The sequence below is a fragment of the Panthera tigris genome, chromosome E1, assembly GCF_018350195.1.
Source record: "Panthera tigris isolate Pti1 chromosome E1, P.tigris_Pti1_mat1.1, whole genome shotgun sequence".
In the NCBI taxonomy this organism is placed as follows: Eukaryota; Metazoa; Chordata; class Mammalia; order Carnivora; family Felidae; genus Panthera; species Panthera tigris.
In genome coordinates, this window is record NC_056673.1 from 13,793,031 (window position 1) to 14,079,265 (window position 286,235).

The following is a 286,235-nucleotide window of genomic DNA, read 5'->3' on the forward strand; positions in this document are numbered from 1 at the left end:
TGCTGAGACCAGCCCAGCTGGTCTTCAGGGAGAGAATAAAGCTAAACAAAAAGCCATTACAAATCTGTAAGGAAAAGACCTACAATCCTAGAAAGGAAAAAAAAAAAAAAATACAGAGACGCACAGAGAAAAGCAGAAAGCAAAAGGCGAGAGACAGACAAGAGGTCTGATGACCTTGGCTGTTCTTCCCGTGGCCCTGCTACATCCCTGTCCTTTGATGGTAGGAGACTGCTCTTTCTCTTTCTAATGAACGCCTCCTTTTTTGTCAGCTTACACTTGCTTGGGCTGGCTTCCAGCCCTGCGACAAAGTCCTCCTAGTCAATAAGAAGTCACTGAATTAAAATCTCAGTTACTAATTTTATCATTTCCAAGTCCTTGGAAGAGGTTACAGTTGTTTGTACCTGCTGTAATTTTGTCCCATCGGGTTTGGGGAAGCACTCTTCCTTGGCCAAAAATTTCTGTAATTAAAAAAAGTTGAAATCCTTTCCCATTCTATTCACTGCTGCACTCTGAGTGGTACAGCTGGATTTCATCTGGGCCTCGTTGTCCATTTTCCCTGGACTTTTCCTCAGATTCTTTATACTGTTAAGTTCTTGTAAAACCTGCCAATTGATATTTTAGAGCAAGACTATAAAGACTTCCTTGTTAGTCTTTACTTTTTTTTAGGTGGGGGGGAGGGGCAGGGAGAGAGGGAGAGAGAGAATCCCAAGCAGGCTCCGCGCTGTCAGCACAGAGCCCGATGCAGGGCTCGACCCCACAAACCATGAGATCATGACCTGAGTGGAAAACAAGAGTCGGACGCTTAACCGACTGCGCCACCCAGACACCTCTAATTTTTTTTAAGTCCTGTCATGCAGGGGATAAGTAAGATCCATCTGAAGCAATAATTCGGGCAAGATTTCTACCATCTTTCTCAGAAAGCGTCTGCACAATGCCGTAACACATTCTCACTTTTTCCTGCCTAATCATTTGTATGACGCTTTGATGTGGGGCCATTCACGCTGCAGCTTGTTTTATTGGTTCTTATACATGGGCCGCTTCACGTTAGTCTTCCACTTGACTGAGTCAGCTTGTCAGCCCCATTCTTCCCCCAGTGTAGTTACCAGGTTATTTTGCCTTTAACCTCCTCGGTGGTAGGGAACATTCCACCCATGGGTGTTTTCTTCAGCTCCTTCAACAGCTCTGTTTTGTTCCCAGGTTGCTGGTAGGTGGTTTCCATTCTCTCGTGTCACATCTCTCATCTGATCATTTGTTTGGGTTTGGAGAAAGGTACTCTAGCTGTGTTTTAATGTGTGATTTTAACTGAACTTTCAATTTTCTCAGCATCTGATTTTTCTTTTCACCAAATTCCTTCTGTCTCAGGCACAATGCTCATCTCTTCTCCCGGTGTTTCTCATTACAGGACACTCTTGTCATTCACATGGTCATAATCCATTTCCATTCTTAAAGTACTCCTTACAAGCTTCATGGTTCATTTATGTCCCTCTATTCTGTTCTGGCTGAGGATCCCTTTTCATTGTCTGAGAAAGATCCTGTGTCTTGTTGGGACAGACCTTCCTTCCACATTTGTGAGAATGATAATGATAATCCCCTTAGTTGCAGGACAGGCATCACTCAACCCCCCACACACACACCCTCACTGTTCCCCGCCTCTTTCTCACTGGGCCTGAGACCACTGTAATAGGAGAGAGATGTATACAGAGACTATAGACTGGATCAGTGGTTCCCCAAGTGAAAGATTACATCAGAATTCTCCTGTGCTTGGGGCGCCTGGGTGGCTCAGTCGGTTGGGTGTCCGACTTCAGCTCAGGTCACGATCTCGCGGTCCATGAGTTCGAGCCCCGCGTCGGGCTCTGGGCTGATGGCTCAGAGCCTGGAGCCTGCTTCCGATTCTGTGTCTCCCTCCCTCTCTGCCCCTCCCCCATTCATGCTCTGTCTCTCTCTGTCTCAAAAATAAGTAAAACGTTAAAAAAAATTAAAAAAAAAAAAGAATTCTCCTGTGCTTGTTAAAAATGCAGATTCCTGGGTCCTGCCCAACCCAGTTAGTCTAATCTCTGGAATGGAGCTTACAATCTGCATCTTAACAATCTCTGCAGGTGATTTTTCTGTACCCTTAAAGTTGAACAGATATGAGCAGTATCCTGTTCTGAGAGTGGAAGGGGCTGGTCTGAAGTTAGGGATGACTTTCCACCAAGTTACTCCAGACCCGGATGCTTCCAGCAGGTGTTATCTGTGCCTGCAGAAATAAAGATCAAAAGTCCCCTTCCAAGGACCCCTGCCCTTAGGCATCATAACCATGTTTCAGAGTTCATCTCTGGAACTTAACCCTGGTTCCCATAAATAGTGTCCACTGTTGGGGAACAAGAATTCCTGTCCTCTTCAAAGGTCCTTCTAGCTGGACTAAGAATCAAACCGACGTGAGACACATTAACAGGACAAAATCAAATTTAATACCACACATGACGGGAATCCACACATGCATGGAAACTCCAAAGATGATCAGGCAAAATGAGGTATATGTGTCATCCTGAACTAAGGATAAGGGGTAGGCGTCTGGGACTTCAGAGGGAAGGAATGAACGATCTTCACAGGTGTGATAAGATGAGGAGCTGATGTTTGGTAATTAGATGTTTGCCCTGCTGTAGAGATGGGTCCCTCAGATAAAAGTGCTAATAACCCTTATTCTGGGAAAGACCCCCAATTTAGAAGCTTCTATGTAGTTAAGGGAGGGACAAAAGTTTCTCTTGAGCCCGTAGGGTCTTGATTGCCTTGAGCTCAGAATAATCTTCATGCCAATGCAGCCCATCTTGGGGCAGCCTGCCCTCAGCCCCTCCTCCACCATGGGAATACAGGTACAACGTTGAAAGTTTGAGGGCAGATGTTTGAGTGGGCCATAGCCATGGCCTACCAAGTTCACATTTCAAATTCAAAGACCCACTGGAGTCACTGGAGCCAGCCAAGGGACCCCACCAGCCTTGCAGAAAGGCACCATGTCATCAGAACTAGCAATGAAACCAACATCCCACCTCATTCCCTATGAAATATAAGAGGACTGGCTCCATGAAGGAGGGAGAGCATTTGACTTGTCCATCTGTATCCCTCCAACACTGAGGGGCCTCCAACCACACACCCCAATGGTCATGGTAAGGCGATTGTCAACATTGCCAAGACCACCTGTCACTGTCTGGGTCTGGAGAAAGGAGAAGGTGGACACAGAGTGAAGAGATACAGCGTTATAGTGGATATGACCCCGAGCAGCAGACACTGCTACCTGCTGGCATCACAGGGATAAGGGAACATCTCGAGAGTTGAGCGGACACCAAGTTGGTAGTGGGGCTTGAAGCTCTTATATCATTAATTGAAGGCGCAAGGTAGATGTCTTGGAGCAGGCGCTGAAGAAGGGGAGAAATGGATCCAGCCTCTGCCCCGTTTCCCACGGCAGGGCACTTGTGACAAAACAGCAGCATTTGCAAGCCTCCTGAGCAAAGGAACCAATGGAAGGTTGGTAGTAGAGAGGCAGAGAAAACCAAGAGAGGGGGTTCACCCTCCCTCTCCACTAATGTGGGCCTACCCACAAATGAGGGGTAAACTGTAGCCAAGCAAAATAGGGACACGTGCATACGGCAGGTCTCCACCTACAGAGGCGTAACTGACCGATGGCTCCAAAAGTGCAACATTCTGAAATCTCTCTCTGTTCCATGGCTCACACTAAGGCCAGGTTTCTGACAGGCCACTGCCACCTGTGACTGGGTACAACAAGGATAGCAATTTGGGGCTCATTCTTATATGTGGGACTCCCCTGGTGGGTGACCTTGGCCAGAGGGCTCTCAGTGGCCTTACTGAACTTCTCTTAGGACTGGACTGACGCCAAAGATGCCTCCACCCCAACTCGCTCCCTCCCATCCCTCCTCCCCTCGGGTCAGACCACACTGAAGTCTGATGGCTCTTCCAGTCTTCTCCAGTGCTCTGTGTTTCCTCTCACAGGGCTTTCCCCTGATACATTGTTTCTTCCTGTCCTGGTGTCTGCTTTGCCGAGTGCCCATGCTAACACCATGAGTTAGCTCTTCCAGGAGCAGTCCCAAAATAAGAGGTCTCTCCCCCACCCCAGCACTGGTGTCAAAGAGCAGAGGCAGGGGCATGCATGTGGGACAGATAAGCCACCTGTCAAAGAAGAACTGCACCAGAGTTCAACAGGCAAGGATGGCTTTATCCAAGACTACTGCAATAGGGGAGAGAGATTGAACTCCACTTCAAATAGAACAGGGACATGTGGGGATTTCTAGCCAATGGGCAGGGGGAAAGAATTGGATGGAAAATTACTAAGAAGAACTTTGTTAGGTAGCAAGGATCAGGCGACAGCAACATGATTGGATATCAAGAGCCGGCGGGTGGCGGGGGGGGGGGGTTCTCAATAAACCAAGTTAACAGGATTCTTTGCTAAAACTGAGCTGGGCAGGCCTAGAACAGGCCAAGGATGGCATCTCATTGAAAAGAGGGCTCAGAGGAGCCACACCCTGAGCCAACACCCCTGGCCCACCCAACCAGTCTATTCTGGAGGGCTGGCATGGGAGGGGGCTTTGGAGTGAATGTGAGTCGAAGTTTCAAACAAACAGGACTGAGTCTGAACCGAAATGAAACAGTTTGCATAACTGATAGCTGCTGCAGAGTTACAGAACTGGACTGTGATGGTTACCGGAGCCAGCTCTTTGCCCCGAAGAAGAAAGAAGGGCTGGTCAGAGCACAGCTGGTGGCACCACTGGACACCGCAGGCACTCAAAAAGGGAGATTGAGGGGCGCCTGGGTGGCCCGGGCGGTTAAGCATCTGACTCTTGATTTCGGCTCAGGTCATGATCTCACAGTTTATGAGTTCAAGTCCTGCATGGGGCTCTGAGCTGACAGCACAGAGCCTGCTTAGGAGTCTGTCTCTCCCTCTCTCTGCTCCTCGCCCTCTCTCTTAAATAAATTAAAAAAGAAAGAGACAGAGAGAGATTGAAGGAAAACCTGAGTGTGGCCTGAGCAGGCGCCTCAGGAAAGCCTTTCCCCGTGCGGCAGGAAGAATAATGGCCCACAAGATGTTCAGGGGCTGCTATGAGCTGCCGGACACTGAGGTGGGGAGAACAGGTTTCTGGAGGCCTAAGAATGAGCCTTCACCTGGAGGTGAGCCCCATCTAGTGGAGGGAACACGTAAACACAGAACCCAGATGAAAGGTGAGCTTGCAGGGCCCTAGGAGGATCCGAAGGTTTGGAGGGACGGTAACTGGCCCACCTGAATGTTGTGCCCCCTACAGCACTTTCCCACACAGGCACAAGATGTTCAACCTCCACAAAGGCTCTGGGGAATCAGGGATCCCCCAACTTCCAAGAAGAAGGCTTGAACCCAGGAAGCAGCCAAATCCTGCGGTGGAGACAGCAATGGGGTGTCTGTGTGAAAGGTGTGTCTTCACCTGCAGCCATAGGGTCTCCACAGAAGCTAAACTCTGAGACCCAGGGCTCGGATGAGGCGCCACACGGCAAGGGCGTGACGACAGCAGCCCGGGAAGCGGCAGATGCGGATTCCAGGACAGCAGATGCGGACTCCAAGCTGGGCAGGGACACCAGAGAGCTGGAACATACTCTCCCGGGTGCATCCCTGTGCGTCTAGAACCCCACAGTCCAAAACTTGCCTTCAGGTTGACGTCAGCACATCCATTAAATCTGCATCAAGTTTAGATTCCAAACTGAAATTTGATTCTGATTCTTTAAGTGAAACGGGGATAATAATAATATGCCTGCCTGAACGGGTTGCCTGGATGTCTAAATGAGATCATACAGTCCATTCTGCTGCTGACACTTGTTTTGCAAATGGAAATTTGGTCCAATGCAATTGATAGATATATCATGGGGAAAATCCGAGTGTAACACAAACTTCACATTTGATTACACAACTCGTCCATGAGAAATACTAGGTGAACCGAGAAAACCACGCCCAGCTGAATCAAGCTGCATGGGAACGCACAAATCACTCAGCACCCACCTCACAGCTGCCAGCTACCCTGGCGAACCATGTGTTGGGAGCCACACCCAGACACATCTGGTGTTCCCACTGTCGGTCCGACTGCAGAAAACTCTCATTCCGCCTCTCCACAATAACCCACACGCGGCGGTCCTTCCAGTGCCTGACTCCACAAACTACTTCAGGTCTGTTTCAAAGTAAAAAGCTGTATTTATTGTAGTATTGATTTCTTAATCATTTAACATATGTAAAACTTTGCTACCATTTTCATCAACCTCCTTTTTATGTATCACTGACAGTGGTTGTTGTGTCCCTAGCCCCATTTTCCATAAGCCTTGTGCTTGCATAGTTTTTGCTTAGCCTTGTGATTTTTATTTTTTTAATGTTTATTTTTTTTAAGGACCTCTCCAATCATCTTTTTTTTTTTTTTAATGTTTATTTTTGAAGAGATGGAGCGCAAGCTGGGAAGGAGCAGAGAGAGGGAGACAGAATCTGAAGCAGGCTCCAGGCCCAACCCAGGGCTCAAACCCGTGAACTGCGAGATCACAACCTGGGCCAAAGTCGGACACTTAACCTGAGCCACCCAGGTGCCCCCGCATTGTGATTTTTAGGAACTAGCAGTCATGTTATAGGACTGAGTGCACACGTAAAACACTCAGCTCACGGTAAGCCTCCAGTGAGTCATCTACTGCTATTATAATAACAATTATTGAACCTCGTGCTTGAATAACACTTGCCATTTTTTTCAAGGTTCTTTCCCCATTATGAATTGACTTCATCCTCATGCTTTGCTTGTGGGTTATTTTTCTGATTATACACAAAAGAAAATGCAAACGCAGAGAAGTCACTTGCCCAAGATCACACAACCAAGTCCTAGCAGATAAAAGGCCTGTTCCCTGCCTTCAAATTTCTTAAGATACAAAAGATACAGATATTACTTCTAAACCTATATCCAAGCACTGAGAGCAAAACGTACATAAGAGCATGGCCCTTTGGGAGTCAAAGGTGGAGAGGAGAGAGGGCATTTAATCATAAAGGAATCCTTGAAGAGGTAAATTGGGACTGTAGAAAAATAGAAGGAAGAAAACTGCAGAATGGAGACAAATCAGTGGATAGCAGGGGTCTCAAACTCAGATGCCTACAGGGGCCAAGCAAACAACAGGGATGAATGGAACGTTCCGGGTGTAAACAATAGAGAATGGTGGGGACTGCAGGGCCTCAGGTCTCACCAAAGGGGTAGCCACTAAGGAGTGCTGACCAATTTTGTGGCACTCCTAGGAAGATCCAACAACTGGTTTTTATGAGAAGCAGAAAATTTACATTTTATATGAAATTTCTAGGTTGGGTTTTTTGTTTTTTCATTTTAATTGCGGTCTAAACATCAACTGTTTTCTAAACATTGGCAACGAATTCAAGTATTTTAAAAACACGTTTCAGGCCAAACTAATACATCTACAGGCCAGATGTGCCCCGCGGGCTGCCAGTATTCAAGCTCTGATGAATGACGATGCTCAGGGCTCGGGGCCCCAAGCAAAGAAGTCTGAACAATGATGGACACAAAATATGTTATTTATTGTCAATTTCTGCAAAGACACATTTAAGCAACAAAATATACATTTGTCAACCTTTTAGAATTTGTTTTATACATTAACAAATACAATGTGCTACCATAGCAATAAATTAAATGTACATTATTTACATTACATAGGCAGTCGGGGTCTACGAATCACCTCCTCAAGAAGAGGAAAGAAAGAAAAGTCATCATCACATGGATCATCATTTCCAAGCTACACTTCTGAGGTTCTATCACACAAAGGAATCTCTTCACACTAGAACACCAGCAATCCCCGGGCTGGAGCGTAGAAGGGGAACGCCCATGACAGGGGAGAGTTGGCATACATGCTAAGGAGTGGGAAGGAGGAACTGACCGTTCCAAGTGGAAATATCACAAAATCAAAGATGACGGCATTTAAATTCCAGTCTTTCAGACAAACACCCTCTCTCCAGGGCTGGTAAGGCACAGGACAGAGCCACTGCCCCAAGAGCCTCTCACTAGGCAGGGCTCCACTGTCCTTGGCCCTAGTGCGGGTGGTCTCCTTCCTCCCAAAGGGGCAGATGGGCCAGCTGAAAGGAAGGAGATGTGGGGTTGGGGTGGGCAAGGGGCTAGTGGTAAAAACAGATATCAGGGCTTATAGAATGTTCCTTCGCAGCCTTGGCAAACTCCACTGACCCACCCTCACTTTTGAGAAAGGGAGCTAGAGATCTGGGGAGAAGCCGTGGGGTCCCAAGCATGGCTGCATGGCTGGGTCCCTGCCAGCCACCTACTTGACCCCTGACTATCCCCCACGACGACCTGTCTCTGTTGACTCAGAATCAAATGAAGAAGGTAGTGTTTGCATTGGCACTTTAAACAGCCAGGGTAAGAAGTGACGGTGGCTCTCATCCCACCTCGTCACATGAGCCTACATTTTTATTAACCACCTTTGTTTAAGGGTCGGGGAGAATAGGAGAGTTTTCTTCTACCATTTTCCTTAACTTAAGGGGGAAACTGAGCGTTAATTAACTCCATCTCTGCCCTGGCCCCCACCCCTACAGGGTAGTTGAAGAATGGACATTACCTGGAAAAGTCCACTAAAATCTCTTGCCCTCCAGGTTTTCTCTGCTCAAGCTGCATCCAAAACCCCAGGGCCCTCACTGAAAAACTGAGAGACTATCCCTCCTGATGAAAAGAACAGAGACTGAGGCCCCACCCTGACTGCTGACAGCTCCCAACCAGTGCCCAGGCATCAGCAAGGCTCCTCCAAAACTCAGGGCCCCGGCAAATGCAGCCACTTGTTGAAGGGACCATGTAGGTGGAGCAGACGAAAGGGCCCTGGGTCGTGGGTTCTAATCCCAGCTTTGCCACTCGCTGGTTGTGTGATCTCCACCGAGTTACTTCCCCACGGGGGCTGAGGTTTCTCGGCTGGATGATGATCTGGATGGATTAGATGTCAAAAGGGACCCAGAAGGCTGGGACACGGAGATGATGCCAACGAGGCTGAACCACAGAATGTTTTTCATTCATTTTTCACTCATTCATCATTTTCCATTCATTAGAAACTCTAGCTAAGATCTTCTCTCTCAAGCTCTTTCTGCCTCTGCTTTTAAGCATCAACTGAGCGGAGGCAAATGGATACCCTACAGAGCCTGACAAATATCATTTCTCCCGTGAGTCAGGCAGTTCCCAGAAGCAGAGAGGTGTCCAGGAAACACCTCTCCTGTGTCCAGATCACAAGCAGAGCACCTCGAATACCAGCACGAGCACTGTCAGAATTAGTCTGGTCACAGGGACCAATGAGACTTGAGCAAATCTTTGAGCCCCAAGACTGGGCGCAGCAATGAAAGGAAGTTTTGGGCCAAGCAGATGCAGGAGAATATGGGGGAAGGAGCCTCCAGGAACCCGCGCTGCCTGCCCCACGGTCTACAGGAGTGAGGTTAAGACTGTCCACTCCCTGCTCTCCTCCTCCCCCTCAGCCCTAGGACCTCAGCGGGGCTGGTCATGTATACTCTAGAAGCCATAGGATGGGCTTTCTAGAGAAGGTAAGACAGGACCCAGAGGAAGGACATTTTGGATCCAGTCCAACGTACCCCTGGTAACATAAGAAGGCAGAGAACCACTTCTCAGGCCTGCTTCGTAGGGAGCACACCTATGCCTCTGTTTCCCTGGACACGCCCCACCTTCCTGGCCACCGGCTCAGAGGCAGGGGCAAAGCCCTCCCAGGCAGTGGGGGCTGTGGGAGCAGCAGCCAGAGCAGTGGAGGAAGGAGGGTATGAGGTTCCCAAGTAGGACAGGGTGGGGACAACCTGGAAACTCCAAAGGACCCCCAGACCACAACACAACACAGCATAACCACCAAGCAGCTGTAAATACCAGCTATCCAGAGAAGCAAACCAGAACCTGGAATCGTTTTTTTTTTTTAAAAATGCAGCTTGACCTTCCAAGATCCTTCAGAAACTCAGCCAACAAAATGCTGCCAGAATCCGCAGACCTCGTGCCAGCAGCGGGTGCCGCTACAGTGACTTTTAATAAAAGCTACACAGACATTTGTTGACCTTCTCACTAGAAGAAATTTCACCGGACTAGTATTTTAAGTAAACATGTTTCCCAGAGTGTGAGGGGAGAGGCCCGCCCAGCTTGCAAACAGGACCCGACAACGTCCACATGAGTGAGAGACGAAGGGTCAAGGTTTTGCTCTGATGGCAAAAGCAACAGGGGAATTGTCGCATCGGTCAAAAACAAGTAGAACATTGACTTGGGGCTGCTTTGACTTGGGAATAGGCCCAGATCCCACCGCAAAGAAAACATCTGGTAGAAATCCTTGTCGTCTGCTCATTGAAGTAGGAAGCCAGCCTGAGTCGCCCTGGCTGTCCTGTGTCCCAACGTGCACTTGAAGCCGTAGCACCTCCGAGGCTCTGCTCCTCAGACTCCATGTTTTACTCGTTTTACTTCACACCCGCCTTAACCCCCAGCAGGGCCAGTCAGCAGAAACGACCTTTCACACCGCACACGGGGAAGGGCAAGAAGCACGAATATGGGGCCGCTCCTGAGAGTGGGCTGGCTCTGCCCGAGCGGGCAGGGGGCAGGCAGCGTCTGAAGTGCACCCCCCGGGGGCCCAGGTGGTACAAATCTCACCAACGGGACCACTGCCTGCAGAGTCGTGACTGAAGAAGATTGGGGGACCAAGCGCCAACATGGCCAGAGGGCACAGCAGCTGGGAAGAGCCCCCAAGGTAGCCCTGGGCCCCCCGCAGATGCCAGGAGGACAAGCTGCAGAAGGACGTCGCCCCTTCCCTCACACCTACATTCTGTGCCCACACCCGGGCCTGGCCAAGCCTAACAGCTCGTGCCCCATGTGGCCTCCCCGGCTCTGCCCCAGGCGGTGGGCTGAAGTAACTCTTCCACGAGCCTCTACAGCCAGCAGAGACCCAGCCCAGCACGCGGCCCCAAGGTCCCCCACAGCCGAGGCCCCAGAGCGCGACTTGCCAGCTCGCTCTCCCCGAATTCCTTCCCTCTCCGGGCTGCCCGCCCCTTCTTGGGGAAAACACCTGCCCCGAGGGGAGACGTAGGCACGGGGCTTCTCCCACAGCAACGGCCACCGGGCTGCCGCTGAGGAAGAGCACGGCGCCACCTCACGCACGCCCAGCTCAGTCTCGGTCAGCTGACGGCAGCAGGGACAGAGGCGGCGCCGGGCCTGATGTCAGCAAGTGGGCAAGGAAGAAGTTTCTAGCACAGAAGCACACGGTTGTGGGGGCAACACAGCTTGGAGATCAGGACACCTTGGAGGGCTGCTACAAATCTCTGTTCCCGGGAAAGTGGTCCCTCCGCCACGACTACGTGTATTCACCGCACCTGTCACATCCAGTGCTGCCCCTCTCCGGGTGCGGCTTCCCACCGGTGGCCTCCGCCCCCCACCTCACCACCCTCTTTGCCTCTCCTGTCTGTGACCAAGTCCCTAGGACCCACATTCCCTCCCTTGCCCGACTCTTTCCTCTACGGACAAAACAAGATGACGAAGGACCCAGACACACATCACATGGGGCAGTCAGGTGCAGGGGGAGCCCGGAGGAACGAGGCCTTGTCCGGAGAAGGGGAAGTGCTTGCAGGGTGCCTCGGCAAGGGGACAGGCAGGGCGGTGGCCGGATCGGGACACTGGGACAGATAACTGGTCTGGTGGGAAGGTGGCCGGTGGAGCAGCAGGACTGTGACGGTCAGAGTAGTGGATGGCACCCCCAAACTGCTGGAACAGGAGCCTTCTCCAAGACAGAATCGGGGCTTCCCTGGAGGACAGAAGGAGGGAGATGGTGACCAAACGGTGGGTAAGGAAGAGGAGAGCGTGCGCCCAAGGCTATAGCCCACTGATGTGCTTGTGACAGGATGGGCCAAACACAAGGGGACCGAAGGTTACGCAGCCTGAAAAGTTGGGCATAAACACGGACTTGATGAACAGAGGCATCGGATGTACATGACAGGGGGTAAACGTGAGCATTAGAATTCCCACGGTCCCTTCTGCCTTTTCATAGATCAGGTTTCTATAAAGTGAGAGGAGCTGTGCCCCCACTCCGCCTTGGTTCCAGCTGTGACTCACACCCCCTGTCCCCGGGAGCCCCATGGCAGGAAAAGGAATGGGCATTCAAATGGGTCTCCAGTAACTTTACCAGCAGGAGGTCAGGCCTCAGTGTTGTCAAACTGGACCCATGCCCCGCTCTGCTGAAAACCACACAGCTGGAACGCAAGTCCTCCCCGGGGTCATCCAGTACAGTGTTTAGGGGGCTAGGGCACCTCTGAACATGACGGGGGGACACATTTCAGCCCAGAACCCTGGCCAAAGACACAAGGAGGGAAAGCTGCCAAGAACAGGGAGGCAAGGGGGGCAAATTGCGGAATCCCCCGTCCAGGGCAGGGAGGCCCGCTCTGGGCTACGGTCCCCCTGCCTGCTGGAACCAGGCTCCTCCCAGGGCAGGGAGACCAACTGGGTGAGCCTGGCCCAATCCTATCAGGAAACTCTCCCCAGCCACACCGGAGACCACCTGCAATCCTCCGCATCCAGACCTGCGCCCCATCACAGAAGCTTCGGGGAAGAAGCGACCGGCCCTCTCCAGCTGTCAGGATCTCTTTGGCCATTCTCAGGTTATCAGGCCACTAGTTCCCTGGTCTTAGAGTGGACACACTTTGCCACGTGGCCAAAGCAGGACAAACACTCAACCCACCTTTGACAAGCGAAGGAATCCTCTTTCACATTAGTGACCCTGTTTCAAGAGAAACCCATGTAAGAGTTTTAAACAACTAGACAACATAATCTCCAGCTTCTGTGCACCCAGCTTTCAACTCCCTGGTGAGCTCTGAAGGGGCATGAGGCTCCAGGAGCCAGCATTTCCCAGCTCACACCTGGTGTGTGTCCAAGGGTGTGCCTCACCTCACAGGAGGTGTGGCAGAGGTGGCTGGCAGCCCCCAGGCTGATGCCTGCACCATGCAGGGACCGCAGCATCACCCCTAGACCTGACCAGAGTTTTCCTCCTCCACCCCCTGTGATGTGTGAGGCACCCCCTTCCCCAGGCCCCCAGAAAGGACAGCTGAGTTTTGGAGGAGGTTGGAATACGGGATGCAGGAGGCTCCGCCCACTACCCTCACCCCCCCTGGATTCTTACCGCACTAGAGCTGGCATGGCTGAGCTTATCAAAGCGGAATTTCAGGTTTGACCTCGGGGAGTTTCTGCTTTTGGTATCTAGGAAAAACAGAAGCCTCCGTGAAAAGACGGCGAGGCTGTAGAGGTCACCGGGGCTGTGTGTCTGGGGCAGGGGTGCTGCCCGGGGGGTGGGGGTGGGGGCAGGAGCAGGGCCTTCTCCCTCCCCCGAGCACTCCGGCTGACTTGCAGCAATTTGTCAAAGCCAACTCTTTAAGTTTTCAGAAATGCGAGCTAGTTGGTAAACCCAGTCATTTTTTAAAAAATCAAACTATATAAGCTTACAATTCCATAAATTATATTCGTCAAAGGTACTAAATAGGGGCGCCTGGGTGACTCAGTCGATTAAGCATCAGACTCTCGGTCTCGGCTCAGGTCATGATCTCACTGTTCGTGAGCTCGAGCCTCATGTGGGGCTCTGTGCTGACAGCACGGGGCCTGCTTGGGATTCTGTCTCCCTCTCTCTCTGCCCCTCCCCCCCCAAAATAAATAAACATTTTTTTACAAAAGGTAATAAACACTCAGAAGTCATCACTTCCCAATTATTTCTCTGCATTTTATTACGATCTACTCTCCTCGGGCTATTTATGTCCACGGTGCCTGTCTGGTGCTCCTTCCCAACTCCGCAGCTCACCGCTAGCCTGAGATCAGCCACGGCAGGAGCATTTACACCAAAGAAATCAGCAAATGCTACAAAACCAGGGCTTGACTTATTGTTTTGTTGTCTAGGCTTCCCCTGAGAAAACGCGAAAAATGTCAATTAAATGTGAAAATGCATTGTGTCTGTAGCCATTACATTATAAGCAGCGCCAAAAACTGAGTCCGTACCCTTCCAGTATCTGAAAACTGGTATCTGATTCAGCAAAGAGGTTGCACGTGTCACTGACAAAATATCAATCATCATTCATGTCAGAACTACACCTGTTGGTCATCAGCAACTTTTAGTTGCCTACAGATACCAAGGTTAGAGAAATATCAGTAAGAATATGGGATTTATAATAAAGATTATTATTTATAAATTGTGTGCTTCAGATCCTCTGTATCAGTAAAGTTTATAGTAAACGTGTGTGTGTGTGTGTGTGTGTGTGTGTTTGTGTGTGTGTGTGTACAGCAGGAGAGCCAGTTGTTAAACATTTCCCAGCACGCTGCTGGCAGGAGGGCCACTTGGCTTTGTGGTTTTCCTCTGGCCCAGGGAATCGGCAAGTCAGTACCCTCCACTCAGAGGCTGCTGACTTATTTCTGGTGCTTCGAATCAAGGGGTCCCACCCAGCACCGTGAGTACCTGTCACTATGACCTGCCAGTCCCCTCTCAGGGTCCCAGGGAGCCCAGGTGTGATATGACCAACGGTCGGGGCATCTGAGACTACAGAAGCCTGGAAGTCAGGTCCTCCGAGGGCACCTCCCTCCCCCTGGCCCCATCTCTCCCCAGGCGCAGCCAAACAGTTCAAAACACTTTCCAGATCTCTGCAAACTGACCCTGGTCCTGCAGGTACCCAGCACAACTTCTTCGAGGCTGGGAGTAGGAAGTAGCCCTGGGGTTACATAATGCGCCAGGGAAGGGGGTTGAGGGCAACATACCGTGTGGTACGATAAGAGGAGATGGAGTTACCAGGCCCATTCAAGGTGCCCTTCTGCCCTGGGTGACCTTCAGCAAGTGGCAGACACTCTCTAACCCTCCCATTACTCAAAACTTTATTTTGATATGTACCTAATACCAAGTAGGAGCCAGGCTTGGTTACAGATTGTTTCATTCATTCCTTCAATATTTCATTAAGCATCATTTTTAAAAAATCAGAGTATCTGTATTACTACCCACTTTACAGATGAGGAAACTGAGGCTCAGAGAGATGGACCTATCAATGCCACAACCAGGATAAGAACCGGGCTCTGCAGTGGCCCGGCACAGGGGGCAGGACTAGAGCAAGCGCATGAACCAGATCTTTCTGTGTTTCTATCACTTGACTAGCATTTCTCAGCCTCAGCTCATTGACATTTGGGGCCAGATAATTCTTTGCGGGGGGGAGGGGGGTGCTGCCCCTGTACTTTGTAGGATATTTAGTAGTATCCCTGACCTCTACCCACTGGATGCTAGCCGCACAGTCTCCTCCCACAATCCTGAAAATCAGAAATGTCTCCATATCGTTAAATATGCTCTGGGAAGGCAAGAGTGCCCCCCGGTTGAGAACCTCTTACTATTGTTTTATTCCCGTTATTTAACAAACATTGAGGTTAACAGTTCTTTTCTTTTTAATTGTTTTTTGTTTTTTAAGTTTATTTATTTATTTCGAGACAGCAAGAGAGCAAACACAAGGGGGGCAGGGGCAGAGAGGGAGAGAGAGAATCCCAAGCAGACTCTGCCACCAGCATCTTGAACCCACATCCTTCTCCCATTTCTCCAGACACCCCTGATCCACAGCCCAGCCACCCCTCACTGCCCACTGTGACCCCTTGCTGGTCTCTCTCTCTGCGCCCACTCCCTATCAATCCTGTCTACTCGGCCAGCTGCGGCCACCAAAACAGTCTTTCGCTAGTCCAGAAGGCACTGCTCCACTTAAGACCCTCCAAGGCTCCCCTCGCCAGCAGGATGACACCCAGCTCCTTGCCAGGGTCTCCATGGGAGCCGTAGCCTGGCACCCTATGTGCTGTCTCCTCTCACACCTGTCCCCTAGATGAACCGCAGCCCAAGGAACCATGTGCGGTCCCCTCCACCTGTCACACTCCTCCCGCTCCGTACCCTTGCACTGTCAAGGTCACAGCGTGGCAGAGGCACCCGGCATCAGTAACGGGGGTGGGGCAAGAGAGCCTCGGCTTTCAAATCCCAACTTCTCTACCAAAAAAAATCACTGCACTTTCAGAGCCTCAGTTTCCCCACAAGTAAGGAGACAATAAGAACACAGGTGACTTAAGGCTGATGAACAGATGAAGCGGGCTAGCAGAGCTCAAGGGCCTCACCCTTTGGGGCCGAAGCGGAAACCGCCTGACTGAGCGTGGCTGGGGCTCACGCCCACGAACAGTGGTCAGGACACAGCCCCTGCCCCCTCCCCCCGCCAGCCTCATGGTGCACATGCCCAGACGTCACTGACCTGTAGGACTCCGGCTCATGATGATGGGGGTGGCGGCCGCCCCCAGGCTGGGGCTTTCGCTGCTCGGGGACGGGCTGTACACAAACACCTCCTGCTTGAAGGGTGAGGTTGTGGACGGCTGGCTGCTCTGGGGAGAGAGGCTGGGTGAGCAGGGCCAGCTCCGTCCTCAGCGGCACCACAGGGTGACCCGCGCCATGGCAGGCCTGCCACAGGTCCCCAGCAAGCTCAGGGCGGTCACTGCCTCCCACTGGCACACTTGGACCTGCTCTTTCTGCCGCCCCTAACCCTGCCCCCAAAGTGCCCATGGCCTGGCCACACAGAGCACCGGCCCTCTCCTCTCCAGCCAGGAGCCCCATGGCACGGACACACACCATTCAGCGCAGCCTCCGGCCCCCTGCTGCCGCTCCGGTGCCACTCTGCGGAGACCTCCCGAGCCACTGCTCCCAGAGAACAGAGACGGCTGACTGGCCCACCTCTTGCTTCCCTACCTTCCCTTTTACCCACAGGGCCTGGGTGGGGCTCTTCCCACAGCAGTTAGTTTAATGCATACTGCGGGGGTCTGGCTGGGCCCAGGGCGCCCTGCCCTGCTCCCCAGGGCGGGATGGAGGTACACCTACCCCGCTGTCACACTCCTCCATAGCCTCGCCCTCCCCCGCCGTGCTGCTGAAGCTGCTGGTGCTGGAGGAGGAGCGGGAGATGTTGGCTCGGCCGTTCTCCTTCAACTTTATGAAGGGCCTGTGGGAACAGGAGTGGGGCAGGCCCCGGTCACTCAGCGAGACCCCCTTCACCGGCAGGGCAGACCTGGCAGAGACTGAGCTGGCCCGCCAGTGCCTCCCCATGCCCCTGCCTGTTGCCTTTCACGTTTCCAGAGAATTCTCCAGGCAAAAATGCTGGCTGTCAGCAGAGAGCATATTCCAGGGCTCCGAGTGGCTAAAGTCAGCCCTTCCCCCACCCTCACTCTCTTACTTCTCCTTGTTGGGGCAGATTTCCGGAGAGCTGGGATTGGATGAGGCCTCAGACTTTATCTCTTGAGAAGAGTGTGCACCATCCGGGGTCTTGGGGTTGCTGGATGCACTGTCACTAAGGAAACAGGAATGAAGAGGGGTGAGGCCATGGGACTGGCCCCTAAGCCTCCATCCCACCCCCAGGCCTAGGACAGCCAACAGGCTCTCGGCCCCATAGGGCCTGAGGGGTCACAGCACGCCTACCAGCGCACAGCCGCCACTTCCCTGAGCCCCACTCAGACAGCAACAGAGAGTGGGGTTTTCTGCTGCATCAGGCTATTCTAGGCTCTTGGATGAGCCAAGCGCTATCAAGCAAGAGAACTCGCTGATCCTCCTGAGCCCAAGTCCACTCCCCACTTTTGCTGGCCATCTCACCTTGGCAGAGCTCTAAGTCAAGAACAGGCCACAGGCGGGGTGGAGTGAGGTCTACAACATCCACTCCCACAGCAGGCAAATAACCCAGTGCATGTGGACTCCTTGGCAGTGTGGGCAGGGTCACCGTGCATAAGTCCAGGGGACACCCTTCACACAGACCACAATATGAGCTCCCTGGATCCGTGTGACAAGGTGGCCTTTTATGCTGGGAATGGCACCTTGGTAAACGGGCTACTCTCGGCCAAGGGCCCGAGGGCTTCCTTCTCCTGTAGTTTAACAAAGACCATGTACTGACACCCACGATTTCTACTGCGCCCCCTGTTGGGGACAAGCTGGCCTCGTCCTCAATGCACTTTTATTTTTACAGCAACCTTACTGAGATACCATCCACGTGCAATTCACCCACTTAAAGTGTGTAATTCAGTGGTTTTTAGCATATTCACAGAGTTGTACAACCATCACCACGATCTAAGTTTAGAACATTTGAGACCCCCATAATGCAACTCCAGACCCACTCCTAATCACTCCCCATTCCCCCCTCCCCCCAGCCCCTGGCGACCAACTAATCTACTTTCTGTTTCTATGGATTTGCCTCTTCCAGACGTGTCATAGAGACGGAATCACACAACGTGTTGTGATTTGTGACTGGCTTCTTTCCCTTAGCATAGTCTTTTCGAGGTTAACTAAGTTGTAGCACGTATCAGTGGTTCAACTCCTTTTCATTGCAAAAAAAAGTATCCCATTGATGGATATGCCACATTTTATTTATCCACCTTGAGCTATTACGAATAGCCAGGAACATCTGTGTGCTGGTTTTTATGTCGATATGTGTATTCTTCCTCTGGAGTCTCTACCTAGGAGTGGAACGGCCGAGTCAGACGATAACCCCGAGTTTAACTCTCTGAAGAACTGCCAAGCTTTTTTACAAAGCAGGTGCATTAGTTTACATCCCTACCAGAAATGCCTGGGGATTCTAGTTTCTCCATATCCTCTCCAATACTTCTTATTACGTGTCTCTTTGATTATAGCCACCCAAGAAGCATGAATGTCTCAATGCCCCTTTAATGAGGTTGCTAATGACCTCCTAATTGTCCACCCAAGCAGGGGTTCGGGTCACAGTGCAGGGCTTCTCTGCACATTGACACTGTGGACTCTCCCTCCTGGAATCCCTCCCCTCCGGGCTTTCTCTCCCTCATCTTCCCTCCCTTTCTCCCCTTGCCCTTAAATGCTGGTGTCCCCAGGCATTCTATACACCCCCCTGAGTGGCCATATTCATTGATCCATCTTTGACTCCCTTCTGCGGTCAAGGCCTCTCTCCTAAGCTTAAGACTTTCATCCTGACCACTCAGAATTCTGCACTTCTCTGCTGGGCAGGCCACAAGGACTCTCACATGTACTGGTTCCAAACAGAGTTTTTCATCCCCCTCTGTAAACCCACCCCTCATCCTGCATGCCCAAGCTCGGGTCCTGGGGTCACCATTCAGGGTGACAGGCAGACAACCTAAATGCCTCCTTTTCTCTCACAAGACTGTAAGCTTCTGGAAGGCAGGTTTGTGCCTCCCGTAGCTCTTGCTGGAGCACTGACCCCAGCATGTAGCAAGCACTCAAGACATGTTACTTGCTGAATTAAAGGGCAAATGGGCTCACCATTAAAGGATCAGAAAGACAATGAGCAAGAACAGGTTAATACCATGCAGTACAAGAGCTGCTTTTAAAAAGACAGAAAACATTCTAGAAGCCTAAGGAAAGTTAATTAACTGTCTTGGCAGGGAAGCCTTCCATAAGAGGGAACATTTGAGTGAGCTTTGGAAAAGGAGGCAAAGAAAGAAAAGAATCCAAGCAACATTTCTAGTTTGGGTCCAAATGCGACACGGACAATTCTGGAAGGTCCCACACAGAGACTGGCCAAATCTGCCTCAGTGGACACAGCAGAGTGAGACAGGTGCCTGAAGTGGGGACCAAGGTTAGAAGGAAGCTGTCTCCCGAAGCAGCGCAAAGCCCTCCCTGAGGTTGGCCATCTGGCAGCTACAGCAGTGGAAGGACCCACAAACCCCTCACTGGACAGTTACCATCGTGTCCGGCCGTCACCTTGGCCTTCAGCGCCTGTGTGTAGACGGGGGAAGAGTCCCGACCGCCGCTTGATGGGGCTCCGCGACTGGTTTTTCACGGCTGCTGCCGCCGCCACTGGAGGCTGCCAATGAAACCACCAAAATGAGTGTTCATGGCCCACCCCAGACCCCAGTCTCCTTCTCTTCACCCCCCACCCATCTCTGGTCTACAAATAGCTTGTGCAACCCCCAACCAGTCTGGAGGGGATCCCACAAAACAGCAAGACAGCTGGGAAGGCGAGGATCTATGTAACAGGAGCTGAGACCCCAAGACTCAAGCCATTTGCAGCCCATTTTCCTGTGCTCTTAAGCCAGACCTTGTGGCCCCAGGTAATAATCACCAAAGACCACAATTCTTGGAGGAACAAGGGGTCAGGGCCATGATAAGGAGAGCCCAGCACATTGAGGTCAGGATGATTCATGGGGTCACAGACTGAGAACCAGGAAGCTGCGAGAGCCCGGGGAATGACCTGGTCCAACCACTAGCTTTACCAGTGAGGAAACTGAGGAGCCTAGGGGTGAGGGGACTGGGCTAGGGTCGCACAGCAAATCACCATAAGGACAAGGACAAGAACGCACGGCTCTGACTCTCCATCCATTCCTCACAGTAACTGGGTCCAAGCTGAGTGTCTCAGTAACAAGACAGAATGAGAGCGGCAGAACCAGATCCACAGGCACCCACAGGCCAAGGGAACCGCCAAGAATGTGACTCTGCTTCAGCTACATGCAGGGGGGAGGAGCAAGGGGTGGGAGACTGAGGAGCAGGGACTGCAGTCATCCTTTAGAGCCCTCCAGACCTCTAATCCAGGTCCCGACTTCTGCCATTTGTGTCCTATGCAACGTTGGGTGAGTAGCCAAACTCTCTGGGCCCCAGTCTCCTCACCCACAGAATGGGGATAATTGTCCTGCCCTGCTCATTTCACAGACCTTCTGGGTGGGGCAAGACAATAGTATGAGATATTTGGTAAGTTAAATGAATTATGTAAGACCACTTATAATACTAGTCCTTAGTATCATGGTGGGTATCTATCTGGAAAAAAAAAAAAATAAAGAAAAAGAAAAGGAAAGAAAAGAAAACCCTACTCTATCCGAATGCAAAGTCCCTTTGCTTTTTAAAAGGACCAACTATGTGGTTCTTTCACCTGGCCAGTCCCTGGTGCAAACAGACCAGACCCAAACCCACAGACACACCAGGCTCTTTCCCTGGGAACTGCATACACAGTGATTAACAGCCAAGACTTTGGATCAGGGAGACACGCATTCAAACCCCAGCTTTTCAGCTTAACTAGGTGACCTGTTAGGCCTCTGGGCCTCCCTTCCTCAAATTCAAAATGGAGAACACATCAATTTCTACCTCTAAGAGCTGTTAGAGGGATCAGATGAGATAAGGTCTATGAATCACTTAGTTCAGTCCCTGGTGCACAGCAAGCCAAGGGTGACTACCGTCATCATTAATAACAAAGCAAGGACACCCCTCCTGGGTCCCCAGCCTCTGGGCAGAGAAAAGTGCCCCAAAACTGAAACTGAAATGGAGGCTCCATTTCACAGGCAGGGCCTAGGGTCACCCCCAAACAGCCTCAATCTGCCCCGTCCCTGCTCAGGCCACCTGGCCCAAGCCTGGGTGAATACATCATCCTTCACAGGCCTGGGGTGGGGGGCCCTCCCCAGGAACCGCATGCTGCCCCAGGGGCCTGTGGCACTCACCGAGAAGGTGGTCTTGGTGACATCCATGCTGTTGTGGGAGATGCCCCCACTGAGGCTGCCAGGGATGCCTCCACTGTGCTGCTTCTTCTGGCTGCTCACCATGGTCTCCATGGAGTGGCTACGCACACGGATGGCTCTCTATGGGGAGAAGAGACAGGGACCTGAGGGTTGGAGCCCAGCCCACCGGATGCCCCTGCCCTCCTGGTGGGGTCTGTGGACAGAGCCCTCAGCTTGTGCACACTTGTGCACACTCAGGCCACTCAGGGCCACCAAAGAGCAAAGGGCACATTGGCAAACAGTGAAGGGTCCAGGAGGGGACACCCAGGATGATCAGGGGCTTGTCACAGCGTGGCACAGACAGGAACAGGTAAAATCAAGGCCGTTAAGCCTTTGACAGGGACAGGCCTGGGAGGTGACAATGCTCCCTCAGACCACTCGGCAGGTCTATGCTGTTATGGAACCAGAACCAAGAGAAGTGGCCATAGTGAGGACAGCTAGTTAACACAGAGGGAGCACTCCCACAGGCCCTGGGACTTTTAGTGTTGCTCTAATTTTAGGAACACGTCTTGTTTCCCTAGCCGACTTGGACACTTCTTAGAAGCAGAGGTCAGGTCTGACACTTCTCTGACTCCTCTCCTGTAATTCTCCTGGTTCTGGCACAGGGACGGGCACACAGGAAGCACACAAACAGAAGAGTTGCCACGTTTATTGGGGACTTATGACGCGCCAGGCTCTCTAAGAGCTTTAGATGTGTCCTCCCGACAAGCCCACCGTGTGGATGCCCTCCATTCCATTTCACAGGTAAGGCTCAGAGAGGCTCAGTGACCTGACCAGGAGCACCCAGCTAATAGGTAGTAGGACAGAGGGCCTCGATATAAACCCCAACATACGCCAAGATACACAAATGGAGATATGATGAGTTATGCACATAAAAATGTCATCCCTAGCATATTCCTCAGTGCAGAGCCACTGTCTGGTCCAACTTCCCCTCTTCCTCCACGGGACAAGGGCATATCATGATCAGTCTAAGGGGGTCATATAACCTATCCCCTTGCCAGTGGGACATGAGGGGTGTCTGATGGGAGCTGTGGGGAAAGGTCTCCTCAAGGACTCCCAGCGGCGCCTGGGCAGCTCCATCGGTTAAGCATCTGACTTCGGCTCAGGTCATGATCTCACAGTTCGTGAGTCCAAGCCCCGCGTCTGTGCTGACAGCCCAGAGACTGGAGCCTGCTTTGAATCCTGTGTCTCCCTCACTCTCTGCCCCTCCCCTGCTCGTGCTCTGCGTTTCTCTGTCTCTCAAAAATAAATAAACATTGAAAAAAAAATTTTTTTAAAGGATTTCCAAAAGAGATGTGATATTCTGCACCTGAAACTGCCATAGCCACCTTGGGGCCATGAGAGACCAAGCCTGCGGGACGAAGCCAACAAGCCAGGCTAACGGATGCCAAGGACCACACTGAGCCATGAGTCCCCACAAGAGCCCTTGCTAAGTGGGCTCGTGGGTTTTCCTTACTGTGAGAGCAGGCTGAGGTCCTCAGAAACTTAGCTTCAGAAAACTGACTTAGAAAGACAAAGGCATGGATGCGGGAAGCCGATTCAGGAAAGACAGCCATTGGCAAACACGAATGCTCTGGAGACAAACCATTTCTGCAAATGAGGCACAGAGCCCACCAGACTCTTACCCCTGATGTCATCTAGCCTCTCCTGTGTGAGTCAAAGACACTGCCTGAGGGACATCATCTCTCTCTCCCTTTCTAGACCACAGAACAGAATCGCCTAGCAACTGTTTCCAGCCAGTACATTCTATTCATTCCATCGCCCAAAGACAACATTAAGTCACACGCCCTCTGGAAAACCGAGGGCAGGAATGGTGTGGCACCACACTGAGGTGTCTCTGGATAAACAGCAAACCTCCCTAAGTGAGTCAAGTGCTCCATAAATCTCAGCATCATGACATCCCGCTGGGGCCCCTGTGGGTCTGCCGCCACCACCACCGTCATCAACGACGATGTGTCAGCTAATCGTGTATGTTCTGATGCCCTCCTCACGGGTCTCTTTCCAAGAAAGATTTGATGTGGTTTGATGAGATCTGGTCTACTGGGCTTCGTATACATGAACTCGCTGGATCCCTACAACTCTGAGATGCAGACAGGACAGGCACTGATAGGAAAGGTCCCAAAAGGCAAACGATCACCCAAGGTCGCTGCAGGTGGGAGATGGAGTGGGGACCCAAATCCAGGACCCTGGGCTCCAGATGAAAGGGTCCCGATCTCCCAAAGAGCTGTCCAGATTGAACATATAACGGAACTGGTTGATGGACTAACGGTGATCAGAAACCAAGGGCTTTCGACTCTCTTCAAAAAAAGTCTCCAAGGTCAATGTCAGGAAAGACGTTTTCTCCTCAAATGCCCTTGGTGCCGCTGTCTGAGTCCGCAAGATAAATCTGAGGAGACAATGGGCTGACAGGGAACCCCAGGGATGTGCAGGGTGGCCATCTGCTGCTTGAAGCTAAGAGAAAGAGGTCTGAATCCTGGTCTTCCCAACACAGTGTATGAACCTCTCTGACACACGGCCTCCTCGTCCGCACAACGTGGTGACGGTCCTGCGTGGGGAGGACATGAGACCGTGGGTGCCCAATACCCGGTGTGCAACCTGCTCGCTCAGGCCCAGCTCTCCTTCCCCGCTTTTGGGGACGGAAGGTCAGAGACATGACGGTTGCCCCAAAGCCTTAAAACAAAGCTGGATTTGGACAAAATCATCCAGTGACGTGGTCTGAAGTGTTTTACGTTTCAATCTGATGTGGAGCTGGAAGCACAGCCTTCTCAAACCGGGGAGGAAGGAGAGCGAGGAAAGGGTAGAGAAGAGAAAAGACGGTCTCCCCTCTGCCTGCATCCTCCCAGGGACAGGCTGCTCACTGCTTTCAGCACTGCCTACTCCAGTGGCGGACAGCCCGACCCTTGGAAAGGCCTTCTGTGCACCGAGCTGGCATCTTACTCGTTCTTCAATCTCAGACCAGTCTGTTCCATATTTCACACAACCGTCCCTCAACTGTCTGAGGACACGAGTGCCCTCAGAGAGTGCTCTCCTCCCGGCTAACCACCGCCGGTTCCGGGGTCCCTCCTCACGGTCTCCCAGCCCTCAGCTCACCTCACGGCTTACTTTTGAACAAGCTCTCCCTTAGTGGGGAAGGGGAGATGGTGGCACTTTCTATCTGCTTATGTCGCTTCATTTAGGCAGGGGACTGAGCTACCAGTTAGTGTTATACATGGAGCAAGTCTCTTCTGGGCCAACCACAAGCCTTGCTTCCTTAGGGGTTTGTGCTTCCTCATGATTCTAAATGGGTTTTGCGAGTTGTTTCGGTTCAACAAACTTAGGGGACACGAAGCAGAGACATGAGCACTAAGGCGGACGTGCCTAGCTGCACAAGGCAAGCAACAAAGGGAGGGGTGCTTGGAGAGAAAGATGCTAACCGCTTGCCTCCTGAGACACTCCTCATCGGGAGGTACCCTGAGGACTGGAATGGGGTGTTCTGTCCTTCTAGCAGGGCAAATAAAGGATGCAGGTTGACAAGAGAAGGAAATACCCCTCCCCCCTCCATAGACCAGAGCTCCAATCCAGGAACACCCGGGCTGCCCCTGCTTGCGGGTACTCTGCCTGGGAAATTGCAGCCTCCTGCCCTTCTCCTGCCACTAGGGGTCATACGTATCACACCAGTGCATTAACTATCACCACCTCTCAAAGGCTGGAGAAAGCAGCTGTCCCTGCTTGGGTGGTCCCCATTCTGCCACTGGACCCTCTTCTCTCTGGTCCTCCATTCTCCCTTCTGCACAAGGTTAATGGATGGTTGGGCCAGCTCAGTGTCTCTCAAAATGTGGCTTACGTGTATTTTGTGTACATAACACGTAGCTACATCAAGGAGTGCTACTTTTTCTTTTCTTTTTTTAAGTTTTATTTATTTTGAGAGGGGCACAGAGAGCCCCAGGCGGGGCTCGCTCTCACGAACCGCGACACCGTGACCCGAGCCAAAATCAAGAGTTGGATGCTTAACCAACTGAGCCACCCAGGTGCCTCCGAGGAGCGTTACTTTTTCTTTTCATTTCATTACAGACCAATAATAGCTTCATCAACAGCTGGCAGTGGCTGAGAATGGCATTTGGAAACAATGGTCCAGAGATCAATATTTTTGGAAGCTGAGTAATGTACAGCTCTTTCATTTTTATTCATTTTTAATGCTACTCTTTTTTTTTAAGTTTATTTACTTTGAGAGAGAGAGCGCACGCATGAGCTGGGGAGGAGCAGAGAGAGAGGGAGAGAGAGAATCTGAAGCAGGCTCTGCATGGTCAGCACAGAGCCTAACATGGGGCTTGATCTAAGGAACCATGAGATCATGACCTGAGCCGAAATCAAGAATTGGACATTTAACCCCCAGGCGTCCCACAGCTCTTTTATAAAGAAAAATATTCTTGCAAGACCCAGAATACATCCACAGACCCCCACAGCAGTGGTTCCACGGACCGCATATACAATATACTTTCTTATTCCACAGAAATGTCTTTTAATTGAGAGTTTCGCTGCAGAAGTTTGGTCTCTATAATTGGAAATATGTATATTTTTAGGTTATCATCTAAGTGAAAATGCAAAATTTTTAAGTGTTTGTAGAACTGGCAGATTCCTGAGACTATCTCTCAGCACTCAGTTTGAGAAGCAGGTCTGGACATCCATAAACCAACTGTTCTGTTTCTCATGGAAGAAAAGCCTGAAGTACAGCCAGTGGGACCGAGGTAAGAAGAGAGAACTATTCTACATGGTGTGAGGTGCCAGGCAGCATGACCTAGGGCAGCGATGGGTCTGCTTCTCTGCAGAGGGACAGAGGGCCACTGCTCTGTAGGGGGGTGGAAGGGAGAATGGTCCCGAGAGGCAAGGGGATGGATGGTTGAGATTGCTTTTAGCCCTGAGAATTCTCAACTGTCTCCACACGAGATGAGACCTTTGACCAGAAGGAGATAAAACACACAACTTTTCTTTCTGGGATCATTTTGTGCACCACTTCTTTCCAGAGGTGCAGGTGAGGAACACCATGAGGAATGCCAATAATTCTGATGCCACAGCACCACCCCAAGAGTGCATGAAGAAACAGCACAACGACGAGAGGCGGTTTCCCGAGCTGGGTCAGACGGTGGGCCTGGCCCAGACATCACAAACCTCCAGGCCGCTGGGCTCCGTGCTGCTCCTGGCTGGCCCCCAGCTCCAGCCTCCACAGCCTGGGAGATAAGAGGATAATGGTGGCAGGAACAGAGTAAAAGAGCTCCTGTTCCCAACTCAGGGTTTAAAAAAAGTTCATCATAATGGTCAGAGCTCTGAAGGCTCACTCAGTGTGACCGATCGTTACAACCCCTCCCATACCCCATAAGCACTGCCTCCGGGACAGGCACGGAAGCAGAATGCACAAGCAGATGTCTCCAGCCCACAGGTGGAAGGATTAAGGGTTGAAAAGAAAAAGATCCTGGACTACTGGATCAAAGATGAGTAGTTGTTAAAATCTTGAAGCCTCCTCTCTGTGGGAAACCTCTTCAGTCAGCCCCACTAGAGTCGAACACAGATCAACTGCTACTCCTCCAGAGGCAGGTGACTGGGCAAGTGGCCTGGAGCCACCCTCCTTTAGACCCACAACCTGCATGTAGCTGCTGGACCATTTTATCCAAAGGTGCCATGGGCAGTGTGCACAGTCTACGAGCTTTTCCAGGTTATAAAAACAGTTGAAACTTGAAAAACCCGACTGTGAGCTTCAAAATACAGAAAGAAACTTGCAAAACAAACGCTTCATTAAAATCTACAAAATATCACATTATGTTAGCTAGTCACCTGCAGCTTAAGCCATACACAAATTACATTTTACTGCGGGATGTGGGAGCATTGTGATGTGCTTGATATGATGAAGGGGCAGTGCTACAAAAGTTTTCCTATTTCCTGGGTTTCACATTCCCCCTTCTCTTGCCGGGCTAGCCGACCTAGCTCCCTCTTTCCTCCCCTGCCCCCCTTCTCCCTCATGCCCCTTTGCTCTTGATCTCCAATTTCTCCTATTTCACCCTGGCTGCTGCTGTCCATCAGGCCTGAAACAGATGCCCCAGGAATCTCCCACCAGCCTGGACAAGCAGCTCAGCTCCCACACCCCCCCCACACCCCCGCCCCTGCGAGGAATCTCGGCAGCTGCCTCGACTAGGGCCAGCGGAGCCATGCCCTGCTCTCTGCGGTCCCGCCGGGCCGCCAGGGACAGACCCCAGGCTTGCCCAGGCCAGGTTGGCGTGGGTGGAATCCTAACCGAGTCTGGAACCAGAGGCAGCATCATGTAGAACACGGGCTCTGTGATCCAGCAGACTCAACTCAACACTCGGATTCGAATTACTTTGTCTCTTTGAGCCTTAATTTCCTCACACGAAAAATTACACCCACAATTAATAAAACTGGAAATGAGGTATTATCCCCATCATAACAGCCTTCCTCACAGGGCACAGAGGGCACTTGTGAGGCTTTAGATGGGTTGGCGCACAGTAGGTTTTCACCTTACGCAGCAATAATAGCTAACGCTTTCACCAAGCATTTACCGTGTTCCAGGCAACGCGCACTCTCCACGTATTATTTCAGTGAATTCCTCCAGCAACTCCAGAGGTCCGATTGATCATCCGTGTGTCGTTGAGAACACTGCAGCTCAGAGACTTTAAAGACCGTGCCCACGATCACACCGAGCTGGGATTCTAACGCAGGCAGGGCTCACCCTGACCCCACACATACTGCCCCCAAAACGGGAGCTCGACAAGTCATTCTGCAACGGGCAATCCGGCAGAATGTTAACCTAAGAACCAGAAAGGCTGAGTTTGTTTCTCTACCTCTAAGTAGGTGTAAGGTTTTGAGCAGTCCTGCGGCCCCTCTCGCCTGTGCCCTCACGTGTGAATAGGAATAACAAGACTCATTCTGTTGACTACACAGGAATACAGCCAAGGTCAAGCTAGATGCTGGACGTAAGAGCTGTGTGGACCAAAAACGCTCAGTAAACATGTGATGATAAGCCTCCTGTATCTCACACTAGCTCAGTGGCTGCCCGAGCTCTACTTGAATACTTCCAGGGACAGCGAGCTCACTACTTCTTTTAGCAGCTCGTCCTCGTTAGAAAGTTCTTCCTTTTGCAAAGTCCACAGAGATTTACTTGCCTGTAACTCCGTCCCACCAGCCCTGGCCGGGTCCTCCAACGCCCTGCCAGGTGGACCATCGCAGTACCACACACTGGCTGTTACAGACCCCTAAGGCTTGTCCTGGCTCTCATCATCCTGTCCTGGACTCCTCATCCCGCCACAGAAGGAGGAAGTTGAAGGCAGTAATGTTCCTGGTTTGTGCTGGCTCCTCTCCTGCTGCCTGCTGACAACTCTTTCCCTGTCCCTGTTTCTCAGACTCCTGGGCCAGGAGGAGACAAAATCCGAATCAAGGAAGGATGCAGAAGACGCCAGAGACACTGCTGGCTGCTCTGACCGCTCACACTTCCCGATGCCCCTGCCCTCTACCAACACTGCAATCCTGGCACTTGGGCTCTGGGGTCAGGACCCCAAAGACCTTGGACCCCTTCCTTTGTTTGCCCCACCCTCACCTCCACCATACACCATCCCCAGCCGCTCCTGTGCCTGTACCTTAAAAGACTCCAAGAATCCCCCATGGCCCCCATTCTCAAACTTGTCCTCTTCTGGGCCCAGTCCCAGCATGGCCTGTGTGTGGGTGTGAAGCTCATCATGAAGGTTGTCCAGAAGGGCGGCCCTCGTCCGGTCCTAGAAGAAAAGAGGGTGGGGACGGTGGAGCTGGCACCGAGGACAGAGATGCGCCCTCTCCCCAGGGCTCCAGACACCTGACCGCCAGCATCCCAGTTAACAGTGTGGACCTCAGGCCTGGCTAGGCTCCGTGCTCACAAGTACTGCAGGTAATACCAAAGCTCTGTGGCTGGCCTCTGCTCTCTCCCCCGCCCCTTCTCCTCGAGCCATCCCACAGCTCTACCCTGCCGAGTCCCAGCTCAGATCTCTGCCTCCAGCTCCACAGCCACATACCCAACTGCCCTTCTCCATCCGGACGGCGCACCAGGGCCATGGATACAACCTCCAGGGGGCGCCGTGCACACGTACCAGGACGAGCCCTTGCAGCAACCCTTGCAGGCACTTCCAGGTCAGCAGGTCCTAAAAGACCTCATTCCCAATGATCCCCAGGTAGGTGAAGAGCCCGGGCCAAAGGCCCAAGAGCCGCCCTGGAATTCCACTTCGTCCCACTCAAATACAGGACTCCATCAAGTCCTCCCAACCCTGCCCCCAAACCATTTCCTCCTGTGGCCAGTGCAAGCAAGCTGTCACCATGTGTCCTGGACTCCTGTAATAGCTGGAGTCACCAGCTGGGTAGCTGGAAGCTGCCACCCTTCCTGCCCTCCTCCCTGGCAGCCTGCCCTTCTTGTCACATCAGGGTCATCTTCTAATATGCAAAGCAAACCATCACTCTCCTAAGTATTGTGTTAGTACCTCATCACCTCTAAAGTTCAAAGCCCTTCCTGACCTGACCCAACCAACCTCTCCAGCTGAGTATCCACCCCCACACGAGTCCTTCTCTCAGGCCATGTCAAACCCTCTGGGACTCCCTCAAAAGTCATGCTCTGATCTGCCCGGCCTTTGGTCATGCTATTTCCCATGCCTAGAATAACCCTCCTCAAACTTTCCTCCTGGCAGAAGCCTTGTCAGATACCCAGATTCAGCAGGTCAAGGGGCACCTCCTCCAAGAAGCCTTCCCTGAACACATCCCAGTTCTGCATGGGCAGAAGCAGTCACAGCCCCTGTGCTGGCCTCCATCACGGCCCAGTGTGGACACTATATCATACCTGTCTCTTAAGTAATGGCCCCTTCCCACCAGCCCAAAAGCTCCATAAGGCAGAAACCATGTCTCACCCCGGTATCACGGGGAATAAAACAGAGCCTGCCACACAGTAGGTGCTCAATAAATGGCTGGTGCATGGTTGGTTAGACCTGAAGTTTGCATGAAGTTTCCACAAGAGAAAAGAGTTCCTAAATCAACGCAGAACTGAAGGCTTAGAGGGGCAAACACAGTGCCCCGCACCTTGAGCAGCCCCCAGGAGAAGACCCCCGGGACAGGCCGGCTGAAAGCAGCCAGGAAGGCAGGAGGAAGACTTCCAGAAACAGTGCTCTCACCTCCAGTTTTGCAAACTTGTCCGACTTGCAGCAAGCGTTCTCTGCGTTGGTGAGCTTGGTGAGCAGAAACTCCCTGAACTCCGGGCCCTGGAACAGACATGAAGCTCTGGGATTCTCTCAGCCTCAGCTGTTGCTGAAAGGGCTTTCAGCCACAGCAACAGGTAAGCAGAACAGAGGGTCTGAGGAGAGTCCCTAAAAGGCCTCCTTCTGACATTCGGTCATTTTCTAGCCCAGGCCAGGCCCACCTAAGATGCCAATGTGGAAACCAGCTCTCCTGGTCCCAGGAAATCAACCCCTTGCCCCGGCGTTTCCATGACTGAAAGCAATTCTTGTCCAAGGCTTCTGGGACTGTGGCATAGGTACAAAAATGTTTCTTCTAGCAGAAAGGCAAAGCCAGCGTCAAACACTGTGAGAAGAGGCACTGTACTAGGCCAGGCTGGCGGCACCAGGAGAGGAGGGGAGAGACCCCAAGTAAGGAGTTTCTCCCAAGCCTGCCTAAGGCGCTTCTAACATCCCCAGCCCAGATCCGGCCCCACTCCAGCCACGGCCACTCAGATGCTGAAACCTAGAGCCTGAGATAAGAGAAGAGGAGAAAGGGGTTTCTTACCTTCTGGAAAACAGGAGGGCTGGGCAGAGGTGGGCCAAAGGCGGGCACATCTTCCCGTGCGGTGACTGACACCTGAAACAGAGTCTCGGTGTGGGCCAGGAGGGAAGAGATCCAAGCTGAGGAGGATAATGCATTCCAAGCCCTGGCCCTAGGAAAGCCCACCACCCAGAGCATCCTCTGCCCTCCCCTCCCCGGAACTCAAATCCAACACTCCCATGAGCCATCACCAGCATGGCCCAAGTCGTTGTTCCTAGAAGTGGGGCCGGCTGCACAGAGCCATCCACATGCTCTCATCTACATTTCTGGAGGCCAGAAACAAGTTTGGCAAGATGACCAGACAGGACTGAGGAGTAGCCTGGGACTCCACTTCTAACGCAGTACAAGTGCCCAGGAGGACTTATCTCGTTGCCTCATTTGAATGGATATTAATCCCACGGAGAAGACAAAGTGAGAACCGTTAACCCTGTCTTACTGATGGGGACACAGATGCCCAGAGATTGGGAGCCATCTCCCCTCAGGCACACAGGTGATTAGCCACAGAGATGACCAGGGAATCCACACCTCCTGGTCCTGCTCTGTGGTCCTTTTCCCACAACACTGACTCCCAAACCTGAATCACTTCAAGTGTTTAAAAAATAAATACCGATTGCATGGGCTCCACCCCAAACTTACTGAATCACAAGCTCTGGGGCGGAGCCAGGAATCCGCAACTGTCAAACACTCCACAAAGCTTTCGTGCGGTTGGTGGACTAGTGTTTGGGAGCCCTGGCCCCACACGCAGGGTTAGACAGTCTGTCTGGGTGAGCCCTGAACCAACAGAGCGCCAGGGCCCAGGCTGGGAATTGTGGGTAGGGGGACATCACGGTGCTCTTGCACAGGGTGTCCCAGGCTCTGGGTGTGGTGTCCACTTCCGGCCAGCCTGGGGAGGCAGGAACTAGGAGTGAGAGCACCCAGGCGCTCTGCCTAGGGGTGTCCCAGCCTCAGGACAGGCCCAGCACATCCAGATGCTCTCCCTGCGTGGACGTGCCCTGGTTTCACCTGCTCTCAGCCCAAAGGCTGCAGGCCTCTCTAGAGACTCTGCCCTCTCCCTTTCCCAGACTGCCGCTGGCGTGAGCCTGGCCCTGGCGTGCTGCCAGCCTCCCTGGCCTATGAAGCAGGGCAGATGCAGAGAGTCTGCCAGACCGGGTGAGCAGGCAGCTCAGAGCCAGGCCAAGGGAAGGCCCTGCCAGGGTCTGGAAGGAAACAGCGGGAGAGAGCTGGTCAGTACTGCTTTCTCTCCCCAAGCTCAAGGCTGTCTGCGTGCCCAGAATTAGGAAATGGTGTGTGTTCAGCTGACATGATCTCTGGCTGGTTCCAGCTGCCAAACACAGTACCCCACCACCACCCACTGTGCACAGGAACTGAGGTGGGGGGGTAGGCCAGAGGTCAGGCCCTCCGCCCTCTTCCCACCCCTATGGCCCTCCTTCTCAGGCTTGCTCTAGAGTGGTCTGTGCTGACTGGGTAAGGCGCTTCAGACATGCTCTTCAACCTGCCGAGTCTCTTGGTCAGATAAGCCCACCATAGCAGCCATGTCAGAAAAGCAGGAGACAGGATCCTTCCGGGTGACGGCCATGTATCTTCTATCCCCCCTGTATTCCCTCTCCTGACCCCTTTTCCAACAAAGTGCCCAGGGCTTTGCTGTCCCCTCCTCTTGAGGACAGGTGGGTTGCTGGGCCGAAAGCAGAAGCTGCCAGAACACGGCCCCACCTTCTCAGTTTCTAAATTCAGTGCGGGCCTCCCAGCAGGGGGCAGGGCAGGGCTGAGAGAGAGGTGCAGGTACTGTGGGGAAGAGAATTTTCGAGGTTGGAAAGAGAAGGAGGCTTGGAGCGTGTGAGTTCAAGGATACACCAGGGAGGCGGGGAGCCTCCAAGGGCTCCCACCTTGACATGCACGGCCAAGTGTGGCCTGGAAGCCTTGGAGAACCGTGGAAGGCTGTCCAGGCACCAGATCGGCAGTGAGGGGAAGTGGGTACACAGGCAGCACCCCTCCCCAGTGGGGTGCTTCCCATAGGATTCCTGAGACCTCTGCCAGGCTTCAGGAATCAGGGGCAGGGTGACCTGAGACAGGAAGAGGAGGGAGTTTTAGTAACGGTTCAGCCGGAGTTCCCTTCCATCCGGGCAGGACAGGGACAAAATTCCCATCTGAAAAATCATCTGACATCACCTTTCATGCACCCCTGAGTTTTGGAGCCAAGTTCCCACCTGCTCTGACGGCTCAGTGGTGAAGACCACTGGCAGACCTGGACACACTCCAGCTCCCCACCTCCGGGCTCTGTGGCCTCCAGCCTTAAGTGGCTTAGGCTCTCAGCCTCAATTTCCTTCCTGTAAAATAGGGCTAACAAGAGACCCTGCCTGACCAGGGGCTCGTGAAGGTTCAAGGAGGCTGTGCTTCTAAGGGCCTAGCACAGTGCCTGGTGCAGAGCAAGCACCCAGTATGGGGTAACCTGTTACCTGGGGCTTTGTTTTTTTTACTTCCCCTGCTGACCTGCACCTAAGAAAGGACACTTGAAATACTAGAGAGTTCCCCTCAACCATTTCCTTCTCCCTCTCTCTCTCTCTCTCTCTCTCTCTCTCTTCACACACACACACACACACACACACACACACACACACACATACCCCTCTTCCTCAACTCCCCCAACCCCTGACTCCGCTTCCCCTCCCGCAGTATGTCAGGGCTGAAAGGAACTCAGAGCTGGTCTAGTCCAACTTCCTCATTTCACACAGATGGAAGCTGAGGTCCAGAGAGGGAAGGAACTGGCTCAAGGTCATGCAGCAGTCAGAGGCAGGGCCGGGACCAGAACCGTCAGCTCCTGAGCCTCTCGGTCTGGGGGGCTTTCCTGCACCTTCCCACCCCTGTCCTTCCCTCTATTTCCTTTTCTTTCCTGTTCATCCTCCCCAGTGGAGGCCTCCTGGGACACTGTTCAACCCCTGGGGATATCTCACCCTCCTTTGCCATAGCCCCTAAGTCTGCAGAGGTCAGTGAAAGTCCCATTTCACCCTGGACCCTCTGAGGAATCTGACCAGGTCCTCCCCGGTCTTCTCATCACCTGGGGTGCTGCTGGAAATATGAAGGGACAGAGCTCTGGGGAGCATGTTGGAAGGCTGGCCTCCCTCCCCCCGCCCTGCATCCCCAGCCCCATTCACAGGTCTGCCTTCCAGCCTGGATGTTTGCCCGGCAGGTGGACCACACAGTCCCAAAGCCTGGGGACAGAGCACGGCTCTCCCTGTGGGTCCCGCTTCTCTGCTTATTGCCACCCTCTCTGAGGACAGTGCTTCTCCCTGGACCATGGGCTTTGGCTGAGAAGCCTTGGTAAAGACTTCAGGCATCAAAGCTGGAGGTGGGGGGAAGGGGAGTGGTGTTTTTTTGGATCTCTGCATTTTCCCACCCCACTAAGCTCTTGAGAAAGTGGAGAAGCCAGTTAGCTGAGTTCCATTTCCTATCAGGAGCTAAAAACAAATACTAAACCTCCACGAGAGGCCTCTTCTGCCAGCAGAGGCCCAGCAGACAAGCCACACGTTCGCACATGACTGCCTGGCAGCGTCTGGGAGCCCTCCTACCACACAGCTTTACCTCGAGGATCCTACCCAGCGGCTCTCTGCCTCCACTGGCTGTGAAGAGAGTCAGTTGGCTGTCTGAGTGGCCCGGTGGCTGAACTGCACTCACTGGCCCTCTCCCCCTTCCCTGTAGGTCACTTCCACGTGTCCCACCCCCAGCACACAGGGGGCACTGAATGAATAAACTTGCTTCCATCAACAAATCAAACAGCTGTTTGAAGGGAATGCCCATTTTGGTGTAAGAAGGTGATCCTCCGAGGAAATGCCCAAAACATGGCTTCTGCAACTTTTCAGCCGAAAAGCTGAAAGTGCTCAATGACGGAGGAGCAAGGACATCAACATGAACACGGGGACAGAAGAGTCAGCTTTCCTCGTAGGAGAGAGTGTGGGGTTTTGTTTGTAGTCTCATATCTGCTTTTAAAGTTGATGTGCATTTTGCACTCAAATATGTGGGTTTCTACTGACGTAATAATTATACGACATCATTTTCCTTTCCAAAATCTTCAAGCAAAGTTGATACTTCATGAAGATGGCCATGAAACACTTGGGCTTTGTAAGCCCTAGGAACCAGCGCTGGCCTTAGCTATGACACAGTTACTCCATTTTCAGATCATTCCAAGTTCCCATTGGCAACGACAGGCTCATTTCCCTCTCCCTTAGAACCGTGGTTCCTAACACTTCTGGGGAACAGGGAGCCCTCTGAGAATCTGACCTTTGGTCTCTCTCCCCCTAATATGCAAAGCAGCACACGAACGCAACATCTTGCACATAAGCATTCTGCGTATATCCACAAGAGGTTCAAAGACTCACATCCACCTTAAAGACCCTGCCTCAGTCTATCTCCCTTGGAGCCCACAGCCCCCAGCACCGGTGAGATAGAAACTGTTGCCCAAGAGGTTAGAATTGTTTCTCACGGAGAAGGGGAGGGGAGTGGAGGGCTGGCGGCACAGCCATCGGGAACGGGCAGGGTGAGGGCTGCCAGGGCCTCCCTGCATCAGGGAGGACACTGAGCCAACCTGGAAGACCACTTATCGATCTGGAGGCTTAGATTCAGACTTAGACTCAGGTGCTTGCAACCCCCCCCCCCCCCCGGGAGTCTTCAAATTAAGACCAATGGTTTATTCTAGAACAGCTAAACAAGAAGAGCCCACCCCATGGCCAGGGTCTGCCGGACCCCCTGCTCTCCACCGCTGTCACCATAAACATTTCTCCTTTCCTTTCTTCCCCTTGTTACCACACCTCTTCCCTTCCCTTTCTTGATAGTCCTCCCCACCCTCCTCTCTTTTGTTCCTCTCCTCTGGCTCTGCCTTAGTCCAGCCAATGGCATTACCAGATTCCAAACAGAGGCACTGGGGGCTTCTCAACCCTTGAGTTGGATGCTATTGAACCTGGAAGCAGCCAGATGGAGGATATGACCTCATAAGGCAGGCCTCTTGGCTCCCAAATCCCAGAAACCTGGGATTTCTAGAAAACTGATCATGCGAACACTAGGAGTACCATTTTGGAGAATGACCCGAGGAGCCACGGAGAACTAGTGGTCCTTGATTTAACTAAATCCATAAGATGTGGTGAAGAGCCTGGGCCCACCACTCCCTCCAACGTTCTCCTCACCTTGTAGGATGGGGTCTCTGTGCCCGGATTCTCGACCTGCACAACAATGTAGGCATGTAAGAAGTTGGAGGCAATCATATCTGGGACAAACGGTGTGTTTTCTTCTTGGAAGATGATGGCCACAATGTCATTCCCAATGTGTCTCTTTCTCTGGAGCTAAACAGAAAAGTGTTCCATTGTTATAAGCCAGCAAGGAATATCCTGAAAACAGGATAGATCTATACAGGAAATTCCTCATTATTCTATCTTTATATATAAATCCTGAAACTCTGAGACCTACCTCTCCAGGGGCTTTTTTTTTTTCAATCTTTAGAAGCCACCAAAAAGAAAAACTGGGGGAGACACCTAAGATATGAGGTAGAGGCTAGCAAGCATCTTACTGAGCTCCAAAGCATGCAGAGCCCTGACTTGGGGCTCATGGAGGATGGTTAAAAGGTGAGGGACAACTCCCCCTAAGGTCAGGAACAAGGCAGGGATGTCTACTCTCGCCACTGTTATTCAGCATGGTATTGGAAGTCTTAGCCTCTGCAATCAGACAACACAAAGAAATAAAAGGCATCCAAATTGGCCAGGAGGAGGTCAAACTTTCAGTCTTCACAGATGACATGATACTCTACATGGAAAACCCAAAAGATTCCACCAAAAACTGCTGGAACTGATTCATAAATTCAGGAAAGTTGCAGGATATAAAATCAGTGCACAGAAATCGGCTGCATTTCTATACACCAACAATGAAGCGACAGAAAGAGAAATCAAGGAATCGATCCCATTTACAGTTGCACCAAAAACCATAAAATACCTAGGAATCAATCTAACCAAAGAGGTAAAAAATCTATACACTGAAAACTATAGAAAGCTGATGAAAGAAATTGAAGAAGATACAAAGAAATGGAAGAAGATTCCATGCTCCTGGATAGGAAGAACAAATATTACTAAAATGTCGATACTACCCAAAGCAATCTACATATTCAATGCGATCCTAGCAAAGTAACACCAGCATTCTTCACAGAGCTAGAACAAATAATCCTAAAATTTGTATGGAACCAGAAAAGCCCCCAAATAGCCAAAGCAATCTTGAAAAAGAAAACCAAAGCAGGAGGCATCACAATCCCAGACTTCAAGCTATACTACAAAGCTGTAATCATCAAGACAGTATGGTACTGGCACAAGAACAAACACTCAGACCAATAGAACAGAATAGAGAACCCAGAAATGGACCCACAAACATATGGCCAACTAATCTTTGACAGAGCAGGAAAGAATATCCAATGGAATAAAGACAGTTTCTTCAGCAAGTGGTGCTGGGAAAACTGGACAGCGACATGCAGAAGAATGAACCTGGACCACTTTCTTACACCATACACAAAAATAAACTCAAAGTGGATGAAAGACCTCAATGTAAGACAGGAAGCCATCAAAATCCTCGAGGAGAAAGCAGGCAAAAACCTCTTTGATCTTGTCTGCAGCAATTTCTTACTCAACACGTCTCTAGAGACAAGGGAAACAAAAGCAAAAATGAACTACTGGGACCTCATCAAAATAAAAAGCTTCTGCACAATGAAGGAAACAATCAGCAAAACTAAAAGGCAACCGATAGAATGAGAGAAGATATTTGCAAATGACATATCAGATAAAGGGTTATATCCAAAATCTACAAAGAACTTATCAAACTCAACAGCCAAAAAAACAAATAATCCAGTGAAGAAATGGGCAAAAGACATGAATTAGACACTTCTCCAAAGAAGACATCCAGATGGCCAACCAACACATGAAAAAATGCTCAACATCACTCATCATCAGGGAAATACAAATCAACACAATAAGATACCACCTTACACCTGTCAGAATGGCTAACATTAACAACTTAGGCAACAACAGATGTTGGCGAGGATGTGGAGAAAGGGCAATACTTTTGCATTGTTGGTGGGAATGCGAACTGGTGCAGCCACTCTGGAAAACAGTTTGGAGGTTCCTCAAAAAATTAAAAATAGAACTACCCTAGACCCAGCAATTGCACTACTAGGTATTTATCAAAGGGATACAGGTGTGCTGTTTCGAAGGGACACATGCACTCCCATGTTTATAGCAGCACCATCAACAATAGCCAAAGTGTGGAAAGAGCCCAAATGTCCATCAATGCATGAATGGATAAAGAAAATGTGGTATATATATATATATATATATATATATATATATATATATATACACACACACACACACACACACACACACACACACACACATACACACACACAATGGAGTATTACTCAGCAATCAAAAAGAATGAAATCTTGCCATTTGCAACTACGTGGATGGAACCGGAGGGTATTATGCTCAGTGAAATTAGTCAGAGAAAGACAAAAATCATGACTTCACTCATATGAGGACTTTAAGAGACAAAACAAATGAACATAAGGGAAGGGAAACAAAAATAATATAAAAACAGGGAGAGGGACAAAACAAAAGAGACCCATAAATATGGGTCAGAACAAACTGAGGGTTGCTGGAGGGGTTGTGGGAGGGGGGATGGACTAAATGGGTAAGAGGCATTAAGGAATCCACTGAAATCATTGCTTCACTATATACTAATTTGTATGTAAATTTTAAAAAATAAAAAATAAAGTTAAATCAAAAAAAAAAAAAAAAAAAAGGTGAGGGACGAGTTTTGCTGGTAAAGCCTGTAACTGATCCAGAAGACACACCAACTCAGATGAAGCTACCTGAGGACAGTAACAAAGGCACCAGCCAGCATGTGCTAAATCAGCTGCCACACACAAAGTGTCCAACATTATGGAGGCAGAGAGGAGAATAAAATCAGAGGCCTCATGCTAATCTGAGAAGGCTTCCTGGAAGAGGAGGTGGGGGGGGGAAGACAGTGCTTGACAGAAATGTGGATGAGCAGGGATGAGTGGACGGATCATTCTATAGCAGAGGGAAGGAGAGCCATGCTCAGAGAAAGAGGGCAACCTGGCTCGGCAGAGGTCATGGGCAAACAACCCTGATTCAGAGTCCCAAACTGTGCCAGGTGCTTTCATAGGTGATCTCAATCACTGAGCACCTGTGTGTGAGGACCCATGCTGGGCTGTTCACACACGATTTCAAATGTTAGGGCCCTCCTGTACGCTAAGTTCTGGCTAGGCGCTTACCTACACATTTGTTCCTTTATTAAGCACTTACTGAATGCAGGCCCTATGTTCCACATTGAATTTCTCATTTACTATAAACTGAACCCGTGCTGGGTACTTTTACACAAATTTCCTCACGTATTCCACCCACTGCCTCCCATTTCTTGGGAAGAGAAAATTAATACTTATTTAGTCCTTGCAGAAGGCTCTGTGTACTTCCCACTGAATACAGGTGAGACTGAAAGACAGCCCCAGGCTGGGGCAGGGTGTGAGGAGGCCATGAGGGAACAGAGACTAAGGTAAAAATGTGGAGAGAAAACCTACTTTGGATTCAAAAGGAATCCTGCTCCCATTTGTTTCTGGAACATTCAGTGGTTATTTTAGAGCCAAATCACAGTCTCGTTTGCCAATTTCCCTTTTTCCTAAGAAGCCAGGCACTATGTTTACAGTATTACATCTGTGCTCCCTCCTCAGCTCCCTGCTCATAAAGGAATGGGTCAGAGTCTGGTGAAGAGCCTACCTCCCTTTCTGATTTTCCTGGAGACTAAAAAGGCATAAAGAGTGGAAAGGGGCAGATGGTGCAACGGCCAGGCCTCGGCTGCTGGTCTCAGGGCCCATCAGAAGCCACAAATGAGAGAGAAGACGGGAAGACACTGGATGCAGAAGTCTCACCCCGGTTCAGGTAAAGGCCAAATTCCTGCCCACAGGCAGGTGTGGTGAGAGACGAGGCCGTGAGACTAGAAAGGCTGGAAGGCGGGGGGGGGGGGGGGGGGGGGGGGTCTCAGGCAATGAGCACCTTGCCATCCATCACTGGGGCAGGAAGAAGGACAAACAGCCCAGCGGCCTGCAGACTGGACAGCTTTCAGGAAGGTAGCCTGCCACAAGCCAGGCAGCATACTAAGCGCTACGCTCCGAACCTTCTGTGATGCCCCCAACAAGCCCCTGATTTAGGTGGTATCATCCCCGTTTTACAGCTGAGGACCACGAGGTCACCAGGTTACCCAGCTTGCCTGGAATCACACACCCCTAAGTGGCAGGGCTGGCGTCAAGCTGCTATCTGCAAACTCCATCGGGTACTGTTGGCGAGCACCCTACACGAGCAGGGCACTTGGGCTCTGCTCCCAGCTCCGCCCCTCATCAAGCAGGACATGGTCTTTTAACCACGCGGAGCTGCAGGTGCCCCACCAGTCAAAGTGGAACAACCAGGGGCCCTGTCCTCCCACAAGGCCTGCGGGAGATAACACGACGGAACAGACTTCCATGAGAACAGCTAAACAAGCCTCTGGATTAAGAAAATGGGGAGGGGACCGCAGTCCCTCAAGTATCTAAGACCAGAAGCAGGCTTTTACCTCACATGCCCCATGCTCCCGAAGCCCTCTGGAACCAGGTTACCTGCTGGGCGTCTCCCTCAGTAAACGGCAGCTTTGTGGAGACGTGAAACATGATCTCCCTGTCCCGGAATATCGTGTATACCGATTCCAGCCCCGTCTGTCCGTGGGTCACATCCAGGCCGCCTCGGAAACTGTCAGGAAAACAGGGCAAGAGCACAGGGTGAGGACAAGTGGGCTTCTTGGTACAAACTCCCCTGAGGATATGGGGGGTAGGAGAATGAATGAGAAGACATGTGAGAGTGAGGGCACAGAGAGAATGATATGGGCATCGCAGGGAGCTCTGTGCTTCTGGGCAGACGAGTCCTAAAGTTTTAACCGTAGGTCAGTCTATTATTGAAAACAAAGGCAGAACATCCATATGGTCACATAGGAAGGGAGGCTGCCCATCCACAATCCCAAGACAAACGCCATCCAGGTGCCAGTGGCCCCCAAGGCTGTGCATAAGCCTTTCTTCCCTGCAAGGCATGTCCAAGTCTTCAGCCCAGAGCCAGGGCAACCAGCCATCCTATTGGAAGCATCCAGAGTGAGCCTGAAGAGATGACAGATGCTGGATTCCTACCCAGCCAGCCCCTGATGTGGGGACCCAGAAAAGCAGCACCCAACCTAGAGGTGTCCGAGGAGCCCCTCTCTGCTTATCTCCTCAAAGGCAGGAATGAAAAGTACTAAGGAACTTATATCACCATATATTGTATGATTCCATTTATATAACAGCTTCCAGGAACTACCCCTTCTTCCTTTACAGACATGTGGCTTCTAGCCATGGATCATATTCTTCAGCAAGGAGAAGAAGATGTAGGTTCCTTTAAGAAAATGAAATAAAACAGACCCTGGATGTCAGTCCCCACAAGCTCTGTAATACAAACCAGAAAATGTGCTCAGCCTGGCATGGAGGAAAGCTCACCAGGCCAAGAGTCCGGCTCTCCAGGTTCTAAACCTTCTTCGGCCACCAAGTCAGCACATGATCTTGGGCACACCACTTAATCTGTCTAGGTCTCAGTTTCCTTTCTCTATACAATAAGGGGACAGAAGTACATGATCTCTAGGGTCCTTCCTGGCTTTAATACACTTTATTTCATCTATTCTAAAATATTTTTGTAATGCTTGTTTATTTTTGAGACAGAGTGAGACAGAGCATGAGCGGGGGAGGGGCAGAGACAGAGAGGGAGACATGGAACACGAAGCAGGCTCCGGGCTCTGAGCTGTCAGCGCAGAGCCCGACACGGGGCTTGAACCCACAAAGCACAGGATCATGACCTAAGCCGAAGTCGGACGCTCAATCGACTGAACCACCCAGGTACCCCTATTTCAACTATTCTAAAGCACACATTTTTTCATATTTTAACATCTCTGAAAATCAGGATGCATCTTGCAATGATAGCATCTCAGAGTCAATGGAAGGTGGCATAAAAAGTGCTTCACACGCTGTTATCTATGTTAATCCCTTAACAACCTGGTGAGGTCAGTACTATCTTTATCTCCCTTTTACAGATGAGGAAACTGAGGCTTCTGGAGGTCATTAGCTTATTCAAAGTCACAGAGCCAATAAGCGGTGGAGGTGGGATTTTAACTCGTGCGATTGACTCCAGATGGCAGTGATGACCATGCAGGGGGAGTAAGACAGAGGAAGAGGGGTGAAAAGAAGATGGAAGAGGAGGAGAGAAGGGGGCGGAGGAAAAAAGTGATTACTGAACACCTACTACACACCGGGCCCAGAGCTGGGTGCTTTCACACATGTTAGAGGAGATCCTGTTAATTTGGCTGCTGACGTGGGGAATTCTTGGGGCTCAGCCACGTGCCAGCCACGAAGCACAGAACAGGAGGGCCAGGCCTGAAGGCCCTTCTCAAACGTTGCCTTTGTCAAGGAAAATCAAGGGCCAGAGTTTCCAAGCAATAGCCCCAATATTCTTTCTGTCCACTTGCAGAACCAGAGACGGTTGCATGGAGTCTTGCCAGGGAGATTACCGTATTTCTACCAACTCTTAATTATTCAACCTTTTTAAACATTATCTGAAATGGGCCACTTCTCCCCAAATTACATAGGGCCCTCTTTCCTGAGGCTCATCAGGCCTCCAGAAGACCTGGCAGGTGAGTGACAGGGTAGGTGGATTCATTTCCCTCTTGGTCAGAGCCAAATGTAATTAGGAGGGCAAATCTGAGGCTGGAGCTGTTTCATCATTTATCAGAAGGCCAATGTCAGTGCCTCTCAGACAATATGCCTTTCTGGATTATCCCCCACATCACCCGTTTCCTCAGGAATGCAGATGAGCATTGATCACTCGCTGAAAAATAATCCCACGTTTCTTGTGTATGTTTTTACCTCTCACATACCCTCTGAGAGTCAGCGGTCTCCCCTCTCCCTTCCTCTAAGGTGCCATCAGTGGAGGCAGAGCCATCACTTGGCCGAAACCCACCCTTTGAAGTCCTGCAGTGTGATCGTGTCCCCCAGCAGGTCCAAGAACTCCTTGAAAGCTGGGCTCTCCTCATTGTTCCCAAATAGCTCCTCCTCCAGGGTCTGAAAGAGAAACAGAATCAGCTGTACGAGTTTAGAAAGGCCTTCTTGATACCTCTGATGCTTCTTGATGCCAAAGGACAGAATGTGGCTGTCCAGCTACCTGGTCCTTTTCTTCCTTCCTCCCCATCCCCCAACATTCGCCAACAAGTGGGTCTGCTTGACTGGAGGGAGGACAAATAAAGGCTCAATCAACAGAACTGGATTCTCGGGGCTGATGGTTGAAGTCTCTCTATTTCAACAAATGCTGCTGGTCAGTATAAAAGGCAACGCTGAAGCAAAGAATTCTTAGAGTTGATACCAAAAGCCAATCCGTAAGTTAAAAATTAATGGTTGGACTTCTGACAAAGGACTAGTATCTAGAATATACAAAGAACTCTCAAAACTCAGCAGTAATCAAAGTTACAGTGGGATACCACTTCACACCCACTGGATGGCTCTCATCAAAAAGAAAGACAAGAAATGTTGGCGAGGATATAGAAAAATCAGAAGCCTCATACACTGCTGGCGGGAATGTAACATGGTGCTGTCTCTCTGGAAAACAGTCGGGCAGTTCTTCAAAAAGCTAAGCATAGGGTTACCATATGGCCCAGCAATTCTACTCCTAAGAATATATCCAAGAAAAATGAAAACATAAGTCCACACAAAAACTTGTACATGGATGTTAATAGCAGCATTCTTCGTAAGAGCCCAAAAGTGGGAACAACCAAAATGTCCATCGGCGGACAAACGGATATACGAAATGTGGTATGTCCATACAATAACACATAATTCTGTCAAAGGAGTGCAGTACTGGATGCAAAACATGGATGAACTCTGAAAACATGTTAAGCAAAAGAAACAAGACATAAAAGGCCTCATGTTATGATTCCATTTACATGAAGTGTCCAGAACAGGCAAATCCCTAGAAGCAGAAAGGAGCTTAGTGGTGAGAGGAGCTGGAGAGAATGGGGAAAGAGTGACTGCTAATGGGCATGGAGTTTCTCTGGGGATTAACGAAAATTTTCTGGAGTTAGATCGTGGTGATGGTTTCACAAGCATGTGAATATGCTCGAAACCACTTTGTTGAGAATTAATTCTCAAACCACTGTGAACAGTATTGTGAGTTATACCTCAGTAAAGCTGTTATAAAAAGTTTTCGAACAGTAAAATAATTAATAATAATAATAATAATAATAATCCAATTAGGAAATGGTCAAAAGAGGGATGCCTAGCTGGCTCAGTCGGTAGAGCATGAGACTCTTGATCTCAGGGTTGTGAGTTTGAGTCCCATGTTAGGTGTAAAGATTACTCAAAAATAAAACCTTTATGGGGCGCCTGGGTGGCTCAGTCAGTTAAGCCTCCAACTTCAGCTCAGGACACAATCTTGTGGTTCGTGGGTTCAAGCCCCACGTCAGGCTCTGTACTGACAGCTCAGAGCCTGGAACCTGCTTCGGATTCTGTGTCTCTCTCTCTGCTCTTCCCTCACGTGTGCTCTGTCTCTCTCTCTCAAAAATAAACATTAAAAAAAAATTTTTTTAATAAAACCTTTATAAAAAAAAAAAAGAAAAAGAAAATGGTGAAAAGACGTAAACAGTCATTTCGCCCAAAGAGATATACACAGATGGCAAACAAGCACATGAAAAGATGTTCAACACCATTAGCCGCCATTAGGGAAATGCAAATTAAAACCATTGTGAGATATCACTACACATCTATCAGAATGGCTAAAATTAAAAAATAGTAACAACACCAAATGCTGGTAAGGAGGTAGAGGAAAGGGATGACTCATACATTGCTGGTAAGAATGCAGACTGGAACCACCACTCTAGAAAACAGTTTGGCAGCTTCTTACAAAACTGAATGTGTAATCACCATATAACCCAGCATATGCTCCTAAGCATTACCCCAGAGAAATGAAAAATTTATGTTCACACAAAAACCTGTATACAAATGTTCATAGCAGCTTTATCCATAATAGCCTCAAACTGGAAAGCACCCAGCTACCCCTCAAAGGGTGAACAGTTAAACAGACTGTGGTATATTTATACCATGGAATACTATTCGGCCATGAAAAGAAATAAACACTATTGATACACTTAAGGATTTGGATGAATCTCGCTGAGGGAAAAAAAGCCAATCCCCAAAGGTTACATATTATATGATTCCATTTATATAACATTTGTGAAATGACAAAGTTTTAGAAATTGGAGAATACATTAGTGGTTGCCAGGGGTTGAGGACTGGAGGTCGGAAGGGATCATGGAGGCGAAAGGGGGGCTGGCAGGGTTATGAAGGGGTCACACAGGAATCCTGTGTTGGTGGACTTCTCCTGTACCTTGACCGTGAAGCCTACACACATGATAAAATTATATACAACAGGGGCGCCTGGGTGGCTCAGGTGGTTAAGCATCCAACTTGGGCTCAGGTCATGATCTCACCTTCTGTGAGTTTGAATCCTGTGCCGGGCTCTATGCTGACAGCTCAGAGCCTGGAGCCTGCTTCAGATTCTGTGTCTCCCTCTCTCTGCCCCTTCCCCACTCACATGGTCTCTCTCTCTCTCTCTCTCTCTCTCTCAAAAATAAATAAACATTAAAAAAATTATATACAACAAAATACACACACACACACACACACACACACACACACCCCACAGATGGTCACACGTAAAACTGTGGAAATCTAGACAAGGTCTGAGGACTGTATCAATGTCAGTATCCTGGCTGTAATATTACACTACAGTTTTATGAGACATTACCTTTGGGGAAAACTGAGCAGAGATACACAAGAGCTCTCTGTATTATTTCTTAGAACTGCACGTCAATTTACATATAGCTAGAAATTAAAAGTTTAATGATTTTTAAAAAATAGAAAGCAAAGCTACAAACAGTAGTAAAGCCCTGTACTTATGACAGGCATAAGACACCACATGGCCCTGCCTGACCGACAGGCTCTGCCCACCGTGGCGGGATCGGCAAACAGCTGACGTTCTGCAAACGTCCACAGACAGCAATGAACAGCTGCAGAGGATACGAGGAAACTCCAGTACACACAACCACTTCAAGGAGAAAGTCTCTAATAGGTGATCCTTCCACACCTCCTCAACACCTGCTTTGTAACAAAAAAAAGCAGACCTCAGGTTCTATGCCCTCAATAAGCAACAGAATCTAGCTAGATTTTAATAACTCTGTTTTAACAATTCTGTATTTCCTTTTATTTATTTATTTTTAAGTGATAATGAATTTTATTTTTTTTTTTAACTTTCTTTCTTTCATGTTTATTTTTTATTTTATTTTCTGTATTTCTTTTTAGAACTACCTTCATTTCATGCAAGGGATACCGATTTTCTAATTAGAGTAGTGGCACATTTCCTTTAAACAAGAAAGACAGTTAAGGTGAAAAAAAAAAACTTTTTAAAGAAAATGTTAAGTAGGGGCGCCTGGGTGGCTCAGTCGGTTAAGCGGCCGACTTCAGCTCAGGTCGCGATCTCGCGGTCCGTGAGTTCGAGCCCCGCGTCGGGCTCTGTGCTGACAGCTCAGAGCCTGGAACCTGTTTCGGGTTCTGTGTCTCCCTCTCTCTGACCCTCCCCTGTTCATGCTCTGTCTCTCTCTGTCTCAAAAATAAATAAACGTTAAAAAAAATTTAAAAAAAAAATAAAGAAAATGTTAAGTAGTTAATAGTATAGGCGTGAAAAAAGGATAATCGAGGCATACGGTAGACAATACATATCTTGAATGTCATTTATGAATGTCTGAAGCTGGGGAAATACCGCTCTCTAGCAGGGGTCAGCAAACTATGGCCTCTGGGCCATGTCCAGCTTGCTCCCTGTTTTTATAAATAAAGGTTTACTGGAACACAGCCAGGACAATTCATTTAGTTTTGTCGATGGTTGCTTTTGCACTACAAAGGCAGGACTGGGTAGTTGCAACAGAGACAGTATGGCTCATGAAGTCTAAAACATTAACTATCCGGCCCTTTACAGAAAGTGTGCTGACCCCTGATCTATATAGCATGCCGCCAAGGCATCAAACTCTGACTCAGCATGCTGTTTACTCCGCATCCTGAGGCCAGAATGTGGGAGAAGAGCCGCTTCCAGGCAATAGACATCTCGTACTGGAAAACAATCCAGCTTATGTACTTGGGGGATGCACCTCTCTGTAGGATTCACAGGTAGCCTGGTATTAGCATTGTCTTCATTTTTACCCTGGCTGTGAGTTTGACCATGCACTCAGGAAGGGGGTCTTAGTCATCACCATATCCCCCAATGCACTTAGCACAGTGCCAGACAGACGGGAGAATCAGATGGGACTTACTTATATCCTAAGAACAGCACAGAGCTATCGTGCAACAAATGTTTGTACTAACTGCCCTGCAAATATAGGTTTGCAAAACAACTTTTTAAAAAGTCTTAAAAAAAAAAAAAGACTTTTATCTCCCCACATGCCTCCACCTTGGCTCAGCAGCATCAGGTAAATAAACAATATACAGACTCCTTCTCAGAGGTGGATGGTTAATGTTCAGTAATTATAATTTTGCTGGAACACTGGATTGTAATCACCCGATGAGATCTGCTATGGTAAATTTCACAAGTGAAGAACTTTAATTAGGGGGGGGGTGTATTAGCAGAGCTGTACAAAATAAATGTGCAATATGGAAAAATAATTAGAGCAGCTACCTGAATAATCTCCTTCCAATTATAAGATTCATCCGTGTTGGCCTTTCGGCTCCTAAACTCTTTACTTAATTAGAATGTTTTTAAGCAAACACATGTCTCTCGTGGTCTAATATCCTCACACAAGGAAGTCAGCTATCATCTAGGCAAGAAAGACATCATCACACACACACACACACACACAAAACAAAAAAACCCCACAGATAATACTGAAAGATACTATCAATGTACCATAAGAGCATCAAAACTTTTGTCCATTATTTCACACAGCAAAAAAGTTATGAGTATTTCTATAAAATCACCATGCTAGGCCCTTAGATGATACCAAGATGAACCTTGGAACCTGTGGAACCTTCTTTCATACAACCTAGGTGAGGAAACACGGGTGTGTTCAAAGACCACTGCTCAGGATGTTAATAAACGTTCACGGTAGACAAGATGGGAAGTTTGTGGTCTTGTGGTCAGATAAGTATGGGAAACCCTGAGTTCAACAAATTTATAAAAGCTCTTTACCTTGGGGGTTCTTAGAGCCTGTAAAATGTTCCCACACAACCGCCCCACCCCCACGAGTCATTTGTTCACAGAGTACCTCACCAGGCTAGTGTCTCACGGAACATACTTTGAGAATCGCTCTGATCAACTAACCCCAAGGCAGGATATAAGTGCTACAAGAGACCGAGGGGCATGAGCAGTGGTGTACTGATATATTTTTCAATCACCACTTTTCCAGCGAGGGAAAACGGAAGCCCTGCTTTGCCGATTTCCACCGCGTAAATACTTCCACTGCGGTTGATCTCCAGCAACCAGCCTGACATGGCTGAACTCAGAGCGGGAAGACAGGCACGCCATGCCCCAGCAATCTAAGGAAGTTCCGGGAGAAAAAGCTAACTCCCAGCTGGGAGAAGGACAAGCAAGGAGAAAGCAGCTTGTGTTGATCCGTCCCCCCGACCCAGTCTGATTTTTCTTGTGACAACACAGCCCCCACTTGAGGGGAGCCGCCAGGAAGAAGTCAAATTTACTGTATGGAAAACTATATTACCGTTTAAAGGATCTGCAGGCCTCCTTGTGAGAAGGATCGCCTTGGCGATTCTGTCACCTCCAGCCTAATTCCTATGTGAAAGGTGGCTGCTGTATCCGGCACGTGTAAGACCCTGCCACAGGGCTCCTGTGCTTGGGGGAGGCAAAGCGTCCCCAGGGAGAATCGACGCCATATGGCGACCAGTACAGATGTGTGGTGCTTACCTGCCTGGCTTTTTGATAAATGACCCCAAATTTGAATGTGTTGTTGACATCGTGCTCATCATAGGACACAATCATTTGGGAGGCCTGGAAAAATGTGGGGAGAAAAAAATCAGATTGTTTATTAACTCGGAGGCAAACAGACGGGGAAGCACCCATTTTGGTGGATAATACGCCCCCCAGTGTGAGACATCCGTGAATATGGAGGGAGACAAAGGGTGAAACCAGAAGTTACAGCTAGTTCCCAGACCCAGGCTTCCCCCAGCTCGGCCAAACTTCTGGATCACCATTCCATTCCCATCCAGATCTGCAGGCCAAGGTCTGGGCACACAGGGAACCCAGCAGGACTCAAGGAACAGGACTTACTCCAGTGCCTTAGCTGTGGTGTAAAAAGTGAAGCCAGGACCCCAAAAGTGGTCAGTGAGGAAGACGCTGGCTCTAATTACACCTCTGATCAGCAGTATGATTTTGAGCAAGGCACTGCTTATGCCTAGACTTCAATCCCTCTTACCCATCAAATGAAAGGCCTCTAAGGAGGAACATACAGCCCTATTACAATATGTAAAGAGGGGGGGAAATTTTTTAAAAAAGAACCCCGAGCATTGGTTCTATTTAATTTTCTGTTTTGCTTCAGAGTTGGTATCCAGGGCTCAGAAGCATGAAACTCTAGATCTTGAACCCACTGCTTTTACCTGTATAGCCCTGAGCGTGCCACTTTACTTCCCTGGGCCTCAGTTTCCTCATCCATTAAATGGAGATGTGTGGTTGTTAAGATTCAATCAGACCAAGCACATAAAGTGCTGAGCACAGAGCAGCTATCATCATCGCCATCAACGTAACCCTCCAGAAAGATTAGAGCTGAACCAGCTTGTTAGGAAAGGGGAGATCTGGGTGTTACTGGGATAGTTACTGGGATAGTCCCTGCAGTAAAAAGGAGGGAACTGACCGTATGTTATACAACAGGAAGAACAAGGCGTGACTGTCGGCTAGCATACGTGAGCCACTGAGGCTCTCAGCTGCCTGAGGAAATGGACACTTCACGGCTCCCCGTGGAACAGCACTGCTGCCCAAGCCCAGAGGGGGACCCCACTCCCGCATGGAATGAGTCAAAGGTGAAGAGCAGCTGTCCTGCCAGGGAAGAGGCATCCAGCCATGGAGACCTTCCAAGGAACATTCTCAACGCTGTGGATTTTAAAACCTTGCACACATCTCGGCCAGATGAACACTGCAGCTGGACCAAGCAGCGCTTCAAATATAGAAAACACGAAAATACAGCGGCTCTTCCGTGATCACCAGAGCTGGAGGCTTTCCAAGTTACAGAGAGACCCGTGCACATGAGCGTCGCTGGGTTCTCTCAGTGGATAGGATTCGATGACAAAAATTGCCAAACTTGTGGTTAAGCTAGGCCTTTAGGATGGGGCTTTAATGTGTGGTTAAACCTCACTAATTCAGCTTTAATTACAAGAGGGAGGGCACTTGGAGCGACAGAGTTCAGTGGAGGGCACTGGTAAGTGCCTGCAGATGCTCAGGCTAACAAGAGGTGTCTGAGAGAAGGGCTCTGGCACATTCTCTGGGCAGGAGAGGACCCTGTCATTAACTCAGCCACTGCACAGGGATAAATGGTGTCAAGCCCAACCGTGAACATTCAAGGCGTTTGTTCCAGGGCGTTCTGGAGGTCTCAGCCAGGACAGGGCCTCTCTTCCCCGCCAAACATCTCACCTCACGGTCCCTAGCTATCAGAAGTGGGACTCGGGGAATGGACTGAACCAGCCTCAGCAAGCCTCAGCTGCCCCGGTGTGAGCGCTCACTGCACAGCTCTGTTTCCACTCCCGGGCCCTGCAGGCTCGTGAGGAGGCGCTCAGTACACTGGCTCTCTTCCTGTGGCCAATTTAAAGCAATTCACTGTGCGCGAGTGATTTAAGTCCTGTCATGCCATAATTGTTCTTGAGTGGATTTGTTGGTTTGTTAAGTTATTATTACTCCTCTGCCCACTCCCACCCCCACATCATAACTGGGGTCAAGATCGGGCCAATCCTAAGGAAACTGATAACAGAGAACCAGCCAGTCTATTAACTAGGGCCGGGCAGGGGCTTGTAAGGCCTCAGAGCTGCAGTAACACTGGCAATGGGGAGCCATGATCTGGCCTTTTATTTCTCAGTGGGGTTCTGCCATCTGCCACCCTCAACCTCCATGATGGCAGACCAGACCTGTGCTAGCCCTCTAGCTATAGGTAGAATCACTCCCCACCTCAGTACTGGTCCCAAGGAAATAGGACCAGAGTAATGTGGAGAGGTCTACCACTCCACAATAGATGGGGACCAATTCAGGTGGGTCTTTACCGGGGCATGCCTGAGGACTGGTTCCCAGTGGACCAGTTTGCAAAGGAGTGAGCAGGGAGAGAGGGAGACATGGAGGTTTACTGGAAAACCCCCAACAAAACCCCACCAACATGCAGAGAACATCCCACAGAGCCACAGGTGTGAAAGTCTGTCCCAAGCTCTAGAGCCCTGGGTAGGGGGAGGAGGTGAAGATCCTCACCTTGGGGTACAGGACAGCGTTGAATTTCAGCCCCACTGCGTCATCACAGAAAGCCTAAGCAGGAAGAGAGAGACACACAGTTCAGGGGCCGCTTCCACTGAAAACGTGTGGACTCCTCCGCCCACCAAGAGGAAGGGCACAAGAGGGCAGGACCTGCAGGGTCAGAAGGCCTGGAGTTGAGTCCTGGTTCTGCTCCCTAACGTGTGGCCAGGAAACTTGACTAGCCTTCCTGAGGTTTCCCGGTGAAGTGAGGCCACAGAAGGCATTCGGCACAATTCTGCCTGGCATTCCCACTCTCATCGGGTGGGTCCAACCCAACCCAACCCAACCCAACTGACCATTCTTCTCACTCCACTTCGCTGACTCAGTTCTCAAGCTCCCAGTATTCCAGAATAGTGACATGGGCCCCGCCACCAGCTGATTAACAGCTCCTTCCTTGAGGGGGTCCTCTATCTGGACCAATAGCCTGGCTATCCTCCAGCCCATCTCTCCTCTTCTGGGAAGGCTACCTGGCCACCCCACCCCTTCCTCCTCTCAAGTCCTACAGCACTCTCCATAGCCAGTCCTGTCTTCCCATTTCTCTGGTCCCCTGAACTGGCTGTGAACTTGGGGGCAGAGACCATGAGCAGCATCAGCTGTGAGGATGAGATGGGGAGGTTGCAGGGAAGATGAGGGCATCTGCCAACAGCCTTCCCCATGCCATCCATGCAGTCAAGGGCCAAAGAGTGTAATGGCCTTCCCCTCTCTAAGGGCAGTGCCCTCTCAAGACAAGCCTGCACCCCCACCCCAGCCCTGGGCTAAAAGAGGAAGCCACCTTCTCACAGGGGTTGGTTTTTACCTTTGCAATCTGAGGGACGCTGGGCAACTTGCTCAGGCCAGCCAAGGGGATCCGCTCATGCACAGTCTTCACTTTGGACCTGCACATGTGAATGAGGGTGAGAAAAATGTGTCCACAAAAAAGGGAGTCCATTAGGAAAGGGGCTTGAGACGGTGCCTGAGATCACACCAGGCCACAAGGTACACTCGCTCGGTGTCTCCCTACAGTCAGACCTGCTGCATTTCACCCAACCCACGAGTTGGGTGCTACACTCAAATGGTGGGAAAATGGAATCATTATCCTGGAGGAGGAGGACACTTAAAGAACCTGCCTGAGATACGGGAAATGCAAACAGTCGCCTTCAAATTCACCATGATTTTTGGGGTTGTTGTGGGGCTTGTGTTCTCCCAAAGAACTGGGCACAGCTTCTGGATACACGTGTGCTCTCACATGTGATAAAGCCTCTTATGAAAAGAAAATCTAAGATTTGAAAATCTGGATTTACTCAAAATATAAATGGGATGAAAGTTGCTTTATAAAGGGATTTACCGTAAGACTCTAAATTTAGCCTGTTCCCTGATTCATTTAGCACATTAAGAAAGTGTTGAATTTTACTGAATGCTTTTCTGCATCTGCTGAGACAGTCATATGGTTTTTAATCTGTTAACCCAGTAGATTATATTTCTGTTGAGCCATCTTTTCCTTCCATGGGTAAAACTCACTTGCTTATGATGCATTGTTTTTTTCATATCCTGCTGACTTTAATTTGCTAATATTTTATTGAGAGTTTCACATCAATAGCAGCACTGGTTTTTGGTTTTTTTGTTTTTTTTACTTCCCTTCTCAGGTTTTGATATCAAGGGGTTATCCCAGCCTCATAAATTGCTGAGGAGTTTCTGATCCTTTGAAATAGTTTGTATACCATAGGGATTTTCTGTTCCTTAAAGTTTTGCTAAAACTCATCTGTGAAATCTCTGGGCTTGCTGGGTTTTGGTAGGAGGATATTTTGGCTACCAATTCAGTTATTTAACAGTGAATATTTAGGTTTTCCACTCCTGATTGAGTCGATTTTGACAATTTGTGTTTTTCTATATAATTACCCATCCAATGTGGGGTACTGGGTGACTCAGTTGGTTAACCATCCAACTTCGGCTCAGGTCATGATCTTGTGGTTCGTGAGTTCAAGCCCCACATTAGGCTCTCTGCTGTCAGTGCAGAACCTGCTTCGGATCCTCAGCCCCTCTCCCTCGCTCTCCCTCTCTCTCTCTCTGTGCCCCTCCCCTTGCCCATGCTCTCTCCAAAATAAACACTTAAAAAATAAATTATCCATCCAATGCATTGATATACAGGGGGTTTTGGCATTCTCTTAGAACTTTATCTGTACTTAAAACTGCATCCCTTCCTTCACTGCCGTAACATTGTTTGTATCTTTTCACCCTTAATCAGTCCTTGATGGGGTATGCCGATTTTATTAATCTTTTCAAAGAGACAACTTTGGGTTTTGTCTCTATTCCTTTTTATTGTTGCTTTCTACTTCGCTGAACTTGTTCTTGTCTTTTTTATTTTCTGCCTCCTATTTTCTTGGGTTTTTTTTCCCTACTATTCTTTTTCTAACTTCCTGATTTGCATGCCTACAGTTAATCTTTCTTCTGTCTTCACAAATGCAGTTAAAACTATACATCTTTCTCTAAGTACCACTTGAACTGCATCCCGCACATTGATAGGTAGTATTTTCATTGTCATTCAGTTCTAAATATTTTGTCAGTTCTGTTGTGATTTCCTCTTTAGCCCATGAGTTATTTAAAGGATTTTCTTCTTTTTTTTTAACTTTCTAAATGTATGATATTTTCCTTCAGTATTTTAATTGTTGATTTCCAACTTAATTTTCTTATATTCATGGAACATAATCTGTATGTTATTTTAAATTCGTTAACTTGATACACAGACATTTTTCAGGTTCTACGTTGGGCTTAAAAACAGTGTTGTTTTTGCTGTTGTGGTTGAATTAGGGAATGTATGTTACAAAATCAGATTTGTTAATTGCATTGTTCAAATCTTCTATATCCTTACAATTGTTGTCTGCTTGGTCCATGGAAGTGTGGAAGATGTTACTGAAATTTCCCACTAGAGCTGAGCATTTGTTGATTCTTTATATTCCCATCAGTTTTTGCCTTTCTAAATTCAAGACTATATTGCTAAGTACAACTTCATGACTGTTAGATCTTCTGGGTGGACTGTTCTCTTTATCATCATGGGAGCTGAGCCCTCCGTGGGTCCAGGAAAGGGCATATTTCTCTGCCCAGGTAATGAACAGATTCAGAAACAAAAAAATTAAGGGTAAGGCAGCTGGAAGTCAAAATAACTCCTTTGTTACTGATAAAGTCCACCCAGCTTGGTGTAAAGATAAAATGATCTCCTAAATGACCCCCAGGATTATCCACCAGGTCACCGGCAGTGCTGGGCAAGAGGCAAGCCTCCTCTGTAGGGGACTGCCCAGGTGGGCCTTTCAGCACAGAGGGGCAGAGGGAGCACGCTGAGGGCAACTTGCTCTGAGCAGGAGAAAAAGGAAAAACCAGGGCTACATATTTCAAGTTCTTGTTCCCAAACTCATCTATCAGAGAAGGCAGAGAGCCAGGGACGTTACACAGAAATGTTCCCTCCACACAGCAGGAAACATCAGGACAAGTTACAAAGGAGTACACTCTCTTTATCCCTACCAATGCTTTTTTTCTAAAACCCTATTTTGTCTGATTTTAATGTTGCTACATCACTTTTCTTGGTTAGTATTTTTCCAGCATATCTTTTTCCATTTCTTTATTTTAAATCTTTCAATATTGCTTTTCTTTAGGTATGTCTCTTATAAGAAAAATATAGCTTGGGGCACCTGGGTGGCTCAGTTGGTTAAGCGCCCAACTCTTGGTATTGGCTCAGGTCATGAACTCACAGTTTGTGAGGGCGACCCCATGTCCAGCTCTGTGATGACAGCACAGAGCCTGCTTCGGACTCTCTCTCTCTCTCCCTCTCACTTTACCCCTTCCCCAATTGCACATACTCTCTCCCTCTCCCTCAAAAATAGATAAATAAACTTTTTAAAAAAAGGGGGGGTGCACTTGGATGACTCAGCTGGTTGGCAACGAACTCTTGATTTTGGCTTAGGTCATGATCTCACCATCGTGAGACTGAGCCCCATGTCAGGCTCCATACTTGGCACGGAGCCTGCTTAAGATTCTCTCTCTCTCCCTCCCTCTGCCTTCCCCCACTCTCTCTCCCTCTAAAAATAATAATAATAAAATATTTTTAGAGGAAAATATACCCACTACCCTACAATCCAGTAATCAATTGCATTACTGGGTATTTACCCAAAAAATACAAAAACGCTAATTCAAAGGGATGCACCCTTATTTTACTGCAGCATTATTTACAACAGCCAAATTATGGAAGCAGCCCAAGTGTCCATCCATAGGTGAATGGATAAGGAAGATGTGCTGCGCGCGCGCGCACACACACACACACACACACACACACACACACAGAGGAATATTATTCAACTATAAAAAAAAATGGATTCTTGCCATTTGCAGTTAACATGGATGGAGCTGGAGAGTATAATGCTAAGTGAAATAAGTCAGAGGAAGACAAATACCATAGGATTTCACTCACATGTGGAATTTAAGAAATAAAACAATTGAGCAAAGAGGAAAAGAGAGCGAGAGAGAAACCAAGAAAGAGACTCTTAACTATAGACAACAAACTGATGATTACCAGAGGGAAGGTGGGTACAGGGATGAGTGAAATAGGTGATGGGGATTAAAAGTACATTTATCATGATGAGTACCGAGTAATGTATAGCATTGTTGAATCACTGCATCATACACCTGAAACTAATAGAACACTGTATGTTAACAGTATTGGAATTGAAATTAAAAACTGAATTTCAAAAAAGATGGCACAGAGGAAAAAAAGAAATATAGCTGTATTTTTCATCCAATCTGATAGTCTAGTACATTCATATGCTAATTTAGTCTATTTATATTTATTGTGATCACTAGTGTACTTGGAATGATTTCTATTATTTTGTGTTTTCTATTACTCTGTGCTTTCTTTCCTTTTTAAAATTCCTCCTTTCCTGCCTTGAGTTTAATTTAAAAATTTTTAATTCTCTTTTTATCCCTCTGCTAATTTGAGCTATAGATTGTATTTCTATAACTTCCAATACAGACATGTATACATTTTCCCAACAAACTCTGCACTTCCTCACTATCTCTCTCCTGAGGAGGGAAAAGGAAACGGCAACTATTGAACTCTTCCCTCCCCATTGTCTTTCCTACTTTTGTTTATTAATTTAGTTCAAGCCTCTTTTTTCCCCATCGGTAATTAAATGTATCAACACAGTTTACCTATTTCTTGCCACTTTTTAGTTGCATCTTTTCTTTCAGTTTCTCTTTTCTTCTGGCTGAAGGACATCCTTTAGTCATTCTTCCGGGGGAATCTGAAAACAGTTTTATTTTGTCTTTGCAGATAGCTTTTCTCGATATAGAACTTTAGATTAAAGGACTCTTTCTTTCTTTCTTTCCTTTCTTTCTTTCCTCCAACGTTTTAAAGATACTGTCCTAGAGTCCCATAGCTGATAGGAAGTCTGTTCACAACCTGGTTGTCACTACTTCATAGATGAGTGTCTTTATCCTTAGGCAGCTTAAAATTTTTCTCTTTCTCTCTGATGTTCCAATGTTCCACTTCAATGTGTCCAGTAGTACTGTTTTGTTTTAAAATCATACTCAGCACCACAGTGTGTGCTTTCTTCAATTCTGAAATATTCTCAGCCATTAGTTCTTTGGATATCTCTTCTCCACTGGCTTCTCTATTCCTTCCTCTGAAACTCTAAGACAAATGCTGGGACCTATCAGTCTATTATCCACATAGCTTCCTTCTTTTTTATATATTCTATCCTAGAGCTGTGCTGCGCTCTGGACGAATTCTTCAAGACTATCTTCCAATTCATGGATTCACTCTTTGATTCTGAATACATTATATTAGACCAGATTTTATCCCATGTGTTGAGTTTTTTGTTTTGGGGGTTTACTTTTTGTTTGCTTCTCAGGGTTCATTTTGAGAGGAGGGGGGAGGGAACATGAGAGCGAGCAGGGGAGGGGCAGAGAGAGGGAGAGAGAGAATCCCAAGCTGTTAGCACAGAACCTGACACAGGGCTCAATCTCACAAACTGCGAGATCATGACCTGAGCCAAAACCAAGAATCAGGTGCTGGGGCGCCTGGGTGGCTCAGTCGGTTGAGCGTCCGACTTCAGCTCAGGTCATGATCTCACGGTCTGTGAGTTCAAGCCCCGCATCAGACTCTGTGCTGACAGCTCAGAGCCTGGAACCTGCTTCGGATTCTGTGTCCCCCTCTCTCTCTGCCCCTCCCCCACTCATGCTCTGTCTCTGTCTCCGAAATAAACATTAAAAAAAAAAAAAAAAAGGAGTCAGATGCTTAACCAACTTAGCCACCCAGGCTCTCCTGTATTGAGTTTTTTTATTTCAACTATTTTTTTTCCCAATAATTCCAATTGTTTTCTTTTTGTACCCATGTGTATCCACTCATGGACTATATCATAATTTATTATCCTGTTTATAGATGCTATTCATTCTTTACCTTTTTCAGATATAAGTCATTTTGAAAGTGTACCATTACTTGCATTTCATCAGCAGTAAATCCAGCTTTCATTTGTTGATGTTTTCAGCTGTCTTTCTTAATGTCAATTTCTCTGGGTGTTTTGGAACTTTCCACCCGTTTTCCTCTATCCTCAGTGCAAGTCACCCTGGTTCAGCTCCATCAGGTTGTTGGTTTGCACAGTACTGGAGGCAGCATTCACATTCTGCAACCAGGTGGCCTGTATAGTCACATGATAATCACCTGACTCATCACAGCACCCTCTTGATTCATCTTCCTGCTTCTAGCCTTGCCTTCCCTCCAAGACATTCCCCTTAATCTAGCCAGTGACCACTCTACAATGCACATCATATCATGATACTCTCCTTTCAGGAGCTCTCCTTTGGCTCACAGAATAAAATCTAAGTTCCTAGACATAGTCCATACGTGATTTAGCTTTTTCTTACCTCTCTAGCATGAGCCCTCAACCTTACACACCCTCACACACATATACACATTCAGACACACACTCCACGTTCAAGCTCTTATAAACTTTTTTCAGTTCTGCCATACCATCTATCTTTGGATCTAAAACAATCCAGGTCCATAAGAAGATGAGTGAGAATAAAAACAAGAATAAGAATACCTAGCATGTAGTGAATGTTTTCTGTAGCCAGGTAATAAGAGATGAGCTTATTCCTTACATTAGCCCTACCCCTGGAGAATGTCCGGCACATATTAAGCCTTGATTAAACAAGGCTTTATTTTTTATGAATAGGCAATAGCCCTTTTTGTCATACTGACTGCTTTTTTGCCTCAAATTCTACTTTTTCATATTAATATTGCAACTCTACCCTTTTGTATTTGTTATAAATTTTTCTCAACACTTTTCTTTTTAAATATACTGAATTACTTTCTTTAATAAAATAAAGATACATAGATTGATCCATTAGTGGGGGGGGGGCGGTGGAGGCATGACTCACACTGAGAATCTTTGCTGTTTAATAGTGAAATTTAACTCATTTATATTTATTATATATTACATGTATTCAGACTTCTATTATATTTATTCATGTTCCTTTATGTTCTATCTTTTGCTAGATGTTAATGTTTTATCTTCCTTTATTTTGGAATGTTTTCATTCTAATAGTGATTTTATATCCATGGAATATTGCATATTCATCAAAATATGTCCAGCTATTAGTTTCCTTTCATTGACTTCATCTGATATTGGGTGAGCCATTTCAATCTGCAGATTTAAATCTTCAATTAGCTTAAGAACATCAATTATCCACAAACTTAATTCCTGCTCACTATTCCCCACATTTATTATAATTTGCTCATCATTTTAGAGTTTCTGTGTTTTCCTCTGAATTATGTGAAAGCTTGCTCTCATTGTTAGTAACTGGGTTTTCCACAAAGTAGATTCTTCTCTTTACTGCTTCTAATATCATTTAAAATTCTTTTTAATTTTTGTTAAGTTTATTTATTTTGAGAGAGAGAAAGAGAGACAGAGCAAGTAGGGTAGGGAGGAGAGAGAGAGAGAAAGAGAGACAGAATCCCAAGCAGGCTCTGCACTGTCAGCGCAGAGCCCAATGCGGGGCTTGAACTTATGAACCATGAGATCATGACCTGAGCTGAAGTCAGACGCTCAACCAGCTGAGCCACCCAGGTGCCCCTCATTTAAAATTCTTTTTGGCAGGGGTGCCTAGGTGGCTCAGTCGGTTAAGCGTCCCACTTCGGCTCAGGTCATGATTTCACGGTTTGTGAGTTCAAGCCCCACGTCAGGCTCTGTGCTGACAGCTCAGAGCCTGGAGCCTGCTTTGGATTCTGTGTCTCCTTCTCTCTCTGCCCCTCCCCCACTTATGCTCTATCTCTCTCTATCAAAAATAAACAAATGTAGAAAATAAATTTAAAAAATTTTTGGCCATTTTTAGTTTTCTTATGTTCTTTCTTTAATTTACCAGCAACTTTTTCATCTCATTCTGTCACCTTACTTTATCTTTTGTATTTTTTTCATATGGTTTATTTTTTCTGGAAGTTTGCTGAAAATACAAAGTTAATAGATATCTACATCCGGTTGGCTTTCTGTAGTAAATAATCGTTTCTAAAATTTAGTTAGTCCCTACCTTCTAAATGCTAGGGTATGCCTTTTTAGATGCAGAATCTTTCCTTTCACCAACCTGTGAGGCATTTTTTTCCTCCCCTACTTCTTCTTTACATCCAAACTTAAAAAAGAAGAAATCGACTCAGACTTGTTATTCATTTCCAATTGTGGATAGATTCTTCTTGGCTACCTTCATAGCACATACAGAAGCTGTCAGAATACACTTCTCAGATTTTAGGCTGGAGAGCTAGTTGTTTTAAGACATCAATTAAATAATCCAGAATCCTACAAAGAATGAGGAAGAAGCTGGGACAGGAGTCACTGCCAGCAGGGGAATGTCACCTCTGCATAATTTCTTCTTTGTGTCTGGTAAAGCTTCTAAAGCTGTAGGGCCAATTTTCTTATGTCTGGTTTTCAATTTGGCCTGGCCATCACTCCAAGTGAGACTAATGATTGTCCAACTTCCTAGCTGGTGTATGGCTTCTCCCTGCCACCCCAGGGTTTTCTATTTGGGAAAGCCACATTTGAGATTGCTCATGGGCTCCCCAGGGGATTGATTTCAAATGCTGCTGACCTACAACAACAGAAGTGGTTCCATGTGGAAAGACCCCTGACTGTTCCAAGGCTCCTGCTCACTTCTAAAGAGTATAGGACTCGGGATGCCTGGGTAGCTCAGGTGGTTAAGCGCCCGATTCTTGATTTCACCTCAGGTCATGATCACAGTTTGTGGGATTGAGCCCTGAGTCAGGCCCTGCACTGACAGCACAGAGCCTACTTGGGATTCTCTCTCTCTCTCCCTCTGCCCTCCCTCTGTTCATACTCTCTCTCTTGCTCTCAAAATCAATAAGTAAACACTTAAAGAGTACAGGACTCCCCCAGAATTCCTAATTTCATATATCCCCATGCTACATTGCTCTGTAAGGAAGGTGAGCTGGGGCTCAACTCTCAATACCATCCACATTATAGTCCTAACTGCCCCATAGATTATTTTAAAAATAGTCAATGTAAAAAAAAATACTCAATGTGTGTGGTGTGTTCCTGACATCTTTCCCATGTTTTCAGTTCTGAAGCAACATTTCAAATAAGACACAGTATTGGAGTATTGGAAAAAGGGTGTTAGATCCTTGTGTTCAATTGTCATCTTACTCAGAAATCCTACCCAGTTTAGGTCTGATTTCTATTTTTTTTTATTAATTTTTTTAACATGTATTTATTATTGACAGACAGAGCATGAGCGGGGGGGGGGGGGGGGGGCGCAGAGAGAGGAGGAGACACAGAATCCGAAGCAGGCTCCAGGCTCCAGGCTCCAAGCTGTCAGCACAGAGCCCGATGCGGGGCTCAAACTCACAAACCACGAGATCACGACCTGAGCCGAAGTCGGACACTTAAGCAACTGAGCCAGGCAGCCACCCCAAGGTCTGATTTTTATTAAGAAAGAAAATAATTTTCTTTATAGAGAGTCACCTAGTTCAAAATCCTATTTGGAGTTGGGGATCCACATATTACTCCCTCAAAAAATTTGCTCTAGCAATTTAGTTAACTTCTCCCTGCCTTGCAAATATGATGTCTAGCCAAGTGAACCTCCGTAAAGAAAACTGCTTCCTTCCTTAATCAAAAACCAAGACTGGATGGGTGCTGACAACTCCCTTGTACCACCCCCCCACACACCCCTCTCCCACAGCACGACTGTGTGCCCCTGCTCCCTCCCATATTTATCTCAAAATTTGGGCAGAAAAAAAAATGTCACTGCTTCTTTCAAATACAGTCAAGGACCTCCAATTAGATTCAACGAATATGGACTGGGAGCTTGACAGGTTCACAGCACTCTGCTAAGCACTAACAGTTGGCCTTCCAGGCTTCTCCACCAGCCCACCAGGGGCAGAGATAAATAAGATACAGACTCTCTGTGCTCCCACAGCATCCTGTGCATAATACCTGTGACACATAGTAAAATCCTCTGCTTTTTTCTACTAGACCATAAGCCCTCAGAAAACAGACCACAACTCAGCCATCATTGCATCCCGGCACCTATCACACTCCCCGGTACAGAGGGGGGTTTACAAAACATGTTAGTTGAACAAAACAGAAACCAGTCCCAGATCCTGCCCCTGAGGAGAGAGGTACCATGGCTTAGCAGTAAATCAGTGCTCCCACTGTGACCACTTTCCATCTCAGGGAACCCTGCACACACACACAGATGCTTTGGGATCTATCTTCCTGACTGGATGCACGCCACAAGCAGTGCTCTGGCAAACCCTCTCCCAGGGCGATTTGGAGCTGTATCTCAGCAGAAAGAGCTATCTCTATTTTCCCTCCCAAAATTCTTCAGAGCCACGGTCCCAGCCAGACAGAAAGGCAGGCGGGGGTATGGTCTAGGTGACCTTGAGACTAGGATACCACTCTGACTCCCACAGTTGGCCGGCTGGCATAAACACCTGGTCTCCTTGCTTAGCAACTCAACAGAGCCCCAGAATTCCAGCCAGTCTGTTCCCCACCCCCCCAACACACACACACCCAGACCAGACTGGTCAGACTGGTATTTCTGGGTCCCTGCCACTAGAGGCGTGGCTTCCAACGGTGCAGCAGCCCCACCTGAGAATGATCCGAAGGTACTCAATGCCCTCTGCCTCCTCATACTTGACGGACAGGAGCAAGTTCCCCAAGCTGCTGCCAGTACAGTAAAAGTTGAGGTGATCCTAGAAAGAGAAATCAGGTATTAACAGAGTAGGAGACCTTCCAGACGGCTCCCCCAAATCACCTTTTTTGCCCACAGCAATGAGGAAGAAAGGCAAGGATGTTGTGGCTGCTGTTGATGAGGAGGAGGAGGGGGAGGAGGAGGAGGGGGAGGGGGAGGAGGAGGAGGAGGAGGAGGAGAAAGAGAAAGATCACAGGAGGGGATTCCAACTGTGCAGTCATCGGGATGTGCCAGGCACTAGACTAAGTACTTAACACCCACTGACTCCTTAAATCCTGACCACAACCTTATGGGAAGATGACATCATCATGCCCATTTCATAGATATGTAAACCGGTGTCCAGAGAGGCTAAGTAACTGCCCAGGGTCACACAACTAGTAAGGGACAGATCCAGTGTTCAAGCCCACCTTGAACGCTGGAGCTCAAGTTCCCCTCCACAGGACCCCACACCCACTTTCTTGATCCCAGGAGGCAGCTCTTGCTGATTCCGACTATTTGTGGGAATAAAACTAGGAGGAACTCTGGCTCCTCCGTCCATGGGAAGCTGGGAGCTGCTCTGGACAGTGGGCCTCTCTCAGGCTCGGGGAGCCCACCCTAGATCTGCCATATCAGGGTGGGGCCCTGGAATCTGCATTTGAACAAGTTGCATGGGGGTTCGGATGCAGCTCCCTCCTCCCTGTGAAACTCTGCAAAACTGCCTTAGACTGGAAACTTCCGGAATCTGCCCTTGGGACTTCCGAACCAAGCAAGTCTGAAGAGCAGAATATATTTAAAGAAATGTAACTTTGTCACTTTTAAACAATCAGAGGCTCACAGCACATCACCCTGGGGACCTGCTGGAGTGAGGACAGGAGAGATTTGTACTATGTACACAGAAACAAAGACTTCCAAGGTGTGAGAACATATTTTCTCCTTCACCCCCAAACGCTCCCCATCCAGTCACCTCCATGAACATTTGGTGGGGGTGGTGCCCCCAAGGACCCATCACACTGAGCCTTCCTGACTTCTGCACACCCCCTGTACCCTCGCCCAGGAGGAGAGCCAGTCGGACCTCCCCAGCCAGGACAGCAGGACAGTGGCAGGCCCTAGGAAGGGGGCAGGCCCAGGAAGGAGAAGAGACAGGGAGAAAGGGGCGCTGGACGAGGCTGGTCAGGGTGCATTTCCCTGCCTGCACCAGCAGCTATTTCCACCCAGGGGCCCTCAGCCTCACCTTCCCTAGGAAGTGCCTGCGGTAGGCCCTGGCTTCGCCCTTGCACTCGAGCTTATAGCCAAATGTGCTGGGGCTGAGACTGTCCTCTTCCTCCTCCTCACAGATGCTGCTGCCAAGGGAGGTCGGTGTCCCCACGTTCTCCGGGTCTTCGATCCAATAGCCCCCAAACTGGGGCAGGACAATCAGGGGGTACGGGCCTCCCTTCTCCACAACCTGGAAGCAGAGAGAAAGTCTTGCACTGTGGCCCGCCCTGGCTCTAGAGGGGGAGTGAAGGAGTGGGGTGCCAGTGGTGGCACCCCCCCACCTCTGAACTGTTCCACGGCGGAGACCCCCGTATTTGAGGCCTGTGTTTACAGTAACACAAACCCCAAATTTAAGCCCAACAACCTGTCAGCTTCGCCGACCCTGGAGCACCAAAGTTGCAAGGCTGTGATCAGCACCCCAGTCTCAACGTGGCAAAACGGAGGTCACAAAGGTGAAGTTCCAGGCCTGAGGTTCTCTCCCACGTGGGACGGAGCAGGGGCCATCAGCCCGCCCCCCCCCCCACCAGTCCCATCCCAGAGCTGAGACCCAGCGCAGGCTGCAGTGTGGCCAGGGGGCTCCTACCTCATCAATGCTGGGATACGGGATATAGTCATCCTGCAAGACAAACCAGACAAGGCGACCGTTAGCCCCAGCAGTGCCCGTGAAGCATGATGGCTGTTTCCATTCCCCTCTCCCGGGTCAGGGGTGGGGGTTGCCTGGCAGGCTACACGAGAGCTTTAAGAGCATCAAAGGGAACACCAGATGCAGAACGGCAGAGAGGGAGCTCTGGGAATCCGGCTTCCCTTGAGTGCTTCCCCAAAGTGACAGAACCTGAACACAAACCTGGCTAGCTGAAGGTGCACTGCACAAAGGCTCTGAACTTCGCGCCTTTCACCCCTTAGGAATGAGGGCAAAAAACAGGAGGATGGCTCCTGATTTCACCCAGCCCCGCCTTCGGGCAAGGGAGCTGACTTCCAAGTGACGAGCTTCCCTGGGCCTTGGGAAAGGAAACTGCAGCGGAGGAGCAGAGCCTGGAGCCCAGAGCCTGATACCCCTAAACGCCGTGTGCGGTTCTTTTGCAGGAGCAGGTACAGAAGATCAAGGCTGAGCCACAAGCCGCAGGTCTCGCTGAAGGCCTCCACCCCCACCCCCTAAAGCTGCCCTATAGGCATCAGGCTAAGGCCCCCTTACTATCCACCGCGCCCAGTCAACACAGGCGCAGCCACTTAAGTAGCTCTTGGTGGAAGTCAGGTGGAAGACGGCAGACCCCAGCACGCCGGCTGTCCCCTCGTCGGGCCCACAGGGCTGCCGCCTCATCCACACAGCCCACCTTGTTCTTCTGGGGTCCCGGCTTCTGCTCTTCAAGCTTGATCCCCTATGGCAACACGGAAAAGAGGACTCATGAAAAAGCAAAGGTCACATAAAAGGGGCCAAACGGAGGGTTCGCTTGAGATTCGCAAGCCCCTGCCTTGATGGGGTTGGTAATAATAGCTACAGCTGATTGTGCCCGGTCCTTACACATCACACACCTTGTCACACTCAGTCCCCACAGCAGCTCCAAGTAAGGCAGTAGGGCAGGCAACTAAGAGCACAGGCTCAAGCTAGATCACCAGGGTTCAAATCCCAACACTGCCACTTAGGACCTTGGGCAAGTCACAAAACCTCTGTGGCACAGCGCTCCCTTCTGTAGACCCCAAACGGTAATAGCAGCTACCAGTGTGGTAAAGGTTAAACGTTGATGACGTTGGTTAAGCCCTTGAAAGAGTGACTGGTTTGGCTACAGATAATTATTACCATCATTCCCAGGGAGCAATATCATGCCGGCACTGACATCTCTCTGCCAGGCTCTCAGAACCAGTAGGTACGGGGCAAGGATGGGAACCCACGTCCGAATGGTGTCAAAGCCAGCACTCTGGACCTGGTGCCCCCACAGCTGCCCTCCCTCCTTGGGGGGCAGACCCACAGGTGACAGGCAGGGGGCCTGACGCTCATTCATTTCTGGGAAGCAGTGCCTTGTCCTGTGGTCCTATGGTCAAGATCTGACTTCACTGGGTTTTTTCAAGACAGGAGCACATAGTTAAATTAGACTGTTTGAATAAATTGAGTAAGGGAATGAGAAGGTGGGATAACTAGGACAAACAGGTCCCCTCTGGAGAGAAGACCATCCTAATCATAACATAATGCATGGGGATTTTAAGCTTCCTCAGCGCCCTCCCACGGTTGTCTCCTTTGAAGCCCTCAGCATCTTTATGCCAAAGGGAAACTGAGGCACAGTGGGGCGGCTGCTTCTGCTGTTGCACAGCTACTGAGTGGCAGGGCCTGGATTTGAAGCCAGGCTGTCTGTCTAAGCGCACAATCATATCCCATAGGCCTTGGAGCCCAGGGCTCCCGCTCACTGGCTGGATTTAGACTTCGGCTTCTCCGGACTTCTCTGGGCTGAGTCACCCTGCAGCATTGCTCAGGAGGGTGTGGGAGGACCCCTCCCACCGGACAGGTGCTCCTCTCCCCACACAGGGAGAAAACCACCTGGGTGGCCCTGCAGACCCTGTCCAGGGAGGTAAACTGGGCAGATGGGGAGGGGGGTGATGTCAGAAGTTTGTTTTGTTTGTCCTGCATTAGTCACCCCTACCTGGGAACAGCCCCTGGGCAGGAAAGCAAACCTCCTCCCCACTCCTCTCCTCCCCGATGACACAGAGCCATAACCCAGCTCTGGGCCCTCTCCTCCACTTTCCATGGATCTGCCTTTGCAATCAGTATTATCATTAACCCCCCTTTTTCCTCACCATGAAGAAATCAAGGATCAGACAGGTAGAGTGACTTGACCAAGGACACTCAGCTACACAGTGCCAGGGTTAAAACTTGAACCCAGGACAAAATGGACCTCAGTCTCGGTTGCTTCATAGGGATTGTGCCCTTCTTCCAATTCCTCCACTGTCGGGGGATGGCGGGGGGTGGAGGGGAGGTCAGGAGTCCCAGATCTGAGTTCCAGCTCTCCATGACTCGCAGAGTGCCCTGGGCACTGACTTCTCTGAAAGTCAGTCTCCACAACCACAGCGTGAGAAGAGGTGGCCCACGCCCAAGGACAGGATCTGGCCACACCATGCCACCTGCTTCGCTCCCACCATTTCCCCATATATGAGTTTTGTACATACAGAAGAGCTGGAAAGTGTGGGCCCCTTGGAGGCCGGGGCCCAGTGGGCAGGGACCTAAACCCCAGGCAGTTGGATTTCAGCTCCTGGCCGTCTCAACGGAGATGGAACAGGCAAGCCCTCGGGTGTCTGCTGCCACAAACGTACAGAGCATAAAAACCAAACCCCTGCCCTCAGGAGGGTCCCAATCTAGTTGAGAAGTCAAGCCCAGCAGCCTGGACACAGAGAAGGCAGACCAGCAGGAGGCCAGTTAAGTAGGGCTGAATTATGTACTGGGAGAGCCCTTTGCAGGGGAGGCGGGGGTCTCCAGCTGGGGGTGAGGGATGGATGGGTGGATTGTGGGACCAAACAAAGAGAAGGCAGGGGGAGCTGCAAATCCCCTGCCAGCTTCCCAGAGTGTCAGGATCTCATGGGCTCCGGTGAAAATCCCAGCTTTACTCCAGGCAGCAGAGCACGTAGCTGCGCACGGTCTCCCACCCCTCGCTGCCAAGGCACACGCCACCCCTGTTTCCACAACCCGACTGTAAGTCCCTAAATGTATGTAAAATCGGTCTGCAGTCCACACACTGCTGGAGGATCTTAGTAACTTCTGGGTGATAATGACACAACCACTACAATACTTCTCCCTCAAACGGTCCCTCCCCTTCCCCATCATTAGGGAGACCTGGCTTTCCTGTGAGCACCTCAGTGTCTCCACCTGCATCGCAGGACCGCAGTGGCACCCTAACTGCCTCTCCTCCAGAGCTTCCACGCCATTACCATGGAATCTTCTTTCCCTGGACCTGTAGCATCTACTCAGGGTAGAAAGCATCATAACATAATGGCTAAGCCTTCTGACTCTGAAGCTACTTACTACCCACAACCCTTGAGTGCTTTAAGTAAGATCTCTGTGCCTCAGTTTTCCCACCTGTGAAAAGAGGATAATGATAATAATACAGCTGCTTCCTGCAGACTTTTCAGGAAGAAATGAGCTAAGACTTGTTACTGTCTGAGCCGAGAAAAGTGCTTAAAACACATGTGCTACTGGGGTGCTTGGGTGGCTCAGTTGGTTAAGCATCTGACTGCGGCTCAGGTCATGATCTCATGGCTCGTTTGTGAGTTCTAAGCCCCACATCGGACGCTTTGCTGTCAGCACAGAGCCCTCTTTGGATTCTCTGTCGCCCTCCCTGCCCCTCCCCCACTAGTGCTGGCTCTCAAAAATAAACTTTTTTTTAATTTTAGGGGCCCCGGAGTGACTCAGTCGGTTAAGCGACCGACTTAGGCTCAGGTCATGATCTTGTGGTTCGTGGGTTCGAGCCTCACATTGGGCTCTGTGCTGACAGCTCAGAGCCTGGATCCTGTTTCTGATTCTGTGTCTCCCTCTCTCTCTGCCCCTTCCCTGTTCATGCTCTGTTCATGCTCTCTCTGTCTCTCAAAAATAAACATTAAAAAAATTTTTTTTTAATTTTTAAATACATGTGCTATTGTCAGCGTCTCCTTCCCACCCATATCAGTTAAGCCTTCTGGACGTCCCCCCAAATTCCCCAGGGCACCAGTTCTTACCTGTGAGCCCTCGTCCCTTGGTGAGGAGTAATTATAAAGTGCCCCCCCAAATCCATTTTGAACACTGATTTTTATGCAATGCTTATCAAGTATTTACATACATTAGTTCATTTCATCCCAACAATCGTGTGAGTGGGTATTTCTGTTATTATTTATAAGGGCTGTGGCATGATTTATAACAACAAATACTTTGGTCTTCACCCATTCCTGGCACAGAACTCCTACAGCCTGTTGAATCTCGTAAGTGACGAGAGCAATGGGAGCATTCAGAAGCATCTTTTGTTACAATATTTGGTCTTTTGTCCTTGGTTCCTGAAACAGCTCCAGAGCCATAAAGGTGAAAGCAAGAAGGTTATTTATAAGTTTGTTAATGAGGTGACTTTTGGGACACCCCTAAGGATGGAGCTGGTTGCCAGGGGAACCAACCACCATTAGAGGCTCCAAACCTTCAGTCCCACCTCCCCAACCTCGTGGGAGGGGAGAGGGGCTGGAGGCTGAATCAATCTCCAGTGGCCAATGGTTTAATCGATCATGCCTAAGTAATAAAGTCTCTATAAAAAACCCAAATGATGGGTTCAGGGAGCTTCCGGGTTGGTGAGTACATGGCCGCGCTGGGAGAGAGATACATCCAGAGGACACAGAAGCTCTTCCCGGCCTTCCCGCATACCTTGCCCTCCACAACTCTTCCATCGGGCTGTTCCTGAGTTATATCCCTTTATAATCAATTGATAATCTAGTAAGTAAACTGTTCTGAGTTCTCTGAGCCACTCTAGCAAATGAATAGAACCCGAGCAGGGAATCATGGGACCCTCAAATTCATAGCCTGTTGGTCAGAAGCAGAGGTGACCACAGACTCGTGGCCGGCATCTGAAGCGGGCAGGGGGCAGGCTTGCGGGGCAGAGCCCATACCCTGTGGGATCTGACGCTCTCTCTGGTAGACAGTGTCAGAATGGAGCTGAACTGCAGGACACCAAGCTGGTGTCACAGAATTGTTCGGTGGGGGGAAAACAACCACACATTTGGTGTCAGAGGGAGGTGAAAACAGTGCTGTGAACAGATAGAAAACAGGAGCCAGAAGGCTCAGAAAAAGGAAGGAACTTGTGCTAGCAAGTGTTGGGTGCAGGGTTCAACCTCGGGTGGGTCTCTCACCCGAAGCTCTGCCTCCCAGACTCAAGATGCGCCCCTAGGAAAGGGCTTTCTTTTTCCGACTTTCTTCCCAACCCATCCCAGGAACAACGGACCCTTTCAAGCCCTCTCCACATCTGTGAGGTTGTGTATTGCATCTGTTCTACCGGAGGAGATTTTCTGGTTTTTTCCTTCAGGCAGGAGCTTCCCAGAATCCTCCTGCTGCTCAGCATGAAAATGGCCTTAGGTAGTTCAGGCTACGAGTTCTCTCTTCTCTTCCCTTCCCTCCAAGGCTCCCAGGTTCTGCCTGGTGTCGTATCCCCCAAGGTCACTACAGCACGCCCGCCACCCATGGCTCAGCTACCCCACTTTGGCGAGGCTCACCTGCATTTTCTCCAGCATCTCAAAGAACTCCGCAGACTGAAAGACACAAAGAAGATACATCAGTCAGGAGGTCTGCTGAGAAAGCCTCCTTACCAACTGTCTGCAAACTTAGCCCAGGGCTTCCCGGGGGATGAGAGTCATTTGGATCAAGAGAGAAGGTAATTTGATTTTGCCTTTGCAGGGCTGGAGGGCCAGAATGCCCCATACAACAAAAGAAAAAACGAAACATGCACAGGCTGGCGAATGGCCCTGGGGAGAGCAGCCGCTCAGTCTCTGTCAAGAGAGAGGAGTCTATACGGCCCCTGGGAAAAGCCAAGTTCCCTAAAGCACCTGTCAGCCCCAGGATGAAGCCTCCAGAAGGAGTCATGTTTGGAATATTTTCAACCCAACAGTGAGGCCAAGGAGTCCAACACAAGTAGCTTTCCAACTTTAGTAGCAACACAGCCCTCCAGGGACCCTGGCCAGGACAGCCATGGGGGCTTGAGTTCCAAATGTGCCTGCCCCTGTCCCCTGCCTCCAGAGCACCTCTTTGGGACCCTGGAGCTTGTGAGCAAAGCCTGAAAACGACCCAACTGCAGCCTCCAGGGACCTGGAGAGATTTTTTTTTAAATCTCGAACTATGTAAATCCAAATCTTTAACCCACTTTGGTGCCAGCCTTTGTAAATTCCAGGTAAAGGCAAAAAGGAGAAACAGGAAGTGGAAAAGGGGGGCGGAGGGGGGGGGGTTGAGTGGCTAAAAGCTCTGCCCTAACAAAATGCACACAGAGAGCTCTCAGCAGCTTCCCCTCCATAGAAACAGCTACACTGTCTGGTCACAACATCACTGCCCACATCGGGGCACTGGCAAGCCGTGAGTTAACGAGCACCCAGAACATAGTCCTCAGATGAACGGGAAAGAAAAGAAAAGACAACAAAAGAAAACAAAACAAAAGAAAACAAAACAAAAGAAAACAAAAGCAGTGATAATGAAAAACGAGGATATCTTGTCACTCCTTTACGCAGAGGTAGGGCATCCCTCCCTTCCTCCACAGGCACCAATGGGCCAGAATCACCAGGAGCCCCCCCGCCCTCAGAATTCCCAGAGAGAACCACCGCGGGAAGAACGCTTGAGGAGTCACCTGGCTTCAAATGACCTGTCCCAGATCAAAGCTGGCCTATCAGAGGCAAGAGTCTCTGACCCACCAGCAGTTTGGGCTTAAGGGTCTGGAAACCCCACCTGTGAATATACAGAGTGGATGACAAGTTTCACCACATCAGCACCCCTGACCAGAAGGAGCTGTCAAACACACAACTCCCAAACCTATCCTCCCCACTGATTCTGTGCATCCTTCTTAGCTCCAACCTCCAGGAGACCAAGATTCCTGGACAGAAAGAATTTATACAAATCAGTAAGGGGAGAAAGATGAGTAGGAAGAGGACGAAAGGGGAGAAACCATCAACATTTGCACGCACAGACTTCTGACCCAGCAATTCCTCTTCTAAGAATCTGGGCTGTGAACACACTTCCATGGGAACAAGAGGATGAATGTTCACCGCACCACTGTTTGGGTTACGATGAGCTACGTTCAAATACCACAAATAGGTGTCAATATGTTAAATAACTTGGATGAAATGGACAATTCCAAGCAATACACAAACTACTGAAACTGACTCAAAGAAACGGCAAATCTAAATATATATATATATATATATATATATATATATATATATTTCATAAAAAAAGAAATTGAATTAGTAATCAAAAAGCTACACAAAGAAAGCCCAGGTCCAGATGGCTTCAGCTGTAAATCCTGCCATTAGAGAAGAAGTAATACTAATTCCTCAGAAACTCTTAAAATAGGAGAGGGAACACTTCCCAACTTATTCTAGAAGACTAGTATTACCCCGACACCAAAACCAAAGTCATCACAAGAAAACTACAGACCAATATAGTTCATGGATATAGACACAAAAATTCTCAAAAATACTAGCAAACTGAATCCGGCACCTTCTAAAAAGAATTATACATCATGACTGGGTGGGACTTATTACAGTCATGCAAAGTTGGTTTAACATCCAAAAATCAATGAATATAAAAACCAGAGGAATAAAAACAAAAACCGTATTATCAACTCAAAGACTAAAGAAAGCATTTGACAAAATTCAAAACCCTTTCTTGAGTAAAATTAAACACACACATACATACACACACACACACACACACACACACACACCAAACTAGATAGAAGGGAAATTCCTCAACATGATAAAGGGCGTTTACAAAAAAAAAAAAAAAAAATCACAGGTAATAATATTCTTAATAATGGGAAACTAGATACTTTGTCCATAAAAGAAGGTATAAGACCAGAATATCCACTGTCATCATTTCTGTTTATCATTGTGTTAGATGTTCTAGCCCGAACAGTTGAGCAAAAGAAAAAAAAAAAAACACAAAAAAACTATATAAAAGGCATCCGAACTGGAAGGGAAGAACTGAAACTCTCTATTCACATAATCTTATATAGAGAAATAAGGAATTCACTAAGCAAAACTTACTAAAAATAATATAATAAATGAGTTCAGGACGCAAGACACAAGATCAACCTACCAAAAAAAAATTGCTTTGCTATATACTATCAATGGACAATGAAAATAAAATTAAGAATTCCATTTTAATAGCATCAAAGAGAATAAAATACTTACATGTAGATTTAACAAAATAAATGAAAAACATATACTCTGAAAAGCACAAGACATTGATGACAGAAATTAAAGAAGTTAAAAACAAATGGAGATAAATCCCATGATCACAACTAGAAGGGTTGGTATGATTAGGAGATCTACACCCTCCAAACTGATCTGCAGATTCAACGCAATCTCTATCAAAATCCTAGCTGAATCCTTTGTAGAAATTAAAAAGTAATCCTAAAATTGACACTGACATTCAAGGGGCCCAGAACAGCCAAAAGAACAAAGTTGGAGGACTCATACTTCCCAATTTCAAACTTACTGCAAAGCAAAACAATCAAGACAGTGTGGTACTGACACAGGATAGGCCTGTAGGTCCATGGAATGAAAGTGACAGTTCAGAAACACATCCATAGATCTATGGCAATCGGTCTTCAACAAGGGTGCCAAGACTATTCAACGGGGTCTTTTCAACAAATCATGTTGGGAAAACTAGATAGCCATGTGCAAAAGAATGAGGTTGGACCCTTAGATCACACCATCTACTGAAATGAACTGAAAATGAATCAACAACCTAGATATAAGAGCTAAAATTATAAAACTCTTAGAAGAAGGAACATATGGGTTGGCTCAGTCAGTTGAGTGTCTAACTTTGGCTCATGTCATGATCTCACGGTGCATGAGTTCAAGCCCCGCGTCTGGCTCTGTGCTAACAGCTCAGAGCCTGGAGCCTGCTTCAGATTCTGTGTCTCCCTCTCTCTCTCTCTGCCCCTCCCCCACTCATGCTCTCTGTCTCTCTCTGTCTCAAAAGTAAACATTTAAAAAAATGTTTAAATAAAATAAATAAAACTCTTAGAAGAAGAAAACATAGGAGTAAGTCTTTGTGACACTGCATATGGAATGGATTCTTAGATATGACACCCAAAGCATAAGCAGCAAAAACAAAAAACAATAATTTAGATTTAATTTCACCGAAATTAAAAACTTTTGTACTTCAACAGACACTCTCAAGTGAAAAGACAACCTCACAAAATAGGAGAAATATTTGCAAATCATATATCTGCCCCTCTCCCCCACTCGCAGTCTCCAAAATAAAAAAAAAAAATTTTTAATAAAAGATTCGAGATGCACTGCTAAGTGAGACAAATGGAATTTAGGTGATCCCATTTTTTTTCAATTAGATATAAAAAACCTATTTGTGTGTGTGTATCCCCTATATGATATACACATAAAGATATCAATATACAGGTATAAAATACATAGATATGCATAGGTATGTAGGTATCGATACAGATAGATAGGTCTGATGTGCATACACACATCACTCATCCAGACAAAAAATACTAACTTGAAGGATAAATGTCAAAATAAGTTATGGGTTAAGGATATTTTTTTTTCCTTTTTTCTTTTCAGTATTTTTTAAATTATCTGCAACAACTATAAATTATTTTTGGAGTAACTTGTTACCCAGCAATAGTTCTTAAGGCTTCGACACACAGCAAAAGCTCTGGCATTCCTTTCTTTGTTTCCCTCAGCCCCTGCCCCAGGCCCTTCTCTCGTCTTCATTACCGGGTATCCAGGGACACAAGTACACTGCCTTTGGTGTCCACAGAAAGCCCCTGGATTCGGGCCAATTCATTCCCGGCTCTGACCGTGGCTCTGTGGATTACAGACTGAGGCTCTCCCAAATGACCCTCCTATCCAGTTTACTCTCTGTTATCCATGAAAAGCGGCAATCAAAAGATCTTTTGTGGGGAACAAAATACGTATTTGTGTGTTCTTAGACAATGCCCTTGTATTGTCTGATCTGTTAACCCCAAATGATTAAGCACCTGCAAGGCACGGACTAGATACTGCAAGTGCCAGGCGAGGACTCCAGGGTATTTCATCTCAATTATTAGACAAAGCTGCTCAGCATTGTTACAGATGACCAGTGTCACAGTGGTTCAGAGGAGGCATGAAGCACTTCTGGCTGGAAGGTCAAGTGTATGAGTTCTCTACTCCTGTGTGACAAATGACTCCAAAACTTAGTGACTCTAAATTTCTTTGGCTCAGGAATGCAGAAGTGGTTTCATTGTACGGTTCCAGCTCGGAGTTCCTCAGGTGGCTACAGTCAGGACATGAACGGGGGCTGCATCACCTGAAGACCTGGTTGGGGCTGAGGGATCTGCTCACAAAGCTGCTGCCAGGAGGCCCCATCCTCCATCACACACACCTCTCCAGAGGCTGCTTGCATGTCCTCAAAATACTGCAGCTGACTCCCCCCGGAGTGAGTGATCTGAGAGGCAAAGCTACAGCACCTCTTACGACCTCGTCTGTGAAACTGCACACCATCCCTTCCCCCTTGTCCTATTCATTGGATGCGAGTGCCCACAACCACACAACCAGCTCACACTCAAGGGGGGGGGGGGTGGAATTAGCTTCCACCTCTTGAGGAGGGAAGTATCAAAAAATGTGTGGACACATTTTAACACCACCCCATCAAGGAAGGCTTCTGGCGAGAAGCGGGATCCCACTAGACCTTAAAAGATAAACAGAAATCACTTTGAAATCACTTTGCTAGGGAGGGGGAAGAGGCCATTACAGGCAGTGGTTACTGTGTGGACAGAGGTGGATAGATGAAGAAGCATGATGTGTGCTCAATGAACAGTGAGTGGATCAACAAGGCAGACAGGCCTTTCAAGGCTCACGTGAGGGCGAAGTGAGAACGTGAACAGGAAGTACCAGACGGGGCCTGGTCCAAGGCGAGCACGCAGTTCCTGCTGGTAGTTGCTATTTACCACTTAGAAAGCTTGCTCTGGGGGGCGCCTGGTAGCTCAGTCGGTTAAGCCTTGTTTAAGCATCCAACTTTGGCCCATGTCATGATCTCACGGTTTGTAGGTTCAAGCCCCACATCGGGCTCTGTGCTGACACCTCAGAGCCTGGAGCCTGCTTCGGATTCTGTGTCTCCCTCTCTCTCTCTACCCTCCCCCGCTCACAGTCTCTCTGTGTCTCTCAAAAATAAACAAACATAGAAAAAAAAAACTAAAAAGAAAGCTTGCTCTGGAAGTGAGCTGTGTCCTTTTGAGAGATGGTCTGGAAGCTTTAGGACAGTTCCGGATTTAGAACACAGCTTTATCAGTCTTCCCAGAGGCAGTGTGTTTAGATTACTGTTAAAAATGGGTTTGCGTTTCCCAAGTGAGGATGCTGGGGCTGGCACAGATGGGAGGCTGAGGGCTGAGATCCGGCCTCGGGCCTGAGGAATGCACTGGGCAGCGACTCCTGCGTGGACAGAGCCCAAGAGCAGAGAACAGTGGCAACTTGGCCTCAGCTGTGCCGGCCCCACTTCTCGGTGAGTCACTGAACTTTCCTATGGGACAGTCCAGCCATGGCAAAGAGCAAGTCTCTTTTTCCACCCGGAAGCAGGGTGACTCAGGCCAGCCGGGAACAGCAGCTGCGGCCACTCACACCTACCGCCGTCCACACCCCCGAGATTGCGTCACACAGCCAAGAGCACACAGAACGCACTCAATAAATGCTTACTGACTCACTAGCACTGTCCCGTAGGCCCTTCAAGACAGAATGAAGTCCCGCCCGAGGCATCCTCAGGAAGGGAATTCCCCCTCCATCAGGAAGCCAGCATTGGATTGTCACAGAGAAATGTAATTCAGTCTCCTCATCAATAGCATCCGCTCAGCTGTCCCATTTATTATTAGCAACAACGGTTGCCACCCAAATCCCAGCCACAGCCAGCGTGTCCCCTTGGGCTCCCCTTTAACAGCCAATCAAGTAAGCCATGAGATAATCACAGAGAGCCAGCGCTCAACCAAGGAAGTCACAGATTGGGCCCCAGGCTTTTGTTTGGATTCCACCCCTGTCCTCTCCACCTCCCAATATAGAAAACATCAGGCCTTCCTCTAGAAGGGCAAAGCGAGTCCTTGGGGGTGAATGCAGGAGGAGGTCTAAGGCAGCAGGAGCAGAAGAGAACAGCACCTGCAAGGTCAGCCTCAAGAAATCCTCCAGACGCCCCCCCTTGTTCACTTGGGTGTCAGCCCCTGCCCAGGCAACGGAGAAGCAGCCATGAAGGAGCACAGTGTAGGAGGCCACAGACCTCCATCTCGCTGCCCTGCGCCCTACCTCCATCTGGTCCACAGCAGCCCTACATCTGGATGCGGCCTTTCCCTGCAGACAAGCAGCCACCTGTTCTTTCCTTCTTGCTATATCTCAGCTGGGGAGGTCTCCACCAGCACTGCCCCCTCTCTCTCCCTCATCCTCCCCCCGACCCTACTTGGAGAAGGGACACTCACTGCCAGCCACCTGCTGCCCATAGGGTCCCTGCTAGGCAACCTGCCCTAGCTCTGAGCTCCTTTCTTCCCCTCCTGGAGACAGGATGTGTTTACACGTGAACGGCCTTTCTACAACCCCTGCCCAGGACGTACCACACGCCCGCTGCTCACAGCACAGGACGGTGTCGTCTGAGCACCTGCGCCTGGGAGTGGGCTGCGGTGGGGTAACGTGAGCCAGTCTGCAGAGCCTGGCAGAGCACCCAACACAACACGCTCGTGCACGGTAGCAACTGTCTCCTTGTCCCTGCCTATCTGAATCTAGGACACACCAAAGAGGCAAAGGTGTGTCGACGGCAACAAGAGACATGGAAACAAGACAAGGATGGAGGAGAAGGTGCTTCCAGGAAAATGGGATGGAGACATGGGCTGGGTGGTGCTGGGGGAAGAGGGAAACAGAGCAAGCTTCCTGTCCCCATAGGCAAGGAAGACACTGCAAAAGAAAAGGATTTCTGGAGAGTTTTGTAAAGAGATTTTTGGAAGGTTGGGAGAGCTAAGGAACACAGAGCACACCCCCCACAGGGAGCCAGACAGGATATGTCCCATGGCTGCCTAGCCAGAGCGCAAGTCTCACTGCTCTAACTCTGCTGCTGGCCTAGAGGTCCCCCTCCACAGCGCGGGCAGGGAGAAGGGGCCAGCTGGCCACCAGCCTAGCTGCCAAAGCCTGCGGAAAACGCTGGGGATGTTCCCCACAAGAAGACAAAGGGTAGGTTCGCTAGAATAGGAGATCCTCATAGGCAGGCCCTTGATTTCGTTCACTGCTATGTCCTTGGGCCTAGAATTGCCTGGCACATAGGAGATGCTCCAGGAACACGTGCTGAATGAGAGACTGATTACTCTGCCAAGCAAGCCAAGAACGAAGCAGGCGGTGGAGGCTGAGTCTTCGGCTTAGGAGTCTGGGCTAAAGAGGCCAGTGCTGATGCCAGTAAGTACTGTCTGCTCTTTGGCCACAGACTGTACCCCTCATCCTGGACAGCCAACCCTACCCCCAACTGGCACCTCCAGTAAGTTGCATCCAGGCACAGGGAGTGCTCCATGCAAGCCTCCCTCCCCTTCTCTCTTATCCTACCTTCTTGCTCCTCTTTCCCTTCTTTGGGCTCCAATCCCACCAATTCACATTGAGCACAGCTCCTCGGCTGCTGGCGCCTGGAGACACTACTTCAGCTGTGTCATCTTGGGCCAGGAGCCTCCAGGGGTCTTTATTTACTATGACAACCGTGATGCAACAGAATTGCCTGAAGGGCTCGTTGAAAAACGGGTTTCGAGCCACCTCCCCCCGCAAGCTTCTAATTCCTGGCCAGAGAAGCTCCATTTATAACAAGTTGCCAGGTGATACTGATACTCCTGGTCTAGAGATCACACTGAGAACCACTAACTTGTGGAATTCATTGTACTTAATGAAGGTGATGTGTGACAGGGACCAACCTGGCCAGAGCAGAGGTGGAACAGCATCAGGAAGGATGGGAAGATGGCTGGGTTCTTATGGAACATCTTAAAAATTAGGCAGAATTCTATTTAAATCTCCAAGGATTCGAAAATGCAAATGACTACAGGTACCAAGCAAGTAGCATAAGAGTGAAGGGCTAAGTGAAAAGATTGATTCAATAATCAAAAAACTTCCCAAAAAGAAAAGTCCAGGATCAGATGGCAACATGGTAAATTCTAACAAACATTTCAAGAAGAATTACCACCTGGGCACCATGCTGGGCTTAGAGCCTACTTAGAAAAAAAAAAAAGGGGGGGGGGGAGGGGGAGGATGGGGAAAAGAAATGGGGAGGAAGGGGAGGAGGAGGAAGTAGAAGAATTACCACCAATCCTTCATAAACTCTTCCAGAATATATAAGAGGAGGGAACACTTCCTAACTCATTATCAAAACCATACAAAGAAACTACAAGGGTAGGAAACTACAGACCAGTATCCCTGCTGGATACAGACGCAAAAATCCTCAACAAAACAGTAGCAAACCAAATTGAACAGCGTGCCATATGCCATGACCACATGGGATTTATCCCAGGAATGCAAGGTTGGTCCAACATAGGAAAATCAAGGTAATACATCATATTAATAGAATGGGGGGAGGGGGGAGGGACACATGATCATCTCAACTAATACAGAAAGAGCACTTGACAAAATCCAATAATAAAAATACTCAGAAAACTAAAAATAGAAAGAAACTTCCTCAATATGATAAAGGACTTTTTTTTTTTTTTTTTTTATAAACCCAAGTCATGCTCAATGACACTGAAAGCATACTGAAAACTTATCCATAAGACCAGGAACCAAATAAGGATACCCACTCTCACCACTACTATTCAGTGTACTAAAAATTCTAGCCAAAGCAATTAGGTAAGAGAAAGAAATAAAAGGCATCCAAATTGGAAAGGAAGAAATAAAACAATCTCAATTTATAGATGACATGAACCAATATGGAAAAATCCAAAGAATACACACACACACACACACACACACACACACACACACGCACGCACACGTTACTAAAGCTAATAAAGGACATTTAAAACCGTTTGTTACAAGCTCAACAAACAAAATTCAGTTGTTTTTATATATGAGCAATGAGAAATCTGAGAAGAAAATTAAGAAAACCATTCCATTTACAATAGCATTTTTAAAAATCTACTATAATTTTACCAAGGGGGTGAAATATTTGTACCCTGAAAACTACAAAACAGTGATGAAAGAAATTTAAAAAGACATAAATAAATGATACGACATCCCTTGCTCATGGGTTGGAAGACAATATTCTTAAAATAGCAATACTACCCAAAACAATCTAGAATGCAACCTCTATTAGAATCCCACTTGGATTCTTTGTAGAAATTGAAAAGCTGATCCTACAGCTGATCTGGAAACTCAAGGGAAAACATTCTGCCAAAACATTTTTTTTGTAGTACAATTGAGTTACATTAGTTTCAGGCGTAGGTTTGACTAGTTTACACATTTTGCTATGTTCACCAACAAGAGTAGCTACCACCTGTCCTGATACCTCACTATTACTACAATGTCACTGACTGTATTCTTTATGCTGCTGTCCTTTATCCCCATGAGTTACTCATTCCATAACTAGAAGCCTGTATCTCCCACTCCCCTTCACCCATTTTGCCCAATCCTCCAAACCCCTCCCAAAACTGATGGCAACCGTTAGTCTGCTCTATGTATTCATTAGTCCGATTCTGCCCTTTGTTTACTCATTTGGGATTTTTCAGATTCCGCTTATGAGTAAAATCATCTGCATTTGTCTTTCTCAGTCTGACATTTCACTTAGCACAATACCCTCTAGGTCCATCCATGTTGTCTCAAATGGCACAATCTCATCCTTATGGCTACGTGATATTCCACTGAATACATATATACCACATCTTCCTTATCCATTGGTTAACAGACATGCCGTTTTCACATCTTGGCTATATTGTAACTAATGTGGCAATAAACACAGGGGTGCATGTATCTTTTCAAATTAGTGTTTTCGTATTCTTCTTCATAGTGGATTTACTGGATCATATGGTAATTCTATTTTTAATTTTTTGAGGAACTTCCACTGTTTTCCACAGTGGCCTCACCAATTTACATTCACACTACCAGTATATGAGGATTCATCTTTCCCCACATCCTTGCCAACACTTATTATTTCTAGCCATTCTGGCATGTGTAAAGTGACATCTCATTGTGGTTTTAATTTGCATCTTCCTGATGATGAGTGAAGTTGAGCATCTTCTCATGTGTCTGCTGACCATCTGTATATGTTCTTTGGAGAAATATCTGTTCAGGTTCTCTGCCTGTTTTTTAACCAGACTATTGGATATGAGTGGTTTGTTTGTTTGTCTGTTTGTTTTTTTATTTGAGAGGCTGGGGTAGGGGAAGCATGACTAGGGGAGAGGGATAGGGAGAGAGAATCCCGAGCAAGCTCCACGCTCAGCACAGGCCAGACATGGGGTTCGATCCCACAACCCTGGGATCATGACCTGAACTGAAATCGAGAGCCAGACACTCAACTGACTGAACCACTGGGTGGGTTTTTTAAATTTTTGGTGTTGAGTTGTGTAAGTTCTTTTGGATATTAACCCCTTATCAGATATATCATTTGAAAATATCTTCTCTCATTCACTAAACTGTCTTTCTATTTTGTTGATGGTTTCCTTTGCTATGCAAAAGATTTTTTATTTTTATGTCATCCCAATAGTTTATTTTTGTTTTTGTTTCCCTTGCCATAGGAGACATGTCTAGAAAAATGTTGCTATGGTCAATGTCAGAGAAATTACTACCCGTGTAGTCTTCTAGGCTTTTTATGGTTGCAGGTCTCACAGTAGGTCTTTAATCCATTTTGAGTTTATTTTTGTGTATTCTGTAAGAAAGTGGTCCAGTTTCATTCTTTTACATATAGCTGTCCAATTTTCCCAACACTATTAAAGAGACGGTCTTTTCTCCATTGTGTATTCTTGCCTCCTTTATCATAGATTAATTGACCATGTAAGTGTGGGTTTATTTCTGGACTCTCTATTCTGTTCCATTGATCTATGTGTCTATTTTTGTGCCAGTACCATACTGTTTTGATTACTACAGCTCTGTAGTATATCTTGAAATCTGGAATTGTGATACCTCTAGTTATGTTCTTCTTTTTCAAGATTGCTTTGGCTATTTGGAGTCTTTTGTGGTTGCATACAAATTTTAGAATTATTTGTTCTAGCTTTGTGAAGAATGTCGTTGGTATTTTGGTAGGGATTGAATTTAATCTGCAGATTCCTTTGGGTAATAAGGACATCTTAACAATATTAATTCTTCCAATCCATAAGCATGGAATATCTTTCCATTTGTTTGTGTCATCTTTAATTTCTTTCATCAATGTTTTATAGTTTTTGGAGGACTTTCACCTCCTTGGTTAAGTTTATTCCTAGGTATTTCATTCTTTTGGTTCAATTGTAAATGGGATTGTTTACTTAAATTCTCTGCTACTTTGTTATTAGAGTATAGAAACACTATCAATTTCTGGGTATTAATTTTGTATCCTGTGACTTTACTGAATTCATTTATTACTTCTAGTAGTTTTTTGGTGGAGTCTTTAGAATTTTCTTTGTATAATAATGTCATCTGCAAATAGTGACAATTTAACTTCTTTACCACTTTGTATACTTTTTTTTTTTTTTTTGTCTGATTGCTATGGCTAGAACTTCCAGTACTATGTCAAATAAAAGTGTCAAGATAGGACATCCTTGTCTTATTCCTGGTTGTAAAGGAAAACCTCTCAGTTTTCCACTACTGAGCATGATGTCAGCTGTGGGTTTTCATATTTCTCTATTATATTGAGGGATTCTTATCCTTCTTTTTGTTGATGTGGTTTATCACACTGACTGATTTGCGATTATTGAACTATCCTTGCATCTCCAGAATAAATCCCACTTGATTGCGGCGAATGATCTTTTTAATGTATTGCTGTATGCAGTTTGCTAATATTTTGCTGAGGATTTTTGAATCTATGTTTACCGGGGGTACTGGCCTATGGATTTCTTGTGGTGTCTCTGGCTGGTTTTGGCATCAGGATAATGCTGGCCTTGTACAATGTATTTGGAAGCTTTCCTTCCTCTTCTACTTTTTGGAATAGTTTGAGGAATACAGGTATTAACTCTGATTTGGCCAAATCAGCCCACAAGACAAGTTCCAAGCTCTGCCCTGTACAATAGGAAGCCAATAGGAATGTCCCTGGGCTGGAAAATGGGATGATGTAGGCAAAATTTTAGCAAGCCCCAAGGTGTCCTCTGTTGGGCACCCATGATGCATCAGGCACTGAACCAAGCACTTCACAAATGCCACGACAGAAGCCTCACAAGTGCCCAGGGAGTGGGTGAGAGGGTGGGAGGGTCAGAGAGGTTAAGCGACCTGCCCAGAGTAAACACCCAGTAAAGGCAGAACCCAGATTCAAGTCCAGATCTATCTGGGTTTGCCAACTCCACATCTCACGCACATGTCTGATGGGCATCTCAGACTTCACAAGCCCCAACGGAACTCCTGTTAATGTTCTTCCTCGAAAGCCTTCCTCCACCCATCCTGAAGCTCAGGACAAATCTCCAGGGTCATCACTGGGTTCTTTATCCCTCATCCCTCACCCCCAATCTGACTGCAAGTCCACTGTCAAAATACATCCCAAGTCTGAGCACTTCTCCGCATCCACCCTGCCTCCACCAGGTCTCACTGTCCCTCAGCAGGACCATGCAGCGGCCTCCACACCAGAGCCTCCCTAATCAGCTCCCCATGTGATAGCCACATGGTCTTTCTGAAAGATAAAGCAGACGACACTGGTCTCCAGCTTAAAACCCTCCAACAGGGGTGCCTGGGTGGCTCAGTCAATTGTCAACTCTTGGTTTGGGCTCAGGTCATGATCTCACGGTTCATGAGACCAAGCCCCACATTCCGCTCTGTGCTGACAGAGTGAAGCCTGCTTGGGATTCTCATTCTCTCTCTCTCTCTCTCTCTCTCTCTCTCTCTCTCTCTCCCTCTCTCTCTAAATAAATAAATAAATAAATAAACTTAAAAACTCCAACATGCCACTCCACAGCCCTGCCAAGGTGCAGGGGGTTCAGGCCATTTCTGTTTAGTCACAGGGTCACCAGGCTCACCCCCTGTCCTGGAGCTAGCAGTGGCACGGCCTCAGACTTGGAGGACGCCTTAGCCCTACCCCCAAACAAGCGTCCTGTCACTGCCCACACTCATCCCTAAACTGTCACCCTCAGCTCTCCTAGAGAAAGGAGGGTAACACGGCCCACTCCAGCCCACAGCAGACAGATCTGTGAGTGAGGAAGAGCCCAGCAGTCCCACTCTCACCCAGTCAATCCAGGACCCCCATGTTCCCTAGGACGGTACAAAGGTCCTGGCACGGAAGAAACAAGAGATCCACGGAGCCTTCAAGGACAATCTGGCTTTGGCAGGAGAGGACCTTGACTCCTCACGCCAGCCAGGAACATTGCACACACACCACTACCTGGTGCACACTGACTGCACGGCTCAGGGGCTCTGTGACAGGACGCAGAGCCCCTGCCAGGGCCATCCGGGGCGCCACAGCACAAAGGGGAGAGGGGGCTGGACCTACAGGGCAGGCCTGGCCAGCTCCGAGTGTGCACAGCCAGGCAGAAGCCCAGCAAGAGAGTCCCTCCTCCCTCTCTCACCTGGGCACCCCACCTGCAGCCGGCCGTGGGGCCCCTCAGGCTCCAGCACAGTGCCTACAAGCCTTGTCAGACTTGCACAGAGATGAGCCCCGCCCGGTCCCCTGCCGGGACCCCATCTCAGATCTCCAGGCCAGGGAGGAAAGGCTCTTGTCCCCAACTCTGTCCCGCGGCCTCCCACAACCCCCTCCACACACATAGTCCCCACTGTCCCTGATCTTTGTCCCTCCTTCCCCTGAGTGACAGGTGGCTTCCATGCCCCATGGCAGGTCAAGAGCCACCAGGGGCTCCCTGCCAGGCAAAAGGAGAAGGGGGTCTGGCTGCTCGGGCAGCAGGGCCTGGCCAGGCACTCCTCCACAGCCTGGGACACTCACCAAAAGATTCTTCAAGAAATCCATCATCTTCTACCCGTGCCTTCCCCTGCAAGTTGGAGGGGCCTGTCTGTCTGCCTGAGCACCACTGTAGCTGTTGCTGCCACAACCCCAGCAGCTGGGCTGCTGACGTTGGACAACTTCCTTAAGATCAAACAAGGAACTGCAGGATTTGGGTGTCCGCCCGGAGCTGTTATTCCACATTGACTAGCCCTGACCTTTGACCCCTCCTCTGCCAGTGCCGTTTTCCTGGGAACCCAGGGCTGGTGGTCATGTGTCATAAGAGCAAGGGGTGCCTCCCAAGGGATGCATCCTGCCAGCAGGTTGTAAGAGGAGGCCCACTTGGGGGCCTGGGGGATGGAAGGCAGGACCCCCCATGCACGGGGCCTCAATGTTCTCATCTGTGAACTGGGAAGCCCTATATATAAGGAGAGTAAGAACAAAGTAAAAGAAAGACAGCAGGTGTCTGCGACTTTAAAGGCATTCTCATGAACCCCACAGACCCTGAAACGTCGTCCTACTCAAAGGTTTGAAGCCACACCTGAAAAAGTAAGTGGCTCCTTTCCAGATGGGGCTTGTACAAGGAGGGCAGAGGCACAGCAAACTGCTTTCTTTCACAAAGAGCCTGAGGGGTTGGTTTTTTGGTTTTTTTTTTTTTTTAGAATCATTACATGCATTTCTTCGGTTAAAAAACAAAAATTTCAATGTGCTTTCAAAAAGAGAGCAGTCCTCATGACCTACGTTTATCCCATAAGAAAAATTAAAAACAAATAAAGCAAATGGCTTGGACAGATACACTTGGCCTCCACAGCTCAGGGCCCAGAGGCGCCAGAGTGCTGTGCCATTAATAAGAACGTAAGTGTGGGGAGCGAGGAGCCAGGCCCCGGAGCTCAGCCCAGGGCTCACCTGGGTCTCAAAGTCTCTTTCTAATACTAATAAACATATTACATTTAATATCCACCCACAACCCCCAGTCCCATTCCAGCTTTGGGCAGAAAGCAACGTCCCTGGCTCAGAAGGAGAAGAATGAATTTTTTTAATCCCTCCAAAAAAGGCGGTGTGGTGTGGGGTAGCTCTGGACTTGCTGTGGCAGACAAGGTTCTAACTCGTGGCTCTGCTGCTATAAGCTGTCACTCACCTTCTGAGCCTTAGTGTCCATATCTGTAAAATGGACAGATCTGACCCACTTGGCAAGGTGTTTTAGAACAGGATTGGGGTGTATATACTGTGTCCCGTGGAGGACGAAACACAAAGACCTTCAGCCTTTTAGTTGATAGCATGAAAAGTACCCCAGCACCCGCTCAGCCCCACCCAAGAAGCTGATCTGGTCCCCGCCTTCCCTCCCCTGACCCAGCCCACCACCAGGCACAAGACCCATCTCCTTTCCCCAGCCCAGCCCCACCATGTTCCTGCTTGAGCTTCAGGAAATGTCCCCAGGGGCTGGAGGAGGGCACAGCTCAACTGAGGTCAGAGAAGGCCTTGGCATGGGTCCATCCCTGGGGGCTTCAAGTGACACTGGAAGTCATAAGGGGTGGGGGGAGAAGGGCAGAGTTCTAGGATGTGCACACAGTTGTAGGAGGCATGAGCTAGGGAGAGCCCTGGCTGCAGAGAAGGCTGCCAATGTCCCTTCCAACTCTTAAGACTTTGATAGATAACCAGTCTCCCTGCCCCTGGGGAAAGGTACCCAGAGTAAGGCTCCTGCCTCTTCAACATCCTCCCTGCTCCCTCCTACACCTGCTTCCGGCTCATCTGCATTCCTGCTCGGAGCCAATGAGTCATTTAGCTGAGCCCTCACCCCGCCCTGCCACACCCACTCCTGCAGGCCAGCTCCCCAGGATACCCTCCCCAGAATACTTCTGCAACCCCCCTGCCACAGCACCCCAGTGCCCAGGGAGCCTCGTGGTCCAATCCCCTGCCTCTGCACAGGAATGCATTCAGAGGCGGCAGCAGTGAGGAAGGAGACAGGGAACTAACTGATTCCCTCTGAGCCAAGCACTGGCTTCAGGCAGGGCACCCAGTGAAGATCAGCCTCAGTCCCTTCTCTTACCTGCTCCCCTCTATTTGGTTGACTCCTACTTGCCCTTGAAGCCTTAGCTTGCAAATCACCTCTTCTAGGAAGCCTTCCTGGCTTCTACCTCTCCCCCAGATGGTACACCCACAGCATCCTGCATATGCCCTATGGAATCACTTCTTGCTCTGTATTTTAATTGGTTTGTCGCCATCACCCCCCACCCACCGAATTCATCTGTAATCTCAGCACCTGGCACACAGGTGCTCAACAAATACTTGCTGAATGAATAATCAAATAAAAGAACTGAGTTCCATCTAGTGACTAAGAGAATCACCTAAGTAAATAATCACAACCCAATAAAAGAGGGGGAGTAATGGGGATAAGCCAATGCCTGCATGGATGCACAGAGGAGTGGGCAACAGCTATGCTACAAAGGAAGGACTTTCCAGAAAGGAGTTACTCTCCCCATTTCGCAGTAAGACCACAGCGATACAAGAAAATCAAGTCCTGAACCTAAGGATGCACAGTGGTAGAGCAGGAGTCAAGATCCAGGCCTAGGATTCGTTCCCACTACCTCCCATTTGAGTCTTAGGATAATCTAGTTGGGGAGGAGGTGGAAAATGAAGCTCAGAGAGGTTAACTGACCTGCTTAGGGTCACACAGCCTGTGAGGAGCAGAGCCAAGTGTATCAGGTGAAAGAGGGGATAAGGTGGGAGAGAATGGAGAGGAAGAAGGGGAAAGGGTGGGGGGAAAGGTGTCTGCCTTTGCTAAACTCGAGAGGGCAGGAAAGAGGCTGTGGGCAAGGAGGCCCACAGCGCCTGGCAGGATCATGAGCAGCGGTGGCAACAGGACCACACCCTGGTGGCCTCTCCAGAGGGACAGGCAGGGCCGAGACAATGAGTCCTGAGGACAGCAAAGCACAGAAGAAGGAACGAGGGCCAGGGAGACAAACAGCCATGCTGGTGGAACAAAACTACCCACTGACCACGGGGAGGTCGGCGGGGGGGTGGGGGGGGTGGAGATTAAGGTCGGAGCAAAACTCCCCTGTCATATTAGCCTCCGTATCTTTGAAATGGGACCTCTCTTCCTTCTACACCAGAAAATCCACTATTAAGGATGCCCAACGGGGGCACCTAGGTGGCTCAGTCAGTTAAGCTTCCAACTTCAGTTCAGGTCATAATCTCATGGTTTGTGGGTTCAAGCCCACATCGGGCTCTGTGCTGAAAGCTCAGAGCCTGGAGCCTGCTTCAGATTCTTTGTCTCCCCCTCTCTCTCTGCAACTCCCCCACTCATTCTCTCTCTCTGTCTCTCTCTCTCTCTCTCAAAATAAATAAACATTTAAAAAAAATTTTTAAAGGATGTCCAATGGTAATAATTTGATTACAAAATATCCTGCCTATAGCAAGTTCACCTGGACCAGCACAGTTTCCTTCCCTACCTGGCATTTTTCAATAGCAGCTGTGGTCCCAGAGAAAGAGCACCAGAGTGGGAGTCAGACAGACCAGCATCCAAATCCTAGCATAGCCACTGGCCAGCTATGTGACCTTGAGCCCCATTTTCTTCATTTGTAAAACTGGAATGATGATCCCCACCTTCCCGGGTGCTTCTGATGAAATGAGATGACAAACGTACATGCGCCTAACACAAGGACAGCAACTGATCAACAACATCTGCCAACTCTGAATCTGTCGAGTTTATAGACTACCTTCATGATGGGAGCAGGTGACATTTACGGGGCTCTTGTCTTATGTGCCAGGTCCTGGACTCCAATCCTCATGACCACCTCGGAGGCCGTCACTATTATTATCCCCACTCTACATGTGTGGAAACTGAGGCTGAGAGAAGAAATAACTAGGTCAACAGCCAGCATCGGCGAGACAAATACAGTCAGCCTCCAGAGTCCAAGTTCTGAACCAGCACTCTAACAGGACCCGGGGGCATTGTTGGGATCAGCTGGTGGGTATACACGCAGCAGAAGGCTCGGGGTCCAAATCCCACCTGTCCTTCCCTAAAATCTTTCTGAAAGCCCTCGGCCAGAATTCCCATAGCACTTGATTTGATTTGGGTACATATCATATCCTGTTTCCTCCTAATGGCTAGGTGACCGGCTGATCTTTCCTCTCAATTAAAAACTCCTGGCAGGTAGAAGCTATGTCTATATACACCAGATTTCATCAAACCCAAAAATGACCTCCATTGTAAGATACACATTATTTTATGTATCACTAACAAAGCAAAAATACCACCGGCCACAAACTCTGGCATGCATTGGCAGTGAGATGCAGCCTGGTTTCACAGACGTGAAATGGGGGTTTGTGGGGGAGTGTATCTTAGAAGCGATGAAATACAGTAGTAGCTGCACAGTAATTATTTGTACTCAGTAATTATTTCTTGGGGCAGCAGAAAGAATACTAAACTTGAAATCACAAGCCTCAAGTTAGTGTCTTACCAGCTGGCTAAGGGGAGTGCTACATGTACCTCTCTAAAATTCAGTTTTCTCATCTATGAAGTCGGGGAAAGAATTCTTCCCTTCCGAGGTAGTTGTGAGAACCAGAAGCGTTCAAGAAAATGCTTCATAAACTGTAAAGCACTGTCCCAGCTAAAGTATAAGCAGGATGTACAGTGGATGATGAACACCATCAGTGGTTACAACCAAGGCGGGGAGGCCCTGTGGGTGTTTGCAAGGGGCACTGCCTTGGGGCAATCCAGGCCCATTTTCCAGGAAACAACTGAGGCTCCTGCTTCCAAGATGTCCCTACCTTGGAACAAGGGCATGGCACTTGTTCCCAGGCCTGCACTGGTTAAGGAATTGTGAAGTCTACACAGTAGAGGCTCTCCAAGCCAGCCTTTGGGGTGCCGGGCTGTAGTGCTTCTGGACCTGGTCTAGTCTGCGGCCTGAAACTCCGAGGCTTCCGAACAAAGGTGGGCTCAGGTTCAGGTTCAAGGCTCCCAGTGGGGGATTGGACAAACAGCTGTGTAAATCTCATGGGGTTATCAAGTTATAGGCCTGCAAAGGGTGAGCCGGGCTGTCAGGCAGCAGCCTACACGCAGGAAAGTGAGGAGTCAGCCTGGCTGTGGTCTCATCGGTGGCCACACTGTGGCCCTCTGTTTCTGTCTATCCTGAGGAATAGGAAATATAGCAGCCCTGAGGCTGAGAGGGTGGGAGCAAAGGGCAGCGTTGGCCTCCAGGAAAACCTCTGCTTCCCTCCAAGTCTTCTTGTCCCTGAAATGCAAAGTGTCCTGAGCTCCGTGGCATTTCTCTCTCCTAATTGCCACTGGTGGGTGGGTGTCTGGCTGGGTGTCAGAGACGTGGCTCCCCCCCTCCATCACTCTTTGGTGGTCTTTGTTCCCCAGGCAAGGTACCTGCACAAACCAGGGCACCTTCCAGCTCACCGTCTCCCCGTACGCTTCCTTCCCCTCTCCCTCTCTCTGCTCTCCCTCCTGCCCACTTTCCTGCTGGCTCTCTGAGAGCAGAAACTGCAGCCGTGCTGTCCAGCACACCTGGACTCTGGGCTTGTAGAGAGGACGGCGGAAGCCTTCTGTACCCTGCCTCTCCCCCTCGCCCTCCACTGAGTAAGTTTTAAGAACCAGGCACTCCTGACCTGGTGCCAACGGGCAGCCTCCCCCGGTCCTGGCCTTGACCTGTACCTGCGAGAAAGGAGAGGCTGCAGAGGCTGCCACTGGGCTCACCCACTCAGAGAGGAGCCACCCCAGCCCCGACACGGGACCTGCACCCTCCCCAGCAGACCCTGCTCCCCTTCGCTTATCTCAGGAGCTGTCCCCTGCCCTCCCGTGGGAGTGTCTCTGCCCTCCTGGCAGGCTAGCACTACCTCAGGGAACCATGAACACACCCAGCTACCACCAGGGAGAGTGTCCTCATCCTGCCGGTCTCTTGGCTGTGACCAGAGCTCAGCTCACTTATCTCCAAAATAAAGACTCCTCCTGGTCTCACTCCCTAACTCACTCTGAAGCTTGAGGCAAGACCGAGTTGAGGGACACCAACTTCACACCATTTCTAAAGTAGGAGGCACCGTCCACCACGACATATACCACACACCAACCAGCCTTCTCAACAGGCCTCTCCTAGCTCTGTGCCTCAGTTTCCACTCTCACTCAGAGTATACAGGAGCCGCCCTCCCCGCCACTGGGGCCAAGCGGTCACCCCAGAGGCACCTGGCTGCTCCCAGAGCCCTCCTCCCTGGGAGGTGCTTCCAGCTGTACAACCGCTGCTCTGAGACCAAGAAGAAAAAAGAAGCTCTCCACCCCCCAAGCCCAAACCGGCACTGTTACTAAGTGGCAAGAGCGAGGTTTAGAGATTATCTAAGTCAGAATTGCAATTATCCAGGCTCTTCCTGTTAACACTGCCCTCCATCCAGGACAACAGATCCCTGGGATTTGGCTGAAGCCAGTCCCTTGCCTAACACAGAGCAGGTTCTCATCAGATGCACTGGACTGAAAACGGAATAAATCAATACATGTGTTTGTGCCGCTGGGTTTGGCTAAGCGAAGGGCAGTATCAGAAAAGAAGTCATAGGAGATGGGTAACTTTGGGGGCTCGTGCTCCCAGTATGCCTGAGAGATGCCATCTGAGTCATCCCACCTCAGCCCTGGTGGCCCCTAAAAGGCCCAACTGTCTCCTCCCTGGAGGGAGAAGGCAGAAGGAAGTCTGGGGGGCTCCACCCCCCTCCTTGCTGAGGGTTTCGTTTCAGGCTAACCTGCAGGAAGGGGACATCTGCAAATTGCATGTTCTTTCCCTTCCCCATCTTCCAATTAATGATTACCTAAATAAATGCTTCGGTCCCGAGCGACTCCAACAGCCCCAGAGCTCCAACAGCCTAATTATACACACAGCCACGTGGGGACGTTGACACTGAACAGCTCTTTCCCATAAACCATATGTCAAGTTACACGATTGTCCCGCCTGCTTTTGCCAGCTGAGGCTGATGAACGGGTACTGGGGCAAATGCAGGCCCTTGTAAGATCGGGGCGGGGCCGTTGGGCTGCCCACCTCAGGCCCAGCTGTCTGGGCTGGGGGGCAGCAGCGGGCTACAAAGACACCACACCCACGTGGGGTCCTGCAGCATCCACCTCCCACACAGACGCCCCAAACAAAGGAACTACAACAAAGAACAACCCAAATGTTCACATCCGCCATACACCCACCCCCCAACACACACACACACACACACACACACACACACACACGGTACACACTCACTCATGCAAACACACACAGGCTTGGTCCTCTGGGGTTTGTGGGCCCCCAAGGTGAGGACCATTAGCCAGCTGCACACGCCCTCCTGCAATAAACAGTTGTATCTGTTGCTGTTTCTAATTTGCCTGCCCAGTGGTCCCCTCCTCAAAAGCAGACAACAAAGGAGGCACGCAGAGTGAAGGAGGACCAAGTCGAAGACCTCAGCCTTCTTCTCACAATCCAATTCCTTTCCTACCAAAAGATCTGTGTATCCAGTGGATACGCTGGAAGCAGTGTGGGCGCCTGGCTCAGAGGGCTAGTGCCACCTTCCAGACCTCACACTGAGGCCGCACGCAGGGCAGGACTGACACAGCAGATGAGCGGGCCACGCAGGGAACGTGGGACGCGGTAGCAGATGCACCCATTCTGACTGAGGAGGCCGCCGCCATCCCCACTTGGGCACGGTCTCCCTAAGGATGTCTCCAGGAGCACCTGAGTTGGGGAGGTAGGCAGCGGACAGGGTGGTGGGGCCCTAGCGCCTGGCAGCCTGACCTCCTGGGTCTGCCCAGCTGATTTTGCAGCCGGTGGCTTGTCACTGCTCCCCAGCCCCCAGTAGCCCCAGCCCCAGGCCACTCGCTAGTGTTAATGGTACTGGCCACAAGGGGGCCTGGTGAGCCATATGGGGAGTCCAGACCCACAGCTGGGCTCCAAGTCACTCCCTGTGATGAAGGGGATGAAGTGGAAACAGGTGATGCCAGAGGTCTATCTAAAGAGAGGGCTGACCTTTTACAGACTCGGACACACTTCCAGGACCTCTTCAGGTCCCCACGGGCAGGTGATGTGCCCTAGCCCCAAGGCACAGCCCCACTTTCACTAAATTGGGAGTTCCTTTTGGCCACGAGGCTTGGGCTGGAAGGCTTGCACTCACCCATATGACCTCTCCTAGCACCACCAGGAGGCCTGGATTTGTCCCGCCCTGGGAAACAGTGTACCCTGAATGCAAAAGGAGCCCACTGCCTTCTCAGGGCAGGGCAGTCATGGGGTCTTAGCTACTAGGATAGTCTGGCCATGCATAAGAGACCCCACCTCCAGCTCCAGCTACGCTTGGCCACTCTGGTCCGTTCTGGGGAATTCTGTACACCTTAGGTGACACAATCTTCCTGTCTCCATGACTAATCAATCTGGCCCCATAGCTCCCCTGAAACTGCTCTTTTCAAGGTCACCAATGACCCCCATGTTGCCAAATCCAAGAACTTTTGCCCTTGTCATCATCTCTCAGCACCACTCTCGCTTCCAAATTAGCATTTCCAAATACATATTTGTTTTCCCACTTCGTTGCCTCATGAATATCCAAACACAGAACCTCCAGAATTGGGCCCCTGATATTCCCCCCAGAACCTTTCCAAGACTTTCCATCTCAAAAAAATGGGTCCAAAATACCCATCGCTCAAGTCCCATCTAGGACAACTAGACATCTAGCTCCCGCCCCCGTCCAGCCCAACAGCACCCCTGTTTGCTCAACCTCTTCAATATAAGTCAAATCCATCCATTTCTCCTCATCTGCACCACGAACCACCCCCAGTCCCAAGCCCCCTCCAACTTTTTGCCCAGACTAAAGCAGCAGACCCCAATCTGATCTCCCTCCTTCCACTTTTGCTGATCTACAGTCCATGGGGCCCATGCCCACCACAGAGCTCTCTGTGAAGTCGAAGGCACAATCTGGACGCACAGCCCCAGAGCCCTGAACCAGGCCGGGCCACCAGCTCCTGCCCTCGAAGCCCCACCCAGCTGAGGAGTCCAGGCTAGCTCCAGGGTCTCTCAAGAGTCTTGCCCAGGTGACCGGGTGATCGTCCTCCTGGGGCTGAGGCCGTAAGTCCCCCGCCCCCTCCGTGTCCCTGACGACAGCTGATAGCCAATTCCCAGAAGAGACCATCTGGGTCTTGGTGCACAGCACCCCCCACGCTCGTGCATCAAGGAGATTTAGAGATTATCAGTGAGCTGGAAGTCCCTGCCGGGGTGTTTGCACGCCCTGTGATATTGCGTTTTAAACATGTGTGTCTGTTTACTCTCCCTGCCAGGGCTTTGCTGTCCGCCCCGTAGCCAGGCAACACTATCTGACCTGGGGGACCGTGAGGGGGACTTTCTGCGCCAGGCAGGTCACCTGGGGAGGGTTATCTAAGTGCAGCCAGTCTCAGCATAATGAAGCTCCTGTCTCCTCTCCCACACCTTGCCTTCCTCACCCTCAGATGATCCCGGGCCACAGGCCCACAGGTCCACAGCAGACCACTCTGATGAGATGAAGTAAAGTAAATGGGAGGAAGAGGACAGTGTGTGGTAAGAGGCCAGGCAACGGCACACCTCCTTTCAAGAAAAGATTGGACAGCTCCAAATCAGGGCTGAGTGAAGCTCACATAAGTCACTTTTCTGCCCTCAAGGCAGGGTAATATATTTCCACCTGGATGGGGGAATCAGCAAATTGCTGACCTGAGGTAACAGAATTGAGGTCACATCTCAGCTCTCAACAGTATGAGTGCTGTGTGGCCTTTGCTCTGTGGAAAAGCTTAGGGACAAATGACGTGCCAACCCTCAAAACCCAAGAGCAGGGAAGGACATTTGAACTCATATACTTTGGTCATGGGCTCCCAAAGCAATGAAGTCAGGCAGACAGACAATCAGCCACCGAGCATGGAACCCCAAAAGAGGAAGACCTACTGTGTGTTGGCTTCTCAGATTTCCTTAGAAAGTAGGGAAAAGTCCTCCATCTTACAGATGAGAAGCTCAAGTCTAACAAAGCCCAGTGTCTCCCACTGAACCGTGGAGGTGGCCTGACCTTGCCATAGCTGAATAAATAACCCCCTCCAAAAGATGCTCTTGTCCTGACCCTCAGAACCTGTGAATATATGAGGCGAATATAAGGGGAATTGGGTTGTGGATGGAATTAAGGCCGCTAAATCGGCTGACCCTAAGATGTTTAGAGGTCCTAGACCATACAGGTGTGCCCGATGTAATCAAGAGTCCTGATAATCAGGAGGCCAGACGGAGAGAAGCAGGGAGACGGCAAAATGGGAGGACTTAGCCCAATGTCACTGCTCCGAATGGAAGGGAGGAGCCCCGTCAACACCTTGTTTAGCTCAGTGAGACCCACCTCAGACTTCTCACCTCCAAACATGATGAAAAACCTGTGTTATCTTAAGCCGCTAAGTTTGTGGTCGTTAGTTTCAGCAGCCACAAGAAGCCAATACTGACCTCTTGACAGGAACCATCCAAGAAGATTTTATGGAAGGGAGGAGCACCATGCCTCTCACTGGGTAACCTCTCCTCGCCCCTCAAAACTGAAATGCTCTGCGGCCTGGGGTGAACTTTTACTTTGGTATTTTGATACCTGCCTTGAAGCCCTTTGCTGACCTTCAAGAAACCAGGTGTGGACCCCTGACCGCCACTGGGCCTGGGACTCATGCAGCAAGAAGAAAGGCTGCCCAAGCAGGTGGCAGAGAACCCAGACATGCAAAGAAGACTTGGGGCCTTGCCTGTCCAAGGCAACTCAGGCTGGTCTGATGAGCTGGGATGCCTGGGCCTCCTGGCTCCCACCTATGCTGCCAGCACTAACCTCAGGGGCCTTGGGCTCTGGGTCCTGGCATCAGCCCTGCTCTCTAGGCGACCAGGCCCAACCCTGACACTTACTAGACCCTTCCAGCGCTGGAAGATCCACCTTCCTGCTCCCCAGATCTGACCGTGGTTCCTAAGCTACTTTCTGCTTTACTATTCTGGTGTTTGAAGGATTTGCTCTGAGGCTCCCAGACCCCCAGGATCCATCCCCTCATGGGGTAGTTACAGAGAGAGCATCATGCAAGGATTTCCTGCCTTTGTGAGTTTACCCAGGCTGCCCTTGTCTTCACACCCAAGCAGGGACCACTGGACCCCTTAGTGGAGGTCATGTCTCATCTTGGGTCACTCTCAGGGGTAGTTTCTGCGGCTTTTGCCTCCTTGCAGCCATCACACCCTCAAAGACTAGAGATCGTATCTTCCTAGTTCAACAAAAGGTCACCAAGTATGAGGAGACAGAGAAAAATAAGTCACAGCTCCTGCCTCCTGCTTCACATGGCCTAACTCTCCTGACCACAGAATGACCACCCCAAAAGGACACTCAGATGCTGTCCCAAACTCTATCTGGACATCCAAGGGGAGGTTAGGAGGGGGGCAGGGAGTGGCGGGGATCCAACTGGATTCTCAGAATCATCCTGATCCCCAATACATCTCTGGGGTGAGATGCAATTCGGATCTCCTGAGCCCAGGCCACCCACCAGGACTAGCCTCTGAGAGGGAGAACCCTAGAAAAAACAGATGAACATCTGGCAGAGGTCTTAAACCCAGCCACTTTCAGGAGCTGGGGAGGATATGAAGAGCATGTCCCTCCCAATAATACTGAAAGGAATCTTTCAACATCATGTTGGTCAAAGGAAGCCTATGTGAGGACTAACTGGGTGGGGCCAAGCCCACCAGCCCTCCACCTCACCTCTCCCATCCCCTTCCACCCTTTCTCCCACCTGCTCACCCTCCACCCTCTCCTTGCCTCTTCTCCTCTCCCCACCCCCCTTCCCTTCTCTCCAGTCTCCCTTTCCTCTTCTGCTGCACATGACGCCACCCGGTCATCCACCCCTCACTCCTGGCTTTCCATTTAGAGCTAACCAGCCATCATATTACATCTGACATTTCAGAAACTTCTCTATCCTGCTGCCAAATCAAATCAGCTCAGGGGCACCTGGGTAGCTCAGTAGGTTGGGCGTCTGACTTCGGCTCAGGTCATGATCTCACTGCTCGTGGGTTTGAGCCCGCATCGGGCTCTGTGCTGACAGCTCCGAGCCTGGAGCCCGCTTCAGATTCTGTGTCTCCCCCTCTTCTCTGCCCCTCCCATGCCCGTGCTCTGTCTCTCTCTGTCTCTCAATAATGAATAAATGTTAAAAAAAATTTTGAAAAAAAAATCAAATCAGCTCAGCCCACATCATTTGCTAACAAACCCAATTGACTCCCAAAACGGGCTCCATTTCCGCGTGTAACTAAGCCAGGGGGGCTCCAAGGGCTCCCTCCACAGACACCCTGCCAGGCCAGCCTCCTGCTAAGGGCAGGGCTGCTCCCATCCAAAAGAGTGTGTTATGCCCGCTGAGGGGCCAAGTTCACAGACTTGAGTCGCCTCCTCCTCTCCAAAGAGCCAACCTCTATGTTATAAAGTTGAAATAACTTAGCAAAATAATAATAATGTCTCTACCCACAAAGATTTGTCACTGTTTGTTTGCTTGTTTGTTTTAATCTTTTATTTCATCTTTAGAGGACTCTTCCAGAAATTAGTATCTCCTACAGAGAGGAAACATTTACCTAAACTTCAGCAAATCCTTCTGAGCTGCTTCTGTTTTTTTCCTCACTGGTTAAATGCAAATAAAATCAAATTTAACTCTTTTTATTACAAAGGAGCACAAACGGTGAGATCCCATTTATTTATGTCTCTGTCTGGGTGTACAATACCGAGATGTCTGTACCCTTAGCAAATGGTAGGAAGGAACATGTCTGGATGGTAGGATTATTATTAGGACTTTTTTCCTACTTTCTTTGCACTTTACAATTGCTCAATTTTTTAAATAAGAGACATGTATCATTTTATTAAAAATAGTTTGGTTTTTGTTGGGTTTTTCACTTGCAAAAAAGTCTTATGAAAATTCTCCTCCAAGAAAATACTAAGTTTTTGTTCAATGCCACATTCTTAAGGCTGGATCGGTCAATGAAGACTCATAACTATCTGTTATGAATATTTTTTTAATTTTTTTAATGTTTATTTATTCTTGAGAGAGAGACAGAGAGACAGAGCATGAGCCAGGGTGGAGCAGAGAGAGGGAGACACAGAATCCGAAGCACGTTCCAGGCTCCGGGCTATCAGCACAGAGCCCAACACGGGGCTCAAACCCACCAACCGCAAGATCATGACCTGGGCCAGAGTCAGATGCTCTTGCCTGTCATGTAGTCCCAGGCCGAAGGAATGTGTGGAACTACCAGAAACTGGAAAAAGCAAGCAAGGATTCTCCTCCCCTAGTGCCTCTGGAGGGAGCACAATCCTACCGACGCCTTGGTTTCAGACTCCTGGCCTCCAGAACTGCGAAAGAATAAATTTCTGTCATTTTAAGCCACCAAGTTTGTGGCTTTTTGTTACAGCAGCCCCAGGTAAGGAATATATACTCCAAGACCTGAAACTCCATTTCCACACTCATCTACGAGCAGAGAATCTGCCAGGGGCCAGGGTGGGGGAGCCAATGGGAGAGACACACACAGGAGGTACTTACTTGGGCTCATAACTGTGGAGGTGCTATCTCTTCAGGAACAAAAAAAGAACCCACCATCCACTGACTCCCAAAGTACCAGACACACTAGGCAAGTGTCAGGTAAATGACACACATGCATGGGAGTGGGGGAGAAAGGCAAGGCATGGAATCTGGGAGGGCCCCCTCCCGAGCCACTCTCTTCGAGGAAGTGTCTATGGCAGCTGGAAGAGAAGAAGAGTGGGATCATCAATGAAACCACCCCACAAGCATTCAGCTCACTGCCCACAATAATAACCACTGGCATCCATTACATACCAACACGTAACACGAGCATGTGCTTTGCGAAGCCCTCATTCACCCACTGCCTTCTGTAATCCTCGCAGCAACCCTGTGGGGTGGGCTCAGTCTACAGATGAAGGGACTGAGATTCACGGATCACTGAACTGCACAATGTCACATACTTACTAAATTCCAGGCCCAAGGCTCTGTCCCACACATTCATCACAGGAGGCAGGACCCAAAATAAGCAGGGATGTCAGAGTTGGGGTTAGGACAGCTGGTCAAGCCTTCAAAGGCAGGTGGCATGACTAGGGCTGGAGCAGTGAAGGAAGCATCCCTTGGGAGACTCCCAAAATGCCAACTGCTCTATTAGGGCACAAGACCTGTCTAGAAGCATAGACTCGTTTTAGTATTAGCCGCAGGCAATAGGAATTAGGAAGGACACTCCTAACAGGGATAAACAGATCGTGAAATGCATTCCAAGGCCAACCATGGACTCTCCAAGGCCCTGAACTGCCTGGGTCTACACTCAGTCCAATCCCAAAATCCTTTATGCAGATGCTGGCCTTGCAGGTCCTTTCTGTCACCATGGGGATCAGCCTCGCCTGTAACCCCTGACTGGCTCTGGGCAGCCCAACCACAAGGGATGGAAACATGATCCAGAGAATAATCCCTCCCCGAAAACCCCTTCCCTAAGTCTGAGTTTGCTGGGCAGGACCCTTTGTTTGGGTCTTTTTCCAAGACCCTCACTGTCACCCACATTTATCAGGAAGGGTTTGGGATCTAATACACAGGGCTCAGGTGGGGCCAATCACACAAAATGCAATTTCAGTTTTGTTCATTGGATAGGGAGAGGCACCTCAACCATGCTCGCCAGGTAGAGCAAGAAATCAGGAGAAACTGAGAAGAAACTATATTAACAGAAAAATCGGTATACTTCCTTCTAGACTTTCCCTCTAAGCATTGCTGTTCTCTGGAGGAATCATAATGACTAACATTTCTGGAGAACATGATAAGTGCCTCTGTTCTAAGTGATAAGCATACATCATGTCAATTCATCTCCACCACAACCACACGAAGCAGGTTCTCTTATGTCTCTATTCTACCAATGAGGAAACTGAGGCACAGAGAAGTTACACAGCTAGGAAGTGGTAAAACCCTAAGCCCAGGCAGACTGGCTCCAGAAACTGTGTTCTTAACTACTACTCAATATTGCTTCACATCTTTGAGAAAGAACCTCAAAGGGGCCCAAGTCCAGGTCAAAGGAATGAAATTAGCCTTCACAGTGGGGTAGACCATGCGGCCTGTCAGAAGGAAAGGGGGATGGGCTAGGGACTCAAAGGACAGGGGAAGAGGGTTCCCAGAGAAAGGATTCTGGAAGACTAGCCATTCCCCCCACATAAGGGAGAGAAGGAACAAGGCCCAAGTGGCCCACGTGGCTAGTCCAAGTCCTGTGGTCTAGACTCCAATTAGCGATGTCTAAGAGCCAGGGTTCCTCTCTGATGCCTCCAGTTCAAAGGCCAGGATCCCAAGGCTACAGGGGAACAGGCCACGGACTCTCATGTGCTGATGGCTCCCAGTTCCCTAGAGAGAAGCCCTGACTATATGTTTCTCAAGGGCAAGAACCACATCATCACCATCACCATCACCATCATCAGTGCCTGACTGGCTCAGTTCATGGAGCATACGACTCTTCATCTCAGGGTTGTGGGTTCAAGCCCCATGGTGAGTACAGAAATTACTGAAAATCTTTTTTAAAATTACCATTATTATCATCACAACCAATTATTGACCATCTACTATGTGTTAGGCACTCTACTAGCTACCTCATGGATTACCTCATTACTTCTCACACCCCCTCCTCCAGGTCAGATGGCCATTGTCCCTCCACTACAGGAGAAGAAATTACAGGTTAGGGAGATTAAGTAACACACTCAAATGATTCACACAAAGGAGTCTGCAATAGCGTTTAAGACAGCACCGGCTCCAGAGTCACACAGACAGACCTGAGTCCATATCCTGGCTCTGCACTCACCAGCTATGGGACCTTGAGCAAATAACTTAACCTCCTCTGACAATTTCAATCAGAGATGCCAGAAGTAATTCATCTCAAATGTCAACTCCAATGACTGGCGGCAGCTGCCTGCAGTGCTTTGATGGAGAGGATTCTGAGACGGCATCCAAACTCATGGGAAAGAGTACTGTGATCAATTACTAACATCCACCATGGGCCAGGAGGGTGGAGTGACAGCACCAGTGTCAGGGATTTGCCATTCCACATCTAGAGAAGCACCACGGCTTAGAGAAACAACCATACAAATACACTTATATGACCAGCGGACCTTTGACTAAAGCACCAGAGCAACTGAAAAGTCTTTCCATATATATATGGGAATACATGGACCTAGATTCCATATCATGCCATACACAATTAAATTCCAATGGGTCTGAGACCTACAGCTAAAACCATAAAGCTTCTAGAAGGAATCTTTGTGATATGGACTGAGCATGCACTTCTTAGGACACTGAAAGCAACAGATATAAAATGAAAAATCAGACATCACCAAAATTAAAACTTCTGCTCATCAAAGGCACTGTTAAGAAAAGGTATGAACTAGGGTGCGTGCCTGGCTCAGTAAGCAGAGTGTGTGACTCCTGATCTCAGCATTGTGAGTTTGAGACCCATACTGGGTGTAGAGATTACTTAAAAACAAAATCTTAAAAAAAAAAAAAAAAGTAATGAACTTGTATCCCTACTAAGTAAAGAATGCCTACAAGAAGACAACCCGACTTTAAGGGGGAACACAGGGCAAAAGGAACTATGAGACAGTCCACAACCATGTGAAAAAATGCTCAGCATCATTAGTCATCAGGAAAACGCAAACTAAAACCACAATGAGATGCCCCTACATGCCCACTCAAGTGGCTAAAATTAAATAGACTGACAATGGCAAATGTTGACGAGGATGTGGAGCAATCGAAATTCTCATAACATCGCCAGTGGGAATGTAAAACGGTACAACCATTTGGCAATTGGCAGGCACGTATAAGGTTAACCATTCACCTACCTGTTGACCCAGCAATTTCACTCTAGATATTTACCTGAGAGAAATGAAAACACATCTCCAAAAAACAAAAACAACAAAACAAAACAAAGCAAATCAGAATGTGCACAGCATTTGGCTATTCATTACAGCCAAAACTTAGAAATAACCCAAATGTCCCTCAACAGGAGAATGAACAAATTGTGGCACATTTATACAACGGCAATAAAAAGGAACAAACTACCAACACACTGGCAGCTCGAGCAGACCTCACAGACCTCAGGCGGAGCTGGACACAAAGGAATACATAATACAGGATTCCTTTCAAATGAGCTCTAGAACAGGCAAAATAAACTCATAGTGGAAAAAATCAGAGCCCTGGTTGCTTCTGCGGCAGGGGCAAGTCGTGGGGTGGGGAGGAGGATAACTAGAAAGGGACACAGTAGAACATTCTGGGGACACAGAAATTTCCTATCTCTGAATCTGGTATAGGTCACATGAACATATTAATAAAAGTGTAAAGTTAAGATTTACGCATTTCAACGTAAGTAAATTTTTTAAAAAGCAGTTACACCTAAAGAGATGTGCAAGAAGTGTAAGCTAGTTGGCCTTAAAGCATGAACAAAATCAGGACAACATACGTGTGTGCACATATGCACACATGAAGCATAGCTCTCTGCAGGTGGTGCACACAGAGACACCTCCACGTTCTTAAAGCCTCCGAGGTGCATCCCCGCAGACACAGATGCAGGCAAGTCCTTTCTCATGGCCACACTGTCCTTGGGCTCCTGGGAAGTAGCTCCCAAGGGGATGATATCTGAACAGGTGACATAAATGGGGTCTGTGTGGGGACCAGAGACAGTCCTCCCAGGGCCCAGGGCATCACTGAGAACCTCTGCCGCAGTAGTAATGAGAGAACAAATATGCCTCCTAATTCTCACATGCCCCTCCAGGGCTTGAAAGGGAGAAACCAAACCTTCCTGCTATGTCCTTGAGCCCTTGTGCCCCAAGAAGGTCCCCAATATCCTTCCCACAAATGGTTCTGTACCTCATCCATACAAAATTGGTAGATCTCAGCGGGGGGCTGACACCCCCTCACCCAACCCTAATGGAGCGGGGGAGCAGTCTCCCTTCCAAGCGTGGACAGAAGAGAGGAGGCAGGAACCAGGAACAAACTAAAGGGCTGGCGTTGGGCCTGGGGCCTGGGACCAGCTACGAGCCAGCTACAAGTCCAAGAGCAAAGCTCAGCCCTGCCCCCGTGGGGAGTGAATGGCTGATGGGAGCCTTTGTGTCAGTCTGAGGGCAGTTCCTCTCACACCTTCTCCAGCCCCCTTTGTGCGAGTCTGAGGGCAGTCCCTCTCACACCTTCTCCAGCCCCCTTTGTGCCAGTCTGAGGGCAGTCCCTCTCACACCTTCTCCAACCCCCTTTGTGCCAGTCTGAGGGCAGTCCCTCTCACACCTTAAAGCATGAGCCTGGGAGGGTGTGAGGAGGAACCTGCACAGCTCTGCCCAAAGGGAATGAAGAGGGTGCAGAGAAGAAGGCTCCTAGGACTCCGTTTTCTTCCCTGGCATCTGGAAACTAATACCCTCCTGACCTACCCTTGAGGGTTTTGAGAGCATTAATGAGTCATAGAGAGCAGAGTACCACAGGAGCAATGTAGGAACGAGACTTCCTGTTCATCTCCACAGGAGGAACCCCAGGCCCCCATTGTCATCTTCTAGAAGAGAGAAGGTCTGAGAGGGACTGCCCTCAGACTGGCACAAAGGGGGCTGGAGAAAGTGTGAGAGGGGGTTGCCCTCAGACTCAGACAAACGGGACTGGAGAAGGTGTGAGGGAGGCGGGGGGCTGCCCTGATGTTCGCACAAAGGGGGCTCGAGAAGGTGGGGAAGGGGCTGCCCTCAGACTCACTCAAGGGAGGATGGAGGAGACTGAGAAAAGGTCACTTCCCAGCATCCCAGGCCACTCCAGGCCTAGTGGAGACCCAGAGGCAAGTACAACAGTTCAGATCAAGGTCAGAAGAAGTCCCAGCAATGTCACCTTCAACGAAACGCCCAGCACATTTACTGTGAGCTGGGAGAGAATCGGGAGGGTCCACCCCAACCCTTCACTTCACGAAGCCCAGAAAGGTTGTCGTCTCTGGTCAGTCCCAGGGGGTTAGCCCAACCCCACACTTGCCATCAGGGTCCTTCCGCCTCCCCCACCCCGCCTCCCCAAGAAGCCACCCTCACTCCTCTCCACCCCACTGAGGAGCCACATGACACATTTGAGCTTGTCACATGCTGAGCCATATGGTTTCTTCTGCTCAGTTAAGGCCCCCTGTAGACAGCAGGTTCTTTGAGGGGTGAGGACTGTGGCCTCGGTTTGACCCCACAGAGCCCAGCGTAGCGCTGGGCACACACAGTGGGCCGTCTCCAAATGCCTATTGATCCATTGGGCACGGAAATCAGATCATAAAAACTGTGGACCTGGAAGCAATCCACAGCATTCCCAGGGAGACAGCCCCAAACCCCTCTCCCAGCCCACCCTGCACCATCCACAGTGTGAGTTCGGGCTGGAACTGGGCTCTCGTTCAGCCCATCTGCTTAGCATCTCTTTGGTTGCTTTTTCTCAGTTTCATATTAGAAAAAAAAGAAAAAGAAAAAAAAAACCTGAAAAACACAAACAGTAAAGGGGCGGGGGAGGGGGAGTGAAGACCAGTTGCATCAGGCACCCAGCGGGGGCAGAGACCTGGCCTGGGGAGGCTGGAGGCTTCCTCTGTCCCGGAAGTCCCCTCCTGGTGGGAGGACAGACCAGACCAGCCGCTGTCCTGGCTGTGAGGAGCCGGACTCGGGGAGCACTTTCCCAAAACTGGTTTGGGTCCTGGAATTTGGACCACAGGAGAAACACAACTATCTTCAGGGGGAGTCTAATTTCCCACCCAATTTACCTACAAAAGAAATGAATCATCATCCATCCCTGACATTCTGTGACTCCTAAGCTAATCCACCAAAAGGGTGTGCCTGCCACCCCTGCCCCAGGCCTGTGGGGCCAAGGGAACCAGGGGAGACCCGCCCCTGCTGCCCAGATGCCGGGAGTGGGGCAGGGGCAGTGCCACAGAGCCCCCAGGGCCGGAGACCCTGGAGAGAATCCGGCCCCACCCTGAATGTCTCAGACCTCAGTGTGCAATAATAACCTAGGGATGTCGGAAGGTATCAGCAAAGCGGAGGCCCGATCCCGCCCTGGACATGGACATCACAAGCACCAACCCAATCCGTGCAGGTGAGACCCCACCTAAGACTGACGAGGAAGGAGGGAGCCTCGGGCCGCATCTTTAAGAACACATGTGCAAGGGCTTAATTTAGAAAAGCATTACCTAGAGAAAAAGAGTCTGCTGGGATGTAACATTCAAGCGAAACCAGAGAAGCAGCAGATGAAACACAGGCTCTTCCGACCTGGATGTCCCATACAGCCCACAAGGCATAAACATCCACCAGGCACCACCCCAGCCAGGGGACTCAGAGAACAGGGCGGTCGCAGCCCTCAAGGAGTTCCATGCAGGGAGGTGTCAGGATGACCAGCAACATGACTCGGTAAGTGCAGTCACAAAAGGGACGCTCCCTTCACGATGAGCAGGCTGGCGTGAGGCTTGTGGTTGTGACCACATGAGTCAGTCTGCTTTGCCAAAGGACAAAAAATATCCTTGCCACAGCCAGCCTCCTACCCGCGGCCACAGGCTAAGTCCTTGCCACAGAATAAATCCAAGTAACAGTCATAAAGAGACTTTTAAGTCCAGGTACACCACACACACACACACACACACACACACACACACACACACACTGACACCAACCACAGAAGGGCCTTGACACCACTGTGAGTCCTCGGGGTGACCCCCGACATCTTCCTCTGAGTCCTCAGCTCTAACCTTGGCCTTGGGGCTTTGGACAGTACATTCGCCCCGTAGGTTGCTGCTCTGCTCTGAGGCTGTCCGAGGTCCCGATCAGGCCAGCCCTCCTTTACCCCTGCCAGCCTGCTGGGCCCTGTGCTGGCCAGAACAGAGCAGGGTCAGGTACCCAGAGTACAGTCATAAGTAATTTTTTGAATGAATCACTACGTTCACTAATAAACTCTTCCTTGTGCTCCAGATTCGTGATCAGCCCCTTCCCTCCTATATCCACGCGTCCTCCTGGTTCCTCTCTTTCAACATTTCCACTCACTCCTCAACACACCCCTGCCTGCTGTCCAGTCCTCCCTCCCCGGAACTGTTCTGAGTTACAGCAGCAATGCCACCAGGCCACTGCACGCTCCACATCACGCCTGGCCTCTGCAGCAGCTCACACAGCTGCCCATTCCTCCTTTGTTAAATGCTCCTCCCACCCGGTCTCCAGCCTCCTCCACAACAGCCTTTGCCTGGGGGAGCCCCTCAAGGGGCCGCCCCAGGAATCTCTCCTCTTCTCACCGCACCCTCTCCCTGGAGCGCCCACTGCCCCTTGCCTGACCTTCCACTCCAACTTTTAACTCCCACCTCTAGAAGAATGGGTCTAGATTCCTGCCTCCAATCCAGACCCTTCTTCTGAGTCTGGCCTCCAAATACTCAGCGGCTCACTGACACCCCCATTTGTGTCTCAAGCATGTGCGACACAGCACTTAGAACTTAAGCCCTCACCCTCCCTCTTGAGTCCACCATCTCAGAGAATGGCTGTACCATGCATCAGTTGTTCCCAACCTGGAGCCGCCCTTGCCTCCTACCTGTCCGCAAATCCTCCTGTCTCATCAATTTACCTCCTAGGAAATCGAAGATCTGATCACTTCCAAATAACTCCACAGACCCCTCAGAGACAGGCCACCGTCATTCCCTAACCCCCTCTGCACTGGACTCCTTTGGTGGCCTCCCAACCCTACCCCACTTTCCACTCTGCTCCTCCTACAAATTCTCCACCCAAGAGCCAGGGTGATTTTCCAAAAGTTGCATCATCTAGGTAGTGCTCTAGCTAAAATCTTCAATGACATCAGTGCCCTTAGTTAGGATAAAGCGCAAAATCTTTAACGAAACTTCTAAGGGTTGAGGTGGGCAGGATGGGCAGACTGAGTGAAGGGGATAGAAGACACAAGCTCCCAGTTATAGAATAAATAAATACGGGGATAAAAGGCACAGCATAGGAGCGCCTCAGTGGCTCAGTCAGTTAAGCATCTGACTTTGGCTCAGGTTGTGACCTTGAGGTTCATGAGTTCAAGCCCCACAGCAGGCTCTGTGCTCTCAGCCTGAAGCCTGCTTCAGATCCTCTCTCTCTCTCTCTCTCTCTCTCTCTCTCTCTCTCTCTTTCTCTCTTTCTCTACCCCTCCCACACTCTCTCTTTCTCTCAAAAATAAACATCAAAAAAAAGAAAGGCACAGTATAGGGAAGATAGTCAATGGTGCTGTAACAGCGTGTGGTGACAGGCGGCAGCTACACTCGTGGGGGGCACCGCGTGACACGGAGACTTGTCAAATTGCTATGCTGTACACCTGAAACTCGTGTAACATTGTGTGTCGACTATACTTCAACATACAAAAATGTTCTCAGACCAAATTAAAAAAATAATAATAAAATAAACAAAACTTGCAAGGGTCTGCCTCTCCATCCCTAACTGGATGCTCTGACCATTCTGCCCTCCCTCCCGCCTCAGGCCCCATCCCTCCTGTCCCAGGGCCTACAGACCCGGCAGCAGTGCTTGTGCATAGCAGTCTGGAATGCTGATTCTGAGAGTCTGCACTCCTAAGGAGCTCCCAAATGATGCGGGCCTTGCCGGTCCCTTGGCCTCACTTTGAGTAGCAAGCATCTGGAACACTCTCCTCCACTCTGACTGCATCTTTGCCCGACGAAGTCCTACTCAATTCCCAGGGCTCAACTTCAACATCCTTTCCTAAGAAGTCCTCCCTGACCCTCTCCAAGGTTAGGTTGGATTCCCTCACACACGTCCCTTGTATTGTCCCCAAGCTATGCTGGGCTTCTCCTTTGGAACACTGATCACACCTAACAGTCCATCCTGCATCTTAAAGTTAGTTTTTCAACTTTCGTCTCCCTAGCTAGACTACAAGCTCCAGGAGGGCGGGCACTTCGATGCCTTGTTCGCCACCAGGTCCCCAGCACTCAGCAACGGGCTTTGCTGGCACATGGTCAGCACTTGCGGTAGAAAGCTGTTTGGTCTTGCCTTCCCTGCATCCACCTCCCCATCTTCTCCTCATGACACCCTAATTTTTCTTTGAGGAACCACCTTTCCCCCCACTCTCAGTTCTTTGGGCTTAGAGAGTGGGCCTGCGACCTGGGTCTGGCCAATCAGAGCCTCCATCATTCTGGCCGCAATGACTGGTTCAGAGACAGACAGGTGACCTAAGCCAGGCCCTCAAGCTTCCTCCCTGAGACTTCCGCTGGAACTGCTGGGGGAAAGATACTCTTCTTTCTACTGAAGTTACTTAGCAGGTAGGAGCTACTGTCACCATCCTGCCACCACAGAGACAGAGCTTGACAAAGAATGAAACCAACAGAGAAGAGAGATGGAAAGAGACAGATCTCAGATGCAGCCATGCCTGGAGTCTACAGTTGCCATTAGAAAGCAAGAAATTCCCTTTCATGCTTAAGCCAAAGTGAGTTTATGTTTCTGTCACTGGTACCCAAGAGTCCTGACTAATACAACATTTGAGCAAATACTGGGTGCTGAATGAATTAAATAAGCATGTGAGTAAGTAAAGCCTGCCAAGAGAACTCAGGGATTCCTCCTCGGAGACTTTCAGGGTTCTCCCCACAAACTCCTACCACCCATGAGCACAGTGACAAGCATCCCACATCCAAACTTGCAGACCAAGGGGCTGACACTCAGAACGCTTCTTGGCATTACTCCGTGCAAACTGGCTGACAGAGGCTGTCTGGCTGTCATTGCCCCTGGGTACTCCTCCAGGTGGAAAGCAGGGGTGTCCTCACTCAGCCCTGTGCCCCACCTATTCCAACCAGGGCAGGCTCTGGCTGTCATTCCAGGATATTCCCCCTTGTTGCACACCCTACAGCTCTCCACGCGGTGGGCATTCTGTATGGGATGATAATGGAGCGGTGGCTCTCATCCACTTCTTGGTGGGGTGGGGGGGGTGGGTAATCACTGTGCAGCAGATCGGTCAGGGGAGAGGGGGGACAGCAGAAAGCAACAGGGGAGAGATGCTTAATCATTTCCTTGTGAGTCATTTCACAGCAGAGCCCCCTGGACAGAGATAGAGGCTGGCATAGATGTCCCTTCAGATGACTCAGGAAGCAGGTGACCTCTTTAGAGCTAGTCCTCACCTGGCAAACTGTGGGAGGGAGGGAGGGAAGGAGGGAGGGAAGAAAGGGGATGCATTGCTGCCTAGGCAGGAATACTGGCTGAGCCTAAGTCCTCCCTGAGAGCCAGCTCAGCCCTGTAACCATTCTGGGGGGGCGGGAGGGGGGTGCTGAAAGATGAAGGGGGAAGGGCATGGTGGGGGAAGGGTACGGTTGCCTCAGGCCCTCTCCAGGAATGAGTAGTCATAGCCTGGGGTTCTGGGAGACAGTCTCCCAGGAAAGAGACTTGTGAATGAAGTGCGAATAGGAGAAGAATTACTGACCCCAAGAAGCTCCAGGGCAACTCTCCCACATGGGGATGACAGGGCCAGCCCAGGAGGGCCAGTCAGAGGCAGGAAGACCAGCATGCAAGTGCCATTCAAGTCCCAGGAGGGTCCCACACCACAGGACCCCCGCCTCCCCCAGCCCCAGAGCAAGGCAGCCCTCCTGGGCAGTGGTCCCTTAAGGCACCAGGCTGCATTCCAAGTCTCCTCGCTTACTCCTGCCTGAGTCCCTTGTGCTGGACCCCACAGCTCCCCAAGGCCTCTTGCAACCCCATTCAGCCCCAGTCTATTTCCTCACTGCCCCTGACACCCCCAAGCCTCAGTCACACTTTCCTCCCACACTGGTGAGCTCAAGTGGACACTGCCTCCTGAGGTGTCAGGGCACTCTCTGGTTCCCACTGGATGGAAGTAGCCTGGGACTGAAGGGACAGCCACCTCCCCTTCCCACTCACCAACTCTAAGCCTCTTACCTTCATGGTGGGAGGCGCAGTAAGAGGAGGGGACAGCGGCCGGTCTGGGAAGGTCACATCCGAGCTGTTGGCCAGCTCCTGCTTCCTGTGAAGAGGCCACAGAACACAGAAGACATGAGTCAGGGCCTGAGCCATTCCCTCTCTGCCAAGAGCAGCTGGGCATGAGGACCCGGTCTAACACACACTGCGTGAAACCAGAGTGGAATGCATCCTCTGCTGGAATGTCCTAAACCCTCCAGTGGGGTTATTCCACATGTGGTTCCTGCACCAGCCACATGGGCATCACCTGGGAACTTGTTAGAAATGTCAATGCCCAGGTGCATGCCAGAGTCTCCAGCGACGGGGCTAGGAAGCTGGGTCTTACGATCCCTCCAGGCGACTATGATGTCCACTGATGTACCGGGGCCACCACTCTTAAGACATACGGGACCCACAACACCTAAGGGCCTCCAAGGCACCAACAAATGCTTCAAGGCATCAAAATAAACTAACTGTTTTACCACAACAGCAAAGTTTGACACAGTGGAAAATAACTAGGCCCTAAAACTGTAGCAATTACCGTTTATCTTCAAGTTTTTTCATTTGTCAAAATTATAGGGGTTAGCAAAATACTCTACATGTATACGTTTAGTAGATGTATTTCAAAATACATTTTAATTAAGGACCAGCAAAAAGACAGAGACAGAAGAGGAGCATAAACATTTGTGATTCATCCTTCCTGGGTACCCTTTGCCCCTTCCCCCCGCCCCCCACCCCCACCCCACACACACACCAGGGCCAGAGAGCTGACCTCCGGAGGATGGGGCTGCCTGCTGTGTAAGCTGCAGGTAGAACTTATTTTAGTTCACGTGGGCTAGGACCATGGAGAAGCAGCTAAACAGAGTTATGTCACCATGACAACATGACTGTGACAAGTTCACTGCTCTCACACACTCCCCACTTGCCATCTGGCCCTTGCCGGTGACCAGGGAGTGCTAGTTCGCAGTCTCATCACCAGGCATGATGTTTGCAGTGAGATAAGTCTCCGGAGCAACGATTGATTATGCAACAGGGCCAGCTGGGCAGAACCTGGGGGAGCCCCAGACGAGGGACTATGGTGTCCTGGACGTGCCCTGGCTATCTCCCGGGACAGCAGCGAGAGGTGAGGATATGACAAGCCCAAGAAGACCAGGCTGAGCCATCAAAGCTCCCAACTCTGCTGCCGTCTCCTTCTCTAGAGCTCCACCCTGAAGCAGCCAAGAGAGTCAGCCTGACACCTGGGTCACACTTAAATGACCAAAGGACCCCCACTGCCACCTTGACAGAATGCTTCTTGTACTTTGCAGCCCACATCTCGCCAACGGGGATCACAGCCCCAACCCCAAGCCTCCTTCATGAGAGAGGCCCGGCCTCCCCACAGAGCCTGGCCTACCTGCCTTTCCAGAGGCAGCCCTTGCCCTGAGACCCACACACCACCCCAGCCTGGCTCCCCTCAGCCCACAGGGCAGGCCCAACCTAAAAGAAGACAGGCCAGGTGCCACGGGGCCCTGTCTCCCCGGCACGACCCCTGCCTGCCCCCGCAGCTGGCCATGCCTCATCCTCATCTAGGCAACCAGGGAAGGAGACCGCGTGAACGTCTTGGCAGAGGATCCATATGACCCCATTGACCTCAGCCTGTCAATCCCCCTTTCTGATCCTCCGTCTGCCTTGCCCCTCCTGTCTTCCTGAACCCAGTCTCTCTCTGAGGGCAGGAAAGGTGGGGGACCCCCTCCCTCCGAGTCCAGACTATAACCGGCCCAAGAACCAGCAGGGCCACGACTCAGCACATGTACGTGTGTGCATGCACACACGCACACACACACACGTGAGGAATGCATGAGGCTCCTTCCACCTCTCAGAGCCACTGCCTCCCCGTTATGGCCTGGAACCGGCGTGGGGTCCAGCCCAGCTGCTCTGGCCCTCACCTGCCTGTGGACCCCACAGAGCTGCGTCCCAGCACAGACTCACCCCCTCCGGTCACTCTGCCTTTTCCCCTGCAGCCTCTGCTCCGTCCTCAATGGGCCCAGCCTCTGAGAGCCACGGTGGGGGAAAGGGAGTGGCGGGAGGGAGATGATCAAGGATGGGGGCACCACCCTCGGGTCCCCTCAGGTGAGAATGGACAAGGGCTGCTCCCCTTGGGGCCTGGCAGCCAAGGAGGAAGAAGCATGCAAGGAAGGCAGAGGAGGCAAGCCCCCTACCCAAAGTCTACAGGGCTGTGCAGGGGGTTAGCTGAGGACCTCTGGACTAGTCCCCTGGAGGGAGCTGTGGCAAACTTGCCTGACAGCAGTCCTGGCTCTCCAGACACACTAATCCCAGAGGAGGGCAACACTGGCAGGTCAGCTGGTCAAAGGACGCTCAGATACACAGTCACACTGTCCACTTCTCTCCCTAAGGTACTCAACGTCCCCTCCCATGGGACCAGAGCAGATGTGATTATTACTCAAGGTCCCTGAGTCTCAGGCAAAGGACCACTGCCCCCAACGCTCCCTGGGCTGAGCCCGCCTTCCCTGCACCAGCCCGTTTTCCCTGGATGCTGGAATAAGCCCCTGGGACCAGTCTCCAGGGAGTGGTGAGGACAATTTGTGGGGAACACAGGGCGTCTTCCAGCCAGAAGGATTTCCTGAATGATGTCTGGAGCCTGGAAAGTGCTGGAGCAGGAATGGGCACCAGGGGCTAGCAGCTTTGCACCAGTTCTGGGCTCTTCCGAGATACCAGATGTGATGCCTGGGTAGGTAGAAGGCAAGACTGCTGCTCTCAGAAAGATCCGAACTCAGAGTACACCCAGGACCTTGGCTGCAAATCGACCCTTCACTGATCGGTATATATAGACGGCTCAAGTGGCCTATGGGAGGGGAGGGGACGTGTGTCCCCTTCCCCACGCTCAACTCCGAGGAGCCAAAGGTACTTAATCAAGAGCCAACCGCCTCTTATGGGTTGAATCACGTCCCCCCCAAACAATATGCTGAAGTCCTAACCTCCAGGCCCCATGAATGTGTCCTTATTTGGAGATGTAATCAAGAGATCATCAGGGCCGTCCCTTAATTCAATCTGGCTGGTGTCCTTACGAGAGGAGAAGGTGGCCATGTGAAGACACAGACACAGGGAGAACGCCACATGACAATAGTGGCAGAGACTGGAAAGAGGCGGCGGGAACACCGAGGGTTGCCAGCCACCGCCAGAAGCTGTAGGAGGCAAGGAAGGAGTCTACCCCAGAGGCTGCAGAAGGAGCAGGCCCCTCTGACACCTTGATTTTGGACTTCTAGCCTCCAGAATAGAGACAACAAAGGTTTGTTGTCTTAAGGTGCAGGTCCGTGGCACTTGGTTACAGCAGCCCCGGGAGACAAATGTGCTACCCAAGTCCCAGGTGCTAGCCTCGGCCTTGTAATTGGAGGACCAAAAACAAAGACGATGAAATCCCTGCTTCGGCGTCATCACCCCAGCCATAGTCAGCTGGGCTCAACCTCGTCCTGCCCCCGCCCTCACAACCAAGGACATTCGTTTGGGAGCCACCCTCCCAGGGACAGCCAGGCCCAGCCCAGTCACCAGCTGGTACTGTGATAAGACGAGTAAGAACTTCGGTGCTCAGCGCCATTCCAGCCGAGAGAACTGGCAAACAAATCATACATAAGTCGGTGAAAGTGACACGATTACACCAAGAGATAACCTTCAGTCGGCTCTCATTTATTAGAAGCATAAGGCAAATTATTAGCAGAGGTGGTATCCTTACTATTACTTATAACATCTTTCTTGTGACCCACGGTGATCCTGACATTATCACGGCACTGAGTCTGAAACTGCCTCACTGGCCAAGCCAGATGAATGCTCATACACAGCTCTGATGACATGGGACCCATGGGGCGGCGGGGGCACCGGGGAGAACAGAGAGGCGGCAGACAAGGGAGGAAGAAGATCATACAGACAGCTAAAAGAGAAAGGTGGTAAAACAGGCAGGAATGTGAGGGTCAGGGGCCTCCTCCAGCCTCCGGGGGTCCTGGAGGTGCTACCCACTCAGCATCCCTCTGCCCCAAAACCATCTGCCACTGAGGGTCTCTGCTCTGGGATTCCTTCCCCAGAAGCATGGGCGATCCTGGGGCAGCTGGGAGAGGGCCTGGCTGGCTTTAGCCAAATGCAAACCTCTGGAGGAAGTGATCAGAGAGCCTTTGGGAGAAGCTGAGAAAGCCAGGAGATGGGTCACCAGATGGGACTGTTCACAGGGCACTGGACACACCCCAGGTGGGGGCCCTACTTACAGTACCCTGGCCTCCAGCTCCTCCCTATCCAGCTTCGATTTCTCTACCCTAGACCATTTGAGGCCACTGCAGCCGCCATGTCCCCCACACTTCTATGAAAGTGCCCTCCACTAGGGATCAAGGGACTCCCAGGTTCCAGTCTGGCTCCACCCACCACCCCACTGCATGACCTTGGGTAGGTTACCTCACTTCTCCACATCTGCAAAGATGGGGGTGATGATGTTCTGAGGAATTAAATGTAATGGCCGTGAAATAAAACATAAAATCCTATACAAACGTAGACTATTGTTATTTTCATCATATTTATTGTTACTATAACCCAGAAAATGGTGATCTGGTCTCCGAGTAGACAGAGAGAAGTGAGGGTCCAGGACTGTTTAATGTCTCTGAAAACATTTCTGGCATCTCAAATAAGCACCCATGCTAGCCCCAGGGAACTACTCTCAGGAGCATAACCACTGGTTAATAATCAACAGGAAAACCTTTCACCTATCAGCAGATGGCTCTGGGGCCAGGTTTAAGCCTTCCTCCGGAAGAGAGTTCTCCCAAACCCACAAACCCCCTCTGCATCTCTCACCCCACCAGGTCCCCAGCCACCCAGCCATGCTTGGCTGGGTTTTCTCCCGTTTTCCAAATAGCCAAGCTAAAGGAATGCAGACAGTTGGCCACTATAAGAAGCTTCCCGGGAAAACGCAACCAAAAAGGAATGAGGCATACCATTCACAACAGCCAAAAGGTGGAAAGAACCCCATGTCCGCACGCAATGAATGAATAAACAAAATGTGGTCTGTGGATGGAGTATTATTCAGCCATAAAAAGGAACAAAGTACTGACCTATGCCACAGCGTGGATGAGCTTCGGAAACATTACGCTACGTGAAAAGACGCCAGACACAAGAGGCCACGTTATTATGATTCCATTTACGTGAAATGTCCAAAACAGGCACATCCAGAGACAGAAAGTAGACTAGCAGTCACCAGGGGCAGACAGAGAATGGAGAGGAACGGGGAGTTTCTTTCCAAAGTGATAAAAATGTTCTGGAACTACATGCTGGTGACAGTTGTACAACTTTGTCAATACACTAAAAAGCATTGGGTATAAAAGGGTGAATGTTATGGCATGTAGATTAAAACTGAATTTTTAAAAACGAACAAGAGAGAAGGGGCTAACTGGACTCTAGTTCTGTCACTTCTGCTTACTGTCCTCTCCGGCTGCCCTTTGGTGCCCGCAGGGCCCCGGGCTGTGCAAGCTCTGCCTGTGCGGCAATGCTTCAGACACTGACTGGGATCCCAGCCACGCCCTTCGTCCCCACTCCCAGCCCTCAGGAGTACCTGCACTGTCACTGATTTGGAGAGATCTTCTGAGTTCTAGCTGATCACTTTTCCCCATCCTATACAACCAACTAAACCATAAACAATAGGAAATAACATAATATAAAAGATTCATGAGAAATCATCGTAAGAATCAGACACAATAAGAGGAAAGAAGAATTAGAAGCCTGACGAGCTGAACCTCAAAGTCTCAGTCTCTCTGCTTTCTCATCTGCAGAATGGGCGGGCTAACTCCCAACGCCCGTTCCCTGAACAGGACTCAGAAAATTGTGTTCAACTCCTCGAGGGCTAGTGTCTTGACAGTTTTTATGGTGGCAGATACTTATATGGTCCCTGGGTAAGGCGGGCCAGGGGGACGGATGAGCAGGGGACACCAGGCTGGGTGCAGGCTGAGGTCCATACCCAGAGGAGTCTGCCTTGCCGGCTACAGAGACCCCAGACCCAGCACACAATCACATAACCCTCATTCTGGCAGCAAGCAGTGCTGGGGCATCCCCATGGTTGGAAGCACCTTGAGAGGCTCCGTGCAGGCATGGCCAGTCACCCGGGCAGCAGGCTGGATGGAGTAGAGAGAACCAGGCTCTGGCCTCAAGCAAGGCAGGTGGGCAGTGTGTACAGTAAGATCAAAAGCACCGGCTTTATGGCCCAACAAGCCTGGATTTGAATTCCAGCCTTACCGATTAGCTATGTGACCCTGGTCAGGTCACTTCACCTCCATGCCCCTCAGTTTCCACATCTGTAAAATGGTGTAACTATACCCACCTCACCAGTGGCCTGAATAAGCCTGTAAAGAACTTAGCACAGTGCCTGGCACACAGCAAAAACATGATACCTGGCCACTGTCGTTGTTGCCAAGGCGGCCATCAAATGAGGGGGGAGGGAGTGGGTGCAGGGGAGGGGGGTCAAGGCAGAAAGTGAATCCGAGCACAGAGAGGAGGCAGGGACAGCTTCAAACCTGGGGGAACTCGGATGCCCACGTACTTTGGACCCTAAGCTTGGGAGGCAGGGACAGGAGAGCCCAGCCACTGTGTGGGGGCCACCAGGCTCTTGGCACATGCGCATGGCTTGATTCCAAGCCCCAAAGGGACAGACGGAGAGGTGAGGGAGTTAATGTCTGTCCTGTGCTGGGGCCGATGTGGAAGCGGAGAAGAACAGAGCCCCACGGGGCTGGCGGGGAGGCGAGGGGACACAAGGGGGCACAGGATTCGGGAGTGAGAGGTGCCAGCAGGCGAAGGGAGTGAGTCCCAGTGCCCCACCGGTTCCCCTTGAGAAGAGCAGGCACTGCTCACCTGGAAGCATCTGGCATGGTTGACTCTGGTGTCATGTCCCATCCCCGTGCACACTCTAATTGGTTCCTGGAGATTCGGACCCCAACTCTGGACCTTTGATGACTCAAAATTCCCCAAGGATGCAAAATGGCAAACCCCCGCCCCCACCATGCACACCCAATCCTGGGGTTCATGGACACAGACCAGCAGCCCTGGGAGAAACCATTAGAAACCATTCAACAGCCTAATCACACTGACAAGGACATCGAGGCCTGGAGAGGCAAGGGGAGGTGCCCAAATCCCACAGGCAGCCTCTCTCCTGTTCTCCAGAGAGCGCAGTTCCCAAATCACCTCAGCACGAGTGTGCAAAAAGTGAGCAGGTCACATCTCAGGAAGGACCTATCAGGAGGCACAGCTGGTTTAGAGACACATATTTATAAAGCATGAATGTCGGGGTGCCTGGCTGGCTCAGTTGGTAGAGCATACAACTCTTTTTATTTTTTTAAGATATTTAAAACAAATCTCCACAGCCAATGTGGGGCTTGAACTCATGACCCCAAGACCCCAAGACCAACAGTTGCACGGTCTACCAACCGGGTCAGCCAGGTGTCCCAGAGCATGCGACTCTTGATCTCGGAGTCATGAGTTCCAACCCCATGTTGGGCATAGAGCTTATTAAAAAAAAAAAAAAAAAAAAAAAGGCATGAGCATCAGGGGTCCATCCACGGGGTCTGTGGGTCCCCCATAAGGAATGCACTGACAGCAGAACCCAGGGCAGCACAGGAGGTGAATAGGCCACACCCTGGGCAATGAAAGGGGGCTACACATGGGACCAAGGGGAGTTCTGGGTGATACTTCGTGCCTGTAGCTTCAAAGAACACGCTGGCTTCTCTCCAGATGTGTTGAGGATGGCAAGGAGGGCCCTGAATCCCTCGACTGGGCCAGGGGTAAGAGAAAGGACAGGCACCAGGAGGAACAGGACAGGAGGGTGACCCCGCCCTGGAGACCCGGCTATGGCCCCTGGTTAGGGACAAGTGAGCCTCCTGTATTACGTCTCAGAGCTGATGGACCAGCCTACACACACAGGCACATCTCCACACTCCTGGGAAAAGCCTTACCCAACAGACAACTTTTAGGACTGACTGACGCCGTACGGCTCACACATGAGTAAGCGCAGACTCTGAGGGGTGTGGTGTGGGCCCGAGAGTCACGGAGTCAGAAATTTGGGTGTTGGGGGACACCTGGGTGGCTCAGTCAGTGAAGCTTCTGACTTGGGCTCAGGTCATGATTTCACAGTTTGTGAATTCGAGCCCCACACTGGGCTGTCTGATGTCAGCACAGATCCTCAGCCCCCCTCTCTTTTTGCCCCTCCCCCATGCTCGCTAGCTCGCTCTCTCTCTCAAAAATAAATAAACTTTTAAAAAAAAAAAGGTCATTTAGTGATACAGTAGGAAGAAGAGAAGCTAAAAGGCTGGGTGTCAGAAAACCAAGTGATGGGTGCTTCGAACATGACACATCTGAGGAGAAGAACTAGGTTTGTGAAAGGCAGATGATAAAGCGTTCATTCTGGACACACCGCAAGTCAGGGGGTCCTGGGAAACCCAGGAGGGATCAGGAAAGTACAGAAGCCTTAGCAGAGAGTCAGGAGTGAGGAGAAGAGAGGTGCGGGTACGTGTGTCATCCAGACTAAACACGCTGGATCACCTGGAAACAGCTTCCCTCACGTGCTCAGCCTCAGCGCTCAGCCACTCTGCTTGGCACCGTCTGGCCTCAGCTGAAGGAGCCACATCATGGTCAGGGCAAAGATGGCCAGCTCACAGGGTCATGGCCTCAGATAGCTTCAGAACCAATATCACAAACCATGGAGCCACAAAAGCACAGAATATCAGCATTTTCCCAGCCTGTTAGTATTTCATGACCTGGATGCCAAGTACGTGGGGGCTTACTGCATAATTCAGTTTAGATGTATGGCATGCATCACAACAAAAAATATTTTTTTTAATGTTTATTCTTGAAAGACACAGAGAGACAGAGCGTGAGCAGGGGAGGCGCAGAGAGACAGAGGGAGATACATAATCCGAAGCAGGCTCCAGGCTCTGAGCTGTCAGCACAGAGCCTGACACAGGGCTTGAACCCACGAATCATGAGATCATGACCTGAGCCAAAGATGGATGCTTAACTGACTGAGCCACCCAGGCACCCTAACAAAAAATAATTTTTAAGTAGTTCTCTCTCACTTCTTTTAGGAGAGATAGATATAAATATGGATATGGATACGAACATAGAAGTAGAGACAGACTATATCTGTCTCTGTTGAAACTTCCATGATGAACATATCAGACTGATTACCTGCATTTATTTTGCTTCTTCTAAAGCCCCTTAAAATAACAGTTTTTTTTTTTAAGTGTGAAATGACAAGAGCAAATGTAACAGAAGAGGAAAATCCAGCCTATAAAAGATGGCTTGTGCCTGGAAGATGGGCTGGAATGACCCCAGCGGAGTGTTTGATACTTAAGACACAGAGCCTTTGGACAGCCTCCCAACCTGTCACTTCCTCAGCTGCCAGATGACCTTCCCAACCCTCACCACCATAAGAAACTGAGCAACAATCCCTGAGAAAAGACATCTGGACTCCAATGGAAAGGGCAGTTTGCTACCTAATCATCACCCTGCATGGAAGCTCCCAGGTGGCACGCCAGCCCAAGCACACAGTTCCCAATCCACTTCCTAGTGCCTCACTCTTGGGTACAGAGAGACAGCCAAGGATGGCCAGACATTTGAGGAAAGACTCCAGCATCAGAGAGAGATGTCAAAATAATCAAGAGGAACCCGAAGGTAACAGACAATGTAAGGAATCAATGGGGACCCCAAAACACTACTATAAAGTAATATCCCCAGAGAGATAAGACAAGATTTTGTATCCATGACACAAGGAGAGAATGCTATAAAAAAATGGAATGATCAGGAGAGAAAGAGATCTTAGAAAATAAAAACATGATGTGAAGACTAAGTCAAAGTTCCCAAAAAAGAACAAGAAGACAAAGATGTGGAAAATGAAAAAGAAAAGATAAAGATAAAAACATGAGAGGATCCAATACCTGACCAAAAATGGTTCCAGGAAGAAGTAACGGATAAGAAAGAGAGTTGTGGTAGCTAGTCTCCAAAGTTGGCTTCCTGATGAGCATATCTCTTGATGCGGATGCCCGTGTACCTCCCCTTGCCTTGAACCTGTGCTGGCCCTGTAACTCAGTTTGGAACAACAGAATGGGACAGAAATAACACTACTTAACTTCTTCCAAGGCTGAGTCACAGGAACCCTTGAAGCTTCCACCTCGATCTCTAGGAACATTTACTCTAGGGAAAACAGCCAGCATGTAAGAAGTCCAACTATCCTGAGACTACCTTCCTATGGCCAGCCACATGGAGATACAGATACCAGCCAAATTCCAGATGTTCCAGACATCCAGTCCACACCACACACGTGAAGAAACCATTTGGGACATTTCAGCCGCAGCAGATGCGACAAGAGAAATCTAGGAACCAAGCCAGAACTGAGGCCCCAGACGTATGGCCCCAGCTGAGCATCCCAGCCATCTCCAGCCATCTGAGCCATCCAGGATGAGGTCTCAGGCATTGTGAAGCAGAGATGAGCCATCCACCTTTGATGTGCCCTACCTGAAATTCTAACCTACAGATTTTGTGCCTAATAAAATGGCTATCCTTTTACCATAACAGGTGCAGTAGGGGATAGAGGGCTCTGGAAGTGAAGCCTCCTGATGAAAAGAACGGAACTAACAGGATATCTAATAGGTGCAAACTCTTGGTACAAAAAAAAAAAAGACTACTCAAGGAATTATGACAATAAATAAAAATAGTAAAACAGAAAAACAAAAATAAGTACACAGAAAACTATGCTAATGGAAGAAACGCATTAATCACTAACTCCGGGAAAAATAAAAGCTTCTACAAGAAAGGAAACATAATTATAGTGCCCTCCTTGGCTCGACAATAAGCGATTCTTACACAATCATAGTAAGTAAAGCTCGACTATTGAACCAAAAAATGAGGCTAACATAAGGATACACTGCTTACTACGTGGTCCCAAGTCTTGGCAGAATTCCTAGTAGACCCCAGGAGAGAAAAAGCCCCACATCCTCATGCCCAGCATAGGTGTGTGTTAAACCATCCATGTTAAGGAACCACCCAACTATCTGCCGGACTTGGGCTCACCTCGCTAAGCTATCACTCCACCACACTCCCAGACTCTGCCTCTTAACTCTTAACTCTTCTGAATATGTTATTACTCAGGAACATGCCAGTTATAGAGTTTCATCACTGGCACAAACAACTGAGTCTCGGTGGAGACAGACCATAGAATTTCAGGGTAAATATGTAGTCTTTTCAATGAATAATGCTATTCCCAATCTCTGAAAGCTTCGTTCATTAGAAAGACAAATGCTTGGAGCTGTTTTCCAACACTGAGACAGAGCACGTGGCCCCTTTTCATTCTCGCCCTTTCCTGTGTGTGACCATGGTACATCACTGGGAGATGAATGGCCAGGGCAAGGGGTCCACCTGCAGCCAAGCAACCAAGCATAGCTGACTCAGCCCAGGGGGTCAGGGCTGCGATCTCACCTTACCAACATGCTCCAATCCAACCTCCAGAATCTAATGCCGATGAACCAAACCTGTGATATCAGCCCTCTTGCCTCCTCCTAGCATTAGCTTCTTTCCCCGGGACATTAGGAAAGGAAGGACAAGATAACTATGCATGCCTCCAGGAACACACTGGAAAACAGGCATGACCCTTGCAGTGTGGTATGACTGGAAGGTTCAGAAAAAGAACTTGGCAACCCAGAGCACACTGGATAACCAAGATCTCCAAGTAATGAACAGAAACTCACTCCCCTGGCCAGGCTCACCTCCTGACTCAGTGAGAACAGAGGGCCTTGATGGGCTGCCCCTGTCCAGGCCGCTTCCCTGGTCTCTGACATGAACCCTGCCTGCCAGGCCAGCCCCCAGCATAGTGACCGGTACTGAATGAACTAAACAGTGGATAAACAAAATGAGGAGCTCACAGACCCTGAGAGCTGGAGGGCTAAAAGAGCAGCATGGGACAGGCCAGTGTTACCTCCACTGCAATTTGGCTGAGTAGACCAGATTGTTACTTTGACCTCAACTTCCTGCTCAAGAGGCAGAGGCAGAGTAAACCCATTCCCCGCTAGTTTGGTCTAAGCTCATGTCACTCCCTTGATCTTGGATTACTCCTCTGGACGTGGATGGTAAAGATAATAAAAATATCCGTACTTCCTCATCCTCATCATAATCCTAGCTAATATTCATGTAGTACAATGTAAAGCTCTTGACAAGCATTATTTCATTTAATCTTTTCTACAACCCTATGAAGGAGGTACAGAACCATGCTCCCATTTTACACATAAAAAAACTGAGGCTTAGAGAGGTTAAGTGGAAGGTCCTACAGCAAGTAAGTGGCAAAGCTAGGATTCTAAGGGACCCTGGGTGGCAAGTTCTAAATGGCTCCCCACCGCAGTAGCCCTGGTCTCTGAGAGCTGGCGGCTCAGACACTGGAATCATTGGCTAAACTCTGTTGGGAAAAGAGTAGTTCAAGAGCCTTGAGGGTTTCCTCCTAGACCAACGTGATGCCCAAAAGATATCCTGCTTGGGAAGACAGCCTGACATGAGTTATTTTGGTTCTTGGGTTTTTTTCAAGAGAAAGCTGCTTTTCATTTGCTAACTCCCTACAGAAATATCTTTTAAATACAAATAACCTATCCTGGATTATTTCAAAGGACATTACTGAGGGGCACCTGGGCGGCTCAGTCGGTTGAGCATCTAACTTCAGCTCGGGTTAAGATCCTGCAGTTCGTGGGTTCGAGCCCCGCATCAGGCTCACTGCTGTCAGCATGGAGCTGGCTTCAGATCCTCTGTCCCCCTCTCTCTGCCCCTTCCCCACTTGTGCTCTCTCAAAAATAAATATTTTTTTTAAAAAGGACATCACTGAGTGAGAGGCCATCACTCTATTTCTGAATTGTACATTTTTATTATAAATATCATTACATACTCATTGGGGGAAGAAAATTCAAAGAATCCAGAGGCATCTAATGAAGGAGTCTGGGTGTGGGGAAGGGCCTTGCCACATCTGCTTCCTGCAACCCATCAAGTCAGAGCACGCGAGGCCTCAGGGAGCAGGCCCAGCACCTGCCACAGGGAATCGGGGCTGAGGAGAGGCTGCTGCTTTGGCCCCCCTGCTGCATCATTTCCAGCTGCCCTGGTCACTTAAGTGACAAGCTGATGCATCAACGTCAGTAACACTGGAAGGGTCTGTCCACGGAAATGGCATTATTCTCCCCAGGAGGCACGAGGTCGGCCTCCACAGGCAGCTGGGGCCACTGAGAATTAAAGGCCCCTGCCCAGGGACTCTGTCACCCCCTCCCAGATCTACTCTCTGCCCCAGCTGGCCAGACCAAAGAGTGACAGGAAGAGGCCACATCTAGACCAGCCACAAAAATCATCCAGCCAATGAGCGCCGCTGAAGCCCGTGGACTCAGAACCTGAGAGCGTGAGGCAGGATGTAGAGGACACAGAGCCTCCTTCTGCTAGAGGAGGCGGGCACATCTTCAAGACTTGGGGGGCACCCGGGCCCTTTGCTGGCCCCCAGCGTGCGCCTAAACATTGCCTGGCTCCCGTGGCCACTCAGTCACTATTTGTTGAATGAATTGAAGAGCTTGAGGGCCATGCTGGGCCAGTGCCCCATGAGAAAACATGATGAGAACCTTCCAGCCAGATCCCCCATGAAATGTGTCTAGTTGCAGGCCGGCATGGTAGCTATATACGCTCTGAAGGCAGGGGCCACGTCGTCGTCGTTGTCAGCCCACCCACGCCCACGGGGCCCAGGGCCACATTCCTTCACTGCAGGCCCTCAAAAACTAAGACCTTACATTTGCATAATAATTACACTGATGAGGTTTCTTATCACCTTCTCTGCCAAGCACAATTCTGTGAGGATGATCAGGACAAGGAGATGTTTTCATCTACATAAATGAGTCAGCTGAGGCTTGGGAAACACAGCCAGTTCTTGGAGGGAACCCAGAACTCTAAACTCAAGAAGTCTGACTCCACAATCTGCGGTCCGAGCTATCCCGTTCATGCACCAAGTGAATGAACAGGCCACCAAAGCAAAGAATAAAAGCGAAGACAGCTGCAGCCCCTCTACACCACCACCACTCCCTGCCCCCTCCGCCTTTGGGCAGCAAAACATGGACTGGCTGAACTTCACCTTCCCTGTTCCATCAGGGTCCAGCCCTGTGAGCAGGGTTCTCACTTGCAGTGCAAACTCCAAGCTCCTGAGGAGGACACCTAGTGTGCCCCTTGCAACCCCCCACACCTCCCACGGTGCTGAACAATAAATTCCCTCGGCAGAGCAAAGGACATGGCCAAGGACATGGCCGTGTGCTTGTCAGGGTAGCACCTGCTGCTGCTGCAAGGTTCACCTGCGTAGCTGGGAACACAATGAGCCATCATTGGGCGGAGGTGCCCCCCCCCCCCCCCCAGCAAATCTGACCTCCAGTCCCCACGCTCTCCCTGGAGAGAGGAGAACAGGCAGAGGTCCAGTCGGCCAAGAAGCCCACAGGCCAGGGGTGACTGCAGCAGACCGTCTGGCTTTGCCACCGCTCAAAGGTTAGTGATCTCTGGCCCCCTGCCTGTCCTTTCTCGGTCCCTCTCTGGACCGGAAGGTGAGCAGAGGGCCACCCACCCACGTATCTGGGTCAGAGCCTCTGAGGCCTGACAAGGCCCCGGGCCACACGGCAGTGCCCTGGGATTCTCCTCCAGTTGTCCCAAGCCACATAAACAGAGCTAATGCCCAAAGCTCAAAAGCCAGCTCCCAAGGGAGGCAGAGGCTTTATCCTGCTTGGAGCTGCACACGGAACAGATGAATGGGATTTTTTTTAAGGTGTTTATTTTACAGATTTACAGAAGGGGGTTGGGGGCAGGGGAACCCGGCAGAGGGGCAGAGGATGAAAAGGGAGAGAGAAAAGAGAGAAAAGGGAGGAGAGAGGAGAAAGAAAAGGGAAGCTGCTGCAAGCTTTTAGATCGAAAGACACTTCCCTCCCTATCTAGGCCAAAATCCATCATTAAAAGGCTGCAGAGCTGGAGAAACCCCAGTAGGTCAGGTACACCCAGAGGCGGGGCCTATGGCAAGAACATCAACGAGAACCACACAAAGGGCTGGGTCAGGTCTTTCTGGGTCCTCCGGAACCCTGACAGAAGCGTCAAGAATGGAGGAAACCTGTGAGCTCTCCCTGGGTGTCCCTGGAGGAGCAGCAGGGAATTTCACGTGGCGTGACCTATACACAGGAAGTGCTTTTACCCTGAGGCTGGGGACCCCAGAAAAGGCTCCACGTCCTCAGAGCTGCCAGTCCAGTCCTGGACTGGTCCCCACAGGTTCACACCCTCCCCCAAAAAGCCACTCTCTCCAGCTCCCCAGCCCCACCCACGTGGTCTCCTGGAGACCTGGAAATGAAGAAGGATGGAGGTGATCCAGATCAGGGGGCTCCGTAACCCTGCGCCTCCCTCAGAAGAGGGGCTACCTGAGACCTCTCTTCACCCTCCCCTCCAAGCCCGAGGATTATATCAGGCACAGCCATGGGAAGGGCCATCCGTAAGAGCACAAAGAGCTCCAAAGGCCCATTTCTCCTCCTCGGGAATCTAGTGTTCAGGTGAGTATTTATAAAGCACCCATCATGTGCTGGCGCAGAGCTAGCCTGCAGGGATATCATGTAAGTCACGCCTGACCCCCTCTTCCCCACCCAAGGCCTCAGTGCATCTCACTAAGTCCTCACCACCTCCCAAACTGGTCTCTTCTCTCCACCCCACTGTCACCTGGTCACCTATCAATCTCTCACCTGGACAACGGCCACCCCATCCTAACCCATCTCCATCCACCGCACCCCTCAATCTATGCTCCAGACACAAGGATCTTTCTAAAGTGAAAAGCTGATCACACCCACCAGGATAACCATAATTTTAAAAAATAATAATAAATAACAAGTGTTGGCAAGGACGTGAAAAAACTGGAACCCTGTACCATGCCGGTGGGAATGTGTAACCGCGCAGCCTCTTTGGGAAACAACGGGCAGCGTATCCTCCGAGAGTTAAACACGGAGTCAGCACACGAGCCAGCAATTCCACTCCTAGGAACATACCCCGAAGAAGTGAAAACACGGGTTCAAACAAAAACTTGTGCACAAATGCTCCCAGTAACACGACTCACAATAGCCAAAATGTGCAGATGACCCAAACGACCAACCACAGATGAATGGATAAATAAAATACGCTATGTCCTTTAAAAGGACATTAGTATAATAAGCCTTTAAAAGGAATGATGTCCTGGGGCGCCTGGGTGCCTCAGTTGGTTAAGCGTCCAATTCTTGATGTCAGCTCAGGTCGTGATCTCGTGGTCATGAGATCGAGCCCCACTTTGGGGTCTGCACTGACAGTGCACGGCCTGATTGGGATTCTTTCTCTCCCTCTCTCTCTGCCTCTCCCCCGCTCACATGCACACTCTCTCTCTCTCTCAAAATGAATAAACTTAAAAAAAAATGTTTTTAAAGGAACGATGTACTAACATAGGCTAAAAGACAGAGAAAACACGATGCCAGGTGAGAGAAGCCCATCACAGAAGACCACATATTATAGGATTCCATCTAAGTGAAATGTCCAGAATAAGCAAATCTGGAGACAGAGGGCAGATTGGTAGGTGGTTAGGGGTGTAGAGGGGAAAGGGAGAGACTGCTACCGGGGACGGGCTTTCGGTTTGGTGATCAAAAATAATGCCACCGAACTGTACACATCAAAATGGCTACAATGTAAGTTCTATGCGTATCCACCACAATGAACAGAAATGAAAGTGGAAAATTAGTGCAAAGTAAATGGCGGCACCCTCCTTTCAATGGCTCCCCTCCACCATTAGGACCAAACCCAACTCTTTAACATGCCCTCAAGAGCCCCTTGTCTTGGACCCACCCAACCTCATCTCATCCCTCTCACGTCCCCTCCTCACCTGCCCCCCAGCCCACAAAACCTGTCCGTTCCTCTACTGAGCCACCTGTCACTCCCACCACAGCCCTCCGTCCAGACCTTTCTCCTTGCCTACACCCCCTCTCCAGACTTGCCAGAATGTCCCTTCCTGGAGATGGCATGCCCACCCTGGGTCAGGCCCCCTGTGCTGTCTGCTGCCACAGCACAGCCTCCCGTGTCACAGCACCCAGCCCCTCCACCGCAACCACCCGCTGGATCCCTGTCTTCCCCACCCGACCGAGCGCTCCGTAAGGGGAGGGATCAGGCCTGCCTCATCCCCACTGGGTCCTCAGCACCTACCCAGCCTCAAGGACCAAAGAGCAACGGGGGACATGGATGAACAGATGGACAACACCCCCAGGGGGTTTACAGCCAGGCTCAGAATGGAAAAGTGAATGGATGAGAGACCGGCTTGAACGTATGGGCACCAGTGGGGGTGTGATTCAGAGCAAGAGAGATCATGGGGACTGATCTAAATGGCAGGAGAGGGCTCAAGCCAAGGAGAGGGCTGGAGGAGGAAGCAGGACCATGAACGTGAGAAGTGTTTGGAAGTGGGGCCAAGCCAGGCGCGTGCAGGGGAGCGGGGAGGGAGGGAGTGGGCAAGTCCAGTGCCCATCCTGACCGTGCACACCCTCTGGAGAGAACTATTACAACTCTATAGCCTCTGGGTTCGGCATGTTATACACAACATCTCACTGACCCTCACAACCACGGCTATTATTACCCCATCATGCAGGTCCAGAGAGGTGCGGTGCCTTGCTCCAGTTCGCCTGGCTAAGTGGGATCTGAGACTAGGTTCGCCCAAGTCCACGCTGGGGGTCCAAGGCAGCAGAACCCCCAAATGTTCCAGGACAGGCCCATCAGGACAGCTGCACCAAAACTGGAGGATGTCCTGCCTTCTTGAGAACCAGAACTGTCTGGCTTCCTCCATGTGCCCTGGACTGGCCACTGCCTTCAGGGAAAAGGCTCCTGCACATTTTCTTTGTGAGGCTATTAAACCCCCAAGGTCAGGACAGTATTGAATGAGCCTAGTGAAGAAAAACATCTGCCCCACATCCAATCAGGTATCTTAACCCAATGCCCTTGCCTTGGCAATCCATCTTTCATGGCAATAATACAACTTCCAGAGAGTAGGGGTCCCCACAGCCCTGACCACCTTCAATGCACCCTCTCCCTACTCAGTCTCACCCACACTGGGGCTGCGTTTGCTGTCCCTATGAGGACCCCCAATTGTCTGTCTCCTGCTCGGGCCTCTCCTGTCAGCTACAGACCCCACTGCCAACTGAACATCTACACTTGGGGTCTCACAGCACCTCAAAATCAACATGCCCAGAAGTGACCCCATTTCCCCCAACCTGTTCCTCCTCCCAAGTTCTGTCTCCCAAATAAAGGCACTGAGCACCCTGACTCTTCCTCCTGCCTTATGCCTGACATCCAACCCCTACTACTCAAGCTGTGTCGTGGACCAGCAGCAGGACGTCCCCTGGAAGCTGGTCTAAATGCAGTTTCTCAGGCCTACCCCAGACCTGCCAGTGGGAATCTGCAATTTGACAAGATGCCCAGGTGACGTGCACAGACAGTAAAGTTTGAGAAGCGCAGCTCCAACAATCAATGATCCCTTCATTCTACCTGCTACATTTTTCCTGGGTCTGTCGATGTCCTTCCATCCCCCTCCACCAGCATCCCGAAGCCACTGACATCTTCCTAACCAATCTCCACAATCCCACTCTTGTCCCACTCCAATAATTTCTCCCCAGGAGCTCCAGTGACCCTTCAAAATGTAAATCTGATCATATGAGCCACATAAAGCCTTGAAATGTCATCCTATTACCCTCCCTATGAAAACCAAATGTGATTCGTTCATTCCTGTTGAGCATCTTCTATGTGCCAGGCACCGTTCCAGGCCACAGAGAGAGAACAGTGAACAAAACAGAAAAAAACCTCTGCCCTCTTGGAGCTCATATTCTAGTGGAGGAAAGAGATAATCAACACCTAATAACATAAAAAGTTTAAATATGAGGTATATCAAGTGATGGCAAATGCCACGAAGAAAAATAAAGCAGAGAACAGTTTGCAAATTTAAACAGGGTCATCAGAGAAGACCTCGATGAGAAGATGACATCTGAGAGAAGACCTGAAGGGAGTGAGGAAGCAAGTGGTGAGGGTGTCTGGGGAAAAGCATTCCATGTAGACAGAACAGCAAGGGCTATGGTCCTTAAGTAGAAGCATACCTTAATTAGTCAAGAAGTTGCAAACAGGCCAGTGTGGCCAGTGCAGACAGAGCCCAGAATAAAGAACAGGGGCTGAGGGCAGAGAAATCATGGGGGAAAGGAAAGAAAGGAAGAAAGAAAGAAAGAAAGAAAGAAAGAAAGAAAGAAAGAAAGAAAGAAAGAAAGAAAAAGAAAGAAAGAAAGAAAGAAAGAAAGAAAGAAAGAAAGAAAGAAAAAGAAGGAAGGAAGGAAGGAAGGAAGGAAGGAAGGAAGGAAGAAAGGAAGGAAGGAAGGAAGGAAGGAAGGAAGGAAGGAAGGAAGGAAGGTAGGTAAGGAAGGAAGAAAGAAATCACAGGGAACAGATCATGTAGGGCCCATGGCCATGGTAAGAACTTTGGCTTCTACTATGAGGAAACAGGAAGCCATAGAAGGCAGAGCTGTAAGCAGAACAGAGATGTGATCTGACTGACAGATTCAAAGGATCATTCAGACTGCAGTGTTGAAGAACCGTAAGGGGGCAAAGAGTGGCAGGGAGCAGGGAGGCCAGTGAAAAAGTCACCTTGAGGCATCTGGGTGGCTCAGTCAGTTAAGCATCTGACTCTTGATTTCGGCTCAGGTCATGATCTCACGGTTCGTGAGTTTGGGCCCCACATCGGGCTCTGTGCTGGCAGCATGGAGTCTGCCTGGGATTCTCTCTCTCTCTCTCTCTCTCTGCCCCCTCCCCTGCTTGCATTCTCTCTCTCTCTCTCTCTCTCTCTCTCTCTCTCTCTCTCTCTCCCTCTCTCAAAATAAGTAAATAAACTTTAAAAATAAATAAATACAAATCAAAAAATACAAAGTCACCTCAATAACCCAGGGCGAGATTGAATGTGGGCAAGAAGAATACAGAGAAGTCAAGGGTGAGTCCGAGAATTTGGGCTAAGCAAGTGAGATGGTGAAAGCTACCTAAGGGATGAGTAGGGGGCTAGAGAGAGCACAGGAATTTCACTGTAGACCTGCTACATCTGGAATGACTTTCAGACACCCAGGTGAACACCAGGAGGGAGACAGAGAATTCCACAATGCATTGGAAGTCAGGGAAGGAGGAGGCGGTGAACTTGCCGGGAGACAGAGGGGAAGCGGGAGCGGGAGCTTTCACCAGCAAAACGGAGAAAGCATTCTAAGAAGGAGGGACCACTGAGCTGTGTCAAATGACTCTGAGCTGAGGGCAGAAAGGCAGCCGTGTGGCGGCGTGGGGAGCAAAGCCAGAGGTGGTCTTCTGGAAGTTCTGCTGTAAAGGAGAGCGGAGAGCAATAGCTAGAGGCAGATAAGGGGCTGAGGGAGGTCGGGGCTCATTTGTCTGCAATGACTGCCTCATTTTCTCCAGCTTCAAACCTTCCCGCTTGGACCTTTCAGCTAGCTCAGGCTCCGTCCATCTCCGGTCTGAACCTCGGCTGTCCTTTCTCCCTTCTCCTGGCTCACCCCCTTTCCACGGGCAGGTCATTTGTTCTCCAGCTTCCAGCTCAACCACCTGGGGGCCAAAGGGGGAGGCCAAGGTGAAAGTTAAACTCTCCCTGGAAAATGATAAGAACTCATTGTCCCCAGAAAGGAGCTATAAATTTTTCTGAAATTCCGACCATTCCTCCCTTTGAGTCTAGGATGTTTTCAGTTTTCAAGAGTCTTCATTAAAATGCAAAGGTCCCACCTAGCGAGAGGGGAGGTGGTAAGCCTCCTGTGGCCATCCTCCTTTCCTGCAGAGCTAAACTCACAGGGAGGCCCATGTTTTCTGGGCACCACACTTCATCCCAACCTCTCATTCACCCTCAGAATACAGATTCTTTTATTATCCACACTTCACAAATGACTATCCTGAATCTCTGAGAAATTAAACAATTTATGCACAGTCCCAGGGCTACAAAATCGCAAAGGCAGGATTTGAACCCAGGCCACTTGACTTCAGAGCTCACATTCCATGGAGTTTTTCTGGTTGGTTATTTTTCTGGCTTTTCCACTTTTTTTTCGGTCTGCTGACTTTTTTTCACCCCTAAAATGGTGGTAAAACATACACAAAGTTTACTATTTTGACCATTTTAAAGAATACAGTTCAGGGGCGCCTGGGCAGCTCAGTCGGTTAAGCGTCCGACTTAGGCTCAGATCATGATCTCACAGTTCATAGGTTCAAGCCCCACATCAGGTTCTGTGCTGATAGCTCAGAGCCTGGAGCCTGTTTTGGATTCTGTGTCTCCCTCTCTCTCTTCCCCTCCCCCACTTGCACACTCTCTCTCTCTGTCTCTCTCTCTCTCAAAAAAATAAATAAATAAACACTAAAAAAAAAATTTTTTTTAAACACTACAATTCAGCAGCTTTAGGTACATTTGCACTGTGTGCAACAGACACTGACACAGGATTTCTGACTCCCAAACTTGTTGATCACTCCAAAAGGAAATGATCTGTTGATTTTTTAATAATACATTAATGTAGTTCAAAAGCCAAATGTATTAGAAGGCATACGGTGAGGGGCGCCTGGGTGGCTTGGTTGGTTAAGCATCAGATTCTTGATTTCAGCTCAGGCCATGATCTCACAGTTTGTGAGTTCAAGCCCCACCGTCAGGCTCCGCGCTGATAGTGTGGAGCCTGTTTGGGATTCTGTGTGTGTGTGTGTGTGTGTGTGTGTGTGTGTGTGTGTGTGTGTCTGCCCCTCCCCTGCTCACTATCTCTCTCTCTCAAAATAAATAAACAAACAGTTAAAATGTTTATATATATATATATATATATATATATATATACACACATATGTATATATATGGTGAAAGGCATTGTCTTATCCTTGTCCCCATGCAGCTCCCCAGCCACCTCATGGAATGGTTTCTACACATCCTTCTGCAGTTTCTTTATGCAAACAGAAGCCAACACAAAGATGGAGTCCTATTTTCACCCTTTTTTATACAAAAAAAAAAAAAACCCAGCATATATTGTACACTCCATCCTGCACCTTGCTTTTCTTTACTCAGAATATCTTGGGAGAACTTTACATTGGACCCTAGAAAGCTTCCCTATTCCTTTTTAAGTCACATGGCATTCCAGGGCATGAATCCAGGTGCCCAGTTCTCTACTGATAGGCATTTGCTTGTTTCCAGCGTTTTGCTGTTTCAAACAATGTTGCAGTGAATGACCTTGTACTATATCGTTCCACGCATGTGCAAATATAGATGCGGGATAAATTCTCTAAGGGGGTTCCCTGGGTCGAAGGGACTATACATATGCGTAATGGTGATGGGTGTGGCCAAACTGTACTGCTCATGGGATGCTATCAATTGATCTTTCATTAAATGGGTATGTGAATGAGGGCCCACGTGCCCACTCAAAACACTGTGCTACCCCCCCCCCCCCAGGGCTGGAACCAATGCCAAAGCAACTTTTGTCTATGGTTTCTGCCTGGCCCAAGTCACTTTTACCCCTTCATCTGATAATGAAACTCCCCACCTTTACTTTAGGGATCTGCTCCTCTCCCAATGGAAAGGACTCTTATGCTCACAATACCACACCAGCCACAGGGATGAGCCCTGACTCAGGCTGGGCCAAGCATAAATCCCCACCCAACCCCCATGTAGAGATTAATGCACAGATGGGCATGTGATCCAAACCAATTGGAACTCCTTGGGGTTTGTCTAAATGGAGCTGGTGGAAAGGAGATTTTTTTTCCCCTCTCTGGAGGAAAAAGCGTTAAAATGTTAAACCCACAGTGGTCTGTAACCATGGTTTCAACATCAGAGGTAGAGATGGCCCAAGAGAATGAAGCCAACACAAAAAGAGACACAGACACAAGAGACAGAGAGGAACAGAGATTGCTCAAGGTCCTGGATCCAGCTGTCCCTGAGGCCCAGCCCTTTCTACAAATGGGTTATGACAGCCAATACATCCCCCTATTTTGTTTGTTTAATTCAACCTGGGCTTCTGACATTTGCCCCCAAGAGTCCTAATACATTATATCTAAAGTATAATCCCTAGTTTGTTATAATATATAGAAACAGATGTAGATGCAGATGTAAATACACTGTGTGGGAGGGTATGTGTTTAGAGGGAAAAAAAGACCAGAAAAAAATATATTAAATGTTAATAGTGGTTATCTCTGCAATCCCCCATCTGGGATTGCAGATGATTTTTATTTTAGTCTTTGTACTTTTCTGTGTTTTCCAAATTTTCTGCAAGGAACATGGATTTTAAAAATATAATAAACATTTCTTTTAAAAAAAAATCAGATTGGCAAGAAGCAGCCCAGAAAACGCTCAGAAGAAGGTTCTAAGCCTGTGTGATGGTCAGGAACAGCAGAGATGTCCACCCTGAAGCCTGCTCTCCATGGACAGCACCCCCTGGAATGGCTGCTGCCCAGCTCGCGTCTGGCTGGCAGTCACCGAAGGCATCCATGTTGTGGGCACCAAACCCAAGCCTTCTGTCGTGTGGCCACAGGCTCTGATCTGTGCCCAAAGGTCAGCTCAGAGTCAAGACTCGTCTCTCCACACTCCTACCGGAATCCATGCTGAGCCCCCAGAAGTCCCCACCCACCCACCAGTCCCCTTGGCCTCCAAGGAGAACCCCACAAGACACTGACAAATGCCTGTCCAGGAGTCCACAGCTACAGGAAAGGAAAATGCTGGGATAAAAAGAGAGCTCACACAAGGTGGCCCAGTCTCTCCAGAGCCTTCTCCCTGAGCTGACCTTCCCATCAACACATGACCATTGGAGGAGGGGGATGGGCTTGGACAAGAGAGAGGTCTCGGGGACCGTCAACTTCAGAACCTGTAGAGAAGGGTGGGCTGTGGCTTCCCCAAGGCACTCTGGCCCCAAATGTATTTCAGTGCTCATGGAGACAGGACTAGAGCTCCCCCAACCTGGTTACCCCATTTTCAACCAGGGAAACACTCTCTTTTATCTTTTTTTTACATATGAGGGTCTGAATAAGATGTTTGTTCTCTTACCCCTCTAGCCATTTTCAAGTGTGCAATCCAGAGGCTTTCAGTATTATGCAAGCATCACAGCTGTCCATTTCCAGAATCTTTTCCATCATCCCAAACAGAAATTCTGATCCACTGAACAATAACTCTTCCCCACCACCACCCCGAACCCTGTTAACTCTATTCTATTTTCTGGCTCTCTGCTTTTACCTATGCTCAGTACCTCACATAAGTGAGATCAAGCAAATTTCTGTCCTTCTGGCTTAGTGACTTAGCATAATGTGTTCAGGTTCATCCACGTTGTATCGGAATTCCATTCCATTTTGTGACTGAATAATATTTTGTATGGATATACCACATTTTGTTTATCTAGTCACCTGCTGAAGGACACCTGAGTTGCTTCCACTTTTGGCTGTTCTGAATAATGTTGCTATGAACATGGGTGTGCAGATATCCGTTTGAGTCCCTGCGTTCAGTTCTTTTGGGCATATGTACCTAGAAGTGGAATTGCTGAATAAGAGCTTTGCTTACACAAATAATTCCAGTTAAAGAACAAGTGAAAATCAGTCATTCATTAGAACTAGTCCCATTTCACAGGTAGGGAAACTGAGGGCCACTGTTTGAACACCATGTACATTCAGGATCACATATGGTGCTACTTTCCCTGGGTTTTTCTGTGGGGCTTCAGGCTGCCCCTCTGCCCTGCTGCAGTTACTTCCTTGCTGTCTAGGGGTCCCCACCTCTCATACCCCTGAGATCTCCGCCGGGCCTGAGCTTCCAGCAGGGAGATGGATCATACAGAGCTGCCCCACTCTCAGACAGGACCTTGTGACCAAGAGCATCAATGGCTAGATGGTCAGAGGAAGGAGCAATCTAAATGAAAGGAATCCAGACTTTCTGGGTGGAGAGGCAAATAAGCCCCACAGAGCACCAGCAAAAGAGGATGGGGAAGTATCACTGAACCCCAGAGTTGAGGGCCGACCCCAAGCAAGGTCTGACACAGTCACGCACTGGACTGCCCCAATGTCCGGGATAGACTCTGGGAAGGGGGTGCCCAAGGAATGTGCTTAGTAAGGCTGGGGCGTCCAATATGCTGCATCAGGGAAGAAGAGAGAACACCTCACCCAGCAGAGGCAGAAGGGGGCATCCCTGCATCTGGGAGAGTACCAGCCTCTGCAGCCACCAGCAAAGTAGACAAGATTGAACAGAGACCAACACCAACTAAACCACCGGGGCCAGGAGAGCAGACAGCTGCTGTTTTCTCCTGTCCAGCTTCCATTCCCTGGTCTACTGACAGCAACATACCAAATTTCCTTAGGTGACCCACCCTCCTATTTTCTCAGTCCAGGTGACTCCACCCCTAGAACCAGGGGGGGGCACCTAGACTTGGACCATCAGCATAGCTCATCCCTCTGGCCAAAGTTCAGAGGTGGGCACGTGACCCACCATGTCCAGTATGAGTGGTCCCTGGGACTCCCTGGAAAATCATCAGAAAACAGACTTGCTCTTCCTGTTGGTTGGTATTGCTACACTGGCAGAATGTTAAGCCTGGAATAGCCATCATCTTTCTTTGTGGACAACCTGAGGATGCAGCCAACCCAAAAGAAAGCATAGCTTAGACATGGGGAGAGAGAACCAGTGTCCAGAATACTATTCTAGCCCTGGATCCGGCCGTACCTGAATCTGTCCCCCTTGAACCTTCCAATTACCCAAACCAATACATTTCTCTTTCCCTTTAAGTTCATTAGAATTGGGGTCTGTCACCTGCAACCAAAAGATTCCTGACTCATTTAGCTAAACTGCCAATCAAGAGTCATTTGGGAGGTACCACCTACCACTCCTCCAATATGAAGACCCTCTAGCCCCAAACCCCAATAAATAGCATTACAATAAAACAAAGGTTACAGAGCTCCATTTCAACTGTAATACTAATTATGTTTCTGAGCTAACTAGGGCACCAAACTGCCATGTGAGTTTGGGGGAGGCAGGGAACAGAGAAGCCTAACCTGCCCTTCACTCCTTGGCATTTAACACCAACAAAAATGGCCTGAGGTGACCCTGACAGCCTCATTTCCCACTACTGCCCAATGTGAAATCCACACCACAGTCCAACTGAGTTCTGAACGTGTCCACCGCTCTCCTTACCTCCATTCCTTTGTGTACCCTGTCCCATTTAACTAGAATGTACTTCCCTACTCCATCTCTCCCTTCAGAAATTTTGTCCAGTCTCCCTGGCCCACCTCAAATGCCACCAACTCCATGAAGCCTTCCTTGGGGTGGTCCCTCCTTCTTTTGACCTCCAGGATGGAGGTCACCATCTCCTCCAGCACCCACCATCTTCTGTATGGGGTTCACATTACATGTCTGGTCTCTACTTGGAGCACAGGCAGCTTAAGGCAAGGACAGTATCTTATTCTCCTCCAGGATCCTGTTGTCCCACGCCTGGCACACACCTGGCCTTCCACAAACATTGATGGAAGTGACTTGAAACAGCACAAATGAATGCTTGGAACACAATCCATTTATAATCAGGACTGCTGCCTGTGTTTGTGTACTCATGGAGGAGAAAGACAGGGTGAATGCTGCAGAGGTGGGGGAGGTGGGGGCATTTTCCAGAAAAGGGGAAGGAAGGTCAGAGGAACTGCAATGTGGAAGCCAGGTGTCCCTGCTCCCATCACTTCCACCACGGGCTGTGTCCTGCCTCTCCACGGCCATGCCCTTGAGGGACCTTCTCAGCTATCAGTAACTGGCCTTTGTTGATGTCACACTCAAAAGCTCTTCCTGGCACCTTTGAAGATCTAGTTTTCAGACAGCCTGTTTTGGTTACCTCTTGATTTACACACTGTTTCTGTTTCCGTCTTTGCATCTCAAGATTAAATCCTATTAAAATAAATGTTCTATTAAAATACAGATGGAACAGGTAACCCGGGCTCCAGCCCAGACCTTCCCGTTCTCATAGAGAAGCAGAAATCTCTGTTCTAATTAGTGAGGACAGCAGCCAGGAGCCCTTTCAGCTTACGTGAAGGCTGGTAAATCAGTTCCCCCCTTCTAGGCTCCACTGCCCCCTCCCTTGCCCCAGCTCAGGCCCAGTATTCAAAAGGCGCCCAGCTGCCCAAGAGACCAATCCAGTCTCTTCCTTAAAAACCAATGAGAATGTGTGAAGGTGCTACAGTTCTTAACGTTTTGAAGCATCTTCATACACCTGGAATGCATTTCGTGTACCTGAGCGCATCACCGTCCACTTCATACACCGCGAAAGTCAAGGGCGGAGGGGTCAAGTAACTCAGCCACGGTCACCGTGAAACTGGTGACAGGAGAAGAGGCATAGAATTTGGCATCAGGCAGTTCTGGACTGGAATCCCAGCTCTGCTGTACAAGCTGAGTGACACTGGAAATGTCACCCCTTTGGAACCTCAGCTTTCTTCTCTATGAAAAATGGAGATGATGATAGGAAGTGTGTTGCAGAGAATGAAATGCGACAAGTGGGCCCACAGTGCCAGCCTAGTGCCATGCCCAGAGTAGCGGCAACATGAGCTCCCGGTCCAGTCCCTTCTCTTAGGATTCCTGAGTTTTTATACTGTAATACATAGCCTCCCATAATTGCTGTCATTTTATTTGGGGGTAATTAGGGAGGGAAAGGTGGGGAGGAACATCTAAAGACAATGAACAGTGGCCTTTCTGCAGCCCATCTCCTGCAGGGACCCTCATTTCCAATCACACTGGACCTGCCCAAAACCAAAGGAAGCCCAAAGGGCATGCAGGGCTGGGACGTGGCCCCCAGCCGCCCCCCACCCCTGAGCCTCCTGCCTCCCCCACTCTACATCCAATCCCTCAGCTGTGGAGGAGGTAGCACAGGTGTGGCCAGGGATGGGTACAAAGGTGAGCAGAAAGGGACCAGCCCTATACTGAGCAGGCTGCTGCCAGTTTAGCTGTGATGCAGGAAGGCAGGCCCACCAATGTTGCCAAAGCTTCTGATTTCTCCAAAGACTGGGAAAAAAAAAAAAAAAAAAACGTGCAACATGGAACCTTCCAATTTTAAAATATCAGCTTCAAAGGGAAAAACACATGTGGGCCTAACAAAGCCCCTGGAGAATGGGCGAGGCTTTGCACCTTCGCTGTGCCCTGCTGTATCCCCAGCATCGAGAACAGTGTCTGGCACACAGCAGAGGCTTCATGAGGATTCAAGGAATCTGCAGGGGCCATTTCCAACCTCTACCTCAGGCACCTGGCAAACTTCCAGGCGTCAGGGTGGAGTCCCTGACGGGTGCAGTCCCGCTATCTGTAGACAAGACAGTGTGGTTTTAGAGCACGTGACGGTGAGAAATGAGGGGAGGTCCTGACTCCACCCCTCGGAGGGATCTGTCCTGTAAACCAGGTGAGAGTCGTACCTTGTGTGGGGGCCGTTTCAAGTCGTCTCATACCCTGAGAGTAAACACTTACGACAACAGCCAGCCCCCCGACTCCACCACACTCATCCAGTGTGGCTGGTCAAGATCCTCACAGTAAAGAAAGAGAAAAGCAGGGGAGGGGGGCTCTAATCAACAGAGGGGCTCCCTTCTGCCTTTGGAGAAGTGGACTAACCCTGAGGCCTGGCAGGGTCAGCACCGCCCCCACCCCCCCACCGGAGGGCTCCGGGAAGGACTTGGCTAGAGTTCCAGCCTTCATGAAACAGTGTGTTCATAACTGATAAGCTTAAAAGCAAGTGACAATTTTTCAACCCACCCTTGCTCCAAGGGCAGTGAATAAACACAGCATCGGCTCCAGGTTCCCACTGAGTGTGTCTAGAAGGGGAGGAGAAGGTGAAACCAAGCTTACTCATCCCTAGAAATCAGAGTGGATTCTCTGACACCTTCTTCTTCGGGGCTGAACTAGGACGCCCCACTTAGAAATCCCAACTCAGGAAATCCTACATATGCTCTTCCCTTTATTCTGGGTGTCCAGGCTACCCAGGTACCCCACATACAAGGCAATGGACCTGACTCCACATTAATTACAAGTGGACTGTGGGGACGCGAGAAGGAGCCTGCTGGGGTGCAGGAAAGTTCGGCGGCTTCACGTGGGTGGTATCTCTACAGGTGAATACATATGTGGAAATTAACTGAGCCGTGCCCTGAGATCTGTACACTCACTGTATGTATGTTACACTTGCATGCATTCACAGTAACAGCCGTGGCCGTGCGTATTAGGCACCTCTCAGAAGCCAGGCACTGCGGTAGTGCTCATCCCGGGTTCCAAATAACACAGCAGTGAAGACCACCGCCTCTGGACCTCAACAGACCAGGGTTAAAATCCCTGTTCCTCCACCTCTGATTCTGGCCCCAGCATGCTCCTCAAACTCTGAGCCTCTGTCCCTCTACCGGAAAATAAAGAGAATAAACTCGTAGAATTAAGACAGGTATGTAAGCCTAGCCCACAGCAAGCCTCAAAAGATGTTGGTTCGCTACAACCATCCAACCTTCAACCACCCCAGGACCCTGGTGTTTTGGGCCCACTTGAACATTTGAGAAATGTGCCCGCTTCCTTCCAACGGCGCTCCCCAAACGGCAGGCATTTCCACAGCATCTTCTCAATTTTCTCCCAGATCCATGTACCACCTGACTGTTACTTTTCTTAACACTTTTCTTCAAATTGATCGCAATTTTTTACTTAAACAAATTTACTTTTTAAAAATGTTATGTAACCATCATACATGGAAAACCAGTATCACTTGCCAGAACTCACTTTTTTTAAAAATAGCAATTAAAATAAAAAGCATTTGTCCACCTGAGATCATCTTGCCTACCTCATTTACTTTTTATGGATTCAAGAGGGAAGGAAACTCAGTTTGTGGGGCGGACGTGGGGTAGGGAGGGCAAGAGGGCCTCATCTGCTTAAAACGACTGAGACATTTCCTGAGCCCTTCAGCAGCCCCCGTCTGCACAGAAGTGATTTTCGTTGGTGTAACCAAACGGGCTTGGCAGGCCCTGTATTTGGCAACATCCTGGTAACCAGCCATCTGTGTACCACACGGGCTCCAAAGAGATAAAGCTGCATTTAGAAAAAATATATATTCACTAATGGCGGGTGTTCACTAATTCAGACACCCACTGGCCCCTCTCTGGCATGAATGAAGGGAGCCCTCCTCTGCCTACCAGAGAGCAGCTCCAGCACCCGAGATCTAGGAACTCAGTGTCAGGACAGGCCCGGGGCCCGGCCCCAGCTTCAGGACTGAGCCTGGACCCTCGCATCTGTGGGTCCCCAAACCACGCAGGGGCAGGAAATGAGTCAGAAGAGTAATAACAACACTCCTCCTGTGCACATAATGTTACATTTATGTTCAAACGCTCTTCCCAAGGGAAATGAAGGAGAGGGAAGAGGACATTCCCCAATCTCAGCCAAGAGAAGGCATCTTGAAATCTGTGTCAGAGGGCACACTACAGTCCTACGAGGACCCCGGGGAATAGGCAATGGGCATATTTCTTCTGGGGAGTCAGTGAATCTCGTAAGCACCCATTCATTCATTCAGCAAATACTTACTAAGCACCTCCTATTGGGGCAATGGGGGCCCCGGGGTGAAAAAGGCAAAGTCCCTGCTGTTAGAGAGCTCATATTCTAGGAGTGGGAATAGTCAATAAATTGTTTATTACATAATATCAGTTAATGATAAGTGCCATGGAGGAAATAAATCAGGGCAAAGCAATAATGGCTGGAGTAAGCTGCTTAGATCAGATGGTCAGGGGAGTCCTTTTAGAAGAGATGACATTTGGGGCACCTTGGGTGGCTCAGTCAGTTGAGCATCCAACTTTGGCTCAGATCATGATCTCACGGTTCATGAGTTCAAGCCCCACATTGGGCTCGCTGCTGACAGCACAGAGCCCACTTTGGATCCTCTGTCCCCCTCTTTCTGCCCCTCCCCCACTTGTACTCTCCCAAAAATAAATATAAAAAAAGAGAGAGGACATTTGAGCTGACACCCAACAATGAGGAAGCACCACTCAATTAAGTCACCATAAACAGCATGTGTAAAGGGCCTGGGGTAGGAACAAGCATGGCATGTTCCAGAAACAGAAAGGCCTTTGCAGCAGAAATACAGTGACCGCCGTGAGTGAGAGGGAAACTGGTAGTGAGATCAGAGAACCAGGCAGGGGATGCAGGCCCAGCTTCAGAGTTTGGACTTCATTTAAATTACAATGAGAAGCCTATGGAGAGATTTCTACCTTGGAGAGACTTGATTTTACTTTAAGTTTTAAAACTCCACTCTGGCCACCATAAGAATGGATAAGGAGGACAAGAAGCAGGGACACCAAATGGGAGATTAAAACAGTGGCTCCAAAGGAATTAAAAACCTTGGGACGTCTGGATGGCTCAAACAGTTGAGCATCCAAATTCGACTCAGGTCATGATCTCACCGTTCCTGAGTTTGAGCCCCATGTTGGGCTTTGCACTGACAGCCTGTTTCAGATTCTCTGTCTCCCTCTCTCTGCCCCTCCCGTGCTTGCTCTCTCTCTCAAAATTAAACATTAAAAAAAAAAAAACACCTCATTTCTGCCTCAAATTCTCTCCCTTAACTCTACGAGTCTAACTTCTCACACACTCAGTGAGTCTTAAAATGTGAAGCTGGTAAAGGGAGATGTTTGTTCTTTAAAGCAATAACAGCCAACCAAGTGGCATTCAAACATCAGACAAGAGAGGGCAAGTAACAGGCCCTTCCACAAAGGGCAGGACCCAGCCACCTCCTGAGAAGAGAACAAGCAGCCATCTGTTCTGGGGCCAGGGAGCAGATCGGCTCCCGCCTGTGCCCCTTCCAGCCCTGGGACTTCGGGACTCCAAGGCCAGGACTCCTGCACACTCCACAGGCTCAGACCCCAAATCCAGCCAGCTCGTGGGTCTGTCACACGCTCTCCCATGGCAGACACAGTATCCTCCACACCAGCCTTCAAACTCCAAGGACAAAATCAATTAACAGCTGCCAACGTCACTAAAACAGACAATTAGACAAACTCCAAAGCGCGGTCTTGCCCAAAAAACAAACAAACAAATGTGATAGAACCTCTAAAACTCAATATCGACTTACAGTGTCATAGGGAACAGCAGAACATGTTAAATGACACCAGGAGATACCATCCACAAAATCCTGGCTCCCCAAAATAATTAAGTTTCTCGAATAAAGAAATTATAAAGATGTGGTGCCTGGGTGGCTCAGTTGGTTAAGCATCCAACTTCAGCTCAGGTCATGATCTCATCGTTCAAGAGTTAGAGCCCCGCATCAGGCTCTGCACTGACCACTTGGAGCCCACTTCGGATCCTCTGTCTCCCTCTCTCTCTGCTTTCTCTTTCTCTCTCTCTCTCTCTCTCTCTCTCTCTCTCAAAAATAAAAATATATTTTTAAAAAAACCCAAAAAAAGAAATTATAAAGAAAAAAAAGTTGGAAGAGAAAACTTATAAAGTGATATATCACCAATTACACTGGATTTTTTCAATCCTGACTCAAAAAAATTTTGAAAAACTTTTATGAGACAAATAGGGGAATCTGAGCACTAATTCAATATGATACTAAGGAATCACTGTTGGATGCGGCATCTGGGTGGCTCAGTTGGTTAAGCATCCGACTTCAGCTCAGGTCATGATCTGGCCAGTGCATGGGTTCAAGCCCCACATAGGGCTCCATGCTGACAGCTCAGAGCCTGGAGCCTGCTTCGGATTCTGTGTCTCCCTCTCTCTCTGCCCCTCCCCACTTGCATGCACGCCCTCTCTCTCTCAAAAATAAACATTAAAAAAAAATTTGTTTAAGAATAACAGAGACCAACACGGGGCTTGAACTCACAGACCACGAGATCATGACCTGAGCCAAAGTCAGACGCTCAACCGACTGAGCCACCCAGGCACCCCTATTTCCTTACAAGATTTCTTATCTTTAAGATGTATACTGAAATAATTAAGAATGAAATGATACCATGATGGGATTTATTTCAAAATAATCTTGTGGGGAATTGGGGGGGAGGGGGGGCAAATAAATGAAACAAGATTGGCCATGAGTTCATGATGGCTCAAAATGGGTATCATATTACTTTTCTCTCTACTTTTGTGCATGCATGAAAATTCTCACAATAAAAAGTTAAAAAAAAAAAACAAAAACAAAAAAGCTAGGGATGAACTTCTTGTGCGGAGGCCATGCTAATCTTCTCTGTATCGGTCCAGTTTTAGCATATGTGGTACCAAAGCAAGCTCGGGAAGAACTTTTTCTCTAATAACCTAAGCAGGAATAACCCACTAGACATTACACCCCACAACAGAGGGATCAAATTCATTAGATTCCCTGTTATGCCTCCCAGAGCCTGCCATGAGTGGTGTGCTGAATAATGAGGGAATTCCTGTTTTCCTCCTCACAAACCCCATGGTGGGAGTTGTCTCAAAATAACTACCCCCCCGCCATCAGAAGTAGATGCCTTTTCATTTATGCTAACTGACCGCTCTCCAGTTCAGAATATCACTCCCGAGTCCACACAACTTTATCCATACCATTTGGAACATATATATTTTGATTCTATTTTTCTACCTTAATCCTTCCCATCAGAGATACCTGTTTTCCCCCTCAGAGGAAAGCACTCTCCCCGCCCATCCACTTCTATGACCAAGGCAGTGCTCTAGACCTTACCCTGATCTGCCACAACCACAAGAAAGCAGGATCTGAAAATCAAAGCACTTTAAAGGTGCTCTCCACTACAGTGATCTCCAAAAATGCCATCTGCAAGAAAGGCTTCATTCAGGTGCCTCGTTGGAACCATGCTCAAATCAGTCCCCCTCGAAAACACACCATTGCCTTTGCAGGATCCCAGGGGATGGAGTCCCTGGAAGATGGTCAGAAATGCAGAACCTCCAGGTTATCCCACAACCCCCATAGAGAGTTGTCAAGTCAAGGTTGATGAGCACCACAGCCACTTCTCCAGGAGGCAAACTGAGGCTGGGCTTTCAACATAGTTCTCAGGACCTACCAAGAGTAAGCTGGAGTCTCCTGGTTCTGGGCCCATTTGGGATACCTGTATCATTACCATCTTCCCTGGTGCACCTGCTGCCCCCAATATGCAATACATTTCCAGGTAGCCTGCAGAGGGCAGGAAGATGACAAAGACAATGGGGCCATCACTGCAAGGCCACACAGGACCACTCTACCCCTTAAGGCCAACAGCCAGGAGTGTTATCTGCATGAGTCTGTCAATTAAAGGTGCTAGGAAGATTGATGGATGGATGGATCAAGCCTTCTGGGAAGGATGAAGAAGGGGTCTTAGATGAGAGCAGAGAGGAATCAGGGACTCAGCAATTAAACACCCAGCCTGGAGTCTGGGGAGCACATAAGAGGTTGGCAGCTGCAGCCTGTTCCAGCGCACCCCCTATCCACCCCACCCCCACCCCCACCCCCACCCCCATGGCTGGTGCCCACAGAGGAAGGTTGAATAGCGAGCACTGCACTGATTTCAGATGCTTAAAGACAAAGAAACTCCAGATTACAGCAAGGGAAACAAAGGTCATTTAGCACCAACACGAAATCAATCCCTCTCTCTCCTTGGGTAAGTTAAGTCTGTGGCCAAAGCAATCAGGATGACAGAAGCAACAGCAGAATAGGACGAAGGCGAGGGCTGGGAGGGCCTCAACGTCTGCTGCATTGCAGGGAAGGGCACAGTGCATCCAAGAGGAAGGACAAGATACCATGAGCCTAAGGCATCCTCACCCCTGGCCAGTCCTTCCCTGTGCCTCACTGCACCTGGCTGCCCCCCCGCCCCGGGCCCATGCATGGCTGGCCTTGACTACTGGTGGGGCTGTCACCAGTAGACATCTTACCTTGGTTTCCAGGAGCACAAGCCCAGAGAGAAGCGAATGGGAACGGTTCCACTCAAACCCCTTCATCCTCATGGAGCACTTCATACCTTTGAGATGCACCTTCACCCACATTATCTCACTTAAGCCTTTTGCATGGACACAGAAACAGGCTCAGGGAGATTACATCTATACTATCACGTCACAGTCAGTGGATAAGTGGGGACCGTGCAGTCACTTTTCCACCCTACCACATGCTCTATACTCAGAAATAGGAACTGGCCTGATGGTCTGATGCAGCTGCCTGTCTATCAAGCACATCATCCTTCTCATTCCTCCAAACAGACTCCCTTGTCTCAGAACAGCCATTCCGCATCCCTCTGACTTTAGAAGGCTGGCTTATTCATCCCCCCATTACATATAAAATGCTGAAAGACAGGGAATGGAAGAGAACCAAAGTAGGGGGAAATGGGGCCCAGACCTAGAGCACTGGGCTCCAGAGTCCCACTGGTAGCTTTTTCTGCTAGCCAGGTTTATCCCAGACACCAGCCATTCCCTACATCGCCTGCAGGACTTCTGCCACATTCTATACCCTTTGTACTATAGCTGTTTCTATTAAACGGACTCGTTCTTGTGACTTAATACATTTAAAGTGATGCCTTATATCACCACCACAAAGAAGAAAATCAGTACCACTGACCATAACTGGGAGCGAAGCCTAAAAATAAATAGCACAGAAACAACCTAAATTGTAGGCAGGCACTGTTCTCCACTTAGAGGCCCAGAGCCAGAGGTCTGCTTTCCCTTTGTTATGAAACAGAGATTAGCAAGTGTTAAAAAGGTGTTAAAGCCAGACTAGCACCAACCTGAAAGTTTCCCCTTAAAGAAATCACACGGATTAGTAGAGAACTGAAAAGGGAAGATCCTTCTCACTAGGTGACTCAATGTTATCTCATGCCTGCCCACCTAAAGTCATCTCACTGGAGAGTTACCTTATCCTGTGGGAAACATCCAATTAGACTGAATCGTAGGAAGGGGGGCAAGAGGGACAGGAGTCAACCACATCACAGGGGCAACCAATGCCAGCTCCTGGGAGTGCTCCAATCCATTGCCCCCCACCACCACCACCCCAAGGCACACCCGGCTTCTGGGCAAGCCCAAGGGTCACCTGTCACCACCCAGGTGTCTCTGGCTCCACTGCCCTTGTCTCACCCCTTGGCTAACGGCAGAGCACAGCACTAACCCCTCCAAACTCCTCTGCAAATCCAGATCCAGCAGAGCCACTGGAGCCACCCCAAATTCTCACAACACTTCTATGGACAGTCAGTTCTGACGACCCCCAGTTGCTGAGAAGCTTTGGACAGTGGAGGGAGTCTGTGCCAGACTGTGTAAGCACCTCCCTGAGGTCTTGCGGGCATCAAGCCTGCAGCAAGGGACTGGAGCCCAGGAAGCTGCCCCAGAAGCTCCTTTGCCCCAAACGCCACCTCTTAACCCATAGGTCATCCAGAGTATCTCTGAAATAGCTCGAGAGAACTATTTTCAACATCCAGGAGCAAACAATTAGTAAACTCAAGAAAGGTGAAGAGTCAAAGAGAAAAATCCAAAGAAGGGGGGAGGAGGCTGTCAAGCAACCTCCAAACTTGCTCCTGGCCTGCCGGCACTGTGCGCAAAAGGCAAGCAGATCCTGGCCTGGCGGGCACCTCGCGGGCTCAGCCAAGTTGCAAGAGAACCAAATGGCGCGGTGAGATACTTGGGCTCAGCCAGGGACTGTCACCCGGGTCGGATCAATGCTGCTCACTGCAGGCTTCCGAAAGGGCGCCCAATGCCGGGAATGGGGACGAAACACTGGGTGCCCCTCTGTGGATGATGGAGCCCGAAGGGCCCTCCCAGCCGCCCTCCGACCCAGCCAATGTCCTGCTTGGGCTTTCCCCCAAAAGCCAGTGTCCAGGGCGACGCTCCTGAGTCGCTCCCCCGACGGCGCACGGAGCAGAGGTTTTTCCCAACCAACTCAGGGCCAAAGGCCCTTTTGTAAAAGTCCACCCCAAAGAAAACGGGGATTTAGCATGAGAGTGGAGGAAAGGGGAGGCGGCACTGCCAGGCTTTACCTTTTCTCTTTATTCTGTTTTCTGGATTTGTGCAGGAGTCCGATGAGCACCACGGCGGCGCGGATCCCTGCCTTTCGGCAATGCATCCTCCCCGCAGGCTGGGACATGGCGAGGCCGCCGGCGGTGCCCGGCCGCGCCCTCGCCCGCCCGCCGCGCGCCCCCGTCGGCCCGGCTCCGCGCGCTCCGCGCCGCCCGCTCCCAGCCCCTGCGCCCGCGCCCCGGCCCCCGGCCGCCCGCCTCTCATGGGCCCCGCCCCGCCTAGGTGCGCCCCGGGGGTCAGGTGACCGGGCGCTCACTTCCCGGCGACCTTCAGCGTCTCCTCGGAGCCCGCCGGGCAGCCGGCACCCGCTCCCCCAGCGCAGGCATTTCCAAGGCTCGCTCCGGGCGCGGCCCGGACGGGCGGCTCCGGGGCTCCGGCTCCGGCTCCGACGCGCCGCCCGCGCCGGGACCCCGCCCCGGTCCCGCCTCCCGTGCCCCGGCCCGGGCGCCCGGGCTGCGGGTGGTTCAGGCGGCCCGCTCGCGCTCAGCGCCCCCGGAGGCTCGGCGCCGCGATCGCCCTCCGCTCCGCGCCCCGGCTCCCTCCCCTCCCCTCCGGGCGGGCAGGCGGGCCCCCCGCCCTTCTCTCGCCGCTCCCTCCGTCCCCTCCTCTGCGCTCCCCCGTCCCCGCCCCCGCTGGCGGGGCCCCGGGCTCCCTCCCCAGGCAAAGGCGGCTGACGCGCTCTCCCAGCCCGGCCCGCCGGGATACTTCTCCAATGCTGTCACTGTCTTTAAAACACAGGGAGAAAAAACATGCACCGAGACCAAACGCGCGTCCTCAGTCCGTTCGAAACCGCCTCCGTACGCGGGGACCGCCGCGGACCTCCCCCGGCCCAGGACCGGTTAGAAAGGGCATCCGGCACCCCGTGCCCGCCCTCCCGGCCTGAGAGAGGCCCCCGGGCGGTTTGACCCAGCGGGATGCTACCTCCTGCCTTTCCCCAAGTCCGGGAAAGGACTGTCGCGGGAAGCTGGAGGGGGCTATCCAGCATCGGCGCCTACCTGGGCTGGGGTCTGTCCCTCGGTTAACCTTTGTTTCCCCGGCCCTGGAAGTTTGACACAAAACGGGGTCAATGATCAATGTCAAAGCCGCTACACTCTGCCTCGCGTCCCAGGTTGCCAGGGGCGCCCACACCCCACCAGCACCTGCCCCCCCCCCCCGCACACCCCGCGACAGTTCTTCCCTTTCTCCTGCATACCCCATGCAAGCTTCATCTTCGCTTCCGAACCGAAAGACAGAAGGTCACTGACCAGCCGCAGGGAAAGGGCCGTGGCCGAGTCCCTTATATGGGCAGGCCGGAGCGGCTCCAAAGCCCCACTCACTCACTTCCAAGCACTGCCTGGAAGCCTAGCCCCTTCGCACTTCGGGCAGAGGGCTGGAGGGAATTAAAATAAGCCATTAGTCCTTCTTTGGACACAGCCCTGTTGGGGCCAGAAAGGTCCCTGAGGCAAGTTGCCTTGTTGCGGGTTTTGTTGTTTTGTTTTTATTTTTAATATAGTCTGGTGTTCACGCAAGCACAGAGAATCAGGCAGGGAAGGGGACTTGGCTGGAGAGAGACAGGGCTACAAATGAATTCCTGGGCCTGAGGCCTCAACCCTGCCTCTCCAGTGGGCACAGTATCTTGCTGGCATTGGAGTTGGAGTGGACAGGAAGAAGCACCAGGGTGGTGCCAAAATGTGCCTGTTTTATTTATGAAGCATCCATTAGCGATGGCCTCGGCCCTCCTGGGCCTGCCTGGCTGGTGGGGCATCACAGAGATAGCCCTGGACATCTATTTATAGCCAGAGAGTGAGTGACCCAGGCCCCACCCCTGGGACCGAAGCTAGGCCTGCTGCTAGGAGAACACCAGTGGGGACCTGAGAATCAGTCTGGAAGAATGGGGAAATGAGTGTCCTCAGTGGGGAAGAGGGCAGAGCACAAGCACACGCAGCTCAGGGCTTCGGCTCTGGCAGAACACCAAGCTGACACGTTAGCTGATGGACTATTTCAGCTAGAGGGCACTGCGGGCACTGGGGGCACCAGCCACAGGTCCAGCCCAGCATGGGGTGTGTGCTCTATCCACCCACACACAGAAGAAAGCTGCATCTCAGTGCAAGGCCTGACCCCTTCCCAGGCAGGTGAGTATGGGTGGCTCCAGCCCATCCGCCACTGCCTGGGAGCTATTTCAGGTCAAGTGCATCAGTGGGCAACAGGGCCACTGGGATGCGATGAAGGCAAAAAATCTTTGCACCAAGTTGTCCCTCTTGTTCTAGGGTTCCAGGCATTCTCAGGTCCTCTGCAACCACAATGTTTCCAGCCCCGATGTGGCTGAAAACGCAAGGTTGTCCCTAAAAGACCAAACCTTGATCTGATTTCTGAGGCCCTAGAGGCAGAAGTTCCCCGAGGGTGAGGGAGCCCTTCCTTCGGCCCATACCCCACACCAAAACAGCAAAGCATAAGGAAACCCATCCATGGCAGACAATGCAGTGGCCATTTATGCTAGACTTCCCCATTCCACCAACATTCATTAAATACTTTGTGCAGAGAGACTAGGGTAAGTGAGAAATAGAAGACCATCCTTGCCCAAAACAAACAGGGCTAACACACATGACACCACAGATTAGGCCATTCACATACCACCTTCACAATTTTTTTGACTCAATTTCATACATATACCCTGTTATTTAGTTATTATTTTGCTTTAATTAGATCAACTCGCTTTTTTACCTGATTAATTTTAAAAGAAAACATTACCACCCTAAATGAAAATCTATTATCACTTGTCATTCATGCCATGAAAATAAATACAAACTTATTAAATTCTAGCTCAATACCATTGCCTGACAAAGGCTCTGAGCTTGAAGCACCTTCGTTAAAAGAGAAAAATAGGCAAGTGTCAGGTGTTGGCCACACGCTTGCTCCGAACAAAGATGTGGTCCTTAAAGAAATCACAAAGTTTGAAAGAGAATCGAAAGGAAACAATCTTCACATTAGTGACTCAAAAGTCTTCTAAGGCCACATCCTTGGGGCACTCTGGGGTGAACAAAGGAGGATGGACACCCAGATCGCAGCACTGGAAGTCAGGGCAGAGAAGGAGCCTCCCCGATCTCCACCACTCAGCAGTTTATTCCCAGCAGTGTCCCAGCTCACAGGACCTCAAAGGTCTGTTCCAGTCCACCCCCACCTCACCCCCAAGCCTGCAGCCCCTGGGAACAAAGTGCCAGGCAGCTGCCAACCTGGGTCTCTGCCCCAATCTGGGGAAACCCAAAGGCTGAGGAGGCCTGGGTGGGAGTAGGGGGAGGACACGACAGAGAAGTTAATCATGAACAGAGGGCAGACAGCTGCACAGCCCGTTCCTAAGGGGCCAGTGGGGTGAGACAGACAGACACGCATGCTTGGTCCTGAAGAAAAGGGCCTTCTGTGCCTGGGAACCCGCTCCAGGAGACACATCCGTGTGAACCTGGGAATCAGCCCCACTGATCAGCCAGTGCCACACTCCACCTCCGGCTCTGGTGCCTCCAGGGCTCTGCAAAATGACTGCAACCTTTCTTGGCTAGAACCGGGAGCAGATAGGCGGCTTTGGAGCCAGCAGGGTGGGGCCTTTCATGAAAACCAGACTTGTTTCAGATGACTTGCCCCTCCCCTTCTGCAGGGGACAGCGTCCCCTTCCTCCCTACGGATCACACAACCTTAGACCTGCTCAGGACAGGCCAGCACCCCCACTCTCTTATGCCTTTGGGGCGCACCCATATATACAGCAGCTTGGAGACATCACTCCGAAGCCCCTCTCAAGTCTCACTTCTGCAGAGAGAGCACTCACACCTGTGCTCTTTAGGCAAAGGGATGCCACTCATCCTTAGCAGGTACACCAGCGCCCCCTGCTGGGCCTTGTTACAGTTGCGTCTCTGGGATACCACCACAGGACAAAAACAGAAGAGGAAAGGGGATTTGGGGGGGCGTGGGGGGCAAGAGGGAAAGTGACAGAGGGAAAGAGAGAGGAAGGGGAGGAGGGAAAGACTGGGAAGGTCATTTGAGGTGTGGAAGCCATTTCTACTTGGAAAAGAGATGCAATAGGGGTCTTGGCCAACACCTAACACACACTCTCCTCCCAACTACTAACATCCCCTCTCAGAGCCCACTAGCAGCCCCTTAAAAGGGCCCGTGTCACCCCTACAGGGTCCTTCAGTGACAGCAACAGGTAATCCTCTGGCCAGGCTGGGAGGCCTCAAAGACCAGCCGTGGGAGCCCTGGCGCAGCCACACTTTCCTGGAGCCACACATTTCATACAAAACAGAGGATCTGCCTAGAAACTGGCTCAGATTTTGGAAACGGATCTTGGTGACTTGTGTGGCATTTCCGAGCTTCGGGGAAAGGAAACCATGCCTGAGGAAACCCACAGATCCCACTCAGTGGCGGGGATCCAGCCCTCAGGCTGCACATCATTTGGTACCTAGAGCCTGCCATGCGCGATGTCAATCAGACCTTTGCTGATTTTTTTGTTCAGGGGTTACAAAAAGGGGGGTAAAAGGCAGGTAGAAGGATGAGGAAAGTTCTTTATTCTTTGGGTTACCGACGGTATTTAAAATACTTCTTTTGGGTTCATTTATGGAATTTGAACCCATGAACCGAAGTGGCATGACAGTAATTTTTCCCACAGTAGAAACATTCAAAGGATTCTTCTGTGTGTGATACTTCTGATGAACATGAAGAAGCAAATTTTTCATGGAGGCTGCCCAAGGGTCACTCCAGAGAATCAGGAGCGGACGAGGCTGAGGAGTGGGTAGCCTGCGGCACACTCCTCTCACATCCGGGGTCCCCTGGTCCCCACCTCACAGATTACCAAGCCTCCCCAGCTGTGGCCACCACTGAAGCCACTTCCGCTCTAAGGTTTTCTGGGGCTGAGTGGAAAAGAAGGAGGAAAGCTGTCCTTCCATAATATTAGCAACACTGCTTAGCAACATCTTTCCAAGCAAGAACCGGCAGACGCTCCAAAAACCTATTCTGTTTGAATCCACAAAGAACAGAGTGGTTTCTTATACATGTATTATTTATATACTATTTTATATACCCAGTCACGCCTTCTGTCTCTGGCTTCCTTGGGAAATGACGTATTACACCTAACTGAGACTTCCAGACAACTATAGCTTTGAGTAGCAAAACTTGTTGTTTGCTGGTTTGCTTTTATTGTAATAACCTTGACCGGAAATTTCTCTAAAAGTCTTAAGACTTTTGTCCTTTTTAAAAACAGGTTTAATATAACCTTTTCTTGGTGACTCAGAGCCATTATTATCAATAGTAACCACTGTATTATGCTAAAACTCAGTTTTGAACAGTCCACTAAGGTGAGGGCTCATCTGTCCCTATAATTAATGACCCCAAACAGCTGTGGCGCAAAGATACCACAGTGCAGGAATAAAAACTCAAAGTCCTCGTAGTCAGAAAAATCTACACCTTTTATTATCTGTGTGGCCGTGGGCCAGAAATTTAACCTGAGCCTCAGTTCTGTCGTCTGTAAAATGGGAATAACAACAGTGCCACCCTCTTAGGGTTCCTGCAAGAATTAAAGAGCATACGTAGGGGCGCCTGGGTGGCGCAGTCGGTTAAGCGTCCGACTTCAACCAGGTCACGATCTCGCGGTCCGTGAGTTCGAGCCCCGCGTCAGGCTCTGGGCTGATGGCTCGGAGCCTGGAGCCTGTTTCCGATTCTGTGTCTCCCTCTCTCTCTGACCCTCCCCCGTTCATGCTCTGTCTCTCTCTGTCCCAAAATAAATTAAAAAAATAAAAATAAAAAAAAAAAATAAAGAGCATACGTAGTTCACACAAAGACCTGTATGAAAATGTTCATAGTAGCTTTATTCAAAACGGACAGTCCGGGGTGCCTGGCTGGCTCAATCTGAAGAGCATGCGACTCTTGATCTCTGGGTTGTGAGTTCGAGCCCTACCTTGGGTGTAGAGATTACTTAGAAGTAAATACATAAACTTCAGGGTGCCTGGGTGACTCAATCGGTTGAGCATCTGACTTCCACTCAGGTCATGATCTCACAGTTCGTGGGTTCCAGCCCCATGTCAGGCTGGCGGCACAGAGCCTGCTTCAGATTCTCTGTCTCCCTCTCTCTCTACCTGCCTCCCTCCCTTTCTCTCTCTCTCTCTCATTCTCTCCCTCAAAAATAAATAAACACCGGTGTGCCTGGGTGGCTCAGTCAGTTAAGCGTCCGACTCTTGGCTTCAGCTCAGGTCATGATCTCACAGTTTCGTGAGTCTGAGTCCCGAGTTCGGCTCTGGGCTGGCAGCACAAAGCCTGCTTGGGATTCTCTCTCTCTCCCTCTCTCGCTGCCCCTCCCCAACTTGTGTTGTCTCTGTCTCTCTCAAAATAAATGAATAAACTTTTAAAAGTTTTTTTTAGGGGCACCTGGGTGGCTCAGTCGGTTGAGCGTCTGACTTCGGCTCAGGTCATGATCTCACGGTCCGTGGGTCCGAGCCCCGTGTCAGGCTCTGTGCTGACAGCATAGAGCCTGGAGCCTGCTTCAAATTCTGTGTCTCCCTCTCTCTCTGCACCTCCCCCGCTCATGCTCTGTCTCTCTCTCTCCTTCAAAAAATAAATTTTTAAAAAAAGCATTAAAAGTTTTTTTTTAAAAGATAAAGACATAAACTTCAAAATGGACAGTCCATCTACAAACTGTGAAATATTCACACCATGGAATACCACTTAGTAATAAAAAGGAACAGAATAGCAATACATACAACAACATGGATGAATTTCTAAAACATTATGCTGAGTTAAAAAAGCTAGATACCAAAAAAAATGTATGATTCCATTTATATGAAGCTCTAAAACAATCTAAGGTGCCAAAATTAGGACAGTAGTTGCCTCTGGGGGTAAGAGATTTTCTGGAGACAGAAATGTTCTATATCAGGATAGGGTGGTGGAATCCATTTGTCCAAAATGTATAATTGAAATTTGTGCATTTCAACATGTGTAAATTTTACCCCCCAAAAACTGAAATTAATAGTAACAGCCACAGGTGCGCCTGGGTGGCTCAGTCGGTTAAGGGTCTGACTCCATTTCAGCTCAGGTCATGATCTCATGGTTTGTGGGATTGAGCCCCGTGTTGGGCTCTGCACTGGCAGCATGGATGGAGTCTGCTTGGGATTCTCTGTCTCCCTCTGTCTTTGCTTTTCCCCCTGTGTCCACGAGCACGCACATGCTCTCACTCTCTCTCAAAAATAAATATTAAAAAAAATAGTAACAGCAATAATAATAGAGTGGTAAAATACAGAGAGAACAGCAAAAATATAGAGAGGTCTCAATGACCAAGAAGAGGGCAAAATGTTGAGAACTGCTGGGGGTACTATTCTATTTACTTTGTATGTGCTTGACATTGTCCGTAACAAAAAAGTAAAAGAAAATGTTCATAGTGGGGGGGGGGAAATAAAGATTAATTGATTATCTCTGGGAGTATGATGGGGTTTTTTTAATGTTTATTTATTGAGTGCGGGGGGGGGGGCGGGAGAGGGAGGGAGAGAGAGAATCTCAAGCAGGCTCCACATCACTAGCACAGAGCCCGAGGTGGAGTTCCATCTCATGAACCATGAGGTCATGACCTGAGCCAAAATCAAGAGTCGGACACTCAACCAACTGAGCCACTCAAGCGCCCCAGTATGATGGTTTTTATTATTGTATTTGTATTTTTCTATTTACAAATTTATAAGGACTATGCATTAACTTTATTTTTTTATTTTTTCTTTTTTTGAGAGAGAGAGTACATGTGAGTGTGGGAAGGGCAGAGAGAGAGTGGGACAGAGGATCCAAAGCTGGCTCGGTGCTGACAACAGACAGCCACATGTGGGGCTTGAACTCACAAACCTCATGACCTGAGCCCAAGTCAGATGCTTAACCAACAGGGCCACCTAGGTGCCCCAATTTTTTATTTTATTTTCAAGAGAGAAAGAGAGCTTGTAAGTGGGGGAGAGAGGCAGGGGAGAGAGAGACAGAGACAGAAGAGAAAGGGAGAATCAATCTTAAGCAGGTTCCATGCCCAGCACCGAGCCCGACATGGGGCTCAATCCCACACCTCTGGGATCATGACCTGAGCCAAAACCGAAAGTCTGACGCTCAACCAACAGAGCCACCCCGGTGCCCTGCACTGTACTGCTTTGAGTCCTCGCTTGGAGACTGTTCACAGGGAAAGCAAATAACTAAGCTTGACAAAAATTAGGATGAGTGTGAGTGTGAGAAGTAAGGGAGATGATTCGTTCTGAGAAATACCAAATAAAAGCTGTGCTGTCTCATTAACAATAGGTTTACAACCTATTGGAAATAGGTACAAATCACCCCCGACACACACACAATGGAGTCCCAAACCCTTAGACACTTCCTTTCTGGTTCTTCTTCCCCTTTCCGCTTCGAGGACATATTTTTGCAGGCTTATTTTTGCGGCTTTGCAATGAGCATGCACCAAAGAACAAAGGAAGGAGGGACTGAAAGTCTCTGCATCACCTCAGGAAATGTACCTTTGTTCCAATCAGACTACTTTTTGCCTAACGTGGGCATAGTACTCAGTCAATGAAGAACCGGGGGAGGGATTTGCATGCTGGGAGATAAACTGTCTGCTGTAACTGCCCTGAGTGTGCCTGTCCATCAGATATCCGCTTCTGCAAGAACGCTGATTAAAGCCTCACTTCAATGTGCTCCGAGTCTCTGCGCCCCTCCTTTGATTGGTCCACAGGCTTATTTCTAACAGTGAGCACCTGAGGAGTGTACTTTCTGACCCTTACTTTAATTTTTTTTTTAATGTTTACTTATTTTTGAGAGAGAGGGGGAGAGAGACAGAGAACGAACAGGGGAGAGGAGGAGAGAGAGGGAGACACAGAATCCAAAGCAGGCTCTGGGCTCTGAGCTGTCAGCACAGAGCCCAACACAGAGCTCGAACTCACGACTGTGAGATCAAGACCGGAGCTGAAGTCAGACACTTAACCGACTGAGCCACCCAGGCGCCCCATTTTTTTTTAATTTTTTTTTTAATGTTTTGACACTTACTCTAGAACCTCTCTTTGGCTCCCTTTTTGCTTCTGACTTGCACTCATTTGCCAGATGCAAGAGTTTTTAAGGAGACCGAGGCACTGCTATGTACAAGCAGGCAACTGTTTAACTGATACACACACAGACACCCTCGGTTCATGCTAGAATTTAGGTGCCCACGCAGTCTGCATTCCCTGCACGCTCCACCAGGGTGTGTGTGTGTGTGCGCGCATGCGTGTGCACGTGTGCGTGTACAGGGATGACATCCCAAGCACAGTGTGCAAGCTGGTACCAGACCAGGCAGGGGCACCAACTTCACCTCTGGGTCAACAATAGGAGGATCCCTGTGCAGACTGCAGACAGCTCACGCGCCCGGTCAACCAGAAAATTCATAGGTTATGGCCCCGTCTACATGATTCCTGATAAATCTTCATTTTTTGTTTCTGTTGTCTGAACTAATCTCTTGCTTCTCTGGGATGGATACTCCTTTCTAGAGGAAATTGCCCCCATTGGTGGGTGTAATCAAAGCTTTTCTGCTCAGCTGAAAGGCGGCTCCCTCACAATGGACCCAGGACTGGAACTCACTGACGTGTTAACAGCTCTTTCCCACTCTGACATTAAGTCCTCTTAGCCTCAAAGACAAACACGAAGCTGATCTTCCTTGTTGAAACAGATTCCCTGAGCTTCGCCCCCACTCCCCACTGGGGCCCAGCCCTGAGGGTCCCGCTGAGCAGCTGTGTCTGCACTTGGCACACTTTCTACCAGGCCAGCTTTCTGGGGCCCTTCCACTCTTTCCGTTGGGAAAGTCCTTCCAGCTGTCTAGCCTGTGTTACTCCTGTTGTCATCTAAGCTCTTTTGATACTCAACAGCCCTTCACCCTTAGGGAGAACCTCACTTAGTTCCCACCCTCTTCACCCTCACCCCCCCCCCAAGTCCCAGAGCAGCTTTCAAAACAGGGCACCGGCCGTGTTCCTTTTACCCGAAGCTCTAAATTCTTTGCTTCCAACCATTTCCCGCCCCCCCCCCCGCCCCAGCCCCCTTCACTCAGTCAGTCACAAGGCAGAATCAGGGGCTGCATGGGTCACAAATGATGGGTTGCAGCTAATAACTGAAGGACCAAAGTTTCCCAATTATTCCCTTCTTCTTAATAGATTAGAGCAGTTTCAAGGTTATGGGGACCCGAGCTCAAGAGCCAGCTTTGTGTGAACACCATCCATCAAGCCTGTCATGGCAGGGAACATGTAGGGAAGCATGTCCTAGGATAGTCTTCAGGCAAAGCCGTCAGTGACCTTCGTGTGGCCCCATGTCAGCTATGAGAATGACTCCCTTCATGATGCTGGGAGAACAGGGGTCTGGAGCAGAAACAGTTGCAACCCACTCGGCCCCCGCGAGGCAGGGAGATGGACCAGAGTAAGTGCAGGCAGGACAATTAATTGAGAGTGTAATGTAACCGAAGGATCCAATGGGGAAATTAACAGAGCTGCTTTCTCAGCTGCTGATCTGCCCCAAAAGAATGCCCCCTCCCCAGAGAGGCCGTCCTTGAGCACTCACCTAGAGCACATCCCTCGGTTACTGTGCATCTGGCTGGGTTTTGTTTTTTTTAATTTACTTGTCTGTTTACTTGTTTTTTGGTCTTTTTGTCCCAGCGGCATGTAAACCCTGGAGAGGCAGACACTGTGTATGTCTCAGACATCGCCACCACTTCCCCTCACCCCACCCTGCACCCAGAATGGCATCTGACACACTCTAACGCTCAGGAAACATTATTGGAACAGAGGAAGGAGGGGAGGAAGGGGAAAAGGAGGGGTTTAAGAAGGAAGTAAGGAAGGGTACCCCGCCAGGAGGACCCTGCATCCTGGAGTCTGAGCTTCCCTGGCCCCAGAAGACCTTTATTTAGGCTTTTGACTTGACAAAGCTGGTTTGGCTATAGGGGAAGGCAGAGCCCTGAGGTCCCAGGGATGGAAACCCACCCTTCCCCCCCCTCACAAACTCAGATGAGGTGCAAAAACTCAGGAGGGGTGGCTAAAAGGATGTCTCCTTAGGGCCCTGCCCCAACTTAGTGCTGCCCTGTGAGTCTAGCAACTGTAAGGCAGTGGCTCCAACTCCAAGGTCTCTTTCACAGCACCTGAAAGCCACCCCAGCTTTTAGACAACCCTAGGGAGGGGAGGGCTCCAAAAATACTGTATTTCCTGCCAACCCCAGAGGGATTTTTTTAAAGTATTTTTAGAAAAATAAGCGTGTAACTTCTTTCACACCCAAGCGTGGGAAGTCAAATCCCTACCTGTTACCCAAATGTGGGCCCCAAATTCAGACTGAGTTTGTTCAGTGTTGGCCCTGACCAGCTGCCGACCTAGACAGGTCCCTCCCCCAACTGTGAAAACGGGAAGGATACGAATACCACCACCACCCCACCCGGTTGTGGAGTGAATGTTCACAGCAGGGCCTTCCTGACCTCAGGCTGGGGAGAGGTTTGACAGTCACACCTGTTCAGAGCCCAACTGTACAGGGTGCTGCCACAGGCCCCCCGCCCCTCCCCCAAGTCTCTGAGGGCTTTAAGAAATGTGGTGGGGGCAGGAGGGCCAGGAGAGAAGGGAGACGGGAAAGGTCGCGCCCCCAGGAGTCACCGTGCCCATGCCCTGGGGAAGCTGTAGCTCTTCTGGGCTGGAGCTGGGACTTCTCAGAAGTCACATCTGTCACTGCCCATGAATATACACCTGCTTCCTGTTCTGTCTTAAGGAGACTTTGGGAACAGATGAGGAGGCCTGTGTATCTTACCAGACCATACTCTCAATATCTTCCTACCTCCAGAGTTTCTCTAACATCATTCAAGGATGGCTCTTCTGATTTTGGAAACGTTCACATACCTCTCATTACTTTTATCTACTTAATACTTTTCTTGAAACCAACTTACTTTTTAAATTAGTATTTGCAAAAGACTTTATACTAATACCATAATTGGATATAACTGTTTCCCAGAAGCAGAAGTAACTATAAAGGACATATAATACCCTACTCCTTAGGCGTGAGCTGGGCATAGTGACTTCCTTCCAAAAAGTACACTGTGGATGGGGGCGGGGAGGGTAAAGAGTGACTTTACAGAGGAGAACCTTGACAAATACCACTTCTGCCAAGTGATCATGGCCAGCATCAACAGTGATAAGTAATGTTAACTGACGACACAAACAAATAGAAAGGTATTCCATGCTCAAGGATTGGAGAACAAAAATTGTTAAAATGTCCAAACGACTCAAAGCAATCTACAGATTTTAATGCAATCCCTATCAAAAATACCAACAGCAAGGGTGCCTGGGTGGCTCAGTGGGTTAAGCGTCCGACTTCAGATCATGATCTCACCCTTGGTGAGTTCGAGCCCCACATAGGGACCTGTGCTGACAGCTCAGAGCCTGGAGCCTGCTTCAGATTCTCCCTCTCTCTCTCTCTGCCCCTCCCCCGCTCATGCTCACTCGCTCTCTCTCTCTCTCTCTCTCTCTCTCAAAAAGTAAGAACATTAAAAAAACTCGAGATCATGACCTGAGCCGAAGTCAGATGCTTCACCAACTGTGCCACCCAGACAACCCCCAAAATTTTTTTAAATACCAACAGCATTTTTCATAGAACTAGAAAAAGGAATCCTAAAATTTCTATGGAACCACAAACGACCCCAAATAGCCAAAGCAATTTTGAAAAAGAAGAGCAAAACCGGAAGTATCACAATCCCAGATTTCAAGATATACTACAAAGCAGTAGTCATCAAAACAGTATGGTACTGGCACAAAAATAAACACAGATCAATGGAACAGAGAGCCCAAAAATAAGCCCATGATTATATGGTCAATTAATCTTCAACAAAGGAGGCAAGAATATGCAATGGCAAAAGACAGTCTCTTCAACAAATGGTGTTGGGAAACTGGACAGCAACATGCAAAAGAATGAAACTGGACTCTTACACCATACACAAAAATACATTCAAAATGGATTAAAGACCTAAATGTGGGACAAGAAACTATAACAATCCTAGAAGAGAACACAGGCAATAATTTCTCTGACATAGGCCACAGCAACACTTTTCTAGATCTATCTCCTAAGGCAAGTGAAACAAAAGCAAAAACAAACTATTGGGACCATGTCAAAATTAAAAGCTTCTACACAGCAGGGCGCCTGGGTGGCTCAGTCAGTTAAGCATCCGACTTCAGCTCAGGTCATGATCTCATGGCTCGTGGGCTGGAGCCCCATGTCAGGCTCTGTGCTGACAGCTCAGAGCCTGGAGCCTGCTTCGGATTCTGTGTCTCCCTCGTTCTTTGCCCCTCCCCTGCTCACGCTCTGTCTCTCTCTCTCTCTCTCTCAAAAATAAAATAAACATTAAAGAAAAATTTTTTAAAAAGCTTCTACACAGCAAAGGAAGCCATCAACAAAATAAAAAGATAACCTACGGAAAGGGAAAAGGTATTACAAATGACATACTCAATTAGGGATTAGTATCCAAAACATATAAAGAACTTATACAACTCAACACCATAAAGACAAATAACCCAATTAGGAAATAGGCAGAAGACATGAACAGACATTTCTCCAAAGAAGACATCCAGATAGCCAATAGACACACAAAAAGATGCTCAACATCAACCATCATCAGGGAAATGAAAATCAAAACCACAATGAGATACCACCTCACACCTGTCAGAACAGAACAGCTAAAATCAAAAAACACAAGAAACCACAAGTGTTGGTGAGGATGTGGAGAAAAAGGGATCCTCATGCACTATTGGTGGGACTCCAAACTGGTGCAGCCACTGTGGAAAAAGAGTATGGCGGTTCCTCAAAAAATTCAAAATGGAATTATCATACGATCCAGTAATTCTACTACTGGGTATTTACCCAAACAGTATGAAAACACTAATTCAAAGGGATATATGCACCCCTGTGTTTACTGCAGCATTATCTACAACAGTCAAGATATGGAAGCTACCTAAGTGTCCACAGAGAGATGAATGGATAAAAAAGATGTGGTAGATACAATGGAATAATATTCAGCCATAACAAAGAATGAAATCTTGCCATTTGCAACAACATGGGTCGATCCAGAGGGTAAAATGCTAGTGAAATAAATCAGAGAAAGACAAATCCATATGATTTCACTCATAAATGGAATTTAAGAAACAAAACAAATGAGAAAAAGAGACAGAGAGAGAAACCAAGAAACAGACTCCTAATTATACAGAACAAATTGCTTACCAGAGGGAAGGTGGGCAAGGAGATGAGTGAAGTAGATAAAGGGGATTAAGAGTACACTTATCATGATGAGCACTGAGTAACATATAGAACTGTTGAATCACTATATTGTATACCTGAAACCAATGTAACACTGTATGTTGATTATACCGGAATTAAAATTTTTAAAAAAGAAAAACAGTGATAAATCACGTTGACAGCATGTGTCTTTGATATGATGTGATGAAAATGGTAGTCTACCTCCCCAAAACTTGTAACCACAGTTTAATCGTGAGAAAAACATCCAGCAAATCCCAATTTTTTTTTCCTAGGGACACCCTAGAATCTATCCAACCTGTATTCCTGATAACTCTCAAAAATCAAGCAAAGTCTGAGAAACTATTATAACCAAGAGGAACCTAAGGAGACATGACGACTAAATGTAATATAGTATCCGGAAGGAATGCTAGAACAGGAAAAAGGACATTAGGGAAAACTAAGATAAATCTGAATAACCTATGGACTTTAGTTAATAATAATATATAGGGGCGCCTGAGAGGCTCAGTGGGTTGAGGTCCGAATCTTGATTTCAGCTCAGGTCATGATCCCAGGGCCGTGGGAGGGAACCCCACCTCAGACTCCACACTGAGTGTAGAGTCTGCTTAAGATTCTCTCTCTCACTCTCTCTCTCTCTCTCTCTCTCTGCCCCTCCCCCCAACACGCTCTCTCTTTATCTCTCTCAAATTTTAAATTAATAATATATCAATATTGGTTCATTAATTATAACAAATGTACCACACTAACCCAAGATATTAATAATAGGGGAAATGGTGTTACGGGGTAAATGAGAACTCTCAATTTTCTGGTAAATCGGAAACTGCCCCAAAGTCTATTTTTAAAAAAGTAAATACGATGGTTTTTGGCTTTCAGCTCAGAGGCGGCGAAGGTGCAAGTGTCTCTGGTTGTCCTGAATCCAGGTTCATGCGACACCAGCCGCCTCCACTTTGCCGCCTAAGTTCGACCCCAATGGGATCAAAGCCGTATAGCTGTAACGCACCGGTGGGGAAGTCGGTGCCATGTCCATCTGCCGTGGCCCCCAAAATCGGCCTCCTGGATCTGTCTCCAAAAAGGGTTGGTGATGACATCACCAAGGCAACCAATGATTGGAAGGGTCTGAGAAGTGCAGTGAAATGATTCAGAACAGACAGGCCCCGACTGAAGTGATACGTTCTGCCTCTGCCCTGATTATCAAAGCCCTCAAGGATCCGCCAAGAGACAGAAAGAAGCAGAAAAACATTAAGCACAGTGGGAATATCACTTTTGATGAGGCTGTCAACATCGCCCAACAGACGTGGCATCAATCTTCAGCCAGAGAACGCTATGGAACCATTAAGGCGATCCTGGGGACTACCCAATCTGTGGGCTGTAATGTTGATGGCCGCCACCCTCATGACATCATAGATGACATCAACAGCGGTGCAGTGGAATGCCCCGCTAGTTAAGAACCACAAAAGGAGGAGCGCCTGGGCGGTGCAGTCCGTTAAACATCCGATTCTTGATTTCGGCTCAGGTCATAATCTTACGGTTCAGGAGTTCAAGCCCTGTGGCGGGCTCCATGCTGACGGCTCGGAACCTGCTTGAAATTTTCTATCCCTCTTTCTCTGCCCATCTCCCACTTGCTCGCTCTAGCTCGCGCTCTCTCTCAAAATAAACAAACATTAAAAAAAAAAAAAAACTACAAAGTAAAATATTTCAACAAAGGCACCTGGGCGGCTCAGTCAGTTAAGCATCTGACTTCGGCTCAGGTCGTAATCTCGTGGTTCTTGGGTTGAACCCCACATCGGGCTCACTGCTGTCAGCATGGAGCCTGCTTCTGATCCTCTGTCCCCTGTCTCTCTGCCCCTCCCCCACTCATGACCTCGCTCCCTCTCTCCCTTTCAAAAAAAAATTTTTTTTTAATTAAAAAAATTTTAGCACGTAGCTTAGATTATCTCCTTGAGGTTGTAAGGAACACTGAAAGAGAACTGAAAAGAGAACGGCTTTCTCTCTAGTGACCAGTGTCAGGCAATGCTGTATCCTTGTACCACCCAATGTCACCCTTCCCAGTTCCAATTTTGGAACAGCTGCACCATTCCACGTATGCCCACCTTCCTCCTTATTTCATCTGGAACTCGGAGAATGAGCAAAGGGCTCGGATGGTCCCCTTGTGGGACAGCGCCGTGGTCCCCTTGTGGGACAACGCCATGGTCCTCTGTGGAGAAAATCACCCCACCCATCCTGAGGGGCCCATGGCCTGGTGCTGGCCACCATCTCAGCTGTCCAGGAAAGTTTTGAGGGCAGGCGTTGCCCACTCCGAGAAGGAGAACCACCTCAGAGGGTAATGAACACCATTCCCTTGGGTGCAGGCATTTTCACACCTGTTATTCCCCCTGGATACCCGCAGCTCTACAGCTCTACACAGAAAGGATATTAATATCCTCCCCATTTGCTAGATGGGTAAACTAAGACCAGAGAGGTTACTACTTCTGTCCAGGATTACATGGCTACTGAGAAGCAGAGCTGGGACCCAGCCACAAATAGATACTGACCCACCCCTTATAGACACTGACTCCCACAAAATCCAAAATGAAGAGTACTGGAGAGCCCAGGAGATGAGATGACAGGGCAGAGGCTCCCCATGCCTATCACCAGCCTTCTGCCTGCTCAGTACCCAGGCCCTTCTTCTGGTTGACAGACGTTGATTTTCCCTCGGGAAACACCTTGACACCACTGTTGTTTTTGTGATTCAGGTGGGATTATCTCCCTCAACCTACCCATCCCGAACTCTGAGGTGGGTATGTGGGCCAGGCCTGACCAATCCATGGATTCCACTCCCTAGGCCACAGTGATTGCTTCAGGCATGGACACGTAAACCTAGTTGGTCCAGAGTGAACACCTGATTTTTTTTTTGCTGGCTCCATAGGAAGAAGAAGCTTACCAACCCCTGGGGTTTCCAAAGTCGGTAGCTGTCTTACGAGAGGAAAGTTGCCTAGGAATGAAGTGAATGTAGAGGAACCAGAGCCAAGAGATGGGGACAAGCAGATTGTCTATTTTCTGACCCACCTGGATACAGCCATTCCTGAAGCCAAGTTTTCGTAAAGGTATCCATTACAAGATGGTTTTCTTATTTGCTTTTCCTTTTTGTGTCTTTTTTTTTTCTTAAGCCAATCTGAGTTAGATTTTTGAAATTCATAACCTAGTTAATTAATGTAGATCTGTACTCAACAGGTAAGGAAACACATGAGGGGGCAAAGTAAGAAGGCCACATCACTCCCTCAACCCCAGGGGAGTATCCGCAAGGTGGGCCATGGAGAAGCCTTCCCAGGAGGAACCCCTGGAGCTGCTTCTCTAACACAGACACACCCGGATGCACCAACCCACCCAATGAGTGACAGTCTTGGGGACAGTCTGTGCAGAGTCCTCTTGGCCCTACCAAGGGGAAAGCAGATGGGCACAATTCTGACCCTGCAGATAAAACAGAAATATCTCCCTTCCCTCTGCTGTCAGCACGCAGTTCACTCGTTTCACCTTGTTTCAATAAAATCAAGGACTATTCAAGGAAAATGTAAAAAGAAAAAAAAATAGGGGAGTGGGGGACATTCAGACAAATCTAAAATGTGGGACATTCTATAAAACAACTTTGCCAAGTCTGCTGTTCTATATTTAAAGAGACTAAAAAGATGTCACAACAAAGTGCAGTAAGTGACCATTAACAATAAGTCAATGATAGGGGTGCCTGGGTGGCTCAGTCAGTGGAGCGTCCAATTCTGCATTTCAGCTCAGGTCATGATCCCAAGGTCATGGGATCGAGCCCCAAGTTGGGCTCTGCATTGAACATGCAGCTTGCTTGAGATTCTCTCTCTCTCTCTCTCTCTCTCTCTCTCTCTGCCCCTCTCTTCCACCTGTGCTGTCTCTCTCTCTAAAGAATAAGAAAATAAGAAAAAGAAGTGGTCAATAATATAACCTAATATGCAGTCCATATTCAAACTCAGAACAACTGGAAACATTTAGATGTGGACTATATATTAAATTATATTAAGTTAATATTAATTTGTTTACATGTGATGATAGTATTGTGCTTATGTCAGAGAATGGTATTATTTCAGGGAGTTTTTAGGTGAGTATTTAGATGTAAGGTGTCATGACGTCTGCAACTTGTCTCTGCCTCTCACCCTCATTACGCAGAGAAAGAGAGAAAGGCAACAACTGTCAAATGTAAATAACTGGAGAACTGGGGTGAATACAGGTGCTCACTGTACTATTCTTCTGATCTTTGCATAGACTGGTAATCTTCTAAACAAAATGTTGGGAAAAAAAACCCACATCACCCTTACCTATCCCTGCCCTCAAATCTGCACACACAGGGGCGCCTGGGTGGCTCAGTGGGTTGAGCGTCTGATTTTTTTTTAATTCTTTTTTTTAACGCTTATTTATTTTTGAGACAGAGAGAGACAGAGCATGAACGGGGGAGGGTCAGAGAGAGGGAGACACAGAATCTGAAACAGGCTCCAGGCTCTGAGCTGTCAGCACAGAGCCCGACGCGGGGCTCGAATTCACGGACCGCGAGATCATGACCTGAGCCGAAGTCGGCCGCTTAGCCAACTGAGCCACCCAGGCACCCCAGAGTGTCCGATTTTTGATTTGGGCTCAGGTCATGATCTCACATTTGGTGGGATCGAGCCCCACATCAGGCTCTGCACTGGCAGGGTGGAGCCTGCTTGGGATCCTCAATCTCTCTCTCTCTCTCTCAATAAAAAATAAGCTTAAAAAAATCTTCACATACATACGTGTGCATGTGCAGCAACCACGTGTATACACACATGCATGCATGCATTCTACAACACAGCAGACTGGTGTGCAAAGAGCACTGGGCCAGAGTCAGCAGAACCAGCTTCCGGACCAGATCTGTCCTCTCATTATCTGTAGGTCCTTTCCCTAGTCTGTTTTCTCAGGGGTAAGATGAGGACTGAAGCTTCTACATACACCCACAAGATGCTGCAGGAGCATTTGGATGGATGGGACAGTATAGTGAAGGGGTTAAGAACTGAAGACAGGGCCAAGATGAGAAGGTCCTTCTTCTAAGGCAGAGATGACAGGAACTGTCTCCTAGGTCACCCTCTTTCTCCCCAGTTGCACGATTCTAGGCCTCTCAGGGGACCCAGTGCTTAGAACGTGACCTTAAGATAGGCAGACAACACCCCTGGACTAGCCCAATGAGAACTGGCCTCCCAGCTTAATCAGCAAAGGAAATGCATCCGGGCTCCGAGCTATGGCTTCAGCTTCCCCGAAGAACCCACAGGGGAGGACTGGTGCCTTCTAACTGTGAAGGAATGAAAAGCGAAGGCCAGCGCCCCTGAACTTGGCTGGGAGGTCACTGCATTCAGGCTCACATCAACTTGCTAGCCATCTCTCGTCACTAAAGCTTTCTGGATTCCTGGGGCTTCTGAACAGAGAGAGGTGGAGGACGTTCTCAGCAAAACACCTTCCTGCAAAGATCTCAGGCAGGTGCAGGAATTGCAGAAGGCAACAGTCCGCTGACTGAGACAGGACTGTGCTGCTCTGTGCGGCAGGTATGGAGGGCAACCAACATCTGGAGAGACACTGGAGGGTGAGCCAGAGACATGCAGTCATTAACAAAGAGGATGCCTAACCCAACAAACTGGCGACAAGTAAAACCTACCAATGGTGGGTGTAGAAGCTGGCAGCAATCTAGCAGTATGCTTAAAATAAGTCACCTGCCCTACCCCCAGCAGTATCACCGCTAAGATTTGGTCAGGTCTAGAGAAACATTCCCAGGTGTGTCCAGAGACAAGTACAAGAATGTTCACTGGAGCACCTTCTGTAAGAGTAAGAAAAATAGTAGAAACATTTCTCTCATTTAGAGACAAAACAGGTAAGTAGGATGTGATATAGTCACAAACTAGCTACTATACAATGAAATACAAGAAAGAGCTAAGTCTATATGTACAAACATCTATGGTTACTTAAAATGCACGTAGGGGCGCCTGGATGGCTCAGTCGGTTGAGCGTCCGACTTCGGCTCAGGTCATGACCTCACAGTTCATGAGTTGAGCCCCACATTGAGCTCTGTGCTGACAGCTGGGAGCCTGGAGCTTGCTTCAAATTCTGTGTCTCCCTCACTCTCTGCCCCTCCTCCACTCACACTTTCTCTCTCTCTCTAAAAAATAAATAAAAAATTTTTTTAAAAGATGCACATAAAAATATTTAATATGTAAAAAAAACATGTACCAAATTCTGAAAAGCGGCTACTCTGGGGAAGAGAGGAAGAGAGTGGCATTGCCGGCAACAGGAGATTTTACGTTTAATTTATCTGGGGTTGTTTTTGATTTTGTTTTTATTATTTTCAAGAGAGAGAGCATGTGGTTGCATATGAGCAGGAGAGGGGCAGAGAGGTGAGACAGGATCCGGACAGCAGAGTAATGGTCTAGGCTTTTCTTTGATGTGTTCTTATATTACTTGTGTAATATAAAATTAAGCTTCTAAAAAGAATCACCAATTTCTAAAAGTAAATCCACACAGTGAAATACCACACAGTTATAAGAAAAGGAGGAGGAGGGGGGCGCCTGGGTGGCGCAGTCGGTTAAGCGTCCGACTTCAGCCAGGTCACGATCTCGCGGTCCGTGAGTTCGAGCCCCGCGTCAGGCTCTGGGCTGATGGCTCGGAGCCTGGAGCCTGTTTCCGATTCTGTGTCTCCCTCTCTCTCTGCCCCTCCCCCGTTCATGCTCTGTCTCTCTCTGTCCCAAAAATAAATAAAAAACGTTGAAAAAAAATTAAAAAAAAAAAAAAAAAGAAAAGGAGGAGGAGGAGGAAGAGGAGGAGGAGGAGGAGGAGGGATAAGAAGCTTTCAATGGAAGGCTACGGAAAGACCTGCAAGATATACGCTGCAGTGAGAAAAGCAAGATGCAGGAGCACCTGGGTGGCTCAGATGCTTAAGTGTCTGACTCTTGTTTTCAGCTCAGGTCACAATCTTATGGTTCATGAGATGGAGCCCCGCATCGGGCTCCATGCTAACAGCGCACTTGGGATTCATTCTCTCTCTCTCTCTCTCTCTCTCTCTCTCTCTCTGCCCCTCCCCTATTTGTGGGTGCTCTCTCTCTCAAAATAAAGCAATAAACTTTAAAAAAGAAAAAAAAAAGCAAGACTGTAAACCAGTGTTGTGTCAGATACTACTTTTTATGTATAAAATAGGGGTACGAAGAATATACGTTCATATTATATAGAAAATATAAACAGAAGCGCGGGAAAGAACCTCTTAAGTGGATTCAGGAAGGAGGTGACTAGTTGCACCTGGAGTAAGAGCAAAACTTCTCACCATATATATTCTTGTGTCAATTTGGTTTTTAAACCAAATGCATGTAAATACATCTCCCATTCGAAAGATATTTATGACTAACTACGTAGCACCAGCCAGGATAACCACGATACTCTAGACAGCATCGTGGAAACACTCAGCAACAGTCATAAAAACAGAGGTCCAGACTCTTTGGGTCAGTTATTCCATCCTTGGGAATATATATCCTAAGGAAATAAGTTCTGCACATGCAAGAAACTACATGCACCAAAATGGTTGTGCCATGGGCATTTCTGGGGACAGAGAATTTGAAGCAACCTAAATGCTCACTAATAAGCGATCAGTTCATGTATTGATGCCCTGGAGACCAGGCTGCTGGGCGGTCCATGGGCTACCTCCCTCGGGACGCTCCTCCACACCCGTCCCAAACATGGGTCTCAGGACAATGACAATTGAGGGCTGGTGACCAGCCTTCCGGTGACCAGGATGGCTGACAGCACAGGTGAAAGCACTGACACTCAAGGTTCCCAGGGGGAGCCCCACACCCTGTGTGCCTAAGTCACTGGCCTCATGAGAGCTGCAGGTCCCCCCAAATCCCAATTCAACGAGTCTGAGGCAAAGGCGAGGAATCCGATTTTTAACAAGTATCCCAGGTGGTCCGCTTTGATAACCACTGGCCTATGTCAATGCAAACCTGGAAAAAATTTCTGTTAGGGAGAGAAGATTAACTACAGGAGCCTTCTGCTTCACTTTTCTGTGTTTTCTCTCAGTTCTTTTATTTTTTTTATTATTTTTTTAAGTAGGCTCCACGCCCAACGTGGGGCTTGAACTCACGATCCTGAGATTAAGAGTCGCATGCTCTACCGACTGAGCCACCCAGGCGCTCCGTCTCATGTTTTCTTTAACGTTATGTTATGTTACCTTTCCAGTAAATACAGACCTGCACGCATGGATAATGATTTTTGTATATAAGCACAAGATGGGAAGGTGAGGTTTTCTGGAAGCAAATGTCTCAGTCCTATTTTCCAGACAGACCAGAAAGCTCTATATATTATACTAATGACACGTTAGCGATTCATTGCTGTTATTATATTAACCTCAATTATTCACTATTGTACTATAAGTACACACACATTATTATTAATAAATGTTATTATAACAAGCAATTTCACTGCATTTGCTATGCGTACTGTTGGAGGCACTTTACACTTGTTGACCCAAATAACCCTCAGGACCACCTTTATGGTATTACTCCCATTTTACAGATGTAGAAGCTGAGAGACAGAAAGGTTAAGCAATGTGCCCAGGGTCTCGACCTAAGGCACACAGCTGGACTTCCCACTAGGCAGGAGGCTTTAAGAAACCAAGCTCTTCGGCACTGTGCTCACCCAACAGCCTTAATCCTGACAGATGACAGCCAGGAGGGCAACACCAGGTTGGGGACCATTCAGTCTCCACAGAGAAATCACTCAAAGGGCATGTCCTAAATGTGAGGTGGGGTAGATGCTTTATCTCTGTCGACTAAAATGACCTTTTCCTAACAGTCTATATTGAGCTCTTTTTCTGTTTCATGCCAACTGTTCTGCTGTCCAGTTCTCCCTTCTTAGCCCACGTTCCCACTGTCAGGGATGACGTAAGGTTGCTGCTCAAAGGAGGTGATACAGGTGCACTGGGCAAAGTACCGGGAGGTGGGCCCAAGGGGTCCTGGAGTAAAGGGTCCCCAGAAATATTCTCTGTTGATGGGGGTCACTACCCAAGCTCTGGCCTTTCCTTTCATGGAGAACTGAAGCCCCAAGAACAGGGGTAGGCACAGAGATAAAACACAGTGCCTTCCTGACCCTAACTCACCACTCCCTCTATCTGAGCTACATCAGGAAAGCAAGTAATTAATCTCTGAGACAGGAACCAGCTTCACCAGGGAGCAATGGGACAGGGGAGGAGAAGAGACTGGGAGAGAGCAAAACAGAGAAGCCAAGAGAGATGGGAAAGACACAGATACCAAGAAACAGGGACGGAACAATCCCCAACAGAGGAGATGAGCAAAGAAACACTGAAAAGAGCACAGCAGAGGGAGCACAGCAGTCAGGAAATCATCACCTGCTCTTCTGGCCCTGGCCAGGGCTCCCTCTCACATGGACCTCATCTCCCCAGACAGCAAAAGCACACATCCCAGGTTATAAACCTGAGGTCAAGGCACCTGTTCCCCATCTGCCTGGCCTGCCACCCAGAGAGCAGGAAGCCTGTGCCAACAGCACCATCTGCTGGCACAGGGGAGAACTGTGTGTTTCCAATTTGCCACCGCCCAGACAAGCCAGACAAGTCTCATCCCACTCCTGACCCTCCTTCAGCATCTTTGCACCTGCCAAGCCTGTCAGTCCTCAACACACGCGTTCTGTTCCCACTGCCTCGAATGTTCTTCCCCCAGATATCCCCGTGGCTGGCTCCTTCTCTTCCTTTGGGTCTCCACTTAAATGTCACTTCTATGGAGGGGCTATTCCTGACTACTCACCTAAAGTAGCCCCCTGTCATGCCTTCTAATCACCTCACTACCGTGTTTCCTTCCCAGGACTGGGAATTATCTGAAACTACCTGGGTTCTTGTCTTCCTCCCTCATTAGAAAGTACCACGAGGCCTGTCTGGATCTTAACAGTCCACTTTTGCATGACCTGTACTCAGAACAGGCCTTGGCAACAAGTATTTTTGAATGAATGGTTGAATATTCACTCAGCTGAGCTACGCTGAGCTCAAGAACCCAGCTTCAAACTCCACAGGGATGCCCCACGAGCTCCTCCCCATTCAAGCCCAAAGTCATTATCTTCCCCTGCAAACTGGGTTTTCCTCCTGCACGCCCAGCACAGTGACCCTCGTCTGCAAATTCTCTAGGCGTGAAACCCCCATTTCTATGGGGCTCTCCTGTCACACTGCTCACATGGACCACACACCTCATCTGAAGATCCCCTACACATGGCCATGGCCGGGCCCCTCCCCTCCAGCCCCAGCCCCCACCTCCACCTCCAGGTTCCTCAGGAACAAGGTTCCTCACCTCCCAGATCCCTTCCCAGGACTGCCAAAGCTGCCTTCCCAGGGGCTCTCTCTGCCACTCACCCAGGCACCCACCACCTCCTCAGCGCCACACTGGAGACCCTCCCTGAGCATACCCCACTCCTGCCCCAGTACCTGACTCACGGTTTCTCAAATAGCTCCATATACTTGCCCACCCCGGGCTCTTTGCCTTGTTGTGCCCTCAGTCGGAAACACCCCCTATAATCCCCCTCCTGGGGGATTCCTTTTCAACTTTCAAATGTTGCCTCCTTTAGGAAGCCTTCCCTGATTCCACAAGGAAGAATTCACTGCTCCTCCCACATCTTTACTGGCATTGCCTCACACTTTGCAGTTGGCTATTAAATGTCTCTCTCCTCCCATACATGTGAGCTCCTTGGGCACAGGGACCAGGATCACCTAACCACTCTCAGTGTCTTCAGTAATGGCTACGGACATGAGCACTAAAGGCTGTGCTAGCACTTTCCATGTGAATTCATTCAGTCCTCGAATATCCCTGTGAGGTAGGGACTCTCATTATCTTCACTTTCCAGATGGGAAAACAGAAGCTCAGAGAGGATTTGGGGGTTTATCCAAGGAACCTCATTAGGGAGGGACAGAACCAGGATCCCCATCACCCAAATCAATGCCTGGCACAAAGCAGGTCCCCAATGAATATTCATGAGCTGAACAAACACCTCTCTCTCTCCTGCATCAGACCTCAGTGCTGTTTACAGCCCTAAGGCATGAACACCCCGCGTTCCTGCTTTCTCTGTGCCAATTCTGACCCAGTTATATAAGCCAAGTTTCTCCTCTTCTCCCCTCCTTCTTCCCCCTCCTGTGAGCCAAAGGACCCTGCCATGTCAGGTGAGAGAAAGACTACGGACAAGTCTACGTTTAAAGGGCATGTAGGTGAAATTAGACATTGTACATGGGGTGCCTGGGTGGCTCAGCCAGTTAAGCGTCTGACTTCAGCTCAGGTCATGATCTCGGGGTCCATGAGTTCGAACCCCGCATCGGGCTCTGTGTTGACAGCTCAGAGGCTGGAGCCTGCTAGGATTCTGTCTCTCTCTCTGCCCCTCCCCTGCTTGCGTGCATGCACGTTCTCTCCCTCTCTCTCAAAAGTAAACAAACATTAAAAAGTTAAAAAATAATAAAAAAGAAACTAGACACTGTACAGAGGCATGCCTCAAAGCTTCCAGGTGTACCTTTCAGAATCGCCACAGGCATCTACACCTACCTCCTCTTCCTCTTCCGTAGCTGACCCTCCTTACATCTGCACTGTATACAGAATTTGCAGTGCACTATTTCCCATTTCAATTGTGTGGTTTCCCCACTCTGTCTAATCAATAATTGTTCTAGTATTGTTTTGTACTCTTTCCAACTGCCTTATTTATTACACAGCCACTCAGGGACATGGCTGCCTCTTCTGACCTTGACTCAATGGGTATGTGAGCTGTGAGTTCCGGACAGCTAACCCAAGGGGAAGCGTGTGGTGCACAGCCAGCCCACATTATTCTCTATGCTCAAGACCCACCACAGCAGGTACAATAGCACCTGCTCAGGACTTGCAGTTGACTAAGAGCAGACTGTGAAGCATCAAGAAAAAGATAAAGGCAAACACGGGTTTTTGACTGGATTAGCATCCCAACAGCTTTTCTTTCTCAGACACTTACAAATTCCCAAACCCACATCATTCGGGAGGCAGGACCTGCTGTCGTCTCTGACAAAGCCTGGGTCCCAGTTCACTCCAAGGAACTCTCCCAGAGCAGGAGACCAAAACGCGAAAGGCAGAGCTGTCTTAGGTGTCCTCTCTGAACAGAGCCCTCTTATAGCCATGAGCCCAGAAATCAACTTGGTCAGAAGGGAAAGAGGAAGTACATCCAAGCCCCTGGCTGATGCGGCTTCCACAACAGTACCTCGAAGTCCCGGGTTCAAGCGTGAACAGAGAAAGTGCCAGGGGCCAGGTATCAGGAAGCCAGCCCTACCCCCATCCTCCATCCCCACAACATCCAAATACTCTGGAACCAGGCACAACCACCCCTGTCTACTGCACACTCTACAACCTGTGCCTGATACTCCTGGAAGGCAGCAACCATCATTCCCTCCCAGTATGAACTCCCTCCATTACTCCATGTGCCCTCGGTGGGACCAGCAGCATCGATGTGTGTCTGTGTGAGTGCAGAGCACAGTTCCGTCCTTCCATGCCTGAACCCGTGTCTGAGCATGACACTGGGTCTGCCTTCGGGCCTGCGCTCAGAACTAAGCATGATCAAGAGAAGAGGATGACAAAGCCTACGGAGGCAGACAACCCTGGTTGAATCCCGCTCCATCCTGTGCCGCCTATACGACTGGGGCAGGTCACTTTACCACCCTGAGCCTTGGCTTCTTCCATTTTAAAAAGGAAAGAACGGGAAGAACCACTTCATGGGACGGTTGTGAGGACGAAATGAGGAAGGAAGCCAGTGCTCTGGAACCGGTAGCTATTTTTATTGCTGTTATAATGAAATGTGGCATCAAACATGCTTGTGCTTTTCAGGGACTGTGTTTCCGAGAGTGGATGGGACTGTGTGTATGACTCCACGCGAGGTCCTGTCTAAATGCATGTACCTGTGTGTGCGTGTCTGAGTGTGAATGCAGGAGCCCATGACTTACTGCAGTGGACTTAATGAACTGGACATCAACTGCTTCTCTCTGCTCCTGTCCCCGGGCCCAAGGAGACAGGAGCTGTGTGCCAACTCCCTCCTGCCAAGGAAAACTGCTCCTGGCCACCTCCTTGGCACCACCTAGTGGCACTGGATTTGTGAAGCTCAGACACCTGGCCTGGGAGTCCGGGAACGTATCTGCAGCAGGTGACAAGTCACAGACTATACAACCTCTGGGCTTGTTCAACCCTTGGAAAACCTCCAAGGGAAGTCTAGCCTTCTGTCTCAACCAGAGCTGCCTAACAGAACTTTCTGTAACGATGGAAATGTTCCGTACCTGTGCTATCCAGTACAGCAGCCAATAGCCACGTGTGCTTACTGAGCACTGGAAATGTGGCTAGTGCAAATACGGAACTGAATTTTTAATTGTACTTATTTTAATTATTTTTTTTATTTTTTTAACTTTTATTTATTCTTGAGAGACAGAGACAGACCATGGATGGGGGAGAGGCAGAGCAAGAGAGGGAGACACAGAACCCAAAGCAGGCTCCAGGCTCTGAGCTGTCGGCACAGAGCCCCACGTGGGGCCCGAATCACAAACCTTGAGATTATGACCTGAGCCAAGGTCGGACGCTCAACCGACTGAGCCACCCAGGCGCTGCTTAATTAATTTAACTTTAAACTGCCACACACAGGACAACATTAGTCTGAAGGACTGTCTGAGCCCTGGTATCCAGCTATGCCCAAACCAGACAGACCAACTCGCTGGGCCTCCCAGCCACAAGAACCAAGGCAGTCCCTTTTCACAAAGGCTGGTTTGACTCTGGCCATGTCCAAAGAGTCCTAACCAATCAGATGATGACCAACCGACCAATCGGATCTCCTCTCCTAGGACATATGAATGCATGAGGCACTCAAAGAAGGCAGCAGGAAGCAAGGACACCTGCTACTGAAAGACAAGAGGAACCAGGCCCCTGGGCTTGCTAGTGGGTCCCCGGGGATGCCAGTGCGCCACGCTTCTAGGATGCTGCACATCCCAATCCTGGAAGAGTTAGGGCCCCACGTGACTGAAGAGCCTCCAAAGAGCAAAGAGAAGCTTGGACTTAGAGACACATAAACCTGGTTCTGTTCTCAGATTGCCAGTTGTGTGACCTTAGGCAAGTGACAGCCTCTCTGAGGCTAATTTTCCTTGCCTGTGAAATAGGAATCAGAGTACAAATCTCCTAAGGACTGGGTAAAGATCAAGATAATGCATATAAAAGCATCTCCTACAGTGCAGCTGTGCAGAATAAGCACACAATGTTTGCTAGATTATTATTCATTCTATATAGCTTTATATTAAGCCATCATCATGTAAGTTTTTATAAACTGAAAAAAAAAAAACCCAATCCCTGACTAACAGAACAACTATCTGGGTCATCCAGATGCCACGCCAGGACATGCGCCATGGCTCCCCCCTTTCCTTCCAACCAAGTCCAGCCAGCCTCCACATCTTGCAGATCCCACCCTGTAGCACCTTGCAGCTAGCCATCCATTTCGAGAGCACACCTGAAGCCGCCTTCATCTTTCTCTCTTTTTTTTTAATTTTTTTAATGTTTATTTATTTTTGAGAGAGAGGCAGAGTGTGAGTGGGGGAGGAGCAGAGAGGGAGGGAGACACAGAATCCAAAGCAGGCTCCAGGCTCCGAGCTGTCAGCACAGAGCCCGACGCGGGGCTTGAACTCAAGAACCGTGAGATCGTGACCTGAGCTGAAGTCGGACGCTTAACCAACAGAGCCACCCAGGCGCCCCCCTCCTTCATCTTTCTCTTGACCCATTGTGGGTTCACGTCCATCAGCTCCAAAGGAGTCCCTCAGGGTCTCCCCAGGCAGTCACAGTGACCTTCCTATAAAGCTCCAGGCCTCCACTTAAAGCCTCCAACTATCTCCCTGTAGCTAAACTAATTGAATGCACACCCTGAAGCCTGACCACCCAGGCCCTCCGCCCTTTCGACCTGATTCCTCTTCCAATGCTCCAGCCTCACTCGTTCACTTGAGCAAACCTCGCTCTTTTTCACCTCTGAGCTAGCGTAAGATTCAACAGACAGGCCATAGGAATCACACAGAAACCCAGAAAGATAACTTTGGATACATAGGAATTTAGTAATGAAACTGAAAAATTGAAGTCTAGAGCTGGAATGACATATCCGATTATTTGGGAACATAAAATTATAATTTAATCTCTCATCTTATCCCAACTAAATTCCAAATGGATTAAAGAATTAATGTGAAAAGAAAAGAGTTAATGTGAAAAGGAAATAAATAAATACATACATACATACATACATACATACATACATACATAAATAAATGGCACCATCAACTTTCTGGATGGAGAAGGTCTTTCTAAGCATAAAAGTAACAAAGAAGTCACAAATGAAAAGTTTGACAGATTTTACTATCTTAAAATTTTAAACTTTCATACCAAAAAACAAGAGTAAAATTTAAGGGCAAAGGGTAAACTGAGAAAGATTATTTGGAAATAAAAATATGAATGACAAAGCGTTCACAACTTTAATTACCAAAGAGTTCTAATGAGTCAGCAGGAAATATATGAATATCCCAATAGAGAAACAGGCAAGAGTCATTAAGAAATATTTTCCCAAAAAATAAAATTTGAAACAATCTGTGAAAATATGTTACCTTTAGTGGTAGTCCAAAAAGTAATCAAAGACACAAAGATTTATATTCAAGGATGTTTTTGCAGCATTATTTTTTAATAGTTAAAAATGTATAAGACAACCTTAATATCTAAAAAATAAAGCAATGATTAAATAAATTATGAAACATCATAATAGGATTGTTATGCAATATTTTAACCATGTTTTTAAAGAGTATTTAATCGTGTCAAAAATGTAATTACATAATAACTTTTAAAAGGAAGCTAAAAAGCACAAAAAGACTAAAAAGAAACATCAAACTAATAACATTTCAGGTGGCAGGGCATGGGTTTTTATTTTTCCATCCCAATATTTGTATGCATTTATAAATCTTCCACAGTGAGCATGTACTATTTTTATAATCAAGAAAAAGGCTATTTTTAAAAAAGGGACGCCTGGGTGGCTCAGTCGGTTAAGCATCCGACTTCAGCTCAGGTCATAATCTCACAGTCCCTGAGTTCAAGCCCCGCGTCGAGCTCTGTGCTGACAGCTCAGAGCCTGGAGCCTGCTTCAGATTCTGTCTCCCTCTCTCTCCTCCCCTCCCCTGCTCATGCTCTCTGTCTCAAAAATAAATAAAAACATTAAAAAAAAATTTTTTAAAGGAAAAAAAGACTGTACTGATATGGGGAAATGCTTGTTACACTATGCAGAGAAAAGAAGACCCAAGGAGGCCATGGGGGCTTTTGTTCACTTACTCAGAGTTACGGTAGTGCTGATGTAATAGAGAATAAAATAAAATGTACTCTGTCAATCAAATAAATGCAAAAGTTAAATATCAATGAGGACTTGGGGATTGAATCCACATATACCCCTGACAGGAGTGTTAATGGTAAAACCTCCTTGGGAAGGGAAGGGGAGGGGAGGGGAGGGGAGGGGAGGGGAGGGGAGGGGAGGGGAGGGGAGGGGAGGGGAGGGGAGGGAAGGGGAGGGAAGGGAAGGGAAGGGAAGGGGAGGGGAGGGGAGGGGAGGAGAGGGGAGGGAAGGTATTGCAGTATAACTGAATACAATGTTACATTACCTTCAGCTGTACAATAGTGATTGATCGAGTGTATACATTATGCTATATGCTCACAAGTGCAGCTGCCATCTGAAACCACACAACACTACTGACTATATTCCTTATGCTGTACCTTTTATCCCTGATTTACTCATTCCGTAACTGCAAGCCATACCTCCCACTCTCCACCCCTCTGACAGTTTGTTCTCTGTATTTATGGTCTGTTTCTGCTTTTTGTTTATTTGTTTGCCTTGTTTTGTAGATTCCACACATAAGTAAAATCATAAAACCTGTCTTTCTTTTTACTTTAAATTCTAGTATAGTTAACCTACAGTGTTATATCAAAATAAAAGGCTTCTGCACAGTGAAGGAAACAATCAACAAAACTAAAAGGCAACCTACTGAATGGGAGAAGATATTTGCAAATGATATTTCCAATAAAGGGTCAGAATCCAGAATATAGAAAGAACTTATAGATAGGGGTGACTAGCTGGCTCAGTCGGTAGAGTACACGACTCTTAATCTCAGAGTCATGAGTTCAAGCCCCACACTGGGCATGCAGCCTACTTAAAATAAAAAATAAAAATAAAATTAAAAATATACAAAAATAATTTATACAACCCAACACCCAAAAAACAAATAATCCGATTAACGGGCAGAAGAAATGAACATAAAACCTCTCTTGAGGGCAGTATGTCTACCTCTGGAAGAGCTGCAACCCAACAGCCCTGCCTCCTGGTAACCCCCACACACACACACCCAGCCTCACCCAAATGCACAGAGGGTCACACGAGGGGACAGTCATTACAGTACTGTCTGCAATATAAGAAAATGGAAATGACCCAAGAGCCCACCAACAGGACACAAAAGGGGGAAACAAAAGATGTGACATGTTTGTACCCAAAAAATGCCACATGGCAGTGAGGCATAAATGCAGAACTGTAGTGGTAACATCGAACGCCGTTCTAAGCACTTGGCGTACATAAGCTTACGGAATCCGCAAAATAATCTACGAGGTTTTCGGTTTTACTATTATTCCCATTTTACAGACGACTAAACTAGGCACAGAGAAATTAAGGTACCTGCCTGGAGTCTCACAAGCTGGTAAGTGGCAGAGCCAAGACCTGTAACCCAGCAGCCCAAGGCCAGAACATGGCCAGGATACATTCACGTAAGCTTGAAAGGACATCATGCATGTGGATTCTTAATACACAGGAAAAAGTATATAATGTCTCTAGATGCTTATCCATGGATGTGACGGTGCTAAAAACACCGACTGAGAAAAAACACACCACGTTCCTGGTAGTACTCGCCTCTATGGATGGGGGGGACAGGGCAATGGGGCCAAGAAGGGATGATTACAGGAATTTGACTTTATGATGTCATTTCTTTTCTTTAAAAAGAAAAAAAAAGCTCAAAAAGTTTAAAATAGAATTACCATTTGATCCAACAATTCAGCTTCCGGGTATATACCCGAAAGAACTGAAAGCAGGGACTCAAACAGGTATTTGGAGACTCCTGTTCATGGCAGCGTATCGGCCAAAAGGTCCACGTGTTCATCCATAGATGAATGGATAAACAAAATGTGGCTAAACAAAATATACATACAATAGTCTTCAATCTTAAAGAGGAAGGAAATTCTGACACGCTACAACATGGATGAATCTTGAAGACGTTTCACTAGCGAAAGAAGCCATACACAAAAGGGCCAACGCTGTACAGATACACTCACCTGGGGCCACTTAGAGTGACCACATTCATAAAGTCAGAAAGTAGATTGCTGTGGTTGCCATGGGCTGGAGGGAGGGCGGGAGGAGTGGGGAGTTAGTGTTCGATGGGTGCAGAGTTTCAGTTTGGGATAATGAAAAAGTTCTAGAAATGGTGAATGGTGGGGGTTGTACATTATAAATATACTCAATGCCACTTAGTGCTATCCTTAAAAATGGTTACAATAATAAATCTCATATTATGTATATTTTACCACAGTTTTTTAAAGGTTTATTTATTTATTTTGAGAGAGAGAACACAAGTGGGAGGAGGGGAAGAGAGAGAGAGAGAGGAGAGAAGAGAATCCCAAGCAGGCTCCACACTGTCAGTGCAGAGCCCGAGGCGGGGCTCAATCCCACGAACCACCAGATCATGACCTGAGCCGAAATCAAGAGTCAGCCACTCAACAGACTGAGCCTTGCAGGCACCCCTATTTTACCACAACGTCTAATAAGGTTTGGTGAAAATGCAACAAAACGTTAACAGCTGTCAGGTTCGGGTCATCAGTACTCTGAGGTGGCCATGTCATTATTGTAAAAAATCAAACAAGCACGGGGCGCCTGAATTGTCTCAGTCAGTTAAGCATCCGACCCTTGATTTCGGCTCAGGTCATGATCTCACGGTTCATGAGATCAAGCCCTGCATCAGGCTCTGCACTGAAAGCATGGAACCTGCTTGGGACTCTCTCTGTCTCTCTCTCTCTGCCCCTCCCTGGTGCATGCGCACGCGTTCTCTCTCTCTCTCAGAATGAAGAAATAAACTTAAAAAAAATCAAACCAACAAAACCAGAACCTCCGGACGGCAGAGGGTGTGGAAGGCAAGGCCCTTGCAGGCAGGACACCCCTCCCAGCTGGCTCAGGGCCTTCCATCTCTTCCCTCCCCCTCCTACTTTTACTGCATCATGGTTGCTACGGAAACAGGGCCCCTTGGGCTCCCAGAGCTCAGCCCAGGTGCTACTGACTCCAGGAATAATGTCAGAGTATGAATAAAACAAAAGCCCGACCATCCGGGCCTCGTACACACACACACACACACACACACACACACACGTCTGCGCTCCTGGTGGGTTTCCTACTGAAGGTGTGTCCATCCATGTGCCTACAGTGATACCACTTGCCCATACCTGTCAGCAGCAGGCCTGGGTCTGGGTGCATACGGGTCCAGTTTGCCCCTGTGGGTATGCCTGCACGCACACGGGCATATCACACGGGCACCTGTGTCCACACAGCCCAGGACTATTATTACTAATATCGGAAATACTGTGGCAGGTAACATGTACCAACTGCTATGTACCGGGCAGGGTGCTCCAGGGTGCCTGGATCATCTCCTTGGAACCGCACAATAGGACCCACATTTGTGATCCCCAGATAAATGAGGCACAGAGAGGTTGTATGGCTTGCCCAAGGTCACCCAGAGCACATGAACCTAACCACTGAATCTAGATGACGGGGAGAAGAGCTTTCAATGTCACTGGTTCCCAAAGAGCCACAAACACAGCTGCACCAGAAGGAGCACCTCTGGCCCTGATGAGGCCCAGGTCTCCCAGGCCCCACTCAGGCCTAAGGAAGCAGATTCCCCAGGGTGAGTCTGCACAGCAGCCAGGGGTGGGCACCCCTGATCCAGCCTATGCTGAGCTGGCAGGAGGGTCTGGACAGGGCATGGCAGGGTGAGGTCCCTTCAAGTCCTCTTTCTGGGCCCAGAAATGCACCTGGAAAAGCCTGTAGCCCAGAGATCCTCAATTCCAGATGTGTCTACCGGCAGCAAGGCAATCAGGAAAGTGGCAATGGCTGCCGTTGCACGCGCGCGCGTGCACACACACACACACACACACACACACCCCTCAGGGCAGGGCTCCAGAAGTCAGTAATGTGGCTTTGCGGCCTGCCAGGCACGGATTTCCGCCCACTCCACCCTCGAAGAATGAGGAGGGCGTGGGACGGAAGATGACACTGTGGTACCCTGCTGGTTCACGGCCCAGCCCGAGGCAGGGAGGGGTCAACCACCTCACCTAAACAACAAACTGTGACGGAGCTGGGCTGGGCACCCCAGAGGCTCCCACAGCCTCAGATTTCAAGGGGAGAGGGACGCGGGCAGAAACCACTGGACCACCGCAGAGCAGGAAGAAGTAAAGGCATTTCCTGCTAAGGGAACAACATAAGCAAGGAAGTAAAGGCATCAAGGCGAAAAAGTGCCAGAAAACAGCAAGTCACACCATCTGGCTTGGAGCTGAAGATCAAGAGGAGGCACGGTTGTAAGAAAAAGGGGGGAAAAACCCACCAAACCCTAGAAATGTGCTGAGACACAGAGAAGTTAAATAACTTGCCCAAGTTCATCCAGATGGTGGAGTCCGGATTTAAAACATAGGCTGCCTGACTCTGAAGCACAAGGAATAACCACTAAGACGGGGTTCACTGGTTGGCAGCCTTTTCCTCCGTGCACACCTTGCAATGCTGTGAAGTGAGCCCAGCTCGGCCTGGAGCAGTGGTCCTCTTTGGGGCGGGGAAGCTTCTACTCCCTCCCCTCTGAAAACTCAGCAATGCCCGGACACATTTTTGACTGTCACTCCTAGGGGGCAGGTTGCTAGTGTCTCATAAGCAAAGGCCAGAGACGCTGCTCAACATCTACAATGCACAGGACAGCCCCCAAAACAAAGATTTATCCAGCCCCAAATGTCAACAGAAACCTTAACCTAGAGTGACCCACCCACCTGGAGCCCATTTTAACATCCAACCTGACCTGAACCATTGACAATCAGCACACTGCTCATCCCTTGGGACTGGGGTTCCCAGAAACTATTGCACATTAGAATTACCTGGAAATCAGGGCACCTAGGTGGCTCAGTCGGTTGAGCGTCCGACTTTGGCTCAGGTCATGATCTCACAGTTCGTGAGTTCCAGCCCCGCATCGGGCTCGGTGCTGACAGCTCAGAGCCCAGAGCCTGCTTCAGATTCTGTGTCTCTCTCTCTCTGCCCCTCCCCTGCTCACACTGTCTCTCTCTTTCTCTCTCTCAAAAATAAATAAACACTAAAAAAAAGAATGAAAAGAAAAAGAATCACCTGGAAATCTTAAAAAAAAAAAAAAAATACTGATGATGGGACCCACCCCAGACATTCCGATTTCCAACTCTGGAACTGGGTGTGACCTGGGCATGAGAATCTTTTAAAGCCTCCCAGGTGATAGCAAAGTGCAAAACATCTGGGAACCACTGCCTTGAGGGAGAGGAGGATCAAATTATCTGCTATGGACCAGAGACCGTTAGTGGATGCTAATGCCAGAAAGAGAGGACATTGGAAAGTCAACACAACCAAAAACCGCCCAGCCCCCCACCAGCTTGGGGCGGGGATGGTCCCACACCAGGCTCCCAGGAACTAGGCTATGTGCAGTCAGCACTAACAAAGCCTGCCACGGGCACACAGAGGGCAGAGCTAGAGACGACTTTGGCATGATGGATTAGTCAGAGCTGGCAGAGGCCTGAGGAGGAGGTTAATTAGAGAGCCTTTGTCAACTGTCTGGACAGGAGATAATGGGCCTGAACCAGGAGGAGGGCGGGAGAGGGCCTCGTGACTCAGGGACTTCACAACCCGGTGACAGAGAAAGAACTGGATTGGAAGACAGAAAAGGTTAATTGAGAGTGAGTGTGGTCTGGGGACAGAGCAGGAAGTGATCAGTCAGCTGCTGAAGGCAGAGATGAGAGCACCTGGGAGGGGGTGACCTGGGACAGGGACTAGGGAGTCAGCCATAGGGAGACAGGGAGCTGGAACCCGAGAGGGATGACAGCCCCAGATCACAAGTGGCCCACTGGTGACCCTCTGCGCTGAACCTGGCCTACAGGGCAGGCCACACATGGCTTGAGTTAGCTCTCAAGACTTTTCCTAAAATTCCAGATTTCCAGCTTCTCTTGGACAGTGGAAGATCTGGTGAGACAGGCAAGCATCCCCACAGAGGCTGATATGTGCCCCCAGACCCCTTCCTGTGGTTGTCTTCGGCCCTGCCAGATCCCTGCAGCCATCAGGCCTATCTTCAGAAAGAAGAGACAGGACAACGTGCTAAGCCAGAAAGCGGTGATGATGGAGGGGCTGCTAGGGGGAGGAGGAAAGGAGCCAGGTGCTGCACAGAGCCAGACAGCTCTGTCCTGGTCCCGCACCCCCCACCTCAAGCTAGGAACATCCCCACTTGGGACCTCACATACTGATCTGTAAACAAGGAGGCTGATGCCCATGACCTCTAGTTGCCCACCCTCATGTCCACTGGGCTCCTGCAGGCTGCCCAGGTCAACCCTTCTGACCAGGCTTTGAGATGAAGCCTAGAAAACCTGATTCTTTACAACACAGATTACCCCAGGCAGTGAGAAATCCCAACTAGAGCTGAAGGGGCCAGGGATGACCAGCTGGGGTGCGGGGGGGAAAGAACACTGGGAACGGGGAGGGATGAGAAACCAAGCAATGGCAGCTACAGAGATTCCAGATGAAAAGAATGGTCATCTTTGAACAATCAGAACTGTATTGTAATAGAATAGGCATCCTTACAAAGTATGAGCTCCCTGTTGCTGGAGGTAACCAAGCTCAGGTTCAGTGACTAGTTTCAGGGGCACAATGAATTTATGTAGTGGCTCATTTGACTTTTTTATTTCAAGTTCTGAGATTCAAGGGCTCCAGAGATCTGGAGATCTCCCTTAAAGGCTCCCACCCCTCCCAATGCTCCCAGGGCAAGCTGTTGGGGATCAGGCTCTGGACTCTGCCTTCCAGAAAAGAAGGGCCTAGATGGTCTGGAAAAAGCACAGAACGTCCACTTCCTTGCTCCCCTTGCCCTTCAGCAACCCCACAACCACACAGCCAGACCTAGCAACCCCTGCTGCACAGCCCCCATCCCAGCAGAGCCTCACCAGGGCCCCCTCAGAGGGAGAGGGAACAGCTAGCTCCTGGGAGAGGGCCCTCTACATCCTCTCCCCACACTCCCATCCCCACTCCCTGCTCCCAGCCCCACAGGGGACAGCAGAAGGAAGGAAATAGAAGCAAGCACCCCTGACATTCCCAGGCACCCTGTCCAGCAGGAGCCTCTCTGAGGGCAGCGGGGGTCCTGACACACCCCAGGGTCCACAGTGTATGGACAGGAAGCACGTGGGAAGGACAATGTGGGGAGTCAGAGCCTCTCTTCAAAGCCCATAAGAGCAATTCTTCCCCAGCCCTGGCCAAATCCAGCCCCTGGTGAGCCAAGCAAAGCCCTATGGCCTCCTCCCCATGGGATTCTGAGTCTTCTCATCGAGTCAGGCCAGCAGGCCTCTAAGTCTGGGGAGACCTGTGAAGAAGCTCAAGTACATGGCCAGGGACCTGAGGACTGAAGGACCCTTTCAGGGAGCTGAATGGGGTGAGGAGGCTCCCCCAAGAAGAGCTGGGCCCAGGATGGTGGGCCCCAGGCTGCCCATCTGCATTCCACTCTCCCGTTTCCCTGCCCTGGTCCCCCACAGTAACACACTTAGCCCTGTCCCATGGGATCAATAAGGACCACTCAGCTCCCCAGCCACTTGGCAAACACCCCCACAGGGCCCCAGGAATGAGCAGAACCCCTCCTGCCCATAGTCTCATACCCATCTCAGAAGGGCCCGATGCCCAGTGCCCACTGGCCAGAGCTTCCAGCTAGCTCCCTGCTTGCCCATCAGGAGACACCCACCGGACCTGGTCAAGACCCAGGAAGCTGCTTGTCCACCAAGAATCCAGAACAGGGACTCACCAGGGCTTCCTAGGCATGGCGGGGACCAGCCGGGATGAGGGCCAGGAACACACAAATCCCTGGAGTTTGCAGACCTTGCTGCCTGGCAAATGGCACCTCCAGGTGCATCCTCAGTGTCTGGCAATGAAATCAGGCCACAGCCCAATTGCCAGCTGAACACCCGCCCGCCTTGCTTCTCCCTGTAGCCACTCACGCCCTGAGACTCCAGATCCCAAAAGAGACATGTTCGTGGTTACCATAGGAACTCGCTAAAGCCAAAAAAGGCACCACACAGTCACCCACATGGGCCCTCAAAGCTCATGTCCACCTGCACAGGCAAGCACACACACACTCCTACACACACCCACACACGCCTACACTGTGCTCAGGCTCAGGGCCCACAGGGTGTCTGGAAGTGGGTGCCCTGCATGCGTGGTCCAGCCAGCTGCTGATTACAAGGGCAGTGGCGCCAGCCGGTGCTGACCTGGAGCTCGCCTGCCAAAGGCACCCTAGGAGCTGAGCAGGGTTGGGGGTCACGGCCCAGGTCACTGCCAGGCCTGCCTGCAAGGTCAGGGAGAGGGCACTTCCTGGACTGTTTCCCGGCCACAGACCATCTCTTGCAACCCTTCACATGTTGCTCCTCTCCTCTGTCCCCTCTATGGTCAGGGGGGAGGGTAGGTATGAGGGTCAGGATCTAAACCGGCCACGTGGAGAGGGGAGAGGGGGGAGAGGAGAGCAGGGATCATGTATTCAGAGCCTTACTCCCCCATCTCCATAAATGGGACCAACATCCACCCAAGGGCTCACCCAGAAACTTGAAAGTCTTCACCTTGGCCCCTCCCTTGCTCTCACCTCCCACATCAAAACCAATCCAGGCTGGGAAGACCACCTCTTCGATAACTCTCCAATCTGTCCACTCTCCCCAACCCCACTGCCCCCGCCCCAGCCTCCAACCTCTCCAGTGAGTCAGCAGAGGACAGCCAGAGGACCCTCTGACTCAAATCTGGGTCCTACTCCCCTTAAAACCCTGCAGTGGCTCCGGTTACCCAGAGAAGCCAGCTCAGCTCTCCACACAGCTGTCCCATACTGCCAGAGGCTGCCCAGCCTGCCCCCATACTCCCACCCCAGTATTCCATCTGGTGGTAGTAACCGCCCCCAGAGCCCTCCCACCCGCTGCGTTTCTCACCTCACTGTCTGTGCACTGTTGCTGCCTCTCTCTTCTGTGGACTGACCTTACTCACCCTCGGATACGGCTCAGGCATCACCAAGTCTGCAGGAAACCCCTTCCATCTTCTCAGAGGACATCTCTGCCAGCCCTCCTCACACTCCCCTGCAGTTGTCTGACTATACATCTGCCTGCCTCCAGGTCTGTAAGCTTTCATGAGCAGAGACCATGTCTTTTTCATCTCTGTTTTCCCACCAACTCCAGGGCCTGGCACCGGGCTTGGAATGGAGGTGCCCAGTAATTATGAGCTGAATTGATGCAGCATTCTAACCCCCAGAACAGCAAGCTCCCCTGCCCTTAACAACCCAGCATACTCTCAGCACATTCCCTGGGTGTGTAAGATGAAGTGACTAAGGGGGCAGCCCCAGAAGGTTCTAGAACATCTTAGTGGTACCTGAAGGATTCTTGTAATCCACTGTAAGCAAAGTCCTGGTGGAAAATGGGGAAATTAACTGGTGATCATGGCCTTCGGCCAATGCATGAAAAACGCCACGAAATTGGAATCAAGGGTGGACTGTGGAGCCACAGGCTTTCTGGAAGGAAGGCTGGAAAGCTGGAGGCAGAGACTTGATGCACTGACACCTGGGCCCTGACTCTGCTCCTCCCCAACATGAGCATGTGGCCTTGCCAACACCACCACAAGAACCAGGAGAAGCAGATGTCTGTAAAGGTAACCATCTAGATTTTGTGTGTAATTCTCACTGAATGGAGATCGAAGCCCTGAGTTTACAGCCCCCATCCTGCATGAGCCATGGCTCCAGCAGCTGCCATCAAGGATCCTAGGGGACAAGAGAAGATACGCTGCGTCTGCTCCTGCCTGTGTGGTCACCCTGCTTCTAATAAAATGTTGAATTCTTAGCTGGTGAAATCTGAACCTAGAGTAGGGATGGCCGTGTGGTATCTTCTGGCCAAACCACAGGACAGCTTGAAATGCTTCTCTTGGCCGGGCTGCTGGGAAGATGCTCCTCCAGGCCCTCTCCCTCCCTCTCTTGAGGAAGAAACAAGAGGACACAGTCACCTCCAGGCTTCATCACATGCTTTCTCTCTATTCAGAGAAGCCATTTCTAGTGACCAAGAACTGGGACCATCAGTTAGAAAGGAGGATTTGGGGGGCACCTGGGTGGTTCAGTCAGTTAAGCATCAGTCATGATTTCACAGTTTGTGGGGTCAAGCCCCCCGTTGGGCTCTGTGCTGACAGCTCAGAGCCTGGAGCCTGCTTTGGATCCTGTGTCTCCCTCTCTCTCTGCCCCTTCCCTGCTCCCTCTCCCCCCCCCACCCCCCCCCTCAAAAATAAATGAACATAAAAAATTGTATAAAAAAAGAAAGTTGGACTCTGTTTCCTACAAGGCAATGGGTTCTAGATTTCCCCACCATCAGGAGTGTGCTTGCTACTGTGCCCCCAGCAGTGGAGACAGGCTGCACTGAATCATCCCTATGCTCACCCAGTCCCATTATGGCCAGTTGCTGTGTATGACAGTCATCTCAGATGGCTGGAGCATGGCTTACCAGCCTGTGCAGCAGAAACACACACACACACACACACACACGTACCCACACATGTGTGCGTGCCCATCTCTTTCTTTAGCAAAGAAACAGGGGTCTGTGAGGGGGGGCAGGGGCAGCAAAAAGGAATGGAGGAAGGTTATCTGAGGCTCCTAGCTCAGGCCCTCACCTCCCAGATGCTGCTTCAAGGACCTCCATGAGCAAATCCTAGATTTGCTAGCCTGGGCTCGCCTCTGGGGGAATCTAGTCTATGGCTCAACTACTGCAGTTGACGAAGGGTCAGCCCCCAGAAGGTTCTAGAACATCCTGGTGGTACTGAAGGATTCTTATAACCTTATCCTAAGCTGGCCTCGGCCCCATCTGCTGATTCTGCCTCTTTCTCTCCTTCCCTCCACCTGCACATGATAGGCTAACCATAATGACCCATAACTGAATCATTCACCAAATCTAGATTGAGAACCTGCTATGTGCCAAACACGATGTTAGATTCTAGGGTGCCAGAGACAAAGTGTGCAGAGCCCCTGTTTTCAAAGACATCCGTTCATGCATGTATGCATTCACTTTTTCAACAGCGAGTACCTCCCATCATCGAGGTCCTCAGAGAAATACAAAAGGACAAAGGTCATGAAGGTAAACTCCTAGAATGTCAAAGCTACAAGAGAGCAGGTTAGACAGTAGTCCAACCATCCCGTCTTACAGATGTGGGAAGCTGAGTCTTGGAGAAGTTAACCATTTGCCCATCTGTTAGCCTGGGGCTATACCTGGCCCTCCCAACTCCTCCCGTGTGCACGGCCACCACCTCCCTCTCCGATGTTCCCGTGTGGCTCCGTGCCCCCTGCACCTTGCCGGTGAGGGTCCTCATCATTCAGGCACCAGAGATGCCACTCGACCTGGGCCTGCAGCAAGGGCATGTGGTGTGAAGGCAGAGGTGCATATTCTGTGCCACCCAGATTAGGTGCACGGCCCCCGAGCAGAGCGGGGCTAAAAAGAGTGAGAAAGCAGAGTGGCCAAGGGAGGTGCTGAGAACTACTCAGCTCCAGCCTGGACGAAACCAGCCACGAAGTACAGACCGGGATTCAAACCCCAGCCCCATGATTTCTTCACCGATGACCTTAACCAAGTGTCCTGCCTCCATCTTCTCAGCTGTACCACGCCGAGAGCGACGGCAGCTGCTTCAGGAGGCGGTTGTGAAACCTCAGGGAAACTGTGCCATTTCAACTTAGCGCACCGTAAGTGCTCAGCAGTGGCGAGGCCAGAACCCCCACCTTCAGAGCTGGGTGGCTCAGGGACACCTCCAGGAGATACGCGGCTGACTGTCTTTGTGTCGAGAGCACTAGGTCCCCAGAGAAAGAGCTAAAGCAACTGGGAGCACAGGCCACAGCGCAGGGGTGTCTGCTGCTCAGCAAAGTCAACGGGCTACACTGGTAGAGAGAAAGAGGTCTCGCCCAGCGGAGGCAGAAGGAGGGTGGCACCCTGGTGCCTAGGAGAGCTGTAGCCCATGTAGTTAGCTTCCTAAGGGACATACCAACAGGGCGCCCAGGTGGCTCAGTCGGTTAAGCGTCTGACTCTTGATTTCGGGTCAGGTCATGGTCTCACTTTTGAGTTCGAGCCCCACATCAGGCTCTGTGCTGACAGTGCAGATTCTGCCTGGGATTCTCTCTCTCTCCCTCTCTCAATGCCCCTACCCTGCTTGCTCTCGCTCTCAAAATAAATCAATAAACTTTAAAAATGTTAATCTAATGGACATATCAGCGAGCAGAGCCATATCCTGGGCATCTAGGCAGATCTCCACATTAGGGACTATCAATGGAGGGGAGGAAGACAAATGAAAAAACAAGTACTGAACTCCCTTTTAGTCCCCAGGGTAGCGGGGGTGGCTAGCTTAAAGCTCGTATGGTGTCTGTCCAGCCCACAAGCCACCTTTCTTCGTGGGAACTAACCCCTCCCACATAGAGAGGTGACCACAGCAGCCATATTTTATCATAAAACTTCATGTCTCCAGCTAAACTGATTGGACCAGGGGTACACAACTGACCCAAGCTGGGCCAGTAAGATTCTCTCTCTTTTTCAACAGTTTTATTGAGATGTAATTTACACATCATACAATTCATCATTTTAAAGTACACGATTCAATGGCTTTAGTATATTCGCAAGGTTGTGCCACCATCACCACTATCTGGTCCTCGGACATTTACATCACCCCACAAAGACACCTGCATCCTTTAGCACTCACTCCCCCTAACAACCTCCCCAGCCCTAGGCAACCACGAATCTATTTTCTGTCTCTATGGATTTGCCTACTCTAGACTTCTCATATAAATGGAATCACACAATATGTGGTTGTGACTTTCACTTAGCATAATGTTTCCAAAGTTCATCTATGTTGTAACATGTGTCAGTACTTGGTTTCTTTTGATGGCCAAATGGTATGCCATTGTATTGATGTGTCACGTTTTGTTTACCCATCCATCTGATAAACATTTGGGTTGTCTCCACTTTGGGCTATTATTAATCATGCCGCTATGAACATTCGTGTTACAAGTTTCTACACGAACAACATATATTTTCATTTCTCTTGGGTATGTACTTAAAAGAGGAATTGCTGGGGCGCCTGGGTGGCTCAGTCGGTTGAGCGTCCGACTTCGGCTCAGGTCATGATCTCACAGTCCGTGAGTTCGAGCCCCACGTCGGGCTCTGTGCTGACAGCTCAGAGCCTGGAACCTGCTTCAGATTCTGTGTCTCCCTCTCTCTCTGACCCTCCCTCATTCATGCTCTGTCTCTCTCTGTCTCAAAAATAAACATTAAAAAAAAAAAGAAAGAAAAAAAAGAGAGGAATTGCTGGTCATATGGTAACTCTGTGTTTAACCTTTTGAGAAACTGCCAGATTGTTTTCCAAAGCAGCTGCACCATTTTACATTCCCAGCAGCCAGCGGTGAACAAGGGTTCCAGTTTCTCCCCATCCACACCAATACTTGCCATTATCTTCTTTCTGATTATAGTCATTCTAATGGGTGTGAGGTAGTATCTCACTGTGGCTGTCATGTATATTTCCCTGATGGCTAATGATGCTGAACATCTTTTCACGTGCTTATTGTCCATTTATGTATCTTCTTTGGAGAAATGTCTATTCAGATCCTTTGCACATTTTTTAATTGTGTTGTCTTTGTATTGTTGAGAGCTCTTTATGTATTTTAGATAAAAGTCCCTTATCAGATATGATTTGCAAATATTTTCTCCCACTCTGTGGATTGACATTTCACTTTCTTGATGGTGTCCTTTGTAACACAAAAGTTTTTGATTTGGATGAAGTTCAATTTATCAATTTGTTGCTGTTGCTTATGCTTTTGGTGTCATATCTAAGAAACCACTGCCTTATTCGAAGTCACAAAGATTTACTCCTATGTTTTCTTCTAAGAGTTTTATAGGTTTAGCTCTTACATTTAGGTCTTTGATCCATTTGAAGTTAATTTTTACATATGGTGTGAGAGAGGGGTTCCATTTCATTCTTTTGGATGTAGATATAGCTGTACCAGCACCATTTGTTGAAAGACTATTTTTCTCCATTGAATTGTCTTGGCACACTTGTTGAAAAATCAACTAAGGGGCGCCTGGGTGGCTCGATCGGTTAAGCGTCCGACTTCGGCTCAGGTCATGATCTCACGGTCCGTGAGTTCAAGCCCCGCGTCGGGCTCTGTGCTGACAGCTCAGAGCCTGGAGCCTGTTTCAGATTCTGTGTCTCCCTCTCTCTCTGCCCCTCCCCTGTTCATGCTCTGTCTCTCTCTGTCTCAAAAATAAATAAACATTTTAAAAAAATTAAAAAAAAAAAAAGAAAAATCAACTGACCACAAAAGTGAGGGGTTTAAAAAAAAAGTGAGGGATTTATTTCTGGACTCTGAATTCTGTTTCATTGACCTATATGGCTATCCTTACACCAGTACCAAATGGTCTTGATTACTGTAGCCTTGTAGAAAATTTCAAAATCAGGAAGTATAGTCCTCGAAATTTGTTCTTCTTTTTCAAGACTACCCATAAGTTTAGGGGTGCCTGGGTGGCTCAGCCAGTTCAGCGTCTGACTCTTGATCTCAGTTCAGGTCAAGGTCTCACATTTCTTGGGATCAAGCCCCACGTCAGGCTCTGCGCTGACAGCACGGAGCCTGCTTGGGATTCTCTCTCCCTCCCTCTCTCTCTCTCTGCGCCTCCCCCGCTCATACGCTTTCCCCCCGACTTTTTCTCTCTCTCAAAATAAGTAAATAATCTTTAAAAAAAGAAAGAAAAGACAACCCTTAAATTTCTGTATGAATTTTAGGATCAGTTTAGCAGTTACTGCAAGGAAGCCAGCAGGAAGCTTGTTGGGGAGGCTCTCCAGTTCCAGCTCAACCCCTCCTGAACTCTACCTCCACTTTCTCCCCTAGGTTCCCTGAGACACCCTGGGATCTTTTCTGTATTCTCTTTCGCTTAACCATATTACACTGAGGTTTTCTTTCTTGCAATCAGAAGAATATTAACCAAGTACAAGTAAGAACACAGTGCTACACACCATCCCAAACAGCCATCTCAGCACTACCTCCCCAGGACCAAAGTCCTCAAACTGTCCCCCAGATACCCAATCCCAATGCTGGCCAGTGCCCCCCGCCCTTCACTCCACCTTGAAACGAGTTCCCTTCCAGGTGACACACATCATCTTTGCCCGTTAAACAGCCTCTCAATAAATGCCTGTGAAACTGAACTAAACATCCCAAAACAACACCAAAAGAAACATCCCCACCACTCCACCCCCGCTTAGTAACCCTGTTTCGTGCCTAATTCTCATTCAATACGCAGATAAGAAGCTCCTGGAACATTAGACTTCAGACAAAGGATGCAAAAACTGAAGTCTGGAGAAGTTAAATGTCTTGCCCATGAGTGACGATTTGCCCTGAACACTGAGCCACACTGATGCACACCCCACGCCAACCGGCATAGGCCCAGGTGCACCTATTGTCCCGCCCCATCTTTAAGAGCCGCTAGAGAAGCTGCCTCCTCCTGGCAGTCTTCCAAGACTACTCCCACGGCAGAAAGCTCTCAGAAGGCAGGGACTGTCTGCCACTCATCCCGGCCCTGCTAACTGCTTACCCTCACCGTTCTGAGCAAAACAGACCAAAGTGGGAAGCCTCTTATTCTCACCCCTATCTGCCGACTCTCAAGACCGGCTGTGCTTTGCCCCGGGACCTGTACCCAGGGCATACACAGCCAGTGCTAGCAACTAGATGGCATGGCAGAGGGAGGCCGGCCTGGAAAACCTTTCAGCTGAGATGGGGTGTCACAGGCGGGAGGAGCTGCCTCTGAAGGAGGACACTCATTGGAGGAATTTCTCATGCACCAGCGAACTCACATATGGCAGGATAATATTTTGGGCTAGTGACCAATGCTATTTTTTTCCTCCTAGAATTTCCCTCCTTTTCAATTCACTCAATTGGAGCAGGTGGTTGGTCAGTACTCATTGCCCAGGGAGGGATGAAGATGGAATGACTTTTTCAAAGTCTGAAGCGGGGAGGGGAATCAGGATGCAAACACAATGGCTGGGGAGAAATACACATGGAAAAGGAGCAAAGACGGTGAGGGAGGAGCAGGTGGAGGTTCTGGGAGAGAGGTGTGTCTGCGCAGGGCTTCCCAGACAGACGGGCAGACATATGGCAAACCGCGGCAGACAACTCCCAGCCCCCGAATCTGGTGTTGAAGCCTCAGAGAGCCGCAGGGCTGGGCTCATCAGGATGACATTTGTCTGGTAACAGATGACTCAGTGGCCAACTGACCACATGCACACTGGGGTGTTTCATGAGGCTCCAGAACTATGTGGCACAATTTTCCAGGTAGGTAGGAATGTCAGAAAGACTGATGGATCGGGGACTTCACATAATAATCAAGGGGATAGGAAATAAAATTATCTTTCTCACGTCCAAGTTATGGCCTAAAAGACACCACTGTATGCATTACCATCAACCTGGCACCTGCTGCTTCCATCCCAGCATGCTTTTCTCCAGACACCCCAGGAATCAAGAGCCCTGTCCAACCTCTCCAGTCCAAAGCCCGTAAGACTGAGACGGAGAATCTGACAAATGCTACAGCCCCACTCTGGTTCCCCACAACTCAGGGGAAACGAGGGGCCCACAGGAGCTCTGGCCTGCCATCATCTCTGATCGCTACATAACAGGAAGTGGCTACTTACTTGACCTTCAGGCTCGCCAGCATGGTCTTGTCGATCCTGCCAAGAGAAAAGCAAGGGCTTTGGTCAGTGCCGAGGCTGAAGGCTGCCAACTAGCATCCGAAGGGCAGGTCCCTTAGCCAGTCTAGACCACCAGACCGGCAGGGCCCTGGAGGGGACAGCCGCTCCAGCCGGAAGCTCTCCTCCAGCCCAGGAAGAGAGGACTGTGAGCTCTGGGAGGGCTGGAGCCACATATAACCCTACAAGGCAGGTACTATTATTCTTCCCATTTTAGAAATGAGGAAACAGAGGCTCGGGAGGGTAACATCACTGGCCCAGTCTGAATCCAGGTTCCGACTCCAAACCCAGAGATCCCTTTGTATATAGCATCTCCCTTCATTGCCCCCACTCCACAAGAGGCATTTGCAAGCCAGCTGCATCAGTCACCGCAGCTGGACCTTCACCACATCGACATTTCCCAGGCTTCTGCTTTGGGAAGATACCAGCACCCCAGCACCCCAGCAACAAGGACCCTCCCGTTCTGGGAGCTGCCAGTCCATGCAAGGAGGCAGACCCCACTCCTGAGACAGAACCCAAGAGCAGGCTCCAGGGTGCACGGACAAGTGGGAACTGTCAGGCACGGAGCTCAGAGCGGGGAAGATCACACGCACAGCAGGCTGTCCTGGCAGCCAGCTCCTCCACCCCAGGCTGCGCCCACCCTTGCTGGAAGACAAGGCAGTGCTGCTAAGCTTCTATTTTTACCCCGTGCATATGCCAGCCCTCGTGGCTGGTAAAAGAGGCCCCTTCCTCTCTCCAGACAGAAAGGTGGGCGAGATTCCCACTGTCAGCATCTCCTCTTTTTTAGGGGTCACAACCACCGGTGTCACCACCACCACCCCCATGTCATCAACACCACCACTGTCACCATCACCATCGGTGTCGCCACACCCCCATGTCAGCACCACCATCAGTGTCACCATCACTATAAAGGTCACCATTACCCTCAGTGTCACCACCATCCCCTGTGTCACCATCACCATCAGTGCCACCCAAATCACTACCACGTCCAGGATGCTCGAAACCCTGGAAAGATCTTTCAGCCGCCCTATCCTGTATGTTCAGCTTTGCCACAAGCTTCCTTGCACACGACTCCCAAGGCAGCACGGGGATGGGAGCAGTGTCAGGGGCCACACAGGGAGGACACGGAGCTGTCGTAAGTCAGCACCAAGCCCCTGAACTGGGAGGTGGGATCCTTTCACTCTGAGTAAACTCCCAGCACCTCCAGATCTCAGTTTCCAGCAGCAAAACAAGCCACACCCCAAAGCTCCTGGCCCAGGTCCCTCCCAGCTTCTTCCCCACTGCATCCTGGGCCCCTTCCATGGAGCCTCCACAACTGGTCCTGAAGGGTCTCATGGGGCCCCCAAACCCTCTAGCATGCAGACGTGCCTCCTCTCCCATTCAGCCCACCAGAGCGGGGAGGGTGAATCCAGGAGGCAGAGCCTCCCATTCTGCTGTAATATTTGTAACCCAGAGCTACGGAGCTACCTAACTATGACCCCAACCATAAGCCTTTACATTTTATATTTTCTCAAGGAATCCTTTTTAGTTCTTACGACATCCTGTGCATAAGGTGGAAATCCCCCACTTACACACGGGGAAACTGAGACCCAGAGAGGGGAAGTGTCCCGTCTGAGTTCCTCAACGGGCCAAGGTGGAGCCAGCACTAGAACCCAGACTTCTGGTGTGGCGCCCTCTCAACCCAACCAGCACAGCACCCAGTGGGTCACAGCAACCCCTGGCCCAGCACCCACATCCACACCTACCCGGCAATCTATCCACAGGGTTCCCACGCTAGGGTGTGGCCCTGGGAGGGCAGGGCCTGTGGCCTTTGCAGGGCCAAGACAGGAGACAGGGCAGTAGCTGTGAAACCGAGGTTTTCTCTTTCAGAAAGCCAAACTCCCAAGGTTCTCCCTGGCGCCTTCTCTCTCCTCCCCACCCCATTCTCTCTCTTCACCTTGTCTGCCGCTGATGCCACTGGCTATCCACCCTGGCATCCAAAGGAGCTTCCAAAATACCGGCCCCTGAGATTCTGTTCACGGTGTGGAGTGGGCCAGGGCTCCAGGAATCTGCACTTTAGTCTCCAAGCCTCCCAGCTGGCAGCCATCTCCAGATGACGGCTGCTCTAACCCTCCAAGCCCACCAGGAAGCCCTGCACCCCGTCAGACTCAATGAGCCCCTACCCAATGCCTGTCGTGGGCAAGAAACACTTCACTTAGTCGTTCCATAAGCGTGTACTAAGCACGTACAACGTGCCACACACAGTTCCTCGTTCTGCTCCACACCTTCCAGAGGAGGGTGGGTCTCAGAGGTCCCCTCTCATGGCCTGGGCCCTGTCCTGTAGCGATCCCAGCCAGCCTGACAGGGAAGCACACTAGGTGATTTGGACCCAGACCTCACCCTCGGGACAGGAACCCCTTGGCCCCGCCATCAGGGAGGGCCTGTGAGCAGGCACTAGGCCACACTGTGCCACCTCTAGCATCATCTCATCCTCGCTGTCGCCAAGTGCCAAACATGGAGCACCCACAACCCCTCCTGCCAGAGGGTGGATGGCAAAGAGCCTCCAAAGAGGGGGAAAAGGGAAGTCAAAAGCTGCACACACACAGAAGCGTAAACAGCCAGAGGAGCAGAACCCACCTCCTCCCAGACCCTGTGCCCCCTCCCTCTGTCCCTCGCCTCTGTGTCCCCCCAATTAGCCCGCCAGCCTCCACACCAGGGCACCCCTGGCCACCCTCCCTGCAGCAGCAGGAATCTTTGACAAGGCCCCAGGTCCACAAGCTGAAAGGAAACCGATAATGAAAACCACTTGACCCCGTTCCCCAGCTGAGGAGAAGCTGCCAGCAGCTGGTAACCATAGACAAGTTTTTGACCTTGGTCTCCCCGTTTTCTGGCCCCTAGGGAGGAAAGAGCTTCTCTCTTGTCCCAGACAGAAGCTTAGTGGCAAAAGGTGGCCCAGAGGTCCAGGGGAGAAGCGCGAACCCAGCTGCTCCGGCTGGGACAGAGCCGGGATTGGCTGGCCGGGCGGGGGGCGGGACCTGTGCAGATGGGTGTGCCCTGCCTTCTCCACCTTTGCCACGGAGAGGACTGAGCCCAGAGGTCCCCTGTGCAGGAGACACCCCATCACAACATCACGTACAAAGCGGACACGGGAGGAGTGTATGGCACACCTGCCCAGACAAGGGCACTCAAAGCGAGAGAAGCCCAGACGTGCACACACACCTGCTCAGAAGCGCAGAGTGCACACGTGGTCACACACACGGCACACCCACCCAGCCAGGCACACACTTCATACCTGGTTGTACAGACTGGGAGCTGCAGACATGCCACACACACATGGGAACAGGCACAGACACAACATTCAGCCACAGCCACGCAGCCTCGTTCACACTGGCTCCAGCTCCAACCCTCCGGACTCCCTAGATCCTTCTCCAGGGTGAGTGAGGGAAAGCTTAATGTCTGATACCCCGGCCACCTCCATCCGGCCACGGCAGCTGCAATGCACCCTCCTACCCACCCGGATCTCAGGCACAACCTGAGCCCTCTGCTCACACAGGCAGCCCCAGCAGATGCAAGACGTCGCGGCTAGGTTCGCTCCCATCCCTTCAACCGCCGTCCCATCTGTCACCCACCATCCAAAGCCCCCAAAGGAGACACTGCGCTTCCTGCGAAACATGGCTGTGGCCGTGGGGCCCCGGAACCCAGCGATGTCCTCAGGACTGTTGGCAAAAAGGTGACAGTGCAGTGGGGTCAGCAGGGCCACAGGCGTAGGGCGGGACACTGGGTGTGGCACCTCCCCCACTGCCTGCCCCCAACCCCAGCACTTCCTGTGGGCGAGGCCGCGGGGCTGGGAGGTGTGTCCTGCCCTCCAGGAGGCACCAAGGAGGCAGGGGAGGTCGCAGAGGGCAGCTTCCCCATGCCCAGAGGAACCCGCAGCTCCGGAAGGGGCTCGGCTGGCAGATTGCACCACAGCCCGAGTTGGCAGCTCGGTCCCACACAACCCTGGCTTCTCAAAACCCAAAGGAGGCCGGAGGAGTCCCACAGACGTACCTGTGAGGGAAAGAGCTCGCTGGAAGGCTGGGGAGCCCTTCAGATGGCTCCTCACACCCACTCCCTGCAGCTGCCCAGGATGGGACCTCTGCCTTCCTGCTCCACCATGGCTCAGCACACACCAGATAAATCAGCCCCACACAGGTAAGGACACCCGCACACTTGTGGACACGAGTACACGTGCACTGCCATGAGCACAGGGGCACACGCACGTGTGCACATGTAGATGCACAGGACCCACAAGTGCACAGGCATGCTCACATAAGTGTCGTTACACACCCACACACACATGCGCACAGGTACCGCACATCCACATGCCGGTTCATATAGACTCAACAGAGACACCTGCACGTACATCTCATATACACACAACTCCCCGTGACACAGGCTCACACGTGGACACAGACCCACGTGCACACACTCAGACTGCACACATGCCCTCAAGGTACGTTCACATGTACACACGCACAGTCACAGTTCTGTGCTTCTCAGACGCCCTCAAGTGCCCAACCAGAGGTCAGCAGTGGGAAGGTGGCATGTGTGTGCAAGTCTGTTTCTTTCTAGCGGGGAGAAAAAGCTAGCCCTCATCTCTGCATGCACCAATGCTGACCATGCCAGGTATACAGTAGGTGCTCACTAATGACAGCCCATGGAGGGGTGTGGCACATATGCTACCACAGACTAGGTCGGGGAGACACAGGTGGGGACCAGGCCCCTGCCCTGCTCCCCCAAGCAGTGGAGGAAGGGAAACAAAGCTACCGTGGCTGCTGCCACTGGCCTCTCTCACTGGCCCACCCTCCCCACAGTTTCCTGGTTGGGGTCCACTGCCACTCTGGGCACTGGATCTGTGTTGTGGGACCAGGGGCCACCCCCGGGTCATGGACCAAGAGCACAGGCATTTCTATTTTCTTGACTCCGCTGAAGCAGGGAAGGCTACATGGGCGCCAGGCGGTACGCTGGATGGGCTGCAGGCTCAGTTCAGGTCTGGGAGTGGCAAGGGTGGGGTCCTTTCCTCTAAGGCAGCAGGCCTCTCGGCAGAAGCCTGGTGGTCCTCAGTTCAGGCCGAATCCTCCGCCCCCACCTTCACCAGGAAAGGAAGGATGCTGTGGTTCACCCTCTGGGCTTGCGTCAGACCACTGGCTTCCCGCTGGATGTCCACTCCGTGCCCAGACCTCTCCCCACACTGCACCCACCCCACAGATGCTCAACAGGCACCATGGACGCCTTGGGTCCTACTCTCCCTGCATCCACTTGGCCTCCCTCTGAGTAAAACAGTTCTGTGCTCCATCCACCCCCAGAGGGAGTACCTGGCCAGCCTGACCAACCAGGGCAACCACAGTAACTAGCTCAGGAGTGGGGCAGGAGAAGTCAGTGGACCCAACAAGACTCACTCCCAGAGCACACCCCTTCTCCTGCCTAGGTTGCTAAACCACAGGATGGAAACACCACACAGAGGAGGGCAGGGGCAAGAACTGCCACCCAGTGAAGAGGTCAGGTCTTTAGGACATCATCAAATCTCCCGGCGGGGTGCCTGGGTGGCTCTGTCCATTCGGCATCCGACTCTCGGATTCGGCTCAGGTCATGATCTCCCAATTCATGGGTTCAAGCCCTGGGTCAGGCTCTGCACTGACAGCTCAGAGCCTGGAGCCTGTTACAGATTCTGTATCTCCCTCTCTGTCTGCCCCTCCCCCACTCATGCTTGCTAGCTTGCACGCTCTCTCTCTCTCTCTCTCTCTCTCTCTCTCTCTTTCTTAAATAAATATTTTTTAAAAATTTTTAAATAGAATTGAATTTCTCTCACTCTCCACTGAGGAAGTCCCAACTAAGAGGGAGAGCCTGATGTGTGTAAGAGTGAAGGTCAGAAACACCCGTGGCCGCTCAGCCTGCTGCCTCACCAACTCTGACTCCAGGCCAAGCAGACAGGCCTGGCCGTCATGCAGGTAACCAACAACACATTTCCTGTTGCAAATTACTTAGTTTTTCATCAATTAGAGGGAGTTCATAGTGAACCCATCATGGGAGCACGTGATTTAGTGTGTGAGACAATGAAGTGGGGTTATACCAATAAGCTGGGGCACTTCCGAGTACCCATCACCTAGTCTTATCTGTCCACAGGTGTGACCCTGTTTTCCTGTGGTCCATCATCGTATTCTAGGGGAAGAGGCCGCTGAGAGATGCTCTCATGCCGGTCCTCTCAATCTACAGAGATACCCAGGTGAACACCCAGGTAGGAGGCCACAACCCAGCAGGGATGCAGGCCCAGGTGCCAGCATCTGGAGGTCGGCAGGGCGCCCTGGGGAACAGGCAGGGAGGAGCATTTCAAGGTCCCAGCTGCTGCCACGTAGAGGCTGGAATCTCCCACCTGGAGTTCTGGTCTCTTGCATAGTAACACAAAAGACAAGGAGTAATGCAACACTCAGATCCTTGGCCAAGGAGCGGCAATAGCCTGGCTGTGTCAGCAGGAAGGGGCGCAGGACTCACAGCATCCCGGATGTCCTTGAAGCCACTAAGATCTGGGAACCTTGGAGAGTCCAGATGGACCCATGCCTTCCTCACTCCTCAGAGTGAGGGCCTGGAGGAAGAGAGGGAGGTTCCCAGATGGCTTATGTTTTACTCTCTGAGCTCTAGAGGGAGGTGAGAGGCATTCTAGAGCAACCTTCCACTCTCTTTTCCTCAGCGCCAGTCTCCCAAGCTTTGGAGCCATGTGACTGCCAACACATAACCTAACCTCCGAGGCCTCAGTGTACTCCTCTATGATACGGTGGCTGCCACCAAGCTCACAAGATTATAAATAAATGTAAACACTTAGCACAGGGCTCCCACACCATTATGGGAGCTATTATAATTATTATCTATTACAATTCCACCCCCTCCTCCGGTCCCGCTCAGCTTCCTGTCGCCCCTGCTCTGACCCCTCAGTTCCTCTTCCATGTGGGGGTGGGCAGCGAGGGGTCCGAATGCTCTCTGGGAAGGACTGTGAGTCAAGAGAAAAGAGAAGCACCCTGTGAGCCAGGCCCAGCCCTTCTACCCCCACCAAGCACAGCCCAGCTTCCTCCCTGACCTCCGCTGACTCAGATTACGGAGCAGTCAGAGTGGAGACAAGCTATGGGTACAGAGGAGCCAAGGGCAGCACCTGTATCTGTGAGCGTACTACGGGCCAGCTCCGACCTCACCGCTTAGCTCCTTTCGAGCTCACGACCACCTCTGAGATGGTAACACTGCTATCCTCATTTTACAGAGGAGGACGCTGAGGCACAGAAAGGTGAAGGAACTTGACAAAATTTGCCCGGCACAATGGTGGCAGAGCTAGGTCTGATTCCAGAGACCAAGTTATCAGTCACCGTTCTATAAAATGGTCTGCATCGGCAAGTGCCGGTCCCCAGATCAAACTGCCCCTTTGGAACCCGCACAAATGCCCCATTCACACAGGGCCCATGTTACAGACAAGGGAGCCTAAGCACCTGAAAGAAAAGCACAGCTCAACAGCTAAGAGAAGACAGGGATGAAGTCGGAAAGACGAGTGCCTAAGTCTTTCCAACACCAGGCTAGACCGGCTCCTTCTGTCCTGAGGTCGCTCCTTGCCCCGTCCACAGACGGTGACTCTGGGTCACCAAATCACAAGGCCCTGGCTTCTCTGGGGAGGCCTGTGGGTGTTCCTGGTCCAGCTGGGGAACAAGTCCCAGCCAGAGCCCCAAGCTCAGGACAGAGCTCCAGGGAACCCACCCAGCTCTCTGGGCTTTACAGGAATGTGGAGTTGAGAAAGCCGGCCGGGGTGGGAGGAGGAGGAAGCCCAAGCCCCTGCCCCTCCACCGGATCTGCAGGCCCTCCGGGGCTGGAGGGAAGGGAGAGACCCTGTGGTTTCCTCTGCTTGGACAGCTCTGTCCTCACAGCCGCTAGTGGGAGCTGAAAGAGGAGACAAGCTCCTTTCCCAGGCTTGGGGACGAGCAGTTACAGGAAGCTCCGGAAACAGATGCCCCTGGAGAAGCCGGCACTAGATCATTTGGCCTAGATCCGCCCCCGCTCCACACGCAGCAAGAACTACCAGCATGACGGGGTGGGGCTCAGCTCTCCTCCCACCTCCACCACTAAACCACCTTGAGCAGGTCACGTGCTTTTTGGGGGGCTTCGGTGGAACTTTCCTCAAAGGGGAGGCAACATTCACCCCTGCTTCCTTCATAAGCCAGGTGAGGACAAAGAACAGCGGCAGAGAAGGGCATTCTGGTCTCCAGAAAACAGGGTGCAATGGCATTCAGAGCCAGCAAACATGCATCAGTTAGGAATCCACACTTGGTGATCGAGACAAAATGACATCTAACATCTGCCCTTTGATTTACGGTGCACTGATCACTTCCCCGCGTGCGCTATCTCTAGGGCCAGACTGAATTTCCCATTGCATGAGTTCTGAAAAGCAAGATGATGACAAAAAAATTGCAAGAGCAGTGCTAGTGAAAAGCAGACTCCAAGAGCATGACCCTGAGCCATGACCATGTGGTCTATTCTGATCTGCTCAGTGCTGCCAGCCTACCAAGAGAACTGCAAGCAGAACCTGGCTGGACACTAAAAAGCTATCAAATGCATCACAGCGTAAAATTTCTTGGGCTCCTGGGTGGCTCAGTCGGTTGGGCGTCCGACTTCAGCTCAGGTCATGATCTCGCGGTCTGTGGGTTCGAGCCCCGCGTCGGGCTCTGTGCTGACAGCTCGGAGCCTGGAGCCTGCTTCGGATTCCGTGTCTCCTTCTCTCTCTGCCCCTCCCCCACTTGTGCTCTGTCTCTCTCTGTCTCTCAAAACTAAGCAAGTGTAAAAAAACAAAGTTTTTTTTTTAATTTCTTAAATAACGACAAGATATCACTTTTGCCCATCAGATAGTAAAGGTTAAAAGAAACCCAAAAAATGGTATGTGGATATAAGGTAACAGGCACTCCCATCATTACTGTAGAGATTTGGCAGTATCTATTAAAATTTCAAGTGCACACACCCTTCGGGCCAACAATTTTGTCTTTAGAGACTTAGTCCACATATAAACTCACACCAGTTGACAAGATCCTTGCATACAGATGTTAGTTTTATCGCTGTCTGAAACAGCAAATACAAAACATGAATGACCTTCACCATACTGGAGAAAAAGCATACAATGGGATACAATGGAGCCACTGAAAAGAAGGCAGAATTTATGTGTGTTACTATATAAAGATAACCTAAAAAAGAGTTTAAAAAAAAAAAAAAAGAACAGTTCATCTAACAGGATCTCATTAGTTTAAATAAATACGTAAATTCTTATGCATGCCTAGACAATTTCTGGAATGGAACATAAGCAATGGTCCAAGACTGTTTACCTCTGAAGAAGGGACCAGAACTAGAAATTTGGGGGAGGGGACTTTCACTCCCCAACTTTACGTCCTGTGTGCTGCTTGTTTTTTTTTAACCATTAACATGTTATAATTTAAAGAAAAAAATGTTAAATCTATGAATGGTTTGCTCTTAAAAATAAACAAACGGGCAGCTGGGTGGTACAGTCGGTTGAGCGTCTGACTTCGGCTCAGGTCTTGATCTCATAGCTTGTGAGTTCGAACCCTGCATCAGGCTCTGTGTTGACAGCTCAGAGCCTGGAGCCTGCTTCAGATTCTGTGCCTCCCTCTCTCTCTGCCCCAACCCACTCGCATTCTGTCTCTGTCTCTCTCAAAAATAAATAAACGCTAAAAAAAAGTTTTTTAATAAAAATTAAAAAAATAAACAAACAAACAAGAGCAGAAACGGTAGCAGCTACAAAGCCTCATTTCTTTAAAACCTTAAACTATCTGGAGCTCACACTGACACTGATCCGAGTCCTGGGACCATCTCTTCTACCTTGAAGGGAAGTAGGTCTTGCCCCAGAAAGGGCAGGCCAAGATCTCTCTCTCCCTGTCTGACTCCAGATGGTTCTTCCATCCATTCTGCTTTTAGGCAAAGAGTTTGTGCTTTAATCTTGAGAAACTCAGAGGAGACCAACATACAACTTTGCCGGAGGAAATTTAACAACACAAATCAGAATCCTTACATGCACGCCAAGGGGGCTTCTGAAGTACACATCAAGGCCTGTTTTTGGAACTGGGTGTTGGTTTTAGACGGGTGAGTCAAGTTTATGGACATTCACCCCTACACTTAAAACCTGTGCACTTCTCTACATGTACATTTTCCTTCAATACAGAGGTTTGTTTTTTTCATATGCATGCTTTTTGACCTGGCAACCCTGTTCTCGATTCCACACCATCCCAAGAAGAAAAAAAAATCAGAGCCATGCGACAAGTTGTACTTTCCAGAGTCTCCAGCTCGTTGTTGCCATAACTACGGAACAATGGAAATGACCTAAATTACCAACAGGGTAGGTTCAAGAAAGATAGCATCTCCCAACAACAGAGTACGTTCCCGCCAATATAAAGTAGGTATAGAAGTACATGTAATGACAAGGGAAGACACTTACGGCATATTTCTGAATGGAATAAAATAGGCTAAATATTATGTTCAGGGCCATATTATTAAGGGGTGAGATTAAGGATCATGATTTTTTTCTTCTTTTCTTCTTTTCTGTTTTCTGAAATAAGCAAGTCTTACTTCTATAATTAGAAAAGCACAATAAACACTACTTAAAATAATAACAAATAATAGGAAGCAAAAAGAGATAAAAAAGGGGACAGGCCCAGGGTTATATATTAGTGGTTTTCAAATGCACTGGGTGTGAGAGTTACCTGCAGTTTAAAAGAACATGGGTTCAAACCCCAGCCCTGCTGCTTACCAGCAGTGTGACCTTGGGCAAGTCCCTCAACTTCTCTGTGCCTCAGACCACACCCCTCATCTATAAAATGGGGATAATAATAGTATCTACCTCAGAGGACTGTTGGGAGGGGTAAATGAGCTAATATGCACGAAGCCTTCAGAGGAATGCCTGGCATAGACCTATAGGTGTGTTAGCCAATGCAACTGCTCAAATTCTGACTCCATTGTTCTGGGGAGGGGCCAGGGAACCTGCATGTTTAACAAACTCCCCTGATGACTCTGGCCCAGTGAGAAACACTGGTAGCAAATCCACTACAACACTCCCATTACCTTTGGTGTCCCTGGAGCTTCCTGTGGAAGTCTTGGGCACTAGGAGCTGTCTGAAGGAGATCTCGCTAAAGGAGATCACGGAGCCAGCTCTCTTAGCTCTCACTCCATCCAGCTGGGTCACTCCCGACCCTCCCCTACTGCAGAGCCTCTCCTGAATGGGCTGGAATGTGGGCATCAGCACCCTCTGCAGGCAACTTTGGGTACCGCAAAGAAGAAAAGGGAGCGTCTTGGGGCGCCTGGGTGGCTCAGTCGGTTGTGTCCCAACTTTTGATTTCGGCTCTGGTCATGATCTCACGGTTTGTGAGTTCGAGCCCCACATCAGGCTCTGCGCCGACAGTGTGGGGCCTGCTTGGGATTCTCTCTCTTTCTCTCTCTCTGTCGCTCTCCTGCTCACATACACACTCTCTCTAAATAAATAAGTAAAACTTTAAAAGAGAAAAAGAAAAGAGAGCATCTTGCTTGTATCTCTAGGATGGTAGCCATAATTTCCCCTGGCATAAGGGATTGGGGGACACGTGTGGGGGAATTCTATGTCTTGCAGGAGATCAGCAACAACCGTGGGTTCCAGCCCTGGCTCTGACATTGAATAATAGCTATGGAGAAACCACTTTAACGCCCTCTGCATTTTTTTCATCTGTAACAAATAACTGTACCCATTTCTCAAGAATCTCCCACGAACCAGTTATGTCATACTTTTTACTTTATTTAATCCTGGCCCCAACCGTGTCCTCTATCCCGGTGAGGAAATGGAGTCACGGAGAGGTTAAGGAACTTGCCCAAGGTCACAGGGCTGGTAGGTGACAATGGCAGAATTCAAACCAGAGGCCCTGCTTTTAACAAGTCTGCCATTCCTATAGAGAATGAGGGCAGCACTAGATGTGAGCTACCACCAGGCTGGGCCCCCACCAATGCCCAGCCAAGGAGCAGCCCCAAGCTGGGCCAGGATGAGCAAACCTTGGCAAGCTGGGCGAGAGAGCGGTCCTTCTGGCAGATGAACAGTGACTCAGGTGGAGGCAGGCTGGGAGGACAGAGAAGAGGCAAGGAGCTCCCTCAAACACTTTTTTTTTTTAAAGCCCTGCAGCTCAAACACAACATGTTCATGATTCATGTCTCGTGACTCCCCTGAATGAAGATGGGGGCCCTAGCAGGGTTTGCCCTCCCAGGCACAGAGAAATCCTGCTGGGGTCTTAGCCTTGTTACATCTCCATCAAAACTTGTCCCTTGCCCCTTTGAAGGGAGCAAGGCTAACTTACAATGACATAATAATGGAGACACTCCATCAAGGTCCCCTCTTCTCTCCCCATTACTAGCCCCACCTCGAAAGGGCTCTGAACAGTGAGGTGCCTCCCATATTCCATGCAAGTGGTGGGAAATTGGAGCTGGATCCTGTAGCTTGGTGAAAGCCTGCACCAACGCCTCACCTGAGGCCGGGAGATCTGTAGGTGGGACTACAGTCACTGCTAAAGAAACAACCCAGTGAAGTACATACTAACGTTGTCCCATTTGACAGATGGAAAAATCAGGGCACAGAGAGACTAAGTAATTTGCTCAAGGTCACGCTCCTAGGAAGGAACTGTGGCAGATTTATTATACTTTCCAAAGACAGCCACACCATCCCATAATATATCCCGCGTCCCACATGCTCTTGTTACCAGGTGACACGGACACCCCTCTACTGAGAGATGGAATCTCCGTGCCCTCCTGGACCTGTGTGGATCTGTGAGTCAGGCAGAAGCAATGCCGCATCATTTCCAAGGCTGGATAAGAAAAGGTAAAACAGGGGTTCCTGGGTGGCTTAGTGGGTTAAGTGTCCGACTTTGGCTCAGGTCATGATCTCATGGTGAGATCGAGCCCCGCATCAGGCTCTGTGCTGCTGAAGCCTGCTTCAGATTCTGTCTCCATCTCTCTGCCCCTCCCCTGCTCATGCTCGCTCTCTCGCTCACTCTCTAATATAAAAAAAATTTTTTAGAAAAATTTTCTTAATTAAAAAGAAAAGGTAAACTAGCTTCTGCTGGCTCTCTCTTGGGGTCCTTGCCCCTTAACCCAGCCACCATGCTGTAAGGAAGCCCGAACTAGCACACAGGGAGATGGCCTGGGTGACAAGAAGACAGAGCAAAGGGAGAGGCCCCTGTGGTGAGGGACTGAGTCCTCAAGCCAACAGCCAGCTTTAAATGCCAGACATGAGCCACCGAGCCTTCAGACCATTCCATCCCCTAGTCTTTGAAACACCCCAGAGGATGACCGCAAAGCAGACAGAAGTATCCCTGCCAGGCCCCGCCCAAACTGCAAATTCCTGAGCAAAATAAATGTCACCACTGTTTTAAGCCATAAGCTTCTGGGCAGTTTATTACGCAGTAAAAATAACCAGAATAGCTGGTGATAGAGCCAGAACTGGAACCCAGTGAGCTGGCTCCAGAGCCTGTGCCCCTAGCCACTCTGCCATGGTCTCTGCTGTGTGAGAGACAGCAACAGACGAGGGGTTTGGAGCTTGGGCCTTGAGTCACACATATCTTCATATATTCATTCATTCATTCATTCATTCATTCATTCATTCACTCAGGGCTTGTTTATTGCACCCTGGGATATTGTGATTCATAGGAAATACACATTTGGTCTTCGTCTACAGTTCCTGGCTCACAGCTCCCCAAACCCTTGTAGCTTCAGAAGTGCGGAGCCTGATAAAGGTGTCTTGTTATGTGAATGAGGTGACTTTTAGAAGCACCTAGGGGTGGAGGCCAGTTGCCAAGAGAACCAATCACATGATTAGAAGGCCAGACCTCTCTCTCAGACCTCCAAAGAGGGAAGAGGGGCTGGGGTTGATTCAATCGCCAATGGCTAATGATTTAATCAATTGGGGCTATGTAATGAAGCCTCCATAAAAACACACAGGACCGGGTTGGGAGTGCTTCCAGGCTGGTGGAAGAATGGGGACAGTGGCGCCCTCTCCCCACATGCTGCCCCACACACCTCTTCCATCTGCCTGCTCCTGAGTTACATCCTTTCATGATAAACCAGCGATCTAGTAAGTAAAAGGTTTCTCTGAGTGCTGTGAGCCGCTCTAGCAAATTGCCCCAATGGGGGGAGGAGGAGGAGGAGGTCCTGGGAACCTCTGATTTATAGCCAGTCGGTCAGAAGCACTGGTAACAACCTGGGCTTGGGACTAGTACCTTGTCCGACTGAATCCTCACCAGTGGAATATGATATGATCTCCAGGTAAATCGCATCAGAATTGAGTTGAATTCTCAGACACCCTATTGGTGTCCAAAAATTGTTTGGTTACACGTGTGGGAAAAAACACGCCCCCCCCTTAACACACACACAATAGAACTGGTGTCAGAAAAGCAATTTACATCCATACTGTGTTCCAAGCTCTCTGCTAATGCTGAGGATATATCGGTGAACGAGACAGATCCCTGCCCTGGGGGGCCTGGGAGGGAGGAGGTGAAAGATAAAAGAGGGATAACTTTACACAGGTATTTACGACAGGTTGATATGATCCAAAGGCGACCAGGTGGGTGGGGAGCCCTGTCTGGAGAGCGTGATCTGGGACAGCCTCCCTGCAGGGGAAACAGCAAGGATGTGAAAATCCAGCTTTGTGAAGAGTGAACAGAATGGCAGCAACTATCAAGAACAGACCTGGGTTACATCCTGGCTCCACTACTTACTAGCTGTGTGATCTTGTGGAAGTGACCCAGCCTCTCTGAGCCTCCACTTCCTCATAAAATGGGGATGCTTCCAGAACCCACCTCACAGAATTGCTCTGAGGAGCCCATGAGCTAATACATGCACAGTGTGCAGTCCAGGGCCTGGCACAGGAGGAACTCCACATATACAAGTGACCGTGCTGACAGGAATTACTTGAGGCCAAGGTCCCCAAGTGGAATGCCCAGACCCCCAGAGACCACTCTGCTCCCTGTTGGAAACTGCTAGCCACAGCTACCGGGGAAGAGAGCGTGGACAGTGGGGGTTGGGGGCCCCTCCCATGGCTGCACTGATACCCAGGCCTCTGAGGGGGTAGTCAAGTGTAAGGGGTGCACACATACTTCCCTGAAGCACACTGACACGTAGAGCCAAGCTTCTGCCCACCCCCTGTGGCCATTCCTGACTCATATCCTCAAACTAGGGCTTACCCACCTGCCACCCTGAGCTCAGAGTTCAAAGGATGGGGCCCTGGTTATCTCTCCCCAGGCCCTGCCCCAAAGGCAGTGGGCACCCACACAGCCAGTGGGGGAGAGGCAACTTCCTCAAAACAGAGGGAGGGAGGGACAGGGACAGGAAGCTTGGAGAGAAGGCAGAAGTGGGGAGGGCAGAAGACTCAGGGGCCCCAGGTAGGGCCAGGCAATCCCAGTGGGGTCAAGTATCACCTGCCATCAGACAGGCACACCCTTTAGGACTCTGGAAAGCACCTAGTGGGTGGCCAACACACATCCCCAGAGGAAAGAACACCAGCAAACAGCACACAACAATGCACACAGAGACATACTCAGAGGACCCACACCCTCCACAGATGTGCAACCTCCACAGACGTGCACACACGTACAGGCACATCTCACTGTGCCTGGCGGCCTGTCACTCCCCTCCTGCTCTTGCTCACTACCAGTCATCTAGTCAGCAGAGTCCCCCAGGTGCCCATGCCTGCTGCCATCTGCTGGCCCAGACCTTTCAGGGCCCAGCCGGCACACCCAGCATAATCCAGGAACGAGGCTGCCAGCCCTGGATCTGACCTAGGGGAGGGGGTGGGAAACCACCTGGCCCTCAGAGCAAGCTGCAAGTCAAGACCTTATCATGGGCAGGGCCAGGGACTCAGCACAGCCTGGTTTCAGGCCAGGTCCCCCAAAAGCACAAGCCTTGCCTTGGTGTCCCATCTGCCTTGGGAGCCCCCATGGCTGCTTTACATCTTGGGCAGGTTGAAAGGAGCCCTGAAGGGTTGTGGCAAACAGAGGAAAAGAAAAAAAATAAAAATAAAAACTAAGTGCAGCACGGCAGGCTAAGATCAGACATGAAGCAGAACTTCCCACTGGAGAAGCACCAAAGCACTGAAACAGGTGTGGACCAGAAGAGTGTCATCTGACTCCATTTAGAATTCCTCTTTAAAAAGGGAGGAGATGGATAGACATCACTGTTTGTTTTTTTACTAAAATTATTAAAAACAAAAAGAGTCCCAAATTGCAGAGGTCAGAGGAATCTTGAAATGGCTGTAAATGAAGACAGTGGTTGCTGAACATCACCAGCCTAGGCTGGTGTGACCTTGCCTACAGGCAACAGACGGGCACAGTGACCTTTTATTGCCAGCCTGAGCTGGCTGTGCATGAGCAGGAGGCGGCTAGACAACTTCCCCACGGTGTGACCTCTCCTGAGGGGGCAGCACATTGCTTGGAGATGGCAGAGGGTAGAGAGGCCAGGGCCACCATGGTACAGGCCTCGGCAGAGGCACATCCTCGACAGGACCAAGTGTTTGCAGTCAGCATCTCCCCTCCAAAGCAGGTGGTGGCCTGGGAGGGGCTGGCAGCCACTCCGGAGAAAGAGAGAACGAGGATCCCGAGTCTCGATGCTGTACTCTGATATACGAAGCCGGCCGGGCCTACGCCCTTGGACCCCCACCTCATCCTCAAACACGGTCATCCCCTTCTCTCACGCCACCCCATCACTCTCCCAGAGGCCCAGCCTGTCCCTGCCATCCCAGCCACCCAGGCTGCCCACCTTGCCTCACCTTGCCCGTGGTTCCTCCTCATTCTTGGCCAGTCTCCCTTCCCTTCCTGCCCTCCGTTTTTCTCTCGCCCTCCTCCACCTCCTGTGCTGAACTCCCTCCCCACCAACAGGGGCCCAGACCAATGCCCACAACCATCTGCCAACTCCAAATGCCAGCACCCGCCCTCCCGCCACTACTCTTTCAAGCACCGCTCCCCTCGCCACCCACCCACCCCTCCCCCCTCACTGCCAGAGACAAGCAAGAGGCATGTCTGAGCAGCCGGCCCAGGGGCAAGGCACTGCTGGCTCAAATTCACAGAACGTGAAACAGAACGTTTCAGGGGATGTGGAAGACTGGGCCACAGCTCCAGGAGGAACTGACCAGCTCAAATGTCTGGCCCTGGAGCCTCAGATCCTACGGCCAAAGGTGAGGGGGGCTGTCATTAGAAGTCACTGAATCCTGCCTCCTCCTCCACTTGAGTGAATGAATATCCGAGCCACCCACAATGTGCTGTCTTCCCGATTATACAGAAATACAATGTTTAAGGGCCCATCGCCATGTTCAAAATTTTCATAAATGTCTCATTTAACATTTACAACCCCTGATACGGAAACTGAAGCTCTGAGAAGTTAGGTAATTTGCGCAAGGTCAGGCGGTGTGCTGGACGTATGCCACTTCAGCCCTCTCTGCCCCACTTCTTACTCCAGCCACGTCAGCAACGACCAGCTCCCCGCAGACTTTGAGCAGCGGCATTCGGTCCACCCGGCAAAACTTCACCTAGGGCGGCGTGGGGCCTTCTTTGAGGTGCAGTGTGGGGCGCCCACGAGAACCCACTGGGGCCTCACGCGTGGGCAGCCTGCAAGCAGGTGGGAGTTAATGTCCACCAAACCACTCTGTCCAGTGGGGAACAGAGCTGATGGATGAACGCTTCCCTATTTCTCTCCCCAGCAGGGCAGTTCTGAAACGCATTCCCTAAGGCTCCTCAGGAGACTGCCCAGGGCAGAGTGGTGGTAATAAAAATAATGCATCCTTGTCTTTTTTTTTTTTTTTTTTTAAAGTAAGCACCATGCCCAACGTGGGTCTTGAATTCATGACTCCGGGATCAAGAGTTTCATGCTCCACTGAATCAGCCAGCCAGCCATCTTTCGTCTTTTCCCCTTCATGCCCTTTGCCCCACCCTTGTTCCCCAAGACCACTTCTCAAATAAACCACCACACACAAGCCTTTCTCTCAGCCTCTGCTTTGGGGGAACACAGGTGGAGACAGAGAGTGGTGGTGCTGGGACTCAAACCCAGGTCTGAGTAACAACAGAGCCTTTATGCTTAACCAGATGCTGCCACCACCAGGGGGCCCGTCCACACCAGGGGGCCCTTTTCCTCAAGGCTGAAGTCATTCTGAACCACACTGGCTCAGCCACACTTGATCCAGACAAGGTATGGGAAACAGGGAGCAGAGGGTATGAGGGCACCTGCAGCAGGTACGTCCTCTCTGAAACTGAAGCCACCTCTACCAAATTGCCTCAACACCCTGGGTTGAGCAGGAACCCCAGCCAGATGAGCCCTGGTCCTACCCACGTTTAGCATCTGCCTCTACCCAGAAACTTCTGTGGCTCGTCAGCTCCAGTCCCCCATCCCAGCCCCCAAGCAGGTCCCCAAGCTCACCCCCAATGTTCAACATCTTGGAAAGGAGAGGGGACCTGAGGTAGTTTCTTGAAACCTGAGCAGCCAGATCTAGCAGACAGCCACCCTGCCCCACCCCTGGACTCGGAAAACCCCATACACCTCCTTGGAGGTGAGGACAGAGCCTCCCCCAACTTCTACCCAAGTCACAAAGATATGATGGGACTCTCCTGGGGGAAATCACTCTTGGGACCTCACACACCCTGAGTCACTCCCAGCCTCCCTACCCAACCCACCCCTACCCCCCCCCCACACACACACAGCTGTTTGAGCTCTCCTTACCCTGCAGCAAAAACAGTGGGGGGGGGGGAGGGGGTTCTTCCCTCTCCATGGGAAACTGAGGCCTGTCGAGCTTAAGGTACAGCCACAGGATCACAAATCATGAAAAGAACCCAAGAGCCCTGGCGCCCAGCCCAGGACAACCCTATTATTCCCTAAGGAGGCTGCTCTGAAGGGGGCCACTCAACAGAGGCAGATCCCAGGCATTCAGAGCCCAAACCCCACTTGCATGTAAATGCCCTTTGGTTTGTTAAGGGTGTGGAGGGAGCTGCAGGAAACATGAGGGGAAAGAAGGATGTCCCCCCAGCTAGCTCCCAGGTCCAGACACGCAGTATCTGGTGGTGGCAAAGCCAAGTGGACTCTGCACAGTTCTGAGGTCCCCTGAACACACACCTGCCCTGGAACCCCACCCAAGGCTGACTCCCCCCTCACTCACTCACCCAGGGCCTCCAGAAATGAGCAGCAGGCTGGTGGCTGGCCCTGCCCGGGAGGTCCATTAAGGCCTCTCTGCCAGAACCCCGTCATCCTAGCTCCCCTCTCCGCAACAGGCACAGGTTGGAGTGAGGATGGGGTGGGGTTTACGGCCTTTTGGCAAAACAAACAGACAAACAAAACCAGCCTAGTCACAGGTCCTCCTGGGGTTCCGGCTGTTTCCTTCTACCACCACCTGTAAACACCCCACCTCTGACCTCCACCTCGGTCAGCTTCTCTAGCCAGAGACTTTGACAGGGTCTGAGCAACATCTCACGCACACACACACACCCTGATACATGATGTGTGTGCGCAATGCCCACCCGCATGGATTGCTGAGGACAGTCACCCCATCTCCGAAACACAACCCATTACGCTTAATTACCCTGTGGGATCACAGCACAGAGCTCACACACGTACGGGCTGTCTTTCTCCTTGCGAACACACGCATTTACACTCATAACATACGCCCCGATTCCGCGTTCAGTCACACCCGGGACTCGCGCCCTGATCCAGGCTGTTTATGCATAGAATCACCACCCAGCCCCGGACCCACTGACCTTCTCCGACGCACGGCGCAGAGCTCACTCCTCGACGTGGACCGAATGTCAACAGTCAGCGGCGGCTGCTCACCCCGCCCGTGCGCCCGCAACGGCGGCGTCCTCCCATCGCCATCCGGACCCGGGCCCCCTCCCGGCGGCGGGCTTCCCTCGCAGCCCGCCCAGCCGCGTGCGCCGTCACCGCGGCGCGCACACGCGCACGGCCGGCCGGCGGCCGCGAACGCACAAAGCTGCGCCCTCCGCCCCGCCGCCGCCGCCGCCGCCCGCGCACCTGGCGGGCGCGCCCTCCGCCGCCCGGGCCGCGCGCCCCCGCCCCCGCCCCCTCCCACCGCCCTCCCGCCGCCTGCGACGCCGCGGCCCCGCTGCGGGGACGGGGGGCGCGCCGGGGCCCGAGCGCTGAGCCCGCGGCCGGGAAGCTCTCGTCGCCGGCGCTAGGAAACTGCCCCAGGCGGCTCCTCGGGAACAAAGGCGCGAGGCGGGGCACGCGCGCCCGAGGGACCCGGGGGAGAAGAGGGAACAGCCCACCAGCCTGCAGAAGTTTCTGGAGGATGGGGCCGCGGGGCGGTGGCGAAGGGAGGTGTGGAAAGATCCACCATGGGTTCCTGGGCTACGGAGGTGGACACTCTGGGGCTCTCTCCAGCTCTGCGTGGAGTGGATGTAGGGGGGAGGTATGGTGCTACCTGGCCCCCGAAGTAGAAGGCCTCTAGGACTGCCAAACCCCTGAAATGCCCCTGCTTTGTATCCGCAGGCTGGAGCTTTCTTTCATTCACTCCGCAGACATCCTCCCAGCTTCTTGCCAAACCAAGGATGCTCCTGAACTTGAAGGGGTTGGGATGCCTGAGTCTTTTCCTGGGTAACCTCCACACCAGGAAGCGGCTGGAATATGGCTTGTACACCTCACTGATGAGAAGCTCACTCCCTCAGGGGGCAGCCCACGCCGTCCTGAGGCAAATCTAAGGGCTAGAAAGCCATTTCTTCAGTTTTATGGAAATCTGCCTCCCTTCTGTCTGTTGACCATGGATGGCATCACTCTGCTCTAGCCATAATGGATTTCTGCTTCTAGAATATACCTAGGGCCTTGTCCTTGCTGTTCCTCCTGCAATACTTTTCCATCCTGTCTCCTGTGTCCCCTTCCCCCATTCCCCAGCAGCTTCTCCATATGGCTGCCCCCTTGTGTCCTTCAGGACTCAGCTCAAATGTCCCCTTCTCAAAGAGCACTTCCACCTCTTCCAAAGTCCCTACACACCTACTGGTCACCCTATCTCGATGCCCTGTTTTAGCACCTTCAGTATACTGAGCATCTTAAGAAATTCTGTCTGTGTGTCTATGGTCTGCTTTTCCCTCTAGAACATGTACCCTATGGAGGCAGGATCCTTGTCTGCCTTGGGACAAGGCCCTGTAACACCAGCGCCTGACCGAGAGCAAGGTGGAAGGAAGAAAGGAAGGCAGAGGTGGCCAGCCTAGGGGCTGAGTCCCTTCAGCAGTTTTACCCTGAAATGCAACATGCTCGGCCATTCCAGGGTAATCTGGGGCACAGTGTTACCAGAGGAGATGCTCAGTCGCTGTCCACCAAACAAATGAACAAATGAAGGAATCTTCTTCCTAGCGTCTGAGACTCAGAACAGCAGGACATTCCCTCCCCTGCCCTGGACTCTGCCCTGAGCTCTTGCAGCCCCCAGATGCAAGCATTTTCTTAAAACCTAAATCATGGGGCCATATCCAAGCTTCTAGTCAATTGGAACCATGATTCCCATGTCTCCCTCCCAAGTACAGACAGGATTGGAGGCCAAAACGGATTTCTCCTTCATCCCTGTTAAACTGTACCTACTAGCCTTGGACCTAGAATCCAACCTCCAGGGCATTTTGGGTCCCAGTTCTGCCATCTTGCCTGTTGGGATGGTGCCTGGGGTTCGTGCCATCAGCAATGTCACCAGCTTTCCACATCCTTCCTCACCAACCCACTCATAAACACGTGGAGCAGGATTCAGCCAATGGCAACCCACTCATCAAACTACAGTCTTCTACTCCACCACCCAACCTACTTTCTAGTCTAGAAAACTAATCAGAAAAGTGAATAAGCTTCCCCCAGCAGGATGGGTTCCCAGAGAATTCATTTGCTCTTCTTTTTCCAAGCGCCACCAAACCATCTCTCTAATAATTTTTGTAAATGTTTATTTATTTTTGAGAGAGAGACAGACAGACAAACAGAATGCAAGCAGGTGAGGGCAGAGAGAGAGACACAGAATCCAAAGTAGGTCAGCACAGAGCCCGACACGCAGCTCAAACCCATGGACCGTGAGATCATGACCTGAGCCGAAGTCGGATGCTTACCTAACTGAGCCACCCAGCTGCCCCCAAACCATCTCTCTAAAACCAGACTCAGGGAGGGGGGCACCTGGGTGGCTCAGTCAGTTAAGTGTCTGAGTTTTGGTTTTGGTTTCAACTCAGGCCATCTCACCTTTCTTGAGTTCAAGCCCCACATCAGGTCCTGTGCTGACATCTCGGAGCCTGCTTGGGCTCCTCTCTCTCTCTCTCTCTCTCTCTCTCTCTCTCTCTCCCCCCCCCCACCCCTGCTTGTGTGCTCTCATGTGCACATGTGCATGTGTTCTCTTTTTCTCTCTCTCAAAATAAACGTTTAAAATGTTTAAATAAAAATAAATAATAAAAACAAATAAATAATAAAAACAGACTCTGACATGTGACCAGGACAGATGCCGAGTTCCTTATTTATGGTTTCTGGATTTAATTCCTCTTGGCAAAGATAGAAATTACCTTAGCTAGCTCCTGCCTTGGGACACATGCCTTATTCTCTGAGAGGCAGTGTGCATAGTGGTTATAGGCACTGAAAATTACTACCTGTTATTTAACCCCTGTGCCTCAGTTTTGTCATCCGAAATATGGGGAGAACAATGGTACTTAAAGCCTAGCATTGTCAGGAAGACGAAACCAATTTATTCTTATAAAGCATTTACAACATGACACATCATAGGCACTCAAAAAATTAACTATTAATATTCTGTCACAAAAATTAGTATAATCACAGAGTATGGCAGCCTCCTCTTCAACTCCCCTGGGGTGCAGGCTTCCCAAGTATGAAAGCTGAATTTATTTCAAATGGCTTCATCCTGTCTTATGACTGTTTCCCTCCTCCCAGGACTCAGCTCTACTCCTGTGACTCTCAAATGAATTCTTGTTCTTTGGCTCAGCAGATGGAGCAGCTCTGTCAGCTTCAGACCACCTGCATGGGCAGGCGCTCCCACCCTCCACTTCCTCCCTTGCTATTACCTTGCGCAGGTGCAGCTGGCCCACCTGCCACGGGGCTGGCCTCTCCCAGCCTTCCTGCAGGCTCAGAGCCTGCATAGCGCTCATTTGTCATCCCCCCAGTGCCTGTTTAATGAACTCCTTCTCTGAAACAGGACGTCAAGGGGGCGCGTGGGTGGCTCATTCAGTTAAGCGTCAGCCTTCGGCTGAGGTCATGACCTCGTGGTTTGTGGGTTCGAGCCCCGCGTGGGGCTCTGTGCTGACAGCTCAGAGCCTGGAGCCTGCTTCAGATTCTGTGTCTCCCTCTCTCTCTGCCCCTTCCCTGCTCATGCTCCGTCTCTCTTTCTCTCTCAAAAATAAATAAACATTAAGAAAAAGATTGAAACAGGACGTCAGGATAGGGTGGAGAACAAGCCGAAAAAAGGCCCTGCCCCCATAAAGCTTACATTCCGGGGGATGGCGTCATGGACAAGGAACAAATAGACAAAGAAGATCATGTCAGATGGCCGCAAGGGCTTTGAAGGAAAGGTGAGAAGGTGAGGGAGAAGCTACCCCATGTCAGATGGCGAATGGCACGCGATAGGGTTTTGCGTGTTGCCTACAAGTGAATCCGACCATGTGCCCTTCATGTCCACGTGTCACTAGCACGCTCCCAGGGCAGCCACACCAGCCTCTTTCTTTTTCCCTACAAACATTCACAGTTACACACTCGGGATTTCATTTTGGCACCCTTCCCAACAGTCTTGCCTCAAGCTCTAGAGGATGTTCTGTCTTTCCTCTACATTATTTGAAATCCACCCTAAGGTGTCCAGGGCACTTGTCTGACTATCCGTTCCCTGACTACCAAGAGTTCCCCTTTCCCAGGGCTCCTGTCACTCTCACATCATCATCCAATTAATTCTTCCTACAGAGTATCAGACCCAGATCCAGAGCACCCAGCCACCTCACTGTTTCCTGAACCTTCTGAAATCTCGAGGAGACGAGAAGGAGCAGATGCACTTAGCTGAATAGGATTCCTGGCAGATATCTGGGAGGCGAAGTCTCCATGGACTATATCTTATTCCTGGGGTGGCTGGAGAGCAGCTGTACAGCATCACCCCTGTTCTCTTGTTAGCCAGCCCATGATAGGCCCCCCCCCAAAGACATCGCCTCCACTCCTCTTTCACTTAAACCACCCCTGGGAGGTGAGGCCTGCTCACCCTTGACTGTGAGGGTCCTGAGAATTAAGGAGCTAGCGCAAAGAGGTCTTGAGGGGGAAAGTGGAAGAAAGGCTCAGGATCGGGTCTCCCAGAGGCCTTGGGTAGGGGTGAGGCTGCAGCAGGGCTACCCAGGATCTCTGCTGAGACTGCTAATGCTGGTCACACCTGTCCACGGTGCGGTGAAGAGTGGGCAGGGGCCTGGGAGCAGGAATCTGGACCAGGAAAAGCCCTATTGGCCGAGAGTCAGGCTCCCGGCTGGATGCCCTGACAAGGGGAAGGAAGAGACAAGGGAGGCAGGGCTGGCTCCACCCACCCAGGTCAGAGAAGGGGTGGGGAGGCAGCCCAGCAAATTGCCCACCACTCCCCCTCTTAAAGAGGAACCCACTGACCCCAGGCCTTAGGAATCTCTGTAGACATCATTTCACTTGAGACTCATGATCTTCCTGATAGAAGACAGGGAATGCAGGATCATACCCATTTTACAGAGGAGAAAGCAGAGGCAGTGAGCTGCCTGAAATCACTCAGTGCCTTCTAGGCTGAACAAGCACCCAGACTGACAAACTCCTTCCAGAACCCTGGGAGGCTTCTCTACCACTGAGGACAGTGGTTCCCCACTGCAGATTTATGGACCAGTGTAGAGCTGGCTGCATTAAGTATCACCTTTGGGGGCGGGGATGGGGGGTTGGACCCAGCCACAGAGTGAGGAGGGTAAGGGCTGTGGTCCCTTTACCTGGAGGGAGACTCAAGGTCAGCGCGGCTGAGGATGCGATGCTGCTGAGGGCTGTAGAGCCACTGGAAGGCTGTCAGTGTCCTCTCCTCGATTCGGAACCGACCTTCCTGCACATACCTGCAGGCAGGACAGGAGAGAGTGAGGAGATGGGCAGGCAGGGCTCCACAGAGCTTCTTGGGGAAGTTGACTCTGCTTGCTGGAAAAAGACAGATAAAGGGCACCTGTCCCCAAATCTCCCCCCTGTTCATCTGCCAGAAAGCTCTATTTCCAGAAGGCCACTGTTAGAATACCCTGAAGAGGAAGGAGCTATGGGGCTTCAACTTAAGAGATGGAAAAGCTTTATAAAAGTTAGCTGTCTCGGGGTGCCCGAGTGGCTCAGTCAGTTAAGGGTACAACTCTTGATCTTGGCTCAGATCATGATCTCACAGTTCCTGGGATCAAGCCCCCCATCCGGCTCTGTGCTGACAGTAGAAGCCTGCTTGGGATTCTGTCTCTCCCTGTTTCTGCTCCTCTCTCCATCTCTCTCTCTTTCTCAAAATAAATAAATAAACTATATATATATATATATATATATATATATATATATATATATATCTGCCCCTCCTCTGCTCATACTCTGTCTCTCTGTCTCTCAAAAATTAAAAATGTAAAAAAAAAGTGTGCAGTCATTAAAAATGAGGGCGTCCGCTGTGTACTATCATGCAAAGATCTTCAAGGTACATTGTTTTTCTTTTTATATTTTCTCTCATTCCATAGATTGCATCTAAAAAATTGGGTGGGGAGGGCACCTGGGTGACTCAGTTGGTTAAGCATCCGACTTCAGTTCAGGCCATGATCTCACAGTTCATGAGTTTGAGCCCCGCGTCAGGCTCTGCGCTGACAGCTCAGAGCATGGAGCCTGCTTCAGATTCCGTGTCTCTGTCTCTCTCTGCTCCTCCCCTGTTCATGCTCTGCCTCTCACTCTCTCTCTCTCTCTCTCTCTCTCTCAAGCATAAAAAGAGAGAGAGAGAGAGAGCATGAGAGCATGAGTGGGGGAGAGGAAGAAAGAGAGAGGGGGAGACACAGAATCTGAAGCAGGCTTCAGGCTCCAAGCTGTCAGCAGAGAGCCCGACGCAGGGCTCGAACTGATGAATCACAAGACCATGACCTGAGCTGAAATCAGACGCTTAACCGACTGAGCCACCCAGGCGCCCTATAGGTTGCATTTTTTAATTCTTTTGCTGCACAGAGACGCCACATTTTCTTTTTTTTTAACTTTTTTTTGTATTTATTTTGAGAGAGAGAACATAAGGAGGGGAGGGGCAGAGAGAGAGACAGACAGACAGAATACCAAGCAGGCTCCAAGATGTCCAGGCAGAGCCCAATGCAGGGCCCAAACTCACAAACTGTGAGATCATGAGATGAGCCCCAAGATATATGGTGAAGAGAAAAAAATCAAGTGCGGAAATAGCAGTATGGGGGCACCTGGGTGGCTCAGTAAGTTAAGGGTCCAATTCTTGATTTCTGATCAGGTGATGATCTCACCATTGTGGGATCGAGCTCCGGGTCTGGCTCCACACTGGGTGTGGAGCCCACTTGACATTCTCTCTCCCTCTCTCTCTGTCTCTCCCCAACCTCTGGAAAAAAAAAAAAAAAAAAAAAACTCAGTTGTGCAGCTGCTGTGATTTTGTCCAGTGAATGGGACACAGGCTATTCGCTGGGGGAGGGGAGCCCCCAGAAGGCAGGGTGCTGGAGAGCAGAGGGCTCGTATTGCTCCTGGACCTCCCACATCAGAGCATCTGTCTCCTTTCACTCTCTTCAACACGATCCGTTGGGCATTTGGGGAAGATCATCCAGGCTGGTGGGTGGAAAATGGCAGGACTGTCAGGTCCAGATGGGACCGTGGTGGCTTGTACAAAGACACAGTGTTGGAGACGGAGGGAGGACCCTTCAGTGAGCTAAGGAGGCAGTGTTGGCTGGGCCCGGTGACGGGCTGGACAAGGGTGAAGTGGGAGACAGGCAGCACAGTTGTTCCCAGTTCCGGGTTTGTGAAGGCAGCTGGCACTAAACAAGAACAGATTTGGGAGGGAAGATCATGACATCAGTTTGGAACATGACCTTCCTTTGTGATACGCTTCCTGCCCCAAGATGACTCCCCTCTTATAAAACCTGTTCAAAACTTGGTTCCTCCAGGAAGCCCACCCTGATTAATCCCATCCTATTCCGATGACAAGTTTCTGTGCCTTTCCCCACCCTTGGGCTCCTCAGTGACGTCCCCTCACTTCCAGGCTGATAGACCATGACAGGGCTGTCCTTGACCCCACCAAGCACACACAGGTCCCCAGGCGGAGGGAGAAGTAGACCCACTCAGGACCCATCCCCACCCAAGCTCTCTCCTCATCCACCACTCGCTTGAGCCTCTATGTGGAATACAAACCACCTCAGCTACCACGAGTCCCAGATGCCTCGTCTGTAAAATGGGAGTAACAATAACACCCACTTTAAAGGGTTGTTGCAAAGATTAAATGAAAAATGTTCGGGAAGTCCTCGTCACGTGATCGTCTTTATCGCCTTCCCTCCCCACTATCCTCATCGGCCGTCACCAAGTCACAGGTCTTACATGCTTTACGTACGACAGACAAACCCACACCCTCTAAGCCTCACATCAAACCCCTTGGAATGGGGGAAGCTGGGTGGCTCAGTGGGTTAAGCATCCGACTTGATCTGGGCTCAGGTCATGATCTCAGGTTCATGGGATCAAGCCCCGTGTCGGGCTCTGCACTGAAAGCATGGAGCCTGCTTGGGATTCTGTCCTCCCTCTCTCTCAGTCCCTTCCCTCTTCATGTGGGATTTCTCTCTCTCTTTCTCTCTTTCTCTCTCTCTCTCTCTCTCCCTCCCTCAAAAGAAATAAATTAATTTTTTTAATTTTTTTTAACGTTTATTTATTTTTGAGACAGAGAGAGACAGAGCATGAACAGGGGAGGGGCAGAGAGAGAGAGGGAGACACAGAATCTGAAACAGGCTCCAGACTCTGAGCTGTCAGCACAGAGCCCGACACGGGGCTTGAACTCATGGACCGTGAGATCATGACCTGAGCCGAAGTCAGACGCTTAACCGACCAAGCCACCCAGGCGCCCCAAATTAATTTAAAAAAAAAAAAAAAAAAAAAAAAAAAAAAAAAAAAAAAAAAACCTTGGAATGGGTTGATCCCATTTTAGAGATAAGGAAGAAGAGGCCAGGGGAGAGAAGTGAACTTGTCCAAGGTCACACATGCAGGAGGCAGCAGAGGCTGGCCTTCCTTGTCAGCTCATGGCATCCAGTGTCCTCCTAACCAGTCCCTTCCACGTACATAGAGTCTCTCCCTCCCCCATACCAGCCCCCACTTCCCGACACAGACCTTGTTAGCTCCTTCCCTGCCCAACAATGTTAGTGCCTCCCCAGTGCATTCAAGTATCTTCCAAACTGTTCACCCAAGAGCCCAATCTCTCCCCCACTTTGTTCTCTTCCAGTCTTTTCCTACTGTATCATGCCACCGCCCCCACATTTACATGTATGGGCCTCCGCGTTCTTCATCTGTTTGTCCTTCTCCAAACATGTCCTGCCTGTTCTTTTTTTTTTTTTTTAATGTTTATTTGTTTTAGAGAGAGAGAGAGAGAGCAGGGGAGGGGCAGAGAGAGAGGGAGACACAGAATCCAAAGCAGGCTCCAGGCTCTGAGCTGTCAGCACAGAACCTGACGCGGGGCTCAAACCCATGAACTGTGAGATCATGACCTGAGCCAAAGTCGGACGCTTAACCGACAGGTGCCCCCGTCCTGGCTGTTCTTACCTCAGAGCCTTGGCTCAGGCTGTGCTCTGACTTTAACTGCCCTCCCTCCATCTCTAACCCAGACGTGCCCACCTTGCCTCAACTCCTCACACCACACTGCCTCTAAGGATCTGTCCCCGGTCCTCTAACCAGAATGCAAGATCCAGGGCTCCAGGGAGGCTCTGCTTAACCTCGATCACAACACTGCTCTCTGCCCACCTGTACCTGCATTATTTATGTGCCTGTCTGTCTCCTGCTAAGTGTAAAGACTGTGTCTGATCATCTCTGAAATTCCCGTAACATCCTCTCCCCAAAGCCAAGCCTGCCAAAGTCACAACAGCAACAGTGATCTACTCATTACATCCTTGGGGAGCTTCCTTCACAGAATGCTCGGACACGGATTATCTCTATTAACGAATCCAATTTGTTGACTTAGCGTATTTGCTGTATTGGACCACACTGGCTGAATAGAAGCAAAAACAGAACACTCCCATCCCCACATATATCCCCTATTAAGCTGCCATGTACCTGAAATTCTGTTGAACTGAATCCTGGAGGAGATTAAATACTGCAGAGGCTCAACCCTGTAAATCACTTTCAACCGTTGCTCAAACTTGAGCAAGAACCAGCTTCTCAGATTATCCCTGGGAGAGTAAGAGTCAAGAGCCCTGGGCACAGTCAGGGACAAGTGGAAGGGAATGAGAGGAGGAAGGGTAAGAGTGGCTGGGAGAAACAGGCCCCAGGCGGTGGGGGTGGGGTGACACCTTCAAGAGGATGTGACCCATCACCAAAAGAGAAAGAGGTCAGGCACCTTACAGGTTAAGCCTATTTTTTCAGTTCAACACCCGGGTAGGTCAGGCAGCTATTGAAATCTGAGCCTTGCCAACGTGAAGCTAAGCGAAAGAAGCCAGTCACAAAAGACCACAGACTGTATGATTCCATTTATGTGAAATGTCCAGAATAAGCAAATCCATAGAAACAGAAAGTAGATTCGTGTTGCTTAAGGCTGGGAGTGGGTAGAAGGGGTGAGACGGGAGTTGGAAGGGGATGGAGATGATGGAGAAATGCTAATGGCTGGAGGGTTTCTTTCCGGGGAGATGAAAATGTTCTAAAATTGATTATGGTGAGGGTTGCACAATTCTGTGAAATACTAAAAACCATTGAATTTTACACATTCAGTGGGTGAGTTGTAGGATATGTGCATTCTATTTTAATAAAGATCTTATTACAAAAAATCCATGAGTGCACTGACATAAACGATTAATAAAAAAATAAATAAATAAATGGGGGAAAGAGGCAAATCTTCCATGCAGAAGAATTCCAAACAATATACATAAAAACTCAGCCCTCCAGGGAACAGACCACAACTCCACTCTACTTACATGTGAACTTCACATAGTAACTTCCTTCCAGCGTACTCTATGGGAAGGGGGAGGGGAAACAGTAACCTTCCAGCAGCAAAGCCCAGCAAACACTAGCTCAGCCAGGTGACCAAAGTCAATGTCCACAGTGATAAATCATGTTGATTGTATGTACCCTTAATATGATGTGATGAAATGGCAGCCCATCCCTGTGGTCCTTCTCCCAGAAACTCATAACCCCTAATTATGAAGGTTTTTCTCTAATCATGAGAAAACTATCAGTCAAATTCCAATTGACGGACGTTCTACAAAAAGATCAGTACTTCCCAAAATTGCCAAGGTCATCAAAAACAAGGAGTCTGAGAAACTGTCCCAGCCAACAGGAGCTTAAGGAGACATGACAAGTAAAGGTAATGCAGTGTCCAGATGGGGCCCTAGAACAGAAAAAGGACATTAAGGGAAAACTAAGGAATCTGAATAATTTATGGATTTTAGTTCATAATGCTATCAATATTGGCTCATTAGTGTAACAATGTATCATACTCATGTAAGATGCTCAGGGGAAACTGAGTGTAGGGTGTATGGGAACTCTCTGTACATCTTCTCAATTTTTCTGTAAATCTAAAACTGTGCTAAAATATAAAACTTGCAGGGATGCCTGGGTGACTCAGTTAAGCGGCTAACTTCAGCTCAGGTCATGATCTCGCGGTCCGTGAGTTTGAGCCCCGCGTTGGGCTCTGTGCTGACAGCTCAGAGCCTGGAGCCTGCTTCAGATTCTGTGTCTCCCTCTCTCTGACCCTCCCCCGTTCATGCTCTGTCTCTCTCTGTCTCAAAAATAAATAAACGTTAAAAAAAATTTTTTAATAAAAAATTTAAAAAAAATATAAAACTTGCCAAAAAAAAAAAACACTAATTCCCATGATAAACAAAGACCTTTTACAGATCAACATGAAAAAAATTATTTAATGAGCAAACCAGTAGAAAAGGGCCAAGGAAATGAATGAATGGTTTACAAAAGTAGAAACACAAAAGGCCAATAAACATGAAAAAAAAAGGAATTTTAAAGCAATGAAAAGTACAAGAACAAGAGAGAATATTCTTTCACTGGTGAGACCAGCCAAGACTTAAAAGTCTGTTAATTCCCAGTGTGAGCAAAGTTGTGCGGAAAGTGGGATCTCACACATCACTGCAGATAATATATAATGGCAGTTTCTTTGGAGGTCAGCTTGGCAGGATCTTTCACAATGTGCACATGCTTCTACTCTGTAATTTCACTTTTTTTAATTTTTTTTTTTTTTACCGTTTACTTTTGAGAGAGAGAGCGAGACAGAGCACAACTGGGGGAGGGGCAGAGAGAGAGGGAGACAGAATCGGAAGCAGGCTCCAAGCTCTGAGCTGTCGGCACAGAGCCCGATGGGGGACTTGGACTCCCAAACTGTGAGATCATCACCTCAGCTGAAGCTGGATGCTTAACCCACGGAGCCACCCAGGTGCCCCTGAAATTTTACTTTGAAAAGTGTATGCCACCATTACCTCTGCACATGTTTTTACAGAATAGGTTTAAAGTGTCTAATATCAAAATGTTCAAAATACCATAAAAGGTCATCAACAGAAGCTGGGTAGAGAAATTATGGTCCAATTTATAGTGGAATACTCTGCAGCCAGTACAAAGAACATTGCCCATGCGCACTGCACCACCTCTCAATGACTTACACAGCCTTAGCCTCAAAGCTTAGCTCCCTCCCCGACTCTAAGGCCCCACCATCAGAAACTGGGCAGGGCCCAGCACAGGCTCTCAGACATAATGGGAATGCTGAAAAGCATACATATTTAACAACCTGTGCTGATAAACCCAAGCAAATTCTCATTTCATTTTTGGTACTTTATGGAGAGTTTGGAGGAAAGTCCAATGGAAGAGGGCTATTCTGAAAAGGTAAATGAACATACATGAGGATATTTTTTTATATATACCGATCATTATAATATCATGCAGAGTATTTTCACTGCCCTAAAAATCCTCTGTGCTCTGCCTACTCATCCCCCCCCCCACCCACACTGCACACACAAGACCGCAGGCAACCACTCATCTTTTTATTGTCTCTTTAGTTTTGCCTTAGAATGTCACAGAGTTGGAATCATACAGCATGCAGCTGCTTTCCCTTAGTTATATGTATTTATGGTCCCTCCACGTCTTTTCATGGCTTGATGGCTCATATCTCCTTAATGCAGAATGATGTTCTATTGTCTGGCTGTAACAGTTCATTTATCCATTCACCTACTGAAGAACACCCTGGTTGAAGCCAAGTTTTAGCAACTATGAATAAAGATGATATAAAGATCCATGTACAGGTATTTGTGTGGACATAAGTTTTCAGCTCCTCTGGGTAAATACTGAGGAGTGTGATTGTTCGATCATACGGTAAGACTATGCTTTGGGAACGCAAGCTGGTGCAGCCACTGTGGAAAACAGTGTGGAGGTTCCTCAAAAAACTAAAAATCGAACTACCCTAAGACCCAGCAATTGCACTACTAGGCATTGATCCATGGGATACAGGTGTGCTGTTTCGAAGGGACACATGCACCCCCATGTTTATAGCAGCACTATCAACAATAGCCAAAGCATGGAAAGAGCCCAAATGTCCATCGATGGATGAATGGATAAAGAAAATGTGGTATATATATACATACAGTGGAGTATTACTCGGCAATCAAAAAGAATGAAATCTTGCCATTTACAACTACGTGGATGGAACTGGAGGATATTATGCTAAGTGAAATTAGTCAGTTAGAGAAAGACAAAATCATATGACTTCACTCATATGAGGACTTTAAGAGACAAAACAGATGAACATAAGGGAAGGGAAGCAAAAATAATTTTAAAACAGGGAGGGAGACAAAACAGAAGAGACTCATAAATATGGAGAACAAACAGGGGGTTGCTGGAGGGGTTGTGGGAGGAAGGATGGGCTAAATGGGTAAGGGGCACTAAGGAATCTACTCCTGAAATCATTGTTGCACTATATGCTAACTAATTTGGGTGTAAATTTTTAAAAAATTAAAAATAAAGTTAAAAAAAAGAAAAGGAAAAAAATAAAAATAAAAAGTTGATTCTCAGGCAAAAAAAAAAAAAAGTCTATGCTTAATTTTGTAACAAACCACCAAACCATCTTCCAAAGTACCCATCTTGCATTCCCACCAGCAATTTTTGAGGTTCCCTGTTACTCCTCATCCTCACCAGCGGTTGGCATCACAAATATTCCAGCATTTGGTGAGCCTAACAAGTATGCAGTACGGGGTGCCTGGGTGGCTCAGTGGGCTAAGCGTCTGACTTCAGCTCAGGTCGTGATCTCATGGTTTGTGAGTTTGAGCCCCACGTCAGGCTCTGTGCCGACAGCTCAGAGCCTGGGTCCTGCTCCGGATTCTGTGTCTCCCTCTCTCTCTGCCCCTCCTAGCTTGTGCTCTGTGTGTCTCTCTCTCAAAAATAAACATTTTTAAAATTAAAAAAAAAAAAGTGAGCAGTAATATCAGTTTAAGCCACTATTTTTTAAAAGCATACATTTCAACAGATTATTGATATGGTTTTTTAAATATCCTAATTCTCAAAAGATTCTAATTCTCCCACAAACCTGAACTTGGTAATTTACCGCAGTTAGACCTTAAACGGTGATTCCACCTTTTCATTTTTAAAAAGCATTTGAAGCATCTTATTTTTTTAAAGAACCACTAAAGTCTCACCCCATATTCTGTGGTTATTTAGGTGTGTCTATACTCTTATGTACCGTGAACACATGAAAAGATTAACCAATCTGAACAGCAGGAAAAAATTTATTACCAAGTTGTTCAACAGCTCTACAGATGCATTTATTTCCTATGGAACTGGTACAAGACTATACCAATAGCTTAGGATATGAATGTGTTTGTATCTCTTTTTTTTTCTAATTAGTTGTTTGAATCCTCCTTAACCTCTATTATTATAAGGTTTAATATCTTGCTTTTGAATGCTCCAAAAACCCCAGAGCCTTACTTAGTTCTGCTTCTGAAATACCAGATGTGGAGAGAACTGTAGACAGCAGCCCTCTATTGCTCTTCCTCTCTGCACCACAAGGTGGCACTGTTGAATGCCAGTCCTGCACAGCCCCATGGACAAGTAAACTGCAGCGGGAAGGTCTTTGTTCTGTTATCTGCTGTCTCTGCAGTGGTGTCCCACACTTGGGCTCCAAAGTTGGCTCCTTTGGCTCATGTTCAGATGTTATTCCCCCAGTGAGACCTTGAGCAGCATCCACCAGCTTCCAGGTGTTGAGCCTGAATCATTCACTGTTTAGGCTCCCAAGTTTTTCTAGGTAAGCATTATGGACTGAGTGTTTGTGTCCCCATCCCCATCCCCTCACCCCTGCCTCAAATTCATATATTGAGGCCCTTCCCCCCAATAAACTATATGAAGGATAGGAATTTTGTGGCACTAAGGTTGAGTAGGGCCCTGATCCAATAGGATCCGAATCCTTAGAAGAAAAGACACCAGAGAGCTTGTGTGCTCTCTCATCATGTTGAGGACACAGTGAGAAGGCAGCCATCTGTGAGCCAGGAAGAGGGCTCTCACCAGAGCCTGACCATGCTGGCAGCCTGATCTTGGACTTCTGAGAAAATAAATGTCTATTGTTTAAGCCACCCAGTCTGTGGTGTTTTCTCTCTCTCCCTCTCTTCTTTTTTTTTTTTTTTTTTTTTTTTGTTAAATGTATAAATAAATTAAAAAGAGCACTTCTTATATTTAACATATTAACATTTAGCCTGTTTTGTGTAAATATTGTTATCCAGTTTCTAGTTTGCCTTTTCAACATTATTGTGGGTTTGCATGAGTTTTTGTTGCCCAATAATTTACCATTCATCACCCTCTCTACCACTCAAAATTCTGTGGTTGGGGTAGAGCTGACCCCAACCCTCAGTGCCCTAAGTGGGCACATGACCCAGCCCGGCTAATGTGAGCAGTCCATCTCCCTGCCAACGGTGATTGGCTCAGGGATGGTCATGCAAGGAAAGTCAGGCCAATGAGATGACATCCTGAGACTCTGGCTGGAACTACTGAGAAAGGAGAGCTTTTTCCATGAGGGTTGCTAACCTGAGAGCTGCCTACAGCTGCTGATAGCCAACTTGCCTCCACAAGGGAAAAAGAGCAAAACAGAGGAAAGCAGAGGAGCAAAGAGCATAGAGCATTATTTGGTGACATTTGAGCACCTAAGAGCAGTTGTGCCTGAAACGTGAAAAGTCCCTGGACTTCTCAGTTCTGTGAGCCAATAAATCCCCTTTTTCTCTTAAACCTATTTGAGTGGAGCAAACTAACTCAATCCTGGGACCAGGGGCCAAGGCTGGCCATATTGGGAGTGTGCCATGATGATCAGAGTGTGTCTTCCCCTCAAGAGTGCTCCCTGCCAAGATGCCCGACCATTCAAGTCATATCTTCAGGAACTTTTCATGGCAATGAGCTTTTACCTGGGGTGAAAGGCAACCCAAAACCTAACTAGGGCACTAACAATAATCAATAATTAATGCATCATCAGGTTCAGCCCAAGATCGAACCCAACCAGGCAGTACCAAGGCAGAGAAGCAAAGAGATTTAGAGCAGGAATCCAAGCTCTGCCCCTTTTATTTTTTTTTTTATTTTTTTAACATTTATTTATTTTTGAGACAGAGAGAGACAGAGCATGAACGGGGGAGGGTCAGAGAGAGGGAAACACAGAATCTGAAACAGGCTCCAGGCTCTGAGCTGTCAGCACAGAGCCCGACGCGGGTCTTGAACTCACGGACCGTGAGATCATGACCTGAGCCGAAGTCAGCCGCTTAACCGACTGAGCCACCCAGGCACCCCCAAGCTCTGCCCCTTTTAAACTTCCTATTTCCTCCTGGGTGAAGCAGGGAAAGAATTAAACTAAGCAAACTGATCTGGGAGGCCCTGGGATTCTAGAGTGGTGCCTCTTTCCCAGGGAGAGGACACTGGGTAACTGCCAGCTCTCCACCAACTCTTCAAACAGATTAACTCTACTTTGATTTATGTATTGGGGTTTCATTTGAAAATTAAACTTCCAAATAATAATCTTGACTATTTGGACTTTGATTTTTAGAATCCTCCCGGAGCAGAGGTGGCCTGAGCAGGCTGGAAACCCAATGCCCCCCTCCCGTCCGGACCTGCTAGGATTTTCTGACAAGGTGAACTTGGATGTATGGCCAGGCTGGGTGGGATGGGTGATCCAGAAAATAAGCAAAACAGAGGAGCGGTTAACCCCCTGGGCAAGAACTGCATACAAACCCTGACTCGTGGGCTTGTTTGCTGGGTGGTCTTGACGCACCACTTTCCTTCTCCAAGCTTCAGTTTCCTCATCTGTGAAATGAGGGTGCTAATACCTTCCTCTGAGTATCACTGTGAAGAGTCACTGCAACACCTGGGTCCTGGAGCCAGCAGGAAGCGTTTAGGACGCACAGGTTGTTATTGCTGATGACATTATTGCTATCTGTATTCCTGCTACAAAACATACCGGGTGCCATGTGTCAGAAGGTTACTTCAGAGATGGCCCTGGTCCTGATACGGGTGGGATGATGTGGGGTGAGGAGGGTCCCGGCCAGACATGCTCCTTTGTTTCTCGAGTCCTCCCCAGAGCAGGGGTGGGCTGAGCAGGCTGCCTTGCATTCTAACGCCCGCTAAGCAGAGGTCGGGCCTCTGGCTGAAGCAGCAGCCGTCAACATTCGGACACAGGCCCAACCCGGGTGACTCCCGGTGATGCGTCTGAAACCCGCTCAGCCTGCAGTCAGGTAACCTGATACCCAAAGGCCTAGGCAGGACTGCGGTGAGGGTAGGGGCAACCACCCACCTACACAGGGATCGCGTTCCTCACCTCCGACGTCCCCATCTCCAAGCCCCCAACCCCAATGCCGCCCCCTCAGAGATCCCTGTGTAGGTGGACAGGGGCATCTCCTAGAACAGGGGAGCTGAGGGCTGTGCGTTGTGCCCCCTGGGGCCCAATTCCGCGACCCGACCAAAGCAGCGGAAATGGAGGCAGGCAGGGGACCCCCCATTGCACAAATCGGAAAGCAGAGGTGGGGAAAAGGGAAGGAGGAAAACCCTGCCTATGAGCCTGTGGAAGGAGGAGCGGGGTCCCTCCAAAGCCTGACGTCAGGGACAGGGTCCCCGGGCCCAGCGCCCATCTCTCTGGAGAGCCGCAAAGACCCCGCGCGGGGACGCGAGATGCTTACGAGCGGGCAATCCTTGCGCCGCTCCGTAAACCCGGCCCCGCCGCCTCAGCTCGAGAAGAAACTTTGGGCCGGCGCCCCATTCCTTCCCGCGCCCAGCCGGACCTCGGGGCGCAGGGCGCGCGGGTTCCCGCCCGCACCAGGCCCCGCGCCCCTCTCCGCCCCCGGCGCCCACTCACCAGCGCACCAGCTGCCAGCGCTTCTCCCCCGGCGCCCGGCGGCCCGCCATGCCTCGTCCGGCCGCCCGGCCGCCCGCCCGGCCGCCCGTCCGCTCCCTGCCCGCCGCGGGCCGCTGGGCGGAGGCGACTCCCGCTGCCGCAGGCCAGTGCCGAGGGCGCGCTCTCGGGCGCGGGGCGCTGGGCGCGGCGCGGGTCCCGGCGGGCGGGGCGGGCGAGACGCGCCCCAGCCTGGAGCCCGGGCCGTGCGGCCCCGCGGCCCCGCCCCTGGAGCCGACTCGGGCTGGAGCTGCGCACTCCTGCGCCGCAGCGGCCGAGGCCACAGCCCGCCGGTGCCCAAGAGCCGGGTTTCTTTGGAGCACTGCGCGAGGAGTCAGGTTCTCAGAGTTCTGCGAGGGAAACCGGGATCTCCGTGACGAGGCCTTTCTCGTTTATGACACCTGCTCTACCTTCCCAGAAAGTTATGCATAAAAAATTAAATTACTCTGCACACATAAAAGTGGTGTGCCCTACAGATTACTAAAATATTTTAAAGGGACAGTAGTTCGCACACACACACACACACACACACACACACACACACAAAATAAAGTGACAGTAGTTAAAACAGTAGGGCATTGGCCCGCAGGCTGCCCCGCTCCAGGACCAGCTCCACGCAGGCTTCAAGCTACTTCCGCCCCTGGAGATCTTCATTCCTGGAGTTGAGCAGAGACCAGTCTGGCCCACAACATGGTAAAAGCATGCTTCTCAAGCTAGTTTGAAAGAGCTGAGTTTCAGAAATGTTTGTAAATGTAGAGGCTGTCTGCACATGTCACGTCCTAATTCATCTGCCTCCTATACCAGGACAACGCACAGCCTGTGTAGGAGGGAAACACGCACAGAGGAAAACACCCGGCCTCCAGTGTGAAGATCCTGGGAGCTTGCCTACCTCTTAGGGACTGTCAGCCTTGTCTAAAGAAGTGACAGGAAGCAACAGGGGATGAAGAATGTAACCGACACAGAAGCATCACGTAAAAGAAAACAGGGAAAGGAATATAGACAAGGTAAGTGGGCAGCTTGCCTTTGACCTTCAAGCGTACTATGAACCTAGCAATTGCCTTTGAGCATTCCTTCTTTAAGTTTCCCCAGCATAATTAACAGAGAAACCAAGGAAACAAATAGAAGGTCTAGAAACATCCCCAAAGGTGTGTGTGTGATATATGTATTTCAAAGTGGTGGGGGAAATAGTGATGGGACAATTAGTTAACCATTTATGGGGGTAAAGTCTCTATTTCAAATCATAAAATATAGTTCAAATGAATTATAAATGTGTGTATTAATATATATAAAGGACCAGAAAAAATATATAGTATTATCATTGTGTATTAAAGTGGGGATGGATAATTTTTCAGTTTATTTATTTATTTTGAGAGAGAGAGAGAGTAGGGTAAAGGCAGAGAGAGATGGAGAGAGAGAATCCCAAGCAGGCTCTGCACTGGCAGCATGGACTCTGACCTGAGGCTCAGTCTCACCAACCCATGAGGTCATGACCTGAGCCAAGATCTAGAGTCTGACGCTTAACCGACTGAGCCACTCAGACACCCCAGGGATAGATTTTTTAAGCTTGACATCAATGTCAGATGCTATAAAGAAAGATCAATGGTTTTGACTAAAATAAAAATATTTAACCTTAGCAAATCACAAAAACATGATAAACAAAATTTAAAGACAAAATGTCAAATTTAAGTGTTTTTTTATATATTTTCCTTTTTAATATTTTCTTTTTTTTAATGTTTATTTATTTTTAAGACAGAGAGAGACAGAGCATGAAGGGGGGAGGAGCAGAGAGAGAGAGGGAGACACAGAATCCGAAGCAGGCTCCAGGCTCTGAGCTGTCAGCACAGAGCCCCACGCGGGGCTTGAACTCATGGACCGTGAGATCATGACCTGAGCCGAAGTCAGATGCTTAACCGACTGAGCCACCCAGGCGCCCCCAAATTTAAGTGTTTTTAATATATATGCCTATAGGGGTACCAGGATGCCTCAGTCAGTTAAGCGTCCAACTTCAGCTCAGGTCATGATCTCACGGTTTGTGAGTTCAAGCCCCATGTCGGGTTCTGTGCTGACAGCTCAGAGCCTGGAGCCTCCTTCGGATTCTGTGTCTCCCTCTCTCTGCCCCTCCTCCACTCACGGTCCGTCTCTCTCTCTCAAAACTAAATAAGCGTTAATAAAATAGAATAAAATAGAATAAAAAATAAAATAAAATAATAAAATAAATGCCTGTATATGTTCATAATTAGCAGCATTGTTCACAATAGTGGAGGGATGGAAACAACCCAAGTTTCCATGGATGGATGAATAGATAAGCAAAATGTGGTATAGACATATAATGGAATAGTGTTCAGCCTTAAAAAGGAAGGAAATTCTGACATGTGCTACAGCAGGGATGATGCTTGAGGACATTATGCTAAGTGAAAGCAACCAGTCACAAAAATACAATACTGTATGATTCCACTTATATGGGGTACCTAAAGTAGTCACATTTATAGAGACAGAGTAGAGTGGTGGTTGCTAGGGTCTTGGGCTGAAGGGGGGAAGAACGGGAAGTTAGTGTTTAACGGACAGAGATTCAGTTTTGCAAGATGAAAAGAATTATGGAAATTGGTAGTGGTGATGTTTGCACAACAGTGTGACTGAACACGGAACTGACTTAAAAACAGTTAAGATAGCAGATTTTGTATTATGTGTACCTTACTACAATAGAAAACTAAAATATTGACAGTTTTTATTACAAAACAATTAGGAATGATGAACATTCTGGTAGAAAAATAAGTTGACATGAACAGACAACTCAGGGAAGATATATAAATAGCTAGTGGACGCATATAAAAATTGAATCCTGCTAGAAATTACGTACTCAAAAATTTAAATGCGATACCATTTTTACTTGTCAGATTTGGAACAGCTGGTTGTTGTTATTTTTAATTATCCCACTCAGGGTTTGTATGGAGAAGGGCAGTCCAATCATGACTGAAGTAGGAGTACAAGTTGGTCCAACTATGGAACATGACAACTTGACGGCATGATCAAAAGCCATCAAGTGTACATGTCTCTTAACTCAATAATTTCTCTTTTTGGAATCCATCCTAAGGAGATAATTAAAAATGTGGGTGGGAAAGAAAGATCCTCTGTAGAAGACTGTCCATTGCAGCATTGTTTATAGTAGAGAAAAACTAGAAACAACACAAAAGTTCAAAAGGAGGTTAATTAAGAAGCGTGTCCATATGATGGGATATTATATAGCTACTAAGGAAAACTTTTACTGACATAAAAAAATCAATGTCTATTTTAAAAGGAAAAAAATCAGGGCACCTGAGTGGCTCAATTGGTTGAACGTCTGACTCTTGATTTCAGCTCAGGTCATGATCCCAGTGTCATGAGTTCGAGCCCTGAGTCAGGCTCCATGCTAAAATTCTCCATGCTTGAGATTCTCTCTCGTTCTCTCTCTCTCTCTCTCTCTCTCTCTCTCTCTCTCTCTCCCCCTTTGCCTCTCTCTCTCAAAAAAAGATAAAAAGAGGGGAGCCTGGGTGGCTCAGTCGGCTGAGCGTCCGACTTCGGCTCAGGTCATGATCTCGCAGTTTGTGAGTTCAAACCCCACGTCGGGCTCTGTGCTGACAGCTCAGAGCCTGGAGCCTGCTTCGGGTTCTGTGTCTCGCTCTCTCTCTGTCCCTCCCCTGCTCACGCTCTGTCTCTTTCTGTCTCAAAAATGAATAAAATATTTTTAAAAATTTTTTAAAGATAAAAAGATGTTACCATAAAGAACCAGTATATTAATATATTTGTTAGAAACATCTATAAGAACTATAAGAACAAATAAAAAGGTGATTTATGGATATAAAACAGATGAACATAAGGGAAAGGAAGCAAAAATAATACAAAAACAGGGAGGGGGACAAAACATAAGAGACTCTTAAATATAGAGAACAAACAGAGGGTTGCCGGAGAAGTTGTGGGAAGGGGGATGGGCTAAATGGGTAAGGGGCATAAGGAATCTACTCCTGAAATCATCGTTGCACCATGTGCTAACTTGGATGTAAATTATAAAAAATAAATAAATTATAGAAATTAAATAAATAAAAATATAGTAAAATAAAATAATAAATAAATTGTGTCACTACAATGCAAAAAAGGTGATTTATGTATGGGTAGGTGAAGTCATAATGATTTTTATTTTATTCATTTTCTTATCCATCTATTCTCATTTTTCTAAATAAATAGGTACAATAAGAAAAAATGCAATAAAAGTCAATTTAAGTTCATATATTTATTTTAAGAGAGAGAGAAAGAGAGAGACTGCACATGAGCAGGGGTAAGGACAGAGAGGGGGAGAGAGAATCCCAAGCAGGCTCTCTGCTGTCAGTGCAGAGCCCATGAAAGTCACTTTTCAAATGATTAAGCTACCAGGACATTCATCACATTACTGTTTAAGAACATTAAAAAGTAATATTTACCTGGCAGGGGAGATACCATGATCAGGAAGGTGGTTTTCCCAGGGCGAGGCTTATCCCTTGCACTCGGGATGTGCTGACCCCTGAGATTTCCTCAAATGTGGGAAACTCGACTGCATAATTTGTGGTAGTGGGGGACTGCGTTTGTGCTTTCCCCTGAAGAAAAAAAAAGAAAAAAAAAAGAACATTAAAAAGTAAAAACCACCAGGGGCGCCTGGGTGGCTCGGTTGGGCATCCGACTTTGGCTCAGGTCATGATACCTCGGTTTGTGAGTTCGAGCCCCACATCGGGCTCTGTGCTGACAGCTCAGAGCCTGGAGCCTGCTTTGGATTCTGTGTCTTGCTCTCTCTCTGCCCCTCCCCTGCTCACACCCTGTCTCTCTCTGTGTCTCAAAAATAAATAAAACGTTAAAAAATTAAAAAAAAAAAAAAAGTAAAAACCACCTGATTATCAAACAATAAGAAAATGGATGCACTGTACTGTAGATCTCGCAGTTCATGAGTTCGAGCCCCACATCGGGCTCTGTGCTGACAGCTCAGAGCCTGGAGTCTGCCTCAGATTCTGTCTCCCTCTCTCTCTGCCCCTCCCTTTCTCTCTCTCTCTCTCTCTCTCTCTCTCACTCTCTCCCTCTCTGTCTCAAAAATAAATGAACATTAAAAAAAATTTGTAATGCCAAATGTTAAAAGTTGTTATGACTGGGAGATATAAATGGACAAATTTGTTTTCACATATTTGCTTATCTAGAATTCCTAATTATTCTACAGTGAATGATGAGAAAACATAATTTTTTAAATACATAGGCATTGAGTAGCAAATGAAAACATTTCCTGACCTTTAGGATATTTCCAAGTGAAAACAGCAAAATGCAAAGCAGGATATGGTGCTATATGATGATATCAGTGTCTTAAAAATAACAAACTGTGTGTGTGTGTGTGTGTGTGTGTGTGTGTGTGTGTGTGTGTGCGTGTACACATAGAACTTGTTAATGATGGAAAACTTTGGACAGAGAAGTTGAGGAGGAGGTTTTTGGTTTTTTAAGCATCAACATGTCCTATTTTTTTTAAGTTTATGCATTTATTTTGAGAGAGAGAGAGAGAGAGCATGCACAGGGAAAGGGCAGAAAGAGAGAAGAGAGAGAGAGAGAGAGAGAGAATCCCAAGTAGGCTCTGCATGGTCAGCACAGAGCCTGACGCGGGGCTCCATCCCATGAACTGTGAGATCAAGACCCGAGCCCAAGTCAAGAGTTGGAAGCTTAACTGACTGAGCCACCCAGGCGCCCCTCTAAAAAGTCATTTTAAAGTAATAATTTATTTCTAACAAATAAAAGGCAAAAACTAAGTATAAATAGCCAACTATCTTTAAGAGGTTCCAAAACAATAAAGACCCTTTAGAAACATGAAAGAAAAGTTATGATCCAATGTGGTGGAAAATATCAGACAGTTATGGAATGAAAACAAGTAGGTGAGTCATCATGGGTATGAAAACACTAGAAGATAATTCACAAAAGTGACAGTAGCTGCATTAGGACCATATGATTACAGGCACATTTTTTGTTATTGTGTTTATTTCCCAATCTTTCTAAAGTGTAATTCTACTACTTCTCTAATAAAACATATTGAAAAGAACTGGCTGTAGGAAGTGGTACATATAAGGCAAAATGAGGAGCATCATGTGTGATAAAGCTAATATAAATCTAGGGAAAAATAAAGGAAAAAAGGAGCCACAGTTACACCAGATCACCAAAGAGTTTGGGAGCTAGTAGCCCAAGATCATGGAAAGTGATCTAAAATGGATGGATTTGGGGGCACCTGGGTGGCTCAGTCGGTTAAGCGTCCGACTTCGCTCAGGTCATGATCTCGCGGTCCGTGAGTTCAAGCCCCGCGTCAGGCACTGTGCTGACAGCTCAGAGCCTATAGCCTGTTTCAGATTCTGTGTCTCCCTCTCTCTGACCCTCCCCCGTTCATGCTCTGTCTCTCTCTGTCTCAAAAATCAATAAACGTTAAAAAAAATTTTTTTAATAAATAAATAAATAAAATGGATGGATTTGAGATACAGGTAGGAGAACTCCTGGGGTTCCCCTCAATGATACCTATCGGGTGAGCTCCTGAGCTCTCTGCCCTAGATGGAGGAAGATGTAGGCAAGATTGAGGCAGAGGGGATGTGTCTGATGCAAAATTGTGGCCCGGTACACACACACACACACACACACACACACACACACACACACACACATACACACACGGTTCATTCCTGTTGCCATGCTAGTGGTTTAAGAATAATCGAAGACTTAGGGGGCGCCTGGGTGGTTCAGTTGGTTAAATGTCCAACTTCAGCTCACTGTCTGTGAGTTCAAGCCCCGCGTCGGGATCTGTGCTGACAGCTCAGAGCCTGGAGCCCGCTTCGGTTTCTGTGTCTCCCTCTCTCTCTGCCCCTCCCTCCCCCCTCTCTCTCTCTCAAAATAATAAATAAACATTTAAAAAAAAGAATAATCGAAGACTGAAATTCAGGGCTGAGACTTTAGGGACCATTTTATCAAAATCAGGCATTTCAGCACTGAGGAGAATGGAGCCTCGCTCCAGTTTGATCTTTCATTGAGAAGGTGGGCTAAGAGGCTTACCCACATGACCTTTGGCTGGCTTTCCTATGTCAGAACTCCCCACACACCATCCCTGTGGCTACAGAATTCTAAGGGACCCAGGTTGGGTGGTCTTTGGGGCTCCAAGCTCTTAACTCAGGAGGCAAGGACAGTATGACCAGAGTCTTTGAAGAAAAGAGCTGCCCCTGCAGCCTTGTTGCATGGAGAGGCGGTGTTGGTTCCTACCAGTGCTAGGGCACTCAGTGGGCAGTGGCCTGGCAAAGAACAGCAAATAAGACCCAAGCTGATAAGGAAGGCTGTGCCAGATATCTCATCCATCCAGAACCTTTCCCCATTTTTCTCCATCCTGCTTGGGCACCGGGGAGTCAACCTGTACAGGCAATGTCAATGGCCTCCCTTAACTCCTGGCTGCTGATTGGAATTGGCTGAAAAAGTCACCAGCAGGGTATTGGGAGGCAGGAGGAGAGTGAAGTCAGTCTACTTATTCCTCAGCTTCCTCCCCTCCAGGTCACTGGGGGTCAGTGGATTCCATTTAAGGGAAGCTACAGCTCCTGCTAGGCAGTATTCTCCCCATATCCTTCAGTTCTTTTCTTCTTCTTCTCCTTCTCCTTCCCTTCCTCCTCCTCCTTCTTCTTCTTCTTCTTCTTCTTCTTCTTCTTCTTCTTCTTCTTCTTCTTCTTCTTCTTGAGAGAGAATTGAGAGGGTGAGCAGGGGAGGGGCAGGGGAAGAAGGAGAGAAAGAATCCCAGGCTGTCAGCACAGAGCCTGACGCGGGGCTCGATCTCAGACCCTCAGACCATGAGATCATGACCTGAGCTGAAATCAAGAGTCAGATGCTTAAACAACTGAGCCACCCAGATGCCCCCAAATCCATCCTTTCTGAGGTCCCCTTCTCTTGTCCCTCCAGTGCTAGGGATGGTAACGGCTCTATCTCTTGTCTCTTAACCTCTGTCCACAGCTTTGTAAATAGCCCCTTAACTCTTTTCAAATGATCCATTTTAAATGTGCCGTCTGTTCCCTGCCAGGACACTGACCCATATACAGAGCTGTTACCCAAACAGAACTCAGAAAGTCAGAATCCCAAGGTGTCATGAAGAGATGAAGGGAACTTCTAGGCCTTCTCTGCTACCCACACCTCACTCTTTGAACTGGTTAGCAGCTTCCTCTAAAACTCGTGACCACTATGGGTGTCTTCTTCCAGAGCTGACTCCATCCCCTTCACTGAGAGACCTCAGGAAGTCACCTCCGGCTTGACTGGGCTAGAGTTTGAGTCCCGCCTCATTCCACTGCTTACCACATGGGTGGTGTTAAATTTAACCTCTTTTGAGTTTTGTTTTCTCCACCTGCAAATGGGGATAAATCTTTCCAATAAGATTTCTCTACAGTTGAAATGAGTTTATGTGGGTAAAGTGCTCAGCTCAAAACCCTGAGGTGAGATGGTTACTTCTGAGGTGAGATGTACACATTTTTTTAGGCTTTTAAGATTTGGGGTTTTTTTAAAGTAAGCTCTACTCCCAGTGTGGGGCTCAAACTCACGGCTCCAAGATCAAGAGTTACTCACTCTACCAACCATAATAGGCAGGTGCTCCTTTTTTTAATACACTTTAGTTTCCTTAGACTTCATTACAACTTTAATTTTGAGGGGTACTTGGATGGCTCAGTCCATAAAGCAGGCAACTCTTGATGTTGGGGTCATGAGTTTGAGACCCGTCAGGGGTAGAGTTTACTTTGAAAAAAAAAGTTTAATTTTGAAAACAATAAAAACAATTTTTAAGCAGCATTTAGTAGGTTGCTTGGCACATAGAAAGTGCTTAATGAATGTTCATTGTTATCAACATGATCATTCCAATGTCATCATCTCCATATCTCGTAACATGTCTGGGTCTCCCTACAACCTAAGGTAGAGTGCCACGCAGTCAGTTTTGCTCAGTATTACTCTGCATGCTGGCTTTATGATTGTTACCCTCCTCAAAGAGGCACCCCAAGTCCCCTTGTCCCAAGTCCAGGCCCTAGCTCTGTCTTCACATGGTGATCTCTCAGCTCTGCTGACCCATCCCTTTCAGTTGTTTTATGGGTGCTTTGTACACATCTTTTGTTGTTACACATGTGGATAGTTGTCAGCCAAAGATGTTGCAAGTGTCCTGAGGACAGCCCTAGAGGCCAGGTCTTCCATGCCCAGCTGGGAGCTTGTGCAGAGCCCAGTGCAGGACTCTATAAGAAGTGCATCTTGGGGCAAAGCCGGAAGCTCCCATGAAGCAGGGCCACCCCTCAGACAAACATCTGGGGCGGGACTGTTTGCTTCGGCTGATGAAAAGCCAAAGTCCCAGGATCTATCTTGATAAGATCAAGGAGAAAAACATTGGGATGTGATGATAACAATCCCGCGTGCATGCCCTTCACAAAATACATTCACCCTCTCCTCCTGACAACCTCACAATGATCCTGTTGGCAAAGCAAATGTTACTTTTCACATTTCACCGAGGAGAAATTAGAGCTCAGAGAGGTTGAGATTTGCCCAGAATTACTCAAATGGTAAGTAACAGAGCTAGTATGAGAGCCCAAGTTTTCAAGCTCCTTCATACCACACATTTTGGGGGGATACTAAACATATCTTTCATCCTTCTTACCAGTACATCATGAAGTTGAGGGGTTATTTCTTCGGAGTTGACAGTCGGAATCATTGATGAGTTGATGGTTCATCAGAACCCATGGGCCTGCCGGAGACCGACACAGTACACAGTCCAGGAATACTGCCCTTAGAGGGACAGAGAGGCACTAAGAAGCAGGACAGGACAGTGTTGGCCTTTCTGCTCCTCTCTCAGGGGTTTCTTCAGGGAAGACAGGATGAAGTGGGGCCACTCAAAGCACAGCTAGAATCTGGAGTTCCTACAGAGTGGGATTTGAGACACCTTTGAACAAAATAGGAACTCTACTTGCCAAGAGACCTAAAAGAGAGCCATTTCTTCAACTTTTTAAATTTTTTTTAATGTTTATTTATTTTTGAGAGAGAGAGACAGCGTGAGTGGGGGGGGGGGGGGTGGGGAGGCAGAGAGAGAGAGCAAGACACAGAATCCGAAACAGGTTCCAGGCTCTGAGCTGTCAGCACAGAGCCCGATGCGGGGCTCAAACTCACAAACTGCCAAATCATGACCTGAGTTGAAGTTGAATGCTTAACCGACTGAGCCACCCTGGTGTCCCATTTCTTCAACTTTCTGAGGGTTAGAATCTTCTAGGAGCAGCTAAAACTTTTATTTATTGACACCCAAGTCCAGTGAAGGCTTAAAAGTTGATTGGAGAGCAGGGAGGAAAGAGATCCATAGAGAGAAGGCAGGGTGCCTTTGAGGCCAATGAGTTGCCAAAACCGCCTCCAAAGCCCTCATGTCAGAGTCTTCCAGTTCTGGAGACAAAAGTGGAGGACTTCTCTGGATATTTGGCCCCAAAAGGCAGGGCATGGAATATTTGGTTGGCAATGGTGTGGGAAAAGTCATATCAGCCCTTTAACCTGAATCCCCTCAGACCCTTCCTCTGGCCCCTAAAGGCAGGGATGGAAATGACTTACCCAGAGCTGAGTCCCCTGCCACTCATACAACACCACCTGGTCTCTTGCCATCATGAATACGAATGCCTAGTGAGCATGTAGCACTGTTTTAAGCACTTTACAAATGTTAATTTATTTCATCCTCACAACAACTCAGAGACATATGGGTTGCATAGACCATCGATATCCCATTTTACAAATAAGGAGACCAAGGTCCAGGGAAGAGAAAGCTATTGGTAGAGCCAGAATTAGAAGCCAAGTAGTCCAACTACAGAAGTCTCCCTTGTGTAGTGAAAACGTATCAGTACCAATGTTCTGGACTTCAGAGTTTATAAAAGATTTTATCTTGGCTCTTCGGAGGTTCCCAGAGGAAAAGAAGATGTCTTACCAAGTGGGGCCCAGAGAGGTAGGTGATGTGATTCACCCAAGGTCACACAACTAGTGAGAGGTCTCACTTCGCTGCCAATTAGGCACAAAATAGGTTTCTTGACCTTTGGTCAGGTCGCCCCCTCAACCCTTCCCTGGGCCAGTGGGCATAGCCCTGATTCCTACGCCAGTGGGTGGGCAGAGGGGCGGAGCGGATCGCGGCCTACAGGCCTGGGCGCTGTCCGCGGTGCTGATCCGCCCGCCGCGCCCTTGCTCGCCAAGTGGCCGGCGGGTTCCTTGGGTTTCCCTTCCAGCTCCCAGCCAAAGCCAGCTCCCTGAGTTCGGCTGCCCGCCGGGGTCCTCAGGCCTGGCTCCCGGGGCTCCTGGGGCTCCTGGGGTTTCCCCTCCCCCGACTGCGCGCCGCCAGCCTCCCCTCCCCCCGCCCCGCCCACGGCCCCTCCCCGCCAGTCCCAGGTCCCTCCCCTCCCCCCTTATCTCTCCCGCCCCCCCCGCTCCCCCCTACGGCTCGTTCGCCAGTTCCGGTCACGTTGCTGGGTGTTTACGCCTGGAGCCCGCCCCGGACCCCCCTTCGGCGCCCCGGAACCCCCCGGAGACCCGGCCCGACAGCCCCGCAGCCTCGCAGCAGCTGATGGCGCCGCAGCCCGGGCGGGTGCTGCGGAACCCCAGGCGCAGCTAGCGCGGGGAAGAAGAGCGCCTCCCCCCACCCAGCCTGGCCCGGACCCAGGGCCCTGCTGGCCAGTCGCTCCCTCAGGTCCCGAAGGTGAGGAGGCCGGTGGGCGTGGGGGGTGGACAGTGGGGGTGGCCACCGGCGGGGAGCAGCGGGGCCGGAGCTCCAGCTCCCCTGGGAGGGCTGGCGCTGGGCTGGGCACCGCAGCGCGCGGGAGGCGGACAGGACCCGCGGGCTGCTGGCAGAAGTTGTCCTCCGCCACCCGGACTCAGGTCCTTACCGGCCCTGGCGAAGAGTCCAGAGCGGCCTGAGGTCGAGCCACCGCCACCTCCTGCCACCTCCCATCACACACGTCTTTATGCCTTCCTTTCCCTGTCCTTCCTGGTACCCCTCTTCCCCGTCCTCCTTAGTCTCCATATCCCCTTCTGCCTTCTCTGGGAGTCATATTGGAGGCATAATCAGGCAGAACACCCAGACTGAAGGGGATGGGGGCTCCAGTTTCCTCATACATCCCACTCCCGTGTCCCTGGACACTCAGCTTTGCTGAGGCTGGGTGTCCTGAGATCTCTCCCCTTCAGTGGAGGGGGAACCCATAGCCTAGGGGTAACCGAGGAGGAGAGGTTCTGGAGTGGAGAGGATCACAAGACCCCTGGGGAAGATGGCTCCACCCACTGGCCGGGTGAGCCCACCTTGCAGAGTAGCAGACATTTGTCAAAGCCTGACTTCTTGTTCCCAACTCAAGTCCCTAGGAGAGCCAAGGACTTGGGGGGAGGGGGGTTACTTTCTAATACATGTACTTACTTGCCTAGGTGATTCCCAATAACACTGAACTCATTGTCCCTGTTTTACCAACATTCATTGTGCACCTGTTCCATGCAAAGGATTCCCAAAGACAAGGTCTTGCCCTCAGTAACTTTATGGCTTAGAGCAGAAGCCAGGCACCCCTGTGCACTCACACGGAGGTTGCCGGGGGGGCAGGGAAGTGTGATACATGGTAGAATGATTCCTGGGAAACACAGCAATGGAAGGGAGTCATTCCAGCTTGGTGAGGGTCAAAGAAAGGTTAGTAAGAAAGGTAGCCTTTGAGTAGGGCCTTGAAGGATGGGGCAGGTTTCAGGAGGCAGAGAGAGGGGAGAGGGATGTTCATCCATGGATATGGGGTGAGTTTGCTGTGAAAGCAAAAAAGGTAGAATCCCAAAGAAGAGGAGATCAGACTGCAAATGTGGACTGTGTTTAGATTTGAAGGACCTTAATGCAGGGTGAGCACCCAGTGGGGTGCTCCTAGTTGCCAGAAACTATAGTTGTGTCTATTGGGCAAGGTACTTAACCTGTCTGAGCCTCTGTTTCCTCATCTATGGAGTGGATATACTGATAGAACATTCAATGTAGGGTTGTTATAAACATAAATGAGTTAATATGAGTTATTATATGTAAAATGCTAAGAACAGTGCCAGCCATTTATTATTGTTATGTAAGTATTATTACCTGTGCAGTGATGATTATTATAAGTATCATTACCTATGCCTCCATATCTGAGAAACACTTCTTGAGTTTCTGTTCTCCCACTACCCGAGGCCTCAGAGCCAGGTAGTAGAGAGGAATAAAGACTAAGAAAAATAAAGGACGTAATTTATTTATCCATTTATTACCATGCTTGCCATGTCTAATATACCTACCCTGACTATAAAAATGACAAAAATGAGTTTAACATTCTCCCCGAAACAAGAAGGCATTCTTTTTTTTTTAATTTTTTTTTTTAATGTTTATTTATTGAGACAGAGCATGAACGGGGGAGGGTCAGAGAGAGAGGGAGACACAGAATCCGAAGCAGGCTCCAGGCTCCGAGCTGTCAGCACAGAGCCCGACATGGGGCTCGAACTCACGGACAGTGAGATCATGACCTGAGCCGAAGTCGGACGCTTAACCGACTGAGCCACCCAGGTGCCCCAAGAAGGCATTCTTAAAGAATTTTAACAAAACGTGAATATTGAGTGTTCAGAACAGTACAAGGATATTTGTTGACTCAATAAATACTTTCAGTCCCGAAGAGAAAAGAAACACGAAGAAGGAAATTGAAACTGGGACAAGAGAAGCAGTCAGGGGGTGAGGGGTGGCAGAAAATGCAAACTCCACACAAGCAGAAAGCAAGAGTCTTCAGTTCTGGTTCCTCTCCCAGCCGCTTCATCTGCCTGAGGGTGAGATGGGGCAGCAGAGGCCAGGGGACATTGAGCAGATTGAGGGAGGGGGAGTGGTTAGCCACCCAAGGAAAGACTGGACTCTAAGAGTGATGTTCAAACTTTTGATTAGCAGAAGGCTTTTCTCCAATGAATTGTCAATCATATAAAAGAGGGGTAAAAATAACAAAGCCTCTATCCCTGCCTTGTGCCTCCAACCATTTTGACAACTTCTGAGACTCCTCTGCGGAACTCTGGGCTCTATGTAGCAAAATTTGCAAACCAGTAATTAGGATGATCCCAACTGCCCCTGGAGCCCTGAGTGCTATGATTCTGCATTTTCTGTGGTTCTTCTAACCCAAAGAACTATAACAAGGGAAAGGGGAGAGAACTACAGTTTCCTATTTGCCATGTCCGTTGGAATCAGATAGCTGGCAAGAAAAGTGCGTACCCAGAAGCTTCGAAAAGACGAGCAGGAGGTGAGGTCATTTTTAGAGACCAGAAGCCCAGGCCTTAGAGAGTGAGAATTGTGTTGGGTTAGAGGGTTCCTGAGCCTGACATTTTGTCTGTAGTTGGAGACATGAGTACAGAAGCATTCTCCCAGCAACTTCCCAAGGGGAAAAATACTTGTAACTTGCAGACAGATGAGAGGCATGGTAAAAGTACCCGGGATTACCTCTATAAACTTGAACCCTGTGTTACAGGCCCCTTTTTTATTTTTAGATAGACAATTTGTTAAATGAACATTTTTCATCAAGCTAGAAAATTAAAACAAAGAAGAACTAGGAGCACAGGAGAAGGTGGGCAGGGAAACAATACAGACCCTGAGGTGGCCAGGACAGTGGACAAAGGCAAGGGACCCTTCTCACTTTAATCTGTGAGGTAGGACATCTTGGGCCGGATGTGGGGAGAAGATAAAGCTGGTAACTCTAACCCTTCAGCTGCTGTCACTGGCCTGGACCAAGTTCTCAGGCACAAGCTTCTTCTCAAGCCAGAGGTTTCCAGGACTTACTTTCCTTCCTTCCTTCCTTCTTTCTTTCTTTCTTTCTTTTCTTTCTTTCTTTCTTTCTTTCTTTCTTTCTTTCTTTCTTTCTTCTTTCTGTTTATTTATTGATTTTTGAGAGAACGCGAGTGGGGGAGGGGCAGGGAGAAAATCCCAAGCAGGCCTCGTACTGCCTGCGTGGACCCCAACACAGGGCTAGAACCCACGAACTGTGAGACCTGAGCCAAAACCGGGAGTCAAAGCTTGACATACTGAGCCACCCAGGTGCCCCCAGGGCTGCATTTCTCTGGGAAAATCTGACATTTTCCTGGCTTGGGCCTTCTGAAGTGTGACAGCTGCAAATAAGAGATCTGTATTGTGGTTCCCCTTCCCCACTCCATTTCCCGCTCTCCCCCAAACAAACTAAACAATAATGTGTAAGAAAGAATATCTGCCAAGATCATTTGTGACCCAAATTTCTGCCCTGAGAAGAGCAGCCTGCCTAGTTGGAAACAAATCCTCAAGTCCTTCTGGGAAGGCTCAGAAACAGCTGGTTGGCTCAGCCTCTCACAATGGCCAGGGTCCAGTCTCCAGGGCTGTGTGGAAAAGGCTTTTACTCTTCAGAGACACTTACGTTTCAGCGGTTGGGAACAGATATTTTCTCTCTTCATCATAAGCAGAGGCCCACATGCCTTCGTCCTCCAGGTGCGCACAGACCAGACACATAGATGCAAGAGAAGCAAGAACTACCCCCCCCCCCACCCACATGCATGTGCACATACGTGCACTCCTCGAGGCACACACACAGACTCAGGGACATGTGCAGACACACAGGCACACACATGCCAACACAGTTTTACAGCAGCACAGACAGAGCTTCTCTGTTCCTTCTGGGTTATGCACCAGTATATCTGACTGCCTACTGGACATCTATTTCTCCCCGTTTAGGTCTCTTGAACATGTCAAATCTAACATGTCTCAGGCTTCAACTTATCTCCTCTGTAAGTCTGCTCCTCCATCAGTCTGCCCAGCTCCACAAATTCACTCATTTGTACATTCCACGAGTATTTACTGAGTATATTCTATTTGCCAGATACTGTGCTAGGCACTAGGGAACGGGAGGAAACAAAACAGAGACCTTCATCTTACGTTGCCAACAGTCTGGCAGAGGAAATGGGCAAGAAACAAAATGTAATATACTCATGTGGTGATAAATTCATGGGAGAAAAACAATGCAGATTAAGGGAGTGGAGAGTGACAGAGGGTTCTATGTTAAATCAGGTAATCAGAGAAGGGCTCTGAGGAAGTAACGTTTGAGCAGACTCCTCAATGAAGGGGAGGAATGGGCCATGAGGGTATCTGGGTGAAGGGTATTCCTGGGAGATGGGACAGCACACACAAAGTCCCTGAGGCAAGAGTGTGTGGCATATTCAGGAAACAGTAAGGAAGCTAGAGTGCCTTGGGTGGAGCCAGCAATGGAAGAGCAGTAGTAGGAGAGAGCAAACAGGGCCAGGGACAATTGTATAGGATCTGGTAAGAATTCTGGACTAGGAATTAAGTGTGATGGGGAACTGTTGGGGGGTTTTGAGGGGGGAGCAGGGAGACGTGATCAGATGTGCTAAAGGAACTCCAGCTGCTGAATGGGAAACAAGGCAGGAGTGGAAGAGAGAAGCCAGTCACAGGCTACCACAGTGGTACATCAGAGGGATGGTGGGAGCTGGGACTAGGGTGACAGCAATGGAGATAGTGAGAACCGATTGGATTCAGGATGCACATTTTCAAAGGTTGAGACAACTGGATTTGCAGATGGATTGGCTGTGGAATATGAAGAAAGAGAGGAATTAAAGATAACTCCTAAGTTCTTGGCCTGAGAAACTGAGTGAATAGGTAAAAATCAGTGCCATTTATCAAGATGGTGAACAGTGGGCAAGAGCATGTTTTTAAGACAGATCACAAGAGTTCAGTATTGGGGCATGCAAATTTGAGGGACCCATCAGACATCCAAATGGTGGTCTTAAGCAGTCAGTCTAGCATACAGGAGAGAGTTAGTTTAGGAGTCACCATATAAATAGTAGTTACAGCCATGGGATTGGACAAGATCACCTACGGAGAAATTATAGATTAGAGAAGAGGTCCATTGTGAAAGAGGTCTAATGTGAAAGGTGAGGAAATGTAGAAAGATCCAGCAAACATATTTGAGTTGCCCAAACTGGAAAACTAGGAGACATCCCAAACATTCACCCTCCCCATCGTCATGACTTAATATATAATCCATTCCCATGTGCTGCCAATTCTACCCCCAAAATACACCTGGAACCTCTCCTGGTCTTCATCTCCATCATCTGGTCCAGGCCTCTATCATCTCTCACCTTGACCACTGCTCCATTCTCCCAGCTGACCTCCCACATCCATTCTGCCCCCCTCTAATCTGCCCTCCCCATAGCAGCCAGAACGATCTTTTAAAAATGCAAATCAAAACAATATTTTTTTAAAGGGGGGTACCTGGGTGGTCCAGTAGATTAAGCATCCAACTTCGGCTCAGGTCATGATCTTGCAGTTCACCAGTTCAAGCCACGTGTTGGGCTCTGTGCTGACAGCTCAGAGCCTGGACCCTGCTTTGGATTCTGTGTCTCCCTCTCTCTCTGCCCCTCCCCTGCTCATACTCTGTCTCTCTCTCTCTCTCTCTCTCTCTCTCTCAAAAATAAATAAAACATTAAAAAACTTTTTTAATGTAAATCATATAATGTCCCTCCTCTGCTTAAAATCCTTTAATAACTTCCCAATTCAGGGGTGCCTGGATGGCCCGGTTGGTTAAGCATCTGATTCCTGATCTCAGCTCAGGTCATGAGCTCATGGTTTGTGGGACTGAGCCCTGCATTGAGCTCTGCACTGTCAGTGCAGAGTCTGCTTGGGATTCTCTCTCTGTCCCTCCCCAGCTCTCTCACTCTCTCTTTCTCCCTCTCTCAGAATAAATTTAAAAACTTTAAAAATAATAATAATAATAACTTCCCAACTCATTCAGTATTAATCCAAAATTCTTGGCATAGTTTACGAGACTATGGCCCGATCCTTCTCTTGCTAACCTCTCTTCCTGCAGCCCTCCCCTAATACCTTACACTTCAGTCCTCACTGGCATTGACAAAGTCTCTGTTCCCCGAAAAGACCATGTGAAGCACTTAGTATAAGGCTTGGCACATAATAGGCACACAGTAAATGTAAGCTATCATTATTATCCTACCTCAGGGTTTCACAAATGCTATCCACTGTCTCGAATGTTCTTCTGTTTATTCTTCTAACTTCTATCCCTCCTTCAAGTCTGTATTACTTTTCTATTGCTGCATTAAAGATTTTCATAAACTAAGTGGCTTAAAACAGTAGCAGTTTGTTACCTCACAAGTTTCCAAGGATCTGGAGTCTGGCACATTTTAGCTGGGTCCTCTGCTCGAAGCCTCAAAAGGCTGAAATTAAGGCTGGCTGCATTCTCATCTGAAGGCTCAACTAGGGAAAAAACTTGGTAGGGATGCCTGGGTGGCTCAGTTGGTTAAGCGTCCAACTTCAGCTTAGGTCATGATGTCACAGTTTAAAAGTTCGAGCCCTGCATCAGGCTCTGTGCCGACAGCTCAGAGCCTGGAGCCTACTTTGGATTCTGTGTCTCCCTCTCTCTCTGCCCCTCCCCTGCTTGTGCTCTGTCTCTCTCTCAAAAAATGAATAAACACTTTTTTTAAATCTATAAAAAATAAATAAAATAAAAAATTTTAATGTTCATTTATTTTGAGAGAGAGAGAGAGAGAAAGAGCATATGTGTGAGTGGGGCAGGGGCAGAGAGAGGGAGAGGGAGAATCCCAAGCAGGCTCCATGCTCAGCACAGAGCCCAACAGAGGGGCTCGATCTCATGACCTCAGCTGATATCGAGAGTCTGGTGCTTAACCAGCTGAGGCACCCAGGTGCCCCAGATTTTGTTTTTAAATAATCTCCACACCCAGTGCGGAGCTGGAACACACAACTCTGAGATTAAGGGTCACATGCCCTACCCACTGAGTTAGCCGGCGCCCATCCAACTCCTCTTTTAAAAAAGGACTCTGCCACTTGCCTTCAGCCCATAGAGTTCATCTTAGTATAATACACATCAGATCTTCCTCCTCTGTGACCTGGAAGAGCCCAGGGCCCTGGGTTAAGTTTAAGTCAGAAAAATGGATTTGAACTGGGAGAGGGTGTGCTCTAACCATTATGCTGGTCTACCAGCTGGTGGGTGAGCTGGGATGCTGGCGGGATGGGTTTTTCCACTCCACAACTCCCTCATTTTAGCCATGAAGCCAACAAAGAGCCCAGAGAGGGAGAGGGCTTGCCCAGAGTCACACACCTGGTTAAGAAGCAGGCTAGAACCTGCCTCTGTCTCTCTTTATTGACTTTGTTGCTCCATTCGTGTTCCTCCCTGAGAAACAGAAAGGCTAAAGTTACATGCAGGCAGGGGAGTGAAGCCATTTCTGTTCCTGGTTCCCTGAAGACCTCTGGTTCTTCATCTATTAAATGGGAATAATCATGCTCCCCTGATGACACATGCATGAAGCTTTGGTGAGTAAACGGGGGAGAGAGCTACGGCGGTAGAATTGTCTACCTGGTGGCAACAGGAGCCCAGACTGCAGGACATTATGAGGGATCTGAGGGGGGGCAGGGCAGATGGCCCCACAAGATGTGGGCTTACCTTCTCGTCTTTCCCCCAGGTGGGGCCCAGGCCTGGGTTGCCATGGATACCGTGTCCCTGGAGCATCAGATCCAGAGTGTGCAACGCCACATCAGCTTCCTGAAAAAGGAGCAGATGGCCCTGCTTCGAGACCTGCACCTGGAGATCCTGAGGCTGCAGAAACGCTGCTCAGGTGAGGCCGGAGGGATGGTGGGCAGTGGGGGCCATCAGCAGTCATCACCATCAGCAGTCTCTGATGGAGTGCCCCCCATGAGCCTCCCTAAACCTCACAACAGACCTGCCAGGTGAGGGTCACACCCCTTTTTCTCATGAGGAAACTTGTCTTGGGGAGATGAGACACGAGTTTTAGAGCAAAGGGCTCTGGTTCAGTAGCAGAAGAAAACCTGGGAGCCATTCTTAGGGATTCCTGTCCTTTGCCACTAAGTGTTCATCAAGCACTTCCCAAACCTTGCAAGCCCTCAAGCTAGTTGGGGAGATACACACACAGGATAGTTGGGGGCGGGGGGGGGGGGGAGTAACATTTAGACTTACAGAAAATGAAGAGGCCCGGGGCGCCTGGGTGGCTCAGTCAGTTGAGCTCCCAACTCTTGGTTTCGGCTCAGGTCATGATCTCACGGTTCATGGGTTCAAGCTCCGTGCCGGGCTCTGCACTGCCAGCACGGAGCCTGCTTGGGATCCTCTCTCTCTCCCTCTTTCTCTCTCTCTGCCCCTCCCCCGTGCTTGCTCTCACACTCTCTCGCTCTCTCTCTCTCAAAATAAATAAAATTAAAAATTAAAAAAAAGAAAAGAAAATGAAGAGGGCCAATGAGAGGTCATGGGTAGGATCATGTTCAGCCTAAGGTGTGGGTGATAAAGGAGACCAGGCACCCCAGGCTGCCCAGAGGAGGGAGCATTTCCACTCCCTGAGGCTGAGATGTAGACCTGCTGAGACACTACGGGGGAATGAGGGTGGAGAAAGCATTCCAAATGAAGCAAATAGCATGGCAAAGTCCAGAAGGTAGGAAATCAAAAGCTCGGGGAAAGTTCTATTTGACTGGATAAAGCTGTGCTTAAGGCTGGTGAGAAATACAGCTGGAGCCAGATGACAGAAGACCTTGACAAGCATCAGGACAGCTAAGAAGTTTGGCCTGTCCTCCTGGGTAGTGGGGAGCCCCTGAAGGTTTCTGAGTAGCATCATGCTCTTTAAAAAACTCAGCAGTTGTGTGAATTGGAGGGGGAGGGAGGCAGGGATACCAGTGATGAGGCTGATGCAGTGGTCGAGGGGAGAGATGAAAGAGGCAGAAAGGGGAAGACCAGTGGGAGACAGGGTGAAGGGAAGGACTTGACAACCAACTGGATTTGTAAACAAGACAGAAGGAGGTACCAATAATGAAGCCAAATGCCGGCCCTGACCTCTGCTCTTGGACTTCAGGCTTCAGCTGCCCGGCCCTCTCAGAGGCTGGGCTCTGGCCCAAGTGCTCATCCAGGCCGAGTCCCCAAGTACAGGTGTTAGAGGCAATGACTCATAGAATGGGTCACCTGAAACAGCCCAACCTCTTTCTTATACAACTAGATAAACTGAGACCCAAAGAGAGAGAGAGGGAGAGAGAGCACGCACACCACACAATATGTCAGTGACACAGCCAAGATTAGACCCCAGAGCTGCAGACTCCCAGCTGTGCCTGCCTCTTGCAGCTTTCTGCATACTCTCTCCCCAAGATGCTCAGATTTCTACCTCCCTCCCAGCCTCTGCTCATGGGAGGCTCCCCATTCTCCAGAGGGAAACTCGGTGACCTGCCTGGCTTCTCACTCTGGCTTCAGAGACTGGTCGTCCTGACTCTCGGCCCCCACGCTGTCCTTGGCTCCATATACAGATGCAGCTGCTACATTCCTAGGCCAGGCTCCCTGCAATCTCCCCGGAAGCCTGGATGGCATCAGGAGCCAGTCCATGGGTCAGAGATGGCCCATGCAGACTCACTCCTGCCTGATGCCACTTTCTCATTGCAATAACAACATTAAAGGAAAATCAAGATGAGTGGACCCTAAGACCCTATAGCTCTTGCCCTGATTTCTTTTTGCTTTACCCGAATTCTGAAGACCTGGGTCCTTCCACTCAGGACACAGGCCAGGATCCCAAAAAAGTGTAATAGGCAGGAACACCCCCCACCACCCTCCTCAGCCTGCTATGGGACTGCAGCCTCTCGGTTATTGATTCAGGAGATAAAAATAACACTGGGTTGGCCTGAAGCAGCCACTGCTGGGGCTGAAATACCTGAATAAGGCCCTTCTTCCAATGGGTGGAAGAAAGAGGAGAAAGGAACAGAAAAAAGAAAATTTTTTTCAAGGGGATTAAACAGGGACTTAGATGGATGCCTGGTTGGCTCAGTCAGTAGAGCATACGATTCTTAATCTTAGGGTCATGAGTTCAAGCCCCATATTGAGCATGGAACCTAGTTTTAAAAATAAAACAAAATAAGGGGCGCCTGGGTGTCTCAGTTGGTTAAGTGTGCAACTTTGGCTCAGGTCATTATCTCACAGTTTGTGAGTTTAGGCCCTGTATCGGGCTCTGTGCTGACAGCTCACAGCCTGGAGCCTGCTTCAGATTCTGTCTCTCCCTCTCTCTCTGCCCCTCCCCCACTCATGCTTTGTCTCTCTCTCTCTCTCTCAAAAATAAGTAAACATTAAAAAAACTTTTTTAATAAAAAAATAAATTTATACATATACACTTATATACATATATGTATATATATGTATGTGTGTATATATATACACATATATGTATGTATATATGTACATGCATATACATATGTAAACAGGGAGGGTGCCTGGGTAGCTCAGTCAGTTAAGTGTCTGACTCTTGATTTTGGTTCAGATCATGATCTTATGGTTTGTGAGATCAGGCTCTGAGCTGATAGCATGGAGCCTGCTTGGGATTCTCTCTCCCTCTCTCTCTGTGCCCCTCCCCTGCTCATGATCATACTCACTCTCTAAATAAATAATAAATAAACTTTAAAAAATACAAAAATAAACAAGGACGCAGAGGCTGGGAAGCAGATGGGAGAAGGGATGAGCTAGTATAGGAACCAAGTGGGCAGGGCTTCAGAAAGAGCCTGCCAAAAAGGGATGGCACTCAAAATGAAGGGGTTCTAAGAGGTGGGTGGGCATATTCTGGTTGGTGGGGCAGCCTGGATGATAACAAGATCTGTCCCATGTATTCAGCACTGACTCAGCCCTGGGTTGGGCCCTCTGTTTATTTCTCTAATTTAATCCTAGCAATAGCCCTTTGAGAGGCAGGTGCAATTTTGTCCCCATTTCACAGATGAGAAAACTGAAGCCCAGAGAGGTGCTGTCACTGGCCCAAGGTCACACAGGGTATCTGACCTCACTGCATGCCCTTCTTTTTTTTTTTTTTTTTTTTCAACGTTTTTTATTTATTTTTGGGACAGAGAGAGACAGAGCATGAACGGGGGAGGGGCAGAGAGAGAGGGAGACACAGAATCGGAAACAGGCTCCAGGCTCCGAGCCATCAGCCCAGAGCCTGACGCGGGGCTCGAACTCACGGACCGCGAGATCGTGACCTGGCTGAAGTCGGACGCTTAACCGACTGCGCCACCCAGGCGCCCCATGCATGCCCTTCTAAAGGGAAGATGGGCAGGGAGATTTGATGGATGGGGGAGTGGAGCCCAACTAGGATTCTATCTCCCCTCCCCCAACTTCCTGGTTAAGAGTGAAACCAGCCCCACAGGGAGTTAGTGGCAGAGCCAAAATCCCTTGAGCTACTCCAGGGCCTTGCAGGAGGGGCCAAATTGGCTCCAGGAAGCCCTGGAGGGTGGAGGCATCAGGGTCCTCCCTGGGGCTCCAGGAAGGAGGTTCAGACTCAGGTCACAGCAAAAAGCCCTAGCAACAGTTGGCCTCCCAAGGGAAGAGCCAGGTGAGGGCCCCACAAGACTAGACTGTGTAGGTGCTGTGGGCATTGATGCCAGAGATGTGCTACCTTATCCCACTCCGAAGTTCACACTTCTTTTAGGCATCTGACTGCACCCCTGCAGGAACACACACGTGCTCCAGGACAGGTAGTTTCTGTCACCAGTTGCTGCTGGGCTCCATCCTGCCCTTTTCCCAGCTTTTGAGCCTTGGTGGAGTCCAGGGCGCTGGGTTGGGGCTGAAAAAATGATCAAACTCAGCTGACTGAGGAGCAGAACATTCTGGGCTGTGAGGAATGGGGACTGGGCAGACAGGGAGGTTCCCCCCCGCCCCCGTGGTGGCTGGGCTGCCAGTGAGAGCCCAGGAGGAAACCTCTCCTACACCTCCTACACCGTTCCCTTAGCGGACTGACCCCGCCCCCTCAGCATAAGCCAAGTGCCATTCAGGACTTCCGTCACCAGGTGGCGCTGTCCCCCTTGAAGCCCCTCTTCTTACCCTGTGGAATATGGCGGAAAACAGCGCTGAAAAACGAGCTGGACTGATGTTCAGAAAATAACACAGGCACGACAGTACTGGCTGTGAAAATAGTGAAACGCATGTGCCCTATTGGTAAATAGCCACTGTCCTGAGTCCCCCTCCAGTGCCTGCAAGCAGCCCAGACACTTCGCACGTGCACCAACTAAACACTAAAGGGGCTGTGCCCTGCACAGCAGGGGTCTTCCAGAATGGCTCTGATTTGTCCTCATGTTAGATATTTTATGTTACCTCTGGGAAGGAGCTAGTACTCCCCCCCAGGCCCAAAAGCAAGCCAGGCTCCTCAGTCCCACAGGGATGAGCTAACCTCCAAACGCAGGCCACTGCACTTGCACTGGAAAGATCTCTGGGCTTAGAATCAGGCCAATCAGGCTCAGGCTGTGCCTTGCACCTGTCTTCACTTCTTCCCCTCACTGGACTGCAGTAAAATAGGTAAGGGAGATGGTTTAGATGGTTTCTAAGGATGCTAATATTGTCACTTTTACTGAGCTGTGATTCCCTGATCTCTCTCTCTCTCTCTCTCTCTCTCTCTCTCTCTCTCTCTCTCTCACACACACACACACACACACACACACACACACACACACCACTACCTTTTATTTTCTTTCCCCCCAGAACTGACTCATGACCTGGAGATGAGAGAGGCCCAATCTCACCAGCAAGGTAAGAGAAGGATGACTGGTGGGGAAATAGCATGGGGGCCCAACAGGTTACCTTTTCCCCACCACTTGGTAGGACCCAAGCCTTCTCTGTCCCCAGTCCAGACTTGGGGGACTGCCACTCCTCAGCTTCTTCAGCAGAGTGAAGGATGTCAGCCCCACTTACCTACTCATCTGGGTGACATTGTGCAGTGAACAACCTGTACCACCATACCTTGTATCCATGTCTCTGTTCAAAGTAGGAAAATGAAGGCAGGAAGGAGATGGTATCTTGGAAGTCCACCTGATCAACCTCATTCCTTTCTGTGACCCACCTCCCTAATCCTTCCCATCCTTGCATAATTGATCTCTACAGTCAGTGTCCACACCCTCCAAGATGCTGAATGCTGAGATGCAACACAATGGCAATGGAGCCCATGGCTTCAAGGAACATTGTCTAGATGAGGAGAAAAAAGAAACACGTCAGCAAATCCTTCATTTTCCAAAAGCGTGACTTCTTGCCATTGTAGCAATTCCACTAAAATATCTGTTTACAGATTATTACTTCACCCATAAAATGGAGGTGGGGGGGGGAGATGGCGTTCAATGGAGATGAAGTTTCAGTTTTGCAAAACTCACAACAATGTGAGTTTACTTTACACTACTGAGCTGTACATTTAAAAATGGTTAAGAAGGTAAACTTTATGTTGTGTTTTTGCTACAATTGAAACTTTTTTTTTTAAGGGAGGGGTTCCCTCGTTGAGATCTTAATCACCAAAGTTATATGATCTCTGAGAACTGGGACTGGATGTTATCCATCATCTCCAAGTGCAAGACACGGAGAGGGACTGAGTGAATGCTTAATTTAAAATGAATCACTATGTAGTCTTTCTTAGCAGAGAGGAAGTTAGCTGGGAATGGACCCCCTGCCATACTGATGTGCTGCTCATAGATGAAGAGCACCTGGGTGGCTCAGTTGGTTGAATGTTGAGCATCCGCCTCTTGATTTTGGCTCAGGCCATGATCCCAGGGTTGTAGGACCGAGCCCCATGTTGGGCACCGCAGTAAGCATGGAACCTACTTGAGATTCTCTCTCTCCCTGTGCCCCTCTCCCTTTTGGGCACTCTCTGTCTAAAAAAAAAAAAAAAAAAAAAAAAAAAAAAAAGGCTACATACAAGACCAAGACTTAGGTATGGAGAAGGGTGGAAATTTTAAGTAAAATACTGAAAACCCTACAAATCCATCCCGTATTTGTTCATAAAGTTCTAAACATTTATAGACTTGAACGAATTCTACCTACTTCTTTAAGTGGCAACACGGGCAACCTCTTCATGCTTGAGTGCTTGGAGGAAGGAGGCATACATCCCAAACACCAGTTCTGTGACAACAGCAACCTTCACCCCACCTCTGAAAGGGTTTCCTTCCTCTGAAAGGGTTTCTGGGGTCATCTGAGCTCAAGGAACTGCCCAGCATCCTGGTTTTTGTCCTCTCTCAGGGGGGTGGACAGCTCCCTTTCTTTGTCCTCCTACCATTTGGCTGGTTTTCATATCCTTTCCTGAGTCACCTTTTTGGCTACCTTTTGTCACCTTTCAGCCACCTATGTCTCTACAATCGCTCACATGTGTTAATCCCAGGATATGTTGCCGGCTGAAATGGAAAGAATTAGGATCCAGGAGGCAGGGGTCCTCAACTCTGGGGGCACATTAGAATCACCTGGGAACATTGAAGAAGTACCAGTTCCCAGGTCCAATCCCAGAGATCCTGATTCAATTGGTCTTTGTTAGGGCCCAGGAAACTATGTTTTAAAGCTCTCTGGGTTGTTCCAATATATATACAGTGTTGAAACCCAGCGCCTTGGGCAAAGGCAAACAATAAAGAAGTAACACAAAAGAAATTACAAAATGTAACAAATGCCCTATGAAAGAAACAGCAAGGTTGAGGGCACACTAATTGCCCTTTCTCACCCACATTCCCAGGTCCCAAGTCTTTCAGTCCCTCACTTTTGCATGTCTCTCCTACCTCCTACCGCGGATGGGGCTTTTGTACAAGTTGTTCCTCTCTGCACAGCACCCTTCTGTCTCCTCTTCACTGCTTAACTCCAGCTCATTCTTCCAACTCATCCTAGCCTAAGTGGTTCTTCTGCTGAAAAGCATGAAGGTCACAGTATCCAGTTAGTTGTGGCATTGGCACATGTCACTGATGCAACCTCACATGCATTTGTGATTATGCACTATACCTCTCCCACTATGCTTTCTGTAAGCTTCATGAGGAATGTTTTATTATCCACCATATCCCCAGTGCCTAGCACAATGCATATAGTAAGGGCTCAACAAATATTTGTGGGTGTGCATGAATACTGGTCGGGGAGGGTTTTGCATTTCAGCTGAGACCTGAAGAATTAGAGGAGAGACCAGGCGGTAGGATAGGTGCCAGGGCCCCGAGGAAGCGAAAGGCCTGTGTAGCCGACGAGTAGGAGTGAGGGAGAGCGCGGCCGGACGGGTGGTCGGGGAGGTGCCGGGCTCTGTAACGTGGCTCGGCGAGCTGTGCAGGGTCGGCCAGGCGGAGACCGTCACCTCTCCTCTCCATCTCCCTTCTCCAGAGGCGGCGTCCCGGGAGCTGGAGAGCAAGTGCCGCGCACTGGAGTCGCAGCTGGCGGCGCGGGCGGCCGCCAACGCCGAGCTTCGGCGGGAGGTGGCGCAGCGCGAGGCGCTGGTGTCTGCGCTGCGCTGCAGCCTGCGCACGGAGGAGCGCCGCTTCCTGGAGGAGCTGCGGCGCCGCAGCCACCGCGCCACGGTGCTGGGCACCGAGCTGCAGAAGCACACCGAGGCGGCCGCCTACCTCTCCTGCCAGCTGCACGCGGCGCGCCAGAGACTGCAGACTCCGCGCCCGGGCCCCGCCGCCGCCGCCGCCACCGAGCCCCGGCCCCGCCGGCGCGCACAGCGGGCCCGCCGGCCGCCCGCCGCCGAGGCCGCCGCCAAGGGCCCGGGCCGGGACTGGGCCGCCTGGGACCGCGCGGCCCGCACCCTGGACGACATCGACCCCATGCCCGATCCAGCGCTCTTCCTCTACGCCCGGAGGCCCCCGCGGCCTAGCGGCCGTAGCCCGCGCCAGCCGCCTCCCCAGGAGCCCCCGGACCGAGCCGGCCCGCCGGCCGCGCGCAGCCCGCCCAGCGCGCCCGGGGAGCCGGAATAGGCGCGGGGCTGCGGGGTGGGGAGTGGGGAAGGCCGGCCCGGCCTCCGGCTAGGGACGCAGCTCGGGCCGCGCACGCACGTCCCGGGGGCCGCGGGAGCCGGCGCTCCTCCTGGGAGCGGACGGGGGCGGCCCCAGCTCCCCTACCCCGCCCAACCGCCCCCGCCTTTTGTATTGTCCTCCCCCGAGGGAGCTCCTCCGCGGGGCTGCGAGAGTGCACCTTTTTTGTGGAGAGGGCTTGGTGTACGGATGCTGATCAGTTCTCCACCCTGTTGCAGGGAGGGGAGGGGGCGGAGGTCACGCCCTGCCCCGGGAAAGCTGACAATCGTTGGACGGGAGGGGGAAGGCTGGGCTGGCCTACAAAAGGAACGCAGTGGCACTTAGCACCCCTAGGCCTCCCAGCTCCCCCCTCGGGCCTCCCCCAGCCCCGCACGGCTGCCCTGCCCGCCAAGCCTTCCTTCGAGGGGAGGCTCGAGCTAGGGGCTAGCGGCTGGACCTTTTTCCTCTGATGCCGCTTCTCCTACCCCTACCCTGCTGATAGGTCCTTACCGGTGAGCACCCAACACTTTAGAGGCATTTCCTGCCAGAGCCCCTGGTAGGGAAATTGTGACGTGATGGAAGTTTGAACTTCTGGAAGGTAGCACCCATAGACCCTTGGAGAGGAGTACAGAACGGGTTTGGTGACAGAACCTGGTCTAGAGCTGTCTCCAGTTCAGTCCTTTCCCAGGATGCTCATCTAATATTTAGACCCCGGAGCTGCGCTAGGGAAGCGAGGGGGACACTCCTGAGTCCCGTACGGACATACGTACGGCTGTGGAAGGGCACAAAAGGCCGTCCCCTTCCGGATGCAGCTGGGAACCTGAAGGCTGCCTTGGGAGCTTTCCTAGTCCTGTTTATTGGTGCTAATTTTGCCCAGCTGCACCCAGAGCCGAGAAGAAGGGCCGGGTTATTGGAAGTGGACGTAGTTGAGAGAGGTTTGAGTTTGCTGGGGTGGGGCGAAGGTAGGAGCACAGGTTAGTCCCCGGGCTGGTCCCCTCTAGGGATGCCCCCGATCCTACCAGAACTGACAGTGGCCGGGTGCATCTGTCTAGGATAGCCAGTGGTGAAATGGCAAATGAGACACCCCACATCCTAACTACTTGCCCCCAGCTCCCCTCTCCTGACCAAAGGCAGGAAATGCAGTTCTGGTCTGGCCCCCACCCCAAGCCCAACCCCTAGAAAGACAAACCCCTAGAGCCCCTTCCCCCATGCCATGCCTCCTCTGATGGTCCTAAGTGCCTGTGAGGTCTTCCAGGGGCTGCTGAGGGAGGGTGGGGGCAGGGAGAAGCCCTTACCTCTGTCACAAGTAGCGCGTCCTGGCAGATCCTGTCCTGAGGCTGAGCATTCTGTGTGTCACCCAGGATCTGGGAGTTGAGCAGAGCCAGTCTCCAGGGGTGGTGAACCCTTCTTCCATCATCGTCCCTGTGATGAACAGGGGGAACCCCCAATCCTGTCCTCTTTCACTATGTTGGAGGGAGCGGGAAATCCCCAAGAATCAAAACCAGTGAGCACACTCTGGGCCCCCACAAATATGCTGTCCTTTCCCAGCTGATTGCACTCAGGACTGCTGAGACCACTGCACAATAACTGGGCCTCATCTGGGCATCCAGCCCCTGGAATGCAGATGCCCAAGGTGTGGATGCCCTTAGGACAGACAGGACAGACAGTGCTCTCTCTCACTCAGTCTCCGTTGGGCCACAATGTTGGCCTGGAGTCCTTGCTCTGCCCTGGCCTCTTACCCTTCTCTCCTGCCCCGTGGTTGTGCCTCTGCCCTCCGTGTCCCCCCTCAAGTGTGTGTGACTCACTGTACCCCTGGTCCCACTGCCTCCCTTTCAGAGGTGCCTGTGTGAGGAGGCCTCTCTCCTCTCTTGGCTGCACTCTCCTGAAGGGACCCAAAGGACTGTGGGAAGGAGGGAAAGGGTGTCTTTCTAGAGCAACCCACCTAGATCCTGAGCTTCCACAATCACACTTTTGGGGTAAACAGGGTGACTTTGTTATGTTGATTCTTCTACAGAGATGGTGAAGTACTTTATCCACCCCCTCCCCCCAACCCTGCCCACCTACTAAAAGCCATAGCTATGCCTGCCTGGCTTCCCCCAGCTCTATAGCAATAGCCCTTCCCCTTCCCTCCTGGGTACCCAGGGTGTCTAGCCAGGGGGCCTCCACCACACCCCTCCCCCAGGGAGCCTCCGGCAGCTTGTCTGCCTCTCCCCAAGTAACCCCATCAGCACCTCCAAACTCCTGTTCCTCTTCTAGCAACCAGAGATAATGACAATTATTTGTGGGGTGCTTGGAGATCCCCCAGATGAAAGGTTCTGAGTGCTGGCTGACTTGCTGACTCTCACCTGAGGTGTTGAGGGTCTGGGAAAGGAAATAAGCCAACCCTCCTCCTCCACTTAGCAAGCTGGGGGGAGGGGCTGAGGGCTGAGGCAGATGGAGGGTTCCAATTTTAACCAATTCCTCTTCCCCATTCTTCTAGAAATAACGGACTGAGGACTTCCCTCTCTCCACCTGCCCCACATGCAGCAGAATGGGACTGGGAGTCAGTAGCCTGCCCTTGGCCTAGGAGCCCCAAATTCTTTAGCCTCCAGCTCTCTCCCTCTCCTAGCCTGGGGGACCCACACTGCCAAAGGAAAGACCACTTCCCATGAGCCCCTGGAATGTGTGGGTGACTAGAAGGGAAAGGATCATGTCTCCTCCCCGCTCCACTCTTCTCTGCAGCACCATGAGTCCCCATTGGGGAGGGGCATGCTGACAAGAACACTCAGGGCCCCCCCCCCGCCCCCGCCTCGAGGTGGAGTTCCAGCCACACACCAAGTATGGATAGACCCAGGAAGGAGAGCTGCAAGTGGGGACCCCTCCCTGTTCTGGAAGCCAGCCAGGGACAAGTGGCCAATGCAGCATGAGACTCTATACCCCTGCCCCCCATATCCCACCCACAGTGGCCTGCAGATTGGGGGACCACTCCAGGGCTGAAATGGGGTAGCCCTTCCCCAAGCCAGCAGCAGAGTAGAGGTCTCCCCATGGAGAAGAGGGAGGCCAGGAGGGTGTGGAACAGCATCTCCTTAGTGCAAAGAGCTGGGGATCTCTAAGCACCCTCTCCCTGAGGTGCCAGCCTTGAATAGGGACATGCAGGGCTTCCACACCACCTGGCAGGAGCCCCATTGGTGGGGCAGAGGGATCCTGCTCCAAATTCTCTGTTGGCTGCGCTTTTTAATCCAATGCTTTTCAGAGTGTATTCACTCACCTACAGAAATAGAGCCCTGTGCTTTAGGGGTGACTGTCATATGCCTTATTCTTAATAAAATATCTGAAAAACACACACGTCAGACCTCTTCTCTGTGGGCACTCTGCCCTACCCGACCTCTGTGCCTGCAGGAGTGGGAGAGGATGTGGAGGACATGGTGGTTTGGGAGGCCGCCTGTGGGTTAGGTGAAGTCTGGGAGCTGAAACTTGGAGTCTTCTCACTGGATATTCCTCACAGGCATAAGGCACTCATCTGAGGCGTCCCAATGCTCAGGCTAGCCCTGTCCCTCTCCCCATGGCACCCCAAACCGAATGAACAAATGAGACCTTAGATCTGAAGCTTCTGACTAGCGTTGGGAGAGAGAGACCGGAAGGCCTCCAGGCCTGGAATTGCCCAATGTCTTGGCAGGGAAGAGTCCTGCGGTTCTGGCATCTTTGGCCACGCTGGTTCCCCTTTCCTGACACCCACGCCCATCTGATCCGGCTGCAAGAAGCCCAGCATCCAGAGATGAGCCCTATTCTTATCTTCCACTAATGAGGGTTATCCTGAGACTGCATTCCGGGAGCTCAGCACACCCAGCCCCACAAAGATTTAAGCCCGTGCGTTTTCCATATGGGTCTATGTTGTGGGGAAAAAGCAGCAGCTCTACATTCGGGGGATTCGGGGGAAATAATGGTTTGCCTGCAACCTTTCTGATAATAGGACCCATTGCTTCCTTTTGGGGAACTGCTCTCCTGCCATCTCAGATCCCCGTGTTGGGGAGGGGGCGGGCGCTGACTCTACCCACGTGACCCAGGTAAAGTAAGGCACACTGATTGGTTTGGAGATGGGCTCGTGACTCAGTATGAGCCAATGAGACTCAATCTCAGGACTTCCGCTGGAGCCATTCATTCAACACACCAAGTTAGATGCTAGGGATCCATCAGTGAACAAAACAGGACTATAGGGAAATAGACACGCGAGTGGCTAAATGGCGGAATATCAGCCTGGAGGTCTGGCGTGTTGTTTGCTATCGCAAGGGATAAGGGTGCCTGAATATGAAGCTATCATACCAGAAGCAGAAGCAGGAGAGATGGAGACAATTCCCGACAATTAAGCTGCTGGATCCAGCTATGCCTTGATCCCACGTACCCCTGCCCTTGTCAGTTATATGGACCAATAAACCCCTCCTCCTCCCGTACTTTTTTCCCCCTCCCCTACTTTTGTTTTTAAGTGGTCAGCATTAATTTGTACATTTTTTTAACTTTTTGTTTTTTGAGCTAGTTTTTAAAAAAAATATTTATTTGTTCTGGGGGAGAACGCAAGCAGGGGAGGGGCAGAGAGAAGGGAACAATGGATCCTAAGAGGGCTCTGCGCTGACAGGCTGACAGCAGAAAAACCTATATGGGTCTCAAACTCATGAAACCCGAGATCATGACCTGAGCCTAAGTTGGACCTTCAACCAACTGAGCCACCTAGGTGCCTGGAGCTAGTTTTAGACTTAGAGAAAAGTTGTAAAAATAATACAGAGTTCCTGTATATCCTTTATCCAGCTTCCCCTAATATTAACATTTTACTTTATCATAGTACAATTAAAACCAAGAAATTGACATTGGTACATGATTAGTAAGACCACAGATCTTAGGGGTGCCTGGGTGGCTCAGTTGGTTGAGTGTCTGACTTCGGCTGGGGTCATGGTCTCCTGGCTCATGGGTTAGAGCCCCCAGTGGGGCTCTGTGCTGACAGCTCGGAGCCTGGAGCCTGCTTCAGATTCTGTGTCTTCTCTCTCTCTCTCCCTCTGCCCCTCCCCCACTTGCGCTCTGTCTCTCTCCCTCTCTCTCAAAAATAAGTAAAAACATTTAAAAAGAAAAAGACCACAGACCTTATTTGAATTTCACCAATTTTTCCACCAGTGCCCAGTTCCAAGTTTTCTTTTCTTTTTTTTTTTTAAGTTTATTTATTTACTTTGAGAAAGTGAGCAAGCTGGGGAGGGGCAGAGAGAGGGAGAGAATTCCAAGCAGTCTCCACACTGCCAGCATAGGGCCCAATGTGGGGCTTGAACTCACAAACTGAGAGATCATGACCTGAGCCAAAATCTAGAGTCAGATGCTTAACCAACTAAGCCATCCAGGAGCCCCTGTTCCAGGTGTTCTATCCAGGATCCCATTGCATTTAGTTGCCTTTCCTTAGTCTTCTCAATCTGTGACATACTTTTATCCTTGTTTATTTATTTTTAAATGTTTATTTATTTATTTTGGAGAGAAAGAGTGAACACAAGTGGGGGAAAGGCAGAGAGGAGGAGACACAGAATCCAAAGCAGGCTCCAGACTCTGAGCTGTCAGCACAGAGCCCCACACAGGGCTTGAACTCACAAACCACAAGATCATGACTTGAGCCGAAGTCCAACACTCAGTCGACTGAGCCACCCAGGTGCCCCTGTGGCATGCTTTTTAAAGCCATTTTGAGTGTGGTTTTACTGGCTTGTTAGCCCCAAAAGTAAGAACAAATAATAAGTGTGGGGGTGGGGGTGGGGGGATAGGTGGACCACAGTCAATAAATTACACGAATAAAATATTTGTAGAGCTCTAGGGAGGGGGTAACCACTTCCAGCTGAGACCATAAAGGACTTTGACAGAAACAGTGATATCTGAGCTTGACTGTAGACCTGGGATGGCTTCCACATCTAGCCTGTCACACTCTTCCCAGGGAAGGTGGCATAAAGAAAAGATAAATGATTTACTCGAGGTAAGTAAGGAGGTTGCAGTGAAGGAGTCGGGGCTGGAGCTAGACTTGAAGTCACATGTATTGATTCCTACTCAGTGTGTCCATATGGAGCAGGCAGGCATGGGGCCTGGGCTGCCCCATCACAGTTCCTTGCTCTAGTCTCTGGGGGATCAGAGTTGAACTCAGGATGGGCTAGGACCAGACCTGTAGCGATTCCCATTCTGAGAAGTGTGGCCCAGGTGTCTGCTGGTCTATTGCCTTTTATGAGAAGGAAAGCCCAGCCCTAGATAAGCATTTACCCAGGACTCTGGGGTCCCGTGTTCAATTCGAGAAAAAAGGAGAGAAGGAGAAGAGAGAGAAGGAATTGGCCTTAGGGTCCCCTCACAAACCTCTGAGGGAATCTCGGCTGATCCTAGCCCAGAGAGATGGACTGTGCAATGTTTGTGCCAGATAAGTCAGAGATTATGCATGCAAACCCCTCATTTTACACATGGAGGACTGAGGCCCAGGGCATCTCTATGACTGTCATCCCCTCCCTCCTGCCAGTTCGGCCCACACAGATTTGGGGTGGAAGAAGGTGAAGCATTTCCTCCCTATGGGTCACTAGAGTCAAGCCAGTGAGGTAGAGGACTCTCTCCTGCAATCCAGGAGTTTGGGTTCCTGCTCACCTCTCCAACCTGCTGGGAACTCTGAAAAGGAGAAGGGAAATAGGAATGCCCAGCCGAGTGGGTGTATCCATCATCACACTAATTAGGGAAGTGGGAGGCTTTAGGCAAGCTCATTATGCAGTCTAGGTCTCAGTCTTGATAAACCCCCCTTCATACTTAATATCTTTACTCAGGAGTGTCACCCAGGCAGCCCTGAGGATGGGGACTATGTAACAGAAGCCTGCTAGGGAAAGGGGCAGGGGATCCGTGGAAGCTAAGTTGCACGTTCTTTGGCTGCTGAGACTGGTTAGTGATTAGGCCCATGGACACGTTGGTCACTAGCACCCATGCTGACCAGTAGGCACTCAGCTCCTGACCATGGAGAGGACGGTAGAGGAAGGCTAGGGCATGGTACAGGCTGATACATCTCCAAGCCTCGGCCTGGGTCTCAGCCAGGTATTGTGGAAATGATCTGAAGCTCTGGATAAAAAAGTCAAAGCATACAGTTTGCAAAAGGGATGTCAGACATTACAAGGAAAACCCACATATTATTAACAATGATGGGGGGCGTCAAAGGTGAGCCCCTGCGTTGCTAGCGACATTCTGTCCTCAGCGTCCTGTGGAGCCCTCACAAAGCACTGCTTAGTGCTCTCTACACCCAACTCATTCATTCAACCAGCAAATGTGCATTGAGCACCTACGCTGCACCAGGCTTTGGGAAGATGCTGGAGATGCCTAGATAAATAAGGCATGGTCTTGCTTTTAAGAAGTCCCCCAGTCTAGCCGCTGGATGCCTCACCTGAGAGCCAGACATGCCAGCTTGGCCAAGACAGTCTCGGTTTATGCTGCTTATCCCAATGCCATTATCAATAGTGTCCAGTTTCGCTCTCAAAAATGTCCTGGTTTGGAGAATAAATTACATGGTCACCTTAACCACAACATAATGTATAGGCACTGGTGGAAACAGTTGCGGAAAGCGGTGGGAGTAGTTGCTGTAAAGACCATGATGAAGAGGGGCGCCTGGTTGGTTCACTTGGTTAAGGAGCCGACTCTTGATTTCAGCTCAGGTCATGTTCTCACAGTTCTTGAGCTCAAGCCCTGCGTTGAGCCCTGTAGCGCCGTCAGCACGGAGCCCGTTTGCAGTTTGCAATTCTCTCTCTCCCTCTCGCTCTGCTCCTCCCTCCCTCAAAATGAGTAAATATATATATTTTTAAAGACCATGATGAAGAGACATGGGTGGAGGCAACCTGAAAGCAAGAAACTACTTGATATGTTATTGGAGGTTAGACCACCAGACTACAGAGAAAATGGCCAGAAGATGATGCTTTTTTGTGTGTATCTGTTTTCCTCTCATCAGGCTTACTGCTCCCAGCATTAAAATTGAGCTACGTTTCTGATTATGAGTAACGTTACCAACATGGAAGGGGCTTCCACGTTCAGCTACACTGGACTAGGTATGGTTCTCCACATTCCTTGAACTTCATGGATACAAAGTACCCATCAGCTGGGAGACTGGTTAAAAGAATATAATCGAGCCATAAAATGCAATGAGAAGGCTCTTTGTGTACTGATATAGAACAATCTCCAGAATGTATTGCTAAGTAAAAAAAATCAGTGTAAAGAATAGCAGGTACGGGGGCGCCTGGGTGGCTCAGTCTGTTGAGCGTCCGACTTCGGCTCAGGTCACGATCTCACGGTTTGTGAGTTCAGGCCCCACATCGGGCTCTGTGCTGACAGCTCACAGCCTGGAGCCTGCTTCGGATTCTGTGTCTTCCTCTCTCTCTGCCCCTCCCCTGCTCATGCGCGCGTGCGTGCTTTCTCTCTTTCTCTCTCTCTCTGTCAAAAATAAATAAACATTAAAAAAAATGTATCAGGAACAGAGTGTTACCATTTGTGTAATTAAAGTGAAAAAATATGTACACACACTCACACTCCTATATACAAAGAATATAAAAGAACTGGGAACCTTGGTGGTCTGGGGAAGGAACCTAGGTGGTTTGGGGCAGGTGAGATTTTTACTGTATAACCTTTCGTACTTTTTGAAAAAATGTTTTATTTATTTTTGAGAGAGTGCAAACAGGGGAGGGAGAGAGAGGATCTGAAGTGGGCTCTGCACAGACAGCAGTGAGCCCAATGTGGGGATCAAACTCACAAACCATGAGATCATAACCCAAGCCAAAGTCAGACACTCAACTGACTGAGCCACCCTGGTGCCTCTGTGCTTCTTGAAATTTGAACCATGTGAATATGTCACCTATTTACAATTCTAAATAAAATAAAAGTGGTGACAAAATAAATAACTGAGTGAATAAATTCCCAGAGTCCTTCCTTCTGTGTCTGCCCAAATAATTCCTCTGACTTGCTTATTAAAATTCATCTTACCCTTTGAAACTCAGTTCAAAGCAGCCTCTTTCCAGAAGCCCTCCCTGACTGCCTTGCCTGCACAGTCAAAACAACCTTCTTTAAAGGCTTTTATTCTGCAATCTTGGACATGAAGCTGCTGTGTGCATCTCACTTCATCCACCAAATTGAAATTTCTCTTGGCAGTGACTGGCTCTGATTTTTTCTTTCTTTTTAATTTTTTAATATTTATTTATTTTTAATTTTTAAATTTATTTTTGAGAGAGGAGAGAGAGAGAGACAGACTGCAAACAGGGGGAGGGGCAGAGAGTGGGAGGTAGGATCTGAAGCAGGCTCCAGGCTCTGAGCTGTCAGCACAGAGCCCAATGTGGGGCTCACGCTAACTGTAATACCATGACCTGAGCCTAAGTTGGACGCTTAACTGACTGAGCCACACAGGTGCCCTAAAAGTTTATTTATTTTTGAGAGAGAGACAGAGATAGAGAGACAGAGTGTGAGTGGGGGAGGGGCAGAGAGAGAGAGGGAGACACAGAATCCAAAGCAGGCTCTACCTAGGCTCTGAGCTGTCAGCACAGAGCCCAGGAGGGGCTCGAACTCATGAACCATGAAATCATGATCTGATCTGAAGTCGGATGCTCAACCGATTGAGCGATCCAGGCACCCCTGGGTCTGATCATTTCTGATCTTCCTGAAGCACTGAGCTTTTTTGCAAGACTGAGTGAATCACAAGTGTTTTACACTACCTAAAGTGCTTTGATGACCACTATCTCCTCACAACAGTTAGGTGAGAGGCTAGACAGATGGGTGTTTTTATTTGACAAATGAAGCTCCTGAGCCTCATTTACTGGGGTGAAAGTCAAGTGCTATGCTCAAGGTTACAAAAACGGACAAAGTAGAGGTGGCAGGAGGCAGATTTCCAATCTAAGTAGTAGTAGTAGGTTCATACACCTTCCTGACTGCTGGCCTTCCTTGTACACCCAGTAGTCAGGTTTTGCTTTTATTTCCAGGCTTCTTGTGCGATGGTTCAAATGTATCTGCCCCTGGTCTAGTTCAGCACCCCCTCATCCCCCACACATCAGCCAGAGCATTTCTCACCTCCCTTCCTCCTGCTTAAATGCTTAAAGACTTTCACTAGCTCCTCTCCCCCGCACCTGTACTCCAGGACAAAGTCCACTTTTCTTTGCAATTTTTACGAGGCCCTAGGACCCGCCCTAGCCGGCCTCGGCAGCTTCAGCTTCCCAATTCCCATCAGATCCTGGCAAATGTCAGGAATATGCCTTAAACACTTTCCAGGCCTGTGCACGAAAGAAAGAAAGTCCCCACTCTCTCCACCTGGAGAATGTCAGCTCACTGGCAAGAGCTGGTAAAATGTCACCTGGGTAGCATTCTCTGACCTCACTCCTCAGTCTCCACCAAAACCCAACACCTAAACTAATGAAAGACTGTAAACAGTGTCTAGCCTGTAGATTTAGCCTGACCCAGCTCTACTTCTTGCTCTCTGTGTGACCTTGGTCTCAGCTTCCTCCACTGCAAAATGGGTATAATGTACCAGCCTGGAAGTAAGGACTCATCTGGTGGGAGGTGTCGGAGGCCGCTGGTAGGGGGAAGCACGGTGTAGCTCAGGGCAAAGTTTGGCGGCTCCATTTCTGACACTGCTTACCTTTTAGCTGCCCTGCACCCCTTCTTCAGGAAGCTAGACCCACCCCAGCCCCACCCTTTTTCAAGCTTGGTGAGGAGGGCGCTGTGGGTCACCGCAGATTAGAGACCGCGTGGTCATTTGGCTGATTTGCAATAGGAAGCAGAGGGCCATTGGGGGAGGGGACGCTGAGCAATGGCAGTCCTAGAAGAGTCACTACCCAAGGTCAGGGCGCCCGCGGGACAGGCTGAAAACGGCAAGGACGTCTCTCCGCAGCCCCGCCTCTCAAGGGGGCCAGAAGCCTCTCAGTACCCTGAGTCACAGTGCGTTCCCTTTAAGGCGTTCGGGAAAGTCACCGCCTTGGTGGACCGCCAATGAGGCGCGGTGCGTTTTGTCCCTCGCGGGCTTCCGTGGGCCGGGCCGGGCGCGGGGGCGGGGCAGGGGAGCGGCGGTGGGGTCAAAGGGTACAACGCGCACCACGTGGGCCGGTGACTCCGTCCTTCCCGCAGCGGCCGCGGCGCGCAGGGCACTTGGGTTAGTGGCGCGGCGGGCGGCGCGGACAGCCAAGCCGGACGCCCGCTCCCGCCGCCATGGTCATCAAAACGGACGAGTTGCCGGTCGCCGCCCCGGCCGACGGCGCCCGGGAGCCCAGCTCGCAGGCCGGTGGCAAGGGGCGGCCGGGCGCGGCCGGTGAGCGGGGCCGGGGCCAGCGGACAGCTGGGCGGGGAGGCTGGACGGGACAGAGCGGGCGGGTGGGTTCGGGCTTTACGGGGACCGCCGCTTTCCCTCCTCCCCGGGCCGGGTTGCATCTCCCCGGGCCGCCCCCGCCCTGAAGGTCACCTTCACTGTCGCCCCCGGCTGCGGCCTGGGATTCGCACGTGGGGTCCCGGGGAGGACAGCGTTAGGGGGGACACGTGCGCGCACACGCGGTTTCGGGGTGCGCCGCCGCCGCAGACCGGTGGAATCGGTGCCCCACCCCCTCCGCGCGCGGGCATGGGGAACCCTCGGGGCTGGGGTCACTGACACTTGGCTCCGTCCGGCACCCTTCGCGTAAGGATCTCAAGCATAATGTACCAGCCTGGAAGTACACAGCCTTTCTGTACACAGGGCTGCAGCCCTGCGAGTAAGGCTCAACCTGGGACTTCCCAGGTTTGGTCTGTGGGAAGAGCGCGAGCTGGGGGTGGGTGTGTATTGTGAGGGGGCTTCTCTAGTTCATTCCCAGAAACAATGCTTTAATCCCAGGTCTTCAGGCTCTGATGTCTTCCTTCTTAGGTGTTGGCGGGATCTGAAGACCTAAGGGTCTGCTTGCGTGGAGGCAAAGCCAAACTCCTTGGCAGGAGGAGGTGTTTGTGCCAGAACTTGATCATTAACCCGCCTTATTGCGAAAAGTGGATCAGCTCAGGATTGCTGTTTTTAAGGCAAAGGTCATTAGTGTGGAGTGGAGCTCCCAGCTGTCCCCCACGGGGGCTCTGTGGAGGTGGCTTTGGGAATGGCTAAGGCTCTTCTCTGGTGGGTCCTGCTTCATCTATTTCTCCTGGGCTTCCTCTGTTCCTTCCATCATGTCTTAGACTCCAGCCTTGAGGCTGGAAGCCCTTTCCCAGGGCCTCAGTTGTCATCTCCAAATCATCCTCAGGGCCTCGGGGCTGGGCTGTGGTCCTTCTCTCCCCTGGATGGTGGTGGGAATGTAGAACCACCCCTGTCTTCCACTTCCCCCCACTCTTCTCAGCAGGACTTGTCATCTTCAGCTCCCTTCCTAACTTCAGTGAGTCAGGATGGGAACAGTATTAAGTAGGCTCTCTGATCCTGTCACAGCATAGTTACCTTGTATTGGGGGTAGGTACTGTAGCAGCTTTGCTGATTGCTTAGATGAGGCCAGGGTTTGGGCAGAACAGCAGATGCTGATGACTCCAACCTGCCAGGCTTTGCCCTGATGTGGCTGTGAATCAGTGGGGCAGGCCAGATAAGCGGAGGTCCGGTCTGGCAGATTTCCCTCCTAGCAAAGAGACCTGAAGAGATAAAGTGACTAGCCCAAGGTCACACAGTGCTTTAGCTGTGGGGGGCATTTGGATTTCTAGCTTATGGTTGACATGCCAAGGCTTCCCTGATCTATCCCAGAGGAAGCCGGGACATATCGGATTATATGCTGAGAACATGGGGACTGAAGAGGGAGAGTCTGCCGGAGGATTTCTCCGAGGGCTTGTGTAAAAAAGCCCCATCTCCACTATGTGCTGAGAGGCTCTGTCTGGGGCAACCTGGGTCAGGGGAAGGGCACAGCTGTTCATTTTCTGGAAACTGGGAGCATGATAGTGGTGGGACATTGGCTCCTTATGTCTCTGAGAAGCTAGGATAGATAATTAGGATTTGAATTACAGCCGGCCTGAATCTATTCAAAGAAGTAGGGTGGCCTTAAATGGAGACCCCCCACCCCCCCCAACCCCCCAGCAGGCTCCCATCCAGGCTTCTGACGCTTAGGACCCAGCTGTGGAAGGCTCTCCAGTCCCTTTGAGGAGGTAATCAAGGCCTTTTGGGGTGGGGGGCAAGGGTCAGTTACCTTCTTGGGAATAAAGCTGCTTTTAGGGGTTAAGAGAACAGGCAGGTTTTTCAAGTTCACAGTGGTGTGTCAAGTTCCTTCTGCCTAGGGGAGGGTTCCTTGGAGTTGAGGCCCAGACAGAGAAGGGGGCTGGTAGACTGGGGAGGAGCTTGAAGGCTTAAGGGGAGCTCCCTGACAGAATCCTAAAGCTCTTGATTTGGGGAGGTCTGAGTAGACTGGCTTGAGGATCACTTAACTATCTCCAGACCTTGCAGACATGTCTCTGGCCTGGGGGGAGAGAAGGAGACAGATGCCCATATCATCAGGGTCTTCTGCAGGCTGCCTGCCAACCCCTACCCTTTCCTTTGAAGCCCTGTTCCCTGGGAGGGGGTGATGTGTCTTTCCGGGCCTTACTTCCTGCTGGAGCCTCACCTGCTAAGGCCTTGACTGGGGCGGGGCCTGGCTCTGGCACAGTCTACTGAGTGAGGCCATGCCAGGCTGGGGAAGACACAGAGGCCACCTGGGATGGCCTAAGTTTCTTTTCTAACTCCTCCTTTCTGCTGCTCATGGGGTCTCTGTGCTCCCAGGCCAGGACAGGGGTACACTTTATCGCCACATTCTGACCCAGTCAGTGAGAACTAGGGGTGTGTATATGCAGTGTGCAACTTGGGCCACCCCTTCCCATTCTGCAGAGAACCACCTTTTGTCCTTTCCCCAAGGCCCAGATCCTCAGGGCAGCCCCCTGGGATATGAGAGGAGGGGATGTAGAGGGTTGGAAGGGTGCTGTGGCTGGGGATCGATCTGCCTCCTGGACTAAGCCCTGAGGCCTGGAGGAGGAAGGGATACTGTGTACCCAGTGGGTGCTGCAGCCTTAAGGAGTGGCACTCAGAGGCATGGGTTTGGGCATGTGACAGACCTCTTTTTTCTTGACCTGGCTTGGCTGCCTGTTGACTCCGGGTCTTGGGGCAGCTTGCTTCCTAGCCTTCTGGAGCCTCAGTTTCCTCAAGTGAGATGAGCTGGTTGAGCTGATTGAGGGACTTGCTGTGGGATGGGCCTAGAGTGAGCACTGACTTTCTGGGAACCAGAATGGAAATAGTTGTTGTTGCTACTCGGAGGTCATTGCCAGGCTGCTCTGCCCCACCCCCTTTTCCAGAGGGTTAGGGTGTGATTGGGAAGAGGGCAGGATAAGAGGGGCTCTGCCTGGGCCTGGCCCTTCTTACCATCTGGCCAGTGTGTGTAGGCCTTTGTGGGGCCTGTGGAGAGGCTGAGGACCTGCTGTGTGCCTGGCCATCAGGGCTGCCTGGGACAGGACTGGACTGGAGGGGAGGGGGCCTGGAGTGAGCCTGGCTCCCCGCCCCCACTCTGGTTAGTATGGATGCCGGAGCAGTGCTGGCTGGGCCCTGGCAACAAGTCAGAGGCCCTGGGAAGGCGCCCTGGCGAGGCTGGGCATGTTCCTTCTCCACAGCCGAACAGCCTTCGGCCTCTTGCTGCCAGCTCTGTTTTCCCTGAGGGAGAGACTTGGTTTTCTCCTGGCAGCGCAGGGGCTGCTGGGAAGGGAAGACAGAGCCTGCCAGCTCCGTGGTGGAGCTGGAGGCCCGGGGCACGGGTGCAGTTGTCCTCTGGGAGATTGAGGGCCCATCCCCCCTCCCACTAGAACCTGTGACTGTCAGAAAGAGGAGAGCGGCCAGGTCACCTGCAGGGGGCAGCATGAGCCAGAAGCCTCAGCCAGCCACTTGACCCAGGAGGCAAGGTGCTCAGAGTCTGTGACTGGTGGACGGGGTGGCCACCTCATGGCCTGGGCCTGGGTCTGCACCAGCTGTTGCCGGCAGCTGGCTGAAGCGGTCCTGCCCACCTCCACTGGGGTTGGGGCCGAGGAGAGGACCCCTTTGCTGGGCCTTGCCCCTGCCAGCCTGTCCCCAGGGCCCTCAATCCTGAGAGGCCCAGGTACCCCAAGCAGGGCTGGGTTCTCCTGCCCCCCTAATGGCTTCGCTAGCAGTGACCCCCTTTTTGGTGGGTACAAGGAAGTAGGCCTGAGCACTGGTAGCAGCTCCACCTGGGGTCCTGGAGCCACTGGGGCCTCCTGGCCCACAGCCGTCCTTCTGGCCGACCTTGAGCAGGATGCGAGGCAGGGGGAGTGTGCCCTTCCCAGGGCTGCCCCAGCAGGCCTGGCCCCACTGAAACCCGAAGCCGGCCAGAGCTCCAGCCCTGGGCTGACCAGCTGCATGGGGGCGAGGATAGTGGCAGAGGCCAGAACAGGGGACTCAGGCAGTGCCGAGCCTGAGCTGGAGAGCTGGCTGCCTCGCTGCCATGGTGGTCCCGAGACTCCAGAGCCCAGAAGAGAGCAGCCTCCAACTGCACCAGGTGGGCTGTGGGGGGCAGCAAGCCAGGTGGTCAGCCTGTTGTGGGGGTATCACTTGGCCTTAATCCAGTGGTAGGGAGACCTTCAGGGTTTCTCAGAGGAAGGAGGAGGGGAATGGAGGCTCCTGGGAACCAGCCATGGTCCTTTGAAATCTGATAGGGGATTGGGTACCCCTGGGACGTAACCTGGTGCTGAGGTACCTTCTGGGCAGGCAGGCTCCCGGTCCTGGGCGAGAGGGGTGGGAGCTGTGGCCACCTTTGCCTTTCTTCCCTGTCCCCCTTTCCCATCCCTCTTAGCCCAGACTCGGAGTGCAGGCTGCCTGTCTGGGGCCGGGTATCTGACTTCTCGCTTCTGGGGTCTTAGACCTCAAAACTGCTGTACCGTGCTGGGGGGAGCCCTTCTTGCATCTGCTCCTATTCCAGGAGCTTTCCCACAGCAATGTCTTTCTCAAGGACCCAGTTAGGGGAAGTGCCTCATATCTGCCATTCCTCTTGCTGCCTTTTGGAAGCTGACCAAGCACCGCCCTTCTCCCCACCCTCCTGCTTGTTTGTCATAGAGTTAGCCTGATTCTCCCTTTGGGGTGGCCGCTTCCTTTAGGGGCTTGGGGTAGCACTGCCTGGGGCTGCGGGCTCACTGGAGAGAGGTCCTTGTGTGTCCTTGTGGTTTTCCAGAATTTTCCTTCAGGTCTGGAGGGGTGTGCTGGGGACAGGGATGGGGGCGATAACAGGCCTTGAAAATCCACAGTGGCCATGATTGAGGGCAGTGTGTTGGCATGGTGGTGTGGGCTCTTGACGGGAGACCTGGGGTCCACTGTTGACCTTGGACAAGCCTCTGAACTTCCCTGGGCCTCAGACATCCTTATTTGGGGAGGGGAGGAGGGAGCTATATCTCAGCTCCTGGCGGTCCTGTTTATCACTAAGCTGAGGGGACACGGGGAAGAGGGAGCGGCTTCTCTGCACGTCCCCGTGGTGTGCCCTTCTGTGCTGGGCTTATCTCCTTTCCTGAGGCCCCTGGCTCCACGTTTATGGTGGGTCTGGGTAGGGCCCACATAGGTCTGGGGAGAAGGCACCTCCTAACAGTAGGGCAGAAGAGGTGGGAGCAGAGCTGGGTGAGCTGACCTGTCTGGAGCTCTCAGACAAGCAAGGGGCCTGTTTGGTTTCCAGGCAGACCCTCGTGGAAAGGCCCCAGGGCCAAATGGATATCCAGGCAGGCTTGTGTTTTGCCGGAGTGTTTGTGAGGAGGTCCTTGCTCCCCAGGGCAGGGAGGGAGCTCTCCTTTATTCCCTTTAGTGTCTGGGCAGAAAGGGAAGGTTTTGTTCCCTGCTTTCTTCTCTTCCCCACAGCTTGTGAATTGGGTGTTGTTCACAAATATTGGACTTAACTCCACATTTGCGGTAATTAATTCATTAATTCAGTGCCTTTTTGTTGAGTGCAGGAAAGATGGAAGGAAGATAGAGCTGCGAGTATGAAGAGTCCCCCAGAATGTCATAGAACAGTGTTCTGGGAGGTGTCACCATGTCTCTGGAGCAGTGAGGAGGCAGTAATCCTGTTGTCAGGGATCATTTGGGCAGGCTTTAGAGAAGGGGGTTTATTTCACCTGGGCCTTGATAGAGGAGTAGGAGTTTGCCCGATGGAGTGGTATACTGAGGGCAGCGTAAACTACACAAAAGCACAGAGGTGGGAGGGAAGATGTGTAGCCTGCATGTCAGGCTTCCTGGTAGTTTGGTGTATCTCAGACCTTGACAAGGAGAGTGGCAAGAGTTGAGATGTACCTCAGGCTGCCTGAGAGCTTTGGCCTAAGAAGCTTGGATCTGGTTAGCAGTGGGTTCTGAGTAGTGACTTGAAATAGGGGATCGTGGCCTGTATTGGGGCCATGGCTGCAGAGGCTGGGTTCCATGGCCTGCTTGGAGGTTAGGTTGGGTGACTGGGGGTAGAGGGGCTTTCACCAAGCAGAGGCCAGCTTGTGGAGGAAGGTGAATTCCATGTCAACAGGATGAGTCTTTGGTGATGCCTAAGGGATGGCCACATGTTGAAAAGCTTGAGCGAGGCCTGGATTGGCCAGGTTAGCTGCATGATGGGAGGGCATTTGAAGTCCTGGGAGATCAGGTGGGATGAGGAGAGGCTGGGGCCCCGGGATGCCCACAGCCTGGGCTGCCGGAAGGGGATGGAGCTGGAGAGCGAAGAACATGCGAACAGTGGCTACGAGGGAAGGGGAGGAGAGAGTGAGGCATGGTGGGTGTCGCTGAGAAGTCCGACACCTCGAGGCCTGAGAAGACAGTTGGGTTTGGCCCTTGGGGTGGCTTTAGGGAGACTGATTTGGGTGGGTGTGCTCAGATGGAAGCCAGACTGGAGGACTGAGGAGCAGATGGCAAGGGAGGGCCCAGCATGTGGAAGGGAGAAGGCAGCGGCCTGCAGGTGGCCAGGGTTGAGGGAAAGTTGTGTGCCCAGTGTGAATGGGACTGTGGAGTCCGGGGTGGGGCTGACTGAGTCTTGGGAGGAAATGCGGATGCCATTCTCTAGGGGCCGTGTCCACCCAGGTGGATGAGGCAGACGGCCCCACTTGACTCAGCTCCTTTCTTGTTACCCGCAGCGCTGCCATCAGTCATGCTACTGAATGGAGACTGTCCAGAGAGCCTAAAAAGGGAAGAAAGGGCTGCTGAGCCGCCCAGGGAAAATGGTCTGGATGAATCCGAGCCAGGAGAGGAGACGACTGGACAGGAGGTCATTGTCATTCAGGACACAGGCTTTTCTGTGAAGATCCTGGCACCTGGGATTGAGCCCTTCTCTTTACAGGTAAGTGGAGGAGGGTGCTGGGGACCAGAGCATGGGCCTGTTAGGATAAGGCTGGAAAGGCATGCCTGGTCATCACTTGTCCTAGCCTCATACTGTAGGGAAAGCGGTATGTCCTCACCAGGGTGGCTGGGGCCTTTTGCCTGGTAGGTGTCCCCCCAGGAGATGGTACAGGAGATCCACCAGGTACTCATGGACCGTGAAGACACGTGTCACCGCACCTGCTTCTCGCTGCACCTGGATGGCAACATGCTGGACCACTTCTCAGAGCTGCGCAGTGTCGAGGGGCTGCAGGAGGGCTCGGTGCTACGCGTGGTGGAAGGTTTGTCTGAAGTTGGGCAGCCTGCCAAGGGAGGGCGCACAGAGGTGGGGCCAGGTGGCACTCCACCCACCCCCACTGCTATCTCTGTGTCACAGATGAGTGCGTGGAGGCTCAGAACAGGGTGGACCTTGTGGAGGCAGGATTGGAGCCCAGGTCTGTTCCTCAGGCCTTCACACATGTGCCCTCCCACATTATCGGTTAAATATCAGAGTCATGATTTAAAAAAAAAAAAAAAATGGTACCAACCAAGGGCTTGTAATCAGCCTAGTCAAATTCTATAGACAGAAAAATTAAATCTCATAAGGAAACTAAAGTTTCACAACTCCCAAGTAGACAAGTCAGACCCAGTGTGGTGGAGTGAGCAGCTGGTATGGTGAGACTGGTTGGTTATAAAATAAAAGCTCCCATGAACTTGGGTCCCCAGGGGAGAAGTAGCTCAGGGGTTCTGGGCAGTGTGTGAGGTTGTTGCTAACACATATGGAAAGATGGAACCCAGCTGTGCCCAAACTTGATGAGGAACCCTCTCTTCTCCCCCAAAAGAGTCCCCATTAAAATTCACAAAGTATATACTGGGGGGCAGTGTTGTAGTTATGGGTCCTGGTAAGTCCTCGGGCCGCCCCTGTGCAAGGGCTGCCCTGGAAGAATAGGACTGAGGCTGCAGTGCAGGGCCCAGCAGTTCCTTGGGCCTGCGTGCCTGTGACACTTGTGAACGAGAGCAGGGGCCTTTCGGTGAGCTCTCTGAGGCCTGGGTGTGCTTCCAGAGGCATTTCTTGTGCCCTTTGACAGAAGGTTCTTTGCAGACAAGGATCTCTGCCTGTTAGCAAGCAGGTGTGTGTGTGTGTGTGTGTGTTGAATCCAGAACTCCAGCTTATGTGCTTATAATGGAATTTGTAAGTGGAGGCCTAAAATTTGAAAATCAAGACGATTGTGGAAGCACCATGGCAGACTTCTCTGTACTGGGTGGGTTGTTGCAGCGGCGAGCAAGCCCTGCCTCTCATTCTCCCAACAGAACCATACACGGTACGTGAGGCCCGCATCCACGTGCGCCATGTCCGAGACCTGCTCAAGAGCCTGGACCCATCTGATGCCTTCAACGGGGTTGATTGCAACTCCTTGTCCTTCCTGAGCGTCTTTACCGATGGCGACCTGGGAGGTGCGGGAGGCATTGGGACTGGGGGTTGGGCAGAGGATCTTAGAGCAGATTGGCCAGGGGCTGGTGAAGGGGCCATGGGCCGGGCCTTCCTAGCAGGAGGGGGCAGGGCTGGAGGCATCCAGACTGGGGCCATTTTAGGTGGGGAGATAGTTGGCCCCCGCGTGGCCTTATGCTGACCACCAGCCTCGGGTCCCTTAGACAGCGGGAAGCGGAAGAAGGGCTTGGAGATGGACCCCATTGACTGCACACCACCTGAGTACATCCTTCCAGGGAGCCGGGAACGGCCGTTGTGTCCCCTGCAGCCCCAGAACCGTGACTGGAAGGTAGGACTCCAGAGCAGAGCCAGGGAGCAGCAGGTCTCTGGCTGGGCGGGAGCCACCTACCTGGAGGCCTGGCCTACTCATTCTTGGCCATATTTGCAGCCCCTGCAGTGCCTGAAAGTTCTTACCATGAGTGGCTGGAACCCACCCCCTGGGAACCGCAAGATGCATGGGGACCTCATGTACCTGTTTGTGATCACAGCCGAGGACCGGCAAGTCAGCATCACAGCATCCACGCGGGGCTTTTACCTGAACCAGTGAGTCCCTGTTCAAGCCTGCTCGGGTGTTTGGGCAGCCACCCAGGGTGCCCTGCGCAGCAATCACCCTCTTCCCACAGGTCCACGGCTTATCACTTCAATCCCAAGCCTGCCAGCCCCCGCTTCCTCAGCCATTCCCTAGTGGAGCTGCTCAACCAGATCAGCCCAACCTTCAAAAAAAACTTTGCCGTGCTGCAGAAGAAAAGGTGGTGTCTTTGCTCCGTCTCTGCCCCTTGCCTCACATCCCATGATGGGGTGGGGTGAGGCTACCAGCGTGAGCTCCATCGCTTCTGCCCCAAGAAGCCATGCCCTCGGCCCCCAGCACCCCAGACAGAGCCTCCCTTCAGGGAGCTGTTAGCCAGGCCCCAAGACGGCAGCCCTAGGAGAGGTGCCCATTTGCTTCTGTTAGACTTTCCGGTGGGGGGGGGGGGGTCTCAGTGCAAAGACACAAGAGCTGGTGGGGGCTTCAGAGAAGGAGGCTACGACAGGGCTCTGAGCTTGGCAGGCTTCCCCATCTCCCCCTCTCCCTGCCACAGGGTCCAGCGCCACCCATTCGAGAGGATTGCCACCCCGTTCCAGGTGTACAGCTGGACAGCGCCCCAGGCAGAGCATGCTATGGACTGCGTGCGTGCGGAGGACGCCTACACCTCCAGGCTGGGCTATGAGGAGCACATCCCTGGACAGGTGCCTGCAGCCTGGCCCTGCCTGCCCTGGGCTCTTGTCTCCTCTCCCCTGCTGGGGGCCAGGCTGGGTTCTGTGTGCCTCCCTGGAGGCTCCATCTGCTTGTCTGTCTCGTTCACTTGGGAGCCTGTGAGGCTGTCCACGAGGAGGTGGAGGAAGGGGCGCCCACAGCGGGTCTTGGGGCTGGGGCTGAGCCGGCATCTTCGTCCCTTTGCAGACCCGGGACTGGAACGAGGAGCTGCAGACGACAAGGGAGCTTCCCCGCAAGAACCTGCCTGAGCGGCTCCTTCGAGAAAGAGCTATATTCAAGGTGCCTACGGCTCTCGTGCCTAACTGGCAGCCTCAGGCCTGTTTGTTGCCTGCCGAGATGTCCAGACAGGGTGCCTTGCAGGGCGTTGGCTAACTTCTCGCCTCTGGCAGAGCAGGCTACCCCAGTTCTGATTTTTGGCCTCTGTGACACTTGGGAGTCCATGGGCTGGGTGGGGTCAGGGGGACCTCCTTCCCTGTGGGCTGTGTGACAGGGTTCTTCCAGCCTCCCACCCTCCACTGTCTGCCTTCAGGACCTCACCTGGACACACACGTGATGTTATCTAGAGAGATGAGGGAAAAAGAAGCTTTCAGAAAAGCCGTTTTTAATCTCCCATAATCTTGCTGCCTAGAGATGGTAATGGTAAAAATAAGATCTAAGTGGTTTGAGTACTAACTTTGCCAGGGGCTGTGTCGTGTGTGATCGGCATCATCTCTTGTAATCTGTCAGACACCTTGTAAAGGTTGATAACTTTTGTCGTCACTGTTTTATAGACAGAGAAAACAGGTCTGAGAGGTGACCTGGCCAACTTCACCTGGTACATAATTGGTGGATCGAAGACCTGGTCCAGCCCTTCTCTTTGTTAATCACTAAGCTCTGCCGTCTCTGAACATCAGTGTTAAATTTTTTTCAAAAAATGGGTTTCTTGTGCTTGTCCAAGTGTGAGGAAGCTAAGGTTAGAGCCCCCGGGCCCTCGGGGCCGTCCACTTGCCTCTGCTGTCTGGGTGAGCTTGGCCAGGTGGGCCCAAACCTGTGGCTCTCAGGGATGGCGCCTTTCTCACCCTCCCTACCTCGGCCCCTCAGGTGCACAGCGACTTCACGGCTGCAGCCACACGGGGCGCCATGGCGGTCATCGACGGCAACGTGATGGCCATCAACCCCAGTGAGGAGACCAAGATGCAGATGTTCATCTGGAATAACATCTTCTTTAGCCTGGGCTTTGATGTTCGTGACCACTACAAGGACTTCGGTGGGGATGTGGCGGCCTACGTGGCGCCCAGCAATGACCTGAATGGTGTGCGCACGTACAACGCCGTGGACGTGGAGGGGCTGTACACGCTGGGGACGGTGGTGGTGGATTACCGTGGCTACCGCGTCACGGCCCAGTCCATCATCCCTGGCATCCTGGAGCGGGACCAGGAGCAGAGTGTCATCTACGGCTCCATTGACTTTGGCAAGACGGTGATGTCGCACCCTAGATACCTGGAGCTGCTGGAACGTACTAGTCGGCCGCTCAAGATCCTGAGGCACCGGGTGCTCAACGACCGCGGCGAGGAGGTGGAGCTCTGCTCCTCCGTGGAGTGCAAGGGTATCATCGGCAACGACGGGCGCCACTACATCCTCGACTTGCTGCGCACCTTCCCCCCTGACCTCAACTTCCTGCCCGTGCCCGGCGAGGCGCTGCCCGAGGAGTGCACCCGCGCCGGCTTCCCCCGGGCGCACCGGCACAAGCTCTGTTGCCTGCGCCAGGAGCTGGTGGACGCCTTTGTGGAGCACAGGTGAGGGGCCAGGCTTTTGAGGGCACCCAACCAGTAGACAGTTCTGGGGTCTGGTCCTTGATGGGAGACGCTTTGGAAGGTGAAGAAGAGGGGCACCTGGGTGGCTCAGTCAGTTAAGCAACTGACTTCGGCTCAGGTCATGATCTCGCGGTTTGTGAGTTCGAGCCCCATGTGGGGCTCTGTGTGGACAGCTCGGATCCTGGAGCCTGCTTCGGATTCTGTGTCTCCCTCTCTCTCTGCCCCTCCCCCACTCACACTCTGTCTTTCTGTCAAAAATAAATATTTAAAAAAAAAAAGAAAAGGAAGGTGACGAAGAGCCAGCTTTGGCCCCGGTCATTACAGCCCCAGCACCGCGCACTGTGACCTCACGCTCCGCAACATGGACATCAGGAGCTTTATGTGGGTGGAAAATTAGCAGCCAGCTAGCCCAGTGGCTCTCGGCCGAAGCAGCACTCTTCCTCGGAGGAGCATATGGAAATCCACTAACGCGTTTTTAATGTTCCAGCGCCAGGTGGTGTCACCGCTGCCGGCATTTGGTGCTTAGGAGTCTGCCACATCGAATGCCCCTCACCGCGATCAGTCTCCTCACAATGCCAGGGAGGATCTGTCTGTTTTGAGCCTGGCCCCCATGAAGCCCCTGGCCGCTCCTTTGCTAATACTCCAGATGTCCTCTTTCTGTGGGGAAGATCTCAGGTGTGGCTGTGACCTGCTACTACCTGATGGAGTTGCTGGGGTGGGAGGTGTCCGCGTGCCGACACAGACCAGGGGTCTGGGGCCTGCCCCTGGCCCCCGCTGCCAGGCCGGCGAGGCTCCCGGATACCGTCTTCCCATCTGGTGCTCTGCCCCGTCTGCTGCGCTCTAGGTACCTCCTCTTCATGAAGCTGGCTGCCCTGCAGTTGATGCAGCAGAAAGCCAGCAAGATGGAGAACCCCACCACACTGGAAAATGGTGACCCCCCCTCCTCGGAACCTAAGCCTGAAGACCCTCCGGGGCCCGAGGCAGGAAGTGAGGAGGAAGGCGGCAGTGCTAGCGGCCTCGCCAAGGTGAAGGAGCTGGCGGAGACCATCGCCTCAGACGACGGGACAGGTGGGGCTGCTGTGCATGGGGGGAGCGGGGAGCCCGGGTTCTGTCCCGGCAGCTGGCACCTGCCGGCGGTGGCTTGCCCCAGCCCTGAGAGAGGCCGGCAGATGTCTGCGCGGAGCCGGGGGAGGCCTGGGGTAGCACAGCCTCCCCCCTCTGATGGTGGGGCGGGGCTGCCTCCGAGCCGGCCGTGTCTCCACAGCAGACCCTCGGAGCCGAGAGGTGATCCGCAACGCGTGCAAGGCAGTGGGCTCCATCAGCTGCACAGCCTTTGACGTCCGCTTCAACCCTGACATCTTCTCACCAGGCAAGTGTTATATTAGGACGGGCAGGATACCGTGGGGGTCATCTTGGGGCCCTTGGTCTGGCGGGTGCTGGCCTTTATCTTGCCACCCCTGCATCCCTTCTGCCTGGCTCAGGCCTCTGCTGGCCCTCCCACAGGGGTTCGTTTCCCCGAGTCCTGCCAGGAGGAAGTTCGGGACCAGAAGCAGCTGCTGAAAGACGCCGCCGCCTTCCTGCTGTCCTGCCAGATCCCTGGCTTGGTGAGGGAGGGGCCACAAGGGTGGGGGGCTGCACAGGGCATGCTGTTAAAGGCCCTGGTGCTTCATCCATCTGATTCTGGAAGCTTGTGGAACCTTCGCAGGAGTAACTCCCTTAGACCTGCTGATCTGTGAGGCAGGCGGGGCAGAGTGCTTGTCACCCTCGTACATACAGATGGGGCTGCTGACCCAGAGAGGCCAAGGGAGGCCTCGGGCGCAGGCTCTGCTTCGCTGGGCCCGCTTCAGGGGCCAGCAGCTGGGGGTCTGGTCCTCTGAGTCCCTGTGTGATGAGACAGCTGACGGAGGGGGGCACCGGGGCATCTGGAAAAAAAGGTGGGGGGAGGGTCCTGTCCTCACCCTCGTAAGCTTAGTACATAGGCTTCTTGGATGATGGAGCACCTGCTCCCTACTGAGGTAGCCCCACAGTCGGGTGGCACGCTGGTCTCGGATCTATGAGCCCAGTGTTCTGTGCCAGCTGCCCTGGCCCCCAGCCTGTCCTGAGGCTTGACAGAGCTGTGACCCCCAAGTGGCTGCCTCTGCCCTATCCTGCGTGGTCCGGGGAGAACCTGTGCTGCCTGTTGGGCTCTGCCAGTGGGGTTCCCTCACCTCTGCTCCCCTGCTGGGAAGCACCTGCTTCCCTGTGACTGCCATCCCATTTTCCTGTCGCTTGTGCAGAAGGCTAGGGGGGGCATGTTCTCACGTCCTGGCTGCCGCTTTGTTTTCCTCCCTCTTCCCAACTGGGAGCTGAGGTCTTAGTCCCCTCCTATCCTCAGGGCCTCAGGATGGCATGAGCTCCCCACTCCCCTCCCCCGGAAGACCCAGGGTGGGAGGAGGCAGAGGGCCCAGGCTGGGGGGCCCTGACCTGCTGCAGCCCGCAGGTGAAGGACTGCATAGACCATGCGGTGCTGCCCATGGATGGGGCCACGCTGGCTGAGGTGATGCGCCAGCGTGGCATCAACATGCGCTACCTGGGCAAGGTGCTGGACCTGGTGCTCCGGAGCCCGGCCCGAGAACAGCTGGACCACATCTATGTGAGTGATGCTCGGGGCGGCCAGGCCGTGAGGCACTGGGGCTGGATGGAGGCCTGGGGCCCAACCAAGACTCCCTTCTCGAACCCTTGCAGAAAATTGGCATTGGAGAGCTCATCACCCGTTCTGCCAAGCACATCTTTAAGACCTATTTACAGGTATTGCTGTTCCCACCACAGCCTGGGGGTGGGGGGTGGGGGGTGGCGCGTGGGATGGGCAAGAGCCCTGGGTTGGGGCCTGAGGGCCCTTGTGACTTGAGTCGAACCTCCTCGCAGGGAGTGGAGCTCTCGGGCCTCTCGGCTGCCATCAGCCACTTTCTGAACTGCTTCCTGAGCTCCTACCCCAACCCTGTGGCCCACCTGCCCGCCGACGAGCTGATCTCTAAGAAGAGGAACAGGAGGAGGAGAAACCGCCCCCCGGGGGCAGCAGATAACACAGCCTGGGCTGTCATGACCCCCCAGGAGCTCTGGAAGAACATCTGCCAGGAGGCCAAGAACTACTTTGGCTTCAGCCTCGAGTGGTGCGTGGCAGCACGGGGTGTTGGGCTCTCCGAGGCCGCGGCGCGGGGGCAGCGGTTGCAGGGTGGGGGCTGGGACTGGAGGGAGGGAGCAGTGGAGGGCTGCTTGCCAGGGTGATGAGGGGATGGGAGCTGGTACTTGGGCTTGGTCCTTTGGTGGGGAGGCAGCCGTTGACTCAGGGGGCAGAGACGGGGGCTGGGCCACCCAGACCCACCTGCCACCTCCCCGCACAGTGAGACCGTGGACCAGGCTGTGGAGACCTATGGGCTGCAGAAGATAACGCTGCTGCGGGAAATCTCCCTGAAAACCGGAATCCAGGTGTGAATGATTCAGGGGGTCCCTCCTAGCTCCCGCAGGGTCGGCAGGAGCG

General features: G+C 50.1%; 3 protein-coding genes, 2 long non-coding RNA genes and 3 other non-coding genes across 18 annotated transcripts in view; 4 read left to right on the top strand and 4 right to left on the bottom strand.

Moving 5' to 3' along the window:
- Positions 1–6,569: 6,569 nt before the first annotated feature.
- RAP1GAP2 (RAP1 GTPase activating protein 2) lies at positions 6,570–198,265 on the bottom strand. Of its 5 annotated transcripts, none has more exons than XR_006210997.1 (25): positions 197,373–198,110; positions 194,470–194,505; positions 110,094–110,178; positions 70,673–70,708; positions 65,803–65,847; positions 65,055–65,087; positions 64,449–64,661; positions 63,136–63,239; positions 52,815–52,893; positions 51,977–52,030; positions 49,442–49,525; positions 43,451–43,551; positions 41,041–41,170; positions 36,524–36,679; positions 31,317–31,388; positions 30,710–30,796; positions 29,162–29,296; positions 21,486–21,623; positions 19,743–19,864; positions 17,261–17,374; positions 16,912–17,029; positions 16,295–16,416; positions 13,177–13,253; positions 12,739–12,777; positions 6,570–11,808 (listed from the first exon to the last, which is right to left on the bottom strand). XR_006210997.1 is itself a non-coding variant. In XM_042965676.1 (25 exons), the coding sequence occupies exons 1-24, from the start codon at positions 197,621–197,623 to the stop codon at positions 12,769–12,771; spliced, it is 2,406 nt and encodes an 801-aa protein (XP_042821610.1). In that variant the 5' UTR covers positions 197,624–198,109; the 3' UTR covers positions 6,570–11,808; positions 12,739–12,768. The 5 variants fall into 5 exon arrangements, 4 of the variants coding, with proteins under 4 accessions (XP_042821610.1, XP_042821611.1, XP_042821612.1 ...); XM_042965676.1 differs by having other exon boundaries at positions 16,295–16,421; positions 197,373–198,109; XM_042965678.1 differs by lacking the exon at positions 197,373–198,110 and adding an exon at positions 198,132–198,265 and having other exon boundaries at positions 6,571–11,808; positions 16,295–16,421.
- On the bottom strand, positions 143,300–143,402 carry LOC122233831. Its single transcript, XR_006211558.1, has one exon. It is a non-coding gene; the product is annotated as a U6 spliceosomal RNA (small nuclear RNA).
- On the bottom strand, positions 169,495–169,567 carry TRNAK-CUU. Its single transcript has one exon. It is a non-coding gene; the product is annotated as a tRNA-Lys (tRNA).
- Positions 198,266–198,624: 359 nt separating the features above from the next.
- Positions 198,625–212,529, top strand: LOC122233467. The gene is made up of 3 exons (XR_006210998.1): positions 198,625–198,693; positions 207,285–207,400; positions 212,377–212,529. It is a non-coding gene; the product is annotated as an uncharacterized LOC122233467 (long non-coding RNA).
- Positions 212,530–236,536: 24,007 nt separating this feature from the next.
- Positions 236,537–236,700, top strand: LOC122233841. The gene has a single exon (XR_006211567.1). It is a non-coding gene; the product is annotated as a U1 spliceosomal RNA (small nuclear RNA).
- Positions 236,701–251,258: 14,558 nt separating this feature from the next.
- Positions 251,259–261,140, bottom strand: LOC122233637. Its single transcript, XR_006211286.1, has 7 exons — positions 260,071–261,140; positions 258,681–258,803; positions 256,897–257,118; positions 256,331–256,441; positions 255,985–256,065; positions 251,587–251,685; positions 251,259–251,316 (listed from the first exon to the last, which is right to left on the bottom strand). It is a non-coding gene; the product is annotated as an uncharacterized LOC122233637 (long non-coding RNA).
- CCDC92B (coiled-coil domain containing 92B) lies at positions 251,614–259,853 on the top strand. The gene is made up of 3 exons (XM_042966908.1): positions 251,614–251,758; positions 256,639–256,686; positions 259,261–259,853. The coding sequence occupies exons 1-3, from the start codon at positions 251,629–251,631 to the stop codon at positions 259,851–259,853; spliced, it is 771 nt and encodes a 256-aa protein (XP_042822842.1). The 5' UTR covers positions 251,614–251,628.
- Positions 261,141–270,984: 9,844 nt separating the features above from the next.
- Positions 270,985–286,235, top strand: part of CLUH (clustered mitochondria homolog) — a 20,025-nt gene continuing 4,774 nt past the window's right edge. Inside the window, exons 1-17 of one of the 7 annotated variants that reach the window (XM_042966696.1) lie at positions 270,985–271,173; positions 277,962–278,164; positions 278,312–278,483; positions 279,493–279,636; positions 279,835–279,959; positions 280,059–280,213; positions 280,294–280,419; positions 280,750–280,897; positions 281,112–281,204; positions 282,006–282,700; positions 283,563–283,786; positions 283,983–284,087; positions 284,222–284,322; positions 285,198–285,350; positions 285,443–285,505; positions 285,623–285,867; positions 286,099–286,183. In XM_042966696.1, the coding sequence (XP_042822630.1) occupies positions 271,074–271,173; positions 277,962–278,164; positions 278,312–278,483; positions 279,493–279,636; positions 279,835–279,959; positions 280,059–280,213; positions 280,294–280,419; positions 280,750–280,897; positions 281,112–281,204; positions 282,006–282,700; positions 283,563–283,786; positions 283,983–284,087; positions 284,222–284,322; positions 285,198–285,350; positions 285,443–285,505; positions 285,623–285,867; positions 286,099–286,183 (2,937 nt within the window). In that variant the 5' untranslated portion in view covers positions 270,985–271,073. Of the gene's footprint in view, positions 271,174–271,546; positions 271,607–275,135; positions 275,375–275,740; positions 276,057–277,961; positions 278,165–278,311; positions 278,484–279,492; positions 279,637–279,834; positions 279,960–280,058; positions 280,214–280,293; positions 280,420–280,749; positions 280,898–281,111; positions 281,205–282,005; positions 282,701–283,562; positions 283,787–283,982; positions 284,088–284,221; positions 284,323–285,197; positions 285,351–285,442; positions 285,506–285,622; positions 285,868–286,098; positions 286,184–286,235 lie in introns of those variants that run through there. The other 6 variants (XM_042966697.1, XM_042966698.1, XM_042966694.1 and 3 more) reach the window with 6 other exon arrangements.

Coding starts and splice junctions, on each gene's coding strand:
- RAP1GAP2 (XM_042965676.1), bottom strand. CDS start 197,623: ATGGGGTGTCTCCTGCACAGGGGACCTCTGGGCTCAGTCCTCTCCGTG. Junction 52,031..52,814: donor GCGTCCCTCAGATTGCAAAG/GTAAAAACCAAC, acceptor CTTCCTGCTTAG/GCTTTCTGTGATGACGCAGT. Junction 41,171..43,450: donor ACACTGCAGGACTTCAAAGG/GTGGGTTTCGGC, acceptor TTTTCCTGACAG/TTTCCGAGGCGGCCTGGATG.
- CCDC92B (XM_042966908.1), top strand. CDS start 251,629: ATGGATACCGTGTCCCTGGAGCATCAGATCCAGAGTGTGCAACGCCAC. Junction 251,759..256,638: donor GCTGCAGAAACGCTGCTCAG/GTGAGGCCGGAG, acceptor CTTTCCCCCCAG/AACTGACTCATGACCTGGAG. Junction 256,687..259,260: donor GGCCCAATCTCACCAGCAAG/GTAAGAGAAGGA, acceptor TCCCTTCTCCAG/AGGCGGCGTCCCGGGAGCTG.